The sequence below is a fragment of the Neovison vison genome, chromosome 13 (genome assembly GCF_020171115.1).
Source record: "Neovison vison isolate M4711 chromosome 13, ASM_NN_V1, whole genome shotgun sequence".
Taxonomy (NCBI): domain Eukaryota; kingdom Metazoa; phylum Chordata; class Mammalia; order Carnivora; family Mustelidae; genus Neogale; species Neogale vison.
Genome location: NC_058103.1, coordinates 15,671,684 through 15,956,727, shown reverse-complemented (window position 1 = coordinate 15,956,727; position 285,044 = coordinate 15,671,684). Strand labels below are relative to the sequence as shown.

The following is a 285,044-nucleotide window of genomic DNA, read 5'->3' as shown; positions in this document are numbered from 1 at the left end:
CATAAAAACCACAGCATAAAAACTAAAGACTGAAAACTAAAGTGAACAGGAAAGGTAGAATCAAAAGTGATGACAGTCATTATCTCTGTGATGAGACTACAGGTGATTTTTTTTTTCTTTATTTTGATTGAATTGTCAAAAGGTTTCACACCAGGAGCATCTCTTTCTTTTGGAAAGAGAGGAACAGCAACAACAACAAAAAATCAGAGGGTGGTTTGAAACTTCCCATTTATTATCTATTAAAAAAAAAAACCAAATTGCTCTGCTGGGAACATTTAAAAAAACATCTCTTCTTCTTACAAAAGCAATAGGTACTTGCCAAAAACAAGTAAAACAAGTACAAGAATGCACAAACAAGCAAAAAGAAGAAAAACACATCCCCTCTTCCCCCACAGACAACTAATACTGGCAACTTCGTGACTCTTGATAGGTCCTGTTTGTTTGGGTTTTTTACAGATAATTTTTTCCTTTGAGTGCTACTCTAGATGCTAGCCCAACCTAGCACGAGAAATAGGAGTGTGGCATGGGGCTTACAGATTCCTATGTCATCCCCAAACAGCCCCTAATGTGCATCTGTCCAGGTCTCAGACTGTGTCTGGGATCCCAGAACAGTGACTCTCTTAGAACAGACCCCACCATCGGGGAGCACACAGCCCCTTGTGGGTCACAGGGCACAAGCGCCAACCAGCATGAGGACCATAAGAGTGATTCCCAGCGTGCTTGGGATTGCAACACCCCATCATGGTTGGGATTTTGCAACCTTCCCCCCCACCCCAACTTCGAAAAGAATTCAGAGGAATACAAATAGCATTTGCATATCCCATTTAGTGCTTTTCCACACCTGCAGCTGAAGGGAAGTAAGGTTAATTTGGCTTCAGGACTACCATCACCCTCCTTCCCACGGCCCTTGGAGAACTGCGGGCAATCAGTCCGGGTGTCCTGGGACAGGTTTGGGAATGGCAGCGTCAAGGAGCTGTGCGGGCAGGTTCTGCCGCGAGGGAGGGCCGCACCGGTCCTGGAAGTCCGGGTCACCGGGCAGGATGTCTCTGGGCCATTCCCACACACGCACGCTCGACGACGACAGGTTTCCGAGGCCCACCCTGCCCACGCCCTGTCTTACTACCGTCCTCCTGGGAAGGAGAGCAGAAGGGCCTATAGCTGGCACCTAGCCCCACCGGGTCCACACCCTCAGCACAAGCCTCGGGCAGAAAATGTTCCTAGAGCTGATGTGCAAGTCAAACCGTTCTGGGTTTCTTCAGCGCCTGTGATATCCAGTCATGGCCCAAACCCAGGGCCTCCCCCGCCTGCCGCAAACCTCAGGCTCTGGGGCTGAGCTGGCCTCCTTCCCGTTCTATATGTTCTCTTTCTCAAAACGTCATAGATTTTAGAGACCCTCTTCTCCTCCACGTATGGCTCCTCTGGTCCGCAATAACCACCACTTCTGTTTATAAAGCTCCTCTATGCCACGTACTGTCCAAGCGTGCAGCACACACATCAGTCTTTTGAGGTGGACACAATCATCCTCATTTCACAGAAGAGAACACCGAGGCTCCAAGAAGTAAAGCAATTTTCCCAAAGTCACACAACTGCTAACAGAGACAAGCGGCAACTCAGGCCTGCCCGACCCCAAAGTTCATGTGCTGTCCTGGAAGGCTGGTGCGAAGGGAACCAACTTAAGAGATCGTATCCCATCCCATTTTCAAGACACCTGAGCTGGAAAATTCATTTACAAACCGTCATATAGTACTTTTGTGCCTGGCACTTGGCAAATAGCAACTCAATTTATCCTCCTCCTATTGCTAGGAGATGGGTACTTATTTATACAGATGAGAAACTGACACCCAGAGAGGGAGTAAGCTTGCCTAAAGCCACACAGCATGTGGCCCGGGCTGATGGATGCTTGGGCTGCCTCTCTGAGCCCAGGAGCAGAGGCCTCTCCCTCCAAATTCTTTGTCCTTCGGCCTTTCCACATGGCCACCCTCCTCCCTCCGAGTCTCTCCCTGAGAGTCTGCTTCGAACTTCCTCATCCCTCTCTGGGTCTTGGTGGTGTTCTCTTGTGAAACTAGCTTTGTGGAACTACTCATTGTGCAAGGCGGTATTTGGTTAGGTCACTATCTAGAGTCCCCCAAAGATCTGACAGTTCTGGAAGGTCTGTCGAAGCAAAGGCTTAGAGTTTGTGTTTGCAGAGATTAGTTAATTAATGTACCAATTAATCAGCAAGAGCTTACTGAGAGCAGTTTCTGTCCCCAGCCCTGTGCTGTGCAACATGGAGTCTACAAACACGAAGACACAAAACCTGCTTCCCACCCTCAAGGAAACAACACTGAAGACATATGTAAGTGTGCACTCTGCATGCTGGGTCTGTGCACCAATGTATTTAGAAGACATATAGGCGAGGAGAGTCAGAAAAGTTGTTATGAAGGAGGTGGAACTTGAAACGGGTTGGAAAAGGGGTAGGGTTTGGATAGCATGAAGGAACGGCAGAGTCCAGGCAAGAGAAACAATACAAATCTTTTCTGCATCCAAACTGACCAGATCCTCAGAATTAAGCCAGAAAGGGATTATTTTTCCTGTGCCAAATTTTGCTCTATCAGAGGGAACAAAGAGGGCTTCCTTCCTCTCCTGCAGCACCACGGTGGGGCTTCTGAGTTGGAGAAGGGCGCTGTGCCTCCCATGTCCACCAGGGGGCAGAGCTGCCGCTTCTACCGCTCTAGCTCCGAGTACAATCAGAGGGGAAGGATCCCAGACTCCTCTAACCAGCCGCTGGGGATCTCTGAGGCCGGGTCTTCTCAATCTGAGCTGCCTTCGTACTCGGTCTAGAAGTTAGGGAAGAAATAGAATGTGAGATGTAAGAGGAAGTGGTTGGGACGGAAAGGGAAGAGAGACAGAGACATTCCCTACAGAATCTAACCGCTATGTGCCACTGAAAAGACCTTCCAGTGCGCAAAAAGGGGTTCCCACGGGTTCGGACTCCGTGCCTTCTGCTCTTGTCTTGGCTGCGAAAAGCTTCATGCAGGGCTTGGGTAACTGTGAAGAACGACCAGCTGCTGGTCCAAGACTGGTTTCAGGACAGCCAACTCGGGTTCTCTGGACGAGAAAAGCTGTTCCAACCCCCTGTAAGGAGGCGTATTTGTGGCTTTGGCAGTTCACACCTCCTGGCCATCACTGCAGGTCCTGGGGTCAGGCTGTGAGCCGTGCGGAGGAGCAGGTGTCCCACTGGCGTCCTTTAGGAGGCCCAAAGCCAGTGTTTGGCTCTACTGCACACCCCACCACCGGAGCCAAGCAGCAGGGTCCCCAAGCCACAAGAGCACTGGGGTTAGAGGTGAGGCGGAAAGGACTCTGGTTTGAAGCCAGAAATCCTCGTCTTCCTCTGTCTCCAACCAGCTGTGCACGTTTGGAAGGATGAACCTACTTCTCGGAGCCTTAGTGTCCCCATTTGTGAAACGGAAAGGCTGGAGTAGGGGGAAATGTCCGCTGTGCGTTCCAGCTCTGATGCTCTGGAAAACACGCAGTCCTCTGGCCAGAGAAGCCGGGGAATCGGCGGGAGGAGGGGCGCGCGACTGAGCCCCCTGGAGAGTCAGCCCCGCGCCCGCAGTCAGTCCCCCGCAGGGGCCTCTGCGCCACTGCCCGCCTCCCCCCTCGCCCCCGCCCTCGGGGCCTGGAGGCGTACACCCACGGCTCCCGCCGAGGCTTCTGGAATCTCGTTGGGTTCCTCCCAGGAATGCTTATTGCCCTTTACATCTGCAAATCGCTTTACCTCAGCAACCCTGCTGCGCGGTTATTAATCATCGCAATATTCTTCCTTCCGCCTGCAAGAGGAATTGCGGGGATCCGGATTTAGGAAGGTGAAATCCGAAGGTAATTTGCCTGGGATCCATTCAGTCATCCGTTAACTGAGTGAATTAAGCGCCTCAGCCCAGCGAGGCTGCAAGAGCCACCCAATTCCGGCTACTGTCAGGATCGGAATTGTAGGGGTCTTCAGCGAGCTTCACGGGCATTCCATGACGCCCGGGGATAGGGGACAGTTCTAAGGTGACGGACGACCCCCCTCACACACCTGAGACTGCTGCAAACAGCGCGATCACGCCCCGCACCCCCACCAGTTCTTTCTAGCCGGCCGGCTGGGCAAAGGGAAGTGACCTTCCCAAGGTCACTTATCCCCCGAGGGGCAGCACTGATCCCAGAGCCTCAGAGCTTTCCACCGCGCCATGGGCGAGAATTTGCAGTTCGAGCCTATAAAATATAAACTAGGGTTCGGCTGGGGACGGCTGTTTCCCTGATTTCCGGCACCGAGTGACAAAATCGTGAACCGAGCTCACCCGGCCGGGACGGGTGAGACAGCCGCCAATCTTGCCTGCAGCCCCAAAGAGTCAAGGAATGTTTGGAGCCCTCGGAGCTCATCCGATCACCCACGCCCTCTCTAGGGGTCCCTAACGCCCCCGTCCCTCGCCGCACCTCGGATCTGCGGGAAGGGACGGGGGCGGGGGGCGCGTGACACACAGCTCGCGCCAGCACCCCGCGGGGGCGTGGCCGGGAGCAGGGGGCGGGACGAGGCGGGAGGCCGGCTCACAGCCTCCTCCCCACCCGCGGCTCGCGGGCGAAGCCAAATATGGGCAGAGCGGAAGCGGCGGGCAGACGTCACGGCGCCGGGTGGGGGCCGCGCTGCGGGGCCTGTGACGGGAGGCGCTGACGGCGCCTACGTGTCACCATGGAAACCAAACAGTAAATAGAGGGCTCGCGGGCTCTTGACCCTGCGACCTGGCCTGGCGCAAAGGGCCGGAAGCTGGAAAGGGCCAAGGAGAAACCCGGGCCTGGCAGATGATGGCAGAGGAGGGGACGCCGAGGGAACAGCCCCTCGGGAAGCCAGCTCTCCCAACGCCCAGGATCCAGCAGGGCCAGGTCTGGAATGGAAAGCGGCCCTCCTGTCCTTTGTGAAGGGCTCCCATCGCTCTGCAGGGCTGTAGGGGATGTTGCTTTCGCTTGTCTTTTCTCCCCAGCGGCTAAGAATTCAGGGATTGGAGCCACAGGACCGGGTCCAAATTCCAGCTCTGCCGCCCTAGTTGGATGATCTGGAGGAGATCACCGTCCTTCTGTGCCCCCAGAGTATTTTATCGATATGATTAATAGCTGGTCTTACCTGCTAGGATCGTTGGAACGGGTTCATACAGATCCGGGTGAGCGTGAGTGAGTGTGTTGGGAAGGGTCCAGCCCATGGTGAGCCAAGCTGGGGCTGGCTATTTTTATTCCTAAGCAGCAAAACAGTAGCTCACCAAGCATTAGGCAACTACCAAAATACAATGTTGTAATGTTTTGTTTTCTTGATTCGTTCTTCAGTTTTACAATAAATAATCGTAAGGGAATTTTCCGCTCTAAAGTTAATATTAAATGCAATTAAGTATTTCCTGTACTAGCTGCGATGTGTATTTACCAAATGAAAACATCGCACGTCTCAGTTTGCATCGTTTCCTTCACAGCATTAAATTTTAAACACAAAAACTCCACACGGTCATACATAATAACAGAACTGAAGTGCCTCGAGTTCAGTTTCTCAGCCTTTACAGTCACTGTTGTCCTCGTTTATTTCAAATCTATTTAAACACAGTTTGTGTACTACCAAAGGGCTGGAGACGTGCGCTGCACCCAAAACAATTTCAAATGACTCTGAACCATTACAGACTTCCTCTTAAATGAAGGCATATAGCTAAGTCCATGTGTTGGGGACCAACCGTTAGTACAACTTGGGAGTTTACTTCCATGTAGATTACAATGCATTAAAGGAGAAGTAATTTTTAAAATGAAGCTTACGTGTGCACTGTGAAAAACAACAGCAATCCGGGCAACTGTTTAGACCTTAAAACAGAAGACTTTTCCAGGAAGGAGTATTTTGCCACATCTAAAATTGACAGTTCACCGCATTAATAAAAAAGCAGACAGGAACGTCTAGGTGGCTCAGTTGGTTAAGTCGCTGCCTTCGGCTCAGGTCATGATCCCAGCGCCTGGGATCGAGTCCCACATCGGGCTCCTTGCTTGGCAGGGAGCCTGCTTCTCTGCTGCCTCTGCCTGCCTCTCTGCCTGCTTGTGTGTACTCTCTTTCTCTGGCAGATAAATAAAATCTTTAAAAAAAAAAAAAAAAAGGCAGACCAACTTTAGTTGGATTTATTATTACTTGTGAATTCTGAGCAGGTAATGTGACCCTTTGTGAATGACGGACCCTGGTGGGGACCCCCAATAATTCCTACCTCCTGGTGTCCACGCCTTTGTGTAAATCCCTCCCCTTGAGTGCAGATGGGATCTAAGATTCGCCTCTAAGCAATAGAATATGGCAAAGGTGTTGGAATGTTACTCCCATGATATATAATATGCAATATTTACATATCTACCTATATCTCCTGCTTTATAAGGGAGATCTGTAGAAACAGATAGCCATCTTACCAGCACACGCTAGCAGGTTCTCCTGGCAGGCTTGACGAAGTGAGCAGCCATGTTGAGGAAACCGCCTCCTCGACCTGACGGTGGCCTCTGGCCAACAGCCAGCAGAAAGTCAGGCCTTAGGTATATAATCCTGAGGAAATAAAGCCTGGGACAACAAGAATGAGCTCAGACGCAGACTCTTCTCCACTCAAGCATCTGGCTGAAAACTCAGTTCGGCTGACACCTGGAGTGCAGCTTTGTGAGACCTTGAACACAGGACAGAGCTAAAGCAGTGAGTCCACAGAAACGGAGAGAAGACACGCGTGTTGTTTCAGGCTGCTAACTGGGTGATAATTGGTTGGCGGTGTCACACTACATCCACTTCTCAGGCCTTTCAGACTGAATGATGAGATGCCCCTCCAGCGCATCTCCACAGGAGTCCTCTGACATCAGAGTTTTGAAGCTAGAAAGGGAGGTCTGAGATTTTTGAAACCCACTCGGGATGTGGTAGTCTCAAAGGGGTTTGAGTCTTACCGTAGGTCATGTAAGTACATTTTTAGGTGCAGATTTTAACATTCCAACAAAGTGGATGAACACTTTGGACTTTATGGTCACAAAGAGCTGATCTCAAATCTCAGATCTGCTACATGCAAGTGTGTGACTTTGGTCAGCGTAATCTTTTCTAGATCATTTTCCTCACCTGTAAAACAAGGATCCTCATACTACCTGCCCCACAGGGTTGTTGTGAGGACAAAACAGGAGCCCCCATTGAACAAAACCATTACAGTGTACCCAGGATATGCCTGTTATGAGACATAAAATGATGAGCGAAGCAGATATAGTCCCTGATTGGGCATTGTCTAGGAAATGCCCAGCACAGCCTGGCACACAGCAAGCATGCGTGAAATGTTAGCCATTATCAATATTATACCCTAGGGCTCCAGGTTCTATCCCAGCCACATGCCTCCATAAAGACTCTATAAACTCACACATAGAACCTCTAGCATGTGATTCCAACTGCCCACATCCCCCCTGGATGTTCACAGGCACAGCCAACTCCACATGTACAACATAGACCTTACCTTCTCATTCACCCAGATCGGCTCTTCTTGCTGTCTTCAGTCATACAGCTTCCTTGTGTGTCGGCCCAGTGAACCTGAGAGTGGCTTGGATCCTCTCCCTCCCTCACTTCCCACATCCACTCAATCACTAAGCCCCAACACCCCTACTCCTTTATTACCTCTTTTTCCCTCTCCATTCCCACCACCCCTGCCTCCGCTCAGCCTACACACAACTGAAGCAAGTAAATACCAGGCTCTTCGTGATCTGGCCACAGTTACCTCTTCTTGACCTATCTCCTGCCCCTTCCACTTTGATGCTGCAATATTAATGTAAATGAAATCAAGTGTACTTATGCGATGCTCTATAATTTACATCCCCCTTCCTCTCTTCCTCCCCCCTCCACCCACATTTTATAGTCCAGCAAAAGCAAGTGTGTTGTTTTATGAGTCTGTGCCTTTACAGTGCTAGCCCTCTGTCTCCGGGAATCTTTTCTACCTGACCCTCACTCACCTAGCAAACTCCATCCATCTTCAAAGCCCAGCTTGGAGGTCACCGGTTCAGAGACTCCCCCCAGAGAGAGGTCATCACTCCCTCTTCTGTGCAACCATTGTATCTGCTGTTTTCACTGTCACAATGTATTATGATGTATGTGTTTACATGTCTTTCTCCCTTCCTAGGCCATGAACTCCGTGAGTACAGGGCTGCGTCTTGATCACATCTGAAACCAGCACCTGATACATAATAGACACCCAGAATCTTTTTATTGAATTAAATGAAGCCCATGCTTGCTCCAGACCCCGTGACCCCCATCTCCCTTAATTATAGAGATAATAAATAATAGCTAACATATCTACACTGTAACAAGCACCCAATACATAACTTTTTTTTAATGTTTGCAACAACCCCAAGAGGTAGATACAATTATTCTCCTTTTACTGATGGGAAGACTAAGGTGCAGAGAGGTGAAGTAACTTGCCCAAGGTCAGGGAGCTGGGATTCAAAGCTGAGTCTCTTCTCTGAACCACTCTACTATATTGAATCTGATTTCTCAAATCTAGATGAATTTATCATAGTTTTGATAATTATAGCTGTGATGAGAGTCTCATAATTGATCAAAAAGCCTGAAAACCAATCCACTGTTTCTGTAATCTGACCACACATTGTTCCCCAAAGTAAACATGGCAGCAACTGGGGCCTGGGCCATCCGTGGGGATGTTGAAGGGGCTGCCCTTTAACAAGTCCTCCTTCCCCAGGGCCAGCTCCTCATGGAACTATCCACCAGACCCCTCTGGGTTCTTACCCTCCTCAACTGATCGAACCAAACCTAAACGCCTTGTCAGGGTGACAAATGTAGAAAGGGCTTATTAATTAAGAAGAGCTGATGGCCATCAGGCCAGGCAGCCTCCCTGGGACAATGATCAAGAGCCTCAGGCAAAGGAAAAGCAACAAGGAGTTTAGTCCTTGAGTGATTGCGTGAAGCCACTGAAATGAATTGCTTTGAACTAAAGCAGTTCATGCTTCTGTCACTTTCTCTGACAAGCAAAGAAAGTGGAAATCTATCCCAGCTCCCTTTGGGGACTTTGAACTCATTCATCAGAACTCAATACACTTTATTCCCAACTGCTTTCCCTCAGGTCTGGACATATTCTTGGTAAACGATGATTATGATAATGACATTGATATCGACAATGACAGTAATAACAGCTAACCCTTATTCTTCTGTGCTAATGCATAGTAAATTGCAGGCTTTATGATCTAGCTTACCAATTGCTAGGCACCAATGAACTCAAGTGGATACATGTGATGGTCTAAAATTTCATATGAACAAGAGTACAAGAGTGAAAAACATAGGTTTGTTTGTTTCTTTGAAGATGATTACACCTATAGTCACCTGTACATCCATTCTTTATTTGATGTTGAAACAAATTTCTCAATTTGTAATTAGTCTGGAAGTGTCCCTGACCTGCTATATGCTTGTATTTTGGGTGCCTCTTAAAATTTCTTCCCATGCTAGTTACTTTCTCACCTTAATATTGTAGAACCCTGGAAAGGAATTTTTTTAAACGAAGGACGTGCTCTTCTACCCAGAGAGTAGTCTGTGAAATACACAACTTTTCTTTATTTTAAAATTCTATTTATCTCCCTTTAGATATATATATATATTTAATTTTCAACTGCCTTCACTTATTTATCCATCCTCATCCATTTAACGAGCATCTAAGTGCCTAATAGATACTGGGGATATAGAAGTGATCAAGACAGAATAGGGTCCCGTGCATTCAGAACTTACAATGCAGTGGTGAAGGGCAGAAATTTGTTAAAAGGGGAAAGAAAAAAAACCACATAAATTATATGTTGCAGACAGTGACATGAGCTATGGGAAACAAAGCAGGATAGTGAAACACAGTCATGGGGAGGAAATGGGCACAATACTTCAGATAGAATGGTATGGGAAGGCCTCCTGGAGGAGATGTCCTTGGAACTGAATCTGAATGGCAGGAAGGAGCCAGCCTTGGAAAAGAGGTTTAGGCAGAAGGACAGCAAGTGCAAAGGTCCTGCAGCAAGAACAAGCACATTTTGCATCAAGAATGGAAGGAAGGCTGGTGATCAGGGTGCCTGTAGGGGAAAAGGACTAGAAGGTGATGGGGAGGAGTCAGCTCCTTAATGTTAATAGCAAAACAGCACCCCTTAGAGCCATCTGATGTTCAGCATTCAAATGGTGCTCTCATCTCATTTATTTTCTGATTATCAGATTATTCTGTGCTTAAACGAAATCTCATACACAGTTTAAAGATCGATTTTTTTTGTTGTTTTAGGTTTTTTTGGTTTGAAAAACATTGAAACTTAGGTGCTCTCCTTAGAACAATCACCTGAGAACTTTTTTTTTTTTAAGATTTTATTTATTTATTTGAGAGAGAGACAGTGAGAGCGAGCATGAGCGAGGAGGTCAGAGAGAGAAGCAGACTCCCCGTGGAGCTGAGAGCCCAATGCGGGACTCGATCCGGGGACTCCGGGATCATGACCTGAGCCGAAGGCAGTTGTCCAACCAACTGAGCCACCCAGGCGTCCCCACCTGAGAACTTTTACTTCGACTCAGTCTCGCCTTTGTCCTTTAATTAAAGATAGCAATTGATTTACTTTCATTCACACATGGAAAGTTGTTGTTGATACAAAATTACTGTTATTAGAACAAATTGCTGAATGCTACCCTTTAATTTTAATAATTGCACAGGATGCAGGGGTGTGTAAAGACGATATAGAATCTATAATCCACTATTATATAAATAAGTATTTTTTTAAATACTTTATATAGATAAGTATTTTTTAAATAGATAAGTATTTTTTTCTTCTTCCTTTTTTCTACCTAAAATCATTTTGGAGCTGGAAACACTATGACAGGGTATTTACTTTGAAATTGAATGGGCAGAGGTAATCCAGAGGAGGCAGGAGCCAAGAACAGAGTGGGGCGTGTGTTTGAAGCCAGACATAGAAGAGATGAAATCCCCATTGCTTAATATCATAAAAGAGTCTGGATATAGGAGATTTTTTTTTTTTTAGCCCAGTGTGGGACTCAAACTCACAGCCCTGTCATCAAGAGTCACATGCTCTACCAACTTAACTGGCCGGGTGCCCTTAAAATAGGAAAATTTGGAGAATATGTGTGGAATTTATTTCTGCTCACGGAAATAGCACAGGATGTATTTCTTTCATCCACCAGGCAAATATTTATTAACCCTGTACTATGCAACAGACATGGCGACAGGTCTGGGGATCCACTGATGAGCTAAAGTAGACATGTTCCCCCCTATAAGGATATGAACCCTCCCATCCTTTTTCCCAACCCTTTCTATTATATGTGTATCTTTTATATCTTTGGGGATGGTTGTTTTGTTAAGACCAGCGTGAGGTCATATCTCATGGTTAGAAACCAGTCTTTTCCCAAAGGAAGCTGACATTTCTAGAATCCATTATCCATGGGAGTTTTTGAATCCTGACTCAGGAATTGGGAAGATCCCTTTGGCTGAAAGAGAGGGAATTCCTTTCTTCTCTTGATCGGAAGAGAACAGTCCACAGGGAGCTTGGTGGGATGTCAACCCTGTGGAGCACACTCTGGCCTTTGAGAAGCCTGTTAAAAGGATTCCCCGGAAGCAGGTACCCCTCCCTCGACCTGCAGTGGGGTCTTGTGGGTGCGGCAGCCTGGTCTCCACTGAGTTAGGGTGAACTAGAGGAAGGGTCTGGGCATAGGCGAGGGCTGTCAAAGGGAAAGCAGTGTTCTTTCTCTGGCCATCATGGGGTTGACAGGGCCATGGATCAGGTCCTGGGAGCCGTTCAGTGTCTAGGGCTGAGGTCTAGCCACACTTCTGCACCTGGGAAATCTCCTTCCGTGGGTTGTTATTTCTGTGCATGTAAGGGGAGCCAGCTGGCTTCCTTACAGGGTATCTCACCTTGTTATTTCAGATCTGGGTGTTAGTTGCAGTAATTCTGTAATTAGTCTAGGCCATATTTAAAAGCTACAGAGGGACGCCTGGGTCACTCAGTCGGTTGAGCATCTGACTCTTGATTTTGGCTCAGGTCACGATCTCAGGGTTGTGAAATCGAGCACCCCAACTCCCACCCCTGCTCATGGAGGCTGCTTAAAATTCTCTCCCTCTCGGGCGCCTGGGGGGCTCAGTGGGTTAAGCCTCTGTCTTCAGCTCAGGTCATGATCTCAGGGTCCTGGGATCAAGTTCTGCATCAGGTTCTTTGCTCAGAGGAGAGACTGCCTCCCCCCATCTCTCTGCCTATTTGTGATTTCTCGGTGTGTGTGTCAAATAAATAAATAAAATCCTTAAAAAAACAAATTCTCTCCCTCTCCCTCTGCCCCTCCCCCACTCACGCTCTAACATAATAGTGATAATAAAGACTACAGAAAATTTACGTCTGAACAGCAAGCAGAGTCTAAAGTCACTTCCATTATTGCAAGACAGGCAAAAGTAATATGCAAGTGGTATGTGATCTATCAGTGCTCTTAAGAGCCTGAAGTAAGTTGGTTTCAAATGTCAATTATCATGTAAGGCATGGGGAGGTCATAGGTGAGAACATCAACCTCAATGGAACTGTCATTTTCATTTAAGACTTTCAACTTGACTGCGTGTGACACCCCATAACCACCCAGTGATTTTCATTATCACCGAAGCATTGGGAGCCTAGCACTGAAGCTCTCTTCCACCAGGCAGGTGTGGATCCAGCTTCCAAGCACGGGGCCAGCATGGGGCCTGAGAGCAGCGGGGGGAAAAGGGCTCCTCTCTTTGTGGTTCGTGCATGCAGCGTGTAAAGTCCTCATTACTAGAGGTGCCCAGACAAAGGTCATGTTCTTCTTTAAGACGATAAAGGTTCTAAGTTACAGCCTATTCAGAGTCATGTTGACTTCTCCATAATGAGCTATTATGTAACTTTTTATTTACCCAATGATCAACCACTGTTTTGTACCATTCCAGATCTCTTTCAAATTCTCAGAGCCAGTTTTCTCTTCCCCCAGTGTAAGCTAAACGGCAGGCATATGATGTTCAAGAAATATTAGAAATTTTAAGGCATTTATTACTAAGAGATAGGACAATAACCCTCCTTTCCTTATGAGAATAAAAATAGTCCAACTAAATGTATGTAGGAATTAAGGCCTCAGAAGTTTTCTTTTTTAACCAACTATTAAGAGACAGCTCGACCTTAGAGATAGGGTAAGGAATGAGGAAGTTAAGACTGGAATCTCACTAGTGGAACATTGAGAAAGTCATTCATTCTAACCATTCTTCAATTTGCTCACCTTTAAGGTGGGAGTAACTCTCACATAACTCTGTGGGAATAAGAAGTTAAAGTGGTTTGTATGAAGCTTAACTCTGTTTGCTAAAGGGATCCCGTTAAGATCAAGACATTTCCACTTAATATAAGCACAACTAGATTTAAATATTCCCCCCTTTTGACTTTCGAAACAGAGAAAGAAGCAGGCAGACATGTTCCCACAAAAACTATTGAACTATTGAAACTACTCAATTGAACAGCCAATTCCTCCCTTCCCAGAATCTGCTGGAGAATCTTAGCACCACCAAGTGAACACACATTGTTTGTAAGATATGCCAACATCAGCTCTAGAGTTTCCTTCTCTATTCTGATAAGAGATCAAACAAAGGGGCGTGTCCTCCTCCAGGAGCCTCCCTTCTGGACAAACTGGTCTCCCCATACATTTCAGAATCTCACGAAACTTCCAGAATGAAAAGCATAAGCTTGGTCGCATTCAACTTAAATGCTTTTATTGACAATGTCTTTGAACAATAAGCAAACAATGCTTAAATTTTTTCATTCAAATTCACTTTCCACATGTCAAAAGACCTCAAGGTAGAAAAAAATAAAATAAAAATATAAATATCTGAGAATCCATCTTAATAAATAAATTAAAAACACAATAAAACGTTTTCATGGAAAACTGTTAATGTCAGAACATTCAGACCACCTCAACAATGCATGATCAGTAACGTTACAATGAACATTGATGTTGAAGAAAAACTACAGTACATGGATATAGCTATTTATTTCTAACTACCAGAAAATAAAGTCATATCTTTTCTTAGTTTAATATTGGTCATTGCTAATCAGAACACACTATTGCCGGGAACACAGTAGTTATTGTTAAAATCAGCTGCACTAGATACAATTCGAAAATATCCAGCACCAAGTTAATTCCAATAATGAACCCAATAGATTAGTTAATGCTATGAGAAGACTAAAGAGAAAGAGATAAGAGACACAGACCCAGGCCTGGCTCAACATGCTACTAACTACCAGCTCTCAGATGTGTCACTGGGAACAATACACACTCCATGCGTTTTGCTACATCTCCGGAAGAGGTAAGGACTTGAGTCCGCACGTGGATGCTTTCAAGTCCTTGAGGCCCACAGCCTGGTGTGTTTCACGCACAGATAAGGTCCTCCCTAGGTCTACCGGAACCCTCGAGGGAAGACGGGTTTCTCCTCTCTGTAATGCACCAGCTCGGGCAGTGGCGCTTGCCGGCGCCCGCTGCCTCCCATCCCTGCCTGCTCACAGGGCCAGCAGTGTGGGTGAGCTGAGCGAGTCAGAGGAGGGTTCGTTGCTGCTGCTGCCCTTGCGGTGAGCAGCCGCACAGCTGGGGAAGGAGTCAGCCTCGGGGTAGGTGAAGACGAAGGAAGACGTGTAGGTAGTGCAGCTGGGAGTACAGGTGACCACGGGGGTGCACAGGGGCTCCAGCTCTGTGGCCATGGGCCCCATCCCCAGGGAGCCACCGTGCAGGGGCTCCCAGTCTGCTGCATAGAAGGAACCAGACAGGTCCATGTCTGGCACGGAGCGGGCGGTGGTCTCAGAGCCACTGGGCCTGGACGATGCTGGGAACAGGAAGTCATCAAAGGGCTCGGCCTTGAGCTCCACGCTACTGATGCTCTTGACTGGCTCAACGGAGGGCTTTGGCTCGGGATCATTGAGGAGGGGCAGGGTGAAGGCCTCATCCGACTCGGGGGTGGCAGCTTCGGGCAGGCCCCCGCTCAGATCGAGGGAAGCCACAGACATCTCTTCCGGGAAGCCCAGGTCATCGGGGATCTTGCAGGCAGGTCGGTGAGCTGCCAGGATGAACTCTAGCTTCTCCTTCTCCTTCAGCAGGTTGGCAATCTCGGTCTGCAAAGCAGACTTCTCATCTTCCAGTTGGTCTGTTTCCTGTATCCAGATGGATAAAGCAAAGTGTAAGACACGGGCTTACTCAATGACCCTGCTCCCCTATACCCAGTCTCCAACTTTGCCCCTAAGTTTGAAAAAAGGAGTGAGCCACAGGATCCACATACCGCTTGGAGTGTGTCCGTCAGTTCCCTCCTCCGGTTCCGGCACTTGGCTGCGGCCATCTTATTCCTTTCCCTTCGGATTCTCCTTTTCTCTTCTTCTTCTGGGGACAACTAGAAAAATAATTTTCGGAAACACCAACAGTCAGTAACAAGGTCTGCCATCAGCTCTGTTCATTCACCCCTGTGCATTCACCCTGCTGCTTGCCAGCTTCCCGGCACCTCTGCTAGGAAGCCATTTCTAACCTGCCGTTGCGGGCTGGGTGTGACTTGCATTTACAATAAGATCCTCAGCAAGAGAACAAAGAGGAGCCCAGTCTACACGCATGAGATAGGAATGTCTTAGGGAACAAACTCTTAGAGCATTTCTTGGGGTAGGACTATCAGAGTCTGGCCTGGGATGGAAATGGCTTGGAGCCAGGGTTCCCCACTGAGGACATATAGTGAATTCTGTGTAGTAGCTTCCCCCTGTGTCCTGTGCTCCCCATCTCCACCATGGCCAACCCATGCCCCCTACCGTGCTGAACAACTCCTCACCTGTTCCACCTTGCCCCTCCTGCCGATGCTCTGAGCTCTGCCTCCCGTCATGGTCTTCACGACTCCAGCCCTGGAGTAAGCCCCAGCAGAGGGGGTCGGGACTCCATAGGGATGGGGGGCTCTGGTCTGGGATGGGGCCACGGAGGAGACCAGGGTGGGCTGCACCAGCCACTGCAGGTCCGGGCTGGTGGAGATGGCAGTCACCGTCGGGATAAAGTTGGCACTGGAGACCGCCAGATCCGTGCAGAAGTCCTAGAACGAAACAGAAGGGGAAAGCTGACGTGAGTGAGCAGGTTCCGGACACAGGTGCGGCGAGCCGAGTTTCCAGTGCCGCATGCCGCAGGGAGAGAGAGGGAGAAGCAGCATGCCCCGGACGGCTCGGGACTTTGTATATGCCCCTCTTCCTGGATGGAAGGTCTCCACGTCCCCTCTCAAGAAATCCGCAACGCGCTGCCTTTCTCCTCCACCCCGCTGCTGCGTCCCCGTTATCCCTCCGGCATCACTCGCTTGAAAGGGGGTTTGTTATAAATATCCCTGACGTCTGCGCTGACGCAGGCGCCGCTCCGGAGTCTCCTGAATGAACTCGCTTTTTATCAATGAAACTGCCTTACACACCCGCCGGCTTCACCCTCCTCCCCCGCCCCTCCTCCCTGCTCCAGGCTACTAGGGGAGGGGGGATTGCCGCTTTCGTCGCCTCCCGGAGGAGCCGGGCTCTAGTTCGCGAGTCTTTGCTCGGGACACGTTTTGCCCCAGCGAAATGTCAGAGACCAGGCAGAGAGCGCGGTCCCAGGGCAGCCCAGGAGCAGCCCGCCGCGGCAGAAAGCGACTAGTTCTTACTACGACAAGGGTGCGTGCGCTCCGAACAAGTCCGGGGCTCCCGACACAAGGCTGCTCCGGCCGGGGCAGCCTCCCACCCCGGTCGAAGGGGTCCGCGACTCGTCTTCCCGAGCGTCCCGCCCCGCTGTCTCCTCCCCGGGGACCCCCGGACCCCGGGCCCCGCGGCGGCGCGAAGCCAGGCTCACCTGCGCATTGACGGGCGAGCCCATGCTGGAGAAGGAGTCGGCCGGTGAGTGGTAGTAGGAGAGGTTGTCCCCGGCCGGGGAGGCGCTGCTGCAGCGGGAGGAGGACGCCTCGTAGTCGGCGTTGAAGCCAGAGAACATCATGGTCGCGGTGAGTCCGGGCCGGGGCGAGGGGCTGGGGGCAGAGACAGGTAGGAGCCGCCGGGCAGAGCTGGGTAGGAGCGCGGTCACGGCTCGTTCGCTGCGCCGCCGCCGCCGGCTCTATCTCGGCTTCGCTGCTGCTCGCTGCAGATGCGGTTGGAGTACGAGGCGCCGCAGCCACTGCCCTTATAACAGCATTCTATGAATGAGCCCCCACACACGTCATGGGCGCTACCATCGCGGAGCGAGGGGGGTGGCGAGCGGACCTGGACACCTCTGCGGCCTCCTTGCCGCCCCCGCCGCCCTCGCCGCTCCCCGCCTTCCCTCTTGGCCTGACTCCTTATCCCCTGAGTGTTTAACAGTCTGGGTCTTAGGCGTCTCGGGGACCCCCTATGATGAGGGACTCCGGGAATGGCTCCCCCCACGACCGCAGGGAACGGCCGTGGAAACCTGCTGACGCAGATGTCCTAATATGGACATCCTGTGTAAGGGGGGACGGATTGACGGGAACTGCTTGCCGGCTGCAGCCAACACAGAGGGTGCAGCGAGGGGGGAGGCGGGGGCCGCGGCCGGGGGAGGGGAGGCGGGAAAGGCGAAGAAGGCGAGCGAACATTCGCACCTGGTTCAATGCGGACCCTTGTTCCCGGGGCGGGTTGGGGGATGGGATGCGAGCGCCTTTTTACCGGCATACGGAACCCCGGAAACGTGCTGGGGCTCAGGTATGGGAGAAACAGGTATACAGCCCAGGGGTTTAAGCCTCGGCCCCAGAAGGAATGCCTTCCCCCGACCCCCGTCCTTTCCCAATTCTAGCCCTGATGAAGTGCAAACTGTGGAAGCAGACCATCTAGCCCCCAGCCTGGAGCCATACTAGGACTGTTACCGCATTTGGAAGTAGAAAAGTCGGGAGATCCAAAATAAGAGAATACGATAACCTACTTTATCTACGATGTTGGGTATTTTAATTTTAATTGTTTAGTTTTGGGTGGGTTTTTTTCCGTTTTTAAGGGGAAAAAGGTGCGTTTTTTTTTTTCTCGGCCATACTTAGGCATATTAGTGTTACTGTTAAATCTCTAAGACACCAGCCAGTAAACCTTGTGCAGAACCTCCATGCAAGGATGTCTGATGGGTTCGTTTGCCTAGTTCTGAGCTGGGGCCTGCGGAGTGGGATGGGGTTGCAGGGAGGTGGGGGAGGTGCTATGTGGACAAAGTGGTCGGTTGCGGGTACTGGGTGAAGACAGCCTTTGGGGGAGCGTAAGCCCGAGCTGGGGAGTTAGATGATGTTTGGTTCCCCAGGAAGCTGGGCTTACTGGCAGCCCACAGCGGGTGATTTTCCAGCGCGGACTTGGAGGGGGGGGGGGGACGGGGGCGCTGGAAGGATCCTGGCCAGCAGCTCCCAGGCAGGAGACCTCGGCCGCTGGGACCTCAGGCGCGGCTCTGTGGCCTGGAAAATGGGGTTGGGCGGCTAGGTGCTCGGGAGTGCGTCGTGTCCCCCCAAGATGCCCCAGCCTCCTGCTCCGCTGCAAAGGACACTGGGGTCATATTGCCCCCTCCTGGGTCGCAGAGCGCCGGCCTCCTCGGGGACGCAAAGTGGCAGATGCCAGCAGAGTCCCTGTATCCCTTTCCCCACTCTTTCGGGCCAGGGGCTCAAGGTGGGCCCCTGGAAAGGGGCGAGGCCGGATTAGGGCAGGGGGCGGATCCCTCGGGGCGCGCGGGTAGCCGAACCGCCGACCTGCCTCCCGCAGCCGCCGCACCCCGGAGCCAGGCGATCCTGCTATAGATAGTAACAGGGAAGCGGCTGTTTACAGCAACACTGCGCCGCCAGGGCTGTCTCCAGGCGACGCCGATCGGCCGGGCGCGCCGTCCACCCGGCCAGGCCGCCCTCCCTCCTCGCTCCCCCGGGGCCTCGGCCTCCCCAGCCCGGCTGCGGCCACTCCCGCCGCCTGACATCATCCTCCGGGTCCGGGGGCTGCTTGCGGCTCGCGCGCGGCGGTGCGCTAACCTCCATTCTTAGAGATGAGAACCCGGCGGGAGCTGGGAGGGCAGGGAGGCGGGGATTCGTGGAACTGGGCCACTTGCTATTTTTGCATTCCCTGTCACAGGCAGAGGTGAAAACAGAATTTCATCATTGTATGTCACTAGTTTATGTTGGTGGGAATTCAGGCGCTTTTCCCCCCTTCATTTTAAAAAGGAGAGAGAGAAGGAAAAACACATTATAAACACAGACTTCGCGAAGATGCCCTGAATCCAAAAGCCATTCTTCGGCCTTCAGTTCTCCTAATTCTCTTATCTGTCAGGCTACTTCACTGCCCTTGATTATTAAAAAAAAAAAAAAAAAAAAAAAAAGTTAAGAGAGCTGAGGGCAAATCCATTTCTCTTTTTATTAGCTCAGATAAAGTAGGTCAAGCTTTGAATTCCTGGGTCTGGCCTTGCCTTCCACTCACAACTGGATCGCAGGCCACTTAAGAGAAAACCTGGAATGATTTCATTGACTTCCCCTTCAGAGTGTGAATCAGCTCAGCCCAGCACCTAAAGGGTGTATCAAGATTTTATATCCAGGATTTATTCTGTATATCACTTTGCCAATAAAAGGAAAGGGGTCTTTGGATGAACCCCGTTCCTCTCCAATAGCTTAACTCTTTCCTTTCTGGCACCATTAATACCAGAGTTTTGCAGACTTAATAAATCCATCCTCTGGAAAGGACAGAACCATGAATGCATAATTCTTTCATTTATTTGTCAGAGAACTATTGAAAGTCTCCTGTGGCCATGCATTCCTGTGAGTGCTGGGGGCTAGCACTTACTATAATGAACAGAGTGGACCGTCCCTACCCTCTGAGAGATTGCGGTCTTGGGGAGAAGACTGACAAATTTAGTAGAGAATTGCAGAGCAGCACTAAGTGCCTGGACAGAGGTGTGAACAGGGTGAGACGGAACGTAGGGGAAGATTCAGAGAGCAGTCTCAGAGGAAGTGACTACAGTACAGAGATGGGACCTGGATCCACTGTCCCCTGGGAAATGACACGATCAAGACTGAAATGCCAGAGATCTGGATCTGTGATCATTCTAATGTACTCTCACCTCTCAATCCATTTCAGGGCTGCAAAACCACATTTTTCATATGGAACTCACATGGCGTCACCTTAAAGTAGAGGGAAATCAGAACCGACAAGTGAAATTATCTTTGCCATTTGCCAAGGTCAGGGTGACTTTGAAACAGATGTGTGTTGCTTCTGTGAGCAAACATAGTGCTGCCTTCCAGCAGGGCAGGGATTCTGTGCTCTGGACAAGTCTGAGCGTATAAAATCAAAACTTACGCAGTTTGTGATTATCTGTGTGCTGAGTTCCTCCTATTTGGGGATCCAAGAGTGAAAAGGAGGGTAGAATCCTGTATCTGATTTTAACCCAAACTGAAAACAAATCTATCTCTCCTCAACAGTTGTTCCTTATCAGATGGAGACTTTTCCTATTTTGCACTTTTCTGGCGTTTGAATTAAGAGACCTGACCCACATCAAGCATTTGTTCAGTAACTCTGGAAGTCAGTGCACATTGTTTCGCCTGGTGTTATTGCAACATTAAGTGAAAGGCTGCTGTCTGTGCCACCTACGTAAATGCTGCCGCACACAACCCGTCCCCAGCATGCAGAAGTAGTTATTTATTTGGGGAAGTGTGGTCCAGCGGTGAAGGGTTGTGGTCAGAGCACGGGACCAGAAGTCAGGAAGATGTGCATAGCAAAATCAACTCCTTCAGGAACTTGGGGAAGTCGCTTCTTAGCCTCGTTTAATATCTACACACTTGGAGCCTTTGTCTTTTTCACATACCGATATTCACTTAGCATCTAGCACAGTGCCTGGTCCACAGTGGGTGTTCAGTAGGTATCTCTTGAATGGACGAATGAATGAAGGAAGGAATGAATAGCTTCACCCAAGCAAGGCAAACATTGTCCTTTATGGGTCCTTAGCAATCAATGGATGGGGTTCTTTAAATCTTTGGAAAAGCTGAACAGGCTGAGTCTTTTATTCTTGGGTATGAATAGGCAGAAATTGGGAAAGAGAAAATAACAAGATGTGAAGGCTATTTTCAGCTGGTGCAGGCTCTGTGTCTAAAGAACACCCCAGCAGTTCGTGATGAAAGATCAAACTTGCCCTTGTCATCAAGCCCCATGATAAAGACAGCCAGTGCCCATACATAAATGCCACATTGTCTGCAATGACAATGACCATGTTACCACCACCCTCTAATTTATTCACTCTAAATGTCTAGACCCAAGAAGGAGAAGCATTCCACCATTCCTGCAGGACTCACACTCACACATGACACCCAAAGGAGGGCTTTAGGGGTCAAGGTTACTCAGCCTATGGCTCAGACAGTGAGCAAGAACACTGCTCCTATTTTAAAACAGTGGAGGCACAGGATTATCACCACCATCACTACACACACATACACACACACACACACACACACACCACTGCCACCACTAATTAGTACTAGGGATTTAGCCTCTTTGGAAAAAAACTTTTCCTTCTGAACAACTCTTGGCTCTTTGACAGGAGATGATGATTCAAAGGGATCCCCGTCCTTCTGCTAATGTGAGCATTTACACAAAGCTCCGTGTGGCCCCTAGGATATACTCCATCTGGAGCTGAGGAAATTGAGGAATAGTTATGGTGCCGAAGAATGACACTTTTTTCAGTCCAAGCTGGCAGCATTTTTCACCACAGCCAGCATCATCGGACTGTCATTGTCAGGCATGCTGAGACTTCCTGCATGGGCAGACAAGCAAGTCTTCTCCAGGCTCTCAGCTCCTTGGATGTCCTGAGCTGAACGTCCACAGCTCTGATGGGACTCAGATGCTGGAATTCCAAAAGAACCCCATCTAGGTCACTAAACCTATAGGACAACACACCCTGAGCAAAACCCACAACTGCGGGACTCCCATCCAATGGGGAAAATCTCCGAGTCAGCATGGGGAGGGCCCCAGATCGCCAGAATGGGCTGCCACATGACGTGCTCCAAGGCATTAAGACATTTCAAGCATAGTTTACGCCACTTTATCCACCACCTTGCTCAACAAGAAAGATCTTTAAAAGAGACAGTAATAAATTGTGATGCAAAAAAAAAATCCTCCATCTAAACCAGGAAACTCCTGACTAGTATGTAGGAATTCAGAGTTATGCTGCCTTCTGATCTACAGATTAGAGTCTCATTCTCAGATGGGAACATTTTTGGTCTTAGTTTAGAATTTGGGGATTGTGTGCTACAAGAAAACTTCCAGATGCAACTCCAAGCTGAGGTCTGATTTTCCCCACTGCTATTTTACCTGGGGTGTCAGTGAGTTAGAGCTCACTGGTAAAATCCCCAAAATGACTCTACAGAAGACTTCCACCTTCAGACTCTGGCCCACCCAAGACAAGAGGTAATCAATTAAGATAGGGACAGATCTCATGCTGGAAGTCGACTCCCCCCCACTTATGAATTAAATCATAACCCTGAACCCTAAATCAAAAATCCCTCCAAACCTGTTTAGTGGCCAAGTTACAGAATTACACTAAGAAAATCTGTACTCTTTACTGAAGTCTACCAGGTATATGATCCAGCCTCTGTCTAGCTCTCCAACCTCATCTTGAACCACTTTCCCTCCTTTACTCGACTCTAGCCACACTGGCCTTCTTTCTGTTCCTCAAATGTGCTAAGCTGGATTTGTAGCTGGGACTTTCTACCCACTGTTCCCTCTCCCCCGCCCCCCGCCCCCCACCCGGATCTTGACATATTGACTCTTCCTTAATGTCTGCACAAGTATCAATTCTCCAGGAAGCCCATCCGGCCCCCATCCAATGTGGCATCCCTCAGTCACTTTCTGTCGTGTTACCTGGTCTTATTTTCTATCTAGGACTTATCACCATATTACCCTATTTGTTCATTTATATACCCTTTCATTGCCTTCCCTACTAGTCCATAATCTCCACAAAAGCAGGAACCTTATCTGTTTTGTTTTTTTTTTTTTTCAGTAGGAAACTATCCTCAGTGGCTAGCTTCTTGACAGTAGAAGGCACCCAATAAGTTTGTGGAAAGAATGAGCATTAAACAGAAACTCATCCTTTATTTTCCTTGTGGTTGAAAAGGCAGTATGGATTTTCTTTTTGGATAAAGGTGCCTGATGGGTGACTTCTTACCTATATCTTTTACAAGTGAGCAGAACCAAAATCCTGTCAGCGCTTTCTTTATCAGGCGTAATAATTTAGATGCTTACAAAACCCATGGGCACACCCATTCTGGGAACTGTACAGACCCATCACATTTGCTATCTAAATGCTTCTACTACTACCTGTCCTATGAGAGGGTACGGGTGCTACAGTTTGAAATCCACAATCACCCCATCCAGAACAGCAATCAGCACAAAGAGAAATTCTGTCTAGGGCAGGTTATCTCCAAATTCTTTCTTTTTCACAAAATCAAGTTAACACTACAAGCAACTTTTTATTTTTTTAAAGATTTTATTTATTTGACAGGCAGAGAGGCAGGCAGAGAGAGGGAGAGAGAGAGGGGAAGGGAAGCAGGTTCCCTGCTGAGCAGAGAATGCTATGTGCTATGCGGGGCTTGATCCCAGGACCCTGAGACCATGATCTGAGCCAAAGGCAGAGGCTTAACCCACTGAGCCACCCAGGCGCCCCATACAAGCAACTTTTTAGAAAATATTTGGGCACTTATAAAAAAGGAAAAGAAAATATTTGGGCATTAAGGTTAAAAACTCAACTTTTTGTTGTTGTTGTTGTTTATAAGCACTGCAAATCAGGCCATAATAAAATGTTTATGGCCCCAATACTAAAATAATTATGGTACCCTCCCAAGCGACTCAAAATAAAGATAATATTAAATTGCAAAAATAAAATTTTATTTAAAAAATAAAACTAACCAGTATGCTGGAATAAGGCCTGTACATGAATTCATGAGGGAGGAAAAAAATCGCTGGTTCCCCCAGGAACGGTGCCTTGCACAGGAACAAGCCCTCAATAAATGAGGTTAGAACGACAGCTACAATTTTCCCAGTGTTTTCTAGAATGCCCCTTACCCCCATCCCTGCCCCAGTCCTGGCCTCAGCATGTGCTCACTTGGCTTCTTGGGCAATCCAGCCATGACTGGGCATGTGGCTAGGGCCAGGTCAGTATTTGTTGAATATTAGACTTGCACTGGACAGGCCTGGAGTATCGCATACTGCGGGATCACCTGAGGCTTGAATGTGGAGCCTGACTACATCAGCCCTCTCGGGGTGGGAGCTGATCTTCAAGGTTACATCAGAGTGTCATGTGTTCCTGCCCAGTTCAGATCGCTCAGCTCGGTGGCTGGGAACAGCACCCGCAGGATTCTTCATTTGCATCGTTTGGCAGAATCATTCTATTCTCCCTCCAGATGAATCAGGTGGTTTGGAATAAACTCTGGGAAACTGTGCACAGGGTATGGGTGAAGAAGAATCTTTGCTTTCCCTGTGAATGGGACACCTCCCGATAGGCGGGGCTTTGGGGCCCTCAGCTTCTATAACTTTGCTTACCCAAGTCAGGTTTTGTGAACCAGGGCTTCATCCAGCTGGTGTCTGTCTGAGCTTGGAACTTGGAAAAGAGTGAAGCAAGGGGTTGTGAAATAGGCGGGGGAGATGGAGAAAACCTGGTGTTCTTCAAATAGTGCTCCGCTCCCTGGCCTGCCTGCTAGATTAGCAGGCTCACGGCACAGCAGCTCTAAGCCACAGTGACTATTTCGACACTCCTTACCCATTTCTGGCCCGTGTGGTAAAATGACCAGAGAAGTACTTTAAAAAAATGAAAATAATAGTAGAGAACTCCGAAGCATTTCAAATGAAGTGATTTTAGATGGTATGTTTAGATAAGAGCAGCCCTGTGGTGTTTCTATCACACATCTGGTTTGAGATTAATTTAGTTGTAGTCTTATCAGATAGCTCTCTTCTGCTTTCTACTTTTCCACTGGTTTCAGAATCCCCTCCAGGGAAGAAAGGGGTTTCACATGCCTCAAATTATTATTACCTTGCATAAGAGCCAGAAAAAACAGCTATCTGCGGGTACTAGGTAAGACCTCTACAAAGTTCATTTTTTCCCATAATCAGATAGCACAGGGATGATTATCCTATCCTTTATTCATCGTTCAGTACCTTTGCTGAGCAGCTACTATGTGCCTGTCCCTGGAATTCCTGGTACACGGACAAGCTTCCTCTTAAAGTGAAGCTCACAGTCCAGTAATGTAATAGACAAGGAAACAAACAAAAATAACAGATCCACGTGAGTGCTGGGCAGGTCATGAAAATGGAGGGCTGTGTTGTGAGCATTTGGATTAGGTGGAAGGAGGTGGCTTTCGTCATGAGAAGTACATGACAAGAAGGAACCAGGCATGGAAGGACAAAGAACAGAGCATTCTGGGCAGAGGAGATGCTTTCCAATGTAAAGTTAAGTACCGGGAAACATAACTGTTGATTTTCCCAAATCTCTGGACCCAGCAACCCTCTGTCCTTGCCATGTGCACCTCAAGCTCTAGTGTCTGAGTTGCCACTAAACCAACTCTCCCTCCCCCAGACAATAGCACCAATATTTGGATCAGTGCTACCAAATTGGGAAATGCCTCAGCTCTTCCCACTTTACTTTCCTCCCTAGCCGTCACTATGCTTCAGACAGGGAATGGATACGTCTATTTCAATTTTGTGCAGTAGCGACCCATATGGAGACTGCTTATAAACGGCTCCACTCTAAAACTAGTGGTTGGTAAGATCTCTCTCAACAGCTTAGAGTTTTCATTGAAAGCCCTGGAAAATAGTGACGTCAATAGCCCGAAACCAGACCCTGAGGTCTTCCAGGACCCTTTTTCAGAGGAATTTGAAAACAGACACATTCCATTTTGCCCTGTGTTAAAGAGCTATTGATAATAAACAGAATTCGGCTTAGAATGTGTGCCGTAAAACAGCAGAACCCTGAACCAGCCCCCCTTTCTCACCCAGGGCAACACTCTGCAGGATTCTGCTGATATTCACACGGGGTTTAAGCAAGAACATCTGGGAAGTTCATGGGGCACTAACATCTCAAAGCGTTAGTTCCTTGAATTCTTTGTTATTCTGACTGCACGAAGACCAATCCCCAAGCCATTATCAGAATCCACCCACCTTCAGTTCCCATAAATATTATGTCTACCCAGAACTATGTGAACTATTTCGTTGCTGGAATATGAACCGGGATGTGAGACTTGCTAATGGGAATGAAATAAGAGGAGCATTAAAATCTGAAGGAGAGAAAATTCAGTAGCAAAGGGAAACGTGGACTACAGGATTATGTATGTTTTGGGGAAAGAAGACAGCTCAGTTCTCAGGTCTGGATTATTCAGCCCTCGCAGGATTATTTACATCCAGCCCTGAATGTATGCTGACACATTTCCTGGGGGAAGGAGGGTGACTTTCATTGTAACACATTAAAAGAAGCTGAGTTCAGCTCTCAGAAGTCGTTCTTGTAGTTGGCACTCATTATTCCCGCCAATGGAAAGCTAGGGAAACGGAGGCAGCAACTGTCAGTGATTTCCTGGGAAAGAGCCAGTGAGGCAGCCGTGGCTATGCGGTCTGGAGCTGAGACTGAATTCAGTCTGTGGGCACCGCTCTGATGCCGGGGCCATCTCCCATCTTTGGCAGTCCTGGCCCCTAGCACATTTGTGAAAAGGCCCTGTAACCTGGAAAGCACCAATTACGTGTGCGTTACCAGCGTTAAACGGATGTTCTCTGCCCGCATCTCCCACACTCTCCTCAGTTAAACCTATTTTCTCCAGACTTCAAACCTGACATCGTGGGGTCCTCCTGTGAGAGACTTCCCTGAGCACTCGGGCTTTGCATTTATAGCCCTTACCACCGTTTCTAATAATAAATGCTTAATTAGGAAGCGGTTGGGCTAACATCTAAAAGAGAAGATCCACAAAGGTTGGGAATCTTTGTAGCATTCACTGATGAACCCCCAAACACCTACAGTAGGACGAAGATAAGGAACCGGTAACTCTTGATTGAGTTTGTTTGGTATCTGTCTCTCCACTCCAGGAAGGGAGAAAGCTTGCCTATTTCACTCATGATGGACTCGCTAGCCCCCAGTAGACTATCTGGCCAGGTGGTAGCTGCTCAAAAAAATTCTTCTTGAGTGAATGGAAATAATAATAGCTAAAATGTTTTGGTGATTGCTCAGGGGTTTTGCCGAGCGTTTTATAGTTATTGCTATGCTTCTTAATATTCACCCAAATTCAACGATATAAGTATATTATTATACCATTTTGGCTGAGTAGTTTCAGTATATTCTTAAAAATAATGATCTTATAATTCATTAATCCACAATGGATAATTGGGCTGTTTTCGCCCCAGTATAGTAGGTAAGTAGTACCCTGGCGACCTGAATAAGTGAATTTATTTTCCTAGGTATCTAGCAGGGAGTGATTGATGAGAGAGAAACTCCATATCCTGGGCCTTAATTATTCTTAAATTGCTTAGAATTAAATTATAGCCTCAACTTCTACTTACATTGAGTTTTGGAGGGAATATATATATATATATATATATATATGTATATATATATAAAATGATACAATGCTGGTTGCATTGGGTTTATGTACAACCACAAAATATGTACAGTGTAGATGTTTCCAGTTCTAACCAACTAAGCTAACCTGCCGAGCAGAGTGTTTCCACTTCTGCCAGAGGAAACAGCAAACAGGAAAAAACTATGGGCCAAACCTTACCCAAGATGCTGGTTCAACTGGTTCTGCCAGTGCCTCTTGCACCTGCCTGGGACACCAGTTGGAAGGCGGGCTTGTTGCCGCCTCTGGGAACCATGCCGATCTCCACCATTCAGCGCCATCTGATCTGGCTGAACCAGGCATAGGGCAGTCAACATCCCACCTCCCCAGGTAATGCTGGAAGTGTTTGGGTGGTGGGGCTCAGTCCAAGCAAGGATCAGACCAACCGGAAACAAACTGACCCACCCCAGAGTGGATGCAATTCCAAGGGAAGTACTCAAAGTATCATATTCCCACCATTGTGTTATATTCTTACCCATCCTGGTGAGATTATGTTACTCTCCTTTGCCAAAGAAACTGGTGATCCAAAGGTCCACAGTGCAAGGAGTGATTAGTTTGATGAGGAAAAATGGAACAATACTTGAATTAGATCTTATTTCTTGATTCTTCTGTCTGCTCTTCACCCCTGTCAACCCCACCCGATGGAGACCGAAAAGGAGAAAGAATGGTCAGGAAAAGAAAACACCAAGCATGGACTTTTCATAGAGCTATACAGATTCCACTTAAAAGGGGTGTCCTTTAGTGTTGGATTAAGTCCTTTTGACGCCTGTAGTATTAAAACATCCTCTTCTTTATAAAAATGATGGTGGTAAGAAATGGTCATTGCTTGGCAAAATTAAAAGCTGGCAACCTATGTCCGTGTACGAACTTTTTAAATATTTTGCCAGCCCCTAAAATCCAGCAGTGTGGGGAGCTCTGGGTTACTGTGCAGTAGTGTCCTCAGAGGCTTTGGGAGAGGTTGGGGAGGAGAGTCGCCCCCCTTCGTGTGTGAGAGACCCCGCGTCTGCCGGGTGGGATCTGACTATCCCGGTTGCCAACTAGCACAACCGTGAGGGCGGACTTTGAGTAGAATGAATAATGTTCTCTACACTCCCAGGATCCTGTTCTTCCGATCTGCCTAAAAGCCTAGTGCCCTCCTGTGCTGCTGTCTCACCTGTCAGGAAGGAATTTGTCTGATTACCTGAATTATATTCAACTTGAGTTTACCACTCATCAGAAAACTTGCATTTTAAAGCTAAGACCTGAAGAGAGTGGTAAATGCTTACTCCAAAGGCATATTCCACTGATAATGACATCTTAGGGACAGCGAGGGAGCATGCCTTGACATGGGCCACATCAGATTACACAGGTGGCCATTCGTTCAGCCTGCCTGTGAATCAAACCCAAGTACACCTTGACACTGCTCCATTTACAGGCCACCTTGTCCAGGAAAACATTTTAAAACCTGAATGCCGGGGCGCCTGGGTGGCTCAGTGGGTTAAGCCACTGCTCAGGTCATGATCTCAGGGTCCTGGGATGGAGTCCCACGTCGGGCTCTCTGCTCAGCGGGGAGCCTGCTTCCTCCTCTCTCTCTCCCTGCTTGTGATCTCTGTCTGTCAAATAAATAAATAATAATAAAAAATCTTAAAAAAAAAAAACCTGAATGCCTTCTGCTTTGTGGTTTTCAAATCCCATTCATGAGCATTCCCTAATGTGACCCTCCTAGGTGAGAGATAAGCAGGGCAAGTAGCTGTATCTTTGTTTCTACAACCAAGGAAAGCCGGACTTGAGGAGTGGGAGTTGAACAGCTGCAATCGGTCACGGCTGGGATGGATGAGGGGTACAATGTGCACTGCACTTTGGTCTGGGAAGGCCAAGTAGGTCACTCACTGTTCCTCCTGGCCTGATATGAAGCCTTTCTGCTACGAAACCGTAGTGGGTAGAGGCTCCACTCAGTGCTGAGATGGGGGAAGGGGTTTTGGGGGAAACTGTACCCATTAATAATAATCAAGCATTTCTACACCATTTGGTATTTCCACAAGACCAACTGATAATCACTCTATCACTGTAGTCGTCTGAGGTCTAAGCAAACATGTAGGGTCATTGGGTTCTCCAGATCCCATTTTACAGACAAGGACATTAGCTGGGCATATCGATAGTCTTGCGGTTTGAGGAAATCAGCAGAGCCGGACAGCACGGTCCTTCGGTTGAATTTGGTCAGCTAAATGGGGCGACTCAGACAAACCCCCCAGGCGGGAAGGGCCTGTGAGTGAGTGTGTGCATGTGAGCACATACTGCTGTTTTCAGTACCATCAAAACCATAATCCATTTGGTATTTTCTGGATTAAAGACTCCCAAGGCCACACACCATGGCCCATAACCATGTTTGGATCACGGTCAGAAGAACAAAAAGAAAGAACTAAGTCTGGGGGTGGGAGAAAGACATGGAAGCTTTAAGGTTACAGCAGATGCCCTTGGACAGTTCATGTGCTAGTGTCAGATCTAGGCACCTAGAGACTGTCGTCTTCCATCGTATTCCCCTCTTCTTCATCCACACTAAGAAATGCCCTCAGTCACCTCTCCTAGCTCTTCAGGTCATCTTCACTGTAGAGTGTAAATATTGCCTCATTATTACTCTTTCTGTACAACCCAGATAGATCGGCTCTCAGAGACCAAGACATTCTGTATTCCTGGAAACTCAAAGAGAGATGATAGAATCCGAAAGGGATGTTTGATGGTCTAAAAATGATCTTATATCAGACTTTCAAACATCCCCTGGCAGTGTCAGGACAGGAGGGAGACATGCCTGGCAATGTAATGCATTTACTGGGTAAATAGTAAGCACTTGCAGTCTCTGCGACTTAATCAGAATGAAGTTCATTACGATAAAGAGCTGTGCCCTTTGGTCCTATTTGCATTAAGCTGTTTCATTCACATCTCCAAAGGAAATTGTAGGCTATAAGCTAGCCAAGGAGTGGTGGGGAGGACAGTTAGCAAGGATATTCACCAGAGCAGATAAAGGGGAAAGGAAAGGAGTTAGTGGGCTAAGATTAAAGCAGAGAGAAGATTCCCTTCTTATCAATTCCAATCTATGAAAGTAATTTTGCTTTTCTTGTTTTTAACTTGAGGTTTGCATCAGTCTCTCTCTCTCTCTCTCTCTCTCTCTCTGGGTTTTGAAAATATATTATCGGGTCATCTAAACCTTTTATGAAGCATTTCAGACTTGTATGTGCATGAGTTGGTGAAGATTTATTATATTTGACACCATAACTAAAGATTTTAAGGCATTCTTTTAAGCACAACTCCACTGAAAACCCCTGAGGCTAGATCCCTATCTCTTGCCAGATGTTAACTTGGTTTCACTGGTGGGAGCCCAGGGTAAAGTTAAAACTGTTTCTGGAGACATTTATTTGTGCCTCAGAATGTTTAACTCCATCAGCATATTACTATTATATAGCAAGAAATCTGGGATTCCCAGATCGGAATTCTCCCCTATCCAATCCACCCTGTCCTCAATCAATCTTTCTTTCTTTCTTTCTTTTTCCTTTTTTTCTTTTCTTTCTTTTTTTTTTCTTTTTTTTTTTGAAGAAGTCGTGCCCTCTCCCCCGTTTTGAATTAAAGTAGGCAAAGAGAAAAGCGTAAGATTCAATGAGTCCATGAATAGAAGTACCAACACTGGTCCTTTGGGATTCTCTGGTATTTGCTCAAGGTACAAGCAATCTGGGAATCTCTGGGTAGGAATACGGATAAATGATGTCATTCAACAGAATTAGGGCCAGACGGAAAAATGTAGCCAAATCCTGCAGGGGGTAGCTGCTGAATCCTGGCAGTAGGTAGGAAAGGCCCCGACTGCTCTGGAGAGGGTAAACAAGTGTGACTGTGAAGGCAACACAGTCTCTGAGGCTGAGAGGGTAAGAGCATTTTTGAGATGTGCAGTGGGGTAGGGTCGGGGGTGTAACACCAAATACTGGGCTGTGACAGCTGCCAGGCCTGAGGGCCGCCACTTCCACAATGGACTTGGGTCACAAAGGACCTATGTCATCTTGAGTCTGTATAATCCGTAGCTGCAAGCTGCACCTTGAGCACGTTTTCTCCTGGATCCCATCCGTGGCGACGGATCCAGACCTCAACCTCCAGGATCTGTTTAAGAAATAAACAAATAGGAGACAAACAACCAAAACAGCAACACAGTACAGCGGGCGCAGGCGACGAAGCTCCGCCTTTGGAGACTCGGGCCAATCAGAAGCCTGTTGCTGGGGCCTGGTGTTTGGCCGCCTGACGTTCCCATGGAGACGGAGGAACGTTACACACTAAACACTGGGCGACGTTGACGTCTATGCATTATATCCATGGAGACGACCGAGTAAACGTCATCCCCTCTCCAGACTTCCCCGCCCTCCCGCCGCGCCAGGGGCGGAGGGAGCGACGCAGACGCCGCCGTCACGTGCCGCGGGCCCGGAACGAGACCGGGTGGGCGGGGCCTGTTGCTATGGCTGCAGCTGCGGCGGCTGTTGTTTGGAGCTGGAATTAGAAAGTGCTGAGACGGCAGTGGAGCCAGAACCGATTCTGGAACAGCGTCTCCCGCCCCCGGGCCAGAGAGGGTTCCCCAGCCCCTGGAAAACCAGGACACCCCCTAGGCTGTCCCAGCACGCCTCAGCCCCAGGTCCGGAGCCAAGATCTGTGTACTGCCTGTGACTCCAAGACCGAGGGCCAGACCTAGACCACTCCTTCCACACTTAGTTCGCGGTAATTGTCAGGGTGACCTCCCAGACCGCCGTCTCCTCCAGACAGCAGCAGCCCACAGAACAACCACTGACCAAACTGCCTGGCCTATGACACAGGAGCAGAACCCAGCGTAGAAAACTTCCCCACTCTTGGAGTAAACTCCAGAATCAAGGGGAATCAGAAGTTTGGATGTCTTTTAGACTTTAAAAACAGCACGTTAGACATTCATGCCTTTAGAGCTTTGTTGGAGCCTGGAGAGAGGGGTGCCTAATAACCCCATTCAGGAGTGGTCCTTCCAGAGGGAGAGAAGATTTAGAAATCTTTGAGGCGAGGACTGGATACTGAAAAGTGGGAAAATCTGAAGAACCCAGGTCAACAGGAAGCAAAGCCTTGATTTCTGTATTGTTTAGTTGTGTCTTGTGTATACAAGGTAGCCCAGTGTGAGAAGTCTAAGGGTGCCAGCCTCCTTTTTCCTTATGCAGTTCTGGAAATCGCAAGTTGCAAACAAAACCAGCTCCAGTAAGAGAAGTGAGGGAGTTAAGATGGCTGCAAAGACAAGCGCCCTGAACAGAATGTGGCATTTGAATGATAAGGCACAGCTGAAGGGTCTAAGGCTTTTAATTTTCTCCAGATATCACAACCTTCCAGCCTAGCTGAATTTACATCATGTCTTATTTTTGAGGGAAAGCAGAACTGTTATTTGCTTGAATTAAAAATAAGCCATCAGAGGGGTGACTGTCTGGCTCAGTCGGAAAACACACTACTCTTGATCTTGGGGTCTTGAGTTTGAGCCCTGCCTTGAGTATAGAGATTACTAAAATAATGATTAATAATAATAATAATAATAAAACAGTAGTATACACAGAAAAGCAACAAAAATAAAATGAAATGCTTAATAATAAAAAGTCTTTGGTGTGAGCACATGGCAACTGTTTCCAACGGCAGAAGCATAAAGAATTTCATTAAAATGAATGGCATCTGGCGTTGATCTGGCACCTCTCCATTCTTCCACCAGTGTCTCCCCAATCCCATTTTCCATCTCTGACAAATCAGCACCTTGGGGTTCCCTCCCTATTACTCCTTGCTAGCCCTCTCTGGGCTCCCATTCAGAAATCTTACCACCTCCCCACAGAGCATATCCGTTCCCTTTCAATATTCCTTTGCCCCATCCTCTGACCTACCTATTACTCACTTCCCTAACACCCTTTTCTAAACAGTTCTCCCTTAATTCCCTTCCCACTCTGTTGCCACTCCCCAGGTTTCTACCCAGTTGATCAGCACTCCCCAAACCCTTGCCCCATCCACCCATCTCCACCATAATGTTTTTCCTGTCTAGTCCTCACTAAACAGAGGAAGGCAGCCTTTTGCAAATGTAGGCCGAACACAGGAAGAAGGGCAGTTAGCGAAACAAAGTAATCATCTGCACTTAAAAAAAGGAAAAAAAATCCCCAGATAGTAAGTTGAGATTCGTGCCTCATATCCAAGCATTATGCAGATTTTCGTTATTACAGGACTACAGGCAAGGCAGCAACCTACTAATTCTGACATTTTCAGGAAAGTATGATAATTTCTGCTTTTTTTCTGGCAACTGATAATCAAGGTAAACTCCTCTGGGGGTGTCAGTTGCACTCTCCCCAGCCGCCAGTACTCTACCTAGAGCATAAGGCAGAGGCAAGAGAGAGAGAGAGACCTCATGTTCAAGGAGATGGGAAGGCCTGACTTGTGGGTAGATGAGATTGAATCAGTTGGGGCATGGGAATGAAGTGGTTTGTGTTTTGGTTTAGATGGGAAAGGAAAGCCTTGACATGATTTACCCCCAGGCATATAAATAACCTATCTTACGATCTAGAAGGAAAGTGGAAGAGCAGTCCTTGTTATCTTGCTTACTTCAAACTCAGGAGTTAAGTTAGAATAAGACAGTTCTATTTGCTGTGAGATTCTCTCTCCCTCTCTAGGTCTCTCTTCCAATCCTTCCGGTCAACCAGGCTCCCAGCAGGCTGCTGATGGAGAGCAAGGGGAAGGGAAAAACTGAGGGCAAGATTCATCTAGTTCTTCGATGCACCAGGACTGACTAGAGTGTCTGTGTGTATGTTATCTCATTTTATCCTCCCTACATCCCTGTGGATGGGTCTTTTTGTACCCATTTTGATACCTGAAGAAACTGAGGCTCAAGCAGGGGAGTGACATGTCCACAGACATAGTACAGACCCAGGTTTCCAAGCCAGGTGTTGCTATCCCGAGCTTTTCTCCTCCTGCACCCCAAGATGATGTGGTGTACACAGAAATTCTCTACCTGGATCACTTCACAAGTTCACTTTTCCGCAGGCAGACTCTGGCCTTTTTTCCTCCAAACTTATTAAAAAGAAAAGGCAGAGGGAAGATTGAAGATCTTTTTGTGAGATCTGCTAGAACTTCATGAAAAGGTGCTGACACCACAATGTGAGAACAGGGATCCGTCCCTGCCTCCTGAAATTAACCTATATTTCCACATTGGCCCAGGAGCCAAGAGACAAAGAGAGACATGCCCCAGAGCCCCAGCAGCAGAAAAGTTGGGGCGAGTTCTGGGAGACTCTGACCTGCCCCAGGCTAGGGAGGGCACTATCTGGAGAGTTCTGCCAGATTCCTCTGAAGCTGTCACTTGGGCCCGGCCCCTCCTCCTTCCCCTCTCTCCTCCCCCACGCCTGACCCTGCGGAGGAGCACGTCCAGCACGAATTCCTCCAAACCTCAGATGCCTTTAGGATTTTAATAGGTCTAAAGAGTTCCCTCCTTGACAAGCAGTGTTAGTCAAGTTGAGTGGGTGTGAAGGGCATTTCCCAGCGATCCAGGGCTTGAAGAAAGGACGGGGAGACCCTCCTCCCTCCCGGCCTTGGCAAACAGCTCCATGCAGAAATCCCTGTGGGTGGCAGGGAGTCCGAAGGAGCCAGAGGGTTTCTTGCTGGGCAGGAATGCCCACAGGCCACACCTTCTTCAGCCCTCCTAGCAACTCATCCTGTCTGGACCCGTGAAGGGGGTGGCTGTGCCAGGGAGTGGGTTCTCCTGTGTCTGACTCCAACAACCGGTTTATTGTGATGATTCTATTTGTGTTCCCTGTGTTCTGTTTGACTTGGCAGCAGGGAAGGGAAAGGGCAACAGGTTCACTCCGGTTTGTACTGGGTGGTTCCTGCAGACACACCCAGGCATTAAAGCCTGTGGCTAGCACCGGGGATGCCTTCACCTGGGGGCCCTCGGTGTGCAAAAGCAAGGTGTGGGAAGTATTTCCTTTTTGTGGACCAGCCAGGTGTGGCTGGCATTTCATCTACTCCTGTGTTACTAACGTCATTCAGAATCAGGTCAAAGGGCAGGCTTGCCAGACTCCCATCAGCCTGAGATCCTGGACCGGGGGATGGTTGATCATGTCCATTTGGGCTGAATTACCCTGAGTACCTACTACCCATAGGCACTGTAACTCCTGGATCTAAAGCAAAATTCAAAGCCTGACAATTGAGCTCTGCTTTGGGGAGCTCGTGTTCTCAAAGTTGAAATCTGGACTTTCCTAATGCATCCAGAGTAGGGATTCTTCTCATATAAAGTGATACCATTCAAAGAAAACAGACTTCAGGTCAAATAGACTTAGTCTAGAACTCTGGATTTGCCCCCTTATTTACCTGAGGCTTTATCTAGAACTAACATCTTTTGCACGTGGGAAATAACAACGGACCCTACCACATGCCAAGGGCCGTTCTAAGCATTTTTTTACGAAAACTCATTAAAGCTTCAAAACAACCTAATGAGATGAGCCGGTGAGTACTGTTATTATCATCTTTTTTTTTTTTTTAACAGATGAGAAACAGAGGCACAGAGAGGTTAAGGAAATCACCAAAGGTCACCCAGCACATAAGCAGCTCCACAGCAAGGTAGTCTGGCTCTGGAATCCGTGAGCTTAACCACTCCGCGGTAGCACCATTTCTAGAGGACCAAACACCGTGTCAGGGGCCCGGGATGCCGTGGAGAGCAGATGCAGACACAGCTCCCAGCCCCCACCCTGTCATCTCTACGCTTCACTTCTGAGGCACCCAAGTCAACTTGGAAAGGGCCTTTCTACCATGTTTAGAAACTACCCTGCCTCCGGACTCTACTCTCAAGGAAAGACAGGCATTTCCTAGATGAAGGTGATGGTCACGAACATCCAGCTAGCTCACTAAAATGACCTTGGGAGACTCACAGGCTTGCAGGGGCTCCTCACCTACCCCTGCAGCAAGAAGGAAGCCTCGCACAACCACACTCAGGGCTGTCAGGAAAGAGCATTTGGCTAGGCAAGCCGGCGTGTGCTCTCTGTGCTCCTTCACACACTGTGCGGGTGGGGGGGTGCCGGCCGAGGCAGAGCCAAGCGATGGTGCCAGGCGCAACCAAGCATGTCCAGCAGGCAAGGCCACAGAGCCCTTCCCTGAAGAAAGCGGCCCTGACCTAGACAGCCAGGTAATGAAACCATTTCCTCCACCAGAGAAGCCCGAGCCCATGGCTTCAGGGCCTGGCAAGGCCACAGGCTTTGTTCACCAAGGCCACTCCCTACCGGATGTGATAATGTACAGTGTGGACTTGAGACACTTAACAATTATTTCTTAAATGGAGGCAAGGTGTAGGTAATTACCACGGCCCACATTCGTTGAGCTCTTAGCGTGCTTAATGTGCCTGATATGGATTCATTTATTCAATCCTTAAAACAACCCTATGAAGTACATTCTATCATCTCCATTTGTCAGATGAAAAATGCAAGTACAGAGAAGGTAGCCCAGGCAGTAAGTGACTATCAGACCCAGGACTGGCTGACTTCCAAGTCTGTGCTCTTAACTATCTAAAGCAAAGTAGACGCCCTTCCTCTGAATCAGTGGAGACATGGGAACAGGGAGAAGTCTTGAGACATTCCCATACCAGAATGGAGGGTTCAAGGTCCCAGAGGCCAGTTTCCTGGGTCTATGGTTCCTTGTGTCTGTGCCCCCAGAAGTACCATCTGATTTGGGTCTCCAGGTTCTCCCTGGCCATACTAGAGCCGCATGGGCCAGAGACGACTCTAGTAATTCCCTTGGGTTAACTAGATCCCATATAAAAGTCCAAAACTGGGCTGGAACCTTACTGACCCTACAAGAACAGAACAGGATGGAGGCAGAGATTAAGTACAAAACTCTGCCTGTCATACTTCTGGGTATCTGTGCAGACAGAGCTCACGTTCTGTGCAATGACTGGGAGTGAAACTTGTCCATCTGGGTTTGGGTTCTATTCTGTGACTAGGATGGCATCATGCAAGGCCAAAGCCAAAGCCCTCAAGGCACCTTTCTATTCTTGGCCCTGTTATAGTACCACCTTTCCCTCCTTCTCCTCCCAATAACACACACACAGAGACACTGGTATTATTTAATACCACCAGCCCCGGGACCAGACTCCCTGCGTTCTAATCCTACCTCTACAACCTTTTCCGCAAAATATTTACCTTTCAAATTATTTAAGCTTTCCGTGCCTCAGTTTCCTTATCTGTAAAATGGGGATGACAATAGTACCTTCCTTATAATGTTGTTAAGAGGCCAGTGAGATAACGCATGTGTAGGGCAAATGCTGAATACATGTCAGGCGTTGATACCGTTGAGGTGGTTTGTTACTTGCATCCCTTTTTCTCTGGATATGAGAGAAATTTGTTGAAAATTGGCTCTAAGCTATCACTTACTGGGTTACTATTTATATTCCTCCTCCCATATCCTCTTGCTATCAATCCTTACGGAGTCCTCTCTGAAAAGATCCAGGAATGGGTACTCTTAAAACAGGGAAGAAATCCCATTAGACTAGGTCAGGGATCTTTGGCAAATTTCTTAAAGCCAATTTTCTTGCAAATTTTAATGGCTCCGCTTGGGAAGGCAGCCAAAGTTATTAATTTGTAACAGCTACTGGGAAATCAGGGTCAACACCTCAGTATAGATCCTTTCTGTTGGGCACAGAGGTTAGGTCGAAAGTCATGACACCTGAAATAATTAATGAACAACAGCAATGTAGGGGATTACTAATGGCAAAATAAATAACCCTTTAAGACACACACACACACACACACACACCCAGCCGTGTCCCCCTGGAGACTCTCACCTCCTTTTCTTAGATTGTCATCTCAGTCTGACTATAAACCGTGTCTTAATAGAATTCTGTTGGACTTTTTTTTTTTTTTTTCTGTTGGCCTTCTAACGCAAGGGCAAGTACAAGCCCATGTGCCCTGCTAAATTTAAGCCGATGATGATTCGGGCCGAGGATAGAAAGTGAGCGACCCGGTGGGTGAGTGAGTGAGTGCCACAAAGTAGAGTCAAGGTGAAGGGGTAACCTTATCTCCAATCTGAACAAAGGAGTACATTTCCTGTGAAGTCTGATGAGAAAATACAAAAAAAAAAAAAGTGTGGTTTGACTCCATCACACAAAGTTACAGCGGTTCTTGCCCCAGCGTAGACCTTTAAAGACCTGAGCAGTGCATTTGTGGTTTGGTTGTGTTATCCGATTCTGAGGCTGATACCGGCTGCTTTTAGCTCGAGGCTGTAGAGTTTCCAGTCCTCCTGGGGGCTCTTACGTTATGGTTTTGGGTTGGCCACACATCTCTCTCCACTATTCGGATGGAACAGCAGCAAGGAACCCCCACAAGGAGAACATAAGAGACCAAAGAGATAGGGGCTCACCCGATGCCAGACAGTGCTTGATCTCCCTCATTTCACATGTTGCCCCTTCACAGGTGAGGAAACTGAGGCATAATGCACGTTAAATGATCGACCCAGCATCATATTCGTAGAAGGGTGTCAAGCCTGGATTCACAGCCGAGACCGTACCACGTGACTGCCAAAATTGCGTCCTTCCACACCAAATTATGCAGCCTCGCTTAGGTCTTTCCCCCAGCTACCTCTTGGCTTAGGCAGTGTTTTGGCCTTTTCTCCTGCACAGCTACTGAGGATGGCATGTCCATTCAGCAAGTTTTCATCCCTCAAAGACTTTCTCCTCGGTTCTGCCATCCCACCCATTCCAGCCCGAAGCAGTCTCGGCGCCTTCTGAACTTCTTATCTGGGTCGTTTACTGTGGCCCTAAAACATGCATTATCTTGCGTTATTATTCAAGTGTTATATTACCTAGGCTCCGACTCCCCAAATAAATTACAAGCCTCCAAAAGTCAGGATCATGCCGTTCTCCACTCCAGTCCCCCACCCGCACCCAGCACTCAGCTTAAGACCTGTGGACACAGTAGATGCTAAGTGTCTGAACAAATGAAAGAAAACTCAAGATAGACATTCCAAATAGCACCTCTACCCAGAGATCATTTTCAACAAGTGAGAGTCATTTTGTGCTCATCTACTTATCTATGAATCTTTTTGTAGTGTCTGGCCCAATAAATAGGTGACCAATAAAAATCTGGGAATAAAATAAAAATCTATGGAGTGACTTGGGCATATTAACTTAAACTCCTCTGAGTCTCAGTTTTCTTATCTGTAAAGTGGGGCCAATTCTTGGAGCATTTACAAGCGATTGGAGACATGTGAGGCATGTCCACTTGGAGCCCTTAGCTCCCACGACGATCATCACCACCATTATAATTTTCTAAACCTTCCACAGGAAAAGATTCCAGCAACTCAAAAATAAAGGACTTTGCTCACTCGTCTACTGGGTGAGTGGTGGAAAATTGCCACGGGAGATGATCAAAACCCTCCAGAGCAACCCTAAGACCCACACCACAGTCTTCTGCATCTTGCTATTTACCAGGTTCCGGGGTTACGTTTTGTTTTTGCTTGTGGCCAAGTCGGAACCCCCGTGGTGTCTTCCTATGGAACTCAGAATGGTGGCTGCGGGAGGAGGGGGAGGCCTGCTTTTCCTTTCTTTATTAAGAAAAGGAAACAGGAAATCAAATGTAAAACCCTCCAAGACGGTTAGTGTCACACCGAAGTTGTGAATTTAACCACACCCCCGCCAGGAAATGAAAGTACAGTTCTCACAGTGATGTTCCCTTTCCCTCAGTGCCCCACGCGTGGTGTTTTTCAGATTTTAGTTAGATAGTGTAGATCAAAGGGCTGAACTTGGGGGCAGTGGGCTGTCACTGGTTATTTGTTGATTTGGGGCACACATGAGCACACAGATTTGAAATTGCTCAAGTGGAGACGGGACGTTCACTGTCTCTGTGACAACGTGGCTCCTATCAGATGTCACGGCCTGAGGGGTCCACAGACTGGATTCTGACCCCTGCATGTGTTTCTCTGTTCCAGCCCACACCATGAATTTTAAATTGTGCTCTGTTGCCCATGTTGAAACATGAAGAGGTTTCATTGCATGCACTTCCAATCTGGGTTTACAACTTCCCTTTGGGGGGAAATAGGGTGATAGTGGGGAACAGCTGCCCCCCTTTAGGTGGGTGCATGTTTCTGCTTCTTGGCAGCAGTCCACTGTACTTAACCTGCCCTCGTCGGAGGCATGTGAAATGCCAGGCTTCTGGACGGTGTAATCAAGGCAGTCACAAAGCTGCTACTCCCAAGGAGGCAAGTGTAGATTTCTGATACCCGGACCTCTCCAGAGTAGCAAGCCTTCGTTCTCACCTGACTCCTCCCTGCACAAGTCTCCTGCTTCCAGGTTACTAGTCCTGGCTACTCCCAACATAGATGCTTGTTCATAATCTGTCCTAGCCTGAGCGTAAGGAAAGTTTGTCATTTCTTCTACTCCAGGGTAAGTCTGGGAGGGGAGGGATACCTACAAGGAAATTCTGGAGGAGCAAATCAGTTGAGGAGATATGGCCCCATCAGATCTTCCTCTGAACAGCCCATTTTCCATCACTGATGGGGTAGAATTCTTGTTTGGACACTCAACACTCGTTCTTGCTTCTCCTGGCAACCCCACTCTTTGCTTCCCCCCTGGTACCCACCCCCCTTCCTACTCCCAATCCCTGAGCCCTGTGTGGAGTTGACTCTGCCTCTCCTTTCGTAGCTGGGTCCTAGAACTCCTAGATGAAATTTTGCCTAACATGGGCCCACCTCCAGGCTTTCCAGTTCCATGAGCTGCTCCCTAGAAACTAACCCTAAACCTTTCTGTATATTCAGTCTGTATATTTAAACCACCCTGGGTTTCTGCTCCAGATTCTTTTCACAGTTGTCTGTCTTAACTACCATCTTTGCCATCTCTTCATGTCACTTCCTTGATAAGAACTTCGAGCTCTCAGAACTGCTTTGCACATACTTCTGGATACCGGTGACTTTCAGATATGACAGCCCAGGGAGGTAGTGTTGAGTTGGCCCCAAGGTCTCCAGCAAACAGGAATTCCCTGCACATCTGAGACAGGTAGCAAGTAAACAACAGGGGATCATCAGCCTTCGGGACACTATTGTACTTTTAACCTGTTGGCCATCAGCTGAGAGATATCGGTGCGTGACATGTTCCTTGTGAGGACAAGGACTAAGCCTTAGTCCCAGTTTTGTTCCAGACCCTCATCATTCTGCCTGGCATGCCTGGAACAGAATTGGAGCTCAATAATCATATGTTGAGTAAATAAAGAGAACACTTACTGATTACTATGGGTCAGAGCCTCTAGAAATAAGACTTGCTCCGAGTCCTCTGTGGAATTGCTGCTAAGCCCTAAGGCACACGACTGACCTGAATCCATAAGCTTTGTTAATAATGATGTCATGCTGACGTTCATACAGGATTTCCACATAGTTTCTCTCATTCTTATGCACTGACGTAAACACACACCTCGCATGCCATCGACAGACAGTCTGAAGAGGGTACACAGCGGTGGAGAATAGTGGTTACCAACCTGGGAGCTGAAGCCAGGCTGCTTAGGTCTAAATCTTAGCTCTTCCAGGGGCACCTGGCTGGCTCAGTCAGGGAGCTTGTGACTCTTGGTTTCAGGGTCGTCAGTTCAAGCCCCAGGCTGGGAGTAGAGATTACTTAAGGAAAAATAAGTAAATAAATAAATCTTCAGTCTTCCATTTACTGGCAGTATGGTCTTGGGCACGTTACGTAATCTCTCTATGGCTTCATCTCCCCATATGTAAAATGGGGTTATTAAGAATCCCCATTGTGGGAGTTCCTGGATGGCTCAGCTGGCTGGGTGTTGGACTTTTGCTGCTGGTTCAAGTTGTGGTCTTGGGGTCCCGGGATGGAGCCTGTGTCAGGCTGCACACTCGGTGAAATCTGCTTTTCTCCTTCTCCCTCTCCTCTTTCTCTCTCTCAAATAAATAAATCTTCAAAAAAAAAAAAATACACATCATGAAGTCATAAGGATGTAGAACATTGAGAAGAGCAACAAGCACTTCTTTAGCACTCAGTACACTTAGCTAGTATCCTCACTCTGGGGAGCCCTATCATGTGACTTTTTTCCCTTAAGATTTTATTTTTGGAGCGCCCGTGCGGCTCAGTCGGTTAAGCACCTACCTTCAGCTTAAGTCATGATCTTGGGGTCCTAGGATGGAGCCCTGCATGGGGCTCTCTGCTCTGCAGGGAGTCTGCTTCTTCCTCTCCCTCTCCCTTTGGGCTCTCCCTCTCTCTCTCTCAAATAAATAAATAAAATCTTAAAAAAAAAAAAAGTAACCTCTACACCCAACATGGGGTTCACACTTATAACCCTGAGATCGAGAACTGCATGCTCTACTGACTGAGCTGGCCAAGCAGCCCCCTGTAACTTTTTAAAAAGAAACCAAAACAAATGACAATTGTGAGGTCCTCTACACTTTCTCCCCTCATGGTGCCCCATAAACCTGAACGCCCTAGTGATTTGAAAATCTTCTATACTGAGCACAGAATCTATTGTTTTAACTCGTTCTCCCTGGAAGGTGTTCCTATTCATCATCCCGTTCCTTGGCAGTGAAAGCACATGCCTTTCTGGGCGATGGTAATAGTGCCTAATACAGATAATCTCTCTACGACCCACCCACCGTGTAACCTGAGTCCCCTCTCCTCCTCCTCATCAGCGGCGGAATCTGCTCCCCCTTTCTCCGTAGTGGCCCAGCGTCATCTCGTTGGGAGGGAGCTCCTCTAGCCTCAGCAGCTGTTCCTCTCTGCTCCCCCAGCTCCCCTACACACAGGCTCTCTGCCGCCCCTCTCTGTCACAGCAGGCGGAGTGTCTGTCAGGATTCAGCAGCCTAAACAAGGCACTGTTTGAAATTCTGAAAATTGCCCCCAAAATGCCAGTTATGCTTACCACCTCCCCCGCAGCCATTTTATCCCTGGGTTAATAGCATTGTTATTCTATCGTTGGACAATCTTGAGAACAGGGACGAAGGACTTAGGACGACGCACACACACAAACACATCTGTCTTCGGAAGATCTGTAGGCAGCTTCCATTTTAAATTTTAATTTTAAATTCATTTAAAATTGTACATTTTAAATGAAAATTTGGAGGGCAATGATGCCTTGAGAGTATAGAAAAGCTAGACTCTAAGAAAGCCCAATAAATGAAAATGTGTTAAAACAGATGAACTGAGTGGTAATTAACCATCTTTTAAAACAGTATTTCCGGGACGCCTGGGTGGCTCAGTGGCTCAGTGGGTTAAAGCCTCTGCCTTTGGCTCAGGTCATGATCCCAGGATCCTGGGATCAAGCTGCATCAGGCTCTCTGCTCAGCAGGGAACCTGCTTCCTCCTGCCTCTCTGCCTGCCTCTCAGCCTCCTTGTGATCTCTGTCTGTCAAATAAATAAATGAAAATCTTTAAAAAATAAATAAATAAAAAATAAAACAGTATTTCCTAGGGCAGTTGGGTGGCTCAGTCAGTTAAGCACCTGCCTTCAGCTCAGGTCATGATCCCAAGATCCTGGGATGGAGCCCCACATCGGGCTCCCTGCTGCCCAGGGAGCCTGCTTCTCCCTCTCTCCCTGCTGCTCCCCCTGCTTGTGCTCCCTTTCTTCCAATGAGTAAGTAAAATCTTTAAAGGAAAGAAAAAAAATAATAAAACCGTATTTTCTTTTTTTTCTTTTTTTTTTTTTTAAAGATTTTATTTATTTATCAGAGAGAGAGAGGGAGAGAGCGAGCACAGGCAGACAGAGAGGCAGGCAGAGGCAGAGGGAGAAGCAGGCTCCCTGCTGAGCAAGGAAACGATGTGGGACTCGATCCCAGGACGCTGGGATCATGACCTGAGCCGAAGGCAGCTGCTTAACCAACTGAGCCACCCAGGCGTCCCTAAAACCGTATTTTCTATATGAAATCACTTTCAGGGACTTCATGAAAGAGCCTCTCTCACTGCATTTGAAGTCTGACGGATAGTATGGGGTCTCCTCTACTGCTGTCTCTGTTTCTTCAAAAATACCAAGACTCAGCTACCACCAGAACTGCCAAGCTAAAGTCCCTGACCGAAGCTGGCTTCACCTCATTCCGCCAGGTACGAGGCTCTCAGTGTACGGCCTTCTCTCCTGTGCGAGAGGCCGGCCTCTCTGGAGGGTGGCCTAGCAGAGGAACAGCTGGCCTGGTGGGCTGGAGCTGGGAGATCCTGAGGATTGTGCTAGAACCACAGCTACCTTGGTGGTTCTTGGGTTTTGGTGTGACTGTGCAGAGGGCAGGGAGAGAGGCCTGAAGCCCTCCCTGAGGGGCCCTGAGGTCCCAAGGCAAGTCCTCCCCGTCTCCCAGCACAGATGCCTGGCGGAGTGAGGAGGAAAAAAGACAGCATGTGCAGACAGACGGCAGGAAAGGTGCCGAGCCCTGAGAGACAGGGGGCCGCCCTCACTGCTCTACCTTGAACAGCAGCCCTACCTGGGTGACCAGGCACTGAGGCAGGACCCGCCCTCTGTCTTCGGCTTTGGAAAGACAGGAGTGCCGGCCCACTGGTGATGTTTGTGGTCAGATTTCCCAGGACCCGCCCTTTCCTCCTCACCTTCATTGACATTTTCTTTTTTTCTTTTAAAGATTTTATTTATTTATTTGTCAGGGAGAGAGGGAGAGAGAGCGAGCACAGGCAGACAGAGAGGCAGGCAGAGGCAGAGGGAGAAGCAGGCTCCCTGCTGAGCAACGAGCCCGATGTGGGACTCGATCCCAGGATGCTGGGATCATGACCCGAGCCGAAGGCAGCAGCTTAACCAACTGAGCCACCCAGGCGTCCCTCATTGACATTTTCTACCAACCCTCTCCTCTCCCTCCACCTCATGATACTGGAGGAACTTGCAGCTCTGAAATGCAGCTTCTGCTCAAATTCAGTCATTCCTTCAAAGAACATTTCTTGCAGGCTGAGCAGGGGGCCAGATGATGAGCTGTACAGTCCCCGGTGTTCTAGAAGCCCATGGTCTGGGCAGAATGGACTGCAGAGCATTTAAGCACCATGGGGGAGGAGAGCCTGATGCCCAATCCAGGTGTGGAGGGGTTAACAGAGCAAGTGATGCTTGAGTTGAGGCCTGAAAGAAGTTGGGGGTAGGGGGATGACTGGAAGAGCATTCCAGGTAGATGGAACAGTCCACGCTAACACACAGAAGATAAGAGTCTTTCGCACATTTAGGGGATTGCAAGCAGTTCGATAAGGTTTAAGGGGTCGGGGGTGGAATGGAGGAGGTGAGAGGAGGCCTACTTCTAGGACAGTCGAGAGGGCTGCTGTGTGACCCAAGCCAGAGGGATAAGCAGGCCCCAGATCACAGAGAGCTTTGTCTGCCTGTGAAAGCACATGTGTTCTCTCTGGAGAGAGAAATGAAGAGGCTCCCAAGAGGTTTGTGCAGTGGAGTGAACGCATATGGGTTTTAGAAAGGTCACTTTGACAGTGGGGGGTGGGGGGGGCGGTAGGGGAGATTGGGGAGCAGTAAGGAGACCACCGAGGAGCTGGAGTAGCGAGCCTCTGCCTCCAGCCAGGGGCGGAGAGGGAGTAGGCAAGAGTGGTAGGAGTCTGCTACATCGATCGTTAACGAACAAGACACCCAGTGATTCATTTATACCTTCCCCATTCCTGGCTTCATTTCCCCATCAGGCTCCTACCAGCCCCATCTCTGATACTGGTCCAGTTCCCTTTCCTGCTGCCTTAGCCACTCCCTCCACTGGAAAGCTCGAAGGTGTTTTTCTACGTGATAAGCTTTCTAGCTGTTAAGTCCCTTAGACCTGCTTTGACCCGTGGAAGAGAAGGGTCTTCAGTACCTTTCAAAGAGCAGCTGAGAAACAGTGCCACGGTCAAGTTACCAGTAATGGGAGCCCCACCTGCTATGGTAGCTGCCAGTGACGGGAAAACTCGAATGAAAAAAAACAGCGCCAGCCCGAGGTCTCACATTTTGTCCGGCTCCCTGAGCCAAGCTGCATCCGTGCCAAATCTTCACTCCCCTGGGTAATGCCTGATGAACTCCATCATGTCAGCCAGAATACACCCTGGAGATTATATATGGGAAACACGTCGCTCCCCAAGTACAGAACATCTCCTTTCCCTGGCTCATGTTGGGGGACAGGACAAACACCTGTATGATAAGGTCATCGAGCTCTGTTAGGCTTGTTCTGTGTGAATAATTTATACTTTGGGAAACCTGGCTCAAAATTCATAGACTAATTCATAGACTAATGAGCTACATTGTATTAGAATTTTGTCGTATATTCCTTATTCGATATTCACGTATCTAAAAATATTTATTAAGGTTCAGTACCGGGAGATACAAAGATAAATTAGGTATCATATATGACTAAGTTTTGCAAGCACTTGTCTTAATACCATGATCACAATACCAGCACCAGAAGGGGTTTGGGATCTATAAGGAAATTTTTTCCAGGTAAAATTTGTCCCCAGTGCTGTGGGAAATAACCGTTTTCTGCCATCACCCATTCCTAAATTCATGCTTTCACGTTTGTGCATCTAGCTGCTGTTCCTAATTCCAGACAAAAAAATCCCTGCCATTCAGAGGCAGAGCTGTTTGTGTATAATTTATGAAACTCTCGGGTTCCTTCAAAATGAAAAGAGTTACCGAAATAGAAGTTATTCTTATCACCGTGCCAACAGCAGACCCGTAACATCCTCACAAACGCGCTCTGTCCTCAAGCCCGAAGCACTCACGCTCCTGTTCCTCCATCAGGAAGATCTTTCCATTTCCTTCCAAAACAAACCATCTTCATGCACAATTCCGCCCCCCCCCAGTAGTATATGCAGGCCTCCTCCCCCAGTGAGTTGGCACGAGCGCGCGTGCCTGCACACACACACACACACACGCACGCACGCATACACACGCGCGCTCTGCCAGCACACACCTCCCTCCTCATTCCCCAAGAGCCCCGGGGGTGTGTGTGTGAATGTCTGAGCTGATGACATATTGTGACAGAAGGAGCAAGAGTGAGGCACAGCCACAAAGCAGTGCGGGTCACAGCAATAGGCTTTATATAACTCAGAGCCATGGAGAGACCGAAAATAGCAGCCTCCCTGCTGCTCGGTTCGTCTCCTCCATCAACCAGGGATAAAATTAGAGCAGGCACTGACGCGCACCTGCGTCTGCACTGGGACTCCAGGGAGACGGGGAGAACAGACTCGACTCTCTGCCATCGGCCACGCAGACTGCCAGATCCTTCAGGCCCCATCTGTCACCAGCCAGAGAGGGGCGCGCGCGCGTGTGTGTGTGCGTGTGTGTGTGTGTGTGTGTGTGTGTGTGTGTGTGTGTAGACGAGCTGTACGTGCGCACCATGTGGAGCCCTACTCTGAGAACATTTCAAGAGAATAGCAAGGAGTTGGCGAAAGGAGCTTGGCGGGATGGGGCTTTGAGACGGGCGTTGCAGCCTTCGGCAAGGAAGTCAGTGTCCCCACCCTCCTTTACTTCACGGGTTCCTCTGCACCTCCTCGCCCAGCACTGCTGTCTGGCCTATATGGGGTCAAGGTCGGCTGAGGTCAAAGATAATCCCCCCCTCCTTCTGAACCCCATTCGGCAAAACAAACAGCAAAACCAAAATCCTACCGTGTTTTTTTTTTTTTTCAAGATTTTATTTATTTATTTGACAGAGAGAGATCACAAGTAGATGGAGAGAGAGGCAGTCAGAGAGAGAGAGAGAGAGAGGGAAGCAGGCTCCCTGTTGAGCAGAGAGCCCGATGTGGGACTCGATCCCAGGACCTGACCTGAGCCGAAGGCAGCGGCTTAACCCACTGAGCCACCCAGGCGCCCCCAAATCCTACCATGTTTGTTTAAGTTCCACCACACACACACACACACACACACACACACACACACACACACACACAATCTGGTGGTAAAAAGGTGGTGCCAAGAAGTCAAGAGAAGGGGCAAGGCTGGGTGAATTCGGGTGACTGTTCCATAGGCCACCTCAGGGCCTTGATCTTAGGTGGAAGCCACGGTCACTGCTCAAAAAAAAAAATAAGTTAACTTTAAAAATATATATGTAGTTACAGGTTTATTGTCTTGATCCCTGAGGACCCTATATAAATTCCAAGGGGGAAAAGGCAGCTGACCCAGAATCAAAGACCAGAGAAATGACATGCATCGTACAGAAGAATAAGACAGAATGAAAATGGGTTGTGATTTTTTTTTTTAAGATTTTATTTATTTATTTGACAGAGAGAGATCCCAAGTAGGCAGAGAGGCAGGCAGAGAGAGAGAGGAGGAAGCAGGCCCCCTGAGCAGAGAGCCCGACGCGGGGCTCGATCCCAGGACCCCGAGATCATGACCTGAGCCGAAGGCAGCGGCTTAACCCACTGAGCCACCCAGGCGCCCCTGGGTTGTGATTTTTTTGAAGAAAGTCGTCATTCTGTACTATTACTTCTGAAACTCTGCTCGTATACGTTCACTTCTGGGGGGTGAGGGTGTTTCTGACCTTTGAGCTCTCTTTTAAGTAAGTACTTCAGAGAGCGGTAACATGTTCAACTGTTTCACACTGAGGTACCAGTGATTTATCTGATTCTTTTCCTTTCGAGGTAACCTGAGTATATCCTGGAGCTCCCATGCAGCCCAGGATCATCTCCCAGAACAAAACCACATACACACAGCAGAAATAATCTAAACTAATTAAAAACAAGTTTAAAAATTCATTCCCATTTTTATTTAAATATCGACCAGAGGAAAAAATGGATCTGTTTGGTAAACATAGCCACACTTTTGAACTTCCCTTTTCTTCTCCTCTCTAAACCTTATAGTTGCTTTGAATCCCCGGGAAACTTCCAGCCAGCCAGCCCTCATGGCTATTTCTCTCCCTTTCCCAACTTCTTCTCACCTAGCTCTTCATTTTTGTGTAGATTGTCTAGCATCTTGGGCTTCCGCTAGTCCTCTCCAACATGTCACTGTTCAGCTTCTCCATACACACACACAAAGGAACATCCATCCAGAAGCTGACACAGTAAGCTAGAATCTGGTCCCCCCCTTAGAAGCCTGGGCATAAGGGTTCAAGGGTAGATATTCATCCTGTTAGACCAACATGACTATGAGGTACAGATGCGTGAGGTCAAGGATCCCTGGGGAGAGACCTTCAGGGAAAGGACTTGTTTGTTGACAGTTTTTATCTCTAGCCTACCTTGTCTGGTTTCAGGAATTGAGACCAAGAACCCGTTGAAAGAACATGGTGTTTGTGACTTAATATTCTATCTACTTTTTCTCCACACCCCACCCCACCCCACCATCTATGGCCCTGCTAGACAATCCTTTTGCCACTGAACAGATTTCTTCATACCCTTGTACGTTTATTTATAGCCTTCTGCCTCCATTATGTTCTTTCCATCCTTCTCTCTTCCCTCCACAACAGCTTCTCTTCCTTGTTAGCCCTGAAGTGCTAGAGCCTGTAGCCCTTAAATTCATTCGTCGGTACTCAGCGTAAAGGTTGCCCACCCTGGCACTTTCCTCTTCCTTCTCCCTCACCTACTCTTGGTAGGCAGAATTCTAAGATAGCCCCCAAGATTCCTGCCCTCTGGTGTATATGCCTCATATACCCTTGAGTATGGGATGGGTAGGATCTGTGGATATGATGTGATATTACCCCCTTGATTTTGGCAAAAGGGATTTTGCCAATGTTAAGTAAGGTCCCTAATCAGTTGATGTTGAGTTAATCAAATGGAGATTATCCTGGGTGGGTCCTGCCAAATCAGGCAAGCCCTTCAGAAGAGGGATTGGGACCAGAGAGAAATCAGAGAGATTCTCCAGCCCACCTTGAAGAAGTGAGCTGCCATGTTGTGGGAGGGGCTGTGGAAGGGGTCATGTGACAAGGACCCAAGGGTGGCTTGTGATTGCTGAGGATGATCCCCACTGACAGCTAGAAGGAAGAGAGGAACCTTAACCATACAAGCACAAGAACTAAATTCTGCCAACAACCGTATGAGCTTGGAAGAGGACCTAAGCTCCAGAAAGGTGTGCAGCCTAAGAGACACTTTGATGACAGCCTGATAAGACCTAGCTAAGAGGACATAGCTGTGTGCCTGGACCCCTGACACACAGAAACTATGAGGGAATAAATATTTGTTGTTTAAGCCACTAAGTTTGTGGTAATTTGCTAGGCCACAAATCGGAGAAAACGTGTACCAGAGCCCCCCCACCCCCGAGAATGAATGAATAATCACCTGGAGTCCATTCTCACCACTGTTACAACCCCAGCTCCTGGGGAGCCTGGGTGGCTCAGTCGGTTAAGTATTTGCCTTCGGCTAAGGTCATGACTCCAGAGTCCTGGGATTGAATAAATGGGTTTTTTTTAGTAATCATTATAAATGCATCCCTTAATGAGAACGCCATGCCTGTAATTCCAGACCACTACTGCCTTTAATTAGTACCACTTAGGAGTTTGCTAAGTTAGGTAGTACCCATTTTCCACATTTAAAATATAGTATTAGAGGGTTGCCTGGGTGGCTCAGTCAGTAAGCATCTGCCTTCAGCCTAGGTCATGAGCCCAGGGTCCTGGGATCAAGTCCCACATCAGGCTCCTTGCTCAGCAGGGAGACTGCTTCTCCCTCTCCCACTGTTCCCCCTGCTTGTGCTCTCACTCTATCAAATAAATAAATAAATAAAATCTTAACACACACACACACACACACACACACACTATAGCATGATCTTCCCTCTACTTCCATCATCCCCATTATCACTGTAAGTCTAATCTCGGTCCTCTTTGAACCTGGCACCCACCCAGGATCTGGAACCCCGTAATAGGTAGTAGTGGTGGAAGCAATACATGTTTGTTGAATTCCCATCCTGCAAAATCAATCACTTTTACCTACAATCCCTGGGTATTTTAAGCAGAAGTAATCTTTTTGACCTCCTGTGTGAGCAGGCCTGGCTCAGTTCTCCATGACATTTTGTAAGTATATAAAGATTCAATTATTAATGTAATGTATCTCATAATAGTCCCTAAAACAATCTATTGTTTCAGAGCTCCCCTCTAGCTTTAGGCTATCGTGTTTCCCTTGGATGTGCTGGGAATATCAGATCCTTCTTAACAGCGTCTTTAAAATTGATGATGCTATCCTTGGTGGGATATGATGATGCTAATCCTTGGTGGCTGTGGCAGCTGGCAAGATTACACTTAAATACTCAGGTCTTAACTTTTAGCCAAATCTCATCTCCCCGGGGACCTCTAGGACATCCCCACAAGCACACCAAAGCATCTCTGCTGAACCGTTAGCCAGTAGCCTCTGTATCTCATGTGGATGGTGCAGCTTTGGCTGTTGCAAAGACATTGATACTGGCCTGTCCGTCGGTCCCGGCTTTGGTTTAGAAAATACAGTCACAGGGGCGCCTGGGTGGCTCAGAGGTTAAAGCCTCTGCCTTCGGCTCAGGTTATGATCCCAGGGTCCTGGAATTGAGCCCCACATCGGGCTCTCTGCTTGGCGGGGAGCCTGCTTCCCCCCCACCCCCAACCCCACCCCCGTCTCTGCCTGCCTCTCTGCCTACTTGTGATCTCTGTCTGTCAAATAAATTTAAAAAAAAAAATCTTTAATAAAAAAAAGAAAGTACAGTCACAGAAGCCACATACGACCATAGAAACAGGGGACAGGTCAATGAGGTTGATTTGCCTCATTTCTACCCCACCTCATATCCACATGGAAACACAGACAGAGACATGCATCACATATGCCCCTTCTTTATGGGCTCTCCAGATAATATAAAATACCTGTAATAGAGGACAGAGCTCTACAGTCCTCTCTGTGTAAAAAGATTTATGAGGTAGAAAGCTCCCGACTAGGACTCTGGGTACGCCCAAGGCACACATTTCCTTTGCCACTGTTTTGCAGCCCTGGCCAGAATTTCCTTTGGCCTTAGGAGGAAGAAGGCGGGATTTCTCATGGATGGGGGAATCCAAGCCAAGGACCGTGGGGGCAGGGACAGAGGGGAAATGAGTGTGGCAGGGCAGGTAAACTCTGTGCCTTTGTTTTAAACATTCCTGACGCTTACTGGGTATAGACACCTTTCTCTGAGTGATTCCCTTGCATGCAATATGGGCATAATAATCACTTACCTCATGGTATTGTTTGAAGGGTGACATGAAACAGTGTGTGTAAGGCACACAGCCTAAAGCCGGGCATATGGAAAGCCACCCAGTGCCCTTTAGCTAGTATCATCTTTTGGCTTGTAATCTCAAAGGGGGTCTCCCAGGGTCTCAGCCATTGGATGGTAACAGCCGGCCCCCATAGTTGTCGGTGGCTCGCTGGGTCTTAGGGTCTCTGGAAGGTGAGCAGGTCTGACAGACACCTCACTATAGCCTGTTCCCCAGTCACCTCACCCCCACACCGGGAGTGGCGAGGAAGGCATTGGGCAAGAACCCTAGAGAGTGAGACAATAGGTGTGAATGATGAAACAGGAAGTCTGGTTTGGAAGCAAGTCCCAGCAGAAAACCGCTTACGGAGAATACCTATCTCAGGCCGCTGATTGGGCGCTGAGCCATCACCTGGCTCAAGCTTCAGCGGGAAGGTTTGTATCAGTGCCCAAAAGTCCAACATCGCGGCCCTTAGGCGACCAGGGAAATAGATTTGGTTGGAGACCAAGGGCTCATTAGAGACAGCCTAGACTTTGGTCTTCTGGGTTCAAATCCCATTATTATGTGACCTTGGGCCCATTATTCAACCTCTCCGAGGTGCAGCTTCCTTATCTTTGAAAGGGGCAGGGCCTCGGGAATGGTCATAGAGATAACATGCAAAGAACCTAGCACACGGCCTGGCCCACTCCATAAACGTGTGCTCCCTCCCACGTCCCCTCCTACGTCCCCTCCCAGGTGTCTGGGACGCCCCTCCACCCCTCCCTTGTCTCCTGGCTGAAGACTGTTCACCACTACTTGCTCCCCAGGATGACGCAGGTTGTGGATGATTTGATATTGCTACACATCTGGCCTTATCACTGGTTATTGACTGTATTACCTGGCTACTCTGCTCCGCCTGGCTCCTTCCTGCCAGGTGGCTTCTCCTGATGCACTTGGACAATACAATGATGAAGGGCTGGGCCGGGTCGCAGGGTGGCACCAGGACTGATGTGAAAAGGTTTCTGCTTAACATTCCAAACTTACAGCAAGGAATTACTTTAAAGATTTTTATTTGTTTATTTGAGAGAGAGAGAGAGAGAGAGAAGGAGCTTGGGGAGGGGGGCAGGGAGAAGCAGAGCGAGGGAGACAAACAGACTCCCCACCAAGCAGGAAGCCCAAAGCAACGCGGGGCTTGATCCCAGGACCCTGAAATCATGACCGGAGCTGAAGGCAGATGCTTAACCGACAGAGCCACCCAGGCGCCCTGGGAAAGAATTACTTTACAAATGTACATGTACGCACGTGCCTGTAATACACACCCCCAGGACAAGTCCAAGGTACCCCGGCTCCATCCTCCTATGAAAGCCCTGCTTGGTCCGCCCTCCACCATTCCTGTGGTTCCAGGCTTCTCTTCAGGATTCTCTGCGGTTTCTCTTCCTCCGCACATCTAAATGTCACAGTTCCGGGGCTTCCACCCTCAGCTCTCTCCTCATCCTCCTCCACAGGCACCCTGGGTGATCTCACTCAGGGCTATCACCGCAATTCCCGCTTGATTTCCTAATCCGTCTGTTCCATTCACACTCCCTTTCTGACCACAGATCTGTATGTACAGCTGCCCCGGAAACATTTCCACCTTTGGTTCCACAGCCTCTCAGCCTCGATCCCTCATCACCTAGCTAATTCTTCTATATTTTGTGCCCCAGTCAATGGCACTCCATGCAAACCCAGAAGCCTAAGCAAACCTCCTGGTAGGGTCCGCAGCTTCTGCCAGTTCTGTTTCCCTACATCCCACAGCCTGCACCCAGGCTGGTATCTTTGGGGCTCCCGCCTTTCCCCCCCGCCCCAGTACTGCAACCACTGCCTCAACAGGCTCTTTGCCTCCCAGCTTCATTCTCTTTCATTGTTCCAGCCTGTACTGGGCTGGCGCAGTCAGTAGGGCATGTGACTCTTAATTATGGGGTCGTGAGTTCGAGCCTCATGTTAGGTGTACAGATTACTTAAAAATAGATAAATAAAAATAAAAATACAACTGTTCCTAGAGAAATCATTCTCAAATGCAGATCTCCTCTTAAAATCCCTCAAGCCCTCTAGGTCAGTCAGCGTCCAGCCAGGGAACTGAAGTCACACCAGCAATGCTAACAGAGCTCCCGTGAAGATTTCAGATGACTCTTCCAGATCAATCGTTTATGAAATCTAAGGTTATCAGCTAGGGCTCCCTGGGTGGCTCAGTGGGTTAAGTGTCTGCCTTCCACTCAGGTCATGATCCCAGAGTCCTGGGATGGAGCCACGCATCGGGCTCTCTGCTCAGCAGGGAGACTGCTTCTCCCTCTGCCTGCTACTCCCCTGCTTGTGCCCTCTCTCTGACAAATAAATAAATCTTAAAAAAAAAAAAAAGTTATCGGCTAGGACACTGAAAAGATGTAAAGAGCTAAAGCACCACGGAGGGGGCCACCATGAGTAAAGCGCCCTGCCCACCCCCGGGACTGAGAGAACAGAGGGAAGAGGTTGGGATAATTTATTCCATTACCTTAATGGTGAGAAACAAACTAGTTTGATACCAAAACCCTCCTTGCGGCTACCACTCATCTCCCCAGCCTTCCCTCTGGACCCAGCACTGCCTTCCCCATCCTCAGACCAAGCCCGCGGTCCTTCTCTCTCAAACTTCCAAGGTTTTCTACCTGTCCCAGCATTACCTGAAATGAAATGCTACCCTCCACTCTTTTCTGCTATGTCATCCCTCAAGAAAGGCTCAAGGAGGGGTTCCTGGGTGGCTCAGTAGGTTAAGCCTCTTGTCTTTGGCGCAGGTCATGAGCCCAGGGTCCTGGGATCGAGCCCCGCATCAGGCTTTCTACTGGTGGGGAGCCTACTTCCCCCTCTCTCTGCCTGCCTCTCTGCCTACTTGTGATCTCTCTCTCTCTCTCTCTCTCTCTCTCTCTGTTAAATAAATAAATAAATAAAGGCTCAAGGAGGCTTCATATCCCTTTGAGCGCTTTTCCTGACCACCACCCCTGTTTGGGGCAGGTCCAGCAGCTGCCTTCCTTTAGGGTTTCCCCAACATCCTGGTCATGTTGCTGTCCCATCACGCTGGATTCTCATTGTCATTTTAGCCATCTAGGAGCGCTGTAGGGCAGGACGGAGGCAGTCCCTTTGTCCTCTTTGCATTGTCTGCTTTCTGTGCCATTGAAGCCGGGCATATAGTATGTGCTCAGTACATGGCTGAGTGTTAAAATCAGACCTCTCTTGCCTCTCGCGTCGATAATAACCTCCTGCCTGCTTTCCCCATTAAATTCATCCTTGCTAAGGGCAGCTCTGATCACAGCTGTCCAATGATCAAAAAGTCTGCAGTGGCTCCCCATTGTCTGAGGAATAAAGTCCAAACTCAGCCTCCTGTCTGGAGCTCGGCTGTGATCTCCCTATCTAGGCTTATTGCCCACTACACCTCTGCACATACCGTGTGCCCCTCCCATGTCAGGCCACCCACTATTTCCTTAATACCTTGAACTCTTTCCCTCTGGATCGGAGTTCACTCTGTTACCTTTACCAGGAACGCCACTGGGGGCTACCCTTGCCACCCTGTTGCAACGTTCCCCTACTTCAAAGCCTAGTTCATGGGTCGTCCACTTCAAGAACCCTTCCTACCTCCTCCTTCAGGGGTTGGGGATAAACAGTCCACTGCTTAACAGGACCTTCATGTCCTTGTGGGGTCTGGCCCCTGCTCCTTGGTCTAGCCTTATCTTTTTCTTATCTCCCTGGTCTATCCTTATTCTCTATCTTCTTTTCCTCCTCCTTGCTCGTCTGCCCCAGAATGCTAGTCTCTGCTTCCGGGGATGTGGCATGCTCTTTCGCACCACTGAGCCGTTGTACAAGCTGTTCCCTCTGCCAGGCTGGCTGTCCCTGTCTGCCCTTGACCTCCCTCTCTTTCCTGAACCCCAGAGCAAGTGAGTGCTCTCTGCAACACACTCTCCCAGCACCCTGTGTTTGTCCTTTTCTTCAGCTACTGTCCCTGTGTCTACGGGCTAGACTGTAGGCTGCATGGAAGTGGGGTCTGTGTCCCAATTATCTTTATACCCCAGCACTTAGCACAATGCCTGGTACACACTAGATGCTCAGTCGGTGTAATTAATGCTGATGAATTCACATCCCTCTCATTTATGGCATTCTCCGCCTCCTGCCGCGAACCAGTCGTTTGTGTGTGTACCTCTCCCCATCTTGAGCATAAGCTTTTTAATTAATTAATGTATTTGAGAGAGAGAGAGCACGTGCACGTTCAAGTGAGAGAGCATTAGTGGGGTGAGGGACAGAGGGAAAAGCAGACTCCCCATTGAGCAGGGAGCCCAATGTGGGACTTGATTCCGGAGCCTTGGGATTAAGACACTTAACCAACTGAGCCATCCAGGAGGCCCGCTTTTTTATTTTTTAAAAAAGAAACTTTTCACTTTGGCAATTTTCAAAGATACACAAAAGTCAAGAGAATAATAGAATAGCCCCTTTTTTCCATCGTACTGCCTTAATAGTCATCAACATTCGCTCATCCATGTTGAGATGTTCTCCCTTCTGTATTCTCTAGATTATTTTATTTTTATTTTTTGTAAAGATTCTATTTATTTATTTTACAGAGATCACAAGTAGGCAGAGAGGCAGGCAGAGAGGCCGTGGGGGGGTTTGGGGAAGCAGGCTCCCCTCTGTGCAGAGAGCCTGATGCAGGGCTCAATCCCAGGACCCGAGATCATGACCTGAGCTGAAGGCAGAGAGGCCCAACCTCCTGAGCCCCCCGGGTGCCCCACTCTCTAGATTATTTTAAAGCTTGTCTCAGGGGCGCCTGGGTGGCTCAGTGGGTTAAGCCGCTGCCTTCAGCTCGGGTCATGATCTCAGGGTCCTGGGATTGAGTCCCGCATCGGGCTCTCTGCTCAGCAGGGAGCCTGCTTCCCTCTCTCTCTCTCTCTGCCTGCCTCTCCATCTACTTGTGATTTCTCTCTGTCAAATAAATAAATAAAATCTTAAAAATAAAGCTTGTCTCAGACACCCTAAGTCAAACACTTCTGGAGGGTTGGTGTGTCTTGTTCATCTTGACTTTTCACATAGCCCCCAGCACAGCATCTGGACCCTCACAGATGATAAACCCGCAGTGAATGAATTAATTCCAAAAAATGTCATTCATTCATTCATTTTGCCAATTTATTCAACAAAGTCTTCTTGAGCAGCCACTGTATGCCGGGCACTGTTGGCATTGGAAGTAGATTCTAGTGGGAAGACACAGGGATTGAATGAATGAATGCATGAACGAACAAAGGAATGATGACATTTTCAAAGCACCTCATAGTGGCAAGTGCTCTGCAGATCATTAAGACAGCACAATGTGGTAGTGAGTGACAGAGTGGCTCCTTAGGACAGGTGCTTAGGGAGAACGACTCTGGGGAGGCGTCCTTTTACAGAGTCCTGAACATCAAGAAGGAACTAATGTGGGGAGTGGAGGGGAGAAAGCACACCAGAAGCAAAGAGCAGCAGCTTCAGTGTCCCTGAGGTGGAGGGGCCGGTTGGTGGGGGAACAGAGAGAAGTATGGCGGAGTGAGAGACCGGGGAGTGGCCGGAACTGAGGTCTGAGGAGCTAGCCGCCCACATCCTGAAGGGCTTCATAAGCCGAGGCAACAAGTTTGGGTTTTGTGGAAGGTTTGTTGGAAATCCATTAGAAGCTTTTAAGCAGGGGAATGCTGTAATTTAAGATCACTTTGCTTATGGTGTGGAAAATAAACAATAAGGTCAGCAGGACCATGGCAGTAGTTTAGGAGGGAAGGGTAGTGTTTGAGACCAGAGTGGGAGCGGCGGGATGCAGAGGAAGGTGGAAGGCTCAGGAGAGGTCTTGGAGCCAGCATGCGAATGTCTTGTTGAGGGACCAAATGTGGAGGTGAGGCAACAGGAGACAAGGACGATTCCTGGGAGGAGAAAGTTCAATGTTACAGAGTGAGGGAGGCCTCAGTGACCGGAGGAGGTGATCAGGAAGTGCCAACAAGTGAACAGGAGTGTGGCCACACAGATGGAGTCAGCTATGCTCACGGAGTTTGATGTGAGAGGCTTCTGCATCTACCTGTTTCTTCTTTCATCAAATGGGCATGGTGATACTATCCTGAGGGTTTCTTTTGAAAGTTAAATGGCAAGGTGTATAAAGGGCCAGCAGTAGGCACAGAGTCAACGCTCAACAAGAGTTCTTATCCGCGGCCCCACCCCGAAAACACCCTTCAACCAGTTAGCCATGGTGCGTCTGAGGAGCCGTCCCAGGGAGTGGGCAAACTTCCCTCCCTCCTCTGGGAGTGTCAAAATTCCCAGGAAGAACCCATTCACCCACTCGCTTGTTGGGTAATTCTTGTACTTTCCGCGTGTCCAATAGGAAGCAACTGGGACAACGGGGAAATTGTAGCCCCAGAGATAAGGTTTTCTAGGATGAGTGAGACCCAGAACTCATCATCGTAACTGAACTTCCCCAGAGGGTTAAGAACGAGAGGGAGTGGTACGAGAAGGAGACCTTGCTTCTCTGTCCCCTGTGCAACCCAGGAATGCAGGACCCCCTGGGGCCTGCTGCTCTCAGCCACAGGGTTCCTCCCCTGCCTCCGTGACCCATTGGGCACAAAGAGCCCCGGAAACATGCCTCCATGTGTCCTGAGGTGAGAAGCCAGGACCCGGGTCCAGGCCACCCTAGAGTTGCTCCTCCCACCCTCGCCTGCCTCAGTGTTTAAAGTTGTGTGGGTGCGTGGTGTACATACACACACCCACGCATATATACGTGGATATGTCATGCTTTATAAGTTCACATATGTATAGAAAGACTAAAATGATACCCACTAAAATGTTAACGGTGAATTTTCTCTGGGAAGCTCACCTACGAGTGATCTTCATTTTTTTATCTTTGTGCTTTTTTTGTATTTTCCACAATGCACCATTTTCCAATGAAGGCAAAATATTATAGTCAAAGAACCTCTAAAATACCTTTCTTTCCAAGTGCTCAGAATCTTCCCGGATTCTCATCTGTTCCTGAAACGGTCTCCATGGGCAACGTTTGTGTGAGAGTGAGTAGGACGCGTTCATTCACTCACGCCTTCGTTTCATTCATTCTCTGGTCCGACAGCTACCTGAATGCATTATGGGTAATATTGCTGAGCTCCGCGGTAACACAAGACCTAGAAGGTGCGGTTCCTGTCCTCAGGACCTTTTTGAATTCAGATTTTAAAAACTTAAAGCTTGACTACTGCAAGGAAATGAATGAGTAATGCAGAAAATTATGGGTCCTGAGGAAGAGGAGAGGACTTCCTGCTGGAGGTGTCAGAGGCAGTTACAGACAAGAAACAGCATAGGAGCTGGGCCTTAGGGGGTAGGTAGAGCTTGAGTAAGCGGAGCACCTTACTCAAGTGGGTATTCCAGGCAAGAGGAATGGCATGAGCAAAGGCACAGAAGGCACAGAGGCAGGGAAGTATTAGAGGTGTTTAGGAAATAGCAAATAGCCTGGGTGGCTCAGTCTTTTGAACATCCTGCTCTTGGTTTCAGCTCAGGTCATGATCTCGGGGGTGGTGGGATCAAGCCCGGTATTGGGCTCTGCTCAGCCATAGAGTTGGCTTGAGATTCTCTCTCCCATTCCCTTTTCCTCTCTCCCATCCATGCTCTTTCTTTCTCTAAAATAAATAAATAAATAAATAAATTTTAAAGATCATAAATAACAAAAAAGAATCCTATGTTTCTTGGTTACCACAGAATGAGTACAGATTTAATATATAAACTATATGTGTGTATATATATATATATATATATATATATATGAGAGTTTTGCTCAGAGGAACCCCGTGGAGCATTAGTATGCCCTCATTTCATTTCATAGGTAGGGAAACTCAAAGTCTGAGGGCACAATGGCTTCTCTCCAAGGCCTCCAAGTAGCCGTGGAAGATCCCAAAAGAAAAAGTTCTGAGATTCTGACCGTATGGAAAGAAAAGAACCTGCTAGACATAGAGGGTTTCCCACCAAGAGAGAAAACCAAATCACTGAGAATATGGGACAGCGTTCCATTACTCATAAACCAGTGACCAAACAAATCAGCCCTTTATGTGTCCCTAGGCTGTGCCCGGTTGCTTGGGCACAGAGAACGGTGTATGAAAAGATATACCAGCTGTCAGCATTCGTTTGGGTGGAGGAGGGTGCAGGAAAGAGAGAAAGAAGGTGGAAAAACAGAAGAAAGAAAATGAATGAGAAGTTTTAGAAAACACAGTTGGGAAAAGCAGAATTTCTGCACAGATATGTTTGTTGTAGGCATCCTTTATAATGGCAAAAATGTGAACAACTAAAATATTTAGGTAAAGAGTTTAGTTAAAATAATTATGGCATATTTGTACCAGAGAAAAATTTCTTAGCCCTGAAAAGTGATAGAGCGTACAGTTGATAGAGCATGTGGCTCTTGAGCTCAGGGTTGGGAGTTCAAGCCCAATGCTGGGCAGAGAGACTGCTTAAAGAAAGGTGATAGGGCATATATAATTGTTAACATGAAATAACGCTTAGAAGACATTTTAAGTGAAAAAAATTATGTAATAGTATGTATATGAGCCCAGCTCTTCACATAGAAGGTATTTCAATAAATGACGGTCAATGGCTCTGGGATTCTACTATATATATATATATATATATTTTTTTTTTTTTTTTAAGATTTTATTTATTGGACAGAGAGAGAGATCACAAGGAGGCAGAGAGGCAGGCAGAGAGGGGAGGAAGAAGGCACCTCGCCCAGCAGAGAGTGATGCAGGGCTCAATCCCAGGAACCTGGGATCATGACCTGAGCTGAAGGCAGAGGCTTAACCCACTGAGCCACCCAGGTGCCCTGGATTCTATTTTATTTTTAACAAGCAAATTGTTTTTTAGGTTTGGGAAAGTTAGCAAGAACTCTAAACTGCTTTTATTTATTTATTTTTAAAGATATTTTATTTATTTATTTATTTGAGAGAGAGCAAGCTCAAGCTGGGGAGCAGAAGGGAGTGGGGGAGGTAAAAACAGACTCTGCTAAGCAGAGAGCCCGATGTGGAGCTCCATTCCAGGACCCTGGGATCATGACCTGAGCTGAAGGCAGATGCTTAACCAACTGAGCCACCTGGTGCCCCTCTGAACTGCTTTTAAACTACATTTCCTTATTTATGGATTTGATCACGGGCACTGTCCTTCTTGTTCCAAAGTCATGTAGCGGCCCCCATGGAGCCCTCTGGCAAGGGCCACAGCCTGTTTCCTGAAAATGCCCCACGTGCAGATGGCTTATCCAGCTGCCCATCCTGGGACCTATTTACAACAGATCCTTAACCCCCCAAAAATAAACAGCCAGGGTGTTTCCTCTTCCTAAAGGGGAAGCAGAAGCCCCTATGAGCAGAGGGAAGGGTGAGCCCTGTCTAGACCATCATCCAGGGGGAATTCTGTCCACCCAGTTCCCCCTGGAAATCCCCGAGGCCCAGAGCCGCTCGGCTGACTCAGGCCACCCATTCGACCAGTGCCTTCGGTCCCAGCTGGCCTGCCTTCTTGAGCGCCCAGCTCGATCTCACCATCTCCCCCCTCCCCCCAAGGAAAGGCAAATTATCCCAGAGGCACTGTGGTGCGGGGTGATCTTTCAAAGGAGAGTTTGCTCTCAGATAAGGTAATGGGTCCAATTAGAGCCTCCTTGACTGATGGGCCTGTCAGATGCAGCCCTGGAGATAATTCTCTCCTCTCAAGCTGGGGAATGCAACAGTCTGGGGCTTGGCCAGGGAGATTCAAATAGCAAAGAGACATTTCAGGAGACAGGTGACCAGGCTGCATTACAGCAAAAGAATTAACTGTGGCAATTTGTCCCCCAGGAGACGTTGGGCAACATGTGACATTTCGGGTTGTTACAAGGGGAGGGTGTGTATGGGGGGCTGCCGGCATCCGTGGGCAGCGGCTGAAGATGCTGCTATGTACCCCAGAATGGCCAGGACAGCACGTCCCCCCACTGAAGACCCATCCAGCCCCATATGTCAATAGTGCTTAAGGTTGAGAAACTCGGACCTAAGGTATGTTTTGTGCTTTATAAATGTAAAGAAAGGGGATTCTGGGGAATCCCCGGACTTGGGGATCTCTGAAAAGGAAGACCTACATGGGGGAGGATTTCCCTAAGCAACAATGTTTGCAAGCTCTGGGCCCCCATCAAAAACGTGCTATAGCTCTATTTCAAAACTGTATTTTTAATTTTTTAATTTTCTTAAATTTTTTATTTAAACTCAATTTGATTAACATATACTGTATTATTAGTTTCAGAGGTAGAATTCAGTGATTCATCGATGGCACACAGCACCCAGTGTTCGTGACATCACGTGCCCTCTTTTTTTTTGTTTTGTTTAAAGATTTATTTATTTATTTGACAGACAGAAATCACAAGGGGGCAGAGAGACAGGCAGAGAGAGAGGAGGAAGCAGGCTCCCTGCTGAGCAGAGAGCCCGATGCTGCGGGGCTTGATCCCAGGATCTGGGATCATGACCTGAGCCAAAGGCAGAGGCTTTAACCCACTGAGCCACCCAGGCGCCCCTTACGTGCCCTCTTTAATGCCCATCACCCAGTTACCCCACCCCTCTACCTCCCTGCCCTCCGGCAACCCTCGGTTTGTTTCCTAGAGTGTCTCCTACGGTTTGCCTCCCTCTTGAGTTTCACCTTATTTTATTTTTCCTTCCCTTTCCCTATGTTCAAAAAGCATTTTTAAAGTGATTGTCTTCTTAGAGCGCAGGGAAGGATAGAGGACAGAAGGAACAAGATCTGGATTCCGGTCCCCTACCTTTGCTCTGATTCTGAGCATTTGGTAATTACAGACAGACTCTTTTGTCAGGAACTTAGCAAATAAAGCAAAGGAATAAAATCCATATCTGTCGTGTTCACTCTTATAATCGTCTGGAACCTTGGAAATGTCTCTGACTATGCCTGAAAATGTATCAACATGAAACGAGGTGAGCTAGAGATTTAAAACCACTGGAGTTAATCCAGCTAATGGGTGGCCAGGTGTCTATGTGTGGAGATCAAGACGGAGTCACTCACGTCAAGCAGGGGCCTATGTCAAGCAATGACACAAGCAGTTAAGGGGACTGTAGCTGCCGAGACCAACGTCCTCCGATGACACACTCAGCACCGATAACCAGGAGAAGCAGAGGAGGTCTGCAGAGGGTCAAGACTGGTTAAAGCCCTTTACAAAGGGAGGATTTTTGTGGCAAACTGTCAGACTCTTCAGACACTGACCCCTCTATGACCACTTCAAAAAGGCAGCTGCCACTGAAGGCTCTGACCCCTGGATGTCCAAACAGACCTGAGCTCCTTCACTGCTTGAACATAATAAGCAGTAAGTGCCGAGAATTGGCCCAGATGGGACTGAGGCCCCATCCCAACTGTGTGCCCACAGACTGACTTCGCGTTTGGTTCATTAACTTTCTACCCCTGTTCTAACTTGTTTGCTGTGTGACTTGTCTTGGGCCCTGCCTTGGGCACCCTGTGAGAAACCAAGTTAACCAAATGTCACTGAGTTTGGAATCCCGAGCCTGCTTTATAATTATGTTAACCTTGCTTTGTGATGGAATAAGGCCAGCATGATGGAAAGACACAACTCATGCGGGCACCTTCATGGCATCCTCATGACCCTATGGTTGAGGTTGCATTCGTGAAAATTGAAGCTAACTGTGTCTGCAGAAGGTCTGCCGGACCTTCACTTTGCTTCTCCCTACAAACTCTGGGTACTTCCTTGGATATTGTGAGCCTCTGCTAGGATGTCATTACATGTCCTCCTTCCTGGACTCCTTCCCCAAGATCTGACTTGATTCACCAAGCATTTACTGAGTCCTTCCAATGTGTCCAGCTGCTGTGGACACATACCCTAGTACCTGGGTGCTAATTTGGGACTAGTATCTCTAGGATTTTGAGACTGAAGTCTTGGAAAGACAGTGTCGCCTCTAATGGAAGAGAATACTTGGTGAGCGAGTGGGAGCTGGATCAGAATGGAAGATAATGACTCAGGGCATGAGATGATCAAGGACATCCCAGTGGAAAATGTTGGTGAACTTATTGGAGCTGGGGGTTGGATCTCAGGTGAGAGTATGAGCTCAGGATCTAAATGTGGAAATCTTCCATGTTAAGATGAGTCCACTGAGGTGGCAGAAAATAGAACAGAAGCCCAAGGGCCGGACCTTGAGGTACAATTCATAGTTGAGAGGTAGGAGGAGGAAGAGAATGCAGCCAAAGGAGATGAGTAAGAACAATTAGAGAAATAGGAAGAAAACCAGGAGAGCACAGCATTACTGCAGTTGAGTGGGGAGAGGTTTTGGGGTTTGGTTTTGTTTTTTAAGGGACAAGCAAAAAGTGTCCAAACTTTTTTTTTTCCAATGGAAGTATAATTGACATAAATTATTATATCAGTCTCAGGTGTAAGAAACTGTCAAAGCTTGGGGCACCTGAGTGGCTTAGTCAGTAAAGCATCTGCCTTCTGCTCAGGTCACGATCCCCAAGTCCTTGGATCCAGTTCCACCACAGACTCCCTGCTCAATGGGGTGTCTGCTTCTCCCTCTGTCCCACATCCCATTAGTGTTCTCTCAATCTCTCTCTCTCTCTCTTTCAAATAAATAAGATCTTAAAAAAGGAGAAAGAAGCGGTCAAAGCTTTATAGCATGGACCTTTAGGAAAGGAAAAGATCCGGTGAATGGAGGATGTCCTGGTTTGCCCAAGACTGTCCCAGTTTTAGTCCTGGAAGTCCCACATCTCAGGAAACATGTCAGTCCTGGCCCAGCAGGACAGTTGGGGTATGCAAAGCCCTGAGTTAGAGTCTAAGTTGGGGCACCAGGAAGAGTTCAGCTGCCAGTCATGTTAATAGGTACCCTCTAAGAGACCACATTTAAAAAATAATCAGATTCTGCATTTGCCACATCCTCGGAACATGACCCTGGCTCGGATGCAGGCCAAGGTTAATAAACTGAACTAGTTGGATCCAGTCTTTGAAAACCTTTGAATACTTTTTGAGGTTTTTGGCCTGGAAGCATTTCCTATCATAAAATTCAGTTAGCCAAACTCTTACTTGGCCCCGGTTCTCGTTCTCTAAATTGACTTCACTCAAGTGATTGCTTTTACTGGAAACTCAGCTGTCAAAATAAAGTTGATGGCCTTTCAGAAAAGAAAGTTACCCTGAAAACTGATGTACCTGAGAGAGAGAGAGATTAAAGAAAATGAGCTCACTCCATCAGAGCTATGGATTCAATTTTGAGGAAACTGCAATAGATTTGGGGAACTACAAGATACATCTCTGGCAACTTCCAGAAGCTCACTGCTTTTCTGAAGACCAGATGTGCGGTGTTTTGTGGTGATTGTCTCAAAGCTCTTCTGTTAGTTTCCTGTGGTGCTTGGAAATGCGGGGAAACTCTGAATGATTTTCATGTTTTTTGTTTTTATTTTTCTATGTGCTTCTGGTACTGCCCATTTCCTTTAAGCCGGAGGCCAAAAGCTGGCAGCCTGTGGGCCAATTCAGCCTGTGAATGTGTTTTGTTTGGCCCGCAGGGTGTTTTTTAAAAATTTTTCAATTAGTTGCCAGCATTTAAAAAAAAATCAAGAGATTTCACCAAAAAAAAAAAAAAAAATCCAAGCGATTTCACCAGAAAAAAAATCAGGATTTCCTGCTTTTCTTGAAAAAATAAGACCTGAAGACATTGGGGTTGCGTGTCCACATGGCAGTCATCCACAGGAGCTGAAAGGCGGCTGCCCCCTGGGGCGGGGCGTGGGCCCTGCCTTGGCCCCATCCCCACCTGGCCTGCTACCTTCCTTTACTTTACCTACCAGGCTCATCCCCAGACTCCACAGACAATGAGGCTTCCAAATACCTTGGTCATTAGTTCTAAACCACTTGCCTTGACCTGTTTCCTGTTCTACATCCCAACATATTCCCAAGCCTTGGATGTTCTACTGTCGTCGACTGATTTCCTGTTTGTGGATTTGACTCATCTACCCCCCCTCCGCTCGGCCTAATACCCGGCACCATTTCCCCATGTTACCTGTGCTTCCTGCCCACGCTGAACCTGCGCCTCTCAACCGGGAAGACCCACCCATGTTCCCTGCTGCTGGCAGCCATACAGCCAAGCCACTGGCACCCCCCACTTGGTTGGCTCTCACTCTGGATCTGTCTCTGCTCTTATTCCTCACGTACCACCTCTCTCAAGGCCTCCCTATTTGCTTCAACGTTGTCTCCTATTTCCACCCTTGAAATCATTCCTTGGGCTTGACTACAGAGTCCAGCTCTTCTTGTTTTATTTCTTGCCCCCCCCCCGCCCTTGAGCATTGCTCATGGCTCTCCCTACTGACAAAATCTCCAACTCAGTCTGCCTCCAGCTCTTGAAAGTGTAGTAGCATGATGCTAGCTGCTGTAACAAGCGAGTCCCAACATTTTAGGGGTAGAAAAATAATAAAAGTTTATTTCTCACTTCTATAGCAGTCAAATGAGAGTTTTTCTGACCCAGAGGACCCAGGCTCCTTCCAACTATGGCTCTGCCATCCTTGAGGGCCTCGCAATCCTCCTTATCCAGCCAGTAGGTGTCGAAAAGAGAGAGAGCGAGGAGGAATCACTCCCTCTTAACTGTCTTCCCTCATGAAGCAACACATGCCACATCCACTCACATCCCATTGCTGAGAGCTAATCATGTGTTACCAGCTAAATGGCAGAAAGGACAGGACATGTAATCTGTGGGTGCAGTGCCACCCCTCAGGGACAGAATCATGCTGTGAAAGGGAGAGCCTGAGCTGAGGGAGGGCAGCGGGTAGTCTCTGCCCAGCACACAGTCCAAGCAGGGGCCCAGATGGGTGCTTCCCTGGCTGAACTGGTACTGGTCCCATTAGGTATGGAAAAGGAGGTGCACATTTCTCTCCAGGGTTATGGAACTTTCCATAGAGACTGACAGAAACCCAAATCAGCTAAGAAAAGAGAGCAATGGGGGCTCCTATAACAGGGAAGTCAGGGATTGAAGTGGCCTAAAGAACAATCGGGTCCAGACACAGATATGGATGTTAGGTCCCTTTTTCCCCTTCCATATCTTGACTGAGGCCCCTTGTCCTGCAGAATTTTTCCTCAAGGCAGGGAAGGCAGCCAGCAGCTACCCTTGCATCAGATCCTCCCAGTTCCATGTTCTCCAAGGCAGCCTCCTCCAACTCCTCTAGCTCCATGCTTTAAAAACCACAGAGAAGGCTGATTGGTCTGGTAGGGATCACAGGATTACCAGGGAGGTGATGAACTACGAGGTTCTTTCCCACCACAGAGGCGTGAAAGAGAAGCAGCTTCCTTAGGAAAGCAGGTACTGCTGAAAAGAGAAAGCAGTAAATACACAAACCTTTGACTGCGTAGCCTCTGATTATACCTCTGTGGTCAGCCCAGAGTCTGGGCCTCAGTGGAGATCCTGGGAAGCAGCCTCCTGAGACCAGAGCACTCACTATGTACTGTTTTAGTCAAAGTCATGATTTTGGTAAGACTTGATAGGATCTTCATCTTCATAAATCCCCATGAACTGCTGATTTTTTTTTTTTTTTTTTTTTACAAAACCTAGTAAGTTCCTAGTAAGTAACCTAGCCTAGCCTAGTAAGTTCCATCAAGTTCCACCAAAGGGATATATATGTACAAAATGAAGTGTCATTGGAAAATCCATGTTTTTCAGGCAGAAATTTCCTTCAAATGCTGAAGGACCTCCTTTATTCATCCCTCTAACAAATAATTACTAAGCAACTGCAATGTGTCCAGCTTGGAGTGAGGTGGGGCTCCTGCCATGATGGCTAAGTTCAAGGTCCAAGGCCTCAGCAGAAGTAGAGTCTCTATCTAGGACTTCAGGAATCACAGTTGAGACAAAATGTGATACCATGACCAAGTATGCAAGATAACTTTGTTACACAAACAAACAAATAAAGAAAAGACTCCTTGAGTCCTAAGTATGGAATAAAGAGCTGCTCAAGAATGGAAGAAATTCCTGAGATGCTAAAGAAAGAAAGGTAGGCATTAGGAGGAAATAGCAATCAGAATATCTTGAATTCATGGTGGATGGCAAAACACTTCTGGAACGCAGGTATCACTGGTATGCTACCTGGCCAGGTTTGCTATTTAGACAAACCGCCCTCTGGCTCCTTAGTTTTGATTGGAGAGTTTTTTTCCCCAAGAACACACATTTCCAATTTTTTTTTATTATTCAATCAAAGGCAATTGTCCTACATTCTCAGAAACTTACTATTATTACATAAAGTAAAGAAAACCTATGCAGTCTAGCTCTTGATTCTTTTTTTTTTTTTAATTTATTTTTACTGGACAGACAGAGATCACAAGTAGGCAGAGAGGCAGAGAGCGAAGGAGGGGAAGCAGGCTCCCCGTTGAGCAGAGAGCCCGACGTGGGGCTCTATCCGAGGACCCTGAGATCACGACACGAACCGAAGGCAGAGGCTTTAACCCACTGAGCCACCCAGGCGCCCCATCTTGATTCTTTTAATAAACTTTTTATTTTGGAATTATTTTAGAGTACTAGAAAAATTGCAAAAATAACACAGAGAGTTTTCATATACCCTTCCCCAGTTTCTCCCAATAGCCCATTTGTCAAAACTAAGAAACCACATTGGTACACTACTAACTAAACTCTGTATTGTGATTTTGCCAGTTTTCCTACCAATACCCTTTTTCTGGTTGAGGATCCAGTCCAGGATACACATTGCATTTTGTAGCTCTTTTTTTTTGTTTGTTTGTTTCGATGTTTATAATCACTTAATGAACGTTCCAAACATACCTTCACTGTGTTACAGGTGAGTTTCATGATGATGGAGGCTGATGAACTACCCACCCAAGTGATCACATGATTCATTCATGGTTTCCCAACACCTGGATATCAACCAGAAAGATTCAGCAGGGAATAGCATGATCACTCCACCAGAGGCTCCTTGGGATTCTTACTTTCCTTCTTCCTTCTCTTCTTCCTCCACCCCTTAAGGACCTTCTGCAAGGGTATGGATGCTCAGGATGGGAGAAGGGGCTTGGAAGGGTGCCATCATACCAGTGCAAATGCATTTTGTAGCTCTTGATTTTTAAGGACCATTATTCTTCAGGCATGGGTCAATGCTGCCTCTTTTCCTACTTGCTGCCAATGCTTTCGATATTTCATGGTTCATTAGCACCTGCTCTGGAGTGTGAGCAAGGGAAGGAAACAATTTTGAAATGCAAATTAGCCAAATGTTGTTATTTATTGGTTGGTGGCCATTAGCTCAGTTGCTAATAAGGCCAAGGTTATTGTAAATGAGTCAGATGGCTTTGCAATGACAGGGGAAATTTTGACCTGTGGCCATTATTTGCTCCCTCAACCCTATCCAGCTTCTCTTAAATGCAAACTTTCTGCCAGAAGGGGTAATGATAGGACCCCCTTATACTATTACCTTGCTACTTAAAGTGTGGTTCATAGACCAGCAGCAGAAGCATCACCCGAAGCTTGTTAGAAATGCAGATTCTCAGGCCCTGCTTGGGTCTAAGAATCAGAATATTCCTTTTAACAGGATCCCCAGGTGATGAAGAAGCATGGTCAATCAATAAATGTTGATTGAGAACCTACCCTGTGTAAGGTGCTTGAGTCTCAGAAGAGAAAAGGAAGCACATCTTGCTATCATAGAGCATACAGCCGAGTAGGGATTCCAGACAAGCAAAATGATAATTACAATTACAAAGGCATTTGCAGGGCGCCTGGGTGGCTCAGTCAGTTGGGTGTTCAACTCTTGATCTCAGTTCAGGTCTTGACCTCAGGGTCATGGGTTTGAGCCCCACATTGTACTCCTCACTCCTTAGGCTCCATGCTGGTCCTGGAGCCTACCTAAAAAAAAAAAAAAAAAAAAAAGAAACCCTCCCCCCACCCCCTACCCCCACAAAAAAAGCTTGTTAGGTTAGATCAAAGTCTGCAATGATAGGGTATAGCTAGAGAACAAGAGAGGGCCTAATCTTGAACTGGGGGACCAGAGGATTTTCAGAGAATATCATATTTGAGCTGAGACCTGAAGAATAAAACATTCAGCCACTTGAAAGAGGGAGGAAGTACAGAGAGTGGAGGAAAAGCAAGTTGGAGCGGAGGACTCTGGAGCAAAGGAGAGACCATGGAGTCTCCTGAGAATTACACATAATGTAACGGCTACAACATCCAGTGTCGGCACTGGGAATATTTGAAGAGGATGATCCAGAGGTTTCCTTCTCTCTGTATTCAACAGCATCATCAACACATATTATTTTAAGATTTTATTTATTTATTTGACAGACAGAGATCACAAGTAGGCAGAGAGGCAGGCAGAGAGAGAGGAGGAAGCAGGTTCCCCGCTGAGCAGAAAGCCCTTTGCGGGCCTTGATCCCAGGACCCTGGGATCATGACCTGAGCCAAAGGCAGAGGCTTTAACCCACTGAGCCACCCAGGAGCCCCAATAAATAAAAATGTTTAAAAAAGAAAAAGGGTATGTAAGTCCCATGGAGCTGGGGGTGATGCCAAGGTCAACAACAATGGGCCGGAAATGGGAAGCACAGATATTCATTTTCTATTGCCATGTAACAAATCACCACAAACTTCATGGCTTAAAATGACACCCACATATTAGCTGGCAGTTCAGCAGGTGAGAAGTCCAGCAGGAGTGGTTGGGCTCACTGCTTAGATTCCCATAAGTCAAGGTATCAAACAGCTGAGCTTTTATATGGAGGCCCCAGGGAAGAACCAACTTCTAAACTCCTCAAGGGGTTGCTGGCAAAACCCAGTTCCCCATGACTGTAGACGTGAGCTCCCTGTGTCCTCTCTGGCTACCAGCCAGCGTCCACCTTCTGCTCCTAGACAGTGCCCACGTTCTTTCCCAAGTGGCCCCTCAAAGCCAGCAACACTGCATCTCATCTCCCTGGTGCTCTGAGTCTCCCACCTCCTTGGCTGGGGCTGGAGACAGAGAGCTCTCTTCTCCCCACATGCCGTGAGATTAGATCAGGCCCACCTGGCTCATCTCCCTGGAATCGGGTCCCCTGTGCCATGGAATATATCACAACCACAGGTGATCTCTCAACCTGTTCAGGGGTTCCGGGATTAGGACACCTGTGGGGATGGGGCGGGGGGCCATTTCAGAAATTCTGTCTGTGGCAGGAGCTGGAAATGTAAGTGGAGGTTTGGAATCCTACCTGGTAGGCCTTGGTCAGCAACCAAGTTTTCCATAGAGACTTGTGGCAAGGGCAGAGATGGAGTCCGCCCTCTGATGAGCCCCTGGGAGGTATGCCTATGCACCGTGGTGACTGCACACGGTCAGAGGAAGTCTTCTATCCACCCGTGTTTTAGCTGATCTCCTGTGGGATTCTGGGGATCATGGCTACCTCTGGGGCCAAACTCTTCTTTCCCCTGAATTAGATCAAGATTTGACTCTTCTCACCATCCTGATAAAGGGGCCCTGTTTTGTCCCACAACATCCAGATCTGGAGATCAGTCCCATTCTGCTCTTGGCACAAAAAGCCACTCACTGTGTCATGGTGGGCAGACCTTACTGAGGTCGGAGACACACACCCTAGAGTCCCCCTGATAGCACTTAGACATCTCTCTCCTTCGAGGTCCTTCATGACGCTTGGCTCTCTCCCCCTCTCCTCTCCCAACTTCCCTTCCCGTACCACTTGACTTCTTCCTTGCTCTCAGGAGCCAACCCGTCTCTCCCTTTATCACATACACAGCAGTTCTGTTCCCCCCAGCTCCAGACCTTCTTTGCACAGCTGATGGTTTGGCTAAAGCATGGAAGGATCTACCAGATTCGCTCAACTCAAGACCACCCTCCTCCCAAGTTTTTGTCTTCCCGTGGGAGCGAGGTTGAAGGTGGCTCCCTCCTTGCAGTTTCAGGTGGTATGGACTCAAGTGCCAAGTGTAACGGGGGCACAGGCTGGGAGCACCTCCCAAGCAGATCAGAGAAGTCTAGATAGGAACAAGAGGCAGTCCTCCTCTCTGCCCTTCTATCAACAGGACCCCGTCTAATGAAGACCTTCGTCTTCATTACTTGACACTTAATCTTCTTTCAAGATTAATCTTAATCTTCTTAATCTCCTTCCTCACTCTCTTCCTTTTAAAGATTTTATTTATTTATTTGAGGGCAGAAGGGCAGAGGGAGAGGGAGAGAACCTCAAGAAGACTGCACACCAAGAGTGGAACCCAACTTCTGCCTTAACTTCTGCTGCGAGAGGTTATAAAAGCGGCACTTTTCACTAAATAGACTTTCAAAAAATACTCTCATGGTTAGCATCCACGTTGCGATGGATTGAGGGGTCTGAAGCCACATGCCCCTTAGCACCTGGGCTTTTCTAGGGTAATGTTCCCAAAGTGTGCTACAAATATCCCTAATGATGCATAAACCCTCCTCTGTGGGAGGATTTTGGATAGTACACAGGTGAACAGTAACAGAATTTTAATAGACATGTATTAATTTTAATGCATACTAGAAGAAAATTGACAGATAGCATACCAGACCTGATTTCATGAATCAAGGACTTGATGAATTACATAACATTAATTGTTCTTAAACAATTATTCACAAACACTATTGTTTATGGCAAGACTAGAGTTAGGGTGGCTAGCCAAGTACTCTAGCAGAACATATTGATTTTATGGAAAATACTTAGTAAGTAACAGGTGATATACAACTTTGGCAAAAACCATGAGAATGGTGTTCAAATGACTGTTTGGGAAATTCTTTCCCAGTGACTCATTTTTGGGAGTCCCCTCCCTATAAAAAGAGGGAAAGGGAACAACTTGAGATAAAAAATCCTGTTCTCAGGGCACCTGGGTAGCTCAGTCCATTAAGTGTCTGCCTTAGGCTTGGGTCATGATCCCACCGTCCCGCAATTGAGTCCTGCATCAGACTCTGTGCTCTGCGGGGAGTCTTCTCCCTCTACCCCTCCCCCTCTGATGCTCTGTCTCTCTTGCGCGTGTCCTCTCTTAAATAAATAAAATCTTAAAAAAAAAAAATCCTCTTCTCCAATCTGTACCAGACCCCACTCCCAAAGACCACCATTCCTTTTAACTCCGGATATACTGAAAGGTCTGAACTTCTCTGCAGTGTCATAGAGACAGAACACCCGGAGCCGCAAGTAGGTTATCACCCGTCAAGGCTGGATCAGCCCATCAGTGGCACCAGAGGGTGGGGTGGGGAGGAGAAACTGCAAAATAAGCCTGGCTCCAGGAACAGCCTGTATTCAGCACGGAGCCGTCAGCTCAGAAATACCGGACTTGGGTGTGTTTGTTATGGAGATTTACTAGGCAAAAGGGAGGGTGAGAACCTGGGATTACTCTCCCCAAAGGGAAAGCTGGCAAGGTCATCTCCCAAGGGCCCCTGTCAAAAGCACAAGCCCCAGACGCACTGACAAAATAAGGGGACAGCGAGGAGCCACCCTACCTCCTTGTCCTTATTTTCATTCCTCCGACCGCAGGAGAGATACTGCAGATATATGACTCCAAATGTAATGAGTACAAATTGCAACTACTCCAAAGCTGTACCCTGATAATGCTTAACTGCAGCAGCAGGGAGATAAGACAAGAGACTGGACTGGAGGACATTTAGAAAAAAAGGGTCTCATAGGTCAGTGATTTCCAAACGCCCATCTACAGACCGGTGTCCGGCTGGCTAAGAATAATCACCTATATTGTGGATGGGCGTGTGTTTTTAAAAAACATTTTCCATCTTTATGAGATATAATTGACATAAACATTGTGTACAATTGTTGATTTGATATACTTATATATTGCAAAATGATTACCACCATAAGATGGGTGTGTGTTTTACTCCCTGTCACCACCCAGGACAAGTTCTGGTTCAGGTTAGAAATGGATTCATGGAGGGGCTCCTTGGTGGCTCAGTTGGTTAAGTGTCTGCCTTCGGCTCAGGTCATGATCCCAGAGTCCTGGGATCAAGCCCTGCATTGGGCTCTCTGCTCAGCAGGGAGTCTGCTTCTCCATCTCCCTCTGTCTGCTGCTCTGCCTACTTCTGCTCTCTCTCTCTGTCCATCAGATAAATAATTAAGATCTTAAAAAAAGATAAATGGACTTTTGGAATTGGTATTTTTAACAAGGTGTCTGATGGTCCTGCTGTTCAGCCTAGTTTGCAGACTACATTTTGAGCATTTGAGACTCACATCTTGTTGCTTCTGCTTCCTTCCTCTTCCCACTGGCCCAGCCTGGCTCATTCCTTCCATGTTGGGTGACTCTAACAGTTTACTAACCCATCTCCTACCTCTCTCTTTCTTTAAACACTTTAGAGCCAAACCAATGACTGTAAAGGACAGAAAAATCATATAGGAAAGAGAAACAGGATTTAATGTTCAAAAAGAGCATTACCTCTTGGGAAAATTCATGGAACCTCTCAAATCTGCAATTTTCCTCATTTTAAAGTAATAAATGTGCCCATGTTATTGGGCTGTTGTAAGGATCAAACAAACCTATTGATTCAAGGACCCAGTGACATGTGGTCTATGTTAATCACATCATTTCTATGCTTAGAAGCATCCAGTGGCTCTTACATAAAGCATCCCATGGTTGTCTGGCTGATTGTTCTTCCTTTAAGAACTCTTTTCCTTTCCCTATTCTGCAAAATTCTGGAGGACAATGCATCCCAGATCCTCTAAGGTGGCACAATCTAAGCCAATCAGACTCTTCTGGAAATCTGGATTTTGAGTGGGGATTCAGGGATGGGAGTTTGAAGTTGAGTCATGAGCTCATCCCCTGGAGATCCCCTCTTGCCTGGTCACTTCTTCCTTCAGTTCTGTAAACTCCCCGATGTCCTTCCAACAGATTGCCCATTTTTCCCTTTCAGTTAACCCAGAATTGGTTCCTGCCTTCTGAAACCGAAGAGCCCTAATTAACAGAGCTCATCGCCTACAGAGTGAAGCATGCGACCTTCTCATCCTATGTTAACAAATTCTCCACATTGTGTTTGTATCTCACTTGATGATCCTTCCCTCTCTAAACTTCAGCCTCTATGTGACAATCCCTGCTGGCTAGTTATTATACTACTTGCATTTTATGGGCAAGGAGGGTTTCTAACTCATCTCTGTCCCATGCTAGATGGCTTGATGTATTTTGATCAGATTTAATTGCGGACCAACTCTGACGTTTACAAATAGCAAAAGGCATTCTGTGGCTCCAAGCAGAAATGGTTGCCAGAAATTAAGATTAGAGAAAATCTGGATATAAACCAAATTCTGGGGATTTTTTTTTTTTTTTTTAGATTTTGTTTATTTGAGAGAGAGAGTGCATGCTCATGTACAGGAGGAGGGGCAAGGGAAGAGGTAGAAACAGACTCCCTGCTGAGGTGGGAGCCTGATGCAGGGCTGAACCTAGGACCCTGAGAACATGACCTGAACCGAAATCAAGAGTTAGAAAGTCCAACCTACTGAGCCAACCAGGTGCCCCTCTATGAATATTTTTATTTTATCTTTTTTTAAAGATTTTATTTATTTATTTATTTGTTTGTTTGTTTATTTATCAGAGAGAGAGAGAGAACAAGCACAGAGAGTGACAGAGGGATTATCAGGCTCCCCACTGAGTAGAGAGTCCGATGTGGGACTTGATCCCAGGAGTCTGGGATCATGACCTGAGCCAAATGCAGATGCTTCACCAACTGAACCACCCAGGTGCCCCTCTGGGGATATTTTTAAAGCATATTCTAAAGGTATATTCTAGTCCTTTAGCTAGAAATTAGATTTGGAAGTTTAAGATAGAGGATCCAAATGAACTAGCCCATTGATGGTCAACGAGGCCAAACGTCTTTGGGTTTACATAACCCAAAGTTATGGGTTTTATAACCCTCTGGGTTATGCATTTGGATGTTCAGAAAGGTTATTTGTACCCTCAGGACATTCTGATGACCCAGGAAATCTTACTCATAAGTAGTTAGTTTTGAAAACTTAAACTATAACTTTTTTTAATTAAAAGAGTGCAAATTCTTAACTGATCAATAAAATTAAGAAACAAGATTTTAAGTTGATTTTAAGTTGATCTAGTGGCAAAACTATTAATAAATTCTCTTTCCGGGACGCCTGGGTGGCTCAGTTGGTTGGACGACTGCCTTCGGCTCAGGGCGTGATCCTGGAGTCCCGGGATCGAGTCCCACATCAGGCTCCCAGCTCCATGGGGAGTCTGCTTCGCTCTCTGACCTTCTCCTCGCTCATGCTCTCTCTCACTGTCTCTCTCTCTCAAATAAATAAATAAAATCTTTTAAAAAAAAAAAATAAATAAATTCTCTTTCCTTTCCTTACCTGTTTTGCTCCCTCTGCTAAATTAGCTCTAGTCACCATTTAGTCATTGTTATCTGGGTCCATGTTCACTAGAGGTTTTTTTATTCCCTGAGAGTACAGAGAGAAAATGATTAAGGTAATTTCTCATTCCAGAATGATGCAATGACCAAGACAGCCTTGGAATCCAATGAAATTATAACCTGCTCTGGCACTTGTTAGTACTTTAACTTGGAGTAAGTAATTTTCCTTTTCCAGGTCTCAGTTTCTTTATCTGTACAATGGGGACAATAACATTGCCCCCCCCACCCCGCCCCCGATCCAAAATTTTGATCCTGTTGGTGGCTGTGGGTCCTTGGAACTTTGTTAACAGTGGGTTGATAGGAGGATCAGATGTATGAAAAGCCCTAGAACTGCGCCTGGCACCAAGTCAGTGTTCAATAAATGTTTCTTTCCCTTCTCCTTCAATGCTCTCTTCCCTAATATCTTCCATTCTTTTTCCATTCCAGACCTCTGATTGCATTATATACAGGAATTATGCACATAAAAACACATGATTTTGATGTGTAAACATATTCTTTGTACATATTCACTCATTTGTTCAACAAACAGTTATTGGGAATCCATTTGTATTGGGCACTGTGATAACCAGCTGGATAAGTTCCCTTTTCTCATAGATCTTATCCTCTAGCTGGGGAGTGTCCGCTCTGATGAGGAGCTGCGGGTTTGGGGAAGGAAAGCCACATGGACCAAGCAGGGAAGGCTTCTCTGGAAAGGAAGCCTTTGAGGCCCAGAGGAGAGCCAGCCTGGGGTAAAGTACCTTAGGCAGAGGGCACAGCAAGTGCAAAGCTTGGTGCTTTTGAGAAACAGGCAGTGTCCAGTGCCAGGAGGGATGAGAGTGAGAAGGCGGGATGGCAGGGCCCTGTTGGTCATGGTAAGGTGCTAGGATTGAAATGGGACACGCTGGAGATGCTGAAGCAGGAAAGGAATGGGATCCGATTTAGGTTTAAAAAAGCACCACTGTGGCTGCTGTGTTTCAAGGCAGATGGCAAAGGGCCAGGACGGAAGCCAGTGCACATGACTACATACACATGATACCAGGCAGGCATGTGGACTCCCAGAGTCAGAAAGGAGTGCAGAGCGGCTCTGGTTCAGAGGTGTGAGTATTCCTGGGGCAGTCACCAGCCTGGGGACCACTGGTCCTCACCCCACCTACCCAGGATATTTTATATGCGTCCAGAGCTGGGAATCACTGTGTCCAGGTGAACTCTCTGGGGCCAGAGATCACTTTCCAGTTCCGACATCCCATTACTTCTACAATGCTCTTTATCAGTGGAGCTTCCCCACATGCCCACTTATGGGACCAGTCAGCAACTCTCTTTCTCCTACTGAAGTTACCCCTCCCTCCACCCCCACTGCCACACTCACCACCATCCAAGGCAAATCTCAGCAAAGGAAACTGGCTGCAGATGCTGGAATCCTAGATAGGAATGGGGTGATCAGGGGGCTCCTGGGTGGCTCACTCAGTTAAGCGTCTGACTCTTGATTTTGAACAGGGCATGATCTCAAGGTCCTGACATCAAGCCCCTGTGAGGGGCTCTGTGCTCAGCGGGGGAGTCTACTTGGGATTCTCGCTCCCTCTGCCCATTCCCCCGCTCTCATGTGTGCTCTCTCTCTCTCAAATTAATTAATTTTAAAAAAGGAAAGGAAAGAGGTTGTCAGTCTTCTGGGTATGCCCTGCAGCCCCCCGCAGTTTTCCGTTCTGACAGATCCTTATACCCAGGGTTGCTGTGTGTACTACTCAGAGCCCCGTCCCTGACCAAGTCCCCAGGAAGGAAGGTGAACCGATGAGTGTCCTCCCTGACCCAGTCCGCATGTATTACAGGAGAATTTGAGGACTAGAAGGGACTTACACATAAGTAAATTCTAACTTAACCCTAGGTTGTTAGGGAGTGGAGGAGGGGACCAGACACTAAATATGGCCAGTCTTGTATTTCTGGAGCATTCTTAGAAGCTTGAGGTGGGAAGGGAACTTGATCACCTGCATTCTGGCAGGCTCTGTACTCTATAATTTACGGTCCTCACAATAGCTCCATGAAACTGTTGTTATTATTCTTTTAGAGATTAGGTAGCTGAGATTCAAAGAACGAAAGTAACTTGGCCAAGGTCACACAGATGGTCAGTGCTGAGGGCCGGAGGAAAATCGAGTCAGCCTTGCACCCGTGCTGAGGCTCTGCCCACCACTGCCCTGTGCTCCCATTCGGTATCCTTCTCTAGAATCTTCCTTCAATGGAGGGATAATCAGCATCACCCCTTTTCCCATACCCCATTTGAGTCTAGAAGCCAGCTTTCCAATTCCTGCTACTCCTCACCTGGCATTGTGTGCCCCCTACCAGGACCCTGCCCCTCTGTCCCCTCTGTCCTCTTCCTCCCTGCGTGTTTCCTACAAACCTGGACCAGAGCATCGAACAACCCTACAGTATTAAGAAGGAACAAAGCATGGAAGTTAAAAGGTTGTCCATTTTGCTGACACGTTTTGATGGAGGAACAGAGAGAGGGAACTGTTTTTACTCTTGTGTCTTGACATATCACTGGTTGCTTTGCCTGGGTTGCTGTGATTTTGCATGCATACTCAACAGTGAGAAATTTCCCAGCTACTCAAGGCCTACAGTCACCTCTCACTTCAGGCTGTGCCCCCCAGAGTTAGCACTTACATAGGAAATCAACTTACCTTATAAGGTTCTCTTTTTGTTGTATAGGACACGTTATAACTAGCTCCCCCACGCCCCCACACAGCCCTCATTATACCAAGAGGTTAATTCATTTTGTTTTTTAAGATTTTATTTATTTGAGAGAGAGAGAGAGAGCACACACACGCGCGTGAGCATGAGCAGAGCCGTGGGAGGCAGAAGGAGAAGCAGACTCCCTGCTGAGCAAGGAGCCAGACTCCTAGCTGCATGCCAGGACCCTGCGACCATGACCTGAGCCCACGGCTGATGCCTAACCTGACAGACTGAGCCACCCGAGTGCCCTTCAAGGGGTTAGTTTTATATATAATTTGTGTTTCTCAACACCCTCAGTTGCTGACGGTTCTTGTCTGCCAAGTGATTGGCTGACCCTGTCCTAGGACTAGACCACTCGATTTACACCTGAAAGGTAGCGCCACACCTACTCCTAGCCCTCACTGGACAGGGACTAGAGAAAAAAGCGGTTCTTCACGGTGTTTGCTTTCAAGCCACAGTTCAGTCCCTGGAGGAAACCACTCCTGTAAGCACCTTCCTCTCCCACCTGAAGGAAGCCTGGGGCTCCTGGCAGACCCCTCCCCCTTCGCCTCCCTCAGGAACTCTGGAGCTAAAGTCTTTATCTCAGGCACTCTCACGGGTTCTTAATGGGTCTTATCTTACTTCATTCTCCCAGCATACCTAGGTGGTGTTATTCCTGTTGCAGAGCTAAGGGCACTCAGGACCAGAAAGGGTAAGTAACTTGTTCCAAGGTATGGACCGGGAAGAGCAGAAATGAGTTTAGAACCCAGGTATGCCGGGTCGTGAAGCGTCTGAGCATCTGAGACTCATTTCTGTGCTTCAGCTCAACCAAGATTCAAGGTTCCTCAAGGTGGAGACCAGGTTTGGGTTCCCCACAGGCCTTAGCATAGGGCAGAGGCAGACTGAGTGTTTGCTCAGTAAATTGTCAGAGGAAGTTCACCCTGATTACCTAGCGTGTGAGAACCAGTACTGGGGAAAGAGGAAGTGTTTGTGTAGTGATAAGGCCTGTGTGCTTGATAGTGGCTGCAGGCCGTGGGCCCGGGGCAAGAAGTGGGGGGATGGGCCGCAGAGTGGGGCCCCTAACAGGGGCTGATGGGAGAGTTAGGGGCAGCCGAGAGACCTAGAATTTGGGGAAGGTCGGGAGGGACACTGTGAGGGTTGACTGGTTGGTGGTTTCCCTGACATCCAGGCCTACTGGATTCCCCCACTTGAAGGAGTGACAGAAGCAAGAAAGGAAGAGGGAGGCAGGCTCTCTGGGGATACAAGGGCCACCTGGAGGTTGTGGGAGAAACCAGTCAGAGCAGCTGTGTGAGAGGCAGCAGTTGGCATTTGGGTTTGGGAGACCCCAGGGGTCGATGTGGGATTTGAAGGGACTTCTGGGAAGATGGAGGAGAAACAGGACTTGGTTCGGTACCTCAGAGAAGAGGACATTTTCTTGAAGGACCCCCATACAAAGAAGGCAAAGCACGTTAGCATTGGCTCCGAGGGATCAGAGAAGATGGGATTTGGTGTGAGGAAGCTGTGGGAGAGGTTTAGGAAGCTGGTTCAGAGAGATCTCGGGGCTTTACAAGGGTAATGCCTTGCTGGAGGGCAGGGTGGGGTAGGAGAAGCGCAGGGAAACAGTGGGAGAGGGGACCCAAGCTGATACTTCACATCTGCACCTCACCTCTCACTGACTGTGGGACTTTGGGGAAATTTCTTAACCCTTCTGACCCTCAGTTTCCTTAGCCATAAAATGAGAGATAGTAGTAATACCAGCTACCGTCGGTATACCATAGCTACACAGGTAAAATGAGATAAAGCACGAACTGAGTTCAGCACAATGCCTGGAAAAGAGAAAGGCTCCGTAAATATTAGCAGTAACTGATGATGGTGTTACGATCAGGGTTTGTTCCCGGGAAGGGGGGATCGAGGAATACAGTGGAAAAAAGAAGCCACTGGCAACCTCTTCTGTTTCATGACAACTTAGGTTCACTGAGGGCATCGTATGTGCCAGACCCCGTTCTGTGTTGCAGACGTTTTGTTTCAGTTAATCCTCCCCATAACCTTCTGAGTAGGCACCATACTGAACCTCATTTACACGAGGAAGCAAAAGCGCAGAGGGTTTAGGTAAACAGTCTGAAGTCACACAGGTAGTAGGCAGCACAACTCTGGTATTCTGATGCCAGGCCTGCACACCAACGTCCTGCCTCTCATCGGCTTAAATAAATGTAAGACATCAGACAGACAGCCAAGAATGGGCCATAGAGTTCACAGCGTAGCATGGGGCTTTTCAGACCTCTGGGATGTCAGAATCTCCCAGGAGATGATCTAAAATGCACATTCCAGGGCCCCCTGACCAGAAAGGCTGCTTCTGGCCGCAGAGACAGTAATAGGGGCTGGAGCTGGAAGGTCAGAAATTTGTATTTTTTTAACCAGTCCCAGAGGGGCTGGTGGTCTGGAAGTAGTAGGAGAACACATGGACGGTACAGAAATAACTAGACGGTCCAATGGAAATAATATCTGAGTGGCATGGAGTGACAAGGTCTCCCAGATAAGGTGGGATTTGACCAAGGCTTTTTAAAAAATTGAGATATAATTGACATATAGCATTATATTAATTTCAGATGTACAACATAATGATTCAATATTTGTATACATTGCAAAATGATGACCTGGGATTTAAGGATGGATAGTCTCCATTTGGAGGATGTATTGGCTTAAACTGTGTCCCCCAAAAGATATGTTGAACTCCTGATCCCAGGAACCTGTGAACGTGAACTTATCTGAAAAAAGGGTCTTTGCAGATGTAATTAGGTTAAGGATCTTGACAGGAGACTGTCCTGGATGATCTGGGTGGATCCTAAATCCAAAGACAAGTGTCCTTGTAAGAGACAGAAAGAGGAGAGATGCAGAGAGAAGTCTATGTGAAGACAGAGGCAGAGATGGGAGTTACGCGGCCACAAGCAAAGGAATGCTTGGAGCCACCAGAAACCAGAAAAGGAGAGGAAGAATTCTCTAGAGTCTTCAGATGGAGTACCTCCCTGCTGACACCTTGATTTCGGACCTCTGGCCTCCAGACTGTGACACAATACATTTGTGTTGTTTTCACAATCCAGTTTATGGTGATTTGTTATGGCATCTCTTGGAAACTAATACACACTTGTATCCTACCCACAGCATTCACCCCAGGGAGGTCTTTGTGATTAGACACTGAGCTGTGGAGGCCACAGCCTGTGGACAGCTCAGCTGTGTTTGCTGGAACCCCAGCCAGGGCACAAGGCCCTAAAGGAAATTGATGGAGCACACCCATTAGGGACTTGGTGGCATCACCTTTGCCGGCTTGTGACTTCTCCATTTCTCCTTGGATGAAGGCTCGTGAAAGTCAAAGAAAGGCTTGGTCTTCTGGCTTCTCATTTTACAAAGGGGGAAGTCACACTTAGAAAGCATAGTTTCCAGCCCAAGGTCCCCAGTAAGTGGTGGCAGGGCAGGGCCAGGACCCCTGTCTAGAACATACATCTCCTATGGGACATAGAACATCCCTCCTATGGGATGTTCAGTCCATGGCTGTCCATGTGCGCCTGCCACGAAGCCCTGGTTATTATAATGCTGTAATGTTGTTACTTGAATTTCACTCCAAAAGACTCAATTATCTGCAACGAATTTGCTCGGTGGTCAGTCTTCTTGCCCTTGACCAACATGTGGGGGGTGGTGCCTGACCTCTGGCTTAGATATTCTGATGGTTCCCTTCCCCATAGCTGGGTCTTCTGCTTTAGGGATGCGAGTTGAGCTATCTTTGGAAGCTGCTATCTGAAATGCAGAAGTTGGCCATCTGTAGGACTGAGAGCACTGGCTGTGGTCTGTGAAACACCAAATCTTGGAGAAGTATCTCTTTAGAAAAGTTATTAATACTTCCTTGTCCACGTGCCACAATGACTTTCTGCAAGGGAGAAGAAAAAGACTCCCTCATGTGCCTGCAGAGAGCTTCCTCCTCATCTGAAGCCCTTGCTTCTCATTCCTTTCTCTCTGTAGCAGTTGAGCTGGTAGAACGTGGCCACCCAAGGAATGAGCCTTGTCCCCAAGCTGGTGTTCCAGGTACTCTACTTACCAGAGGGCTGATTTTGTGCTGTGTTCTAGGTGAAAGGAAAGCAGGGCCTCAGCAGGAGAAATCAAGCCAAGAAATATTTACTGAGAGCACACTACTTAAAAGGCATTGAAAGGTTAGGTGTTAAAAATAGGAATGGGGTTAATAAGGGTTAAGGTGGAGCATTAGGGTCGAAAACTAATGCTCCACCTTAACCCAAGGAAGTTTTTAAAAAACCTGATGCCCAGGGGACACCCCATACCATTGACATCTGAGGGTGGGAGTCTGGCATCAACACTTTTCAAATACCCCAGATGATTCCAGTGGGAAGGACCATCAGGGAACCACTGAAATATGCTATTCCTAGGAATTATACCCAGATAACTCTTGTTTTCAGTGGTGTGGATGGGTTCTAGGTGGGTCCTAGGAATTGGCAGTTCTTAAAGAGCTGCTCAGGTGACTTCGGGGTGCGAAGGCGATTCAAGTGAAGTAGTAATGAGAAGTCACATAGGCATTATCAAGGTTCCTGCAGCCGGTGCTCTTGTCCCATCCATATGGCCTGTGTCTCTCACAATATGGAGGTTTGGTTGAAGAAGAATAGTTTTGGTAGATTTCAGAGACAACTAGTGGTGGTGGACATCAGATGTTGCCTGCTTAGTAGCCTATCAAAGAAAATACATTAACCCGAAATGTCCTCAGAATCAAGAGAGAAGACTGGAAACAGTGTAGTCCTATGCTCCAGGTTACCCAGCTTTAAGGTCTTAGAGTACTTTTGAAGTAATCCCAAGGCCTCTGAGGATCTGCATATGGACAAACTTCAGGCATGGCTGTGTCTAGACGCAGAGTGTAGCTAATGTTTTGGGGTAGATGCATTTGGTTCTCTGTTAATCCTCCTTTGGAGAGTCTCAACTCTGGGGCTACTTGACAAAGCACTGAGTAATTTTTCCATTTCTTCTTTCTTCCCCAATACTTTTTTTCTTCTTTGTAGCATATGTGGCCATAGACGTAAGGTAAGTAAGGGCCCCTGCAGTTCCCATCTTAACTCCCTGACCCTACTTCCTTCTCTACTAGAGTCCCACCTTCACAGCTCTTCTTTTTTGTCCCTTGGTTCTTCCACTACAACTAATCCAGTGGATTTCTCTTCATCTCATACCTGCCTTGAGATTTCCAGGACGTCACCTCTCTGCACGGTGCTCTAGGGCTGGTGTTCTCCATAAGCAAACGGTGCTTATGGGGCAGAGGAGATGCCACCCATCTTCAACTCCCAAAGTTGGTCTTTTCAACTTCTGTTTACTCTCAAGGCATATGGGTAGTGTTGATGGTTCATGTGATGGCTCTTCAGCTTTTTGAAACTTGTTCTTTTGGGATACATTTTATATCCTTTACTTGCATCATCCCTAAAATTCTTCCTAATAATTTTTTTTTGTTGTTAAATCCAGACTTTTGGGTGCTTTCAGCTCATATATATTACTAAAATGTTGATCCTGGTAATCAGGATTTACAGGCTGTAACATACAGAGCAGGGTCCCCATAGTTTATCTTGACATGTTGTATGGATAACAGTGATGAAAGACATTAATTTTCATGGAGAACTGGTGAGCAGTTCTTGTTTCCCACCTAGGAAGATAAAACTTTAGCACCATGGGAATCTGGAGAGGAAGATAATTTTTTTTTCCCCCAAGTAAGTGAATCGAGGGGAGATGCTAATGGATGCTACCGGTTTCACACCAACTATTGACAACATCACAGATATTCTGGAAGACTTAAATTCACTTAAGCATAAAAGTTATATTATGAATATAATTGAGGATAGAAAAAAGGAATCTTCTCAGTAGTGTGGGGACACAATAAAAAGTGCCGTGTTTTATCAAAAGTAATCACAACGATGTCTGAAAATTGGGGTGCAGTTAGGAGCTTTCATTTCTATTCTCGACTCAAACACTGACTCACTGTATGGCTTGAAGCCAGTCACTTAACAGTTTTAAACCTCAGCTTCTCCATATGAAAAATGGCAATTAAAATACTAGATAGAGGAACTAGCATTTATTGAGCAACTGCTCTATGTTGATGTGCTAAATGCTTTATTTTATGTTGTATTCTGATTCATTCCCCAATATTTATGGAGCACCTAGTAGTTACAGGGTATTGTACCTGGCCTAGGGATATATCAGGCACAAAACAAAGACCTGGCCTTCTCAGAGCTAAAATGCTAGTAGGGCTGGGTGAGAATAAATAAGAAAAGAAATATCAAGGGTGCCTGGGTAGCTCAGTCATTGAGCGGCTGCCTTCAGCTCAGGTCATGGTCTCAGGGTCCTGGGATTGAGTCCCACATTAGGTTCCCTGCTCAGTGGGGGGCCTGTTTCTCCCTCACACTTTGCCTCCCTCTCACTCTGCTCTGCGTGTCGAATAAATAAAATATTTTTTTAAAAAAGAAAAAGAAATATCAAGGTACTTTTAAATATCAATGAGTGGTATATAGATAATAAAACTAGATCGTGGGACAGAAAATAACGCAGGGAAACTGTTACTCATGCAGGGTGGGCTCTCTAGGAAGAGACATTGGAGTTGGAACTTGAATGATGAAGAGCAGCCTGCAGAGTCCAGAGTCCATGGGACAGTATTTGGGAGAGAGCGTTGCAGTAGGACAGTTTAAGTGCAAAGGCCCTGGTGCCCTGTGACTATAGATAGCAGAGGGAATGCTTGGGTGGTGAGAGGGAGTGATCACTGGTTCAAACAAGATTAGAAAGGTAGGAAGGAGCCAGACCACAGTGGCCTTTTGGGCTATGATAAGGTATATAGGCTGTATTCTGATTGATCTGATGTACATTTAAAAAAATCATTAAAAGGGCGCCTGGGTGGCTCAGTGGGTTAAGCCGCTGCCTTCGGCTCAGGTCATGATCTCAGGGTCCTGGGATTGAGTCCCGCATCGGGCTCTCTGCTCAGCAGGGAGCTTGCTTCCTCCTCTCTCTCTGTCTGCCTGTCTCTCTGCCTACTTGTGATCTCTCTCTGTCAAATAAATAAATAAAATCTTTAAAAAAAAATCATTAAAAGTGTATTAAGGAGCATAGTGCAAGCAAGAACGGAGGCAGAGACAACAGCAGGGAGGCTGTTTTCTCACTTAGGTGAGAGAAGCAAACTTTCAGTAAAGGATCACATAGTAAACATTCTAGATTTTGTGAGCCACATAGTTTTCTTGGGCGATACAAGAACAGGAGTTTGCATGCTGGATTTGGCCTGTCCAGCTGGGCAGTAGCTTGCCAAATCTTGGCTTAGAGAGAAGTAGAAACTGATTGGCATATATTTAGGACACGGGACGGGTAGGACATGCTGATGAATTGCCTCTGTGTACGGAGACCGTAAGAGAAAGAGGAAACAAGGACGGCCTCAGTGAAGAAGTAGAAGGTGGTGCCATTTACTGAGATGGGGAAGAAACAGATTTGGCGGGGGAGGGGGAAATTAAGAGTTAAGTATGAGTTGCCTATTAGTCATCCAGTTTGGAGATGTCAAGTAGGGAGCCTGATACAGACTCTGGAGTTTAGAGGAGAGGTCAGGGCTGGAGATCCACATTTGGGAGTTATCGGCTTATGGATTCCTTTAAACTCATGAGGCTGGATGAGCTCACTCCCAAGTGCAGCACAAAGGTTCCAGGAACAGGTCCAGGGGGGCTGCAGAAATTAGAGGACCCATAGTACTCCTTGAAATCACTCTCTGGGTCAAAGAGTGTGACACATGACAGATATTGCCAAATTGCTCTCCAAAAGGGTCTTTTGTATCTGCACAGAACCCATCTTGTTTTAGCTGTTTAAATACACACTGTGAGCAGGGCTGTACACACGAGTGGGCAGGGACACAGAGTTAGGAATTCTTGACTGCTTCTGCATTGGTGTCGGGTGGGGGGGTTGCTCAAGCCACACTAGAGGATGAGGCCAGTTAAAGGAGGTGGTTAAAGGAAAAGGCAGAAGGCAGAAGTGCTTCCAAGGGCTTCTGACCACAGAATGGCCCAGCAAGTTTATTACAAAGGCAGATTTTTAAAAAGGAGCTGCTCCCTCTGATACCAATGAAAGGTTGAGAAACCTGTAAGGAAGGGATGGTCTAGGTAAAGAGTGTGTCCTGGTGACATCTGTTCACCTCCAGGATCTTGGGAATCTTGAGAACCTGGGTCTGGCTAAGTACATTTCAGGCTGATGGGATGGCAGAGACTGTGAGGCTAAGAAGCAGCATTTTTTCTGGTTGTGAGACACTTTCCATTTGCTCTCTTTCCCCCCACAAAAGGTATAAAATAGTGCCTTCTTCAATGCAGAAGATAACAAAGTTTAAAGTTTGGGCTCCCCGGAAGTATCTACTCAGCCTTCTAGGTGCACAGTATAAAGGGGAGAATGGTTTTGGGTTTTTTTCCTGTGTTCTTAGACAAAAACAGTAACACATTTTTCAATTAAAAAAAAATACCCATTTTGTTGGCAAAACTGAAATCATACCTACACTTTAGATATGTTATGGATTAAATAAATTTGTGTGAAAACAGCTAAGGAATAATGGAAGGAGTTTGCTGTTAGGCCTTTTGCTAGGAGCTAAGGAATTAATCTTGCATTTACTGAGCCAATATTTATTGTAGACTAGGCCCTATTTTAGATTCAGAAGATAAAGCAGTGAACAAAATAGACAAAAAGTTCTGTCTCTCTCAAAACAGATAACCTAGCTAAGGGCACAGATTAATAAACACGACAAATAAATAAAATGTATACTGTATAAAACAGTGATGAGTGTTATGGACAAAAATACAAAGGAGGGAAGGGGAACAGGAAGTAGGTGGAGGCAGGATACGTGAGAATAAGGACAAGAAAGTACATGTGGGCTGCTACTCAGAATCAATTTCTCTAAGTCTCAGTTTCTTCATCTGTATAATAATAATAGTGCTTACTGAAAAGAAGGTTCGGGCCCTCAGACTGACTTTGCCACTTTTAAACAATGGGATTTTGGTCTCTGAGGATCTCAGTTTAGTTTCCTTTCTGTAAAATGAATAGACTTGTCTAGCCTATGGTGTTTGAAAATGTCAAGTGAGATAATTAGGTGAAGATATTTAAAAACATATAAGCTATTATATAAATGTAAGATAGAAATTAAAACACACACACACACACATACACACGCACCCCCAGGATTTTATGGGATGCAAATCTTTGGCTGATGGTCAGCAGAGCCTAAGGACTGAGAATAAACAATGGAGTAGGTAACTCCTTGGTACTGATCCCCTGGCCAGGCAGGGAAAAGGCCAATGCAAATTATCAGAATGTACTGCGTAGACTAGCAATCTTATCTTAGATGAGAAATAAAATAATCAAACTAAATGTTCTTAACTGGACACCTCATAAAATAATTATTATATGGCATTTGTCAAATTTTAAAATGCTTTATAGCTCCTTTATGTTTGTTCTTGTTTTGCTTGTGGGACTTCAGTTCCAGAAGAACCGGAAGGACTGAAAGGAGTTATTAAATACTGAAAGCAGACAGTCCATCTTTTGGGTATTTCTGCAGATGCTCAATGAACACTAATCAGATGATTCTAAACATAGGCTGTTGTGTAGTCCTTTTCCATCTTCCTATTTTCTTCAGCCCCGAATATTTGATAGCAATAATGATTTGTTAAATCAATACATGTTAGTATTTATGCATAATATAGTGTCCAGCACATAGTAGGTACTCAATATTATTAAAGAAACACATGAGTGACTGTCATGTAAATTTACTTACTACAGACTGGCCTATTTGATCCCTTAGGTGTTTATGCATTTAAAACACACAAACACTTGACAGGGCTTCTCTGGTAAACCGCACCAGCTCCATCTCTTATGCTGAACTAAAACACTGTTTTATTCCATTTAAATACAAAATATTGGGGCGCCTGGCTAGCTCAGTGGGTGGAGCATGCAACCTTTGATCTGAGAGTTGTGGATTCGAGCCCCACCTTGGACCTAGAGATTATTTAAAAGTAAAATCTTAAAAAAAAAAAAATCCAACTTTAGTTTGAATGTTACCTAACCTAGTAGGCACCTAAGGTTTACTAAATCAGATGCACGTTCAGAAAGCCGTTACTCCAATCCAAATACTCTGCATCCAGCTCACATCCAACACGTAACCCGTACACCTAATCTGAGATACTGGCCGCTGGCCTAATAGCCAAATTGGAGTCTTTCCGCTCAGCCTCTTAAACTTTTCTTAAGTGCTCCACGTCCCAGCAGTCACGGAGGCTTGCAAGGTGCTTGGACTGCACATCCGCCTCCGCCCGGAGCGTCTAGGCGGCCGGTGGGTGGGCCCTACGAAGGCCTTGTGGCTGTTTCCTATTGGGGCATGGTTGCTATGGTAGCGCCGACTTTAAAACTCGCGGCTACTACTTCCGGAAGCTAAAGGAGAATTACTTCCAGGGCTGCCCATACTTGGTACAGCAGACTGAGCAGTCGCTAAGCTCAACAAAAATGAAACTTGTGCAGTCTACAGCTGGAAAATCTTACTTAACTACATTAACTTGTGGATACTACATGGTGTCGTATCCTTTCTTCCCTTTCAAAAGACTTATCCTGCGGTCCTCGTCTATTTGCCAGTCTCCAAAATGGCGCCCACGGCATTAGGTCAGAGGTGAATCACGTGGGCCCTCCCGGTTCCGGCGCGGTAGAGGCCCGAGGGGGTGAGCAGTCTCCGGCACCATGTCGGGTTTGTCCGGCCCACCAGCTCAGCGTGGCCCTTGCCCGTTAGCACTGCTGCTTTTACTCCTGCTTGGCCCCAGCTCGGTGTTCGCCATTTCCTTCCATCTGCCCGTTAACTCCCGCAAGTGCCTCCGCGAGGAGATCCACAAGGACCTGCTGGTGACGGGCGCGTACGAGATCACCGACCAGTCTGGGGGCGCTGGCGGCCTGCGTACCCACCTCAAGGTGCGGCAATGGGCGGCGCGGGGAGGGAAGACCGTAGGCGTCGACGAGGGGAGGCTGGGGATGGGGACGGGAGCCGGCGGGCGGAGGCCTCGAGCGCGGCCTGGCCTCGCCGAAGCACGAAGGGTGCACTGTCGACACCGCCCCCTCACCCCGCTGGTTGGCGTTCGCGGGGCGGGGCCGGGCGCCAATGCCTGGGAACCCTTGGAAGGACCGCGAGTCCTTGGCGGATGTGGTGACAGCTGCGCTGCGGGTGCCTCGACTTTGGGTCGTGGTCGGGGTCCTGTACTAGTTTCGGTCTTAAGTATCTTGAACTGTGACTTGTTTCTCCAAAGAAGTCTCTGGGCGTTGAGTATTTGTGGGTATCTTCAGACAGACCAATACCTGCAGGAAAATCGTGGAGACACTGAAGCTTACTGTGAATTAAAAAACCTGATTTTATTGAGTGGTGGCTGTGTGTCAGGTCCTGTGCCTCTTTATACGCGATACCATTTGGTTCGTACTCTGCCCTATGAAGTGGGTACCCTTGGCCTCATATTACACGTGAGCAAACAGGCTCAGAGAGATGATGTCAGAGCTGGAATTCTTAGTTTGGGAGTTAAGTAAAGGGAAAGAAAAGTACTGCAATCTTACACTCTCCTTTTTATTTGTGATTCCTGTGTTTGGTTAGAGTCGATCGCAAAATGGTCTCAGTCTAATACTTATTTCTTGGTACCCCAGAGTCTGGATTTGGCCAATTTTTATGTAAATTTCAGCAATACTCTTGGATGGTGATATCTACTATTATAATGCCAGTTTGGTCCTGTTTTGCTATTAGGATCACCAGCCCGATCTTTGAAACATTAATATGATTTTAGTCAAGATTTAATTGTGCTTTATTTACTCGCAATAAGCGTTTTGTTTTGTTTAACAAAAGGGGTCTTTAAATAGGAAGAAACATTTTCGTTTTTAATAGAGCTTCGGATGTAATAAGACTGTTATTTTTGTTTAAGGTGTTGGAACCCAGTAGTGGTAATAAATGCAATTTATTTATACTTTATTTGGGAGATATAAACTGTTTTTAGGGGCGTTACTCAGTGACCCTTTGTTTTATTCTCTTCAGGTACCAAACTTCTGTCTGGCCAAGAAAGCTGTGATTGTATAATTTTAGAGGCTTAAATACAACGTTTTGCTGCCAGCTCCTGGAAGGATACAGTGCATAGAATAAGAGAATTTGAGCAATGAGGCAGACATTACTCTCATCTGCAGTGTTGCCCCTCTGACTTGCATTTCTTTTTTTTTTTTTTTTTTTCAAGATTGATTGATTGATTGATTGATTTGACAGAGAACACAAGTAGGCAGAGAGGCAGTCAGAGAGAAAGGGGGAAGCAGGCTCCCTGCTGACCAGAGAGCCTGATGCGTGGCTAGATCCCAGGACCCTGGGATCATGACCTGAGTCGAAGGCAGAGGCTTTAACCCACTGAGCCACCCGGGTGCTCCTGGTTTGTATTTCTAATTCGAAACCCTTCAGTGGCTCACTGTTGCTCATCTGATAAAGTTTAAATTTCCCAGCATGCTCTGTAGTACTCCCTGTGATCTGTATCTGAAGCTTTACTTTGTCGCTCTCCATCTTCTATTGTAACTATTTTGCTTTATCTATCTTACTTAACTATTAATATCCTGGGGGAAGGAATTATTTTCATGTTCATATTTTCCAGAATATCAGGCATATGGCCTTGCTACTAGTGAGCACTTATACAGGATAATGTTGCTTTGTGGCCTCATGGGAATTACATCTGTCTCCAAGGTTGTTGGGGAGACCTCAGTAGCAGGAATCTGTACATCTACACACTAGCATTTTGCTATCACTCATTTGCCGTCCCCATGTCTGCTCTGTTCTCTTGCTTCTAGCCAGCTTAATTGAACTACTCCTGGGGTCCTAAAACCAAATGCCCAGTAGTCCATCTAAATTAATGAATTTGGCCAGGCATGTTTAAAACCAGCAACGATAAATGGGGGATAACTGGGAGCAGTAGTAATAGTTCATTTGGAGTAACCAGTACTAATCTCTTGATGTAGGCCTTACTGGCATGTTTAATTTTTCATACGAAATCAGAAATCCAGATTTTTATGTGAAAGCTCCTGATTTTTTTTTAAAAGATTTTATTTATTTATTTGACAGAGAGATCACAAGCAGGCAGAGAGGCAGGTAGAGAGAGAGGGGTAAGCAGGCTCCCTGCTGAGCAGAGAGCCCGATGCGGGGCTCCATGCCAGGACCCTGAGATCATGACCTGAGCCAAAGGCAGGCTTAACCCACTGAGCCACCCAGATGCCCTGAAAGCTCCTGATTTTTAAATATCACTAATTCAGATTAGCTTTGGCATTGGTTTGTTTGCAAATTTTTTTTTCTTTTCTTTTCTTTTTCTTTTTCTTTTTTTTTTTTTTTTTTTTAGGTAGGGTCCATTGCCAGTGTGGGGCTTCAGCTCAAAACCTTGAGATCAAGGGTCGTCGCATGCTCTACTGACTGAGCCAGCCTGGCGTCCCTGGTTTGTTTGCAGCTTTGTAGAAAAGAGTATGGTCAGCCTGCTATTGTAAGTGCAGTACCCAGATTTAGTAATTATCAGGATGTTGCCACACTTTTTTCATTGCAACTGCCTCTCCCTTCACATTTTATGCTGAATTGTTCTAAACTAAGTCCCAGATAGCATGGTATTTCAATCTTGCATACTTCAGCATGAATCTCTTTAAAAATATGAACATAATCACAGTGTTAATGTGGCTATAACCACACCTCACAAAACTAACAGTAATGCTGATAGTACACTCAATGCATATTCAGGTTTCTCCACTTGTCTCAGAAATACATTTTTAAATTAATTTGTTGTATCTCTCAGGTCTCTTCAATTTAGAGCAGTTCACTCGCCCTCCTTCCTTTTTTTTATTCTTGAAGTTGTATTGTTAGAGTCAGTTGTCTTTTTTTTTTTTTAAGATTTTATTTATTTATTTGACACAGAGAGATCACAAGTAGATGGAGAGGTAGGCAGAGAAGAGAGAGAGAGAGAGAGGGAAGCAGGCTCCCTGCCGAGCAGAGAGCCCGATGCGGGACTCGATCCCAGGACCCTGAGACCATGACCTGAGCCGAAGGCAGCGACTTAACCCACTGAGCCACCCAGGCGCCCCGAGTCAGTTGTCTTTAAAGAATGTCCTGCGTTGCGGGTATATATGTCTATTTACTTCCTTGAGGTATCATTTCAACACTTCCCCATATTTCTTGTAAACGGAATCAGCCATAAGATGTAATTAGATTCAGGTTTATCTTTTGGGTGAGAGTATGTGGTATCGTGGCAGAGGACCGTACTTTTCATGCCTCTTAGTGCTAAGATTGATCAGTGGGTTCACGTGTGTAGTAGTAGCCTATTGCTGCTGTAACAAATTATGACAAACTCAGTAACATAAAACAATAAGTATTTATATTATAGTTCTGGAAGTCAGAAGTCCAAAATCAAGGTGTCAACAAGGCAGTGTTGTTTCTGAAGACTCTAGGGGAGAAATCTGTTTCCTTGCCTTTTCCAGTGTCTAGAGACCACATGTATTCTTTAGTTGGTGACCCCTTCCTGCATCCTGAAAGCCTGTAATTAGTATCTCTAAATCTTTTTCTCTTTCTCTCCCCTCCCTCTCTCCTCTGCCTCTCTCTTTCCGGTATAAGCACCCTGTGATAATCTCCTTAACTCAGCCTCTAATCACTCTTGCAAAACCTCTTTTGCTATGTAATACAACATTCACAGTTTCTAAGGATTAGGATGTGGACATCTTTGGGGAGGTGGATATTATTCTACTATCTACCAAGGTGGTAACAGCTCAGAGCCTCCCTTGTAAAGCTTCTCAATCTTTTACTTATCGGTCCATTGATAACTGCTGTGAGAATTTATTGTTTCATTAAGGTTGTGTAACGATGATTTTTCTAATTTTGTTATTCCTTCCATATTTATTCGCTGGAATTATTTTTTTTCCTTTCTAAGGATTTTATTTATTTATTTGAGAGAGAGCACACACTTGACGGGTGGAGACAGGAAGAAGCAGACTCCCCACTGAGCAGGGAGCCTGACTTGAGGCTCAATCCCAGGACCTGGAGATCATGACCTGAGCTGAATGAAGGCAAATACTTACCCAACTGAGCCACCCAAACACCTGTTAGCTGGAATTATTCTTAAAGAATTCATCAACTTTTTTAAAGGGATTTATTTATTGAGAGTGAGAGCAAGCACGTGTACAGGACAAGCAGAGAGAGGGAGAGAGAACCCCAAGCAGACACCTGGCTGAGCATGGAGCCTGACACAGGTCTTGATCCCAGGACCCAAGATCATGACCTGAGCCAAAATGAAGAGTCAGATGCTCAATCTACTGAGCTACCCAGACTCCCCAAGAATTCATCAATCCTTTTTTTAAGATTTTATTTATTTATTTGAGGGAGAGAGACACACACACAGTGAGAGAAGGAACACAAGCAGGGGGAGTGGGAGAGGCATTCAGTGATGAGACATAGTCTCTGATCAACTACATTCACAAAAATCCTTATGAGAGAGCCTGCATCATTCAGAGCAACAACGAAACATCAAGCGCAGCTGCCCGGGTTTTGCACTTCAGAAAGCCTCGCCCCCCCCCCCTTTTTTAAAGATTTTTATTTATTCATTCAACACAGAGAGAGAGATATCACAAGTAGGCAGAGAGGCAGGCAGAGAGAGAGGAGGAAGCAGGCTTCCTCCTGCTGAGCAGGGAGCCCGATGCAGGTTTTGATCCCAGGAACTCAGGACCGTGACCCAAACCAAAAGCAGATGCCTAGGGACTGAGCCACTCAGGCATCACAGGAATTCATCAGTTTTTAAGACCATTTGGTTACCCTAAAATTTATAGGATAAACACAGAATTCATTCCTTATTGACAGTTTTTGTTGCCCTTTGTCATTTCCAGTGTAGTTGGAAGAAGGTGTTTTTTGTTTGTTTGTTTTAAGATTTACTTAATTTATGTTGGAGAGCAAACAGGGACAAGGGCAGAGGGAGAGCAGCAGACTCTCCAGTGAGCACAGAGCGCAGCACATGGCGTGATCTCCAGATCCTGAGATCATGACCTGAGCTGAAGTCAAGAGTTGGACAGTCAACTGTCTGAGCCCCAGGTCTTTATTTTATTTTGTTTTGTTTTAAGTATTACACTGAAACCGTTTTTTGTTATCATTTCTGTTTTTAGAGTTACTCTTTTTATCAGTTGCATTGTTTCTTTATACTCAGCTGTCCCCTTGACTCTCGTATCCTTTTGACAACAGCCCCGTTAGATTTCGATAGCTTCCCTGTTTTGTGGAACAGGGTATCGTAGACCCATCTTTTGTTTGTTCAGCCTCTGACCTGGATGCAGTTACTGCTTCAAGGAGTTCAGGTCCATTTTGTGGGGAATAGTATTTTAAAGAACACAAGCCGGGTGTCATTTAACAAAATTTAATATTGTGTGCAGGCCACAGAACACTTTTGTGGGCTTGATCCATTTCCTCATCATAGTTTGCAACCTTTTTTCATAGCATCGCTTCACCTTCTCTTAACTTTTGACCACTCATGTTCCAAACTCTGCTCAAGGATTCTCTTTGTGCATCATTTCTGCTTCTGAAGTACACCTCTTGAGTGAGAGAATCTGATTGATTTAACTCTTTTTTTATATGCCAGGCCACATTCTAGGTTTCTTACAGCCTATTGATGTCTTCTCTTGGGTCGTTTGTGACTGTTGGTTCAGGCAGCATTTCAGTTAAGGTTAAGGGTGGGCGGGGCGGGGGGAGCGTGCCTGGGTGGCTCAGTGTGTTGGGCCTCTGCCTTCAGCTCAGGTCGTGATCTCAGGGTCCTGGGATCGAGCCCCGCATCGGGCTCTCTGCACAGTGGGGAGCCTGCTTCCTCCTCTCTCTCTGCCTGCCTCTCTGCCTACTTGTGATATCTCTCTCTCTGTGTTGAATGAATAAATAAAAATCTTTAAAAAAAGGGGGGGGGGCGAGGCTTTCTGAAGTGCAAAACCCGGGCAGCTGCGCTTGATGTTTCGTTGTTGCTCTGAATGATGCAGGCTCTCTCATAAGGATTTTTGTGAATGTAGTTGATCAGAGACTATGTCTCATCACTGAATGCCTATTACAGTGCTTGGCACATAGTACATAGTAGAACTTCACATAAAGGGTTAATGAACAAATGAATTGGCAGTGTCCTGCCCTTATCTCTTAATTTTTTTCTCCTCTTTCTTCCTCTTCACTGCTTTTCTCCCACTCCTAACTCTCACCATACTGAACCCCGTGCAGTTCCTTGAATACAGTGTTCTCTTAATATGGACTGGCGTTTGCCTGTTCACCCTCCAATGTATTTCCATTATAACCTGTTTGACATGGCACTTTGGATGTAGTATGGCACTTACTTTGTGAAGTCTTTAATATCTCATTCATCTTTGTGTCTTAAATTTAATGTACTATGTATTCATTGTTGTACAACTGATTTAAATATATTAGTCATATTAAATAGAAGTAGAGTGGAAAGAACCTGGATCTGGAGTCAGACAGATTTGAGTTCAAATCTCAGCAGCTTCACCACTTAAAGAGTATACGGTCTTGGGGCGCCTGGGTGGCTCAGTGGGTCAAAGCCTACGCCTTCAGCTCAGGTCATGATCTCAGGGTCCTGGGATGGAGCCATGCATTGGATTCTCTGCTTGGTGGGGAGCCTGCTTCCCCCCCTCCGCCTGCCTCTCTGCCTACTTGTGATATGTCTCTCTGTCAAATAAATAAATAAAATCTTAAAAAAGAAAAAAAAAAAGAAAAGGGTGTATGGTCTTGAGGGAATTAACTCTTCTCCTTGGGTCTCTGATCTGTAAGATGAGGATGATAGATCTCATAGAATTGTTGGAAGGATGATTGAGGTGGTTTTTTATTATGCAGGGGATGGGTCATATACATTGGTACTCTTGTTTCTTCTCTACTGAATGAAAATTGAATTGCTAATCTGACTCCCCTGTTTTATGTCATTGCAGTAACTTGATAAAGTATATTATAATGAGAAGACCTCTGTGGATTTTGTTTGTGATTTTCCTATTCATACAATAAATATTTTAATGTTTAGTGTATGTCAGACCTAAGTGGGGAAATGGGGATGGACAGCAGACAAGGTCCTTGAGTTCTACTGACGAACGACAGCAAGTTCAAAAAATACACACAATTGCAGGTAGCAGTAAGGAGAGTGAAGAAAAATCAAATAGTAGCAGGTAGGGAGTGACTGAAGGGTAAAGAGTATTTGAGTGGTCAGGGAAGGCCTTTCTTTTTTTTTTTTTAATTTTTTTTTTTAAGATTTTATTTATTTATTTGACAGAGAGAAATCACAAGTACGCAGAGAGGCAGGCAGAGAGAGAGAGAGAGGGAAGCAGGCTCCCTGCTGAGCAGAGAGCCCGATGCGGGACTCGATCCCAGGACCCTGAGATCATGACCTGAGCCGAAGGCAGCGGCTTAACCCACTGAGCCACCCAGGCGCCCCAGGGAAGGCCTTTCTGAACAGGGCTATCTGAACAGAGAAATGGATTGAAATGATGGGTGGGACTCTACTGCTAAGATTTCTGGCCTATAAAATGTGTTTTGTGTTGACATTTGCACTGAATTTATCCCATATCATCCTTCCCTGTTCCTTTCACAAAATGAGGCTAACTCAGGTTAAGTAGTATCAGATTTAAAGACTGCCTCACGAAATTGAAGCAGGAAGTACTGACTCATCATTGACTCATCATTTATAGTGAATGTATAAATTTTCTTCATTGTTTCAGGTCCATAAAAAGTCTGTTGTAGGGACTCAGAATCTCAACTCTGTTGATTTTTTAATTGAAAACCATATTTTTATTAAGGCTAAATGATACTGTAATAGTTTAATAAGCTCCAGTACCATTTATTAGTTAGAATGCTTGTTAATAGAGGAAATTGGAGAGTGAATGAGTTTTAGGGGATGAATTGGGTTGTTGCCTAAGGGTGATTTTACTTTAGAAATAGATTACAGAGAGAGAAAAGCAGTTGTCTGCAGTTGTCCTAATCATCATCCAGAAGGAAAGAAAAGCTTAATGGTAATAACTGAAATGATTTATGCTTTTTTGGCCTCTTCCAAATAGTCTGATTAGTCGGACTTTTTTTCACTGTCGTTTTCCAAGACTGCTACTGCTAATTGACAATTCATTTTGGGAAATGAGGTCATTTTTCCCTGGATGCCAATACCTAGTTGGGCCACTCTCTCTCAACTAGCTGCTGGAAAGCCAAACACGTCACTTGAAGAGCTCAGCCTTGAGTCATAGGCATGTCTCAGTTTAAGCCTAAAAATTATCAAGGTGCATCTTGGCAGCTGGGAAACCACTGGCTTTTAACTTTTTTTTGCCCACTGAAAGCTGTGGAAGCATTGTGTGTGTGCACATGTGTGTATACACATACGCATATATATGCTATAGTTTTGAGATTCTTTTATTTACAACAGTTACTTCATTTTATTACTGACATCTGTAGTAAGGGCTAATCATTTTCTGTCGGGAAGAATCTTTCAAATTGACATTTGATGTGACTATTGTCCTAGGTTAGAAACGGTTCAATAAATAGGTGGTTTAATACAGAAGGGTAATTGATACATTAGCATTTAATAGTATTAAAAGCTACTTTCTTTTTGTATCATATACAAGATTTCTGACTTTGTGTTTCCTTCTCTGTAAAAGTTAAACAGTATGCTACTTCATTTAAATCTCTCTTATTAGGTGAATGGTTGTCTGCAGCCTTCTGTTTTGAACTGATGCAGAGAAAAGGGCTGCTTAGAAGTTGAAATTGCTATGCCATGTCTTTATGATGGCTTCTGAAGACTGAGCCTAGTTTCTAGGAAAATGGAACAGATTTATGAAGCTAATCTAGCAGAGTACAATTACTTCTCTGCTGTCCTTGTGTGAATTGCTGACTGGCGGTTGATCTGAGCCATTGCCCCCATATGCATGCTCAGCCCGGCAGTCTGGACAGTAGAGCCCTCTGTGAAGTCAGCTAGCTGGCCACAGACCAGAATCTGGACTCCCAAACAAGCCTCTTACTTGAGGGAGGTTGATGTCATCTGCTTTATCCTGTGCCCCCAACCTCATTGTTCAACGTAACGTGTGGGAAATCAAGGGACTAGTTGTTAAGAAAGAACAAGGCTTTGTTTGTGCCTAAAAGGGTCACGCTGGAGGTTTTTACCGTAAATAACTTTGGAACAGTATGAAAAAAAACATTTGATCTGGCTTCACCCCCGCAGTAGTATTGTTAGGGCAGCAACTGGTCTTTCGTTCTCATTCCCCTCCCTTCCTCCCTCTCTTTCTTCCTTTCTTCCTCTCAACTCCTCCTCCTCCCCTCACCCAGTCAAGCATGGCGTTTTGCCTGTGTTGAGTTAATGTAGCAAATGTTGATGGAAGCAGGAGGAGAGCATCTAGATATCCATTATCATACCCAGTGCTGGAAATTTTCCATTTCTAATTTTTAACACTACTTCTTCATCCTTTTTTAAAGGATCCTTTTTAGGATGTTTGGGTGGCTCAGTTGGTTAAGTATCTGCTTTCTGCTCAGGTCATGGTCCCAGGGTTTTGGGGTCAAGTCCAGCATTGGGCTCTTTGCTCAGCTGGAAGCCTGCTTCTCCCTCTGCCTGCCGCTCCCCCTGCTTGGGCTTGCTCTCTCTCTCTCTGACAAATAAATACATTTAAAAATCTTCAAAAAAAAAAAAGAGAGATTTTATTTATTCATTTATTTTAGAGGAGGGGGGCAGATGGAGAGGGAGAATCTCAGGGAGACTCCGCACTGAGTGTGGATCCTGACGTAGCTCAGTCTCAGGACCCTGAGATCAAAACCAAGAGTCAGGTGCTGAACCTACTGAGCCACCCAGGTACCCCAAGTTTCATCACTTTGACAAGCCTCCTCAAGCTGTACTTCTGTGCTGTGCTATGTTGTGTTAGAAATTGGAAAGAATTTAGTGTTGCTAAATGCTGCTTGTAGCCTTTCTAAGTTTGACTTTGTTCTGTGAAGAATATACATGTGATCCTTTGCTTTCAGGGATGCAACTGGTAGACTTGGTTGGTACTTGCTGTTGTTTGAAAGATCAGGGTAAATTAATTTTATGCCCATTATATATAGCTTCTAGGTCATCAGTTACTTGTGTTCTTCAAGTTAGAAAATAGTGGTGACATGTGGTAGCTTACCTTTCTTGTGATGATGTGAGATGATGAAATGTCTGTGTGATGAGAAGGAGTGAGGTGAATGATGTAGACATTGTGAAGTAGCATTAGGCCACTGCTGATCTTCTGAACGCACATCTGATGGAGGATCATCTGCTTCCATACCACGGTGGACTGCAGGTGACTGGAACCACAGAAAGCAAAACCAAGGATATGGGGAGGCTGCTGTACCATTTTTCTAGTCTAAAACTACAGCATCTTCAGTGATTTGGTCTTCTTTCTCATTTTTTATGTCTTAGGATAATGGCTCAAGATTCACCCATGAACTTTTACCAGTGGAAGGATATAGGCCTACCACCCCTAATCATGCACATGTAACACTCTCCCCTCCCCCCTCCCCTCCAGTGTTGGGTCCTTCATGTAGTTTATTATTTATCAGGTTAAAAAACATATGCAGGAAATGCTGGGGTCCTCCTGTGTTTCTTACTACCCCTTGTTAGCAGCTAGAAGGTGTCATGGAACACCTGCTTGGTTGGACATTTGTATCCCTTCAGTTTCTAAATCTTGCTCCTGCTTCCTTGAGAATTTACCTTTCTGTCTTTTTCTGTTTCTGTGCGGTAACCATTTGGCTCTAACCATCCCTGGTTTTAGTCATTATAGTGTATTTTATGTAGTTTAGTTGGAAGTATGTTAGTGACCTAAATGTTTATGGAGTTCTGAGTTGTTACTAACAAGCAGTTATCAAAATAGTGCCGATGACCGTGATGATAATAGTGACACTTACTGAGTGCTTGCCATGTGCCAGACACCATTCCAGGTGCTTTTACCTGTATTAAATTCAGTCCTCACAGTAACCTCAAAAAGTGTATGCGATTGTCCTGATAAGGAATATGCCCCAAACTTTACAACTAGTAAGTGACACAGTTGTGATTTGAACACAAACCTGAGATCTGACTCTAGAACATTCAATCTCTTATGCTGTGCTGTCTCTCAAAGGGAGAAGAGGATAGGTGTTTCTGTTTCAGTTCATTTTTATCAGGGTACAGGCTGCTACAAGGGACCTGAGTTAGTCATTCCAGAGCTTCAGAGGTTGATAGTTACCTGGAAAATAGTATGTACACTTTGTATGCTCAGATGTTCTACCACAGACTGATTGTAAACCTGAGGAAGACAGAGTGCAAGGAAGAGCCTATTTGAAGGAAGTTACATCTTCAGATTTTCACCAGTTAGACCAAAACTGAGCTGATTGACCTCTGCTGCTGTGGTAGCCCCCCTGGAAATGAAGTGTTTTTGTTTGTTGTTTATTTGCTAGCATTTTCTTGGACTGGTGGGGTATGGAGCTGATTGAGTGAGTGAAAGCAGTGTGTGACCTGTGCCAGTACAAAGACAGACTTGCCACTTTCCCCATGCATTATATGTTATTTTACAGGAATAAGTATAGATTTTGTCTGAAGTAACTTTGTATATATTTCAAAAAAGTTTGTGAAAATATTTGATGCGGGGTGCCTGGGTGGCTCAGTCTTTTAAGCATCCAACTCAGTTTTTGCTCAGGTCATGGTCTCGGCGTCATAGGATTATCGGGCTCCGCTCACTGTGGAGTCTGCTTGAGATTCTCTCTCTCCCTCTCCCTTTGTCCCTCCTGCTGCTTGCATGTGCTATAAATAAATAAATAATCTTTTTTAAAAAACCCACTATAATTTTAAAAAAAGATGCTTGATGCTTTCTTGGCTCTGAGTAGGCTGTAAATTTCTTCTCTTTCTTTCTTTTTTTTTTTTTTGTAATTTTATTTTATTTTATTTTTCTAGTGTTCCAGGATTCATTGTTTATGCACCACACCCAGTGCTCCATGCAATACGTGCCCCCCTTAATACCCACCACTAGGCTCACCCAACCCCTGGCCTCCCCCAAAACCCTCAGTTTGTTTCTCAGAGTCCACAGTCTCTCATGGTTCATCTCCCCCTCCATTTTCCCCCATCTCACTTCTCTCCAACTCCTGATGTCCTCCGTGTTATTCCTTATGCTCCACAAGTAGGTGAAACCATATGATAATTGACTCTCTCTGCTTGACTTATTTCACTCAGCATAATCTCCTCCAGTCCCATCCATGTTGATAGAAAGTTGGGTATTCATCCTTCCTGATCGCTGTGTAATATTCCATTGTATGTATATACCATATCTTCTTTATCCATTCATCTGTTGAAGGGCATCTTGGCTCTTTCCACAGTTTGGCGACTGTGGCTGTTGTAGCTGTGAACATTGGGGTACAGATGGCCCTTCTTTTCACTACATCTGTATCTTTGGGGTAAATACCCAGTAGTGCAATTGTAGGGTCATGGAATTGCAGGCTCCTAGGGTAGCTCTATTTTTAATTTCTTAAGGAATCTCCACACTGTTTTCTTTTTTTTTTTAAAGATTTTTATTTATTTATTTGATAGACAGAGAGAGATCACAAGTAGGCAGAGAGGCAGGCAGAGAGAGAGGGGGAAGCAGGCTCCCCGCTGAGCAGAGAGCCCGATGCGGGGCTCGATCCCAGGACCCTGAGATCATGACCCGAGCCGAAGGCATAGGCCCAAACCACTGAGCCACCCAGGCGCCCCTCCACACTGTTTTCTAAAGTGGCTGCACTTTTGGGGTAGATTTCTTGAGACTCTGGAGAGATGTGTGTATATATGCATTTGATTTCGTCTTTCTGAATAGTATTTTTTTAAACAAATTTTTAATTTCAGGAGTTTTAGATTTGCAGAAAAACTGAAGATGGTGTAGCTGCCATATTCCCCACAACCAGTTTTCCCTGCTGTTAACATTTTACTTTAGCTGGGTATATTTGTCACAGTGAATAAGCTAGTATTGGTACATTATTATTGACTAAAGTCCGTATTTATTTAGATTTCCTTAGTTTTACTTAATGTCCTTTTTTCTGTTCCAGGATCCCATCCAGGATATAATGTATTTAGTCTTGTCTCTTTGGACTCCTCTAGATTATGGCAGTTTCTCAGATTTTCTTGCTTTTGACAACCCTTTGAGTTTAGAGGAATATTGATCAAGTAATTTTGTAGGATGTCTGTCTATTGGGATTTGTCTGATGTTTTCTTTTTTTTTCTTTTTTTAAAGATTTTATTTATTTATTTATTTGACAGAAAGAGAGAGAGAGATCACAAGGAGGCAGAGAGGCAGGCAGAGAGAGAGGGGGAAGCTGCTGAGCAGAGAGCCCGATGTGGGGCTTGATCCCAGAACCCTTAGATCACGACCTGAGCCGAAGGCAGAGTCTTAACCCACTGAGCCACCCAGGCACCCCTGTCTGATGTTTTCTTCATGATAAAATTGGGATTATGGGTTTTGGGGAAGAAGCCCACAGAGATAAAGTGCCATTTTCATTACATTGTATTAAGGGAGCATACTATCAACATGATTTATCATTTTTACTGCTGACCTTGATCATCTGGCTGAGGTAGTGTTGGTTAGGTTTTTCCATTGGAAAGTTACTTTTGTCCCTCTGGAAGGAAGTCTCCGTGTGCAGCCCACAGTTCAAGAGTGAGGAGGTTTGCTCAATCCCAGTCTTCTTGAGAGTGCTGTTTTCTACATAAATTATTTGAATTTTCTGCGTGGAGATTTGTTCTCCTGTGTTAAGCCTTTATATCAGTATGGACTTGTGGATGTTTATTTTCTACTTATACCTTGGATTACAGTCAAATACTACTTCATTTTGTTGCTCAGATTCTTTCAGCTTTGGCTATTGGGAGCTCCTTCATTTGGTCTCTGTGTCCCTTTGACATACCCTCATTCTGTTTTTTTGTTTTGGTTTAAACTTTTTATTCATTTATTTGCCACAGAGAGAGAGATCACAAGTAGGCAGGGAGGTAGGCAGAGAGAGAGGGGGAAGCAGGCTCCCTGCTGAGCAGAGAGCCCGATGAGGGGCTCCATCTTAGGACCATGAGATCATGACCTGAGCCGAAGGCAGAGGCCTAACCCACTGAGCCACCCAGGCACCCCTTTGTTTTGTTTTTGAATGCATTCTTAATCTCTGGCACTACAAAATGCAGCAGGTTCATCTTGTGTAACTTTCTGCCCCAGTTCTAGGATCAACCATTTCTCCAAGAATCCCTGGTTCCTTTTATTGGGGAATGGTATTAGAAATTGAGATCTGGGTAGATAATAGTATTTTTAAGACCTTTCTTCCTAATCCCCCCCCTTTTAAAAGATTTTGTTTATTTATTTGACAGAGATTACATGTAGGCAGAGAGGCAAGCAGAGAGAGAGGAGGAAGCAGGCTCCCTACTGAGCAGAGATCCTGATGCGGGGCTCGATCCCAGGACCCTGAGATCATGACCTGAGCCGAAGGCAGAGGCTTAACCCATGAGCCACCCAGGTGCCCCCCCACTTTTTTAAAAACACACTTGCAGATTCAGCAAGTGGCCAAAAGTAGTCCCAGCCTTCTTGGAACTTTAGTAAGTCTGGATTCTGTGAGCAGTAAGGAGAGAGGTGGGATGGGGAGAGAGATGCTGCTAAAGGGCAGAGAATTGGGGCACTGGAGCTCTTGTCTAGATCCTTCAGGTCCCACCTCTGCATTAGGTCAGGCACGTCATTGTAGAGGAGCACAAAAAACACTCATTCTACTGTCTTTGTATTGTTAGCAAGGCCACGGATATTTGGAGAGTCTGATACTGGGTACAATTCTTTTACAAGGACCTTCCCGATACATTGTTCTTCGTGTCTAGCCTAGTTCCAGGAAAATTATCTCGGAAGATAAATTTGTGAGCTTTCATCAGAAAACAAATGATGTGTTAGCAGCTTGGTTCTCATTGTAGTCTTTTAATGTTGGCTTAGAGCCAAATATATTGTGTACAATCATTTGCTTATTTCAGGTTCTTGATAGTGTACCTATTTCTTTCTTCCTCCAGGTGAACTCTGTATTCTTTTAATCCTAATTTCTTTATTTACCTAGTGTTTGGGCCTAAGCTGCTGCTGCTGCTGCTGCTTTTTCTTGTTTGTTTGTTTTTTAAAGATTTTTATTTATTTGACAGACCACAAGTAGGCAGAGAGGCAGGCAGAGAGAGAGGAGGAGGAGGCAGGCTCCCTGCTGAGCAGAGAGCCTGATGTGAGGCTTGATCCCAGGACCCTGGGATCATGACCTGAGCCGAAGGCAGAGGCTTTAACCACTGAGCCACCCAGGCGCCCCTGTTTGTTTGTTTTTTTTAAGATTTTATTTATTTGAGGGGTGCCTGGATGGCTTAGGCACAGGTCATGATCAAGGGTCCTGTGGTCAGGCCCCATAGCGGAGCTCCCTGATCAGCAGGGAGCCTGTTTCTTCCTCTCCCACTCCCCCATTTCTGTTTCCTCTCTCCCTGTCTCTGTCAAATAAATAAAAAGAAAATAAGAGATTTTATTTATTTATTTGAGAGAGCATGAACAGGGGAGAGGGAGATGGAAACTCCCTGCTGAGCAGGGAGACGGATGTAGGACTTAGGATCATCTCCTGAGCAAAGACAGATGCTTAACTGACTGAGCCATCCAGGAGCCCTTGGCCTAAGCTTCTTAAAGATCCTTTTCAAGTAGGCAGCATATTATCTTGACTGTTTCATAGAAGAAATAGGAACAGGCTTTAGGAGCAGGACCTGCTCAAGAACCTGTTTTCTGGCTGGGGCCTAGAATGGTCTAAGAGAATCCAATTCTAAATGAGTTTATTTTCCCAGTGACCTGTATTTTCACTTACTTGACAGTTTCAGTGTGAGTATTCACATATTCTTGACATCAGCTACTCTGCTTATACAATTAACACTTTTTCCCTACTTACTAAGTTGTGAACTTTGGTTTGCTTTTCAGAAGGTGTTATCTAGAACAAATCTGTATTACTTCCCATTCCTTGATGTCATGTGAGCAAATTTTAATCGTTTCATATTACCTTTTTTTAAATTAAGAACTTTATAATAAATATTAGAAGTGTTTATGTTTAAAGAAAAGTAAGTACTTTTTTAAGTGCTGTTACAGGATGTAAAAGTGGCAGTTATTTATCATAATACCAAAGTACTGTAGTAAAATTTAAGAAAAAAAAATAGAATCTCTTAATTCTTGAGAAATCAGATGATCTTTTAAGGTGATCTATAATTAGAACACTTTAATTAGAGGAAATTTAAAACCATCATTTCAACCTTTTAGACTTTGCCAGCTAGTCATGAGCTTGGCTCAGTTTTCTATTTCTTAATTTCAGCTACCTGCTGATTTATGTAATTACGTTGAGGTTAGTGTATATGTTTTTTTTTTTATTTTTTATTCTTTTTTTATAAAGATTTTATTTATTTATTTGACGAGAGAGAGAGAGAGCATAAGTAGGCAGAGCAGCAGGTGGGGGGGGGAAGCAGGCTCGCCACGATGAGCCCAATGCGGGGCTTGATCCCAGGACCCCGAGATCATGACCTGAGCCAAAGGCAGAGGCTCAACCCACTGAGCCACCCAGGTGCCCCTGTTGTTTTTTTTTTAGATCAGTGGCATGGGTCACACAGATATACACACACAGATCAGTGATTTATCTCCTAAAAAGCTGCAAAGTTATGAACTACATGGGAAACCTATTGATTCTCAGAAAAATTCTAGGATCTCAGAATGCCCAACAGTTCTTAAAAGCGTAAACTGAAAGTTAATCTGTCATGTTGCCTGCCTGGATTTCCAGATTATCTGGATAAATAACCGTCATATAGTTGTGTCTACTGAAGGTCTTAGGGAGTATGGAAATGTGAAGGCCCTTAGGGGATTGTGATCATTATCACACACTTTCAGGGAGTTAATTTCATGGTAATAAAAGGTGTAGGCAGTGATGGGTCCTTTGCCTTCAACCTCTCCTAAAGCATTTGAGGCTTTGCCCTAGGATGAATCTTTAATACATTTTCTTTCAGATGTCATAGAAAGATGTCCTCTTTCAGATGTCAGATCACCAAAGCAGGTGATTCTACCATAATTGTAGTTACTCAGTATGATGTAGCAAGGGACAGTTTAAGCAATTTTTACCCCTTCTGGGTACCAGAGTCTTTCAGAAAAATAAGGCTCACTTCTTAGTTTATTTTGTGGAGTGCTCAGTGGAGGATTTTGCTAATGCCTTAATAAGAGTTTTCTGTTTTTAAAGATTTTTTATTTTTGAGTGATCTCTACAACCAGTGTGGGGTTCAAACCCACAACCCTTAGATCAAGAGTCGCATGCTCTGCTGACTGAGTCAACCAGATGCTCCTTAATAAGACTTTCCTGACTTAAATCTAAGCTTTTGTGTCATCTAGAGAGGCTCCTGCCCTTGAATTAGTAATTAAATTTTTTTTTCTGTATATCTGTCTTATCTATTTGAGAGAGTGCAGGCACGTGCAGAAGAAGGAGGGGCACAAGGAGACAAGTAGAGGGAGAGAATCCCAAGTAGGCACCCCACTAAGTGTGGAGTCCATCACGGGGCTTGATGACCCTGAGGCCTAGAGACCGTGAGACCATGACCTGAGCTGAAACCAAGAATCTTATGCTCAACCGATTGAGGCATCTAGGTACCCCAGGTGGATTTTTCCTAGGCTAGGTCCATGCCTGACTCGTAGAGATGATGACATCTTTAATGACCCTTCAGTGCTGTATTCTTGATGCCGTGCCCTGCTATCCTCCACTGGTTTCATCTACATTCAACATTTCTAATAACCTGTAAGCCTTTCCTTCTGCCTTATGGATTAAAATAGGGGCGCCTAGCTGGCTCTGATGATAGAGCATATGCAACTCTTGATCTTGAGGTTGTCAGTTCGAGTCCCATGTTTGGTGTAGAGATTACTTAATCTTTTTAGGGGCAGGGGGGAAAAAAAAATATATATATATATATATATTTTTTTTTTTAAGAAATAAACTAGTATGGTCAGCAAATCTGGAAGCCTTTTTTTTTTTTTTAAATCCAAATATGCCTTGGAGAAGTTCTACATTTTCTACAACTTTATTCATAGGAGCTAAACCTAAGTTAGAGGGTTTTTTTTGTTTGTTTGTTTGTTTGTTTTTTTAGATTTTATTTATTTATTTGACAGACAGAGATCACAGGTAGGCAGAGAGGCAGGCAGAGAGAGGAAGGGAAGCAGGCTCCTTGCTGAACAGAGAGCCTGATACGGGGCTCGATCCCAGGATCCTGGGATCATGACCCGAGCTGAAGGCCCAGGCTTTAACCCACTGAGCCAGCCAGGCGCCCCCTAAGTTAGAGGTTTTAGATCAGCTTGAACTGTGAAAATCTGTTATTCCTGCAGTCTGTCTTTTTGAACGTCCTCTTTACTCTTAAGAATTGTCGTTATGCTTTTGGGAGCTGGGGGATGGGGATGTGTGAGTATCTGGTGGGTGAACAGATCCTGAAGAAAGGAAGAGTGACACCACACTGGTATCTACGTATTACTTTGAAATTTGATCGGTTCCCAGACCTTTTCCCCTATGTGTGTGTGTTCAAGGTTCTAAAGAAGTCCTTCCTTAAGCCTTTTCTTTTAATTGATTCAGGAAAAGTATTACATGAACAAGAGGCCTTTAGGAATCTTCAGGGCTAAATATTGCCTCCCCCTCGCAGATGACGTAGTTATTGCCGGCCTCAGGGCCAAACCCTCATGAGTGCCCGCTGACCCCTCCATGGTGGACACTGGCAGGCTGAACAGTGCAGCGTCCCCACCTGAGAGGACTCTTCGGCACTCTGACTTGCACCGACCCAAAGAGTCCATCCCATTCTGTTAGTCTTCCTTGGCGTCTGTGCAGTCCATTCTTTCAGATGTTCCTTTTGTGGGAAGGCAATATGGAATGTGGGAAGAACATGGATTTTTTTTTTTTTTTAAGATTTTATTTATTTATTTGACAGACAGTGATCACAAGTAGGCAGAAAGTCTGGCAGAGCGGGGCGGGAAAACCAGGCTCGCTGCTGAGCAGAGAGCCCGATGCGGGTCTTGAACCCAGGACCCTGGGATCATGACCTGAGCCGAAGACAGAGGCTTTAACCCACTGAGCCACCCAGGTGCCCCAAGAACATGGATTTTAGACTGCTTCAAATCCACATAGACAATTTATTAACTCTGCTGATGGGCAAGTTACTAAGTTTTCTCACCAATAAAATGGGATTAATAAGACAGGCCTCTCTGGGATTGTTGTGCAGATTAAATAAATATTATGTAATAAGTTAATAGCATAATTCCTTAAGCCCCTTATCCTTCCAACCACTCAGTTGCAGAACCTCAAGCCTAAATCACTTAATACTTTTTACTTTGTTCCTGCATCCTGGCTGTTAAGCGTTGCCACTAGAAATCAGTGGTCCATAATCTCAGCTGAGACCTCAGGGCTGCCTAGCAATGCTTCTACGTAATTTTTTTTTAAAAGATTTTATTTATTTATTTGAGAGAGAGAGAGAGAGAACAAGTAGAGGAGGAGTAGAGGGAGAGGGAGAAGCAGGCTCCCCACTGAGCAGGGAGCCTGACTCAGGACTCTACCTCAGGACCCTGGGATCATGACCTCACCCAAAGGCAGATGTGTAACTGACTGAGCCACCCAGTAGCCCCCTTTTACATGATTTTAGTCAGCTTTCTCCTTGTCTTATACTGAAGTCAGAAGTTGGTGGCCCAGAAGAACTTGGTTCTATAGACCTCTTTTGTTTGGCCTTGACATAGATTTTCATATGTTAGGATTGGCTGTGAGGATTTAAAACTTGAGAGATTTCAAATAAAAGTGAAAATGTCTGCCTTCTTTTGAAAAATTGGATGCTCTGAAAACCCAGCGTGACATGGCAGTCATTGGTTTTTCTCTTGACAGGCACATCATCTCACTTTGCCAAATTGTCCGTGACCTTGTGGACCTACATGGGCCTATTAGATTCAGTTACATTGCTCACTTGATCCTTGTGGACACTGACTTTTTGGTTTTATCCTGTGGGCTCTCCCTCCTTAAAATCCCCTCAAATTTGTCCCCTTCTCCTCGTACCCAAAGCTTTCACTATTTCTAACCTGGAGTCCTAGAATAGAGTCATAATCCATCTTTTCATTGGTAGTATTATCCCTCTCGAGGGACTTGTCTTCACAGTATTATCAGATTCATCTTTCTAAATTGCAAACTGAATCACATCACTCTCTTGTTTCAGATTCTTCATTCACTGTCTTTCCATTTTGTACCAAATGGAGTTTAAACTCCCTAGCATGGTTTTGCATTTCTACATGATCTGGCCTGTACCGCTCTAGCCTCTTAACCTCTCTTTGTTTCAGTTTCCTGCTATGGAACTTAAGAGAAATAATAGTTCTTACCTCTAGCATTATAATAAAGATGAAATTTAAAATGCATATAAAGCACTTGGCATAGTACTCAAGCTTTAGTAGGTACTCAGTAAATATTTGTTATTAGTATTATGATACTCCTGTATTTTTGTTTTGTGTTTTTCTGGACCCCAGGTCCTCATATTTGTCTTTTCTTCTACCCTGAATGTTTTTATGTCCCTGTTTTTTCCCTTAATTGCAGCTCATCCTTCAAGACTTAGCTCACGGGTCACCTTTGCAGTATACTCCCTGAACCTCCGTATCCCACGGCACCTGTGCTTACCTCTATAGTGCACTTTTTTTTTTTTTTTTAAGATTTTATTTATTTATTTGACAGAGCGAGATCACAAGCAGTCAGAGAGGCAGGCAGAGAGAGAGGAGGAAGCAGGCTCCCTGCTGAGCAGAGAGCCCGATGCGGGCCTCGATCCCAGGACCCTGAGATCATGACCTGAGCTGAAGGCAGCGGCTTAACCCACTGAGCCACCCAGGTGCCCCTCTGTAGTGCACTTTTGATGTTACAGTGAAGTCTCATTTAGACCTTTAAGTTCTTTGAAGACAGAAGCTATCTTACTATCCCTGTATTCCAGCCATTGACAAATTAATGATCCGCCTCATTCATGGCAGAAGATACTTGGGTAATATTACTACAGTTACTTTTAGGGAATTTAGAAAATGTTTCATAAAACCTTTTTTAATTAACCCCTCATTTCAAATTAGTCTAGCAGTGAAAACTATTCTTTTTTTTTTTTAAAGATTTTATTTATTCATTTAAGGGAGAGAGAACACGACCAGGGAGGAGGGGCAGAGGGAGAGGGAGAAACAGGCTCCCTGCAGAGCAGGGAACCCAATGTGGTGAACCTAGGCACCTGAAAACTGTTCTTTAGTTACTATGTTTTTCCCCAAAATGAAATACCTTTATTTCTGACCGTAAATGATACACACCTTTGTAGAAAATCGAAAGAAAAAAGTATAAAGAAGTCATACTACTCAGGAAAAAAACTAGTGTCATTAAAGTGCTTTAAATGCATAAGCTTTTGTGTTCTGCTCAGTTTTGACATTTAAAATCTCACCTATAGAGACACCTGGATGGCTCAGTCAGTTAAGCCGCTGCCTTTGGCTCAGGTCATGATCCCAGGGTCCCTGGATCGAGTCCTACATCGGGCTCCTTGCTCGGCCAAGAGCATGCTTCTTTCTCTGCCTCTGCCTGCCACTCTGCCTGCTTGTGCTCTCAGTCTCTCTCTAAAAAATAAATAAGTAAATAAATTTCAAAAAAATGAAAGTAAGTAAGTAAATAAATAAATAAAATCTCAACTATAAGTGAATCTTACTTTACAGGCAGCATTAGAACATCTAGTTTAAGGAAGCTACTGCTTTTGTGCTCCGTATTGCAAGTAGCTTCCTGTCTTAAATAATGAAGTGTGCCTTCTGCCAGGACAGCCATGAGCCCTAGTAAAGAAGTTGCAATCCAGTGTATCATACTACTGTGTCATTCCCTTGTTTTATATATGACCGTTCACTTACCAGTGTATGCCACATCATCTGCACTTAAACAGGCCATTCTCTGCCAATGGAGCAGTTTCAGTTTGGAGAACTAAAGCTAACAATCTAGAAGAAAGAAATTATCACTGGTAGAAGCCAAGGATGTCTTTTTAAGGACAGATTTCTTGTTTATCCCCCATGTCTTTCTGCCACCCCATTTGACCACTGACATAATTGATGTGAAATTTAGAGTCGATCTTCCAGACTTTCTTTTCCACACATGCCTTCCCTTCTCTTTTTGCATCAGATATCTCATTTCCATTCTCTGCCTCTACCTCTACTTCATCAAAATTTGTTTTATAGAAGAGATGTGTTTGTTTTAAACATATAATGTATTATTTGTTTTAGGGGTACTAGGGGTACAGGTCTGTGATTCGTTGGTCTTACACAATTCACAGCACTCACCATAGCCCATACCTTCCCCACTGTTGATCACACCGCTACCTCTTCCCTGTGAGCCCCCTCCTCCTCTCCAGCAACCTTCAGTTTGTTTCCTGAAACCAAGAGTCTCTTAAGTTTTATCTCCTTGTCTGGTTTTGTCTTGTTTCATTTTTCCCTCCCTTCCCCTGTGATCCTAGAAGACATGTGTTCTTCTGTGTCTTTCTCCTTTTTGTAGTACGTTCTTCTGGTAATTGTCCTCTTCATTTTTGTGACCTGTCTCTTTCTAGGTATTGATACTGGTATACATTTTCTATAGCAAACTTTTGCTAATAAGCCCAATTTATATCAGTTTTATTGCCTTTTTAGTATGGTAAGACATTCAGTAGCAGTGACGTTTTAGCCGTAAGTGTGGTTATATGTATGTTTGAAGGAAAGAAATTTGCTGTATTTGGATTTTATCTTCTAATCCAGTTCCTGTCTTTAAGAATGGACTGAACATAGTCATCATAATGAGAAATAACAACTGTCTTCCTAAACTTTGTTTCTTCCCATTCTCCAGTTTCTATTAAGTTCTCTTTCCAGTGTTATTTGCTTCCTATTCTTACTTACCTTTTATTTTAGATCACAGATTCTGCTGGTCATATTCTATACTCCAAGGAAGATGCAACCAAGGGGAAATTTGCCTTTACCACTGAAGATTATGACATGTTTGAAGTGTGTTTTGAGAGCAAGGGTAAGTAATCAGAGTGTTTCCCCTGGATTAAGTGTCTCCTCTCAAGTTAGAGCATGAACTTTCTCTCTTGGGCCATTTGGAAAAGGAAACTACATTTGTTTATGTCTTTCACACATAAGAGTGAAAGTTGGCTAATCACCTGAGTTCTTCATGTACAGGAGTAGGCATTTCTTCAATGCTGTGACCTATCTGGCTTGAATGATAGAGGCGAATTTCATATAGATGCTGGAATATAATGCATTTATATATATACTAGTGACACATTTTCTCAAGGACTAGAAATAAGGCCTGTCTGACAAACAGTATATGGCAAAGTTAGAAATACTTTTCAGTCTTCAGAGCATTTTCCTAGTTCTGTCTTGGTGTGGATTCTTCTGTGCATCTCAAGGTCAAGACCCCATAGTACTGTTCAGTCTGAATACTTGATGGCTTCTGTGCTTAGTAATGGGTGAAAAGGCAGAGTCCTTTTTACTCCCTATTCATTAGCTTAAAGGACACTAGACTCTAAAAGCTTAATGCGTTTATACTTGTTACATTAGTTGGGACCCTTTTGGGCTGCAGGACGTGAAAACTCAAAGTGTCTTAAAGAAAAAGAAGAGAGAGATCGTTGGACTCTCTGAACTGGGGAGTTTGCAGTGTGGTGCTGACCTCAGGCACAGCTGCATCTTGGTGTTTTAACAGTGTCATTGGAACTCTACCTCTCAGTGTTTCCTTTCCTTGCCTCCATTTAATTTTAGTCTCGGGCTTCTTCTGTGTAGTAGCAAAAGGACTTCTGCCAGTTTTACATTTGTAGAATATTCAGAACATAGGATCCTGGAAGAAGAGCGAGCACCTTTGCTAACAGTGTCAGTAGATTGATTCCCTTCCGGGGACGGCAGACAAACCAGCTGCTTTTGACAGTTCATCAAGAATTGACTCCCTTGATCTAAAGTTGGTCAGTTTAGCCTAAAAGCTAACAGAGTTTGCCAGAAGTAAATGGGCGAATAGATGAAAATTTTTTTAAAATTAAAGGATTTTAATGGTGATTTCATCACTGATATCCTTCTGTCTGCTCCCACTGGTGCCAGTTCCAGGATGTCTCAACTATATTCTAGACATTTCCATATGGTTGTGCCACTCTTTCCTCAAAAACCAAGTGTCTCAGACTGTGTTCACAAGCCTCCCTTTCAAACGAATTCCCCCTCTTACTAGTGTTAACTACCTCACATTTTGAAGTTATTCTTGCCTTTTTCAGCCTGTCATTGAGTTATACTGATACTTCTTTCAGAATATCTTCTGTGTCTGTATCTGTCACCACACAAATGTGAATTCTTTTAAATCATGGATTGTGTTGGGGCGCCTGGGTGGCTCCGTGGGTTAAGTGGCTGCTCTTGATTTTGGCTCAGGTCATGAGTGATCTCAGGCCTGGGATCGAGCCCTGCGTTGGGCTCCGTGCTGGACATGGAGCCTGCGTAAGATTTTCTATCTCCCTCTCCCCCTGTTGTACCCCCCAAATACATATGTGTGTATATATATGTGTAAATGTATACACACAATAGTATAGTCAGCACTCAATTTCTAGTTTCATTTATATTGATATGGAAACAAGATACCTTGTAGTCTTTGGGGTAGCTTTTAAGAAATTGTCCATTTGGGGCGCCTGGGTGGCTCAGTGGGTTAAAGCCTCTGTCTTTGGCTCAGGTCATGATCCCAGGGTCCTGGGATGGAGCCCAGTATAGGGCTCTCTGCTCAGCGGGGAACCTGCTTCCTCCTCTCTCTCTCTCTCTCTCTCTCTCTCTGCCTACTTATGATCTCTGTCAAATAAATAAATAAAATCTTTAAAAAAGAAAGAAAGAAAGAAAGAAATTGTCCATTTGACAGAGAAATGCAGAGAAGTTTGGTGTTTGTTTTGTTTTGTTTTTAACAAAAAGGACCCTTTAGGGCCGTGATGTCAGCTAAGGGCCTAAGCTAGCCGGTCTGTTCAAGAGACCCTATGGTCTAGACTGAGAATAGCCAGAGGTCTGTGGTTTCATGGTTTCACTTGTGTTTGAATAATGCTAATACTGTGCTGTGGCAACAGAGAGATGCTGGGAAGAGTCTGTTAAGAAGAAAATATTTTCATCTTTTGGGCCGGGTGGGGTTGTAAGCTGATTCAGTTTCATAATTTTTTAAATGAGGAAGGAGAAGCAAAAATCTGCACTGCATCTGTTATTGGCCAGTGCTGTGATCACGATTACGCATTGGATTTGAGAGAAGAGATCTCCCTCTCTGGGTGCCACTTTTTGTTTTGTTTTGCAGACTGACTGGTTTAATGCTCAGAAGGCATCTGTGACTTAGTTTTTTAGTCCTACCTAAGTAGTGTTATTTCTGTTGCTTTCTCTTTCTCTCTCTTTTTTTTAATTTATATTTTTAAAAGATTTATTTTTATTTATTTTTGAATATTTTGTTTATTTATTTGACAGAGAGACAGCAAGAGAGGGAATATTAACAGATGGAGCGGAAGAGGGAGAAGCAGGCCCCCTGCTGAGCAGGGAGCCTGATGCAGGGCTCAATTCCCAGATCTTGAGATCATGACTGAGCTGAAGGCAGACACCCAAACTGAGCCACCCAAGCACCCCAAGATTTTTATTTGCTTATTTGTCTCAGAGAGAGACGGAGCATAAGCAGGGGGAATGGCAGACAGATGGAGAAGCAGGCTCCCTGCTGACCAAAGAGCCTGTACGGGAGTCAGTCCCAGGATCCTGGGATCATGACCTAAGCTGAAGGCAGATGCTTAACCATCTGAGCCACACAGGCGCCCCTGATGTGCATTTTTTTTAAAGATTTTAATTTTATTTTTAAGTAATCTCTTAACACCCAACGTGGGGCTCAAACTCAACCCAAGACCAAGAGCCACATGTGCTACCAACTGAGTCAACCGGGCGCCCCTCTGTTGCTTTCAGGTTGATCCTTCTAATCTGTCTAAAAGAACTTCTTAACTGTCTTTTAAACATCCATACTCATTTCAGTGTTTGAGCCCTTGCCTGTGCTTTTTTGTCCTTTGCCTAGAGTACATTGTCCTTGACTTCAGGTGCTCTCTCTATTTAGTAAAGTCTGTCCACAGCTACTCCATAGCTGGGATTATCTGAACCGTTTTTTTCCTCTTCAGATTTTTACTGCTTTGCATTTGGATCGTAGCTCTTACGCATGCTTGTCTTAGATCCCCATCGAATTATTTGAAGGCAGAGATTGTAATTCAGTCACCTAGTGTGTTCTCACTGAGTAGTTATTGAATTGACTTCAGTCAGTTTCAGAAGCTTCAAGACGCAGAGTGTAGTACTATTCTCTCTGGCTTGTAGCTTGGGAGAACTCCCTTGCTTAAGTGGCACTGTTGCCCTAAACTCCTAATTCCATGTAGGCAGGGTTTTAAAAAAGAATTTATTTATGTATTTTATTGTCAGAGAGAGAGAGAGAGAGAGAATTGTCAGAGAGAGAGAGAGAGCGTGTGGGAGCACACAAGCAGGGGGAGTGGCAGGCAGAGGTAGAAGCAGGCTCTGAGCCTGACAGGATGTCCCGGGACTCTGGGATCATGATCTGAGCCAAAGGCAGACGCTTCATCAAATGAGCCACTCAAGTGCCCCCCATGGAGGCAGTTTTCTTTTTTCTTTTTTTTTTTTTTTAATTTTATTTATTTATTTGAGAGAGAGAGACAGTGAGAGAGAGCATGAGCGAGGAGAAGGTCAGAGAGCGAAGCAGACTCCCCATGGAGCTGGGAGCCCGATGTGGGACTCGATCCAGGGACTCCAGGATCACGCCCTGAGCCGAAGGCAGTCGTCCAACCAACTGAGCCACCCAGGCGTCCCTGGAGGCAGTTTTCTATTTCACAGATAATTACGTGAATTCGTGGGGACTGGGGCTGAGCAGTTTTCTGGGACTCTTGACTTTTTTTAATCTCTCCTACCTGTTGATTAATCTGATTAAATTCTTTTTTGATCAAGCTGAATCAGTTTACCTTTTCTAATATGAGCCTAGCTCTGTTGGCATTCCTGTCCCAAATAGACATTTCTCTTTCTAAGTAGCGTCCCTGAAAATTGTACTCTTCTTTACAAGTGTTCTTCTTGGGCTGTTCTCTTTTAAGTGTTTTGTGGGTCCTATAACATTTTACCGACCTACTGAAATGTCCTTACATTGAACCAAAAGGCTTGAATTAAAGTGGAGTATTAGCTAAATTCTGTGATGTTTTCAGTACTCCTGTTTCTGTTAAGTAAATCCAAGCTTAGCATATACGCCATAATCCTTTTTTTCAAAATTTGACAGGGCACTCTTTTCAGATGTGGAAACATACCTTTCAGTCTTAGTTGGTGCCCACTACCTATTGGTCTATATGCCACTCAGTTTTATACTGTTTTGACTTGACTTTTATTTCCTAATCCAGTAAGCCTCTACGTTGTCTCTTCTGCTCTTCTGTCCCTGTGCAGTACCAGCTGCAGTGTCTTGTGTCCTGCCGGCTCAGAGATGTTTGCCAGCAGCATGTTCTCGTTGCTTTCCGGCACCCTACACAGATAGAGGCTTTGTCTGGAATGCTTGTGATTTTAGCCAGAGCCAGGAATTTTCTGCAGCTGAGTAGGGGGAGGAGTTGTGGCTGTTTCCCTCTATTGAGAGGGTAGGGGTTAGAGAGAGGGAGGGTGGGTGGGTGATTTCCCGGAATTTTAAATATTCTACACAATGAATCTTTTGATTTCTTTCTCAGGAACAGGGCGGATACCTGATCAACTCGTGATTCTAGACATGAAGCACGGAGTGGAGGCGAAAAATTATGAAGAGGTATGTCCTGCTCTAACAGCCAGTAGTAATGTGCTGTGCTATGAGGCTTCTGTGACCCAGTCAGGCCAATTGGCTGTGCTTTGCCCAGAAGGCTTTTGTTTTCTCAGTAGTCATGTGACAACCAGCTACAATCTTATTGATACAAAAAGTTGTGTTAACAGCCTTGAACAATAATTCTGGCTGTGGCTTCAGCCAAATGACTGAACCAACTACCCCATAGACAGTGTTGGTGTGTAGGGACACCTGCGTGGCTCAGTCTGCCTTCAACTCAGGTCATGATCTCAGGGCCCTGGGATTGAGCCCCATGTTGGGCTCCCTGTTCAGTGGAGAGTCGCCTTCTCCCTCTCCTTCTCCTCCTCCCCCTGCTTGTAGGTATACTTTCTCTCTCTTTCTTTCTCTCAAATAAATAAAACCTTTTAAAAATCCCCAAAGCCACAAGAACTATTTAAGACTGGAGGATTGGTCTTTACAGAAAGTTGAGTGTTTTTACCCAGATCAGATAAATTACAACAGGACCTGAAGGTATGAAGAAGAGGTGGGGGACAGGAAATGTAAATGTTTTTTTAAAGAACGTAAACTAAATAGAAGAAAGTTGATTTAAGTGATTTGAGAGAATTTTCTGGGACTGGTGGACCCACAGAAAGTTGCTCCATCTTTGGTCAGGACTTGGGAGGGAAATGTCCTAAAATGGAAGAAGATTGGAAGTGACCGGCTAATTCTTCAACAGGAAGTAGCAGGACAACAATTGCAGCTCAAGTCTTTCCTCTTTTTCATAGTTCACATGTCCAGGAGAAGAACACAAGGCTGAGTTACTTGTAGGTGATCAACAGGAGGGAGGGAGGCGCTAGAGGTAGTGAATGGAAGATAGTTCCTCGTAGAGACTTTGAATTGCTTTGTTTCTGTGTCTGAGCTGGTTTAGTTAAAAAACAGAAAGAAAGCAAGAGAGCCTCTTTATTTGATGAAATGAAGAGTAAATTGAAATAATCCTTTTTAAACTTTGACGGTTGAGGGCAATCTTTATTATATTTAAATAAGATGTTGTAAAAATGCTATTATAAGGTAAAGAGAAAACCTTGTTGCAGTTATGCTGAGGTAGAAGATGATTTTCAGTTTTCGATGACTGCTGCTGTCTTCTTAACCTGACACCGCTCTCTAAGCCAGCGTGCGTTGTTACACCAGAAATTTTACCTGTTGTAACTTTTTCCTCCTGATACGATGGCTGCCATTATATTAAGTAATAGGGCACTTGATAAGACATTAAATACCATTTTCCCCTCTAAAACAGAGGGCATTTTTGTGAGTTTACATGGAAAATGATGTGGACATCTCTGTCACAAAGCATGTTAGAACTCCTGTTCCTCCTGGAATGTCTACCATCCTTGGACTTTGTTGACATTGGGGAAGGGCTTTTATCTTTCCTGACCTTCTGCTTAACCCAAGAGGGGAATCCCTAGCAGAAAGGAAACATAGCACTTCCTTTGCCTGCTTCCTGCTTTGGAAGTCTGGCACGTCTTAAGCGTCCTTACGCACATAGTTACAACACAGCTCTAAATTCTGTTTCTTAACCAAGAAACTAACTCCTGCTACTACTCTTTTTGGCGATCTTACCACCAGCCAGTCCCCGCCCCACCAAAAGCAAACTGAGGCAGAGAAGTGGTTTCAACACAGGCCAAAAGCAGCCCTTTCCTCAGTCAGTGGCTAGGCTCCCTTGAATCTTGCTTAGAAATAGCTGTTACTTGTCTCTCAGCAAATGCCTGTGACAAGAACATGAATAATAGAAACACTTGTTCTTTGGTTAATTACCAGAGAGCACTGAGTGTATGTAGAGGTTCTGAGGCATTTAATTTCAGGCCCTTGAAGTAATAGCTTTTATCTCCAGAGGATTTGGGCCTATTGGTATAACCATTTTCTTTGGGGAGGTGGCACATTTCTTTAAGTTTCTCCCTCGCAGTTGTGGGCTTCATGATTCTAAAGTCCCTTGTGATTTTGTAAAATTGAATAGTAGTCAGTGTTTCAGTAGCTGGGCCAGAGGGCTCCAGTGCCTGCTAAATTGTTACAGAGGATTTACTTAATCAGTGCATGTGAAGTTAGTATGTAAACAGTACAAATGTAAGATGATATTCAGAAGCTGGAATGGTTGTCCTGTTATAAAGAAGCATAGAGTCTTGTAGTTTGAATTCTTTAAAGAGTTTAGAATGCTTATGTCCTCAGAAATAAAGCACTTTTGATTTCCTGTGTTGAATTTTAAGGACCTTTCACCACTGTCTTTGCCCATGGTTGGGGGTGGGAGGGGGCACATCTCTTTAGAGTCGGTATGTGAATTGAGCCAGTATTTTTTTTTTTTTTTTTTTGAGTTCGTGGTCTGTGGAACTAGAGCAGCTGCTTAGGAGAACTAATTGTCTGATCCTGCAGTTGCGGAAATGAAGGTAGTAACTATCCCATGAAGAAGGAGCTATCTGACCCATCCTCTAACTCTGGGGCAGTTTATGTCCCTTCTTGATGTGGATGTCCGCATTTTCAGCACAACTCAAATCCTGTTGTGCCTGTGAGTTCTGTTAGTGTGTCATTTGCTGTCAACGTGTATACCAAAAACCGTTGCCCTTGTTGGAGCAACAGCTGAAGACTTTCCAGAAGTTCTACTTTTTTTGAGTGCCCTTAGGGAGGAAGAACTCTGGTTCTGTGTACTAGCTCCAAAATACTTCTCTCAACATGAGCTAAATGGAATAACGTATGGGCAAGGAACCGGACCCTTAGTTTGGTTAGTTCAGTAGATTTTGCTCCCTTTGCCTACCCTTTCTGAAAACTCTGATAAAGTAAATGAGATCATGCTAAATTCCATATAACCCTAAGATTGGCGATATAGTCTGGCCGTATGTTGGCACATTCTTGACCTTTTGAGCTTCTGTGAAGAGGCTTGTGATTCACATATCTCCCCACACAAGTAGACTTGTCTTTGGCTGAGGTCTGCCTTCTTTATCTTCATTATGGAGACTAGATGATCTCCGCTGTTACTCTTCTAAAATTTGGGGGGCTCTGGTGGGGAGTGTGGAGGTGACAGCAATTTGACTGAAATTGGCTTACCCCAAGAAGCTTCTCTTGAGTTTCAGTGCTCTACCAAGGAAAACAATCCAATAATTCTCTATACAGAGTACGGTTTCATGTGTGTTTTAAGAAGTTTTTCAGAGAACGTTTCCTTGGTGTAATTACATAGAACTCTGAATTCTAGGTTCAAGTCATCACTAGGGCAGTGGAAGATTTGGATATGGCTTAAGAAGGGTAATTTGGGGGGCGCCTGGGTGGCTCAGTGGATTAAGCCGCTGCCTTCGGCTCGGGTCATGATCTCGGTGTCCTGGGATCGAGCCCCACATCGGGCTCTTTGCTTGGCGGGAGCCTGCTTCTCTCTCTCTCTCTCTGCCTGACTCTCCGCCTGCTTGTGATCTCTCTCTCTGTCAAATAAATAAATAAAATCTTTAAAAAAAAAGAAGGGTAATTTGGGGGCGCCTGGGTCTCAGTGGGTTGGGGCCTCTGCCTTCGGCTTAGGTCATGGTCCCAGGGTCCTGGGAACGAGCCCGTGTCAGGCTGTCTGCTCGGCAGGGAGCCTGCTTCCCTCTCTCTCTGCCTGCCTCTGCCTACTTCTGATCTCTGTCTGTCAAATAAATAAATAAAATAAAATAAAAAGAAGGGTAATTTCACGTATTTTTGGAAATATGCAGGGAAAAGCTTTCTGAATTGCAGCTTTTCCAAGCAGTCCTGACCACCACAGATGAGAGATAGCATGGTAGGGAAGACTTTCTCCTGAGCACTAGTCAGAGTAGATGCAGAGTGCTCTGAAGAAGCCTTGCTTTGGGACACCAACAACACTTATTAATCTCCTATGAGAAACTTGGCTCCTCTGAAGAAGGCATCAAATGGGGATGCTGCACAAAGTATACATTGTGTGAGTTCAGGGGCCAGACTAGCTGGGGAAAAAACAATGTGACTATGACAATGTATGATTATTAATTATGTGGCACGGTCTGAGTGTTGTAGGACTTTAGGAAAGAGGGAGTTGGTGTTGACGGAAGTGGTTAAAGGAAGCTTCATGGTTAAGGCTTGAAAGGAAGGATTTGGGTACACTGAGCAGATAGATAGGCTTTTGGAAGTCAAAGGTATGATTTTGCTTGCATTTTACAGCAGCAGAACTTTGCAATTCTGATGCTGAATAAATGCTCTGGTGACCTTGTCTAGGCATTCAAGAAACCGTGGATCTGCTAGGCCTGGTGTTCACCCAGTGGACTTGATAACTGCGGAAACTTCAGTTTCATTTGTCAAATGAACTCCTTTGTAGCTCTAGTACTCTTCATTGACTGGCCATTGTACAGTTTACAGGGGGAATGCTACCCTCTAGTGGACAACCTCTGGTATATAACGTCAAGTAGGCTTTGCTTTCATCAAGCTGTTGGCAAAATACAGATCACCCTTCCAGCCTAAGGAGAGAGAAGTAAGTAGACTGGGATAATGGCGTGCCGGCATGAAACAAGCATAATTTCACATTCTTACAGACAGTTTGAACATTAAATCACACATTTTAGGAAGAGCAGAACAATAGACAGTGAGGATTTTTTTTTTTTAAGATTTTATTTATTTGACAGAGAACACAAGTAGGCACAGAGGCAGGCAGAGAGAGAGAGAGAAGCAGGCTCTGCACTGAGCAGAGAGCCTGATGTGGGGCTCGATCCCAGGGTCCTGGGATCATGACCTGGGCCGAAGGCAGAGGCTTTAACCCGCTGAGCCACCCAGGCACCCCGACAGTGAGGATTTTTGATACAGATGTTCTTGTTATCTTTTTGTACTGACTGTGATAAAAGTCTTGATGATACTCATTGAATACTTAGTCCTGGGCAAGCGAAGAGGGTCTTCCTGAGAATAGTGATGACAGTTTGCGTAACATTTTTATTCTCTTAGTCTGTAACAATTAAAATAATAGCAGCATGAAACCAGGGAAGTTTGACTAATAAACTGGACAACTTACCCAGATCCTTGTGGCCTAATGCAGCTTGATCACTTTACCTTTGATCCAGAAAAAACTTACTGGAGTCTGCTAGTCTCCTTCATCAACTTTTATTACCTTTAGAATAAAATATAAATTCAGACTTGGATTCCAGTCTCCACTCCCATCAAGCTCTGAGAACTTGGGCAAGTTATTTAACACTTTGAATCTTAATTTACTCATCTGAAAATTTTAGGGATAATAATATTCACCTTATATAGGGTTATGAGGATTAAGCAAGATTATAAGGGATAAAATATATACACATTGTGGATATATACTGATAGATCTAATTCTTTATACTACTTTCTTCATCCTCTGCTCAGTTGAGTTCCCCCTGAATTTTTGAGCATTATATTTGCAATTACCATTCACCCTCCCCCAGGAATGGGTGTGTGTTGAGTACTCGCACACGCACACACAGATCAGACAATGTACAATCTAAACAAGGTCTGCCCGCAGTGTCCTCCCTCCGTGTTTTGGTTTGCAAGTTCCCCTCAGCCTTGAATGTCTTTCTCTCTCATCTCTTTGAAAATCCTGCGGCATTTGTGAGACCCACCTCCCCCACTTCCTGTTAAGCTTTCCTTTATCCTTGCAGCTATGATTAATCTTGGGCTGTTTTCTTTCCTTTTCACTTTTAATGTGTGCCTGTGTTGTAGAAGTTAATATATAATGCCTTATATTATGGTTATAGCTTTTTATATGAGCCTCCCTACCAGACTATGAGCTTTTTAGGAGCAGAGATCATCATTTATCTTTGTTCCTTGCACATAGTAAGCACTCAAGAAAGCACTGTGGTTAGGGTCTTAAAATGTTTTTTTTTTAAAGACCACTTTGTACATTTTTTTTTTTTAATCTCTAGGGGTAGACTAAATGTAAATATAAATCCATTATTACTGTTACTTTCCATTGAGTATCCACGATGTGTTAGATGGTTGGAATAGAAAGTTGGTTTTCAACATTGTTTTAGTCTCTTGGCAGTTCTTTAACTTTCCTAGATTTAAAATTAATATCAAGTAAATAAAGCTGTTTGTTAGGCAGAGATGTGTTTTAGGGAAAGAGACCTTCATCCCACTCATAGAAGGCTGAAAATAATTTACCAAATTAAGGAAAGGGTTGAGTAAGGGTTATTTCTTTCTTTCTTTTTTTTTTTTTTTTTTTTTTTTGGTAAGGGTTATTTCATTGAGGAAATAACATCAACAGCATTTCCAACATCAGGAAAATGGGAATTGGGCTGTTTGGTTATGAGTAGAACTAGAGTTTGGAGTAGGGCCTCTACTGGAAAAAAGTTGGGGAATTGAATGACTAAGTAAACAATGGCCTGTAGGCAGTATGGAATCCTTGGTAGCAGTTAAGAAGAACAGGTGAATCTATAAGCACGGAAAGATCTTATTAAATGAAAAAAAGTAAGCTGTGGACAATGTGTGCAGTAAGACCCTCATTAATAAATATGTTTTTAATTGTGTGTTTCTGTGTACATTTATATGCACACCAAAGCATAAATAGCGTGTATCTTTCTAGCAAGGTCTAGAAAGATACACACCAAATGCATGACCATGGTTACCTTTGAGAAGGAATGTGTGAGTAATGGAAATTGAGGAGCCATGTGAAGAAGGTAGGCTTTTTGTTTTTATTCCCTTTGCTTCTGAACAGTTGACATGTGTAGCAAGAGAGCATGTTTATGTGTTGCTTGTACAACAAAGAAATAAATGAAACATCAGAAAAGGAAAGGATTGGGAGCAGGATTTTTGGTCTGTAATCTACAAAGGCCATCCTGAATACCAAGTTTACTCGGTTTTTCAGGTTTTAGGGCATTTCAGGTTTTAGGCATTTGGCCTATTGTCATTTAACAAAAAAGGTGAGGAGGATTAGAAGTAGTCTTCTATATATATATATATATATATATATATATTTTTTTTTTTTTTTTTTTTTTTTTTTTTTTTTAAGAATATTTTCAGGGGCGCCTGGGTGGCTTAGTTGGTTAAGCTTCTGCTATCAGCTCAGGTCAGGATTGCAGGGTTCTGTTGGGCTCCTTGCTTAGCGGGGAGCCTGTTTAATCCCTCTCCCTCTGTGGCTCCCCCTGCTTGTGCTTGCTTCCCCTCCCCTTCAAATAAATAAAATCTTTAAAATAAAGAATATTTTCAGCTGGCAGAGGCATGGCCATAGTTTCATTTCCAGTTCTTTTTGCAAGTTTCTATTTAGAGAACCCTAAATCATTTGTTGCTAAAGGAATTTCATGCCATTGTTTTTATACTATCTCATTCAGGAAGCTTTGGAGGTAACAGTATAAACCAGGAGGGAAAATGTTAAACAGGCGAAAGCTGAGCTTATAATATATATCTTGTATTGATATCTTTTCCCTGGGGAATTTTTTTGCTCTGTGGCTCTATACAAGATGAACAGGTACGTATTCTAAAGTAATGACAAAATTTGGCATTTGGGCATTAAGCTAGGAGAGTTAGCTAAATGCATTAACTAACCATTAGTTAAATGTTATAGTCCGTTAGCTTCATTCTGTTTCTAGCTGTCAGTCATGTCATTTATTCTAAGTCAACACTTTACGAATGTAAGAAAATGTACATCTAGTCTAAGAAAACTTAGGTGGATCATTGTAGAGTCATCACACTTTATGTACCTTATTTAAATATAAGCTTAAGGAATGCCTGTGTGGCTCAGTTGGTTAAATGACTGCCTTTGGCTCAGGTCATGATCCCAGGGTCCTGGGATCGAGTCCCACATCAGAGTCATCTTCTCTCTCTCCCTCTGCCTGCCACTCGGCCTGCGTGTGCTCTCTCTTTCTCAAATAAATAAATAAAGTCTTTAAAAATATATAAATAAATAAATACTTAATTTTTATATCCACATTCTAACAGCAATTTCTAGTTTTATTTTAAGTGACTTTTTAAATGTTTTTTCTAAGATTTTACTTACTCATTTGAAAGAGAAAGAGAGGCAAAGAGAGCACAAGCAGGGGGAGAGGCAGAGGGAGAAGGAGAAGCAGACTCCCCACTGAACTGGGAGCCAGATGTGGGGCTTGATTCCAGGACCTGGAGATCTCAGACTGAGCCGAAGACAGATGCTTAATCATCTGAGCCACCCAGGTTTCCCCAAATAACTTTAATTTTCAGTAACTTCACATGTTCAGTGCAGAATGTAGATGAGCAAAGAGAGCATAAGAACACCGTTAAACTCTTCCTATTCATCCCATGTTAACTGCTGTTAACATTAACTGAAAAAGAACAAAGAAGGTGAATTGGACAAAAGAGAAGAAAAGGTAGGGAGTTCTATAGAGAACATAAAATAAATAGAGAGTAAAGTAGATACAGAAAAAAATTTTTAAAGATTTTATTTATTTATTTGAGGTAGAGTGAGAGAGAGCATGAGCAGGGGAGCAGAGGGAAAGGGAGAAGCAGAATCCCCACTGAGCAGAGAGCACGACGCGGGGCTCCATCCTAGGACCTCGGGATCATGATCTGAGCTGAAGGCAGACGCTTAACTGAGCCATCAGGCACCCACAGAAAAAGAATTTTTGATGAATTCTCTATGTAGAAAAGATCTAAGAGCAACTGGTATATGAGTTTTAAGATCTAGAAAACTCTGGTGGTATATCCTCATTTTAAAAGTAAATCAGAGTCTTAGATTGATAGGAAAAAAAAACAAAAATAGAATAATGAAATCTTTGCTTTTGTCATATCTGCCTTTAGTTACTAGGTGGTACTCTTGGAGGTTTCACAGTGGTCTAGGCTGAGAAAGGAAAACAGTTCATTCCTTTCTCACATCCTGCCTTCTTTAGCATACAGGGAAGTCCTCGGAGATTTCTTTTGATAACTGGCTATGTAATTCTTTAAAAAAAAAAAAATGTAGTGTTTTTTTGTTTTTGCCTTTTTTGTTTTTTGGTTTTTTAGCAAAGCTAGGATTCATCTGGGCTCTGGAGCTCCAATATAAACCCTAAAGCTATTGTGGAATTTAAAGGAGCAAACCAGAATTCTCTAATTTTATAGTTTGAGTTGTTATCGTTTGAGTTGTTATCGTGATGTTATAGTTACATATACTCTCATTCCTGTGCATTGTGTATTGGGAATTTGGAGGTTTTCTTTTAAAATCACGTCTGACTCGGGGCGCCTGGGTGGCTCAGTGGGTTAAGCCGCTGCCTTCGGCTCAGGTCATGATCTCAGGTTCCTGGGATCGAGTCCCGCATCGCTGCTCAGCAGGGAGCCTGCTTCCTCCTCTCTCTCTCTCTCTCTGCCTGCCTCTATGCCTACTTGTGATCTCTCTCTGTCAAATAAATAAATAAAAAATCTTTAAAAAAAAAAATCACGTCGGACTAATAATGACTCCAACTGCTAATAAATGTTGTTTCTTTCTTGGACATGAGTAAAAGGTCAGTGTAAAACCTGCTTCTCCTCTCCCCCTCCCCCAGCTCGTGTTCCTCTCTTGCTGTGTCTCCTTAAATAAATAATAAAATCTTTTAAACAATAAAATAAGAAATAAGGAAATAAGGAAAATATTTTACTTTATAACCTACCATACTATAGTACTTCCAAGGAGGTTTTAATCAAAGTTAAAGTATCAAAAAAGTCTGAGATGGAAACATAGGAACAGTTTGTGCGGAAAGACAGAAGCCCAGGTTTTAAAATATGTTAGAGTGGTAACAGAAAAAATTTCAAGTTTGGTAAAACTTTTTTTTAAGATTTTATTTTTAAGTAATCTCTACATCTAACGTGGGGCCAAACCCACAACCCTGAGATAAAGTCACATGCTCTACCAACCGAGCCAGCCAAGTGCCCCGGGTTTGGTGAAACTTTTCAAAAGACTCATCTGTTGCCTTGTGTTCTAGACTAAAGCAGTTTTGTCAAGGAGTGGGTTCATAATTCCTTTCTTTTCCAGATTGCCAAGGTTGAGAAGCTCAAGCCTTTAGAGGTGGAGCTCCGACGCTTAGAAGACCTTTCAGAATCCATCGTTAACGATTTTGCCTACATGAAGAAGCGAGAGGAGGAGATGCGAGATACCAATGGTGAGGGGAGGGCAGCTCTTGTTTCTTCATAAAGGAGACCGAGCTCTTTTCTCAGTTTTGCCAGATAGGGATGAGGGAATGGGATGATGCCTTACTTCAGTGTTGCTGCTTCTCCAGGTACATGAGCTTTGTTAGATTTTCAAGGGAATAGAAATTTCTGTGGTATGCAGTTGACCATATTCTCAGCTTATTGAGTATCACACTGATAGTAGTAATCTTTGTAATTTCTAACATTTATATGTAGAACAGTGAATTTTTTTTTCTTCTAGAACAGTGAACTTTTGAGAAAAAACAATCCAAAATCTACTGTCAGGTCTAGGGACTGAGTGAAGTTAATTATTTACTTCCCCCCTCACCGCTCTGTAGCCTGCTGAGCCTCACTTCATTGCCTTATAACACTTGTTTTTTTAGAGTCAACAAACACTCGGGTCCTGTACTTCAGCATCTTTTCAATGTTCTGCCTCATTGGACTAGCCACCTGGCAGGTCTTCTACCTGCGTCGCTTCTTCAAGGCCAAGAAGTTGATTGAGTAATAAGACCCAGTCTCCTCCCACCGTGTATCTCGGCCGGCTGAACATCACTGGGACACGCCTGACCTAGGGCATCCTACTAACAGCACCATCAAGGCACATTGGAGCTTTCTTGCCAGAACTGATCTCTTTTGGTGTGGGAGGACGGGGGTTACTGCCTACACCCAACAAGTCAGTGAGAGACTTCTTTTTAACTTGGTAGCATTGGGACTAGTTTTGCAACAATAGGACTATTATTAGAGTCCTCTATAACAAAAAATAGGGGTTACCTAGGTAATGCCAAAGTCAGCATTTGTACTGGGTTTCCTCCTGTGATCTGTTTGAACCATGTTTTCTTTCCTTTTCCTACTTGCTCACCAGTTTGGGCTTCCACTTTAGTTCTTTACCAAGGTTTGTATGACCATGTTGAACTTGTTTCATTCTGATTGTCCTCTTTGGATTTCTTTGTGAAAACACACTTCGCTTTCTCTTGACCCTTAGCTGAAATGTTTAGGTAGCTTCTGGTGATTTCCTTTCATAAATTCGTGTCTCGTGAATGGGTGACAGATGGACACCTCATAGAAATGAGCTTTGTACTGTACATAACTCTTAAAGAGGACTTCATTTTAGAGAATTAAAATATTTGTGCTCAACTGCTCGAACCTCTTTTGTGTATTTATGTGTGTTTAGCTCTGTGCAGTTTTATCAGGTGTGGATTTGTGTGATCACCACTGCAAGACAGAGAACAGTCCCAACTCTCGTATCCCTGTACTACTACTTTTTCTAACCATAGCCAGCTCCCTTCTTTTCCACAAATCCCCAACTTCTGGCAACCACTAATCTGTTCTCCATCTCTAATTTTGTCATTTCAAGAATGTTTTATAAATGGAATCATACAGTATGTAACCTTTTGAGATTGGCTTTTAAAACTCAGCATAATTCCCTTGAAATCCATCCACATTGCTGCATGTTATCAATGACTTGCTTCTTTTTATTGCTAAGGACTGGTTCATGGTACGCAGGTACCGCAGTTTGTTCAACCATTCCCCCATTGAAGGACATTGGGTCATTGTCAGTTTTTGGCCATTTCTACTAAAGCTGCTGTGAACATTCATGTACAGGTTTTCATGTGAACATAAATTCTCATTTCTCTGGGATAAATAAATGCCCAAGAGGGCAGTTGCTGGGTTGTATGATAAGCACGTGTTTATTTTTGTAAGAAACCATCCTACTCTCTTCTTGGAGTGACTGCCATTTGCCTTCCCACCAGCAACATGTGACCAGTCCAATTTCTCCAAATCCTCTCCAGTATTTGCTATTGTTGTTATTTTTTATTGTAGTCATTCTCATAGGTGTGTCTAGTAATGCCTCATTATGGTTTTAATTTGCATTTTCCTAATGGCAGATGATGTTGAGCATCTTTTCATGTGCTTATTTATCATCCATATGTCCTCCTCAATGAAAGATCCTTTCCTATCCTTTTTACGCACTTTCTAATTAGCTTGTTTTTTCTACTAAGTTACAGAGTTCCTTATATATCCTGGATACAAGTTCTTTGTCAGATATGTGGTTGCTTGCATTTTTAACATAATTGCTAGCAAGGAAAATACAAGTAAAATTTACCAACTACTCTTACGTGGCCGATCACTGACTTAATTCCTGTCCTTATGTGTTCCATCTAGCAAATTAAGACATTTGGGGTCTAAGAAAAACACATCTGGGAGGATTATGAATAGAACAAATACTTGAAACTGAATGTTGCAAGCACAAAGCCAAGAGTTACTATGGGAATGTAAGGTGCCTAAAGGCCATTAAGTAAGCAAAGGTATGGTTACAAATGAGCATGTTTGTGGACAGTTACAAAAAATAATGTCACTTGAAAATTCTCCATTTCACCCAGGAAAATGGATAGGAGACTGTCCTTTCTGTACTCCCTTAACCCCTGCTGTTACAGGGCTTTGTCTAACTGCAGAAGCAAGAATTACAGGACTTAGGGCATATAGCTTGCGGTTAAGCAGTGCATTAGAATTAAAAACACTGTTGTGATGACCAGGGTAAAATACAAAAGTAAAAGAGGGAGTGAGTTATATTGTTAAAATCTTGGGCTGTTAATGTTCCAGCTACTATGAACCCGAAAGCCCTTTATCCCCGACTCTTGACTTCTGTGAATGCCTCTGGTGTGGCATTAACTTGTGCAACATTGCCATCTGCTGGTGGGAATTGATAGGTATGGCTCCTGAGAACCTGGAGGCCAAATCCTGAACATAAGGACAATGGATGTTGAGAAAGTCCATCTGTGGTATTACATACACTAGATGACAGAGGATACATTCAAGTAGGGAAGAGAATAACCATATTTGTGGGTCAGATCCATTCTTAGAGGTCTAAAGGTCAAATTTTGTTCAGTACCTTTAGCCTAATAGGAAACTCTCATATTTCTGAATGGTGCCTTTCCCCTTTTTCAGAAGCAATGAAAGTTTTTCTGTTTTGACAAAATGGCAAAGAAAAAGGTTAGGAGAGGAGAATATTTTATTTTAGTGATGTTTCTGTTTCTGAGTGTGACTTTGTGAAACTGGGATTTTTTTTTTCCATTCTTTCCTTTTTACTCACATGTCAAAAATACCAGCTCAGACACTTGTGCTTTCAGTTTAAAGTTCATTGATAATTACACCTTCATTTTATCAAAAAAGTAAAAATTATTTGCCTTTGATAGAAGGCTAGTGCAAGAGTAAATCAGCTTTAAAAATGAAAAGTTTATCTGCTTTCCTCCATTTCAAGCCTTTTCAACACAGTCTGTATAATACAGATAGGGGAATGATACAGTTTAAGCGCTGTTATACCATTGTCATAAATTCCTGTCATTAGCCATTTTTCTGTTTGCTTAATGGAAAGAGGCATGTGGGATTTCTACAGATTCACTTGTAAATGTTGGATCGGGGATTTTTGTGTAAATTTTCTCAAATAAATGCTAGCAGAAACCATTTTAGGTGTATTGAGTATCTTTGTCTGAATTGGCAATAATTCTTCCATTTTCTTCAGTTTTAAAGTATGGCAAGTTATCCGTGATAAATTAGAGAAAAGGTTCTATGTGAATTACTGCAGATCGATAAAGTTTATTTGAGCTAAGACAATTTTATTATCTCATATATAAATATGTAAGCTATATATAATGTGTATATAAACTTAATCATAGTAATTAATATCTTCAGAAAGGCTAAAATAGGATTCTGTAAGCCAAGCATTGTCTGTAGCTTCTCTTTGGGAAACTGCTATTGGAATTATTTCCCGAGTGTCCTCTCCCTTACATTCATTCTTAAAATTCCCCTCCCAGTTTAGAACCTCTCAAGACTTGCTTTTTTGCCCTAATATTACATGTATATAAAACCCAGTCCAGTGGGTTAAGGCGATTTTCTCCTTCCTTTTATTTACAGTTGAACATTTTTCATAAAGCTCCTTTCCAAGAGTCAACCTGAAGGCTGGCATCTTATTTACCCTCAACCTCTAGTCCTCCAAAAAACAGATAATTTGTCAGTGAATCTATGGTCTATGAAGTAGGGATTCCCAAATTTGAATATAATTTTTAATATTAAAAACGTCTTATTTCTCACTGATGATTTACTTTCACAGAACATAAACGGTGAACGAATTCAGCCAAACTTTTAAATGAACTTAATCATCTCAGCAGTATCATATGCTTGTTAAATGGTAGTATGTGTTTGGCATATTAATTATTCAGTCTGCTGTAGTGGTATCCCACATAACATACACCCCATGTATAGTTTTAAATTTTCTAGTATCACAGTAAAGTGAAAAGAAACAAGCAAAATAAGCTTTAATAATACAGTCTCACATATCCAAAAGAGCATTTCAACATGTAGTCAATATAAGAATGATTAATGAATATTTTACTTTTTTTTTTTTAAGATTTTATTTATTTGACATAGAGCACAAGCAGCGGGAATGGCAGAGGGAGAGGGAGAAGCAAACTCCCCACTGAGCAGAGAGCCCAATATGGGGCTGGATCCCAGGACTCTAAGACCATAACCCAAGCTGAAGTAAGGCACCCAACCGACTGAGCCACCCAGACACCCCACGAGTATTTTTCTTTCTTTCTCTCATATAAAATCTTTGAAGTCCATTGTGCATTTACAGCTACAGCACATCTCCATTCAGACTAGCCACGATTCAGATGTTTAATAGCTGCATGTAGCTAGAGGCTAATATTGGAAAGTGAAGGTACAGACTTCGCTTGGTACTTTGGTAGATTTTTAATCTTTACAGTGACTCTGTGGCCCCGGGGATCTGCCATTCACAACTGGGAACTTCTGCTATATAACATCCTGTTTACTTGTTAAAATACAACATATATCCATTTTTGACCAAAGGCAGTCTGAAATCAGTTATACCTTTAGAATGTTCAGTACTTCTGCATTTATGAATATTCAAAGGCCAGATGTTTAGTTTCATTTGTTTCCAGTATAATGAAGAACTGAGCACGAGTGTTTCTGTTCCATACTCTCTAAGAGAACAGGACATTTGTCTCTTAAGCTTGTACCTATGCATTATAACTAAAACAATTTGTAATACCAGGCTAACCAAGCTACAGAAAATTATCATTCCTCATGGCAAAGATGCCAGAATAAAATGAGAAAGCTGTGGCTGAAACCTCTTAACTCTCAATTTTAAGTAATTACCTTTTCCATTCTTTTAACTGAAAGAAAAAAACACATTTATTGAACATATATTCTGTTTAATGTGCTGAGTTAAACTCTGGAGAAGACTCAGATAAATAAGAAGCAATACTTATCCTCAAAGTGCCTTGTACTGAATAGAAAGAGGTAGCTGAAATGGCCTCTATCCAGAATGATCTCCCTACTTTGTTTAGCCATCACTGACTTAACATTTTGCATATTTCTCCAGAAAACCTTCATCAACCCAGCAAGTTTGGCTTGGAAAGATGCCCCTCCTAAATTCCTTTCTAGGAGCTTGTACTTAACTATAGCACTGAAAAGTTATAATTGCCTAGTTATTTGTTATATGGACTGTAAGCTCCATGAGAGTAGGAACCACGTTATTTTTGTTTTCTGTTGTAACTCAGCACCTGGCACAAGTTGGTATTCAGTGTTTGTTGAATGAATTAATTGAGAAATTTTAAAATATCTATATAATCCGGCATACTGGAATGAAACCAACATAATGAAATATGACAGGGATTATCAGTTGGGCTTGCATTTAGGTTTAAAAAATGTTCTACACAGAGGTGATAATGACCCAATATTTATCCATCAAATAATTTTTTTTAAGATTTTATTTATTTGTTTGACAGAGATGGCAAGTAGGCAGAGAGGCAGGTGGAGAGAGAGGAGGAAGCAGGCTGCCCACCAAGCAGAGAGCCTGATGCAGGGCTCGATTCCAAGACCCTGAGATCATGACCTGAGCCGAAGGCAGCGGCTTAACCCACTGAGCCACCCAGGTGCCCCACCATCAAATAATTTTTAAGCTTTTAATAGCAAGCACTTTTCTAGGCACTGATACATAGTTGTAAATGAGTACAAAATCCAGGCTCTTGTGAAGTTTACATTCTAATGAATGGAGATAGTCAATAAAGAACATAACAAGACATCAGTATTTTCAAGCTTTGCAGATAAGGATGTGATCTAGTGGAAGAGCTGTGGTACCTTGGATGGCTTTGGATGTGGAAAAGAAGCTTCGTGAAGTACAAGTATGGTATAAGCAGACTATTGTTACAAAGGCTAGTATACTAATAGAAATATTCCACCCAGATCAAGGGAGACAGAAGTCCCTTGTGCTCTCCTATTCAGAGCTAGTGTGGAATGTTATGCAGAGTGTAGGGTATCACACCTTACAAGGGTCACTGATGAGCTGTAGAGAGGTCATAGGTAGGAGTGTGAGCTCATCCTTCACAACTCCCCTATGCCGTTCTACCAGGTATCTTCTTCCTCTGCTTGCTATCACTGTCCACCTCATGAAAATCACAAAGTGAATCTCCTGGACTCACACTTACTTCATCAACCACATCTCAACTGATCACAAAGTTCTAAATGTTCCTCAGATGGGGTGCTTGGGTGGCTCAGTCTGTTAAGTGTCTGCCTTGGGCTCAGGTCATGATCCTGGGGTCCTGGAATCAAGGCCTGCATCAGGCTCCCTGCTTGGTGGGGAGCTAGCTTGTCCCCTTTCCCCTCCCCTACTCATGCTTTCTGTCCCTATCTCTCAGGTAAAATAATAAAATGTTTTTAAGAAGTTTAAAAAAAATGTTCTTCAGATGGATTTCTTAAATCTGGACTTCCTTTCTACTCTCACTGATAATACTTCAGTGCCTCTTTTCTTAGACTATAAATTTCCTCTTAACTGGTCTCCTTGCCTCTAGTCTTTGTCCTCCACATTGTTCTTTGTAAAATATAACTTTGGTCTTATATAAAGTGACTGTATTGTTTATTGTCTGAGCTGGGCACTTGAGCAAAATAAAGCTCTGTTATTCCTGGGGGAAAGGTGTGAACTGGGACGTCCCCCAGCAAATTGGGACACACAGTTACTAATCATATACTCCCCTGCTTAAAAATCTTGAATAATTTTTTATTGTCAGGAAAGCCAAACTCAACAGTTGAGGCCCTGTCTTCTTTTGCTTTTATACACATTTACCCTGGCCTCCAGCCACAGAACTTTCTCTTGGTCCCAAAACATCATGCTCTCTGAATGGTGTGGATCCAGATTACTGGGTTTGACTCCCAGCTCTTCTTACTAGCTGTGTAACATTGAGCAGGTGACTTAACCTGGGTCATCTCCGTTCCTTCTATAGAATGAAAATAATAGGATTAAGTGGGATGATTCCAGGAAAGAAAACCTTTAGCATAGTGTCAGGAACATAACACTTAATAAAAGTTAGCTGTTACCTCTGTGATGTTAGTCCTGTTACTTCAGCTTTACAGAGTAAAAAAAAAAAAAAGCTTAGAGATGTAAAGTTGATCAAGGTCAGTCACTGATGGAACATGTTTTTTCACTGTATTACAATTCTCTTAGTGACTTGCGGGTAAGGAACACCTTCTTGTAGCTTTCCCACCCACAGAAACACTGTCTGACACCTAGTGCTTTAAAGAATGTTGCATGAAATGAGATGATCAAAGATGTGGAAATACACACGGAAGAAGAATGTTAAATCTGGAAAAAGAGTGTAAGGAGAGTTGACTTGAATTACTTTTGGAGTTGCATAGAAGAGGGACCTAGGGTGGCTCTGGGAGCAATAACTGGGCCCACGGACTGAGATGACAGGAGGCAAGCATTTCCGATTACTGGAGTATCTTCAGTATCTCACTAAAAGAGCACTGTTCCACGTGGAATCACTGCACTTGAGATAGGCCTGGCGCCATAAAGCCACTGGGCGACCTCCGGACCTCCAAGCTGTTTGGAACGTAGCCAGGGATCGGGGGCGGGGTCTACACACCCGAAGGCGACTCCCCTACCGCAGCCTGAGGCCTCCGGTTCCCTGTCACGCACAGCGGCAGGTGGGAGGGAGGGAAGCCGGGACCGCGAGACTAAGCAAGTGGGTGAGCGAAGGCGGTGAGGGCGTTGGGGGCGGGCGGGTGAGCCCGCCGGGCCGGAAGCACCCGGAACTGTTTCCGGGTCAGGGGGAAGGAGCCACCATGGAGCCTCGCGGGTCTGCTGGGCTGACGGAGCCGCGGGCCGGCGTCTGAAGCGAGAGAGGCGTAGTGCGGCCAGCGCCGCTGGGGACACGCAGGCCGGTCCCGCAGCCGCCACCATGTCGGTGCTGGGCGAGTACGAGCGACACTGCGATTCCATCAACTCGGACTTTGGGAGCGAGTCCGGGGGTGGCGGGGACTCGAGCCCGGGGCCCAGCTCCGGCCCGGGGCCACGAGCCGGCGGCGGCGCGGCGGAGCAGGAGGAGCTGCACTACATCCCCATCCGCATCCTGGGCCGCGGCGCCTTCGGGGAGGCCACGCTGTACCGCCGCACCGAGGTAGCGGCCCCTGGCTCCGGCCGCCCCAGCCCCTCCTTCGCCGCCCCGCTTCCCAGCCCCGACCGGGTCCCGGCTTTGCCTGCGGCTCGCTCCTCGGCCTCACTTAAATTTGCCTGGCCGCAGGGTGTATGTCTCGGGGTCTTTTCCATTCTTCCAGCTCACTTGCACTGGGAATTGTAGGTGACTGGTTTTACTGACTGGTCGTTTCTGTCGAACCCGGGGAACATTGGACCTTCTCTGAGCTTTAGTTTCCCCATCTGTACATTGGGGTTAATGATAACTATCCTAAAAAGTAACATTGATTTTTTAAGTTTAATTTTGAGGATCAAACGAAGGTACTTTGAAAACTGTAAATTAAAGTGGCATACGAATGTGAAGTGTTGTCAAAACTTCCTCTCACGTGTATAGCTCTCCAAGGTCGGGGTGGAGAGGAGGGGCGTATCTTCAAAATTCCCACGGCAGTGGCAACTCCGTGTCTTTGCCGTTATCTTTTAAGTTCAGGTATGAACACTTAATTGGAGATTTTTCTGGAAGATCAGTGGGTTCGTCGTTGCTTGCTTCATCAGTGTTTATGCACGGGAGATACCTTTTTGATACATTCTGAGCCACTGTTTCTTAACTTGGGTTGGCGGGAGGCAAGGACTCCTTTGAAAATCTGATGGAACATGATCCCACCCTCCCCCCATCCCCTATTGCATATATACAGATCCTTTGGAGAGATTCGTGGATCACTGACCCCCAAGTGCAGAGCATAACACTGATCTGAAATCCTGTAGTGGTGACTACTTCCAAAAACTAACCATCATTTGGATGTGATCCCTAAAGTCGTGAACTTGACTTTGGATGATGATGATTCATCCATAAGTGATCCATCTGCAGTTCTGGGGTGTGTTCCAAGCTAGCATACTTTTAAGGCTGAAAGATGGAGGAGAGGGGTGGTTGCAAGAAAAAAATCTTCCAAGTGTTTTTTATCTTAATGCAACATTAATGTATGATTTTAGGGTTACCGTTAGTATCTGTTTTTCTTATTTGTACTCATGAAAAAGAGATGAGCATTGCTATTTCTGTTTTATAATTAAAGAAACTAAGACAGTATATTTAAATCACTTGACACTTCAATTAGAAGTAAATCTTGGGCTAGAACAGAGTTTCATATTTCCTCGCCCATGCCTTTCTAGCATGTTGATCTTGATTATTGAGGTTGGTTTTATGTTAAATTTGATTACACCTCCCAAAATTGGCATAGCATTATTTCTATCACCAAACGTTTATTAGGTTCGTGAATTTACAAAGGGTTGATTAGAAGCAGCCCTTTCCCGCCAGAAGGTTATATATCGGTGGGAAGACAAGTTAGCCCTGTAAGTAAGAAAAGAGCATTTAAGTTGTTTGTGTATATAAGTGAGAAAGGATGCACAAATATCATATCAGTGTATGAGTTCTGAAAATGAAGGAATGGATTGCACTGGATAAATGCACAGTAGAAGGTTTAATCAGGATATCCCCCTAAAAGGCCTGGCAGAATCATTTTAAAGGAGAGGGAGAGTGATTTAGGTGGGGATGATCCTGGGCTGGAGAGCAGTATCAGTAAAGAATTTGAGTGTTATAAAAGGGAGTGAATATTGGGAGCTGCAGATAAATTGTCATGGATAAAGGAAGATCCATGACGTGTGAAAGTTGTAGGAGACATAGTTCCAAAATAGGGCAGGTAAGGGAAGTGAATTCTAAGCCCTCAGTCATGACTTATTCTATCTAGAAAGCATAAATAGAAATCACTCTAGAGAAATCTAAATTTATATAAGTAGAGGTAAGTTTAATGTTTCCATTTTACAAGAAACTATGGTCAACTCTAAGTAACTACTCTCTCCAGTTCTCCAGTATTCTCGCCCTACTACAGTGTTTATCATGACTAGTAGCAGTTTGTCATGATGTCCTTCAACAGAAATCTTTGAGATGTACCCCTAGCTCATATTTTTACCTGGAATTGACATCATGCAAATTAAGTAAGTGTAGCAACAATGCCACAGTATCTTAGTGCTTTACTTTCCCCAGTCCTGTAGTAAATGACAATGCTCAATTGTATTAAGAACCATTAAATTCTGTTCCTGTTTTCTTTAAAGGAAAAAATGAAAGGAGTCAGTCTCTGCCCATCTGGGAAGTTTTTTTTTTCTAGGCTTACGGATCAAGGTGTGGATTCATTCTCTGCCAGGCTAGAAGAAAGCACGATACCTCTATTACTGTGTTGTAGGATGACTCATTGGTTGTGTGGAAGGAAGTTGATTTGACCCGACTGTCAGAGAAGGAACGTCGTGATGCCTTGAATGAGATTGTTATTCTGGCGTTGCTGCAGCATGACAATATTATTGCCTACTACAATCACTTCATGGACAATACCACTCTGCTGATTGAGCTGGAATATTGTAATGGTAAGGTAAAATTCAGTGGGACCTCCTCTGGCAGGACATTGTTGTGCTTGTACTTACCTTGAAAGGGAGAAGAAAATAAGAGGCATATACGTTGATTAAAAACTTTAAACAGATTCTAGTTTAAGAGAAATAGTTCAGATAATTTAAGATAAGAGTTTTTGGAGAACTTTTTTTTTTTTTTAAAGATTTTATTTATTTATTTGACAGAGAGAGATCACAAGCAGGCAGAGAGAGAGAGGAGGAAGCAGGCTCCCTGCTGAGCAGAGAGCCCAATGCGGGCCTCGATCCCAGGACCCTGAGATCATGACCTGAGCCAAAGGCAGCGGCTTAACCCACTGAGCCACCCAGGCGCCCGAGAATTTTTAAGTGATTTACGAAATAAGGGGAGGGATTTTCCCCTGCATACTCAAATTCTCTCTTATGCTTCTAGTTCCATCTTCAAATTATTTTTGTCGAGTTGAATTTTACATTCACTTTTCAAGGTTTTTTTCACATGAATTGACTTTAGTTAGGCATTAATGTTAGACATCTAATTAGGCACTAGAGACATAGTGCCTGGCTTGGCACTGCTTGATGTAATATTTAATGAAATCTTGTAAGTGATATTTATATTGACTCAGCCAAAGCTGTCCAGTGAAAAGTGGTTCAAAGATCAAAGCTGAATGAAAATGACACATAGCAATTCATGGCCTTAATTTATTTGGTCTCTGATTTCTTTGGACCATTTTGCTTGTAAGATAGCAGTATTACCTCAGTCGTAGGAATATAGACTCTAAATCCATATCACAAGTTCTACTACTTCTTAACTCTGTAACTTTGCACAAGAAACTTCTCTGTCCCTCAGCTTTCTCATCTTAATATGAGTTTATTAATAAGGTTACCTGTTTCCTAGGGTGATTGTATTAAATGAATATGTAAACCCCACAGCTTAGTACTTGGTGTATAGCAAATCTTTAATACACACTGTACTAGCTGTTATCCTTGTTACATAGGAGAACCCTCAAAGCCCTTTCTTAAGCTACATGCTAAGGAATTCCCAGCATATCCTTCACCTAAATCTCTAAGAGAAAGCTCTTAGACTTCTAACTTTTTGTCTTGTCTCTTGTGTACTATGATTGTTGCCGGTTCTGATCAACCCTAAATGTACAAGATTACATTAGAGATTTCTGAAGTAGCAGAATCCTCAAGCAGTTAACTTCCTTTGTGGTTAGAAGGGACTAGAACAAATGGTAGATTTGTTGAAACACTGAGTTACTAAATTGCAGGGGAAATGAAGCTGTGAAACTGAGCCAGGACTAAGGTGTGAGTTACAGTTTTAGGAGGAAGTAAAATGAATGGTAATCATTTGTAGTCTGTTACTTGATTCAGGCAAGGGAGAAGCACATTCAGACTTAGTCTGCAGAAAGGAGTAAAGGGAGTAATGAATGGAAATAGTCTAGGGTGTCCCCTAAATTATGGGAAACCTTTTCAGTGTGAAGTAGTAAAAAAGGAAGTTGTTGATGAGATGCCCCTGTACATACAAAACATTGCATCACAGATATAGCCCAAATGTTCTAATAGTCACATCAGAGAGTTGTTACAGAAACATTGCAGATTTCTTTAAAAAGAGTTCTAGAGAAGAAAATCTTCTGATTTTGAAGACATTCAAGGTATTTTGTTACTTGGGATAATATAAGATTGGTCTTTATTCTTCTCTTTTCTAAAAATGTACTTCCTATTTTTGCATCAAACCTCATTTGTTAGGGAGGGGAATCTTTGAAGAAGACTTTGGATATAGTCCTTGAAGGATAGGGAGGGTTTTATAAAAAGTCAAGAGAGATTCATTTTTTGTGTGTCAGCTGTTAAAACCCTAGTAGCTACAGGAGCCAAGCTTTGATCTTTATGAAGCATTTCACACCTTTCTCTTGTTTAATTGTAGGAGGGAACCTGTATGACAAAATCCTTCGTCAGAAGGACAAGTTGTTTGAGGAAGAGGTAATTCATGCTTCTGTGGAAGGAAGCTAGAATTGTATTGTTGTGATTCTTGCATTCTAGGCCTGTATTTACTCTTCCAACAATGAAGAGTGTTTTTTTCCTTTTGTTCAGACTCCTTCCAGGCTCTGGTTGCTATTCATGAGAAAGGAAACCTCTAACAAGGAAGCTGTCTATAGCTGCTTCCTAAACGCTTTACCTCCACATCATGATTCTCTATGGGCTTTCTTTCCCGGTTCTATTACTGCAGACTGGTATGCCCAGTTTTCTATACCTTTGTATTCTTCTTGGATTTCTTTCCAGAACTCTGCTTCACCATACTATATTTTATAATGGCATTGAAACTGTTTTATGATGACTTGCTTTTTATTTTTACCCCTTCCACTTTTCTTTGCCTACTCAACCTCCAAGCAAGAGATGTCAGGTCATGTTGAATCATAACCTCTGATTGTAGCTTCCTTTGTTTGTTTTAGTGTGTGTGTCTTTATTTAAGTGGAATTTTTTTGTTTCCCATCCAAATATAATTTATTATTTTTTTTTTCTATAGATGGTGGTGTGGTACCTATTTCAGATTGTTTCAGCAGTGAGCTGTATCCATAAAGCTGGAATCCTTCATAGGTAATGAGTGAAAGAATATGGGACGGAGGGGCACCCGGTGACTCAGTTGGTTAACCGTCCAACTCTTGTTTCAGCTCAGGTCTTGATCTCATGGTCATGAGTTCAAGCCCCACGTTGGGCTCCATGCTGGGTCTTTGTGGGGCCTGTGTAAACAAAAAATACAGGATGGATTCCTCCCCACCAATCCAACCCCCACCTTGGGTACCTCCCATCAACACTATTATATTTTTGGTTAAGCAGGCAAGGCTTTTCCATTAATATAATTTAGGAAGGAAAGAGTGAGTAATGACGGGTGTTACCTTCACTTCCTGAAGTTAAATTATGTTTGTGATCTAGGAAGACTCTCAGTAGCTAAGTACTTACTGCTCAGTCACTTCTTTTTTTTTTTAAAGATTTTATTTATTTATTTGACAGAGAGAAATCACAAGTAGACAGAGAGGCAGGCAGAGAGAGAGAGAGAGAGGGAAGCAGGCTCCCTGCTGAGCAGAGAGCCCGATGCGGGACTCGATCCCAGGACTCTGAGATCATGACCTGAGCCGAAGGCAGCGGCTTAACCCACTGAGCCACCCAGGCGCCCTGCTTAGTCACTTCTTTAAGAGATGTTTTAGAGTTCAATTCATTAATTCACCAATAAAGTCTAAAAGCCACTAAGAGAAGTGGTATTAGATTGGTTGGAATTCACAGTTAATATTTTCTATGACCAATAATAATTGGCAAGTATTTTTAATTTTATAAATGAGTCTTAATTTAGATAAAAAGCTAGTTTGTACAATTAATTTTACAATTTTACCAACTCTTTGCAGGGCGGGGGGGAACCTGCTTTCTATTCATTTCTAGCTCTAGGAAAGAACTATTAGAACATTTCCACATTATACCCTTCTTACGTGAGTCATTGATTATTGCTAGAGATTAATGTTGATTGACCAGTATTTTTTTGTTGGTGGCTTATTCTTTCAGTTAACATGTGCTTCTCAATAGCTATTGAATAGCTACTAGTTGCATATCATTTTCTTTTCAAAAGTTTCAAAGTGTATTCTGGTTTTTTTTCACATCTTAAGGAACCCAGAGTGTAAACCAGGCACAGTTTATTTGTGTTACATATGACCAACTCATTTTTAGAAAAATAACCAGTGATTTTATTTAGGTGAGCTAAACAGCCTAGTCATGTTGCTGCTTAACAGATTTGAAACTTTAATACCAAACAATTCAAGACATAAATGGTAATTGAGGAAGAAGTGCACCTTATAGGAATTATAGGATTACCTGGCGGCACTGTTTTCCATCTGGCCCTCTCAGTTTTTCCCAACATCTTCAGTGGTGTGGGAGACATGCTTGTGCTATGAAGCCCTGGAGAACGAAGTTAATTCTTTGACTCCATTCCTCCAAATCCTCTTTTCAATGTTAAAGTACATGGGAAAGTGGTGACCACTGTTTGGGATCCCATAACAGTGTGAACAGGGTAACCACTCAGTTTATTCTGTACTAATTCTGGGCGGAGTCGGGGATGAAACAAAATAATTGTCTGTAGGAGTTTAATATACAATATCTTTTTTTTTCCCAGAGATATAAAGACATTAAACATTTTTCTGACTAAGGCAAACCTAATAAAACTTGGAGATTATGGCCTAGCCAAGAAACTTAATTCGGAGTATTCCATGGCTGAGACGGTAAGTATATGTTGCCTTGTCTTAATTTTTTTTTTCTTTTCCTTTCTAGTACTCTGAGATATATAAATGTACACCACTCCAAATCTCACACACTTTTCTCAGTATTCTTGCAAGTTCTCCATATTTATAAAGCAAGTCTTCGGGAGTCTTTTTCCTGTGCTTACTAACAGGCATTCGCATGCTCAGGTATTCTTTCAAGAGTCAGGTGCCTGGGTGGCTCAGTTGGTTGAGCGACTGCCTTCAGCTCAGGTCATGATCCCAGAGTCCTGGGATCAAGTCCCACATCGGGCTCCCTGACCATGGGAAGTCTGCTCCCACTGACCTTCTCCCCTCTCATGCTCTCTCTCACTGTCTCTCTCTCAAATAAATAAATAAAATCTTTAAAAAAAAAAAAAAAAAAGTCATGGCCCACATAACAGCTCTGACCTCATAGCCCTTCCATTGCTTTCTAAAAACAAGAAAATGGGGCACCTGGGTGGCTCAGTTGGTCTGGCGTCTGCCTTTGGATCGGGTCCTGGTCTGGGATCGAGTCCCCCATTGGGCTCCCCACTTGGTGGGGAGTCTGCTTCCCCCTCTCCCTCTGCCCCTTCTCCCTCCTCGTTCTCTCTCTCTCTTTCTCTCACTCTTGGTCTCTCTCAAAAAAATAAAATCTTTAATTTAAAAAAATAAAAACCGGGAAATGCTCTACCATTTTTTTCTGGTTTAGGATCTTTCATAGATTTCAGTTTAGCTCTTATTTAGCATTTATTTGAGCTTATGATGTTGGACATATCTTTTTGTGTTTCCTCTGAATTTTTCTGGTTCAGGAGCCCCGTGTTACAAATAAAGGTTGATACGCAGAGAACAATCTGATGTTAATACCATACACCATCTTAACTGCAGGGCTCCCTTCTCACTTGATCCTAAGAAAGACCATTGGTAAAGAGTAGACATAAGTTCCTCTTTAAGGACAGTGATTTCATCCTTCTAGGAATTATAAAACCCAGTTATTACTCTTCTGGTTTCATAGTACTCTGTCCTTGAAAGAATTTGATAAGAAAAAAGATTTCTCCCATAGTGGCATCATCTCATAAAAAACTTTTTTAGAATATGCTGATGAATATTTTATAGTTGTTACCACTATTTGTGGGAAATTTACTTCAGTTGTTGAAATATTAATAGAGTTACCTCAGAAATGAAGTTATTCTTTGATTGTTTTCTTTGTCGTTCAGCTTGTGGGAACTCCGTATTACATGTCTCCAGAGCTCTGCCAAGGAGTAAAATACAATTTCAAGTCTGATATCTGGGCAGTAGGCTGTGTCATTTTTGAACTGCTTACATTAAAGAGAACATTTGATGCTACAGTAAGTTGTATTATCCCCATCTGGTCCTTGCAAATGGTATAACTTGGTTGAGAAAATCAAATTCCTTTATCCCTGAGTTTCTGATTTCTTCATCAGAAATCAGCTATAGCGGGGCACCTGGGTGGCTCAGTGGGTTAAGCCGATGCCTTTGGCTCAGGTCATGATCTCAGGGTCCTGGGATCGAGTCCCGCATCGGGCTCTCTGCTCGGCAGGGAGCCTGCTTCCTCCTCTCTCTCTCTGCCTGCCTCTCTGCCTACTTGTAATCTTTCTCTGTCAAATAAATAAATAAAATCTTTTAAAAAAATAAAAAAGAAATAAAAAAAAAGAAATCAGCTATAGGCAAACAAACAGAAGTATTCAGGCAGTGTCTTGGTATAGTGTATTATTAAAATGCTGTATACCAGATTTATCTTTGACTTCAGTTCCCCCACTGAAATAATGTTACTCAGGTGCTGTGAGCATTGTACTTGAATTTGTTGACTATAATTTTGGGAAATTTCCTCTAGGATCCACTGCGTGATGGCTATAGTTTGGATAAGCCATTTCATTTCTTATGCTTCAGCTACATCATTTTTTTTTTTAAGCTAAGGCAAATTATGTAATGTTCATTAAGTGTTTTGACCTTTTTTATAAAAAAATTACACACTGACTCTTACATTAGAGGTTGTTACTGTTCAATGGACAACCAAGTCCTTTTAGTCTTTTTTCTTTTCTTTCTAAGTAAAGCCCAGTGTAAAGCAGTGCTTCTCCAACTTTCATACACATAGGAAATCACCTGGGCACCTTGTAAAAATGCAGACTCTTTTTTTCAGTAGGTCTGGAGAGCCTCCTAATATTCTACATTTCTAACAGGCTCCCACATGATACTGATGGTGCTAGTCCATGGACCAATCTGAGTAGCAAAAGTGGATTCACATCCAATGTTCTCTACAAACCATGTGTGAGAACTTTAGAATAGTTTTCAGAATTTCTTTGATCCTCTATTTCATTATCTGTAACAAGGAAAAAATATGTATCTTTCTCAGAGAGATGCTGTGATAATGTATATGAAAAATGTAAATGTAAGAGAATGCAAATTCATTGGCCTTTCATGAGACTTGTTTATTTTTCTAAATCCTTAAGTTTATTCTGGAGGATCATCTGATTCTTCTAAATACTTTAGTGGAAGGAAAATGAGTTTTAGAGTCAACACAGACCTTGGGTGTAGTTATGACTCCCATTTTTTACTGTCTGCGTAGTCTTGGGCAAGTTACTTTACATCTCTGAATTGGTAATCATAATAACCTCCTTACAGTGGGTTTGTAAGAGTGCCTACGTAGCACACTGTGGTCTCTCAATAAAGTTGTTAATGGTGCTATTATTATAATATCATTGTCATCGTATTATTCACTGCCTTATCTGTTGCAGCAGATTATCCCCTGTATAACCATTATGAGAATATATAAATTAGGAGGCAGATTACTTGGCAAAGAATGTACTTAAAGCCAGGAAGCATAGCTAATCTTGTTTTCCTTTTTCTTGGGATTCATTTGAAGGGTTGGATTCTAATATACTCCAGGTATTATACTATTGGCCACATAATCATATTTCTGTGTTGGCCATTTGGCTTTATTCCTTCTGATTGCAACAGTGTATCCCTAGCCATTTCTTGGTGATGCATACTAATAGTTATGAAAGAAATCAAACCCAATGCAGAACCATTGCCATTTCTTAAAAAAAAAAAGGAAAAAGAAAAAGTCACAGACATTTCCTAGGCCCTACTAGTAGATTATAATCTTTAGATAACCAAGAAGAATCATTTTGTCATAGAATCCACTCAACTTGTGTGTGAAGATTGTACAAGGAATCCGGGCCATGGAAGTTGATTCTAGCCAGTACTCTTTGGAACTGATTCAGATGGTGCATGCGTGCCTTGACCAGGTAAGTGTTACTTACATGTTGATTTGTGTTTAGGGTTTTCCCTTCACACCATAGTGTTTGGAGTATGGTATGTATAGGTGAACCAGCACAAAGACACATTCACTTCTCCAGGGTAGGATATATTTATGGCTATACCCAGAGGAATAGGCATTGGTAATTCATGATAATTATTTGTTTTAGGCAACAAATCCTGAAGCTTTATTCTGCTTTATTCTTACCTTATTGATTTGTGAGATGATTTTGCCATCTAAGTAGTGCTCTGTTTTTTTAATGATCAGGATTAATTTTCATAGATCAGTTTTACAAAATTGTAGTCAGAGATAATTTAGAGTTCCTACGGAGCAGAGTATGTGTAGTTGTATAGATAGTAGTGTAGCTCCAGGTTGGTATTATTCAAAATATGGTTCGTAAACATAGAGTGTTAGAACTGCTAGGGAATGGAGGAGTTTTACAAATAAAAAATGAAGATTTCAGGGGCGCCTGGCTGGCTCAGTGGGTTAAAGCCTCTGCCTTCGGCTCAGGTCATGATCCCAGGGTCCTGGGATCGAGCCCCGCATCGGGCTCTCTGCTCATTAGGGAGCCTGCTTCCCTCTCTCTCTGCCTGCCTCTCTGCCTACTTGTGATCTGTCTGTCAAATAAATAAATAAAATCTTTAAAAAAAAAAAAAAAATGAAGATTTCGGAGTCCCACCCCAGACCAACTAGATCAGAATTTCTGTTGGTAAAGCCCAGAAATCTTTATAACAAGCACTCTGGGAGATTCTTATGTGCTATATATATTGCAGTTTGAGAGGCAGTGCCGTAACTGAACAAGTAAAGAGGGTGTATTCTCGTTCATGTGCAGGTGTTGATGATAATAAGATAATATGCATAAAACATGGAATGTGACATGAGAAATTGTTTTTGAAACGAGGATAATATACAGTGATCTTTGAGTAATTAGCATGCAGCCTTCTAAGATGAAGTAAAATGCCTCTTTAGACCCCATTTTGCCGTTTTCCTTTAAATTAAAACTGACCCAGTTTGTACTTTTTAGGATCCTGAGCAGAGACCCACAGCAGATGAACTTCTGGATCGCCCTCTTCTCAGGAAACGCAGGAGGTAAAGTACAGAGACGTCCACTCTGTTGTCTTTCTGTGGATGGTTGACTGTTAAAGGCCTGATCAGAGGACCACAAGAGAGGGCAGCATTTCCTGAATTGGCCGCTCTGGTGCCTTTTTCTACCAACATCTTTGCTTTTGCTGCTTGAGAGGAGCTCCCGACTTTCACCTCCTTAGCCTGTGCTGTTTTGTTCTGAATTTACACTGATGAGACCCTAGCGCCCTATGCTGTCCTCATCTGTGAGTTTTAATCTAGAGTTAGGGCATTGGAGTGTAATACTTAAGGGGGGAGGGCTCTGCACTCCGACATCGTTAGGTTTGTATCTGAGTTGTGTTATTTTCTTTGCCAACTTATTTAACATCTCTGTTCTTTAGTTTTCTCCTCTATAAAGTCAGATAGGGTAAGGATTAAAGGAGGGAATGCATATAAAGTGCTCAGCGATTGTCAGATAGTAGTATGGATTTAAAGTGGGCCTTTGTTTTTCAGTGCATTCATTTAGATGGTATATTGCAGTGGGAGGAATCTTCTTCAGAATAAGCTTGCGTGATTGATGACATGTTACTTCCTGAGATTTTTTTCTGCCTTAGAGGTCTCTAGAGATAGGAAGGAGGTCCTCTATCCATCACGTCCTGTAGGAGGCTTCAAATCCAAACTTAAAGGAAGTTGTATTCTTTGTTACTCCCTTTTTTTTTTTTTTTTAAAGTAATCTCTACACTCACTGTGGGGCTCGAACTCATTACCCTGAGATCAAGAGTCATACTCTCCTCTGACTGAGCCAGCCAGGCACCCCTTTATTATTCTCATCCTACTATTTTTGTCTTACTGTCCTTTTTCCTCCCCTGCCAGTCCCTTGTTTCTGTATCTTCCCAATATTCAAACCTTTGCTTTGTTCTTTTTTCAAGTCTTGCCCTTAGATACATTAAGTATATACTTAATTCCATAATCTTTGTCATTTGGTCAATACCTTTATTTTGTTGTGTTATTTAATTAATCTTTTCTGGTTCTTCTCCAGTTAAGGTGTTTTGAGTGTTTTAGTGCCTGAAAGTAATACTCCAGAAATAGCACTGTTACCTTCCACTTGTGTCCAGTGCATGTTCAGTAGTCCATCCTTTGGTGCTGGTTAAGCATATGTAGCTTTGTTATCTGACTTTTTCCCAACAGTATAATCACTGTTTTAATTTCTTTTCAAATATTTCCATTGATAATTTTTTTAAAAAGATTTTACTTATTGACAGAGAGCGCAAGCAGGCAGAGCAGTAGGCAGAGGGAGAGGGAGAAGCAGACTCCCTGCTGAGCGGGGAGCCTGATGTGGGGCTCAATCTCAGGAGCCTGGGATCATGACCTGAGCCAAAGGCAGCCGCTTAACCAACTGAGCCATGCAGGTGTCCTGCATCGATAATTTTTAATTGCAGTTTTTATTGAGATAATTATAGATTTATACACAGTACTTCATTAGAACTTTGTACTTTGATGGAAAAACGTAAGACAGAGAGGTGTCCAGATAAAGCATAGCAAACGGTGGAAAATATTCAGGAAATACTGACTACTTGACTAGATTAGTGGTTCTAGACCTGGGGTTCTCAATAGCAACACCTCAAGAACTTTCAGAAACTACTGGTACCTAAGCATCAGCCCCAGGAATTCAGCTATAAGTGTTTTAGACAGAACAAGAATCCAGGGCTAGAATATAGGGAGTAAATAGAAGGAAGGAAGGCTGGAAAGGTAGTAAGGTTCTTGAATGCTAGGCTAAGGGATCTGTGCTTAATTCAAGCTATCATACAGTAGCGGATATTTATGAGAGGGTAGTTCGTGTGATAAGGGGCATGCCTAAGGAAGACTCATTTAGCAAACTAATCTCAGTGTTAACTCAGTATGGGACTAATAGAATGGATTGGCAGTGTGGGGAGTCAGACTTATTGGGAGGTCCTACTGCAGTCTAGGTGGGAAGCAAAGTTGCCCAGAGCTAATGCGGCAAGCCTGGAGAGGAGAGGGGAATATAAAGGGTGCTGTATTGGTAGAATCTGTAGGACTCAAATATTGAAGAAAGGGAGACAGGTGAGTCAAAAGTTTTAAGCCTAGTCCACTGGGAGAATGGGGAGTGCCAGTGGCAGAAATAGGAGAGTCAGAAAGAAAGTCTGTATGGGAGAAAGAGAATGAGCTGAGGTTTAGAGAAGCTGGGTATGGAAAGTCAGTAGGCAGCCTGGATGGAGAGGTCAACAGGTATTTAAAATGTGCAGTAGAAGTACTCTAGTTTCTCTGTTCCAGCTTGATTGCTTCTGGGAGAAAGAAAACAAATGGCCCCAAATTGCTTGCCCTGTCATATCTAATGATATGTCCAAAGCCAGGCCCGTGTAACTTGTTTGAATCGTATCGAGGTACTTTTCCAAAAGTATTGTCGTGTTACAGGAGGCATATGGTTTATAGATGATTAAATCTATGAAATGTATTAAAGAGACACTGGAACAATGTAGGAACCTATTCTTTCACTCATGTATCTTTGCTTTTCTTTTGTTAGAGAGATGGAGGAAAAAGTCACACTGCTTAATGCACCTACAAAAAGACCAAGGTAATGCCTAGGACACTTGTAAAAAGTGGTATCTCTTAAAATACCATCAGGGGGTCTTTCTTTCTTTGCTCCATGCATTGTTTGATCCCAGTAAGTAGCCGCTGGCATCCTTTGAGAAGCCAACGTCTGCCTAAGTGTCAGATAGTCATTTCTGAGAAAACAGAAGGCTATAATTTCATCCTCATACTGAAGTGGACATCATTACCATGATGAATGTTGAAAACTGAAAAGTGTAGGTGTTAACGGACCAGACTGGAATCCGATCTGGCTGTGCTGTGATGAAGCCCTGAGGCAGGAATTGCAAGGCCTGCGATGATAGAGGGTTGAAATAAGTTGTCGAGAAAGAACATACTCTCTCACGCCATAATTGGCAGTTCTTCTCTGGGAACAGACTGGAAGCATTTTTCTTTGATACAGTTTTTTATGTTAAATGTGCCTTTGTTCTGGGGGTTGTTGACAGGTCAAGCACTGTGACTGAAGCACCCATTGCTGTGGTAACGTCACGAACCAGTGAAGTCTATGTTTGGGGTGGTGGAAAATCCACTCCCCAGAAACTGGATGTCATCAAGAGTGGCTGTAGTGCCCGGCAGGTGTGTGCAGGGAATACCCACTTTGCTGTGGTCACAGTGGAGAAGGAACTATACACCTGGGTGGTAAGTGAATGCTAAGTACGTCAGAAGACTGATGTAAGCCTGCTTTTTCACTGGGCTGAGGCTGTCTAGGTATTTTGTTTGTTGAACATGTGCTGCAGGAATGGCAGCATTGGGGTGCTGGAATGTAAGCTCTTATGAGAGCAGGGATCTTTGTCTGTTTAGTTCATGGAGGTATCTTTCCCCAGTGCCTGATACATATTAGATCATTTGTAAATATTTTTTGATGAATGAATGAATGGGAGAAAGGAAAAAAAGAATGAAAAGAGCCCTAGTCGTGGACTCGGGAGACTGGACTCTCATTTACAGCTGGGTGATTTCAGAAAGTCACTTAATCACTCTGTTCTGTTACCGTGAGTTTCGGAGCAACCAGTATCTATGAAATAGTTATAAACAAAGGAAGCAGTGGACCATATCAGGAAAATTCCAAGACTGTATCAGTGATTGAAGATACCTTCAGTAGAATTTTCCTTTGTTCCCCTCTAGATTTCATCCTCTCTCTCACCTTCTGGAACAAATTACCTGTATTTGTTACCTGTTTTCTTATCTCGCACTCACCCCTCATTCACCTACAATGCAGCTTCCATTCCTGCCACTTGATTAAAACTGCTCTTAATAAAATGACCTATAAATTGTGAACATAAACAGATACTTTGAGGATGCCTGGGTGGCTCAGTCGGTTAAGTGTCAGCCTTCAGCACGAGTCATGATCGCCGGGTCATGGGATCAAACCCCATGTTGGGCTCCCTGTGGAGAATCTGCTTCTCTCTCTTCCCCTGCCTGCCACCCCTCTCTTGTGCCCTCTCTCTTTCTCTTTCTCTCTCTCTCAAATAAATAAAATCCTTTAAAAAACACAGATACTTTGTTGTCCTTACTTTCTTGACCTCCTGGCAGCATTTGACATAGTTGATCTCTTCCTCCTTTGACCTTTGTCTTCCCTTGACTTTCATGACAGCATCCTCTCTTGGCTTTTCTCCTGTCTTTTTGTGCCTTCCCACTTGTTTCAGGGTGCTTTTCCTTTACCCAGCTTTGTCTTAGGCCCTCCGTTCTTCTCACTGTTCCTCTTCTTCCTGAGGGAGCTCATTTTTTTCCAGTAGTCACAGAGAACTTCTCCACAAGGACAGGGTTTGTCTCGAGTGTGTACAGTAGATGTTCAATTAGCGATAGGTTGAAAGAATGACTGTTTGACCTCTGTTATAGAATATTAACTGTTATTTCCTTAAAACCCTGTCCCTTAAAGAACTAGCTCCTGAGGGGCTGCCACAGATGAATTCAAGTTATTGTCCCTTAAAAAACATTTACATAAGGGCTTACAGTTGTGTTCTTAAATGAAAAGAATTACTTTTCTCTATAAAACTGTTGAAACATCATTTTGAACTATTCTCAGTACTGTGTAGCAACCTCTTTGATGCAGCCAGATTTTTATAATTGTTCCATATTTCAGGGAAACTATGACCAAAGTTTGTAAAACTTCTAGTAAGGATTTCCAAGAGGCTATATTCCAGTAGAAAACAATCAAATTAAACTATATAAAGAATTTTTTTCACTAACACCCATAATTAAATATAAAAGTTCACCTTAGACTTGAAGGAGAAGGACAGAATTGGGAATGTAGTCTTTTAAGTCTTGATGGATATCAATCTGGATACTTTTTAAATCTTTACCTGTTGGTAGGGGTTTTCTACTAACCATCATTTAAAGGTTGACTTTTCTTTGATTATTTTTTTTTTTAATTTCTAAATTTCCAGCTGATTTTTTCCTTTGGTTTTGTGATAAGAAGTTATATTGAAGATTAGCTTTTGGCATGAAAAGTTAAAACTTCACAAGACCTCTTTATTTCACAGAATATGCAAGGGGGTACTAAACTCCATGGTCAGCTGGGCCATGGAGACAAAGCCTCCTACCGACAGCCAAAGCATGTGGAAAAGTTGCAAGGCAAAGCTATCCGTCAGGTGTCTTGTGGTGATGATTTCACTGTCTGTGTGACAGGTAAGCCATCAATAGTAAGCATCCCGGCGCATTTAATGTGGGGTATTGTACTTAATGCTGTGCAGGTTTAACTGGGATTTTATAGCAAAAGACACTATTTAGAGAACCAAAGACAGTGAACAGATACACACATTAATAACAACATCCCCAGTTTGCTGTAGTATTAGGGTTGTTGATAAGCAAGGAAAGGCACGTGGAAAACAGAAGAGGTGGGTTCAGGAAAAATACGTTGTATGTTCCAGTTGGGGGTAAAACTAATGTTAGGTATGGATAGTTAGTTAGGTATGGATAATATCAAATTATCCTAGTTAGGTATGGATAATATCAAATCAGGAATCAAGAGTTTAAGTTTAGTTAGCTTTTTTTTTAATTTATTTACATTTTTTTTTCCCTCAAATTTTTATTTAATTTCGAGTTAGTTACTGTACAGTACAGTGTTGGTCTTAGGAGTAGAGTTAAGTGGCACATCACTTCCATATAATACCCAGTGCTAAAGTTTAGTTTTCATCTTGCCATTGCTCACTTTTACTTTTCTCTAGAAAATAGAGATGACCCCAATAGAATTTCAGCATGGTACTACCACTTTTTAAAAAATTGTTGTAATAGTACCCATGACCCCCTAAATAAAAGCAGCTCTAGACTTAAACAGTCTGTCCTTCGGATTTCTCTGACGTAGTCATTTCATATGAGATCCCTCGCTGGGACCGTCACATTCTAGCCCTGCCCAGCTTTCTGATTGGACAGAGTCATTCTTTTGATGGTTATGGCCTTCCTTCCTTTTGCAGATGAAGGTCAGCTCTACGCCTTTGGATCTGATTATTATGGCTGCATGGGGGTAGACAAGGTTGCTGGGCCCGAAGTGCTAGAACCCATGCAGCTGAACTTCTTCCTGAACAATCCAGTGGAGCAGGTCTCCTGTGGAGATAATCATGTGGTGGTTTTGACACGAAACAAAGAAGTCTATTCTTGGGGCTGTGGCGAATATGGTAGGTGTAGCCTTGTTTCTGTCCACTTATTCCCAGGGGCCAACTTGATTTCAGGCTTCTATGTATCTAAACACATCATGTAGCCTGTACTTGAGAAGTGTTGCTTCAGTAAAAGAATGTTACATAATATTTTCATTGGGACGAAGGACTTCATTTTAATGGTTTTCTTTCTTATGTGTGTCTCAGGACGACTGGGTTTGGATTCAGAAGAGGATTATTATACACCACAAAAGGTAAACTCAGAAGCAGCTTCTTCCTAAAGCTTATCTAGGTCACACAGATTCCACTGATAACGTAGACTGCTCTTTCCCTGACTCCTCATGTCAAGGTATTTATTTCTGGAATATTTTCTATCTGGGAGACTGACAATCTAGCACTATGTGGCCTTGTCATCTGACTAAATCATAAACAGTTGAGAAAGAGGATACAGTCATTGTGGACACTCTGGAGTCACATTTTATTCAGGAATGAGAGCTGAAATCAGCATGTATCATGAAAAAGTCACATCAAGCTAAATACACCCCAGAAAATTCCTTGGGAAGTTACTGGAAAGCAGTATATTATCTCTTTACCCAATACAGCCATTTTCGCCTCCAGTTTCCACAGTTGAACACCAGATGAAATCCATGTTTGTAGTTAGGGGTCATGTTGTATGAAACATAATACCGAATTACTCTCGGCCCTGCAGGAGCTGGCCCTGCCAGAGTTGGCACAGGCGCTGAAAGCTGCAAGAGGAGCATGGTCAGCTGGCTGGCCTGCCCACTGGAAGGTTGCCTGTAATTGACTGTACTATTCACTGTTAACTATGTTTATTTACATTTTAAAAATTAACTTATAGTATTTGTGGGACGATGAATGCTCCTCTTCTGAAAAGGCTGTAGTAGAAACACTGAGGTTTGAGTTTCACAGACAAACCTCCTGTCCCTTTACCATTCCCAGCCCTGTTTAGTTAGCTTAGAGGGATGTGGGCAGTTGGAAGGAAGTCCTGGCTCTATCTCAGTACTCTGTCACCACACTTATAATGTGACCAGACTAAGACCCTTGAGGGCTACTGAGTTTCTTTTGTAGCTGTCGTGGGGCCTACCTTCTCAGAGGACAGAATCAGCAATGGGTTGAAGCTTCTCCTTTCCCAGTGTTTTTTGAGATGTCTTTCTAAGTAAGACCTACTACTAAAACAAACATTGACAGGGCTGTCTGTTTAGCCAGCCTGGAATTGCCTTCTTTTATTATCAAACCTGAGCTCCTTGTTGAAAACTATAGTCTTTAAGCCACTGGGAAAAATCTGAAGAGGATATAGCAGTCTTTCCTGTGGGCAGTTCTGCTACATGGAAGACATTACTTTTGAAAGAATTTAAGGGTTTTTTTCCCTAATGCAAGTTACATTTGGGGATTTTTTTTTTTTATATTTCTGATTTTTTTTTTCATGCAGGTGGATGTTCCCAAGGCCTTGATTATTGTTGCAGTTCAGTGTGGCTGTGATGGGACATTTCTGCTGACCCAGTCAGGCAAAGTGCTGGCCTGTGGACTCAATGAGTTCAACAAGCTGGGTCTGAATCAGTGCATGTCTGGAATCATCAACCATGAAGTGAGTACCCTCTTTGGTGCCCTAACCACGCTGTCAGAACTTCTCTTAGGTTGGAATTTCTTTGGGAATGCTGTTGGTTAGTGACTGTGGAATTTTACCTAGAATAAAGTATTTCACAGACATTATTACGTTCAGCAAAAGAAGCCAGCCACGCAAGAGTACACACTATGTGATAACAGTTATATGGAGTTTATGATGGCAGAAGTCAAAGTAGTGGTTACCTCTGGGAAAAGGGATATGGTTATTAACAGAACGGATCCTAGGGTCATGGAAGTGGTTTCTAATTTGATCTGGGTGGTTTTACATTTATAGGCATACAGAAAAAATTTTCAAGCTGTACAAGATTTTATAGTGTATTATGCCTCAATAAATAAATTGGTTACATAGAACCATCAAGTGATGGGTCAGGTTCTACCCTATCACTGAATTAGGTACAAGAAAATTAACATGAAACATTTTCATGTACCACCTCCCTGGAGAGTTTAAGTTTTATTGCTCCCAAATCACTGATCCTGTGTGGGCTTAGTACATGTAATTACCATTCACTTCCTTGAAGGATGTCATGAAATTCACTGCTGATACTAAGTCTTCATTTTCTCTTTGTGTTAATATGATGAGTTTTTGTCATGTTCTAAAGAACCAAATTAAGAGACAAAGGTTTCCAAGGGCACCTGGCTGGCTCAGTTGGTGCAGCATGTAACTCTCAATCTCAGGGTCATGAGTTCAAGCCCCACATTCGGCATTTTTCCTACTTAAAATAAAAAGAGAGAGACAAAAATTTCCTGACTCGGTGAATAAGAATTTTCAAGCAGGGTGCCTGGGGGGCTCAGTTGTTAAGTGTCTGACTGTTGGTTTTGGCTTAGGTCATGATCTCAGGGTCCTGAGATTGAGCCCCGAGTTGGGCTTTGTGCTCTGCATGGAGTCTGCTTATCCCTCTCCCCCTGCTCCTTCTCCCACTCTGTCTATCTTCTGTTTCTCTCTTTCTCTCATAAATAAAATCTTTTAAAAAAAAAAAAAAAGAATTTTTAAGCAATCTCTGAAGTAATGGTTCTCAACTGGGACAGTACAAATTTGGGGCAAGTCTGGGAAGTGTGTCTACATAGTTTGAAAAAGCATATTTAGAAATATCATTGCTTGATTTGGGTTTTTATTGTAACATTGGATTTGTTGCGAAATTTTAAACTTACACGAGGGGAATATTTTAATGCTGATCTAAAGGGAACATGGGGGCTCCTGGGTGGCTCAGTTGGTTAAGCGACTGTCTTCGGCTTGGGTCGTAATCCCAGGGTCCTGGGATCGAGTCCCACATCGGGCTCTCTGCTCACTGGGGAGCCTGCTTCTCCCTCTCCCTCTGCCTGCCGCTCTGCCTACTTGTGCTCTCTCTCCCTGTCAAATAAATTAATTAATTAAATAAAGGGAACATGGTTTTTAACATATTGAGAACACTGCCTTGTAGATGAAATTAAATCACAGTAAACTTGTTGCATTATGGGCTGGACAGAGTCCTCAAGATTTTAATTCTTTGCCCTGCCTTTAGATACGCAGAGTCTCTAACCAAGAAAAATGTCACTGGCTCTATCCTTGTGTAGATACTTTCTGTGATACAGAGTTCATGTCTTTTATACTCTTAGATTAGGTATCTAAAACTTCTGTTGTCAGAAAATCCTGCCTCATACACTAATTAAATTCTCTGATTACATATTGAGCTTATTTTGTCTTGTGTTCTATTGGATGTAAAGCTACCTGACACTTTCTTCTTAATAACAACTTTGCTTAAAAGCCCTTTTGGGGGACGCCTGGGTGGCTCAGTTGGTTAAGCAGCTGCCTTCGGCTCAGGTCATGATCTCAGCGTCCTGGGATCGAGTCCCACATCGGGCTCCTTGCTCGGCAGGGAGCCTGCTTCTCCCTCCGCCTCTGCCTGCCTCTCTGTCTGCCTGTGCTCGCTCTCTCTCCCTCTCTCTCTGACAAATAAATAAATAAAATCTTAAAAAAAAAAAAAAAGCCCTTTTGGTCACCATGACAACATTCTCAGTCTACTACCCCTTCATTTTTACCTTTGAGTCTTTGCTTTGTGTTTTACCTTGTTTCAGGCATACCATGAAGTTCCCTACACAACCTCCTTTACCTTGGCCAAACAGCTGTCCTTTTATAAGATCCGTACAATTGCCCCTGGCAAGACTCACACAGCTGCTATTGATGGTGAGTTGATTTGTAACTTTATACGCAAGCTTCGGTAGCTAATGCTCTTTATTTTCTCAAGTGTTAGCTCTTCATTTTTTTTTTTAAAGATTTCATTTTTTAAAAAGTAATCTCCATATCCGATGTGGGGCTCGAACCCACATCTCTAAGATCAAGAGTTGCGTGTTCCACTGACTGAACTAGCCAAGTGTCCTGAGTATTAGCTTTTCTTACTTAATATTAACACTCTCCTGCTTCCGCCTTCCCCCATATCCAGTATTATTCATTAACAAATTAGGCATGCAAATAAATGGGTTTTTTTGGTAATCATTGTAAATGCAGCCACTACATCCCTTAATGAGAATGCCACGCCTATAATTCCAGACAACTACTGCCTTTAATTAGTACCACTTAGGAGTTTGCTAAGTTAGGTAGTACCCATTTTCCACATTTAAAATACAGTATTAGAGGGTTGCCTAGGTGGCTCAGTCAGTAAGCATCTGCCTTCAGCTCAGGTCATGATCCCAGGGTCTTGGGATCAAGTCCCATATCAGGCTCCTTGCTCAGCGGGGAGCCTGCTTCTCCTTCTGCCTGCTGCTCCACCTGCTTGTTCTCTTTCTCTCTGACAAACAAATAAAATCTTTTAAAAAATAAAATAAAATAAAATATTAGTAAATATGATACTGAGTCAGTTCCTGGGTCAAATTGGTCATAGATTTTGATACCCTAGCTGCCATAGGTGCAAGATTGTGAGGCTAGCTTTCTGTTTGTATACGCTTAAAACCAGAAGCTAGACCACGGAACTGTACACTGGCTACATTTTCCCTCTGTTCAGTGCCCCGTTTGTGCCTGGTTATTTGTTTTTATTCTCTTTCAGAGCGAGGCCGGCTGCTGACCTTTGGCTGCAACAAGTGTGGACAGCTGGGTGTTGGGAATTACAAGAAGCGTCTGGGAATCAACCTGTTGGGAGGACCCCTGGGTGGGAAGCAAGTGATCAGGGTCTCCTGTGGTGACGAGTTTACTATTGCTGCCACTGATGGTGAGTCTGTACATACCATCTCAAGCTTTCTGGACGATGGCTATATTTTAATGTTTGATTGGGAAAGAGGTGGACTGGTTATATAGCTGGATCATACATTTAATTTACATTAAATCGGTATCCAATTGTTATGTATATGGAGCTGCATTAACTTGTCATGTGTTCAACATAGTGATTACTTCAACAAAAAAATATTTCTAGATAATGGCAAAGTTAATATTCTAAGTCCCTACTTTTTTTTTTACTTTAACTTCTTTGGTTAAACATTTTAAGAATTACTGAATATTTCTATATATGCCTGGCCTTGCACCATGTGGTTTCAAAAGTGTTGGCTGGGTAGTTGGAGAGAAGGACATAATCTATCCTTGCTCCTTGTCTGGGAGCAGCCGTACTACAGTGGTGTCCTCAGGGACTGCTGAGGCTTGAACGGCTGAATACTGTGTCTTTTGGCTTCCAGAATTGGAACTGGTATAACTGAATTTTCTTCTTTCCTCTCATTGCTCTTTCTTCTCCAGAGCATCTTCTTGCTCCTTTCACTGCTCTTCTTCTTTACCACCACTTGAGCTCATCTGCATTCCTTTTCCTCTCTCTTCTGCTTTCTTTTTTTTCTTTTTCTCTTTCCGATATCACCTTCTGAACTTTTTTTTTTAAGGTCTTAATTATTTATTTGAAGAGAGAGAGCAAGAGAGCACAAGCAGGGGGAGTGGCAGAGGGAGAAGGAGAAGCAGACTGAGCAGGGCGCCTGATGCAGGGCTCGATCCCAGGACCCTGGGATCATGACCTGAGCTGAAGGCAGAGGCTTAACCCACTGAGCCACGTGCCCCACCCCACCCAGCTTCTGAACATTTTTCATTATTGTAGCCATTTCTTTCTTGTGACTGGTGAACAACAAATCACATTTCATCTTCTTGTCTTTTGACTCATTTCAGCTCTTTTAAGGTATCTTTGTTTCCTTTTGGTCTGTGCCTGTTATATACACATAAGGGATCCAGGGACAGTGTCAGACAAGTTATCTATTACCAAATTTAATTAAGTCAGCCAGCTTTTGGGGTGGCATGTAAACCTTTCCCACTTGTCCCAAAATAAGGTCTGACTAAAATGGAAATAAATTTAATGGAGGTAAATGGAAATGTTACCTAGAAAGACAGAGTAAGAATGTCACTGAGGATTAAAGTAAGTGCTGCAAGTCCAGTAGCACTTCCTGACACGGCCTCGAGGAGATAATGTTTCTTCAGTACATTGGTGTCCTTCAAAAGGTCAACTTCAGGGGCGCCTGGGTGGCTCAGTGGGTTAAGCCGCTGCCTTCGGCTCAGGTCATGATCTCAGGGTCCTGGGATCGAGTCCCACATCGGGCTCTCTGCTCGGCGGGGAGCCTGCTTCCCTCTCTTACTCTCTCTCTGCTTGCCTCTCTGCCTACTTGTGATCTCTGTCTGTCAAATAAATAAATAAAATCTTTTAAAAAAAAAAAAAAAGGTCAACTTCAGAATGAGAATTGTAGAATTGGATTCCATGGTTGGGCATATTACCTCCTAATAAATGTTTCTCTGCTTCTCTGAATTTACTCTATCATATTATTCACATAGTCAACAAAACCCGAGTGCTTACTATGCTCCAGGTCCTCTTTTAGGCTCTGGGAATATAAAAGGGGGTCTCAGAAAGTGCCTAATCCTTAAGGAGCTCACAGTCTAGTAGAGTAAGGGAGACGTTCATATAAACAGACTAGTATAGGCAGATAGATCAGGCACCATTAATATCAGTATCCAACCCCTCTAGACCCTGGAATACCCAGGATTCAATCCTTCTTTCTCTCCACTGTTTCCCTTAGGTGAGTATTACCTTAAGTTCCCCCTGTTCACTGATAGCTTCATATCATAGTTTAGTTACTCATTAGCCCCTGGACTTAGACGTAGGGTGGCGTTAGAGCTTAGCTTTCCTAGGTCAGTCCTCATTCATGCCTATTGTCTAGGCTTAATCAGTAATAGTACTGCTTTTCATTAAAAAGTGTTCTGATTTGGGGGCACCTGGGTGGCTCAGTGGGCTAAAGCCTCTGCCTTTGGCTCAGGTCATGATCCCAGGGTCCTGGGATCAAGCCCCGTGTTGGGCTCTCTGCTCAGTGGGGAGCCTGCTTCCCTTCCTCTCTCTCTGCCTGCCGTCTGCCTACTTGTGATCTCTCTCTGTCAAATAAATAAATAAAATCTTAAAAAAAAAAAAGTGTTCTGATTTGGTAAGAAGTTACAGGCATCTCAGACAAGCTTATTATAGTCAAAATCAGACTTTTGATTTTTTCTGCCCAAATCTGTTCCTCCTATAGCTTTCCTATGTCACTAAATGGCAGCTTCATTCTATACCCTACATCTACATTAGCAAACCCTCCTGATTATCTTCATAATATATCTGACCCACTTCCCACCATCTTCACTACTAGAACTGGTCTCCTGCTACCACCCTTGGTCCCCTACGATTCTCCTCATGGTAGCCTGATGGGTCATTTTAAGTACCTAAATACTACTCCTCAGAATTTTTTTCTGAGGACCCCATCTACCTCCTGACCCCTTCTCTGTCCACTGTCTTCTTTATTTTGCTCCCGCTGCAGGGGTCTTCATAGTCCTTATTTTCATGATACTCATGTTACCCACGTAGGACCTTTGCACTTGCTGTTCTTTCTGCCTGGAAAACTCTTTCCCTAGCTATCCACGTGCTCTTTCTCTCTCACTTCAATCAGGTCCCTGTTCAAGTGTCAACAAGTACTTCTCTGACTACCCTATCTAAAATAATGAAACCCCACTATTATTCTTTATTTCCACTCTTCTTTACCATTTAATTTCCTTCATAACTTTTATGACTACCAGAAGTATTAGATAGTTGATTGATCAGTTTCCTCTGACTAAAATGTCAGTTCCACAAGGGTAGTGACTTCGTTTTGTTTACTGCTCTATTCCTGTACTTCCAGTAGTGCATGTCATGAAGTAGATGCCCAGATATTTATTAATATCTGAATGAATGACCAAAGAAGTTGTTGAATGAGTGGATGGGTGGACAGATGGATGGATGGCAGTACATGGGAGAAGTGGTCATTTTTACCAGGTTGGCATCAGAAATTGTTCAGGTTTATTTAGGGAAATAAACAGCTTTCCCTTGTTTGTACATAGTGGAAAATCTTGCTAACTCCGGGACATAAACATGGGGAATCCAAAGAGTAGGGAAGTTAGTTTTCTGTTAAACTGTCTGCTGTTTGATTTTTTTTCCCCCCCTAGATAATCACATTTTTGCCTGGGGCAATGGTGGTAATGGTCGCCTGGCAATGACCCCCACGGAAAGACCACATGGCTCTGATATCTGCACCTCATGGCCTCGGCCTATTTTTGGATCTCTGCATCACGTCCCAGACCTTTCTTGCCGTGGCTGGCACACCATTCTCATCGTTGGTAAGGGTTTCATACGTGAGGGTTGGGGTGGATTTGGCAGAGGGTAGACTCACACCTAAGATTCTGGTGGTCACATCCTTAGAAACAGAAGTGTCCTGAAGAAAAGAGGCTGTTCCTTTAAGTCTTACAACAGTGGCAGCATACCTGGTGGTGGGACAGAACACTGTCGTTTCCTGAGCTTTGTTGTTTGCCACCTTCTGACCATTTTTTAACATGATAACTTTGGGCTCTGCCTCCTTTGCTATAGAATTGTTATCTCTAGTTGTCCACCAATTAATTGGTTGTCTGTGTTCATAGTGTTGGGAGAAACATGCAGGATACCTTTAAAAAGAAATCATAACTCTTTCCTGCATAAAGATGACTCTGTTACGGACTAAATGATTAAAGCCTGCGTGAGGGTCTCCCAAGTCCATTCTTTCAGATCAGTGGTTCACAGCCTTGGCTGCACATTAGAATGACCCAAGACATCCATTGCCCTGACCAATTAAATCAGAATCTCGGGGGTGGGACCTAGGTGTTGTTCCTATTTAAAGCTTCTCAAGTAATTCCAGAGAACAGTTCAAGTGGAGAATTGCTGTTCTACATAGTGAATACTATGGCACTAGTGGCACTTTCACATCTAGAAAAATAAGTAATTATAAAGTTACCTGGTGTGAGGGATAGATCTTTTCTTGCAGATGAACCCCCTATTCTGGTCTTCTCACTATTCATGCCTCTAGCTCTTTACAGTGCTTACCTACTGAATATTTTTCCTCAGAGAAAGTATTGAATTCTAAGACCATCCGGTCCAACAGCAGCGGCTTATCGATCAGAACTGGTAAGTAGCAATGTCTTGGCACCAGCGCCTTTTCTGCACTGTGGGTCTTTGGGTTGGATTCCATGTAGTCTCCAAAAAAGGGAAATAGGAAATATCTTTGGGAAATGAGAAATAACGGTGATCAGGAGAGAGGATCATATTTTGGTGGATTTCACAATAAGTTACGACTTTTATTACATTGTGGTCAGAAGGAGCGTACATCTTTGCCAACCAGGCATATGGAAGTAATGAAGTGGCTTTCCCAGTACTGTAATGTGGCTTATGTATTGTTCCTTTCCTTACCATGCTAGGGGCTGTGGGTTCCATCTGCTCCTTACTTCTACCATATTCATGGGGTTATTCCAATCTATAGAAATAGTCCTTCAAAACAGGCTCTCAGAATTAAAAGTTGTCTAAACTTCCAGTGTGGCAGCCCAAAACTCTCTGATAGTTTTCCTTTGGCTGCTTTCTGCATGGTTCTCTGTTATTTGGGACTATGCCAGAAAACTAAATTTGTGTTCCTTTTTGGTTTTCTGTTTGCTCTAAAATACCTTTTACTCTTTGGTATCTCAGAACCTGGGACTCTGATAGTTTGTAGAATCAAAGCAGATAAAGACCCAGAATAAAAGCAGATTAATTCTCGAAAAAGAAGGTTGCGTGTCTGATCTGGACTTGTACTGTACTTACACACACATACATCATACCTTTTATTAGTTTCTTTTAGTAATCTCTTGCTCAGCATTTATCTGTGCATGTTAGTATCTGTCACAAATGTTACATCTTTTTGCTAAATGCAGCTATTCTTTTACAGCTTTGTTTTGGTGGAACAGTATTTAATGGAAAAAAAAAAAAGATTAAAAGCACATATCCATTGGCTAGAAAATGTAAACTCCATAAGGGCAGGGATTTTTGTCTTTTTTATTCATCAGTTTTATCCACATTGCCTTGGAGAGTGCCCGGCAAATGGTGAAGGTTCAGTATATATCTGTTGGTTGAGTATGTTCCAATCGTCCAGTGGAGTCTTATAGAAGAGTAGAAGTGAACTCTATGAATAGTTCCAGAATGTGAAATGTCAAAAGCAACTTGCAGCAGACTATGTGCCTTTTTATATAAAGTTCAAAAACAACCCAAATTAATTGCTTAAGGATACATAAATATGTGATGGCGTTTTTTTTTTGTTTTGTTTTTTTAAGAAGAAATGAGAAGTACAGAATTAAATCAGTAGTTAGGTCTAGGTAGGAGACCAGAGAAGGAAGGCGTTCACAAGGCAGATGCGATACAGGTAATATTTTAGTTCTGCACTGTCCGATAAGTCTTCCTGCAGCAGTAGAAATATTCTGTGTGCTGTCCAACACTTGAAAAGTAGCTACTGAAGGAACTGAACTTTTTATTTTTTTTTTTAATTTAATTTTTTTTTTTAATTTGGCAGAAAGATCACAAGTAGGCAGAGAGGCAGGCGGTGGGGGGGAAGCAGGCTCCCCGCTGAGCAGAGAGCCTGATGTGGGGCTCAATTCCAGGACCCTGAGATCATGACCTGAGCCGAAGGCAGTGACTTAACCCACTGAGCCACCCAGGTGCCCCTGAACTTTTTATTTTATTTAAATTTAAATTGCTGTATATGGCTTGTGACTACCATATTGGAAAGTAAATTCTAGTTCTTCTAGTGCTAGATTCATGTTTTTATTTTGTTAGGTAGCACAACTTACACATATGTTAAAAGTAGTCTTATGTATTTTTCAAATGTAACCAGATTTTTAAAAGCCACTTAAAACAAAGCAAGCCTTGGGGCACCTGGGTGGCTCAGTGAGTTAAAGCCTCTGCCTTCAGCTCGGGTCATGGTCCCAAGATTCTGGGATCGAGCCCCACATCGGACTCTCTGCGGAGAGAGAGCATCCTCCTCTCTCTCTCTGCCTGCCTCTCTGCCTACTTGTGATCTTTGTCTGTCAAATAAATAAATAAAATCTTAAAAAAAAAAAAACAAAGCAAGCCTCAGCTTTTGTTGGCATCTGTGGTTCTGCTGCTTCAACAGGATCAGTGTGGCAATTAGTCTGTGAGCCACTAGAGCTGGAGATCAGGAGTAGTCCTTTATGTTTAACTTGAGCATATACCGGGCAATTATTTTTTTAGCTTTGGTAACTTTACTTTTTAAATATATATATCTTTGGCCCATATTTATATATATATGTGTGTGTGTGTGTATATACATATATATATATATATATATATGTATATATATATATCTGGCCCATATTTTGTTTCATTTTCTGACAACACATCAGCTAGTCTTTATTTCATGACGGTAACTTGGAATATGCAGCATGATAGGAAAGAACCAGCCATATTTTAAAAATTCTTACAAGTAGTTATCAAAGAACTTAATGAATTGAATGGTTAAAGACTTCTCCAGAAAGTTTATCTGGAAGCTTTAAGAGATGTTTGGCTGAAATGTGAAAGAGCTTTGTATTTCTGTGAAACCTCGATGAGCCGCGGTAGAAATGCTGGAGTCTGGATTATCTATTAAAGCCTGGGTGGTAGACTGAGTGAGCTATGGTTGGGGCAACTGTTCAGTAATGCTTTCAGATTTGATAATCTGCTGTGAACCATAGACATAAGTAACTTTGGGATGTAGAAGTGAATTATCATTTTGAAGATACTGATAATACCTTGTGTAAAAGCTAAAAATTTAGTCCCAGATATCTGACTTAAACTGCTGCTGTTACATCATGTGACTCCAGGAAGCTCTCCGGGGGTCACCAGGGCTGTAAGATTGTAAATCTTTCTTGCTGCATAGCAAGGTTCTCTCTCTCTGTGCTGTGTATCTGTTAGTAGTTCAGAGCTCTAGCCCAGGAGGCGGCGGCGGTGGGGGAGAAGAGGAGGACAGTCAGCAGGAATCTGAAACTCCTGATCCAAGTGGAGGCTTCCGAGGAACAATGGAAGCAGACCGAGGAATGGAAGGTTTAGTCAGTCCCACGGAGGCCATGGGGATCAGTAGTGGGGCCAGCAGCTCCTGCCCTGGCTGGCTTCGAAAGGTAATTCCTTTGGCAGAGGTTATCTTCAATAAAACATCAGGCCCTTTGCAACAACTTGAAAGGAGCTGTCAGCATCTCTCTGTGTCCCGTGCCCTATTCAGGTGTTCTACAGCAGGCACCGAGTGGAGTCGTCTGATTCCCACCTAGAACAAAGTTACCAAATCTCTAATCCTTTTTTTCTTCCTGACAAGGAGACACACAAAATGTTCTCATATCTGTAGTACTTGACATGAATGTAAGTAAATTTTAAAAACCTTCCTCGAAGGCAGTTTTTGTAATGCATGTATGCAAAGATTAAGCTTAGAGATTTTGTACTGTGATTTGTAGAAGTGAGATTTGGGGTAGTCAGGATGTTTTAGAGAGATGGGTTATGAGAGTTAAAGTGCAGACAAAATGTTGGAGTATATTTATTTGGATGGAAAGTTGGTTACAATATATGGCTGGGCAGAAAAAGATGGAATACCTTTTCAGTGGGACCCCATTCTCTTGGAAAATATATAATGCATAGAAGGATGTCTGCTATGAAGACTGAAAACAGTATTGCTCATTTTAATAGCGTTTATCTATGAGTGATGGAATTGCTGGTCGTTTTTCCTGTCTGTACTTTTCTCATTTTCTACAGTGAGCATTTGTACTTTATGAAATTTTAAATTTTTACCAAAAAAAAAAAAAGATTCTAGAGATTTAAAGCTGCCCTTACAGGACAGCTAAAATCGATAGACAGTTAGGGGTAGGAATGGAGGAAGCAGCACAACTTTTCTGTCTAAGGTTTCAACCTCAGCCTTGAGCAGCCTGGCCAGTGGCCTGTCATCACCTTCCAGCTCCCCAGCTCACTGAATAGGCCGTGTAGAGTAAGTGTGTCGGGGAGATGTACCACAAACTCCAAACTGCGTTCTTCAATTTGAGTTTGAATTCGAAGCACTGTTACTCATCTGAGGAAGGCATGGCCTGCTCTTGACAGGTGCAGTGAGCTGTGTTCGAACCCACAACTGTCATGCTCCCACTAGAGGGTGCTGATGCCACAACAGAGGGAAAGCTGTAGCAAAATGGGAAGGGAGGGGGGAGAAAATAAACGGCTCCAACAGAACTGATGAGATTCTCTCTTTTATATATAGGAGCTGGAAAATGCAGAATTCATCCCCATGCCTGACAGCCCATCTCCCCTAAGTGCAGCTTTTTCAGAATCTGAGAAAGATACCCTGCCCTATGAAGAGCTACAAGGACTCAAAGTGGCCTCTGAAGCTCCTTCTGAACACAAGCCCCCAGCAGGAGCCTGGGTAACTGAGCTTTTTGCCTCTGAGTCACAACTAAGTAGGCAGAGAGCTCTCCCCACTTCTCCTGGCCTCACCATCTCCTCTAGCTTCCTGGGTCTCCCACTGCCCTGTCTCCACTCATTAGACAGTCTGTTCAGTAGTGCTTAAAGCCCTAGGCTTAACTGAGGTCGCCTTGGAAAAAAGTATTGACCCTTTCGCATTCCTGATGGGCTAACAGCTTTCCACACAGAGGACTGTCTTTCTTTCTCTCTGCTTCAAGTACCAATATTAAGGTTGCATAATTCAAATCTAGTTTTGTTTTTTTTGTTTTTTTTTTTTGTTTTTTTTACAATGCTAGTATGGATGAGAGGCTCTGAATATGAGTAAGAAATAATGCTTGTAGTGCAGCGAGGGAGCTACACATGTGTGCCTAACCTTGGTAGAAATCAAATTGTGGTAAATGCCTCAGTCACAGGCAAACCCCAGGGGTCATCAGGCTTTTTCTATAAAGGGCCACATAGTAATTATTAAAGGCTTTATGGACCATCCAGTCTCTGCTGCAGCTTCTCAGCTCTGACGCTGCAGCACAAAAGCAACCATAGATAATACATAATGAATGAGCACAATTATGTTCCAGTAAAACTTCATTTACAGAAACAAATCGGTAGGCTGGATTTGGCCCACGGGCTATCATTTGCTGACACTTCTTATAAACAAAGTACAGTAGAAGGGGAGAAATCCAGACTAGAAAAGATGTAACAAAGCCTTTGAAACTTCCGAGTGAGTGTTTAATTCGTCTGTCAGTTAGCGTTCTTGAATTATTTTGGCAGTCCTGTTTACTGAATACCTCTCCGCTGTCTCCTAAAGTGTGGTCCACTACATGTTATGGATATTGACCCTTTGGATCACAGTATTCTCACCGTGATCAGAAAGACTCATTCCAAACCGAAGCAGGCCTTCCCCACTTCAGCATTTTCAGTGGGAGATCAGTGCACTTTAAATTTTGTGAAATTCTCCAAAACAGACAAATGTTCTTTTACCTTAGCATAACAGAGCCTGAGGCACCGAGCGTTCTTCTGCCCTGTTCTGTTAGAGCCAGGTGCTGTTGTAATCCCAGTGCTTTCTGCTCCTGTTGCATTTACTTTGTGTGTCTGTATGGTTTATCTTGTTCCTTTAAAAGTAACATCTGATAGCATTGAGGGGAAGATGAGGTTGGGGAGCTGTGGCATTCAGGCAGAACTGCCTATGACGTCTTCCTCCTCTCCTTAGCCACCTCAGCTGAATCCTGCAGCGACATGCCTTGGGAAGGCAGCACCGTTACCTCCTACCTGTGTCTGCAGCACTCTGGAGGGGGAGGTTGAGAGATTGCAGGGGCTGGTGTTAAAGTGTCTGGCTGAGCAACAGAAGCTACAGCAAGAAAACCTCCAGATTTTCACCCAACTACAGAAGCTGAACAAGAAATTAGAAGGAGGGCAGCAGGTGAGAGCATTAAAAGAATAATTCAATTTCTAATTCTGTTTGAAGAATCACAGAAACAAAACACCAGTAGACACTAAAATAGACCTACTCCTTTGCAAGTCCTGTCTTTTGATGAGGTAACTTTTGTAATTAATCCCAGCAGCCCTGGGCCTTGTTTGGGTGCCTGGGTTAAATCATTGTCATCACTGACTTCCATTGTTTTTTGTTACCCTATTTTTTCTTTCAGTTTTTATTATGAAAAACAAATCATTGCAGTTCAGTGAACACTCATATCCACCATCTAGGTTCAACAGTTGTTAACATGTTGTTGGTTTTAAATGTGCGTATATGTGTGTTTAAAATATGTGGGGGTATATATCTATATTTAAATTATATGGGGGTATATGTGTATGTGTGTGTGTTAATATTTAGCTAGACCATTTTCAAATAAAGTATAAAAGTCATGACATAGGCCCCCTAAATACTTTCTAACACACACCCAAAAATACGTTCATTCTCCCAGATAAGCACCATGGTATTATCACACATAACACAGTTTATGCTATTACCTCAGCTTTCATCCAGCACCCAACTGATAGTAGAGTTTTCCCAGTTTGCCCATAAAATTGTCCTTTGTAACTGTTTTGCTTTTGTTTTTGTTTTTAAAGATTCCATTTGTTTGATAGACAGAGATCACCAGTAGGCAGAGAGGCAGGCAGAGAGAGGAGAAAGCAGACTCCCTGCTGAGCAGAGAGCCCCATGCAGGGCTCGATCCCAGGACCCTGAGACCATGACCTGAGCCGAAAACAGAGGCTTTAACCCACTGAGCCACCCAGGTGCTCCTGTAACTGTTTTTATGAGATCAGAATCCATTCAAGGCCTTCTGCTACATTGTTATGTCTCTCGTTACTTTTTACCTAGAATACTTCCCTGTACTATTGTCACTTTTTTTTTTTCCTTTAAATTTTCCTGGCACTGACGAGTTGAAGCAGCAGGTTCGGTTGCTTAACAAAATGAGCCACATTCTGGATTTGTCCTCTGTTTCCTTGTTATCTAACTTGTTCTTTTGTCACCCTGTCACTTCTAGAAACTGGAAGTTAGACTTAAGGCTTGATTAGATTTAAGTTAAATATATTTCGTTAAAATATTTCCCAGGTGTTGCTGTTTACATTGTTGTTTTAGAGAGAGAGAGCGCGAGCGAAGAGGAGAGGGGCAGAGGGAGACAGGGAGACTCTCAAGCAGACCCTTGCTGAGCGCAGAGCCCGTGGATGCTGTGCTCCATCCTGTGACCCAAGGCAAAGAATCTCATGCTTAACCGAATGAGCCACCCAGGAGCCCCATGTGTATTGTTTTTAAAAAGCCAGGTATTGCTCTATTTAGAGTGAACCAGGAAGGGAAATAAGGTGCAACCCTTGGCTTTGCCATTTTCAGTTTTATGTGTCTGGAAGAATTACGTGGTTTCCGTGAGTCCTCGTTTCTTGCCTAAAAGAGGAAAATAATACCATCTGCCTGGTATGGCTGTTTTGAGAATTAAATGAAATCATGTCTGTGAAAGTACTTTGTAAAGTAATATACTCACTTGAGGTAAGCATGGGGTGATTGGCAGCTAGAGCACACAGGAGGATTGTTTGGCTTAGGGCTGTCTCGGTTTTAAAGTTGAGAGTTCTAGGGCATCTGGGTGGCTCATTTGATTAAGCGTCTGCCTTTGGCTCAGGTCATGAGTCTCACATCGGGTTCCCTGCTCAGTGGGGAACCTGCTCCTTCCTCTATCCTTCCCCCCTGCTCGTGATCTCTGTCTCTCTCTCAAATAAATAAATATTTCAAAAATATAATAATAAAATAAATAGAATAAAATAAAATTGAGAGTTCTACATTCCAGAACATCCTACAGTCCTGGGCAAACAGTTGATCATCCTACCTGCAGCAGGTGTAAAAGTGTGGACTTTATTTAAAGTAGAGTTACTAAAGTATTATCTGAGGTAGTATCAGGAGCTTGTCACACAACCGTGGGTACAGATCCTTAGAGGTCAGTGTTGAAAACCTAGTCCTGAACCGCTGTGACTGGTGGCAGTATCGTTAATGTGGGACTGTGTTTTGTTTGGACAGGTGGGGATGCATTCCAAAGGAACTCAGACCGCAAAGGAAGAGATGGAAATGGATCCAAAGCCTGACTTAGATTCAGATTCCTGGTGCCTTCTGGGAACAGACTCCTGTCGACCCAGCCTCTAGTCTCCTGAGCCTGTATGGCCTCCAGGAAACTGGGATCCAAAGAACTTCACAGCACACTCACTGAATGCAGAGCGCGCTTTCCTGGCTTTGTTCACTTGCAGACAAGGAGTGCAAGGCGGAGGCTCTGAAGCACTTTCCGCGTACACTTGTGGAGAGTGGCATTGCCGATTAGATAGGATCTAGGAGTGGTTTTGTTTTGGAGAATGGAGGGGCCCCATGGCCCTGGCTTTGTCCTCAGTGGCTGCCATAGCAACAGCAGCTCTGTACCTCATCTGGTGATCCCACCTTCGAAGAGGAGACACAATGCTCACCTTAATTTTGCTGGTAGCAGCTTATATCCCATTTATCATTTCACCAGTACTTGGAAGCTGCCTTGGGAGTTCAGCACCAGGCATTGCACCTCTGGGTGGAGGAGGGAAAAGTGTGAAACTCGAGTGGGCTGGAACCAGGTGGGGCCCACACAGGCTCATCTGGAGGGTGGTGAAGCGGTCAAGCCCTCTCCGGAGCCCTGAGTCTGGGAAAATACGTTTGCTGGAGTCAATCTCGGGCTTGTTTTCAGAAAGTTCAGTTACTTAGCGCAGCTAAATGCTTTAAGAGGAAAAGTGGGCTTAGATTGCTTTTCCTTTGAGGGTCGATTAAAATGTCTTCAGTGACGGAGAGAGAGAGAACGTTAGGGTCCTTCCTCGTCACACAGCTGGGGTTGCCGTCTGTGGCCAATGCAGGTAGGATTCCCTGACTCTGGAAGGTACCTCTAAAAGGAGAGGTGTCTCTTAGAAAATTGAGTCAGTGGGGCAACAGGAATGGCCTTAAGAGAAAACCATGAGGGAGAGAGGTCCTCCGTTAGCTGCCTCTACTTGGTATCTTTAGGAAGGTCTAGAGTGCCTCTGCCTTCGTGGCTCTTCAGGTCTTACCCACTCCCTTTCTATATGTCTAGTCAGTATTAGTCTCTTTTTGGTGTTTTATGAAGCCATATCAGTGAATCTGTATCATCTTTCCTACTTGAGTGGCCCAAAGCCAGCACCAAAACCTGGTAGTCCCTGAAGCCTAACAGAACAGGCGGAAGCTGCCAAGTGAAAGGAATTTGGCTGAGAGCTCCGTTCCAATCCCGTAGTCTTTCTGTCCTTATAGTCAAGGAGCAAGCTAGCTTTCCCAAAGAGAGAGTATCCTCAAAGCTCTTGATGGTTTTCACTGAAGGATGTGAGCTTTGTGTTTTCACCTAGGCTTACAAAATGTTCCTTTAGTATTTCGGGTCATAGGACTTGCCTTGATGAGCCTCCCATCCTCCCTCCTTAGAAACCGCTAAATTAATTTTTGTTTCATTTTCCCCAAACCAAAAAATGAATGTTTGATATCTCTTCAGTATTTTGGAAGGACCTGTGCAATGGAAATTTTGCCATTTCCCTAAAACTGATGGGATAAAGGCTGATGCTTGGGGAAAACCCCATGGCTGGGGATGGGCAACTCTGTTCAATGGGATCTTCCTTGGTTTGATGTTCCCATTGTTTTCTCAATTCTGGGAAGCCTAGTACAGTGGTACTAACATAATCACTAAAGCCTTTTCTTAAAATAAGGGAAGGGGCCAACCCCAGATTAAAGTTACAAGTTCTGGGGACTTTGGGGTTTGCTGTAAACCCCAACAGTGGGTTTTGGTTCATCATGTAAATGCACCTTTGATTTTTTTTAAGGACTGACTGGCTTTTCACGTTCCTGTATCCCTCACACTCACCATCTCAGCAGGCCTGAGAGGCAGGCTCAGTTTGGGTGTTAATCCTGAGGATTGCTTCTGCTGTGAAACTGAGGAACAGGGGCACGTTGCTGAGACGGGGATGGAAGGGAGCATGGAAGGGAGGGAAGAGCCCTGCTCTTGTTCCCAGGGAGCCGTTCTCTAGCAGGGGAACACTGCTCATTTTCTCCAACATGTTCCCTCAGAAAGTCTCGTTTGCTGTTGATCTGGCTGAGAATCTAAGTTCTGTGCCTTAGAGACAATTTGCACTTTCCCCAATTGTGCCTGGGACAGCCACATGACTTCTCCCACCAAACAGCTATGCAAACAGAAACCAGTTCAAAGGTGGCAGCCATGCATTAGATAAAAACTGAAAGGTTAGGCAGCAGAGATGCCTTTGAATGGTTTTCTGTAGCTAATTCTCTTGAAGTTTGTCCTGCTTTGCTTCTTTCTGCAGTGCGAGGTATTTTCAGTTTCCCAGTAGTATTGCTTTTGAGTTATCGTATAACCTGAGTTACCCCTCTGCTCTGACATTGTTGCTGAAGAACTAGCTCATTGTTAGCCAGATGTTTGAAAGGTTGAGGGTGGAGTGGTTTGGCATTTCTGTTTTAAATAAACATTTAAACTGTCAATCCGTGCTATGCCTGCGCATGGACCTTAGTCACTGGGGATGAAACACCCAGATACTAGGCCTTCATGAATCTTTGATTCAGTGAGTCTTTCTCTAAATAAATAAAAGACCTTGTAACAGAAACAACACAAGGCACATTTGCACACATAATCTTTGCTTCCTTTCCAGTTTCTTTTTCTTGCTAACAGAATCATCTCTGCTGCTACAACTTTTTTCCCCCAAACTTGTCAAATACAGTGCTTAAAATGCAGAGGGAGGGGGAAAAATGAACCACTGGAAGAGGAAGGAGCACTTCTTGTACTAACCTCCTCAGTCACAGTGGGCTTTTTCAAGTGATTATGTGTGTCTATGTTTACAAAACCATTTTCCCTCTAAGAGGGTGAACACTGTTTGGTCTCCCTGGCATAGCACAGCCAAGTTACCCCTTCTCTTGGCTGATAATTTCACTGAAGTTTAAAGTTAAAAGCAGCCTTAAACTCAATTTCATTTGACTTGCCATATATTTGGAAACATTCATAACAGAAAGAACAGCTCTGGAGCAAGGATGTATTATAAATAAATTCTTTCAAATGAGTATCCCTGGGCCTCCAAAGACGTATTACTCATTAAAGTCCTGCAGACTGGGCTGTAGTCAGGACCACAAAACACGTTCCTTCCTGCCACAAAGCCAAAAAATCATTTATTACTTCAATGATTAACTATGGAAATAAACATGCTGATCACCAAACCTCACAGAATCAGGAACATGAGAGAGAAAAACACTATATCACATCTCTGCTTCCTCCTTTGTAGTTGTGAAGAATGATAAATTAATGACCAAAAGCAAATGTTGGCCGAAAGGTACCATGCGGCCTTCAATACACTGCTGTTAAGAAGTACTATTTCAGCACGTCTGCATATACTTTCATATGACATGAGCTTCACCATGAGATATTTTCCCCATTGCTTAACCTTTTAAACTTTAAAAATTTATAACATTTGCTTGTACTGAAGCTTCTTGGATAAAGATGCATCACCCGTGGACAAGTCCAAGCAGCCTTACCCACTGTCATCCTCCGCTGTCCAGGAAAGGACTTAGAGAGAAAAAGGATTCTGACCTCTTCCCAAAGAGCAGATCCAGCTAAATTTAAAAGACTTAATAGATCGCCCTAACCTTATCAAGGCCTATGCGTGTTGAGACTGGAGGGAACAAACACTGAGGCACTATTTCGTCACTTCTCCAGCAATATAAGAACGAGTAACTGCTTCCTGTGTCTGGTAGAAGGCACTCCCCACACATACATTTGTTCTCCCCAGAGGGCCCTGATCTGTGAACTTGATCCCATCATCTAGGGATCCCAAACCTGAGTGCCCATGGGGCCAGGCAGGAAAGGTGACTAGGTGCAGCAGGCTGGGGTGGGGGGCAGGAGCGCTTGGTGATAGAGGTGGTCAGCCCATCTGAAGGAGCTTTGCAGGACTGCTGGCTCAATATTTCCAGAACTTCCAGCTTTTCAAAAGATTCTCCATATCCCAGGTTTTAAATGTCAGATGTATGTCAAACCCGTAGGACAAAGCAGTCCAGAGGCTACCAATTTGCAGCCTTGGCCGCAGCTCCTTCTTGCCATCTGCATTTACCATCAAGGGTGAAACTTACAGTCTGTACTTCACTAGACTTGCCTGGGGAATGTATATATTGGGTTAAATATCCAGTGCGTGTGTGTGAGGTTTCTTCAAATGGCCAGCCTAAGGCCCCACTCTGTCATCCCTCTTTTTCTTTGCAAAAATTTAGAAGCATAAAGTAAGTCATTATGTTGTATTTTCTAAGTATGTACATTTTTTTCAGGCTGGGGTCCTAATTGGCTTGATCTGTTAGCCCAGCCGTTTAGCAGAAGCTGCAGAGGAAAAGCTGTAGCGAGTGGTCATTTGTTCTTAGCAAATAAGGTTTTACTGTCTGCTTAGTCACCTGGCCCCTGTCAGGTTAGGTGTTTTTTCTGCAGTATTTTAAACCAACAATTTGAGTGTTGCTCTCGGTACAATAAACCTACTGTTATTTCAGATCTGTTCTATCTTCATCCTGTCTGAACTGATTACCCCCAACAGGCATTACCTTATCACTTCTCCCATCTGACCAATCTAGGACTTACCATTTTATCATTTAATTTTAAATCCCCAAAACCCACTGAAAGAAGGTCTCATTGTGAAGACTACGTGCAGTACGCACAATGCTGCACAGAAAAACTTTAAAAAGATCCAGTATCTTTTTCATCAAAGTTTACTTTCTAAAAGAGAAGTTCGCTGTGGTAAAATGGGCAGGGACGGGTGACTTGGCAATGTCCCAGCTTGCTTTGATGGTAGACTTTGCCGCTGCATTTAAAAGGCCATATACCCAACCTGATCTCAAAGCAGAATGCCAGTAAGAGCTGAAACTGAAGTTCCTTCCTTCTTTTTTCTTGGACATATGCAGTCCATTAGCAAAGAGCAACTCCTGGGGCATACGGGATGCTCTTTCCCGGCCCCACCATGCAAGGCACAGAAAGATGAGGTTCCCTTTATGGCACGGTACACCACAAGGAGGATTTAGGATATACTGGCACCCTAACTTTACAAACTGGTATTGGCTTTCGGCCAGGACCACGCCTCACGGAGGTCAAGGGTAATTTTCCATTTGCCTTACAGCAAAATCATACTATCTTTTGTAAGCGCTGCCACCGGTGGGGGGATCATGATCCTCTGACACCAGCTCAATCTCATGTAGCAGCTTGAGATTCCTTCAGAACTCTTCTGCAGGGGCAAGAAGAGTTAACAGGAACCACAGGCACACGCACAGAGGCAGGGGCAGGAAGGCACAGCAGACGCAGGCACTCAGCACAAACCACACGCCCGCCTGGCGAGAAGAGAGCTTTACTGTGGGCCGCTCACTACATTGAGAGTCTTCGCCCATCCATTCCCAGGCCAATAACAAGGCGCACCAGCCTGAGGTGGTAATTTTGTGGGAAGCTGAGGCTTCCTTTAGCTTCCTGCTGCTTAGCGATGGGTCTCTCCTCACTGATTTAAGCTCTGCAGGCAGATGTGGGAGATGTGGAAGTTTTAGTTCTGTTTTGCATCACATTGTTCTACTCCCATTAACTGCTGACGAGAGCAGAGCCTTCTGCGGCTCCCACTGCTGTCTGCTCAACTGTAATGCTTCCTTGGAGGTGGAGGCCGGTTCTTAATGGTCTTACACTTGGGAATGTGCCGCTCCGCCACCTTGGGAGCAAAGTGGCGGCTGCAGTGAGGACACTGAATATAATCCGGATTTTCTGTAGGCAGGATGGGAGGCAAGTCTGCGGGGTTTCCACCTTTGGCAATTACCTGCTGGACCTCTCGGGCCTGACGGAGCGTACGGATGAAGGACTCGTGCTTCTGTCTCCAGTTGCTCTTCCGAGGAGGTTCAGCCTGTAAGGGGGAGGAAGACGGGTCAGTCAACTTGCCGTTTACCACATCTTCCGAGTCTTCATCGGAATGACAGTAAGGAAATGGACAGGGTGTTTATCTGTCAGATCAGAGAGAACAGGAAAGGAGCAACAGAGCTGACTTGCCAGAGTGGAAGCACTTGAGCTAAGGGCCGGGTGTTTATCGCACCGGCAGCGGAGAGGGAGAGGTGCAGGGCCAGGAATAAACTGGGTGCCTGGGCCCCTCTCCCATCTTGCACAACCCAAGTGTCGGTCACTTTGAGCACTCTCACCGGAGAACAGGGGTTTGTCCTCTGGAGAAACCGAACCAGACAGGTTTCAGACTCGGGAAGTCCAGGCATAGTAGAGAACAGGGTAATACTGAGGCTGAAAATTGGGATTAAGTGCAGGTATATGTGATGAATTATGGCGCTGTCGGCCTCCTTCCCCCATACAGCTCCCAGGACATCAAACACGCTGGCACCCTCAAAGGAGACAGGAGTTCTCTGCGTGCACCAAGCAGTCTAGAGAAAAGCTGTTAGATGCCGACCCTGAGTGACTCCAGTGAAAAGGCTCACTGTTTGATAACCCTAATATGAAGGCCTCCAGTCAACAAGCCCCACTTCAGGGCGCCTGAGTGGCTCAGTCGGTTAAGTGTCTGCCTTGGGCTCAGATCATGATCCCAGGTCCTCAGATCAGTCCCACATCGGGCTCTCCGCTCAGAGGGGAATGGGCTTCTCGCTCTGAGATAAATAAAATAAGATTTTATTTATTTTTGTGAGAGAGGGAGGTGCCCTCCCTCCCTCTCTCTCTCACAAAAATAAATAAATAAAATCTTAAAAAAAAAAAAGTACTACCTTAAAACAATAACAACAACAAAAACAAGCCCCACTTAAGCTTAAATAGGAACGGACTGCCTGGGATCACCAGATATTTGAGTCAAGTTCTAACGAGAGAAACCAAAACAGGTACATTCTCTCACTCACTCTCAGGAAACAAGAAGGAGGGAGGTAAAAGAAAACTTAAAGCCAGAGAACCAGAAAGAACTATTATAAATAAAAACTGTGATAGCTAAGAGGCGCCTGGGTGGCTCAGTCGGTTGAGCATCCGACTCTTAATTTCAGCTCAGGTCATGATCTCGGGGTCATGGGACTGAGCCCCATGTTGGGCTCCGCACTCAGTGCGGAGTAAGCTCATTTCTCTCCCTCTGCTCCTCCCCCTGATCACTTGCTCTCGCTCTTTCTCTCTCAAATAAATACATAAAAATCTTTATTTTTAAAAAAGACCATTTAGGGCACCAGGGTGGCTCAGTGGGTTAAGCCTCTGTCTTCAGCTCAGGTCATGGTCTCAGGGTCCTCAGCAGGGGGCCTGCTTCCCCCTCTCTCTCCGCCTGCCTCTCTGCCTACATGTGATCTCTCTGTCAAATAAATAAATAAAATCTTTTTTCTTAAAGACCACTTTAAAAAATGGTGATAGCTAAAAATAAAAATAGAAATGTTGTAAAATATCAAGAAAATTGCTCAGAATGGGGAAAAAAGATCCAGATGGAAAGTAGGAAAGATTAGGAAATTAGTAAACCAACCTAGAAAGTCCAACACCTGACCAAAAGGAGTTCCAAAAAGAATAATCACACAGAAGATATTATTAAATAAGTAATACAATAAGCATTCCTAGAATTAAGGTCACTGCTCTTGAAATTGAAATTATCTACCAAGTAGCCAACACAATCATTGTAGAATCTCAGAATAGAGAATCCTGTAGGCTTTCAGAAAAAGAGAAACACCAGAAGAGGTTTCATACAGTGGAGCAGGAAGCAAAAGGGCATAGATTTCTCAACAGTAACATTGGATGCTAAAAGGGAAAATGCCTTAAAAGTTAAAAGAGAAAATCATTTTCTACCTAGAATTCTGTACCTGGTCAAATCATCCATCAAATATAAGCCTATTGTACAGATATTTTAATTCATTCTGATATATATATATATATATGGATATTTTAATTCATTCTGAGATATATATATATATATATATATATATATATATATATATATACCGCCCATGCACGTTTCTTGAAAGCTTCAGCAAAGCAAGGAATAAAGCAAGAAAAAGGACATAAGCAGCTGGAAACAGGACTCAACACAGAGGAGGAGCAAAAAGAAGTCCCAAAACAACAGGTTTGCACCAGGCCTAGAGAATAACCAGTCCAGACTGGTGCAGGAGGAAAAAGAGTGGTGGGAGGGAAGTTTCCAGAATAAGGAAAAAAGAGGGTATAGCTCAGAGGTAGAGCATTTGACTGCAGAATAAGGAAAAAAAAAAATCAAACTGACGGATTAGGTGTTTGAGCATTTACAAAAACACTAACAGGTGTCTGACATCAGTTGGATCATTTAGGAAAAAAAAAAAAAATAGAGACAGGTATGTAGGAAACCCAAGCAAATGAAAACATGAGTCAGCTATTAATTCCAGGTTCATGTGGGCAGAGGCAGAATTTATACACTCGTCAGTGAACAAAATTTACATGGTTATTATAATGTAAAAGCTGACTACTGGTTTAACCCAAAATTGTGATTCCACCATGATGGAAGGAGAAGGGAAGAAGAAAAGTAAAAGGAGAGGAGATGTGAAAGCTTAACCCGCAGCATTCACAGGAAGAAGTCAACAGATAGTGTGCAAAACTGATTAATCAAGAAAATAGGCACATTACTGAGAAATACGGAAATGCATACCAGAAGAGTCATCTATCAGGAACTGAAGGCTGCCACTGGGGGCCATTAGGATGGAGAAGGGTAGGGCAGGATCCTGCTTGTTGCCTTACAGATCACTTAGTACCTGATTTTTAAAACATATTCAAATATTTAAATTAATATAAAATTAATTTTAAAAAGACGAAAAAAGGAGACAAGTGGATGTTTGGTGATCTGATATTATTAATGATGAATGACAGGAAGAGATATTATCAAAGGAAAAGGATCCTTCAGGAGGGAGCCTCACTGAAACAGACAAGAAGACAAGAAAATCTCTGTGTTAGAAATAGTATCCAGGAGCTTTTAAAAGAATTGGGGAAAGTTCCTCAAGTATATATGATAGTTCATCATATTAAATTAACTATTAATTCATCATATTCATGATACTGAAATTTTAATTCAATTAACACTTATTTTTCACAAAGCACAAAGATGTGGTTCCTGTGCTCCAATGCTTAAGGTCCAGTGGAGAGAACAGAGCTACGAGTCTGCTGGAAGTTCTGTGAAAATTAAAGGATACAAGGAAAGTCATTTGTTCTTGTGAAGACAGTAGAGGAATAACAGGGAGACATTCAGCTTCCAAAGGCACAAAGCTCTAGAATAAGACTAAGAACATTCCAAGGAATGTTAGTGCATCTCAATCCAGATCCTTTCTGCTTCAGTATCCTCGATGCATCATATCCCCGCCCCACCACAAAACTAGTTTCCACAAAGCTGGGGTGTCTGATCTCAGAAATCCAATTACTTTGCTTCACTGCTACGTATTTAGGAATTTAAGAAACACAAGATTCTTTTCAGGCAACTGACAGAAACCACCCCTATAGTGAGACAGAGAAGAACCCAGTAGATTATTGGGTTGACCAGAAAGAAAACAGGAAAGAACAGGAACTGGTGATCCTATCATTCTCTGCAAGAGCAAAATGTTGAATTCTTATTGGAAACTGGACGTCAGGTAGATTATCTCTGAACACAGAGGGACTTTTTGTGGCAATCTTACAAACTATACGGAAAGAAATAACTGCAACTGACTTCTCCTAACAGCTGCTGCAAATTTTTGAGTATTTTAAAGGCCCAGCAAGTATGCCTGCCCATAAACTGTAAAGTGCTTAGCAGGTAAGAGGTGCTAGTGCAGCACAGGGAGGGTTGGAAAGAACCGAAAACAGACTATGCTGTCATATTTTGTTAGAAAATTATAGCTGGTTGGGGCTTTGAGATCACGTGGTCTAGGCTTTCCCAAACTTTGGTCATCTGCATACCACTTTCACTTTATCCCCCCTTACCATAAATTACTTAATGTTTCTCTTTACGTCATTGATTCCTAGAAACCACAGGTTTCATATGTTGTTATATTTTTCTAATACACACTAAAACTACTAAAATAAAAAATGGTTGCCAGCATGCCCCACCTTGAGAAACACTCATTTACAGACCAAGGGGCATAACATCGACAGAGTGGTAGATTTATTCATGAGACACAGATCTAACTGTCCAAATACGCCTGTGAAATACCCCTAAACTTACCAGGCAAGTGTCTCACAGTCTTTTTACAATCTAGTTTTCTAGTTTTTCTGCAGCGGGATTGTTAACCAAAAATACACTCCTTCACCTTTAAGGTGTTTAGACTCTGGATGGGGAGAAAAAGGATTGCAAACTTAATTATGTTTCATGTATTTACTAAGAAGTATATCAGAACTGAGCTAATCTTGAGAAAGTAGAGACCATTATAGGAGTTGTAACAAATCCTAAATGTGGGAGGTGGCAGAGTACATTACAAGGAGCAAGGAACTCTCTCCCGAGCATGAAGTGCTGCATCATTTTTCTCTTTATATTTTTCAAATCTTTTAAATTTTCTAAACATTTATTAACTTTCATAATCAATAGGACATATATTTTTTAAGTCTAGATTTTGCAGTCATTCTGACCCAGATTTATATGCTGACTCCGCCATTTTTTTTTAAAGATTTATTTACTTATTTTAGAGAGAGTGTGTGTGCACAACCAGGGGGAGGGCCAGAGGGAAAGAGAGAACTCTCAAACTCCCCACTGAGCACAGAGCCTGATGTGGGGCTGGGGCCAGATGGGGGAGCCCAAAGTGGGGCTTGGGGGGCTTGATTCCAGGACCCTAAGATCATGACCTGAGCCAAAATGAAGAGTTGATGCTTAACTAACACTTCACCGACTGAGCCACCCAGGCACCCCATATGTGCTAACTCTGCCATTTATTATTATTTTTTTAAAATTTTATATATTTATTTGACAGAGAGAGACACGGCGAGAGAGGGAACACAAGCAAGGGGAGTGGGAGAGGAAGAAGCAGACTTCCTGCTGAGCAGGGAGCCCCATCCAAGGACCCCAGGATCATGACCTGAGCCAAAGGCAGACGCTTAATGACTAAGCCACCCAGGCGCCCCGACTCTGCCATTTAAAGCTGTTTGTGATGTCAAGCAAGTTAAACTCTCTGAGTCTTGACTTTTGAAATTGATAAAATAAGAGACAACAAAACCTTCACAGGATTCTGGTGAGGATCTTAACGAAAAGCTCCTGTCACAGTGACTGGCACACAGTAGTAATCAATAAATGTTAATTCTCACTTTCTCCCTATATGACACATGAATTTTTTCTAAAGAAAACCGATATGACATCCCTTTACAATGATTCCCACTCAAAGTCAAATCCATAAGGCCCTTGCCTTGTTACCTTGACTGAGGCCGATCCCTTCCAGTTCAAGTACTGCTCTAGTTCTGTGCCCTTGGCCCGGGCCCTGGAGGAGTCAAACACTTTCCTCTTGGAACCCTGCATCCTGCTGCAGACGTTGGAGTGTCTCTCCAGCCTGAGCAAGAGAAACTTGCGTCCGCAGTGGCTACATTCGCCAAGTTCGGGCTCTTCAGCGGAACAGCTGGGAAGCGAGGAGTCTGGGGACCTAGACAAACTCGGATTGCTGGTAGACCCCTGCCAAGCACTGTCAGGCCCTTCTGAAGACTGAGAACACCCTTTTGATGGCTCTGAGACTATGTCTCGGATTTTGTTATTGCTTGCCACCAGTCTTTCCCTTTTGAGTTTCTGTATTCCATAATCAGAGAGCTGAAATGGACTATAATTTTCTTGAGACCGTCCCCAAATTTCATGCTCTCCCTTGGCTCTACTGAAGACCTCCTCAGACCCGAATTCTGGGGAGAAGGCAGGTCTGTATGTGGTGTTGCTATTACCTTTAACTCTCCTCCTGGGGAGTGTCATTCTCTGTAGCTCTCTTTTTTCATTTTCCTTAACCTGTTCCTTTTCTTTCTGGATCCTTCTGAGTTCCTCCTCTGTCTTCTTCAGCTTTTCCCTTAGGAGGGTCTCTTTTCTTCGGATTTCCTCCTGTAAGCTCTCCCCTGCAGCTTCTAGTTTTTGGATCTGCACCCATTCAATTCTGTTGGGGTTTGCTATGGCCCTCTCTTCCTGTGTGGCAGCAACAGCACGAATCACAGATGCATGCACCCAGTTCCTTGAACCAAAGCTGCTGCATGGAAACTCTCTTGGCTCAGGAGGTCTTGGAGAAACATTCTGGTCCCCATCAATGCCAGCCTCCCCAGTACTATGAGACTTCCTATGGAACACGGGTTTCAGTGGGTATGCCCGGTCTACCCCAACTCGCTTCTTTGTGAAGGAGATGAATTCCTGATTATGTGTTTTGGGATACCGGGACTGAGGACTTGATGAGTAAAATAAACCCTTTGCTTGGCCCTGGAGATTGCTTCTTAAATCTTGCTGGCTGATTCCAACACAGTGGGGATAGCAGCAGTTCCGGACTTTCGTGCAGGTGTTCCATTTGGAGTGAGTGTAGATATTATCCAGTGTCAACTCTTTGTTGCTCAAAAGTTTCTGCTGGAAATTGTTCCTCGGGTGCCCAGTGGAGGACCGCTGAGAAGAGTCACCTTTTTCACAGGGCTCTTGCTTAGTGGAGAGGAGCCCTTGAGCTTCTGTCTTATGATATGGAAGCATAACGCCCACAGGCAGAGATGGTGCCAACTGGAGGCCAGCCATTCAGGGACTGGACTGAAGCCTAGGAGAGATTTAAGCCAGATATATGTGAGGAATTTGTCTGAGGTTCCTCCCCGCTGCTAAAGTAAAAGCGTTTCTCCATGTGTCCTACCTACCTATCCTCTTGAACTTTTTAGGAACAGAGGTGCTGGGTCTGCCAGAGCTTTCCTTCAATAAGCAGTTGGTGAACGCTCATTATTTCCTGTGGGTGCTTATTAGGTCCTGAGGATAGAGAAAATAATGTGACACGGGTGTTCCTGCCACCTAGCTTTATTCCAGTACCAGCCTCTGCCATTCACAGTGATGCTCCTGCCATACAAAGGACACTCCCTAGTTGGCGGGGGGGGGGGGGGGGTATTTACTGGGAAGAGTTACTGGATCGAAAATTTTAGGCCTGTGACACAGGACAAGCAACTTTCCGTTGCTGTCTCGTTTCTTCACCGGTAAACTGAAGTTCCGCTCGGAGTTACATGACTGGCATTTAGGGACCTTAGGACTCTGAGTCCAGCCCTATTGTTTCACAGGTGAGCAAACTGCGGCCCAGAGGTCAGGGCCTGGCACAGAGTGCTCTCTATCGGCCCTCCTGCTGGAAGCGTGCCTGACTCCAAAGAACCCAGAGGCTGCCCAAGGCCTGCAGCAGGTGCCTGATGTCAAACCCTCAGCCGAGAAGTCCCGGCGACGCGGACTACGAAGGGTCTGTAAGCTGAGACGCGGAGGCCAGGTGGCCGCCGCAGCTTTTAGATCCGGGACGTTGAAGTCACGCACCGTCCTAAAGGGTCAGCCGGGGGCGCCCCCACTGGGGACTCCGCTTTGAGAACAAGCCCTCGCTCTTCTATCCATGGGGCCCTGGGGAGGTCGAGGTGCTGACCCCATGTCTGCCCTCCCCTTCCGCGTACCTGAGGCTCTGGAGGACCGTTCCTGCTCAGGAAAAGCCCCAGCACTTAGCTTCCCAGACCAGACCAACCCCATGCCAACCGCTCGCCGCGCAGGCGCTCTCTGAGGGCCTCTGTTTTTCTCGTTGCCTGGAGACGGAGCGCGTGCGCGCCCAGCCCCTTCTCCAGCTGCGAACGCCGCCCGTGAAGCGCGCGCAGGCGCAGGCCGCACGCGGACCCGAGGCGCCCGCGAGGGGGGTGTGGTCACTTTGAGTGTCACTTGACCCGGTGTCCAGCCAACTCCGCAGCTCGGTCCCGCCCTGCCCTTGGGGAACGGGAGAGGGGGCGGGAGAGGCTTTCTGGGGCTTCATCAAAGAACTTGTATTTTTCTGAGAACGATGCTCCCAGACCCTGGGGTGTGCCCTTCTCTGGCAAAAGTCGGAGCCCCTAGATGTGTCTCGGAGTCATCCTGCCGCCGGATTCTGGTGTCCGCCCGCTTAGCGGGAGTGGGCCTGCTGATAGCCTTTCTTAGCTCGCTCGGCTGCGTGGTACGGGCCCCAGGTATGGCTGTCCCTCCGTGCTTTTTCCTAGCCAATAGTTTGGAGCTTGCGGTCAGATTTTAGCAACTTGGCTGGGTTTTGCTACTCAGTATCTTTCCGAAGTAGTTTTTGTAGCCAATCTAATTATTTTGATATAATGTTTTTCTCTCACGTGATAACTCTGGCCGTCTCTTCGTGGGGCCCAAGAGTGACTCAGCCAAGTGTAATGATAATAAAGTTAACTACTAGATTGAAAATAATCAGTATAAACTGGTTTCAACACGAAATAATATTCTATAAATTGTAAACATTAGAAGAGAGCTTATTTGTCTTCATGCTTTAATTCATTTGTGTAAGCTTTTTGGAACAGGCGGTTTACTTTTTTTCCTGTAACTATCCAGAAGATTCATGCACATGGGAAATAAAGTGGACAGCAGTAGTCAGTGTTAATGCTTCAACATGTCATTATTACAGTTTTACATGTTACAGAGAAATTCCTTGGTGGGCCCTCCAGGGCAGTCCTTTTATTCCTTGTTTTCTTTCCCAGCTGACTCTACTGCCTTCTCTATATACCCACCACTCTCAAGGTCCTAATTATCTCAGCATCTGGCGGGCCTGTCATCAGCTCCTGCAGCTCCCCTCCAGTCTGGCTGAATTTCCCAGAATGCCTCGCTCCATCTTGAATTCCTTCCCTCTTGTGTCTGAGGAAAAGGAGCCTCTTTCTTTCCAGGAGTTCTGTTGAATTAGTCTCTTTCCATATCCCCCAGGAATTCACTCCATCACTTTATCCCTCCATCTTGTTCACTTCAAGCTGCATCTATCCGCACACTCCTTCTCTTTGGTTTTAAAATATGTTTACCTTTCCCCTGCAAAACGGATTTTATTTCCTGTGACCTGCTGCCTCTCATCTTAGGGTCCCATTTATTTCTCCTCTTCTCCGCAAGCTTTCCTAATAGACAGCTGTGCATTTGTGGCCCCCGTTCTCTCATCTGCTCCTCCCGTCCATTGTGGTCTGGCTCCCACCTCTTCCATTTTATTTAACTGCCAGGCTGTTGATGGCTTCCCAATGGCCAGAAACAAAAGCTGCTATTTCTTTAGCCTACTCATTTGCCATCATTGATTTTCCACTCCTGTCGAACTCTCTTCTCCATTGCTCTCTCGTGCCTTCTTGGTTTCTTCTTTCATGTTTTTGCTCCATCGTCTTCCAGGTCTTGGGCATTTATGTCTTTTTCTCACCTGCCCACCAAATTTAGGTGTTCTCCAAAGCCCTCTTATTTCTCATATACACACAGTCCCAGACATTCTCTTCCTTAACAGTTTCAACCAAAAGCTGAAATTTCAGGTCTCTCCTATGTTTAAATGATACTCAGCTTGGGCTCTCTCCCTAGTTACAGACTCAAATTTCTGGCTGCCTATTTAGCACCTCCACCAGAATGTTCCTCAGGAACCTCAGACTCAGTATGACAGAAGACAAATTCATGATCATCTCCCCCCAAAAGTTTTTATTTATTTATATGAGAGAGAGCGAGCACAAGTGGGTGGATGGGCAGATGGAGAAACAGATTCTGCACTGGGCAGGGAGCCTGATGTGGGGCTTAGGGCTCGATCCCAGGACCCTGGGATCATGACCCAAGCCAAAGGCAGATGCCTAACCAACTGAACCACCCAAGTGCCCCTTGTCTGGTGTTCCCTTTCATGCTGAAAGCATCAGTCATCTTGCACTCGTCCCTCTCTTTGTCACCCCTTCTGTCTAATTAGTGAGCAGGCGCTCTTTAATGTACTTTGCAATGTCTCATATATGACTGGTCCTTTGCATTGCTACTGCCCTTGGTGAGCTCTTCCTCGCTTTTCTCACTCTCCTAACTGCTATTCTTGCCTTCGACATCTACTCCCTGAGCTCATTTTTTATGCTGCTGCCAGAGTAATTATCTTAAATACCTCTGAACCCATCATTCTCCTACCCAGGGGCTCCTTCTTTACTTTTACCTTTCAAGTTGAAACACATAATTTAATGTGGTATTTCAATCTGCCATATTAGGTCCAGCCTGCCTTTCTAGCCCTGCCTCCCTCCCTAGAGTCTAACCCAGTGGATACCAACCCTGGCTGAGCTTTAGAACTCCCTGGAAAGCAACTTCTGGGGGTGAGATCTGGGCATTGGTATTTTTAAAAGTTTGCAGCCAGGGTTGAGAACCCTTGATCTAGCCACACCTGACTACTTGCACTTCCTCTTTCTTTCTTTCTTTCTTTCTTTCTTTCTTTCTTTCTTTCTCTCCTTCCCTTTCTCTCTCTCTCACTCTCTTCTTTTCTTTTTTCTCCTCTTCTTTCCTTTTCTTTTCTTTCTTCTTTCTCTTTCTTATCTCAGTGGTGTTACCAGTGGTGGTACAGCGTAGCATTTATGGGAGTGCGTTCTGTACTCAGTCTGCCTGGAAATAGATGCCAGCCCCATCACTTACTGGTTGTGTTGTGTAACCTGAATGATGTCCTGCCTCCTCCAAGAACACTTTCCCAATCTTCTCAGTCAGAGTGAAACTTTTTGCTCCTTTGTGCTCTCAAGTATTTTCTGTTCTTGTTGAAGGACGGGGTTGAGTCATGATGAGCTCTTAATGGATGTTCATGGAATTGACTAACATGTTGTGTATTTTTTTTTAAGATTTTATGTATTTATTTGACAGAGATCACAAGTAGGCAGAGAGGCAGGCAGAGAGAGAGAGAGGAAGAAGCAGGCTCCCCGCTGAGCAGAGAGCCCAATTCGGGGCTCCATCCCAGGACCCTGAGATCATGACCTGAGCCGAAGGCAGAGGCTTTAACCACTGAGCCACCCAGGCGCCCCATGTTGTGCATTTTATTGTCATTATGTGCATGCACATTTGTCTCATACTAAATGAAACAGCCTTTGAGGACAAAGATTGTATCATTCATCTTTGTATAGCCTACAGTGTCCCATATGTAGTAAACAATAGTTTTTTTTTTTTTTTTAATTCTATGGAGAAACTCGTTTTTTCAAAAAGAATTTTCAGGGCACCTGGGTGGTACAGGTGGGTGGGTGTCTGACTCTTAGTTTCAGCTCAGGTCGCAATCTCAGGGTCATGAGATTGAGCCTGCTTGAGATTCTCTCTCCCTCTGCCCCTCCTGATAGTGTTCTCTCTCTAAAATAAATAAAACATTAAAAATTAAAGATAAGGGACTCTTGATTTCAGCTCAGGTCAGGATCTCGGGGTTGTGAGATCAGGCCCCGCATTGGGCTCTGTGAAGGGCATGGAGCCTGCTTAAGATTCTCTCTCTCCCTCTCCCTCTGCCCACCTCCCTCTCTTAAGAAACAAAAAATAACAAATAAATAAAAATGAACTTTAGAGAGGGCGCCTGAGTGGCTCAATCAGTTAAGCATCTGCCTTTGGCTCAGGTCATGATCCCAGGGTCCTGGGATTGAGTCCCACATCGGGCTCCCTGTTCAGCGGGGAATCTGCTTTCCCTTTCACTCTCTCCCTCCCCCCTGCTCCTGCCCTCTCTCTGTCTTGCTCTCTCTCAGATTAAAAAAAAAGAAATCTTTTTAAAAAATGAATTTTAGGGGCGCCTGGGTGGCTCAGTGGGTTAAAGCCTCTGCCTTCGGCGCAGGTCATGATCCCAGAGTCCTGGGATTGGGCCCTGCATTGGGCTCTCTGATCAGTGGGGAGCCTGCTTCCCTTCCTCTCTCTCTCTCTGCCTGCCTCTCTGCCTACTTGGGGTCTTTGTCTGTCAAATAAATAAATAAAATCTTTTAAAAAAGGAATTTTAGATAAAAAAATAACATAAGCCAGGCACTCTATTTAGCTATCATTTTCAAATATTGCCAAGCATAACAACATTCAATCCAGCTTCCCACCCCACCCCCAGCCCACACCAGTGCTAAGGTTATATGATTCTTCAGGATCTGGATCCTCACTTTTCAGTGGGGGAACAAGTGAAATGATTAATCTTTTTGGCTTCCATTGTAAATCCATCTCACCTCATGCAGTCTGCCCACCTAGAGTGTTCACATATGGAATCTTTTTAAAAAGATTTTATTTAGGGCGCCTGGGTGGCTCAGTGGGTTAAGCCGCTGCCTTCGGCTCAGGTCATGATCTCAGGGTCCTGGGATCGAGTCCCGCATCGGGCTCTCTGCTCAGCAGGGAGCCTGCTTCCCTCTCTCTCTCTCTCTCTGCCTGCCTCTCCATCTACTTGTGATTTCTGTCAAATAAATAAATAAAATTTAAAAAAAATATTCTCTAAAAGATTTTATTTATTTATGACAGAGAGAGATCGGGAGAGCAGAAACACAAGTACAAGGAAGTGGGAAAGGGAGAAGCAGGCTCCCCGCTGAGCAGGAAGCCCAATGAGGGGCTCGATCCCAGGATGCTGGGATCATGACATTATGACCTGAGCCGAAGGCAGACGCTTGACTGACTTGGCCATCCAGGTGCCCCTCACATATGGAGTCTTATGTTATGAAGAGATGTGATGTATACAGGCAATTCAAAGAAGAACAATAAATAACACAGTTTTCCTTCATACATTCTTTTTTTTTTTTTTTTTTTTAAATTTTTTTTTAAGATTTTATTTATTTATTTGAGAGCGACACAGTGAGAGAGAACATGATCGAGGAGAAGGTTAGAGAGAAGCAGACTCCCCATGGAGCTGGGAGCCCGATGCGGGACTCGATCCCGGGACTCCAGGATCATGCCCTGAGCCGAAGGCAGTCGTCCAACCAACCGAGCCACCCAGGCGTCCCACATACATTCTTAATCATAAAGGTAGCTGGATACTGATGCCTGCAAGGTCACTGTACTTTGAACAATCATCAGCCACAACTCCCTTGACAATTTAATTTTCCCAAAAGAAACTCATGCATTTTCATCATTTGTCTTTGACTGATTCAGCTATGATTCTGGAGCCAAGGATTACTTTGCATGTGCATGTAATCAATTGATTTAGATAAGCATTATTTAGAGTTTTCTCTAAGTAGGGCAGCTTCCAGAAACACAGAAGGAGGAATAACCTCCTCTGGGGCTTCCTATTCACTTAATTCCTTGCTACCAATTCCAGACTGGGGCATGGCCCCAAATTTGAAGAGAACAGAAAGAAAAAGTCAGGGCAGAAAAGTATAGGCATACCTCAGACACTTTGTGGACTCTGTCCCAGTCACTGCAATAAAGTGAATATTGCAATAAAGTGAGTCAAATAGAAACAACTTTTATTGGCACTGGTTTGCCCATGCACTATATCGTAGTCTATTACATATGCATTTGCAGTATGTCTGAAAAAAGTACATACCTTTTTTAATGAATGTACCTACCTTAATTTAAAAGATACTTACTAAAAGAAAAAATGCTAACCATTATCCGAGCTTTCAGTGAGTTGTAATCTGATCATAGATCGCCATATCAAATATAATAATGATGAAAAAGTTTGAAATATTGTGAGGATTACCAAAGTGCAATTCAGAGACGCACCGTGCGCAAATGCTGTTGGAAAAAATGGTGCTGTTAGGCTTAATTCAGGTTTATAAAACTTAAATTTGTAAAAAAACAACAACAAACAAAACAACAACAAAACAAAAAACGTACTATCTGTGAAGTGCAGTAAACCGCAGTAAGACAAGGTATGCCTGTCTGTGTCCTATTCAATTTATTTGTGTATTTAATGTTTATTGCCTGTCTCCCACCTCCTGAATTTAAGTCCCTCCAGGCCAGTGACCCTTTTCGTCCACTGATGTAGGTCAACCACCTAGAACTGCGCCTGGCATACTGAAGGCTTTCAGTAAATATTTACTGAGTGACTGAATTTATTTCAAGTCCTTCTTCATCTACGCCTTTCTCCCCAAGAAAAAAAATGAGGAAAAAATGTACTTAGTGACAGAGATGGGGCGAGGCCTGCCTGGGTCTGTAGAATCAGAGCTGAGACTGGACAGAGAGATGCCCAGCTTGAGGCTTGCGGCTTCTCTCGGACAACCGCGTTAGGAAATCTCGCCTTCTGGGCGGGCTCTGGGCCGAGCGCTCCATTTCTGATTGGTCCTCAGAGTTGATGGGCATGAGAGACAGCGAAGGGGGAGCCGCTGTATAGGCTTCCGGGCGCCGAGGTTACCGGGCGGTGGGAACCGTTGGCGAGTCGGTCGCGGGAGTAGTCCCCGGCGCCCGAGAGGAGGACGAGGAGGGTGAGCGTGGGATAGGGCCCCGTAGCGCGTCCGTAGTTTGATACCCCTAAAATGTTAGTAGAAGGGGATTGTGGTGGCCTATGGAAGCTGGGTCCCTGGGAAGAGAAAGAGATGGAGGGGAAGCCCGATGGATGGGCGTAGGGAGGCAATTGGATGGTCATTACCCTATAGGAGGCCTCCGGGCACCTGCGACCCCAGGCTCCTTGGCCCAGGTGTCTTCTTCCTGTTACTTCGCAGACCCGCGCTTGCACGTACCCGCTAGTGTGCTCTGGCGATGGAGAACCATCGTGTCAGGGAGAGGTTGCAGGGTTTACGGATGGAGAAGTGTGGGTCTGGTCCTTTCTTCCTCGGGATTTGGGGTCCTGGAATCGGATAACGAGACCTTTATTTTCTGCTTTTCTGGTCTCTGACAGGTGTGGGCATGAACATGGCAGAGGGGGACACCCTGATATCAGTGGATTATGAAATTTTTGGGAAGGTCCAAGGGGTGTTTTTCCGCAAGTACACTCAGGTATGTGGCCTAGAGGCTTTGGGGACATACCAAGGTTACGTGTAGGGGAACAATAGACCATGTTCCTGATGAATGAGTGTGCACTGGGAGAAGCTGGCTCTTTGACTAGCTGCATGGTGGTTTGTAGAGCAATGGGAATGAAAACGCTTTGGAGTGGACGAAAGACAAAATAAATGGCAGAATCAGGAGCTGTTATTATCATTCTTTTCGGACAGTGGTACCAGAGTACCTAGACACATATTAATGAGCTTTTCTGTTCCCAAGGGGAGTTGAAGGCTTCCCCAGTTCTCCCTGTTGTGGCCTCATCACCCAGATCACAATTCTTGTAGGAAAACGAACATTGATCAGATGGCATTTTTAAAATTAACATATAATGTATTATTTGCTTCAGGAGTACAAGTGTGTGAATCATCGGTCTTACACAATTCACAGCACTCACCATAGCACATACCCTCCCTAGTGTCCATAACCTAGCCATCCTGTCCCTCCCCTGTGACCCCGCAGCAACCCTCAGTTTGTTTCCTGTGATTAAGAATCTCTGATGGTTTGTCTCCTCTGATTTCATGTTGTTTTGTTTTTCCCTCGCTTCCCCATACTTCTCTATTTTGTTTCTTAAATTCCACATGTGAGTCATATGATAATTGTCTTTCTCTGATTGACTTATTCCTCTTAGCATAATACCCTCTAGTTCTATCCATGTCATTGCAAATGGCAGGATTTTGTTTTTTTCCCAATAGCTGTATAGTATTCCATTGTGTATATATACCACATCATCTTTATCCATTCACCTGTTGAGAGACATCTAGGTTCTTTCCATAGTTTGGCTATTGTGGACATTGCTTCTATAAACTTTTGGGTGCACGTGCCCCTTTGGATCACTACATTTGTATTTTTAGGGTAAATACCCAGTAGTGCGATTGCTGGGTCGTACAGTAGCTCCATTTTCAACTTTTTGAGGAACCTCCATGCTATTTTCCAGAGTGGCTGCACCAGCTTGCGATGATCAGAAGGCATTTAAAGATTTTATTTATTTATTTATTTGAGAGAGAGCTTGAGTGGGAGAGCGGGGGGCAGAGGGAGAAGGAGAAGCAGACTCCCTGCTGAGCAGAGAGCCTCACATAGGGCTCGAACCCAGGACCCTGGGACCATGACCTAAGCTAAAGGCAGATGCTTAACTGACTGAGCTACCCAGGTGCCCCAATCAGATAGCATTTAGATGAATTCATGATATTTATGAAATTCATGTAATTGCTTCCTCTGTAGCTGCTGCATTTTCTTCAGACCTCTTTCATTTCTTTAGCCTTGCCCATTCCCCCACTTGATTCCTTTCTGTTCATTATGGCTCTGAAAGAAGAGTTACCTTTTCAAGCGAAAGCTTTTCTAATGAAAATACTTGATCTATTCTAGGCTAAGTAATGGTAACACTGAACATGGAGTCTAGTGTTCCTATTAGAGTAACATGGTGTAATTGTGAGGATGAACAAACCGTTGACAGCCTGTTCCTCTGCCTTAATGTCACTAATCTTCCCACAACATGCACATGGAGTTGTAATCTCAGTTTCCCTTCTGTCTCTGTTAAGGGGATATCAGGCTGTTGCCTTCCCAATGTATGGCCAAAGATAATGAGTTAAGACTGCGGAACTTTCCAAGTATCGCATTCCTGGTACTGTGGTACATAAAATTCAATCCTGAAATCTTCGAAATATGGATGTAACATGTCATTACCTCTTTTTTCCAATCACTTGCAAATCATTTCCTCCTGTTCCATACATGAAGTGCTTATTGAAAGAAAATTGCTGAAAAGTTGTAGCAAGAGCTATGTTGGAGTTAGCTTTGGTACCAATTATGCAGGGTAAATTCCTGTAACTTAGTGAATGGGGGTGACAGCTTCAAAGAAAAATTAAAGTTGTTGAGGGAAAAGGACCAGCCAGTAGTATAGCTCATCTTTGTCTATTGTCCCCCTACCCCACAGTTCAGAGAGACAATAAAGTAATGCAGACAACAAATACTGATCTGGGAAACTACAGGAAAATGCCATCTCTGGGTGCCTGGGTGGCTCAGTTGGTTGAGCATCTGCCTTCAGCTCAGGTCATGATTCTAGGGTTCTGGGAATGAGCCCCCCCACCTCCAGCCCATCAGGCTCTCTGATCAGTCTGATCAGTGGGGAGCCTGCTTCTCCCTCTCCCTCTGTCTGCTGCTCCCCCTGCTTGTGCTCTCTCTGTCTCTCTTTGTGTCAACTAAATTAGGAAAATCTTAAAAAAAAAAGAAAGAAAATGCCATCTCTTTTTCCTCTTAATTAGACTTCTAACGTATTCCTTACTACTTACAGTCATTTAACCATATGTTCATTTTAATAGTCGTTTTCTTTCATGACAGTCTGTATGTTGATATCATCTCGCCTCTGAATTCAGTCCCATTAATCACTCATTCCTGGAATAAATGATGATAGAACTCAAAGGAACTGGGTGGCTCAGTTGGTTAAGCAGCTGCCTTCGGCTCAGGTCATGATCCCAGCGTCCTGGGATCGAGTCCCACATCGGGCTCCTTGCTCAGCGGGGAGCCTGCTTCTCCCTCTGCCTCTGCCTGCCATTCTGTCTGCCTGTGCTCTCTCTCCCTCTCTGACAAATAAATAAAAAATCTTTAAAAAAAAAAAGTTGCAATATAATTGACATCCCATAAAATTCACCCTTTTAAACAAAAGTGTATAATTTTAATGGTGTTTAGTCTATTCACAAAATTGTGCACTAATTCCAGAGCAAAAAGAAATCCCATCCCTCCCAGCCCCTGGCAGTCACTAACTTCATTTCTGTCTCTATGGATTTGCCTATTCTGGACATTTAATGTAAATGGAATCATGCAATGTGTGGTCTTTTGTGTTTGGCTTCTTTCACTTAATGTAATGTTTTCCAGGTTGGTCCATATCATAGCATGTGTCAGTAGCATGTCCCCCTTAACTGCAGGTAATACATTCTAAGACCCACAGTGGTACCCCAAACTGGTTAGTACCAAACCGCATATATACTATGTTTTTTCCTATATAGACCTATGGATGATAAATTTTAATTTATAAATTAGGTATAGTAAGAGATTAACAGCAATAACTAATAAAATAGAAAAATTATAATATAATAAAAGCTATGTAACTGTGGTCTTTCTCCCAAAATATCTTATTGTACTATACTCACCCTTCTTGTGATAATGTGAGATGATAAAATGTCTGTATATGAATTGAGGTGAATGATGTGGCCACTGTGAGGTAGCATTAGGCTACTTTTGTCCTTCTAATGACACTTCAGAAGGATGATCATCTTCTGAACTGCAGTTGACTGAGGGTAACCAAAACCAGGGAAAGTTAAACCATGGATGGAGAGAGACTACTATACTTCATTCCTTTTTATGGCTGCATAATACTTCACTGTATAGATATACCACAGTTTATATATCCATTCACCAACTCATGGACATCTAGGGTGTTTCCGCTTTTAGGCTATTATGTGAACACTTATGTATTTGTTTTTATGTAAACATTCTTTTCAATTCCCCTGGGTGTATATACCTAAGAGTAGATTGTTGGGTCACCTGGTAAAAGTTTATATATAACTTTTTGAGGAACAGCCAAACTATTTTCATTTATTTTGTATGTTTTCTATTTTTCTTTTTAAGATTTTATTTATTTATTTGACAGAGAGAGACACAGAGTGAGAGAGGGACACAAGCAGGAGGAGCGGGAAAGGGAAAAATAGCTTCTCGCCAAGCAGGGAGCCTGATGTGGGCCTCGATCCCAGGAGCCAGGGATCACGACCTGAGCTGAAGGCAGCCACTTACCGACTGAGCCACCCAGGCACCCTATATTTTCTATTTTCCTTTCATTTATATCTCCACTAATAATGTATGGGAATTTCAATTTCTCCAGATCTTTGTCAACAACTGTTATTGTTTATCTTTATTAGAGCCACTATTATTCTAGTGAGTATGAAGTGTTATATCACTCTGGTTTTTGATGTTTTATTTCATTTTAAGGTATTAATGAATTTTAGAAGATTGAAGTCATACAAAGCATATTCTCCGTCCACAACGGAACTAAACTACAAATCATTAACAGAAAGACACTAGGAAATCTCCTGTATCTGGAAACTGTGCAAAACACTTTCTTAAATTGTGGTAAAATATATATAATGCAAAATGTATCATTTTAGCCATTTTTAAGTGTACAGTTCAGTGACGTTAAGTACATTCATATCATTGTGCAACCATCACTACCATCCATCCACAGAACTCCTTCTTCGTGCAACACCAAAACTCTGTATCCCTTAAGCAATAACTCCTAATTCCCCCTTCCCCTCCCTAGCTCCTGGTAATAACAATTCTACTTTCTGTTTCTATGACTTTGACTACTCTAGGTACCTCATATAAGTGAAATCCTACAGTATTTGTCCTTTTGTGACTGGTTTATTTCACTAGCATGTATCTGATTTTCCTTGTTTTTCAAGGCTGAATGGTGTATGTAATATACCTGGTGTATGTGATTTTGTTTGCCTTTTAATAGTTAATGATGCTAAATATCTTTTCATGTGCTTATTGGCACATGAAAGAAAATAAAATATATCTTTTTTGAAGAAATGTCTGTTTAAATCATTTGCTATGAGTTATATCTTCTTATTATTGAATGGTAAAAATTTTTATATATTCAGGATACTAGTCCCGTATTACTTAAATGACTTGCATATATTTCTTATGCAGGTTTTCTTTTTCTTTTCTTTTTTTTTTTTTTTTAAAGATTTTATTTATTTATTTGTCAGAGAGAGAGGGAGAGAGAGCAAGCACAGGCAGAGGCAGAGGGAGAAGCAGGCTCCCTGCCGAGCAAGGAGCCTGATGTGGGACTCGATCCCAGGACGCTGGGATCATGACCTGAGCCGAAGGCAGCTGCTTACCCAACTGAGCCACCCAGGCGTCCCTTCTTTTTCTTTTCTTTTTTTTTTTTTTTTTTAAAAGGCAAGTGAGTCTTTATTTATTTATTTGACAGAGAGAGATCACAAGCAGGCAGAGAGGCAGGTAGAGAGAGAGGAGGAAGCAGGCTCCCTGCTGAGCAGAGAACCAGATGCGGGCCTCGATCCCAGGACCCTGAGATCATGACCTGAGCCGAAGGCAGCGGCTTAACCCACTGAGCCACCCAGGCGCCCCTTCTTTTTATTTTCTTGATGAAAACTTTGAAGCACAAAAGGTTTTAATATTGATGAAGTCTAATTTATTATTTCTTTTGTTGCTTGTGCTTTAGTGTTGTATCTAAGAAACCTTTTCCTAATCCAAGGTTTGGATAAACCATGAAGGTTTATGCCCATGTTTTCTTTTGAAAGTTTCTTCTAAGGATTTTATCACTTAAGCTCTTAGCTTTAGATGTTTTAATCCAGTTAGAGTCAATTTTTTATATTGTATGAGGTAGGTGAATTTTATTCTTTTGTATGTGGAGATCCAGCTGTCCCAGGATCACTTATTAAAAAGACTATTACTTTCTCCAATTGAATTGTCATGGCACCCTTGTCGGAAATCAATTGGCTATAAATGTAAGGTTTATTTCTGGACTCTAGTTCTAGTCCATTGACCTATCCTTATGCCAGTACCACACTGTGACTGTCATAGCTTTGAAGTAAATTTTGAAATTGGGTTGTATGAGTCCTTCAACTTTGTTCTTCCTTTTCAACATTATTTTTAGCTATTCTGGGTCCCTTATGTTTTCATGTGAATTTTACCATCAGTTTTGTCAATTTCTGCAACCCAGGCAGCTGGGATTTTGATAGAAATTGCTTAAAATCTGTAGACCAATTTAGGAAGTATTGTTATCTTAACAGTGTTATCTTCCAATTCCTGAACATGAGATGTCTTTCCATTTATTCACATCTTTATTTTCTTTTGACAATATTTTATAGTTGTATATAGTAAGTCCGATACTTCTTTTGTTAAACTTAGTCCTAAGAAATTTATTATGTTCAATACTATTTATAAATGGAATTGTTCCCTTAATTTCATTTTTGGTTGTTCATTGCCAGTTTATAGAAATATAACTGATTTTTGTATATTTATCTTGTATCCTGCAATCTTATAGACTTATTAGTTCTAATTTGTGTGTGTGTTTGTGTTTACCTCTTAAGATTTTTCTGTAAATGAGTATGTCATCTGTGAGTAAGGTAGTTTTACTTCTTCCTTTCTACTTTGAATGCCATCTATTTCTTTTTCCCTGCCCTGGCTAGAACCTCCAGTATAATATTGGGTAGATGTGGCAAGAGTCACTTGTCTTCTTTTTTTTTTTTTTAGGTTTTATTTATTTATTTGAGAGAGAGAAAGAGAGGGAGCACGCACCAGTAGGCAGAGCAGCAGGCAGAGGGAGAGAGAGAAGCAGGCTCCCCATTCAGCAGAGAGCTTGATGTGGGGCTCGATCATGATCGAGCAGGACTCTGGGATCATGACCTGAGCCAAAAGCAGATGCTCAACTGACTGAGCCACCCAGGCACTCCAAGAGCCACTTGTCTTGTTCCTGATCATAGGGAGAAAATAGTCAGTCTTTCACCATTAGGTATGGTGTTAGCTGTGGGTTTTTCACAGACGCCTTTTTATTAAGTTGAGTATATTCCCTTCTATTCCTAGTTTGAGTGTTGGATTTGTCAGATTTTTTTTTTCATCTATGAGTTGATCATCTGTTTTCATCTGGTTTCTTTTATTAATATGCTTTGTTATATTTTATTTATTAATATTGTGTTTTAATTACTATGATTTTTAAACTATGGTGTAATTGATTTCTCTGTGTTGAACCAACCTTGCATTCCTAGGATAAATCCCAGTTTTTCATGATGTGCCATCCTTTTTATATGGTGCTAGATTTGATTTGCTCATATTGAGTTTTGTGTCAATATTCACAAGTGATAGTAGTTTATAGTTTTGTTGTGATGTCTTTGCACGGTTTTGATATGAGGGCAATACTGGCTTAATAGAGTGATTTAGGGAGTTTTCTTCTGTTTTTTGGGAAGAGTTTGTGAAGGATTGGTGAAAGAGTCTTCTTTAAACATTTAGTATATTGGGATACGTGGGTGGCTTAGTAGGTTAAGCGTCTACCTTCAGCGCAGGTCATGATCCCAGAATCCTGGGATCAAATCCCATATTGAGCTCCTTGCTCAGTAAGGGAGGCTGTTTCTCCCTCTGCCTGTCACTCCCCCTGCTTGTGCTCCCTCACACTCTTCTCTGAAAGATAAGTAAATAAAATCTTTATAACAAACAAACAAACATTTGGTATAGTCACCTATGAAGCCATCAAGCCCTGGGTGTTTCTTTGTGGGAAGTTTTAAATTACTGAGTCTCTTTACTTGTCATATTCAGATTGTCTATTTATTTATTTTTTTAAGATTTTATTTATTTATTTGACAGAGAGATCACAAGTAGGCAGAAATGCAGGCAGAGAGAGGAGGAAACAGGCTCCCTGGTGAGCAGAGAACCCGATGCGGGGCTCAATCCCAGGACCCTAAGATCATGACCTGAACTGAAGGCAGAGGCTTTAACCCACTGAGCCACCCAGGCGCCACTGCCTATTTCTTCTTGAGTCAGTTCTAGTAGTTTGAGTCTTTTTAGGAATCTCCCCTTTTCATCTAAGTTCTCTTAATATGTTGGCACACAATTGTTTACGGTATTCCCTTATAATCCTTTTTATTTTTGTAAAGTTGGTGGTACTGCCCTCCCCTTAATTACTGATTTTAGTAATTTGAGCCTTCTCTCTTTTTTATTAGTCTAGCTAAAGGTTTTTTTAAAGAACTGACTTTGGGTTTCATTGATTTTTCTCTTTTTTATTATTTTACTAATTCCTACTCTAATCTTTATCATTTTTATCTTTCTGCTTGTTTTGAGTTTGGCTTGATCTTCTTTTTCTAGATTCTTAAGTTGGAAGTCTAGGTTATTGATCTGAAGTGACTTTCTTTTTTATTGAAACTGGAGTTGGTGATTATATTCCTTAAAATAATGTTTCCAGAATATGGTTATGAGGAAGAATTAACTTTTTGGAATTTTCTTAGGACCAAACACTATTTGCTTATTTAGATAGATATTCAAAATAGAACATAAGTCAGCAACATTATGGTATTTAAAAGTAAGAACAGAATCAAATGCACAAATAAAACCTACCGGAAATTACCATTCTCACTAGTCAAATTTGGGAGGTTTTTTTTTTTCCCTCTTAGAAATCAGATAAATCACATAGCAGTTTAAGAATTTATTTGACTTTATATCAACTCCTACTCAAAACTCAATACAATCATTATTATAGCTAGTTACCATATAAGGTAACTTTGAAGAGCTGGGGATAGCCAACTCTCATAGGTTAACTGGAAGCAGAAGAGAACAATTGTTATACAAAGTCAGTTGGATATAGGCTTCCTTAATATCCATTTGCTGCATCCTTTTTTGGTGCTCCTATCTTTGGCACTTAATACATGCTATAGGTATTTTCTATTTTTCTTCCTTAATTTCCTCTGTATCCCTTAAATTGTTATTTGGCTGCAGTCTCTTTTGTTCATTATACAAACATGTCTTTGCTTTGAACATAACTGATTTGATAGATACTTTAGTTTCTCATCAAACATGGTTTTGCTGTGCATAACATTTTCTTTGGCCAACTGCAGCAATTTCCCATATTTACTAGGTCACTCCTCTGGCATTTGGGCATGCAGTCATGGTAACTCCCATTTTCTTTTGTAATCCAATTCCTTCCATTTAGATAGGTTACTGAAATGATAACTTTTCTAATATTTCTGCTTGCAAATTTAAAAAAAATTACCTCTAGTGCTCGCTTCGGCAGGACATATACCAAAAAATTACCTCTAAACATGGCTACGTTTCCCAGTTTTTCAGTCATTCCACAGTTTTATGATGTAAAGGAAAGAACATTGGAAAGGCTAGGAGAAAAGCAACTACAATGATTAGACTTCATAAAGCTGTGATTATTTAGACAGAAGAGAAGAAAGTCAAGGAAAAACCCAACAGTAATGTAGTCTCATGAAACTTTGATGTTCAGAGGCAGATCACTACATGCTTTTTCCTTCTCTAGGAGGACAGAAAGTGGGCTTTGGATGCAACATAAAAACCTTGGGTGAGACAGTTTTTCTCAGATGAGAACAAAAGAATGAGTTGCCCAGGAAATAGTGATCTTTAAAGATACAGTGGACACTCATTCATCTGGATTTGTTTAGGTGTGGTCCTGGCTGAAGACAAAGAGAAGGATCAGATAACTTCATGCTTTTTCTATTTAATATACCCACTAGATTCTTGATTAGGAGAAGGGAAGATGAACAAGATACCTCCCAGGATCCTAACAACAATCAGCCTCAGGGAATCATTTTAAAAGCATCTGATTTGCTTTAGTACTTAAGTCTTTAGTACTTAACCAAACTGACCATGTAGTGAAAATTTCTAGTGCCTAAGTTTTATAGGGTAGAAGGAGGAGATGAAGTCAAATGGCCAACGCTTCATGTTAAGGTCAATGAGATTCTCCTTGCTGTAGTTCTGTTTTGACTGTTCTGGACAACATCAAATTAGTTTCAGTGGCTTGATTCTAGGCCAAGATTCTGGCAACTGATTGTAGTCTTACTGTTTTGTTCAATCTCACTGGATTTTTCTCTCTTTTGTATTTTTCTTTCCCTTAGGCTGAGGGAAAAAAGCTGGGATTAGTTGGCTGGGTCCAGAACACTGATGAGGGCACCGTGCAAGGACAGTTGCAAGGTCCTATCTCCAAAGTGCGTCATATGCAGGAATGGCTTGAGACAAAAGGAAGTCCCAAATCACACATCGACAGAGCAAACTTCAGGAATGAGAAAGTCATAGTAAAGTTGGATTACTCAGATTTCCAGATTGTGAAATAATGGCTTGAATTTAAATTTTCTAAGATAAACTCAACTGGTTTTGTTTTTATTGTTAATATTGATCTAGTCTGTGTTCAGTATTAGATTTGGTCAGTAAGTTATGTTAGTATCAGATATTTGAATTTTACTTTATATTATATGTATGATAGATGACCAACTCTACACAATTCTAAATAAATAAAAATGCATTAGAACCTTTTGCATAGGGTACTGTCTTTGCTAAACTGCGTGTGGGGCAAAATAAGAGGTATTTATTCAGTAAACATCTGTGGGAAGAGAATTTTGATGTAATTTAAAGAGCTGAAAGAAAAGGCAGTCACTATGAATCACTATTTTTTAAAAGATTTTATTTATTTATTTGACAAAGCACAAAGCAAGGGGAGCAGCAGAGAGGGAGGGAGAAGCAGGCTCCCTGTTAAGCAAGGAGCCCAATGTGGGGCTTTATCCCAGGACCCTGGGATCATGACCTGAGTAGAAGGCAGACGCTTAACTGACTGAGCCACCCAGGTGCCCCTGCGTCACTTTTTTACATGGTTCCCGTGAAGTTTTCTTCAGGAAATTGCACACCTAATAATAACAAATCCCACAATTTCAGTTTGTTAGTGTTCAAATGACGTTTCCAGACTAATTACTTTTCTGGAGTTTCTGCTGTCATTCCTTTCCTCTGGGCAAGGATTTCATATAAAGCAATATTATGAGCTAAATTACATCACATACCCCCAGCCCACCCCCAGTTCCTATGTTGAACTCTTAAGGCTCAGTACCTCAGAATGGGACAATCTGGAGATAGAGCCTTTAAAGAGGTAATTAAGGTTACATGAGGTCATTAGAGTAGGCCCCAATCTAATATGCCCCAGTGTCCTTAAAAAAAAAGAAAGAAATTGGACACAGACATGTACATGCACAGAGGAAAGACCATGTAAAGACAGAGGAAGAAGACCACCATCTACAAGCCATGAAGAGAGGTCTCAGAAGAAATCAACTTGTCAACCCCTTGACCTCAGACTTCTAGCCTCCAGAACTGTGACAGTAAATTTCTGTTGTTTCAGCCACCAGCCGCTCCATCTGGTATTTTGTTAGGGCACCCCTACTAGCAATAATCAGGATTTTGCTTCCTCAGCCCTCACGTTTCCCAGTTTGGCTTGGTCAGCCATTAAACATGTTTATAGCATATGCTTACCGGATTTAACAAGTTGGTCATAAATAAAAATTTGGGGGAATAATAGGTTTTAATGAAAATGAGACCGGAAGCAAAAACTGAGGATTGGGTTAATAATTTTCCAAACACTTATTCTCACACTTTTACGGTTCTCATTCAGTTTGAAAAGGAGCTGCGGTGGCATTAGGAACATATCAAAAAAGTAAATGAAAGGACTCTTGGTGTCTTTATCTGCAAATTAAGAGGGATGGGCTATTTTCTCCGTCTTTCCCATCTCTGAAATGCTATAACTCTGTAAGATGGAAAGCTGTGGATTTACTCATCCATTGAGTGCCTAACAGGGCAGGCACTGTAAAGTAAACAAAACAGATAAAATCCCTACCTTCAAATAGTTGACATTCTAGTGAGAGAAGACCTACTAACACAAATAACATATATTGAATTAAATGGTAGGTAGTACACATGAAGGTGGAAGGGGAAAGGAAAACGAGAAAAGCAGAAGTGAAAATTGTTGGGAACAGCCTTTCACACCATGGTAGAGGGGGAGAAGGATTGAGAATTCCGGGTATCATTGAGAAGAGATGCCCAGGTTATTTCCCAGAGAACAGCTGGTGCGCGTGCGCATTTGCGTGTCACGGACGAAAGCGCGTTCCCAGCAGGTTACCTCGGAAGCGCATGCTCGTGGCGCGTGCATGAGCCTCTCGAGCCGACGTGCCCGCGCCCCGCGTCCGAGGCGATTGGTAACCGGGAGTTGGGTGAAGCGCTGTTCGAGGTGACTTAAGGCAAAGCACGCGTCGGAAGGACGGTTACAGGAGCCTTTCTAACGGCGGAAAGGCCCTGACGACCGCCGCGAGCGTGTTTGGGACCCGGCTGCGCAGGCTGCGGGAGGCCTCGTGCGTCAGGGCGGCCGAGCTTGGCCTGCCGGTTGGGGGAGGGGTCGGGGTGGAGCCTGAGCCTGGGGGACCTGCGGCGGCGGTTCTTTTCCCCACCCGCACCCCCACCCCCGGAGCTTTCGCAGCCGGGGAGCCGGACCGAATCGTCCCCTTTGATTGTGGCCCGGAAAAGAGTGGGATGTCGTCAGAAATCGTTACGCTGGGTAGCAGTCGGAATACCAGTTAAATGTTGACCTCTCTCCTTCGCGGCCGGCCGCGAAGTTCCTTACCTTGAAAAACGCCGGATCTGCTCTCGGTGTTCCCGGGCTTGAAAAACCAGCCCCGTCACTGGTGAGAGGTCCGGTTCACGCTGCTCTCTCGCCTGTGAGGAAGGGAGGAGATTTAGTGGCGCTATAATCTTAATAATTTATACCTGGCAGGGAAGCGTAAAATCCAGTCCAGACAGCCCCAGACCCTCGCTGCTGTGGTGAAGGTAGTGTGGAGCCCTCTGTAAATGTCACAAGACGGTTAATACAGGGACCCCCTGAGAACTGATTATCAAAGTAATGTGTGAACAAGATTTGAAAATCAAATAATACAGAAAAGTGGATAATAAGGCAATTCCTGCCGTACCCTTTTCCATTTCCAGTCTCTTGCCTCTGAGGCAACGTTTAACCAATAATAAGCAATAATAATCCCTCAATGCCCATCTCATCTTGATACAACAGTTTGATTTTTTACATTTCCTCTGTCTTAGCCCTTCATGAGGCGTTTTTACTAAAAGTCATGGTTATTGTGTAATGTATAAACATTATGAAACTAGCTTGGACGCTTTTTTCATGAATTTCTAGCTGAATTTAATTTAGACATCTGTTTTTGGTGAAGTGATTAGAATTTTGAGCACTGTCTTACGGGTCAACTTCAATTGTGATTATAATTTCACTTTAGGGCATGTGGGATTTAGAAAGGAGCCGTGAAAATTATGAAATTGTCAATGCTCCTTTGGATATTAAATCCGTTGCACCAAACATGAGCTGTGTGATCTGCCTAGAGATCAAAGCTATAATTTGTTTTGTTTTGTTTCTTGCACTGTGGTTTAGTAAGAGTTTTAATTTACCTCATGGTATTCCTCTGTAATGCTTGAGGGAAAGGGATAATGCTGTGTAACTCTGAGGCTTTGATAGTGTGTGCGTGTTTTTTTTTTTTCTTCCCCCCACAGGCAATTATTTCCAGTGAGATAAGGAAACCAGTGCCTGGCATTCTTACCAACTTTCTACCTGCCATGATCAAGTGCTTGTCAGTTGAAGTACAAGCCAGATTGCGTTCTGGTTTGGCTATCTGCTCCTTAGGCCAGTGTGTTGAGGAGCTTGCCCTCAACAGTATTGATGCTGAAGCAAAATGTGTGGCTGTCAGGGTGAACATGGAAACCTTCCAAGTTCAAGTGATAGACAATGGACTCGGGATGGGGAGTGATGATATAGACAAGGTGGGAAATCGTTATTTCACTAGTAAATGCAACTCTCTACAGGACTTGGAGAATCCCAGGTTTTATGGTTTCCGAGGGGAGGCCTTGGCAAGTATCGCTGACATGGCCAGCGCTGTGGAAATTTCATCCAAGAAAAACAGGACAGGGAAAACTTTTGTGAAACTGTTTCAGAATGGAAAAGCCCTGAAAGCTTGTGAAGCTGACTTGACTAGACCAAGTGCTGGGACAACCGTAACAGTATATAACCTGTTTTATCAGTTACCTGTAAGAAGGAAATGCATGGATCCTAGACTGGAGTTCGAGAAAGTTAGGCAGAGAATAGAAGCTCTCTCACTCATGCACCCCTCCATTTCTTTCTCTTTGAGAAATGATGTTTCTGGTTCTATGGTTCTTCAGCTCCCCAAAACCAAAGACGTATGTTCCCGATTTTGTCAAATTTATGGACTGGGTAAGTCCCAAAAATTAAGAGAAATAAAATTTAAATATAAGGACTTTGAGCTTAGTGGCTATATCAGCTCTGAAGGACATTATAATAAGAATATGCAATTTTTGTTTGTGAACAAAAGACTGATTTTAAGGACAAAGCTGCATAAATTCATTGACTTTTTACTGAGGAAAGAAAGTATTATTTGCAAGCCAAAGAATGGCTCTGCTACTAGACAAATGAATTCAAGTCCTCGGCATCGGTCTAACCCAGAACTTCACGGGATATATGTAATCAATGTGCAGTGCCAGTTCTGTGAGTATGATGTGTGCATGGAGCCAGCAAAAACGCTGATGGAATTTCAGAACTGGGATACTGTTTTGGTTTGCATTCAGGAAGGAGTGAAAATGTTTTTAAAGAAAGAAAAGTTATTTGTGGAATTATCAGGTGAGGACATTAAAGAATTTAGTGAAGATAATGATTTTAGTTTATTCAGTGCTACTCTTCAGAAGCATGTGCCCTCTGATGAGAAGGGTGACCAGGCCAGTTTCCGAGAAGCATGTAATAGTATTTTGGATTCCTATGAAATGTTTAATTGTCAATCAAAAGCTGTGAAAAGAAAAGCTGCTATAGAAAACAGAAGAAACACACAGAATTCTAGAGATTCAGAAGATCTCAGAAAAGAGACAGATGATTCCTTTTTGTACGTTAATGAATCAGACGGCCCAGGCCATAGTAAAGCAATAGAGTCATCTTTACAAATCAAAGATAGCTCTTGCTCAGAATCAAGGATCTTGGAACAACAGACAGCTGAAGTATCAGAATCAGGAGAAAATGAAAAACATAAAGAACTTTGCTTAGAACTTAACTGTTCAGAAGATCCCTGTGGAACCAGTTCAGAAATGTTTGCAAGCCCTTTTCAGACATCATACTGCTTTGAGAAGAGTGGGGATGATTTAGAAATACAGAATGCAAGTACTGTTGTTAATGGCATGGCTACCAGTATCCTGGAAGATAATGGAACCCAGAATCAACTAGAGAGATTTAAAGATGCTACCAAAATGGGATGCCAACCTCTGCCTTTTGCGCCAACATTATCAAGAGTACATGGTGCTCAGAGGGAGGAAGAGAAAAGGAAAAAACAACCTAGTAATTGTGGAAAAATAAACATTTTTAGTTATGGACAAGTTAAGTTATGTTCCACTGGCTTTATAACTCATGTGGTACAAAATGAGCAAACTAAATCAACTGAAAGAGAACATTTGCTTAAAAACTATATTCAACCTGGTCCTGTGAGTGCCAAAGAAACATTTGTAAATAGAGCGTGCCATTCAGTTGAGACTCCAAACATCGAAGACAGAACTAGCACTTTAAGTAAAGAATTTGCTCAACTGTCCAACAAAAAATTATGCAGAACAAATACAAATTTGGGGCTAGAGAACAAACCTATAGCAACTTATAAAAATGTTTCTATTTCTCAGGAAAGTAGTAAAAAATCACACATAGGTTGCTTATTACCTGACACATCCTTTTCTTCCCCTTGGTGTATACCTCTTTCAAATGGTAGTAAGAAAATAGACGAATTGATTGATTCCTCCAAACCCATAGCCCGTAAGAAGCTAAGATTAAGTTCACAACTGGGATCTTTAGAGAAGTTTAAGAGGCAATATGGGAAGGTTAAAAATCCTCTGAATGTAGAAGTAGAAGAAAATAATAATTTTGAAATCTCTACCAGTCTTAGTCCTCAAATGGAACCTGACATTCCGTGGACAGACCAAAATCACTTGGACAACTCAGACATTTGTAAAGTCACTAGTGTGAAACATAAAGACCCAAATAATAGTTGTCAAACAGTAAGTCACATCCTTTACTCAAAGAAGTTTCCATTCTCCAATGAAGAAGATTGTTTGGAACAACAGATGCCTTGCTTAAATGAGTTATCTCATTTCAACAGAAAACCTTTGTGTGTCAAGCAGTCTCCTAAATCTCTGGCCTCTAAATTATCCAGAATGAAAGGTTCAGAAAGAGAGACTCAAGCAATGGAAATGATGAGTCACTTCTATGAACTTCCACTATCAGATTCTAGGAGGAGAGACCATGACTTGTGCAGTGGGTTAACCTTAGCTTCTTGTAAGTTATTTCAAAGTGAATATGAAAAAACAGAGAGTGGCGTCATTCCAATGTTGGACTCTGTCACTCCAGATAATTCCTTCAATAAGGATAGTGAAACATACTCTAACAACAAAACAGAGAACTCTGTGATACCAGAAACTCCTTTGGTGTTACCCTGTAATCATTCTAATGTTGTCAGTAAAGATTCAGATGTTCTTGTGGCTTCAGAACCACAGATAGGAAGTCCTGACTCTCCAAGTAGAATGTCAGTGGGTCACGTGGAAGATTCCACCTCTGACCAAAATGGACCGTGTTTTCAGAGTGAAGAGTTTATAGCAAGAACTTGTTCTGTAGATGAAGAGTCAAGCACATGTTCTTTGGATTGGCAGCAGCATTTTGATGTGGCCCTGGGAAGAATGGTTTACATCAACAAAATAACTGGACTCAGCACATTCACTGCTCCCACTGAGGATGTTCGGGCTGCTTGTACTAAAGACCTAACAACTGTAGCTGTGGAGGTCATACATGAGAATGGTAAGCATGTAGTATTCATTGGCATGAAGTGCTTTTGAAGGTGGAAATAATGTCTAAGGTGTGAGATAATCATTGCCCAAAGAGATTATCTCAGCTGTTGGAACATTTTGAAGTTTAATTACAAAATGTCTTTTATGGTATATGAAGATTCTCTAGATCCAGTACTGTTTATATCTAAAAATACAAGAAAGACTGGTAGTAGAATGGAAGTGTATGTATATGTGTCTGTGGGTGTGTGGACATATAGAAGGATGAGACTATTTTTAATGAAAATTATGCTATTAGTAGTTGAGAAGATCCACAGTGCTCCCCTACCCCACTTTCTTCTCTCTCCCAAACATATAGCTCTTAGAAATTTGTCTTTAAAGATACCTGCAATGCCAGTGTGATAGTTTTCTGGAAGTTGCTTTCTGCAGCTCCCAGGTAAAGGGCCAGAATGATCCTATAATCATCCTAGGTTTCCCAGATAATCTGTGGCTCAGTACAGTACTATATATTTTGAACTTTTTTGTGTGTTTTTAGAAAAAGACCTGACCATAAATTTTTTGGAATGTAGGTAAAGTATGTACTTTCCTAACTGTACTTTTCAAATATAGTTTATTATATTATATTATATGTTATATTATATTATATTATATTATATTATATTATATTATATTATATTATATTATATGTTAACCCATTTGAACTGCTTATACTATAAGTAGCTGTTACTCAGAAACAATGTAGCTTTTAAATCCTACCAGAAGGCTCCATCAGAGCCCACACTGTGACTCTTGAATTCTCAGGTCCCAGTCAACATTAAAGTTTCATGGTTTTGGCAGTGTGTGGAAAGCCAGATGTTGGGAGATGGTAAAGTGGTTTCCATCTGGCTATAATCTTGGTTTTGCATCAGGAGGATAAACATTAAATGTTCATCCATATTAAAAGTCTTGAATTTACAGAAGAATGTATGTATGAATGTAATTGCAAATTAACTTGTAATTTTCCCTAGGATGAATATCTCTAGCAGGAGGCTCTGATTTATCTAAGGTTAAATAAGACCTTTATTTTTCAATGGTTTCCAGTTTTTTCCTTGTGAAAAAAATAATTACCATAGTAATTTACAAAGTATTAAGTAGGGAGAAAACCCTTGTCTTTGAGTACTGCTCCTGAGACTCTGAGGTTGCTCCTAAAGACACACGTGTTTTTCGCTCTTTGTAACTTAATGTCCTGATTTATACCTCATGCTTATCAGAGGTAAGCCCAAGGTACTGGCACCTCATCGTCCTGAAATACAACTGCTTCTAAAATGGTGACAAAAAAGAACTTGATTACATTACACGGAGGTGGTTGTTGCTAAAACCAAGGAGGGAATCTCAGTTGCCAGTTGCCGTACTCAGCATAAACCTCTGCTCCCGTTAAATCAATCTAGATGTTTCAAACACTTCAACCTGACTTTCTAGATTAGCAAGTCTTGCAGTGAACTCTGAAGGCTCATGTTAACTCAATTTCCGAAGGAAAAATAAAGTATGTTGGGTATAGAAACAAGTTCCATGGAAAGATGGCTCCTAAGCGCCCTCTACTCACATGGAATGTTACCTCTCTGGAAAGGACTCATACATAGTAGGACATTGGAACACTGCTGAACCTTACATAAAAACGTTACCTAAGATGAGTTGTTAAGAGGTGAATTAATTGTACAGAAGAGAAGACCTATAAAGGTAGTTTTTTTTTTTTTTTTTTAAAGATTTTATTTATTTATTTGACAGAGAGAGATGACAAGCAGGCAGAGAGGCAGGCACAGAGAGAGGAGGAGGCAGGCTCCCCGCTGAGCAGAGAGCCCGATGCGGGGCTCGATCCCAGGACCCTGGGATCATGACCTGAGCCGAAGGCAGAGGCCCAACCCACTGAGCCACCCAGGCGCCCCAGTAAAGGTAGTTTTAAGGAGTAGTGTCAAATCTTCAAGACCTGGCAGTTTTCTTTAAAAAGCCTTTAACTCTGTCCTTTCTATGATGGTGACACAACCTTATTTCACCTTACCCTTTAATTTTATCATTCTGAATGAGCCTTTTCAATTTTTGCCCAACAGATTTATCTTTTTGAAATAAAGTTTCGTCATGTTTTGCCCCTATTCAAAAACTGTCAAATTCAGGCATTATTTCTAAAACTCAAAATCATCCTTCAGAGAGGAGGGCAGAATTTGGGCCAGATCTTACTGGACTTTGGAGTTTATATTGAGAACTTTTCGTTCTTTTGTCTACTCATGTATTCATTTATTGACCGGTCATACTGTGCTAGGTTGCATATTCACTGACTTGGCTTGCAGGAGTTCACAATCTGTTAGATGGCTGTTGCAGACAGCTATCTAAACATAATATGGTGACATAAATGTTGTAATAGAAACATATTTTGGGTATAAGAGACATATAGATTGGGGACTGGTGAAGTTTGTACCAAGTAGTGAAGGGTAACAGTCGAGTACCACTATATATTTAATATTGACTATCTCAACCATGACACTGTTGACATTTTGAACTAGATAATTCTAGTCCAAATGAACAAACATAATGTCTAGTTGTAGGTTTGTCCTACACACTGAAGGATATTCGGCAGTGTTCCTGGCCTCTGTCTGCTAGATGTCGGTAGCACCCCTCACACAAGTTGTGGCAACCAAATGTTGCCAAATGTCCCGCATATGAAATTGTGCCCATTGAGAATCGGTGATCTATTTTCAGTGCTCATTCTGTGGTATAGATGGATAATGGGACTAGACATTAATGTAGATTCCTAAGTTAGTAGCATAACTTCATTTAAGAACTCTGATTCTCAGTCTAGTAGTCAACCTTATATCTTGATTTGGTTTGTGCAGAAAGATTTTTTATGTAACTTGATTATTTAATAATATATATTTTGAGTTCAAATGTGTAGGTTTCCTTTTTACATTTAGGATCTCAGTACAGGTGTCATCCTTTTAGAAGCAACCTCGTTCTTCCTTTCCTTCCAAGAGCTCGGGAAGAGAGGACTGTGATGAGACAGAAGACCAGAGGTAGGGGCAATAACAGAGGTTGCTGGGACACCTAGTGTGTCCTGTACCACCTAATTCAAAAATATTTTTTTAAAAAGCAGGGTTGTATTATTAAGCTTGATCAGTGCCAGCTGTGCCTTACTGGAACCAGGAATTCCCCACGGTCCTATTTCACAGCAGAACTAAGTAATTCAGTGCATGCATTTAGATCAGAAATTACTTTTCCAGACTTGAAGTCAATCCTGGGTGATTATGAACCATCTATGGTGTCTTGTGATTGAGAAATTATCTCTTACTTTTAAAGATTGGAGTTTTGCTCCATATTGTTGTAGTTTTATGTAAGCAAAATTCTTATTTTCAAAAAAAGCTACAGACTTTATATTTGTTCCTTGTTTCTAAAAATAGGTAAGGTGTGTTTTTATCTAAAGATGGTGAGACTACTAATTTGAACCAGTTTCTTCTCAACTTGTATTCTGAAATATCTCCTGAACATAGTTTGGAGAAAAAGCTATAATGCCAGAAGACGCAGTCATCATCTCTAGTTTAAAAAGTAACAGATCAAAACAATTTAGAGATCCAGCAAACACTGAACATTTGTAGAATATTGGAACAATATGTCTGCTCTTTGGTCTTGAGGCTGCACCACACCAAATATGAGACGCCATTCACTTTCTTTTTCTGAGGCTCTTGATGCCAACTATACCTGTTCCCTTTTGCCTTAGATACTGTGGTGGATGATCCTGTAGGTAGAGAATCACTTCAATCTTTGTTCTCAGAATGGGAAAATCCAGTATTTGCCCGTTATCCAGAGGTGGGTCTACTCTTTGCTTGTTATTTTTTTTTTTAAAGATTTTAATTATTTTATTTGACAGAGAGAGAGATCACAAGTAGGCAGAGAGGCAGGCAGAGACAGAGGGGGAAGCAGGCTGCCCGCTGAGCAGAGAGCCCGAAGTGGGGCTCGATCCCAGGACACTGAGATCATGACCTGAGCCGAAGGCAGCGGCTTAATCCACTGAGCCACCCAGGCGCCCCTTTGCTTGTTATTTTAAAATTTGGATTTCATTTAAGTTGTCCATGGGCATGAATGACTACACTAATTTTAAATTACAAATGGATAGTGGGCATGTTTCCAAATAATTTATTTGGGAATACTATTTAATTATTTAATGCTATTTAATTATTTAATGTAGAGGGGAGGAATCAGAATTCATAGCATTTTGGGAGCTCACACATTTTGGATTAAACATGTGTAGAGTGTGATCAGTTTGTGAATAGTAAATGTGTTTGCCACTTTTAGAAAACCTGACTTGCACCTTTGGCAAAGTATTTGGTGAGGGGGTGATAATTTAAAAAACACAAAATACATTAAATCATTATATAAAGTAGCTAGACTTCTACTGGCAGGATACTTCATCATGGGATGTGAGTTTATGTTCTCTCCTCAGTAGGTTATCACAGAACGTTACTCATGTGTTGTAATGAAATGAAATAAATGTATAAAATAAATAAACATTTGATTACTGATTTTTCAGTTAAGTTGTATTTAAGGACTTGATCATGGTGCATAAACAGATTTGTTATTCTGAAACATCATTGGTTTTTGTTAGTAATTTTGTTTATAACCCAGAATTATTATTTAAGGCTAATAATTTACAGAGCCTTTTGAATTTCTGAAGTCAACACACTTCTAATAGGTTCTATGAAAATGAATGTTTTAAAGCACTTTGAGACCTTTAGTAAAACAGCTCTGCAGATATAAAGAATTAAAATTTAAATGATGTTTATGATGGGTCCTTCTAGGTTGCTGTTGATGTAAGCAGTGGCCAGGCCAAAAGCTTGGTGGTTAAAATTCACAATGTCTTGTATCCTTATCGTTTCACCAAAGAAATGATTCATTCAATGCAGGTAAGAAGTTGACTTTGGAATCTCGTAAAAATATATGTAGGACCCAACCTGGACAAACTCTTGTGAAATTGAATATATTTGATGATCTAGACAACCCTGGTCAAGGCACATGTATGTTTTAAAATCTTCTGGAACTTATGTAAGAAGAAAAAAAATTTCTTTTTATCAGAAGAAAAAGCAAAAGGACTAATTTTAATTACAAAGAAAAAATGTCTTCAGTAGTGTGAACAAGCTTGGAGGGATGAATTATAGATTGAGGTTCACAGTTTCAAGGATTATATATATTGACTTTATATTTTGACAATAATTAATAAATCAAGTAAATACTGTAGAGGCATTGTCCTTAAATGTATTAACAGTGCCCCTTTGTAAATGACCTTCTATTGTGTGAGGCCACAAAGGACATGGCTTAGGAGACTCCAGATTCAGGATCTCTGTTAACAAAAGGAACCCCTTGTTTCATCTGCTTTGCTAGTTTTCCCTCTCCCTACACCACTCAGACTGTCTTTGTCTACTTATTTTCAGTATGGAAACAAATTAGGAGGTTAGACAGATACAGGCGAACTCCTAACCTGTCATTGACCTGGTACCAGAGCAAAGCAGGCTCTTTTTTTTTTTTTTTTTAAGATTTTATTTATTTATTTGACAGAGAGAGACACATAGAGAGAAGGAACACAAGCAGAGGGAGCGTGAGAGGGAGAAACAGGCTTCCCGCTGAGGAGGGAGCCGGATGTAGGCCTCAGTTCCAGGGCCCTGGGATCAAGACCTGAGCCAAAGGCAGTCATGAAGGCAGCCACTTAATGACTGAGCCACCCAGGTGGCCGCAAAGCAAGCTCTTGATCCAGAATTAGGGGAGTGAGGCAGGGAAGTATAGGGAGAACCTTTTCTGTACCTGGACAGAGAGGAGCCACCACAGATTAAAGCCCCTTGTGGCTTTTAACTTACAATTGTAAGGGACTAGCTCCTCCAAAATGATTTTCCTTGCTTTTGCATAAATTTTCAAAATTTATTTTAGCCCCATTTGTTAGCAGTCTCTGATCATATTAATAATTCTCTGGTCCTATTTCCTATTAATAAGAGTCATTCTATTGGGAACATTTCAGGTCTACTCTAAAGTTTTGTTAGCATGTCCCTTTTAGAATTCTTAGCCTGTAGTCTCCTTCCTTTATGTGTTCTGATCATTTTACTTGCCCATTTTTCAATCTTTCCTAATGACTCCTCCAGATTCATCAGGACCTTACCATAGTTTTAGGTATGAATGTTACACTGCAAATGACTCTTTTTTTTTTTTTTTTAAAGATTTTATTTATTTATTTGACAGACAGAGATCACAAGTAGGCAGAGAAGCAGGCAGAGGGAGAGGAGGAAGCAGGCTCCCTGCTGAGCAGAGAGCCCGATGTGAGGCTTGATCCCAGAGCCCTGGGATCATGACCTGAGCTGAAGGCAGAGGCTTTAACCCACTGAGCCACCCAGGCGCCCCACAGTGCAAATGACTCTTAATTAAGTACACTTTTTTCTCTTTATATGTAGATAAAACTTTGTTAATTTGTATTTAGTGTTGTGTTTCTTATTTTAATGTGTGGCAGGTTCTTCAGCAAGTGGATAACAAGTTTATTGCCTGTTTAATGAGCACCAAGACTGAAGAGAATGGCAAAGCAGGTAAGGTTGGAGTTCAGGGGGCGACTGGGTGGCTCAGTCAGTTGACCGCTGTCTTCGGCTCTGGTTGTGATCCTGGGGTCCTGGGATTGAGTCCCATATCAGGCTCCCTCCTTAGCAGGGGAGTCTGCTTCTCTCTCTCCCTCTGCCCCTCCTCTAATGCTCTTTCTCTGGCTCACTCTCTCCTCTCTCTCTCAAATAAATAAATAAAATCTTTAAAAGAAAAAAAAGATTGGAATTTAGCCTTCATTAATAAGCAGCTGGTCTGGTAGACTCCTTTTAAAGTATTTTTAATTCTGTTGCTGTGATTTGGGCAGATTAAAACCAACTGGGAAAACCAATTTAAATTAATATTATGAAAGAACAGTTTTAAAGTACATTAGTTTTATATGCATCTGCAGAGACATACATATATAAGATACATTTTAAGCTATTAATAATAGTTACCTTGTGGGTGACGATGAGAGTGGGCAAAGGGGAAATTTCATCTTTTACTCTCTAAAGTATTTTATAGTATTTGACTTTTTTATAATGTTTTCATGTATTCCCTTTATAATAATAGAAAGTTTATATAATGAACTCTGCTACGTTTAGTAAGAGTTACATATAATACCTTGGTGACCTGCTTTAATACAACAATAGTAGTTTGTAAACAATAACATTAACTCATTCAACAAATATTGATTGCCTGTTGCATGACAGGGACTATACTAGGCCCTAGAGCTACAATGGTGGGGAAGAATATGCATGTAAGAGAAACAGATAAGTAGATAAACATTAAAATTTTAATTCTAGCTAAAGTTATGGAAGAGAGAAACAAGATTTTATTTGTTTTTTTAAAGATTTTATTTGAGAGAGAGAGAGAGAGAGAAAGCATGAAACGGGGAAAGGTCAGAGAGAGAAGCAGACTCCCCATTGCACAGGGAGCCCGAAGTGGGACTCGAACCCAGGTCCCAGGGATCATGACCTGAGCTGAAGGCAGACGCCCAACCGACTGAGTCACCTAGGTGCCCCAAGAGATAAGATGCTGTAAAAAAAAAAAACGGTACTGAGAGATTTGATTTAGTTAGGAAAGCCTCGGAAGGTTTTCTTGGTAAAATGAGATCTGAAGTATGTGTGAGCTAACTAGGTAACCAAGGGAGGGAAGAGTATTCTGGGCTGAGGAATGACAAATGATATATATTTGATTTCCTCTCCTCTAGTGAGAGGAAGCAGGACAAATGCAGCTGGAATGAGAGCATGGAGATGAGGCCAGAGAAGTAGGTCACAGCCAGTTCTTAAGTGTCAGTTACCGTCTTTGTATTTGTCTCAACCCCGATTGGAAACAATGGAAAGCTTTTTGTTTTCTTTTGTTATTGTTTGTTTTTGCAGTGATACATGTCATATTGCATTTGTGCCTTGGAAATACTGCTCTGGTTGCAGTATGGAGAATGGGTTGGGGCTGGGGTAGAGTCCCAGTAATTGCAGAGAGACTGTAGGATACTGCAATATCTATTCTTTTTTTTTTTTTTTAAGATTTTATTTATTTATTTGAGAGAGAGACAGGGAGAGAGAGCATGAGTGAGGAGAAGGGCAGAGAGAGAAGCTGACTCCCTGTGGAGCTGGGAGCCCAATGCGGGACTCGATCCCGGGACTCCGAGATCATGACCTGAGCTGAAGGCAGTTGTCTAACCAACTGAGCCACCCAGGCATCCCGGATACTGCAATATCTAAAGATGATAGTTGGTGAAGACCAGGGTGGACTGGAGAAAAGCAAGTGCATTAGAGAGATAAGTAGAAGATAAGGTCAGCAGCGTTCAGTGATGCATTGGGTATGGCAAAGGAATCAAAGATGACTCCTCATTTTCTGACTTCTTCACTGAGTGAATGATGCAGGACCAGGTGACAGAGATCCCAAGGAGAGTCTCAGAAATCTGTCCCATGTAGGACTGAAGGAGGCTAAGGGTGAAAGAAGGCTTGTTTTTCATTTTTCTTTTTAAATGAGAAGACTCGAGCACATTTATGAGGAATGCTTGATACTGTATGGCCGAGAGCTCTGAGCACCTGTGAAGGGCTTGGGTCCAGACAGGCAGACGTGCAGGGGGATGCTTCGAAAGTTTGGAAGCAGTTCATTCTCTTTGCATTCCAGAGTATTCCCTTTTACCTTGCTTATATTGTAGATTTATTTAGTAAATGTCATAATAGATCAAAGGCAAATTAAAAGTGCTGTCAAGATTGTCATAAATACGAGTGAAAGTCAATTCTAGTAGTTTCATCATTTTGGGAAAATGAACAGATTTTTTCCTAAGGTTTTGATTACCTGGAATTCTTTGTTGTTTAATGATTTTATTTATTTATTTATTTGAGAGAGAGAAAGAGACCCAGCATGTAGAGGGATCTCCAGCAGACTCCACACATGCTAAGCTCAGAGCCAATGCAGGGCTTGATCCCACAACCCTGAGCTCATGGCATGAGCCAAAATCATGGGTCAGACGTTGAACTGAGTGAGCTACCCAGGTGCCCCTCTTTGTTGTTGAATACCAAAATCTCTATAATGGCATCTGAGATGAGTATAGCCACAAAATCTGAGATGTTCAGAGAAGCAAAAGGGACCTATTTAAATTTCTCTTATCATTGGGTTTATAGTTGACTTTTGAACAGTGCAGAGGAGCCCTAAACCCCCACACAATCAAAACCCATGTATAACTTCTGACACCCCCCAAAACTTAACTACTATTAGCCTACTTTTGACCAAAGCCTTATTGATAACTTAAACAATGCATATTTTATATGTTATGTAGTTGATATGTTGTATTCTTACAATAAAATAAGCTATAGAAATTGTTACTAACAAAATCATGAAGAAGAGAAAATACACTTACAGTACTGTATTTATTGAAAAAAATCAGCGTGTAGATGCCCCAAGCAGTTCCAACCCTTGTTGTTCCATGGTCAATTTTAGTTAGATACCACCAAAGAGAACTCTTACATAAATACATTTTTTAAAATCAAAATGTAAGTGTTTTTACTGTCACTCATGAATTTTATTCTTGTAATTGACTTATTTTAATATTTGCATGTTTTTTAAATTGATGAATATATTGTTTTAAATTATAGTGAAATTAATCCCATATACTCATAAATTGGTATTTTGTATAGCATACTTCCACCTGTGATAAAATATAGTTGCTATGATACCCCAAAGAATAAGGGTTCATTCATTTATTCTGTAAATATCTATTGAGTGTCCTTGATGTGCCTTGTACTATTATACATGCTGGGAGTATAACAGATAGAATTCCTTCCCCTTATGAAACTGCTATTCTGTTGTGTTAGACAAAAATACAGCTTCTGACATGATTAAATTACTTCATATCTTCTGCTTCATTCAAGGAATGGAGAAAATGTTGTGAACAGTATATAGACTATAAATCATTCTGCTACCATCAGGTACAGAATTGATTTCCTAGGGCCCCTGACTCTTGGTAATTCATACCAACTCATTTTAAGTTTGAGGTTACTCCCTCACAATTTTTTTTATTTATTCCATTGTTTTGCCCAATACAGGATGTTCCCTCTTCATCACAACCAGCTGCAACTCCTCCTATCCTCAAAGGAATTTAAAATTCATGTTCCTGTGGTTGAACATGCCGTCAGAAAAATTACTTCCTTTTTCCCCTTAAGTCTTAAGCTCTCATGCCATGAATTTGATGGTGTCATAGTAACATTCAATTCTTTAGTAGAAATGGGAAAAACAGGAATTATCTATTTTGATCAAATTCAAGAGGAGAACTTTTATTTCAATATGACCAATAGCAATAAACCTCAACCCTTTGGCCCAAAGTGATAAAATTACAAGACAAAAAGATGTATTAATGTAATTGAGAGTCAGTCCTGTCAGTGAGAAAGGGATTTCCCTGTAGGTTTGGCTTTTTGGGTAGGAACATTCTGCCTTCTCTTTTGCACTTGAGAGTCAGAAGCCTTGCTACTCAAATCATGGTCTGTAAATAGCATCACTTGGAAATTTTTTAGAACTGCAGAATCTCAGGGCGCCTGGGTGGCTCAGCCACTTAAGCGTCTCCCTTTGGCTCAGGTTGTGATCTTGGGCTCCTGGGATGGAGTCCGCATCTGATTTCCTCCTCAGCGGGGAGTTGGCTCCTCCTTCTCTCCCCCCCCCCCAAGTCATGCTCTGTCTGTCTCCAATAAATAAATAAAATCTTTCAAAGAAAAAAGAATTGTATGATCTTGCGTCCCATCTCTAATCTGCTGAATGAGATTCTGTAGGATCCGCAGGTTGAATGCTCATCAGAGTTTGAGAAGCCTGAGTCGAAGCAAGGCAAACTAGGACTGAGGGCCAGATCCAACCACCACCCGCTTTTGTGCACCCAGGGAGCTAAGAATGGTTTTTACATTTTTGAGTGGTTGAAAAAAGCAAAAGAATAATATTTCTTGACACATTAAAATGATATGAAATTAATATTTCAGAATGAAGTTTTATTGGAACACAGCTACAGTGTTACTGTATTGTCTATGGCTGCTTTGGTTCAAAAGAAATAGTTGAGTAGTTGTGACAGAAACCATATGTCCTAAAAAGCCACAGAAAAAATTTGCTGACCTCTGATCTAAAGTGTACTAGATCTGGCGGCCACCTTTTTTAATATGTAAATGGTTTGTGAGAAAAGTTGAAATTGGCCAGAAGAAGGATGTTTTAAAAAAAAATTCTAATTACACTTATATTTAAAAGACATAATTATTATATAATGTAAATCAACAAATTGAATTTATATGTTTGGCTATAATGTTTCTTAAAGTGAACAACATCTGTCATTTATTAAAAGTGTACTCTCTGGGAAAAAAAAAGTGTACTAGAATTATGTTCTTCATGGGCTCCAGAGTAGCTTGTAAATCAAAGTCAGCTGATTATGATAATGTGTGTAAAGTCCTTCATTGTATCAATTTGAATTAATAAAGCAAGATCAGTATTTAAACATTAGGAATATAGGGTTTTAACCTTGTTTTATAAATGAAATACCATGAACTAAAGACTTTCTCATCGGGAATAAATTAGTTATAGTTTTCCCCATAATTTCAATTTTTTAAGAAATGAAGGATGTAATTGTTACTACTACATATGTATGTTTCCCTGATGCTTATGTTGTTAAATAGTTTGAATTAATTTTTTTTTCCCTGCACACAACATGATTATTTTAATGTAGATCTGAGAATTTGAAACTCTAGTAATCCTTGCTAATCTTCTAGGTGGAAACCTGCTGGTCCTAGTGGATCAACATGCTGCCCACGAGCGTGTCCGTTTAGAGCAGCTGATTACGGGTAAGGATCTGTTTGGAAATAGAAGAGATTTGACACTCCCGTGCAGAGCTTGTATACTGAAAGAGTTTTTCTAATTGTGGCTGTTTTTTTTTTTTTTTTAAAGATTTTATTTATTTATTTGACAGAAATCACAAGTAGGCGGAGAGGCAGGCAGAGAGAGAGAGAGAGAGCAGGAAGCAGGCTCCCCGCTGAGTGGAGAGCCCGATGCGGGGCTCGATCCCAGAACTCTGGGATCATGACCTGAGTGGAAGGCAGAGGCTTTAACCCCCTGAGCCACCCAGGTGCCCCTAATTGTGGCTGTTTTGAGGAAAGATGAATTTTATGTTTAAAAATTTAAGCTGAAGTCTTCTGGTTTGGCTTTTTTTTTATAACTGAAAGAACATAGGGATTCACTCTGGTGATTTGAAGTTGGTGGTCTTAAATGGTCAAAGATATATTTGCCATACGTTTATCATTGACCCTAATGGTTGGGTCCCTAAGAATTAGGCTATTTTATCGTGACCAGCATAAAAATACACTGTGTGCCCATATGATCTTGGTATATGTATCTTAACACTTCATCTGGCAGAGACTATCACCAGCTCATAAGACCCAGTATATTGTTTTTATTATAAAATTTGTTTTGAATAGGTGGTATAATCATGTAAGTTCAAGTCTGAAAGGTATAGAAGGTAATATAATAATGTCTCCTTTCTACCCTTGTTCCTCATCCCACTAGTTTCTCTCCCCAGAGACAAGCAATATTACTAACTTGTTATATGTTTTTTCCAAAGTCAGTATGTGCTTTTTAATCTTTGCTACCCTATTTTCTCATCATGAGGTCGTATGTTCTCCAAATGGTAAAATCCCAGGTAAATCTTTACTCCTGTGGTCAAGTAATGAAAACTAATGTCAAAGAGTTAGGGGAGGACCTAAGGAGATAGTTCATGGACTAGAATGGCAGTGATATTACTTCCACGTTCACTTTTCCTTATGAGATGAAGACTTAATTGTTATAAAGATATGGTAAAATTAGTGTTAGGAAAACTTGCCATAGGCTCTGGACTATTTGAGAACAGTACTGATGACTGCCTTCAGAGACTGGAAAACCCTTCTGAAGGAATGGGGAAATCTTGAGCCTTACCAATGTTATTTTCTCAGTAATCAACAGTATTACCACCATCCCCTGTTATTAAAACCACATTTACTGACTATCTACAGAAACATTGCCTTGTTCATTTCAATGTAAGACTTAAGTCTTATATTTCTTATTTTGGAAAATACTGACGAAATGAATACATGGACTAGATATTTACTAGTTTGACTTTAATAATGGAAATTCAAAACCTAAAACTGAACATGGAACACATTGCTAAGTACAATAATAATTAACATGGCTGTACCTCACCATGCCTTATTTTTATCTAATTCTGGAAGACTTCACTTCCTCCTCTTCACTGATTCATCTTTTTTCCAATAGATTCCTATGAGAAGCAAAAGCCACAGGACTCTGGTCGGAAAAAATTACTGTCTTCCATTGTAAGTCCTCCACTAGAGATAAAAGTGACAGAGGAACAAAGGAGACTCTTACGGTTAGTACCATGATGAGAATGTGATACTTAACAGTATAACCTCTCACAGTAATTCTGTGAGGTATAACTGTTGTTCCTTTTTTCAGGTGAGACACCTGAGACCAAAGTGAGTTTACATGACTTCTTCAAGGTTATAACAACTCTTGAGTGGTGGATCAGTCTTTCAGATGCAGGTCTTCTGACTCCAAATGCTCTTCTTTCCACTATATCACAGCTGTTGAGTATAGGATAGAGTTTCCTTGATAATTTTTTCCAGCAGTTGGCTTAGAATGCTCTTACCATTTCTTGGAAAAGTCCGTGTTTATGCTGTGTTGTTTCTGAAAGCAAAGTTACTGCAGTAATTGCTTCCATTCTGCTTTGCCTTGGTGCATTCTAGATTCTTAGTTTTCATTACCATAATCATACTGGGAAGAAACTGAGCCATGAGGAAGGGGTAAATCATATGGTGAGTCACAAGATAGGACGCTGTCCCACTTTTGAGCAGCAGAGATTATTGGAAATTAAAAAAGAATTGTCTCTGAATATATGTTTGGTTTGGGAATATGCAATTGCCAATAAATCTTCTTCCCTGGGGCATAATTTATAATAGAAACAGATCCATTTATTTACATGCTGTTAATCAGGACTTCTCAGTTCCTAGGGCTGTTAATTACCTCCCTGCTTTAATGCTGATTCAAAACATTCTCAGCCCTTTTTATTTGTGCCGAACTCCTTGAACTGCCAGCAATGAGGAGAAGTTAGCAATTCGCCAGTGAAGAATAAAAACTTAGGAACAAGACTTAGAAACAAACTTGATTCTCTCAATGGAAAAGAGATAAAAAGATGAAAGTTACTATAATTCAAAAAGGAAAGTTGATAAAATCCTAAACAAATGACCATAAGTATGAGAAAAACAGTACAACTCTTAAAACTTTTGGCTGCTTTTGAGAAACTATCCAGTGTTTGGAACTCTTAGTAAAATGTGAATGAAGTAATACTTTTGTAATTGAGGTTATCTCTTTAGGTGTTACCACAAAAATCTGGAAGATCTGGGCCTTGAAATTACATTTCCAGACACCAGTGATTCTCTGGTCCTTGTAGGAAAAGTACCACTCTGTTTTGTAGAAAGAGAAGCCAATGAACTTCGAAGAGGAAGAGCTCCTGTGACCAAGAGTATCGTGGAGGTAAGACAGAGCTTCACATGTTGAGGAGATTGCTGAGTGAAGGTAACCTCCTGTTTTCTTTAGAAATTCTCTATATTCATCGTTTATTTAATAAGCATCTGTGAGATCCCTGCTATGTGCCAGGTGCTAGAGATTCAGAGATGAATTACCTCAAGTTGAAGAAAGAAGAACATTTAAGTAATTACAAATACAATGAAATTTGGCCAGTAGAGCTATGTTCAAAAGTGCTGTGGAAATGCAGAATGATTACTGTGCCCAGGGGGATGTAAGTCAAGGAAACTATCACAGAAAAGCTATTTTTTTTTCCCTAGGAAAAATCTTGTAGAACCTTAGAGGAGAAGGGCAGTCTAGACAGAACAACTGATATGCGAAACACGGAGCAGATCCTGTGTTTAGAGAACTACCGGTATATATGGCTTAAATGAAGATATATATGTAGTGATGGACTAGATGAGGCTAGAAAGGCCATCAAGACCAAGTCATAAAGGGATTTTGCATAGTCTGTTAAGTTTGCATTTCATCCTCCACATATGTGGGTTTTTTTTTTTTTTTAAAGATTTTCATTTATTTATTTGACAGACAAGTAGGCAGAGAGGCAGGCAGAGACAGAGAGAAGAGGAAGCAAGCTCCCTGCTGAGCAGAGAGCCCGATGTGGGGCTCGATCCCAGGATCCTGGGATCATGACCTGAGCTAAAGGCAGAGGCCTTAACCCTCTGATCCACCCAGGTGCCGCCACATATGTGTTTTGATAAAGGTCTGGAAAACTGCTGGGATGTGGCATTGGAGGTGTTGAAGAGAGAACCATACTTCTTACTTTATTTATGTGTTTCACTTAAAAATATATATATATATAGTCTCCACGCCCAGTGTAGAGCCCACTGCGGGTCTTGAACTCTTGACCCTGAGATCCAAGACTTGAGCTGAGATCAAGAGTCAGATAGATGCTTAACCACCTGAGCCACGGAGGCACCCCACACTACTTTTTACAACAGACAATTTATTTTGCCTTTGTTGTCTTTTCTTTACTCCTTTCTGGTTTTCTATTAGAGTTTTCTCTATTTCTTCTTTTTTTCCTCTCCTAGTTTAGAAGTTACATATTCTATTATATCCCTTTAGATTAGCCTTGAATTTCAGCCTTAACAAACTATCAGGCAATTTGTTTCTCTGTTCTCCCTAAACTGTACAAAAACCTTACAACCCTTTATCTTCCGTCATTCCCCTCCCATCTTCCATGCTGTTCCTCAGTATTTTAATTCTATCTTGTTTTTAATCTCCTTAGCAGTCATTAATTTTATAGCCAATGTTTATTTTATTTTTTAAATTTAAATTTAATTAACATTTAGTGTATTATTATTTTCAGAGGTAGAGTTCAGTGATTCATCAGTCTTATATAATACCCAGTGCTCATTCCATCATGTCCCCTCCTTAATACCCATCACCTAGTTACCCCATCCCCCAAACCCCTGTTCCCTCCAACAACCCTCAGTTTATTTCTTGTGTTTAAGAGTCTCTTATGGTTTGTCTTCCTCTTGGATTTCATCTTGTTTTATTTTTCCCTTCCTTCCCCTATGCTTCTCTGTTTTGTTTCTTAGATTACACATACGAGGGAAATCATATAATAATTGTCTTTCTCTGTTGACTTATTTTACTTAGCATAATACTATCCTTTAGGTCCATCCACATCATTGGCAGTGGCAAGATTTCATTCTTTTTGATGGTCGAGTAATATTCCATTGTATGTATATACCACATCTTCTTTATCCATTCATCTGTTAATAGACATCTGGGCACTTTACATATTTTGGCTGTTGTGGACTTAGTAGCTATAAACACTGGGGTGCAAGTGCCTCTTCAGATCACTACATTTGTATCTTGTGGTAAATATCTAGTAGTGCAAAAGCTGGGTCATAAGGTAGCTCTATTTTTAACTTTTTGAGGAACCTCCAGAGTGTTTTCCAGAGTGGCTGCACCAGCTTGCATTCCCACCAGCAGTGTAAGAGGGTTTCCCTTTCTCTGTGTACCCGCCAACATCTTTTGTTTCCTGAGTTAATTCTAGCCATTCTGACTGGTGTGAGGTGATATCTTATCATGGTTTTGATTTGTATTTCCTTGATGCCAAATGATTTTGAGCATTTTTTCATGTGTCTTTTGACCATTTGTATGTCTTCTTTGGGGAAATGTCTGTTCCAGTACCCTGATTGAATATTTGTTCTTTGGGTGTTGAGTTTGTTAAGTTCCTTATAGATTTTGGATACTAGCCCTTTATTTGATAAGACATTTGCGAATATCTTCTCCCATTCTGTCAATTGTCTTTTGCTTTTGTCTGTTTCCTTTGTTGTGCAAAAGCTTTTTATCTTGATGAAGTCCCAATAGTTCATTTTTGCCTTTGTTTCCCTTGCCTTTGGAGACGTGTCTGGCAAGAAGTTGCTGTGACTGAGGCCAAAAGGTTGCTGCCTGTGTTCTCCTCAAGGATTTTGATGGATTCCTGTCTCACATTGAGGTCTTTCATTCATTTTGAGTCTATTTTTGTGTGTGGTGTAAGGAAATGGTCCAGTTTCATTTTTCTGCATGTGGTTAGCCAGTATTTACTTAGATTAACCAAAACATTTACCACAGTCTTTGTTCACTGTTACTCCTTGAATCCGACTGTTCATTCCATGTTCAGCTTTCTTTTTACCAAAATCTTTTAAAAGTTCTTTTATTAAGAGTCTATAAATGATAAACTATCTTTGAAAATGTCTTTATTTTGCCTTCACACTTGCATGGTTGTCTAGCTAAAAACAAAATTCCATATTGTTATCCCTCAGTGTTTTGAGAACTTTCCATTACTTTGACATTCTGTATGCCAATGGAGTCCATTGTCTACCTAGTTATCAGTACTTTGTAGATAATGTGATTTTATCTCTGGTGGCTTTTAAGATTTTCTCTTTGTCTTTGGTGTTCTGCCATTTCACTATGATATGCCTTATTTCCATTTCCTTCTTGAGATTCATCAAGCTTCTTCCCTGTGGGAAATGTGCAGTTATTATCACTTCAAGCACTGCTTCTTCCGCCATTCTCTCTTGTCTCCTAGAAATCCTGTCAGATGCCTACTGGACCTTACCTTTTTAACGTATCAGTCATATTTCCTATTGTCTTACCTCTTTATGATACATTCTGGGCAATTCCCTCATTTATCATCTAGTGAACTAAATTCTCTCTTCATTTACTGTTTAATCAGATGTTTAACTGATCCACTGAGTTTATTTCAGTGACTGTATTATTTTACTTTCAGAATTATGATTAGGTTCCTTCTCAGATCTATCTGTTCTTTTTTCAGTGTCCTGTTTAATTCATTGTGGTTTCTACTCCTTATTTATCTCTAAGTCTTTCTGTTTGGAGCACAGGCAAATCCACATGAACCCAGTCTACCATTTTTAAAGAAATCTAAATTACCTTAGTCATATCTAAAAATAAAAAAAGAATTAGAAGATTGATTTGGCAGATAAATTGTGTGATAGATTGTACAGGAAAATTTTGAGGCAGGGAGAGCAGTTGAAAGACCATTGCACTCATTCAAATAGGAGAGGATGAGGGCCTAAGTCATAGCATTGGGAATGGAGAGGAGGGATATATTTGAAACGTAAGTTGGAAGGTAGAATCAAGAGGACCTGAGCAATAGAAAGTATAAAAGGGATAAAGGAGAAAAGAAAAGATAGGATTCTGAAGGTTCTAGCTTGGATGACTGGAAGGATGGTGGTGCCATTGCCAGAAGAAGGAAGTAGAGGAGGAGGGGTCCACCTGCCTGGGGAGCTGGATTATGAGCCTGGGTTTAGAAGCATTGAATGTGCCTTCAAGTGGAGGTGTCTAATGGATAGGCAGACATACAGATCTAGTGCTTGGGAAAGAAGCCTGGGCTCTATGTACCTATCTGGGAGTTAACAGTGTATATATTTTGATAGTATCAGAAGCTGGAGAAGGGTCTAGCAGAAGTGTAAAAAGAGGAGAGCAAAGGGTGGAGTTGATGGAACACCAGCATTCGGGGGGCATATGTCTTGGCAAAGGTCTGGAAAGGTACTGCTGAAAAGAAGAAACCAGAAAGGATGATTGAAAATATTTGGTCAGATTGAGAGGAAGAAAATCAGGAAAAAGTAATATCGCTAAAGCCAGTGGAAGTTTTAAGCAAGAAGGAAGTGGTCAACAATAGCCATAAAGCTTGAAAAGTTGGGTTTGCAATCATGAGAACGGTAGTGCCATGGTGGAGTCTGTTCCTGGGAGTGGGGGTGCCGACGTCAGATTGCTATGGGTCCAGCAGGGAGTGGGGAGAGGAGGTGGAACTAAGTAGACTGCTCTTTCAAGATCTTTGGCCGCATTCTGGAGAAGAGAGAGAGGGTGACAGCTAAAGGTTAGGAGTGGTCCGAAGTGTAGGTCAGGACACAGGGTTGAGGAAAGATTTTTGATTGTTTTCAGATGGGAGAGACTTACGCATGTCTGTAGGCTAAGGGTGAGAAGACATTTGAAAGGAAGAGGCAGTTAATAGCACCAGCTTTTGGATTACCATGAGTGTAGCCCTTCCAAAATTGCCCTTTGATCAGACAACCTTTGCTTTGCTTTCAGTGCTCCGTTTCCCAACTCCCAACACAGCCTTGTTCTCCAAGGCTCCTCCTCCTGTCTTAAATCCAAAAGATAGGATCTGTTAGAATCTTTTGTTGTAATTCAATCCCTAAGTATTTAACCAGAAAATTATAATAAAAACTTTTCCCAAAGTGACTTCAAAGACTACTGGTAAGGAGTTTACTTCAAATTGAAATAAAACTTATGGCTTCAGAAAATCTTGACTATGTTAAATCACACTGATCAGGAAAGATTTTGTTGATTCTGGAAGAAGCTGGAACAGTTTTGGTGTCTTAAAAAGGAGATAGCTACTTGAATCTTAACAGTTGAAAGCTCATGAGTATTTTCTTTCTTTCTTTCTTTTTTTTTTTTTTTTTAAGGTTTTGTTTATTTATTTGACAGAGAGAGAGGAATCACAAGTAGGCAGAGAGGAAGGGAGAGAGAGAGGGAGAAGCAGGCTCCCCACTGAGCAGAGAGCCCAATGCCGGGCTCGATCCCAGGACCTTGAGATCATGACCTGAGCCAAAGGCAGAGGCTTTAACCCACTGAGCCACCCAGGCGCCCCCTCATGAGTATTTTCTATCAAGTTCTGTCCTCTAGCCTGATGAATGAGCTTTTTAAAATATTATTTAAATTATCTAGCATTAATTGAACTACTGAAATGTGAAATGAACAGAGAATATGATCTGTCTCCCCCTTATCAGGCTTAAAAAATGGTATTTCACAAGTCCCAGATGAACAAGCACAAGAGAAAATGGTGAAGAGTTTAGGTTTGATCACTGTCCACATTGAGCTCTGTTAGTGGGTCAGGTATTATGAGACATCTTTCTGTGTAGGTTTGTTTGGAGAAGTACATGGCTTTTGAAAACTACATGGTATCTACCCCCTAGCTCTTGCTAACTGTGCTTATTTACGAGCATGGTGGACTATAGTGTGTATGAGGAGAGGGGGAGAATTTTCCAAGTCTGATTTAAGATCTATCATGTTGTACTCTTAGGAAGGTGATTTATACATCACCAGTTCTAAGAGTGAAAAAATCTTTTGTTTTCTCAAAGAAATTATTAAATACACCTTATCTCAGAAGAGTTTTTTTTATCTCTAGAGGTTAAATAGATTGGTAGCATGAAAAATAGTGTCTGCTTTAAATTTCTTTGAAGTCCTTTTGTAAATATTAACATCTGCAGGGGTAACTATTGAAAAGGCTACCCAAGGGACAGAGGTATGCTAGTGAGGAGAAACTTCTGAACAAATTGCCTCAGAAAATAAGCTTTTTGACCTGAAGGGAATTGTCAAAAAAAAAAAAAAAGAAAAGAAAAAAGAAAAAAAGCCTGTGGGAACTGAAGTGACTACTTATGTTCACGATATATCTCAGTGCATGTCAGACTCAGTGCCCAGTTGTGTTGATGAGCACGGTGTATTTATTCCGTTTGTGTGTAATATTACAGTTGTTTTGGCTACGATCATGAATACAAACAGCCTTTTAGTGAGAAGTCTCCCTGATACTTAAGACTCAGTTGAATCATCAAGGCTGCTCTCAGCAGTTACATAACCTCCTGAGTTATGAGCTATCTCTGGAGGAGGTTTCAGTAGCTAAATATATTCTCTAGTCAGTAGGAGTTCTATTAAATTGTCTTGGTATTTTCAGACTCGAAATGCCTCACAACAAAAAAATTATTTGCACCTAAGTGCTATACTGCTGGAACTCTCTCTTCTTTAGGGGGTGTATTTTTAAACTATAAAAGGATATAAAAAGACAATTAAATCAGAGTAATGCCTGTTTTCCTTTCTGCTTTGTAGGAATTTATTCGAGAACAAGTGGAGGTAAGCCTTTCTCTTATTTTGGGGTTTCATACAGAGACCCTACACACAAAGGCTCTGTTTTCCCATTTCCTTTTCCCATTAATGAAGAATGTGTTTATGCATTAGCTACTCCAGACCACAGGAGCCATCCAGGGGACTTTGCCACTAACCGTCCAGAAGGTGTTGGCATCCCAAGCCTGCCACGGTAAGACTCAGCACACCAGCTAGTGAGTGCTTCTGTATGCTAAGCACTGGCAGGGTATGACCGTTAGGAAAGAAGTAGAAGGCACAGTTACTACTCACTTCTTGGAGGGTACAGTTTGGATCAAGAAAGTGTATACACTAAAAGTGAACACTAAAAAATTGCTTTTACAAACCAAAATACCAACACATACATTTGACCATAATTCTGACTGACATATATGAGTAGAGGAGTAACTCATGGAGGAGATGGATTTTGAGTCAAGCTTTGAATGAGCTGAGGGATGTGGATTCCTAGGATAGAAGGGAAAGTTTACCACAAGAGGTAGAAATGGCCCGTGCACAGACCAAAAGGCAGAAACAGATTAGTTATATGAGGAGCAGCAGAGAATACCAAGGACACCAAGAAATTAGGCTGGTAAGAAAGAGCAGAGGCCTACAAAAAATTTATGACCATTATATAATTGTATAATTATTGTATTGTATAATTATTTGTTTAATGTTTGTCTCTCACCTGTTAGACCCATTAGATCATAAGCCTGTGAGGGCAGAAACCGTCTCATTCACTGCCTGGCAGAGGTCCTGCTACAAAGTATATACTTACAAGTGTTTGTATACTTGTAGAGAATTAATGTATGCATAAAGGCAGGTTCTGGCCACATGAGAGTTTAGACCAGGAAGATGATTACGGAAATAGAAAAAAGCAAATAAAATGGACATTGTAGGGAATAATCAGAGATCTTGGTGATAGATTGTCTAAAAGATGACCTCAGTTTCACAGACTGTAAAAATATTGTCCTTGCCTCTTGAGGAAAACTTAGAAAGTAAAACCCTAACAAGTTAAGGAATGCCTCCTAGAGGGATTAGAAAGACAACGATTCCATAGGGAAACGCTGAGACTTCAGGCTGGTCCTGAAGCCTTAGTTTCATCCACGGTCAGTAAGTGCCAATTTCAGGCAGTCTTAAAGTCACATGAAAAAGTCTAAGAAACCTTTACTTTCCCAGATATTTGGCTCTGGCCCAGGGTCAGGATTGGTTTCCCACTATACACACCATAACCTTCTTGTTTCTGTCTTTCGTTTAGGGGCCATTAAGTTTAATGATGGGCTGAGCCCAGAGGAGAGCTGCCGCCTTATTGAAGGCCTGTCCCGGTGCCAGCTGCCATTCCAGTGTGCTCATGGGAGGCCTTCTATGCTGCCGCTGGCTGACATAGAGCACTTGGAACAGGAAAGACAGGTACAGTGATGACCGATAGGAGAGGAGGGAGCAAAGTTTATCTTCTCTTTCCCGTCTAGCTCCTATTAGCCAAATGTAATCTACCTTAATCCTTTCCAAAATACCAGAATTTTATAAAGTATGCATTGAAAGTTTATTTATATACAGTCTCACCATTTCATCTTCTACTTCAAATTCGACACGGAGCCTAGGCTACACTGTCAGATGACACACATGATACCTTTGTATTGTATAAGCTTCACACATGTTCAGACTAACATAGCCTGAACATCTGTTGTCTCCTGGCTCTCGGTTTGAAAAAATGTAGAAGTTTGCTGTGGGGTTCCAGAAAGTTGATAGAAACACAGCAAATCCCCTGCTAGTAAATACAGTCTATAAACAGCCACTTGGTTGATGGTATGTACTGTAAAAGGGGCCCTTGCTGGAAATGGTAGCCATCTCTGAGGATCTCTAGAGTTATGATTTGGGGATCATTAGGCAGGAAACCAAGCTTAGGAGATTTTCACATTATGATTTGGCCTTGATTACTCAACAACCCGGGAACAATGATGTGGGTAATGCAATAAAGCCCCAGAGTGGTTTAAATTAAAGAACATTTTCTGTTCTCACTATAATCTTAAGTGAAACAGAACATGAGAGCATAATAAGAATGTCCACGTTGCTGCTTTCCAAAATCTCTTCTTTTGCTTGCCTCTCTTGTAAGGGCTAGAGAGTCTTCCTTACATGGAGTTTTCCGGTACTTTTGTTTTCTGATACATCCAGTAGACTTTACTCCATTAAACTTACTGTTTCACATGACAATGAAAAAAGGTTTTGTCCTCATTCCTGAAGAGATGAGAATCTAGTTAGAGTTTGTAGTCCCACTTATCCTAAGGAAATCTCTCCTCTTTTCTGAATCCAGAAATTAGAACTCTAAACAGATTGGAATAACCATGATTAGGAAATTTTAATATGCTCTTTGGCTTTTTGTGATACATATGGGAGTTATTCTGTTTCTTCCCACAGATTAAACCCAATCTCGCTAAACTTCGCAAAATGGCCCAGGCCTGGTACCGCTTTGGAAAAGCAGAAAGATGTGATGATGCAAGGCAAAGCCTGGAGGCATCCATGCCTCCTTGTGAGCCACCGTGAGAACAGAACTACTTATCTATAAGGAACCAAAGGGACGCTAACTCTATGCCCCTGAGCAGAGAGCATGAGCTGCAGGTACCAGCAGAGGCCTGAGTTGGCCGGTGCCCCCAGGCAACATGACGGCCCAGTCTTGAGCAGATGAGCCCTCCAGCTAAAGCTAAAGGCTGTGTCCCTGTAGACCTGGACACAGGAGGTTGCCCTATAATATCTACTTTTTATAACTTATTTAAAGATAAAATTTAATGATTAATTGGTTCATTTGTGGGGGTTTTTTGGGGAGGGTGGTGGAAGTGGTTTGGTTCTTTTGCAATTTTTTCCAGCCTCACAGTTGGCATTGATGTGATTTGCCTGATGTTGAATCTGGCAATTCAATCTGCCTTCCCACACAGTCCATAGCCATGCTCCATTGGTCCCCCCCATTCCTCCCAATCTTCTTCACTTCCTGCTGCTGCTGGCTTTACATTCTAATTCTAAATCTCAGACTTAAAGAGCTTCTCTACACTCAATAAAAACACCCCCTGCAGTCTTCCATCAGGCCTATAGTTAGATTATTTTAGGGATTAAAAACTCTTGGTAGAGAGAAACAAGGACAAAGATAGAGTAGAGAAAATTTGATGTCCCGTCCTGGTTTTTTGTCTTATTGCCTCTTTAAAATCTCATTCAGAGTCTGATACTGTCCATATCCCAATTGGTAAAATGGTGAGGGTACTATGAACTTGTTTTTTAAAATATCATTTTTTGTGGGTATTTTTAAAATACCTCTCTTTATGTGAAAGCAATTTCCATATCAAAATGCAGCATTCATTCTTTCAACCTAACCAGGTATGTTCTTTGCATTTTTTCAGGAGACAGTGGTTCTTTTGGTCCCTTTCAAGTCCTATCTCAGTTTTATTACAGTATGCCTATCTAATGACCTCATAATTTCACTTGGGACCAGAACTGATCTTTGCACAAATGCTTGTTATGCCACCCTTAAGCTGTATTTCCTCTACCTTTTTAAAAGGTTTGATTTCTGGTTAATAAGATTCAGTAGACTAAAGCTTTGTAGAAGGACAAAAAGAAAAGCACAAAACCAGCTGGCAGTGTTTATTGCGACTGGGATACTGTACAATGAAAAAGACGTTGCAGTGAGAATTTCCACTTTTGTATTTTGCAGCTTGCTTAAATTGGCCTTTGTATCAGTGGAATGATTTTTCTCTTTTTAAATACAGGAAACAAATTTGTGCTCATGGAAGAAAAGTTTGTTCGCCAGTAGCCCTGCAGTGAATCTTACAGGAGCAATGAAGTATTGCATTCATTAGTGTGTGTCTCAGAGAAGGTTCAGGAAAATCCTTCACTGGTTTTCAAGGGGATCCTTGTAGAATTACGTAATCGGAACCCTGAAGAATAGGCACCACTGTCTAAAAATGGTCTTTATTCTTCTAAATACATATAAACGGTTTCAGAGACTGGGAGACATGACCTTAGAAAGGAGGGTGTTTTCAGGGGGTTTGCAAGGCTCTCAGGGACTCTGCCTCCAGGCCCAGTGGGGTGCTGTGGCCTCGGGACCTCAGCCTCCACTCTCCAGAGCTATACAGAGGCCAGCTGTCCTGGGAGTTTAAAAACTTTTTTAGGTTAGACCAATGTGTGGTATTAAAATAACTATTATGATACCCCTTATATTAGGATGATGGTGTACAGTTTCAAAATGTTTTGCTATAATCCCAAACCACATGTTTTTGTTTTTGTTTTTTTTCAGAATAGCAGAGGATTAGAAAAAGTTATCCATAAATTATGTAACTAGTCTTCCTGGCTAGCCTACTCAAGTAATGGAAGAGATAATTACCCTATTTTAATAATTTATAAACTCAGTTGCATACATCAGCATAAAACCAACCTATTAGCCAAAAATATCTAACATTACTTTTGTTGCCTTTTAGGATTTTGTTCTTTCTTTTTCTTTTAATTTTTATTTATTTATTTGACAGAGAGATATACTGAGAGAGGGAACACTAGCAGGGGGAGTGGGAGAGGGAGAAGCAGGCTTCCTGCCAAGCAGGGAGCCCGATGCAGGTCTCAGTCCCAGAACCCTGGGATCGTGACCGGAGCTGAAGGCAGATGCTTAATGACTGAGCCACCCAGGTGTCCCTGTTCTGTTTTTAACTTACCTGCATAGAGCATAGATATATTTAATTTTCTAACACGTGATAGTAATCATTATCACCTTCATGGTGCTTTAAGATTTATAAAATAATTTTTGCAGATGTTATTTAAGTTTCTTGGCAACCCATGAGATGAGATGGTGTTATGCTTCTCACTTGATGAAAGCTGAAATACGTTAAGTGATTTATTTAAGATCACACAGGTAGTAAGTAGTAAAGCTGAGAATGGTAAACAAGTTTTCTGGCTCCACTAACAAGAATAAATGTTACCATTTATTAAGGCCTACTACATACCCAACTTTGTGTACATTATTTCTAGTCTTTACAACAGTTCTGTTAGCAAGCTAGTGTCTCTCTTACAGTGAGACTGCTAAGCCTCAGAGAAGTTTCCTCTTTTAAGAGAGTCAGAATTCAGACCCAGATCTATGTGGCTTCACGTGGCACACTCTTTCCCATTGTTAACCCATGCTGCCCATTTATTTCTAATTTGTGAGGGACTTAACCAGTTTGTCAATTTCAACTTTATTAGTCTGACTGGTGGAGACTTCATTAACTTCAGAGTAAAACTTGACAGATGCCATGTGCAATGAAGTCACCCTCAAGGGTTCCTTTTTTGGGAACATTCATCACAGTTATATTGAGCAATAAGGGTACATGCCTGCAGAAAGCTTAACTTTAGTCAGAGAGAGGACAAGGAAACTGATGATTGAACACGGTAACTTCCTCCAGGCTTAGGGGTCACGGAGTTCCAGCTCTGTCACTTTTACTGGGATAAGAGGAGATAATGGTTCTGTCAGAAATTAAGGCTATAGATGGTAGAAAGAGCTAGTATAGGAAAAGCTTATGGCAAAACTTAGAGTGTCGGCTAGAAGGGAGGGGAGGGACTGGAGAGAAGGCTAGGGAAAGATCCAGAACTTAGCTGGGGATCCAGAAGTCCATGAGCAGTTGAGAATGGGGATGTTCTAGCAATCACATATCAGAGCAAGGAAAGAAAAGGTCAGGCACAAATGAACAGATGGGATCTGAACCTAACAGTGAAAAAAACAAAAAAAAACCAAGGCAGCCGAAACAGGGGCAGAGCAGGAGGGGGGCCCAAGACTGAGTTCTAGAGATGTGTAGGGGGCTGAGGAAACCATGTGTGGTGAGAACAGATGCAGCCCATCAGTTCCTAGAGAGCACTGACAACCGTGCTGGGCTGAAGCCTCAAGAGGGAGCCCGCAGTGGCATATCCGTTGGCATACCCGTCGGCATATCCGAATGAAGCGGGAAGAGCAGTTTCTGGCACAAAGAGCCGGACTCTTCCAGTCCTCTACCTCAAGTGCCACCCCATTCCAGGGAAACCTTTACACAAGCAGGTTAGCGAACTGACCTCTCACTATGTTTGCCGTTAGCTATCGTGCCCTTTCTCCCTTTCTCATATCAACAGGAAGACAGCAGCAAGGTGGACTCAGAAGAGAAGAAGGAAGTTTGGGGAACCGAAAATCTAGATAATCTTTGCCAATTAAACCCTTTCTTCTCTTCTCCACTTATCATTTAGTAACTAAATGTATGAGTCCCTTCTAAATGTATCAGAATTTGTGGGGATATAAAGAAAAAAGAGGCTCTTCCCTGGCTTGGGATTTTTCAGTCCGTTGGATCATTTTCACCCCCTTCCCGTTTGTCATAGAGCATTTTGTGCTCAGAAACATCTGATAAAATGCAGGCAACCTGATCCCGGTCCAGGGGATTTGAGCGTCTGTGGAGCCTGCAAACTAGCGTGACTCCAGCAGCAGTGTGAAGAAGCTAGATTTGGTCCAACTTTACTCTTACAACTTGCCCGACTAAACAACTTAATCTTATTTACTGCAAAAGCAGGGAGTATGCAGTGGTGGTCGCCTATCCACCTCCCCACCCCCAAGAGAAAAAAAAAAAAAGATGGTTCGGAGTCGGAGTTCGCTACTGCTGTTAGTGTAGCCTCTATTCATGGTACTTTGTCCTGCCTCTTTTATAGTAAACCGCAGAATTTTACATATAAATTATGAATTTTAGGAATCTTGTCAAGTTTTCAAGTAGCTTCCTCCTTCTCAAGATAGGTCTTCATTCTAAATGTAACAGGCCTGAAAAAACACTCTTGAAAGGCTCCTTCTCTTCAGCTCAGTATTTAACATAAACATCAGGCAATCACAGTGGTGTGGTTAGGCTCAAAGGCGGCGCTCCGTTGTGTGAGTGTCGTGCAGAAGACTGAAAGCTTAGACTATAAGCTCTTTATTAATAATTGCTTAGCCATTGCACAATAACCTGGAACAGCTGTTTGGTGAGTGAAAGAATAATTCAAAGCAAAGTAGGCCAGATATAAAACACTTCCAAACCACATTTCAGAATAGCTCCTTTGTGTCCAAAAGAGGTGCGTGCCTGCAGAAGGAGTTTTGTGAGCACAGGTGGATAGTATGGGGCCTTTATAGTAATTACGTCACTATCTGGTACTATCTTTGTGTCAAAACGGTTCTGATGTGCTGAGTTCTACATATGTGGTGTTAGAGTCACGTAGCTCGATGATGGAACCGCGGGACTGGCAGCCTTCATTACCCCGAAGACTGATACGACGGATTGCTTTGAGAAATGGTTTCAAAGCACATCTGTGAAACGTATGATCCTATGGGTACTAGCATGTATTTCTTTGAGGTATCATTTTACACTGAAGTTTTCCTTGGTGGAGTATTTTTCAAAGACTTCTCTTCTGAGACTAAATTAGGAATTTCTGTTCCTTATTTGAGTTCCAAGAATTGTGCCTTTCCTGCCCTCCACCCAAACTGGAAGATATAAACCGTGGGAAAAGTGTCTTTACAAACTGTATTGAGTAACTCTCTAACTTGGTTTATTTAGCGTATTCAGGACTTGTACATCCATGGAGTCCTCTTTCTATTAATTCTCTTCAAGCTAAAGCTACAAGTTTTTGACCTTAGTTTCCGGGTTCTGCCTGCAAAAGCAGGGGCGGGAGGCAGGCACAAAGTCCTATAGGTAGGAAGTTAACACAGAACCCCTGTCTCTCCCTGTTCAGATCAGGCTCTCGGGTTCCAATATTTACTCTTCCTCAAACAGGAAAAGGGACAGAAGGAAATAGAAAAATGAGGCCTATAAATAGCTTTGTGGGATTTGCTTAATTGAGGTCCTAAAGAGCTTAAAGAATACACATTGGTGTATTCTTCTGTCCCAGGAACTTTAAGAGTTGACCAAAACGAGACAGTCTCTACCCTTGTAACCTTCATCCATCTCACTTATGCCTGGGAAGAATGTGGGTGCTAATTTTAGATCCAGAGACTAAGATGCACAAAGGACAAGTATCATAAAGCATTTTTCGAGCCAGAAACAGATTTAAGTTCCTTGACTCACTGTTTCTTTTACTCCAGACCACACAGTTGCACCCAAGTGAATTGCTGTTAGGATTGGTGCCTTCAGAGGAGACAATTGCTCATAATTGGTAGCTACAAGCCACTTCACTGAGAAAGCGTGGGGTCTTAGATGCTTTAAGAAATAATTGACAGACTGAGGCCTGAGTGAGTCAGGCTCTTCTGAGTCATAGAGCCTTTAGGTCTGTCTTTCAGACTGACCCTCTTCAATCTCGCTTTTACCCTCTTTCAGGGAAGACAAAGGCCTTCAGGCAAAGATATACCTCAAGTTAAGGTCAATCAGTAGAGACCTTTCCCTCATAGCCTACCTCTGGTCATTATTTACCAAAGTGTGGTTATCAAATCACCTGTTAAAATCCCTTGGGGTGTTCCCTCCCTCCACCCCACAGAGGATGCCGCAGGAGACGGGAAGCTGGCCTGTGACCAGCATCCTGGGGGTTCCTCAGCACACTTGTCTGCCTTAGACCTCTGCTCTGGACCAGTGGTTCCCAAACATGGCAGATCCTCTGGATTACCTGGGGAGACTTTTTTCCCTTTTTTTTTAAAACAAGATTTTACTTATTTGAGAGGGAGAGCAAGCTGTGGGGAGGGGCAGAGAGAGATAGAGAAGCAGACTCCCTGCTGAGCAGGAAGCCTGATGCTGGGCTCAATCCCAGGACCCAGAGACCGAAACCTGAACCTAAACCAAGAGTTGGATGCTCAACTGACTGAGATACCCACGAGCCCCTCCTTTCAGACTTTTATCCTACTGCATGTACACAGTTTTGTTTTAATGAAGTCATATTATGCATACGGTTCTGCAGCTTGACTTATTCCTAGCTTATTTTTAATTAACAGTATTAAATGGACCTCCTTACAAATCTGTCCTATTTTTTTTTTTTAAATAAAGTATTTATTTACTTGACAGAGAGCAATCACAAGTAGGCAGAGGCAGGCGCGGGGTGGGGGGGAAGCAGGCTCCCTGTTGAGCAGAGAGCCCGATGGGGGGCTCAATCCCAGGACCTCAGATCCTGACCTGAGCCCAAGGCAGAGGCTTTAACCCACTGAGCCACCCAGGCACCCCTGTCCCATTCTTTTTAACACAAGGTTCACAAAGCAAATGCCTATAGGGGTTAGGCAGGTAATGTAAATGAGTTAAATGGGAGGGACTACAGAAAAGGGTTTTCCATTTTAATGGAGTCAGAAGCAGCCCAGCTACAGCCAGCTGCTACCACTTTGGAAACTGGGCCCAGAATTGCCAAAGCTTGTTTTCAAGGGAAGCAAGAAATCTGAATTTGTTTAATGTGCAACCTCCACATTTTTCTTCTTTTTGTTTTTTTTTTGTTTTTGCATTTTTAAATATTGGTAACTAATTCAAATTAAATACAGAATGAACAAGACAAATCGTCTTTAAGCCACCCTTTTGAAACCTCTACTACAATATATACATAATGTTCCACAGTATGTCTCGCTTGCTTTAAGCAGATTCCCAGGTGCCATTCCAAAGATCAGATAAAATCGGTCTGGGTTAGAACCCAAGATGGTATATTTTTTTAAGCTCCCAGATGATTCTGATGATCAAAAAGGTTTTGGAACCACTGTCTTACATTACTAACAAGTTGTTTGGGACCACTCCCAGTGAATTAGGAAGGAAACTGTAAATACTTTTGCATTCTGTTTTAGCCAGTTCCCTCTAACTACAGCCCTCTGAAAGCACAAAAAGGGCTCTGCCGCTCCTGCTTCAGGCTGTTCAATCAGAGCAGAACAATAAATAAACTAACTCAGGAATCTTCAAGAAGCTTTTATTGGCACAGCCCAGGAAAAGGTGTGGTAGCCATTTCTGAGCAAAAACCTGTATCCCAGCAAGGTCTTCAGTGTTACGTTTAACACCCCACTCAACCAGAAAGTTTAAGTTCCTGAAACTTAAATTCTAGACTCCCCAGGTCACTAGGAGGTTAAGAGGTTCCCCCACCAAAAAAAATTTTAAGTAAACTCTATGCCCAACGTGGGGCTCAAACTCACAATCCCAAGATCAAGAGTCACATGCTCTACCAAATGAGCCGGCCAGGAGCCCCAAGAGAGTCCCAAATTTATAGGTCAAGCCCTGCTGCTCCTGTTAAGATCAGAAAGGCAAGAGATAGTCTTGAATGTGCATCCTGTTCTGGGATGACTAAAAGGGCAAGAAACAGTATTAAGTTTTTTCAGATTGACTCCAGGTCACTCCCCAATACAAGGACGATGTTTTCAGCAGTCACACTGAAGTCCCTCTCCATTCTGTATTTGGCTGAGCAGCTTCTGCTTAGGATGGGTGGTGGTCATAGGACATGATCATCAGGATGGTAGAGTTCACTCATCAGGCGGTAGATGTAGGAAGGTGCATTCCCACCAATGTTGGAGATAAAGAGGGTAATGAGCTCTGGGGGAACGTAGTCAAACACAGGGCAGTGAACGCTGACCTTCTCCAGAATGTCCCCTGAAAGAATCACATATGCTAAAGATAAAATCAAGGATCCTGCTCTCATGAATAAGCACACAGATTCTAGGCTCAACAGCGCACGCATATGTGCTATCCCAAAAAAAGGAAACTCTGCAAAGTACACACCAGAAGAGAGGGCTTCACACCATGACACTCCTACTTCAAACTCTCCAATGCCTTTCCATAGCCCTTAGAATAAAATTCCATCTTGGGAGAGTAGCCTTCAAGATCTGGCCCCACCCCCATTGCAACTACACTAATCAGAATTCATTCCACTCTCCCTCGTGCTCATTGCTCTCCAGCTATATGAACATCTTGTTCCAACTGGCTAAGCCTGGACCCAGCTCAGGACTTTTGCACCAACACCTGGGAGACTCTTCTTGATCTTTACATGGTGGGCTCCATTCATTCCAGACCCAGCTGAAAGGGCCTCTCATTTAGACCCCTCCCCCACTAAGGTAGTCTCCTACCACTTCCCATCACATCAGCCTATTTGTTTTCTTCCCAAAATAGCCCATGACCCGACATATTCTTGTCTGTCTGCTGCAACTGAATGTGAGCTCTGTGGGAGCAGGGCCGATCTGTGTTTTCTTTGTTATATCCTTAGTACCTAAATTAGTGCTGGATACATAGTGGGTACTCAAAAGAAACAAGTAATCCTTGAAAAACTGTAAATAAATGGATGAAGTTGTTCAACTTCTAAGAATTAGTACCCCAGGTATGGTTTAAGGGAGCTTAAGGCCATCTCATGTTGAGGAGGTGGCAGGCTCATGGAGCACAGCTGCTGCCTTCAGAAGTCAAAGGGACCCCAACACATAAAGGCACCCAGGTTATAGGTAAGTTTTAGAGTAGAAGCCTTTTAGACCATGCTTCCTTTGGGAGCCATGCAACCAAAATGAGTCCCTACAGCAAATGAGAATGAGTACATTTTCCCACAGGGTTGCTGCACGTGTGTCAAAAGCAATGTGCAAAGCCACACCGCATCGATGCTGGATGATCCAACCACCACGGCCCCAACAGTCAAATACAGGAGTGTCAGAACAAAATGAACATGGACTAGATGAGGTCTCCGCTGCACTCAAAGATGCTAAAGAGAAGTCCCCACAAGAATTATGATAAAAAGTGCAACCTGGCAGCATTTAATCCCCTGACTACCAAAAAAAAGCAAAAGACCAAAACATATACATGTGCACACGTGTGTGCGTACACACACACACATACACACACACACACACAAACACACCCTTCTGTACCTTCTGTGAAAGGCAGGACTTCTTCAGGAGCCACAAACTTATGAAAGGAATCTTCTTCATTAGGGAACTAGACAAGTAAAAAGTAAAAAAAAAAAAGGAGCGAGATCGATCCAGCAAATTCCACTTTTAAGTATATACTCAAGGGAAATAAAAAAAGGCATGTCCACACAGAGACTTGTACACCAATGCTTACAGCAGCATTATTCACAAAAGCCAAAAGGTTGAACAACCCAACTGCCCACCAACAGGTGAACAGATAAATAAATTGCGTTATGTCCCCCAACAGAGTATTATTCAGCCACAGAAAGTGCTGTGCTATTGCTAGGAACCTTGAAAACATCATGCTAAGGGAAAGAAGTCAGAAACAAAAGGCACATGTTCTATGACTTCTTTTATATGAAATATCCCAAACAGGCAAAGCCAGAGACAGAAAGCAGAATAGGAATCACTGGGTACGGGGTGTTTTTCTGAGATGATGACGTTTTAAACCAGACAGTGGTAGTTGCACAGTGCTGTGAATGTAGTAAATATCCCTGAGCTGTACATTTAAAAATGGTTAATTGTATGTGAATTTCACCTCAATTTAAAAAAGAGACCTGCAAATATATTAGTATTTCAGAGCAAACAGCTTCTATCACTAATGAAATGGCTCTTTACTTGGTAATACTGCTTATATTCAGGCTACAGAGGACAGTCCCTCCAACGATGACAAAACCGATTCCGTGTTCCGAGTTTCAACTTGTTTGGCATTTTCAGAAATGATCAGCGTGATCGGTGATGGTGGCAATGTCAACAAAGGGCCTTCCCTAACAATGTCCCATCCTGACCTTACAATTTTGATTTCTCAAGGTTGATAAGTTATAACTCTCAACATTTTTTCCTCGTTCAAGACTTCTGTGGCTTTTTCCAGCCTCTAAGGGGTCTAATCCATTGAGTAAAGGCAGCTAAAGAGAAGCCCCAGAATGAGTAGGTTGAAGGCCCAGAGTTCAAGCCTACCCTTTGGCCTCCTTCTCTCTGTTGGCCACGGACAGACAGACATACCTGTGGAGAAAGCTTGAACATGGGAGCACACACGATGAGTGGGGTGGAATGGTGTTTTGCTGCCAGTGCTAGAGTGTGAGTTCCTGTCACAGCTCTCAGGGCACCGTTGGCCAGGATTGTCTTTGTGCCAATGATCACCTTTGGAACAGAAAGCAAAATGTGAGTCATCTTAGGGATAGAGCCTTAACTGGACCATTGGGCACCAGAGGCTAAATGCCCAGGCCTCAGTCTTTTGACATCGTGAGGGTCACACACTAGTCAAGGAAAAGGGATTCTAGGGTAAGGACCACATGTTCTAGCTCAAGAGTGGCTTCTCAGGGCACCTGGGTGGCTCAGTGCAGTAAGCCTCTGCCTTTGGCTCAGGTTATAACCCCAGGGTCCTGGGATCGAGCCCCGCATCTGGCTCTCAGCTCAGCAGGGAGCCTGCTCCATACCCCCCACCCCGCCTGCCTCTCTGCCTGCTTGTGATCTGTCAAATAAATAAATAAAATCTTTAAACAAACAAAAAAGAGTGGCTTCCCAAAGAAAGAATGAATATTGTATGTGATAGGTAGCTGCACTATCTCTTGCTCTTAGCCCTGCCTTTTCTGGAATCTATATGCCACAACTCCTGAGAAGCTAAGAGCCTTACTAGTCATAATCCACTACTGTCAAGCTCTCTGAGCAGAAGGCAGGAACCCTCTACCCAATGCCTAGCAGCTGCCACACTTAGCTTAGACCTATTTCATTCTCTTCAATGCTTTCACCAAAACGAAACTTTTTGGGGCAGCTGGCTGGCTCAGTCAGTAGAGCATACAACTCTTGATCTCAGGGATGTGAGTCCGAGCCCCATGTTGGGTGTTGAGATTGCTTTAAAAAATAAAATTTTTACTTATTTATTTATTTTTAAAAAAGATTTTATGTATTTATTTATTTGACAGAGAGAGAGAGGGAGGGAGGGAGGGAGAGACAGATCAAGAGAGAGGGAACACAAGCCAGGGAAGTATGAGAAAGAGAAGCAGGCTTCCTGCGGAGCAGGCAGGGAGCCCGATGTGGGGCTCAATCCCAGGACCCTGGAATCATGACCTGAGCCCAAGGCAGACCCTGAATGAGTCACCCAGGTGCCCCAAAAATAAAGCCTTTAAAACAAAAACAAAAAGAAGCTATTCTAAGTGAGGGACAATGATACAGGTAAAGGGAAAAGAAATCCAGTTAATATATTTAAAAGGCCCAAGTATGTACTTTCAAAAGGCACTAGAAGCTTTCTTCTCTTCTCATGGATATTATAGGAAGGAGGAAAAAAAAAATCAGTATTTTAGAAGTATAATCTTCATGAATTCAACATAACTCCAAATACACCCACCTTGTTGACTCTTGACATAACAGCAAAAATGGCAGCATCAGTCATGACGGTTGTCTCGATACCTGCTTTGGACAAATTGACTGCCATTTCATGACCCTGCAACAGGAGAGAGAGGCCTGATGTTCGAGAGAAGGTGAGAGAGAGAGTGGAAGGCACCTCCAGTGGAACTGGATCTGGAGAATTCCAGATACTGGGCACAGCCAACACACAACTGCCAACAGTTCATTTCTTTTTCTCCTCATGGTAGGTATTCTCTGGAATGCTGCAGAGAAGCCCAGGAGAAGCCAATAAATGTTGAATTTTCCACAGGAGCACTAGGGCAGCCACAAAACTGGAAATACCGCTTGCTTGGGTAATTAGGGAGCACTGACAGGATAGCTCCTGGCTCATTATTTTACGACCTCCTGCATCCTTACATATTTCCTTTCTAGAGACCTATTATTTATGTAGAGACTGAGTGAGGTCAGCCCAAGCATCAGTCATCCCCAAGACAATTTACTCTTTTGATTCCTAAGAGAAACCAATGCATTTCTTTTCTTTGACCCAGCATTTCCCCTAACCTTCCTAAGCCAATGTTTAAGAATGTTGACAAGGATGAGCAACTTGAAAATTCCCTTCATGCTTTCCTTTGTCTTCTCAATGTCTTACTTATCAATTCAAAGATGGCATGGAAGCCCATCTATCACTTCTTTAGTTCCTCCTCCTTTTTCATTTTTCTTAGCAGCTGCAGCAGTCCCCCTACCTGACAGAAAGGAGCACATTCTGCCACAATGACATGGAATTTCCTCTTCCGGGCAGCCTCTTTGAGGAAGGCTTCTACTGTTCGGGAGAAGCCAATGGTCATGATCACCTCATTGGAGTGGATGTGCTCCAGAGCCTGGGCGGCAATATTCTCTGTAGTCCCTTCTGCAAGAACAGTCGGTTTGGCAAGGGAAATGTGAAACTGCCATGCCACAACACAAGACAAACGTGATAAAACATGGAAAGAGACAGGTGCCCTTCTCACAGACGGCCCATGTAGCAGACATGGGTATCACAGAGTGAAGGGACTTAATGTGAAGGTCACCTTTTCTCAAAAGTCCCGCTCCTCTGCCATCTTCTACTTCCCAAGTTCTCAGTCAACCCTTCCCCAATGACACCAGCTCCTTAAAATCCATTTTGAACACAATAAATTCAGGTAAAAAGTGGTCCAATTTGGGAAACTGTAAAAAGAACTAAAAGAATTCCTCTAAAAGGTAGCTGCAACATGCCCACCTGAAAAGGAAGCCACAGAAGAAAAACAGGGGAGGAATTTGGAAGTAGCAGGGCCAGACACACAGACCCAGCTTCTTCCTCCCTTGGGGAACTCTGACTGCAATGAATCTACGCAGGTCTCCTGGGTCATAATGACAATGGGAATGGCAGTGGTGCATCTGTGCGTATAAAAATTCAGGAGGTAATTCGGGAAAGAAGAGTCTATCATCTGTGGTTTTAGGGAGTTCATCTTTAAAATGCAAATAAAGCTCTGTCCTAACAGTCCCAGCAGTAGTGGACCTTCAGTCTACAAAGGGCTGGTCTGTAAGGAAAGGCAGAGAGGGCTATCTTAGCCCTGCCACTTTTTCCAACCCTTTCTCTTAATCAGGATGGAAGACAAAGCTCGGAGAACCACAGACTGGTTATTTCCTCTCTCTGCCGATGAACAACTTCCCGGGTCTTCTCTTCCCTCATCTGCCTGTAACCTGTCCTGTCCATCAGGGATCAGGACTCTTACCGAGTTCCACAAGAAGTTCATTAATTGCCTCAATGATGTTGGACTGGAGTCGGGCATAAGGGGAGCTGAAATCCTCGCTCAGGCCTTCGGATGTCAAGAGTTTGTGCAAGGACTCCTGCTGATCGCTCTCATCGCTGCGTCCATGGAGTCTAGGGAGGCAACAAGAGCCAAACAGGGAGGTGGGAGGAGATGCAGTCATTTAAGTAACAGGAGCTGCTCAGCTCCACCAAAGGCTTCAAGCAGGGAGAGGGGCTTGTGCAGAAAGGCCCACATCCTGACCTGCCATACTCCTCCCGGATGATCCTGAGCACCCTCCGCACCATGTTGCCCACGGTGGTCTCTGAGGGCTGCGCAGCCGTCATCCTCCGGCCTTCTCGGCGGATCAGTTCCATCAGCTCCCCTGCAGACCGAGGGAGACAGAGAGAGGGCACCAGCGCGATGAGGCCCGGGCGATTCTCCGCTTGAGGACCGGGGTCAGATACGCGGTGGAGGAACGCGACAGAACTAGACCTGCCTTACCTGCGTTGCTCCAGCGGTGGTCCGTGATGATCCGGCGCAGCAGCCCCAGGGTCTCCCGAGCCATGTCCTCGGAGCTGCGCCGCCCGCCGTCCCGCTTCAGGGCCTCCACGAAGCTCTCGATGCTCTCGTACAACTCGGAGCCCCTAACCGCGGCTCCCGGCATCTTGAAAAGAGCCGCCTCGCCGGCGGAATCCACACCTGTACGACCCCAACCCTTGCACTTCCGGGGCAAATGAAGTCGCTTTCCGCTCCGCAAGGAAAACGCCAGTCGGAGGGGCCGCAGGCCACGCCCCTCGGCGTCACGTCCCGCCCCCTCCATCTGCCGAGCCAATCAGAAGCTAGGAGTTCGAGTTACTGAGTTACCGCAGAGTGACCGCGAGTCACCGAGGCTGGAGGACCGGAAGTGGCCTTTCGTGGCTCTTCAGACGCTGAACAGAGGTGAGCGGTGAGGGACGATGAGAGTGGCTAGTCTCGTTGCTATGGAAACAGCCAGTCTCGGGCCCCTCCCTACCCCCCAAGACCCGAGGCTGCGCTGCACAAGTTGCCAACCTGGGTCTGGTCCCCAAGCGAACACCCGCACTCCTGACAGACGCTCAGAGTGCGGGTCCAGGACCCGCTGCACCTTGGGCAGACGCGCCATCATAATGCTCTTATACTGCATGGACCTGGTTCGTTTGCACCTGTGTGTTCCTAATAGCTTCGACGAGGGCGGGGAGCGTACCTTTTTTGCCTTTGCAGTCCCAACGCCTCGCACACCTAATGTAAGACAGGAATCAGGGATGAGGAGACCGAATACTCCGCAGTAAGGAGATTTACAGGGGGAGCTCACATGGGAGCAAAGACGATGTCCTTCCATTTGGACAGACTGCAGAGGCTGGGAGCATAACATAATACCAAGAGCTACTGCTGACTTAAAGTTCACTAGGTCTTGAGCACTGTGTGTGAATTATCTCATCTATTGCAGTTTATGAGGTAGGTCTTATCCTCATTTTACAGGTTAGAAAACAGGCACAAAATTTAAGCAGTTGGTAAGGGGATGCGTTCGTATTTAAATCTCCACCTGTCTGAATCCAAAGTCTGTTTATAAGGAGAATCCCTGTTTCTTTAAGTTCTTAGACTCTTTGGACACATACATTTTTTTTTAAGATTTTAGTTATTTATTTGACAGACAGAGATCACAAGTGGGCAGAGAGGCAGGCAGAGAGAGAGAGGGGAAAGCAGTCTCCTCGCTGAGCAGAGAGCCCAATGTGGGGCTGGATCCCAGAACTCTGAGATCATGACCTGAGCTGAAGGCAGAGGCTTAACCCACTGAGCCACCCAGGCACCCCAGGACACACACATTTTTAAAACATTTGTTACAATTGACAAATTGACCTCCAAAAAGATACATCAATACCAAAATCAGAGATTTTGAGCTAGTGTAAGAAAACTACAGACTAGTATCCCTCACAAACACAGATGCAAAATCTGTAATAAATTAACAAATCAAATCAAGCAAAATATTAAAAAGATTAAGACATCATTACCAAATAGAGTTCAAACCTGGAATGCAAAGCTCTTTTAATATTTGAAAATTAATCAATTTAACAAGCGGTAGTAATAATATAAAAAGTGAAACCACATGATCATATCAATTGATGCAAGAAGCATTTGACAAAATTCAACAGCCATTGAATTAAAAAAAAAAAAAAGCAAAACTCTCAGAAAACTAGGAACAGAAAGGAACTTCTTTAACTTAGTAAACAGCATCTACAAGAGCCTGCACTTAACATAATACTTTATAGTGAAAGACTGCCTTCTAAGAACAGGAATAAGACAAGGATGTCTACTCTCACCACTCCCATTTAACATTATACTCAAAGTCCTAGCCAATGCAGTAAGATAAGAAAAAAAATTTTTAAAACATACAGACTAGAAAAAAAAGAAAACTCCCTATTCACAGAAGACATTGTCCACACAGAAAATTCTGAAGAATGAACAACAATGACAAAAAAACCTCCTAGAACTAATAAGTGAATATAGCAAGGATATAAGGCCAACATGCAAAAATCAATCTTATTTCTGTATACTAGCAATGAATAATTGGAAACCAAAATTGAAAACACCATACTTGCCAAAACTTGTAATAACATATTTGTCAATTTTGTTTGTATTAAGTTTAAATTGTCCTAAAAATCCTACCCATTGTCCTACCCATTTACATGCTTGCTAGCACTTACCGTGTTCTGGCCAATTTTGGATATTCTTTACTTTACTTTTCCAGGCATCAAGCCATTACAAAATAAGGTATGTACTATTTTATACATACAAAAGAATGCATGTTTGTGTGTGTGTGTGTGTGTGTATATATATATATATATATATATATATATATATATGTTATGAAACATAACAACAAAATGAACATACATGAACCATCCCAACTTAAAAACCAAGATTCTCAAATACATAGACATGAAAAGTAGAATGGTGGTTTTCAGGGGCTGGATGGAGGCATAAGTTATTTAATGGGTACAGAATTTTGGTTTTACAAGATAAAAACAGTTCTAGAGATGGATGGGGAATGATGGACGTATGTTAATGCCACTGAACTCCACACTTACGGGTTAAAATAGTAAATTTTATGTTCTTTGTATTTTATCACAATGTAAAAATACATATGATATATGCAAAAAACCTTGAAATACTTCCAAAACCATTTCATTGATGTGTGTGTTTGTCCAACCCATTTCCTTGTCTTCTTAATACCCAAGGATAACCACTGAATTTTGATTGATTTTGCTTTGTTTTATAAAAAAAATGTATTATATATTTATAATCCCTAAAAATAGTGTTTTGTTCTGCTTGGTTTTAAGGGTTTTTTTGCAAATGGCATTATAATGTAATTTCCTATAACTTGCTTTTTTCACTTGATATGACAGTCCTAAAATCCATCCGTGTTGCTACATCTACTTGTGGTCCTCTCACTAGCACTGCTGCATAATTTTCCATCATGTGACCATACCACAATTTATGTATTCATTTTCCTTCAACAGATATTTGGGTTGTTTCCAGTCTTTTGGGGGGTTAGGAGAATATAAACTGTAAATATTCTTATGTATATTTTGGCATACCTACAGGTGGAACAGCTAGGACATTTTCTATATGAATATTCAGCTTTACAAATAGTGCTTGTCTTCCAAAGTGGTGAAATTAATTAATGCTCTCTCCAGTAGGACTTAGAGTTCCAACTGATCTACCTCATTACCAATACTTGGTATTATCGGTTATTTTATTTGGGGAGAATCAGATAGATATAAAAGGTTGTATCATTATGATCTTAATTTGTTTTCCTGATTACTGATGAGGCTGTTAATTTTTTCATATGTTTATTGGCCATGTGTTTTTTTTCTTGTTTGTGAAATACCTGTGTGTGTGTCTTGCCTACTTTTTAAAAAATTATTTTTAAAATAGACTTATAGGAATTCCTTATATATTCTGAACACTAAACTTTTTCAGTTATTTGTTCTATAAATATCTTCTCTCAGTTCATGGCTTGTCATTTTACTCATTTTGAGATGTCTTTGACATCTTTGACATCTCAACCTTGTCATGTATAGTTAATGCTTTTCGTGTTTTATTTTAAAAACACTTCCCTAATAGAAATGCTTAAAGATTCACTCCTTTTTCTTCTAAATAATTTAAAAACTCAAATTTACAAGTAATTTTGTGTTATTTTCTGTGTAGAGTGAAAGGTGGGAATCCAGTTTTCTTTTCTTTTTCCATTGATTTTTTTTTAAGGGTTTTATTTATTTATTTGAGAGAGTGAGCCAGAGAGAGAGAGCACCAACTGGGAGAGGGAGGAGCAGACTCCCTGCTGAGCGGGAAGCCTGATGTGGGACTAAATTCCAGGATCCTGGGATCATGACCTGAGTTGAAGGCAGACACTTAACTGACTGAGCCACCCAGGCACCCTTCATTGATTTTTAATGCTACCACTGTAATACACCAAGTGTCTATAATGTGTGAGTCTGTTTGGGGACTACTTTGTTCCATTGCTAAATTTGCCTATCCCTTACCCAATATCACATTTTCTGTTTTACTATTGTCTTATTTTATAAAAAGCCTTGCTACCTGGTAAGAAAAATTCCCTTGCCATATTTGTTTCTTTAAGAAGGTCTTAACTAGATTTGGGCCTTTGCTCTTTTATATATATTTTAGAAATAATTTGTCTATTCCTCAAAAAAACCCAAAAAACAAAAACCTGAAGATTTTGCTTAGAATTACTCTAAATCTCTAAATTAACTTGAAGAGAATTAACATCTTAAGGATACTGAGTCTTCCTATCCATGGACTTGATATATATCTCCATTTGTTTAGGTCTTTTTTAAGTTTGTTTGATAAAATTTCATAGTTTTCTCTATGTAGGTTTGGCACATCTTGTGTAAGATTTATTCCTAGGCACTTTGTATATTTATTACAATTGTAGATGATTATCATTCTTTTTCATCCTTGCCAAATTGATAGAGAAAATACAGAAACTCCTTTTAATTTGCATTTCTTTGCTCATTAATCAAGGTGAACATTTCTTTTTCATGTTTATTTGCCTTTGCATTTCTTCTGTTATGAATTGCTGGTGTATGTGGTTTGCCCATTTTTTTCTAACATGATACATGACAGACATTCTGGTTGTCCACCTTATACCCATTTCTTTCTTCTTCCCTGTTAAAAGAACTGATTTTGTTTGGTGTCTACCCACAGGCAAAGTGGTTTTAGCTTATGAGTAAATCCTGATTTGTCAAAGCCAATCATGGCAATTCCATTCTTCTTTAAAAAAAATTTTTTTTAACAGGTTGGTGTTGCGTGACCCATTTTCTAGCCAGCAGGATATGGAGGGAGATCTATTTGGAAAAGTTTCTTTGTTCTTAAGTAACAGAGAAAAGTACTTTGTCTTTTCTATCTCTGATTGTCTGAGATATGATTCCTAGAATTACTGCAGCTATCTTGTGACCATGATGTCTCAAGACTGAGGATAAAGTTAACATGCCGAAGATGGCAGAACAGAAAAATAGAATCTAGGCTCTTGGTGATATCAACATTTAATGGATATTTTATGTATATAAACTCTTTTCATTCTTAGAGCAATCTTATGAAATAGATACTACTATTGTCATTGTTTTCAAAATAGGAACCTGAGGCATAAATAGGATAAGTGATTTGCTTAATGATACACAGTCAGCAAGTGGAAGAGTTGGGATATTAATCTAACAATGTAGCTTCAGTGTCTGCACTGTTGGTCTGTGTACTGTGGTGCCTTTTATTGAAGTTGTGTAAAATCAACAAATACAGAAGTTGCCCTACTTTTGGACTTCTTATTATATGAAGTGGTACATTTCTCTATTGATAAAATTTTGAATTTTGAATTTTCTGTCACTTTCTGGAGCCCAAAGCATCTTGATATTGGGTATTTAATCTTCTGGTTGATACATAAGATCTTTATATATATTAAAGAAACCAATCATTTGCAATTTGTGTTGCAGTATTAGTAGTTTTAGAAACTTTGCCCAATTCTCATATATTGTTGTGGGATTTTAAATTGAAACACCTTTCAGTAGGACAATTTTTTTTTAAAGATTTTATTTATTTATTTGACAGAGCACAAGTAGGCAGAGAGGCAGGCAGAGAGAGGGGGGAAGCAGACTCCTTGCTGAGCAGAGAGCCCGATTCCGGGCTTGATCCCAGGACCCTGGGAACATGACCTGAGCCGAAGGCAGAGGCTTTAACCCACTGAGCCACCCAGGTGCCCCTCAGTAGGACAATTTTTTTTAAATGTAGCAAAAGACTTTAAAATGGGGGCACCTGGGTGGCTCAGTTGGTTAAGCCACTGCCTTTGGCTCAGGTTGTAATCCCGGAGTTCTGGGATCGAGTCCCACATTGGGCTCCTTGCTTGGCGGGGAATCTGCTTCTCTCTCTCCCTCTGCCTGCCACTCTGCCTGCTTGTGCTCTCTCTCATTCTGTCAAATAAATAAATAAAATCTTTTTTAAAAAGGACTTATAAAATGTTCATTCATACTCTTTAAACCAGTATGTGTAAGTCTAGAAATTTATCCTAAGGAAATAATCAGAAATAGGCACAGAGATTTATTCACAATCACATTTTTCACTTTATTATTTAGAACATAAAAATCAGAAATGTTCCTAAGTATTCAAAATTAGGAAATTGGTTTGGAAATCATGTACTGCCATCCATGTTTTAGAAGAATATTTAAGAACATAGGAAATAATGATAAGAATTTTTGACAACAGGGCGCCTGGGTGGCTCAGAGGGTTAAGCCGCTGCCTTTGGCTCAGGTCATGATCTCGGGGTCCTGGGATCGAGTCCCGCATCGGGCTCTCTGCTCAGCAGGGAGCCTGCTTCCTCCTCCTTCTCTCTCTACCTGCCTCTCTGCCTACTTGTGATCTCTCTCTGTCAAATAAATGAATAAAATCTTTAAAAAAAAAAAAAAGAATTTTTGACAACATATTGTTAAGTTTAAAAAGTAGGTTGCATGCAGTCACTCTGGAAATTAGTTTGGCAGTTCCTTTCAAAACTGAAAATGGATTTATAATACAATCCAGCAATTGCACTCCTGGCCATTCATCCCAGAGAAATGAGTATTTGTGTCCAAACATCCGCGTTATTCGTAATAGCCCAAAACTGGAAACTTCCCAAATATCCTTCCATTGGTTGACGTTTAAACAAACTGTGGCACATCCCATAGCCTGGGATATGGCTCAGCAATAAAAAGGAACTAACTGCAACAACTTCAGTGAACCTCAAGGAACTTACCCTGCATGAGAAAAGCCAATCTCAAACGTATATTTTCTGCATAATTCCATTTATGTATCATTCATGGAGTAACATATAGAGAGAAATAAAGAATGGATTAGTAGGGGTGCCTGGGTGGCTCAGTGGGTTAAGCCTCTGCCTTTGGCTCAGGTCATGATCCCAGGGTCCTGGGCTGTCTGCTCAGCGGGGAACCTGCTTCCCCCTCTCTTTCTCTTCCTGCCTCTCTGCCTACTTGTGATCTCTGTCTGTCGAATAAATAAATAAAATCTTAAAAAAAAAAAAAAACAGAATGGATTAGTATTGCCAGGGGTTAGGATTGGGTGGGGGGCACAAGATGGCAGTAGCTATGAAAGAATAACACAAAGGTTAGTACAGTTGAGTCTGTGGATGTTGTAGGGATGATTACGCAAGGCTTCACGTGATAAAATTTCGTAGAGCTACACACACGAGTGCATGTGTAAGTCGTGAGATCTAAACCTACGGACCATTATCAATGTCAGTGTTTTGGTTTTGATACAGTACCATGGTTGTAAACGTTGTAGAGGACGGAAGAGTACGTGGGACTTTGGTATACATTCCTTTCAACCTCCTGTGACTCTGCAATTATTTTGAAATAAATAGACGAAAACTTCATAAACCAGGTTTTATAAAATAAAAGCATCTATTTAAGAGAAAATTATAGGGACGCTTGGCTGGCTCAGTTGGTAGAGCGTGCGACTCATGATCTCGGGGTTGTAAGCTTGAGCCCTATGTTGGGTGTAGGGATTGGTTAAAAATAAAATCTTTAAAAGAAAAAAAAAAGCGTGCCTGGGTGGCTCAGTGGGTTAAGCCTCTGCCTTCAGCTCAGGTCATGATCTCAGGGTTGGGCTCTCTGCTTGGCAGGGAGCCTGCTTCCCCCTCTCTCTCTCTGCCTGCCTCGCTGCCTACTTGTGATCTCTGTCTGTCAAATAAATAAATAAAATCTTTAAAAAAAAAAAAGAAAAAACAAATTAATGGAATGCGTTACATTACGTTAATTGTTAAACAATTCTGCTAAAATAGATAATAAAAGAGACTGTTTAAAGTGCAATTTTTCAAAAAAGCAAGATGCAAAAATAGTATATTTGCTATGATTTCAATTTCATTTAAAAATATACGTTATTTTTATGCTTTGTACGTAAATACATATTCACACACATACCACCGCCCCACACCCATATAGTGTGTGTGTGGGGGGGGGGATATCTTTGTGTATAAATGACATACCAAGATGTTAGCAGTGACTCTCTCTGGATAGTATGATTACCAGTTTATCAGAGACCCATAATTGCCTCATAAGCCATTCTTCTATAGTAGTAGAGTTTTGGCTTGTCAAATAGGCACCCAAAATAAAGACTGCATTTCTTAGTCTCCCAAGCAGTTAGGTGTGGCCACATGACTGTGTTCTTACCATTGGGATAGTGCACAAGTGTTGTGTTGCCATTTCTGAGAAACTTCCCGGGAAGATAACTGGCATGTTCCTTTGGCCTCTTCATCCCTTTCTCTTTCTGGCTGCCTTTCTGCTCTGGATTCAGGCCGCGCTGCAGGGATGGCAGAGTAGTGGGCTAGAAGGAGCCTGGGCACCCTAAGGCCTCTGGAGGCAAAACTATCGTACCAGCCTGGACTTTTCAACTTCATGTAGCTGCAAGCAAAATAAACTTCTGTCTTCTTTGAGCCACTGTTATCTTGAGATTTCCATTATTTGCAGTCACACCCAATCCTAACAAACACAAGAGCGATTTTTATGTTCATTTGCGTTCTATATTTCCCAAAATTTCAGCAATAGACACATCACACTTAGACCCAGAAAAAAGTTATTTGTAAGAAAAATAAATCTTTCCATCAGGCCTGTTCTCTTAACCAGGAGTACAATTATGTTGACCAGCTCGTTCAGATTTTCCCAGTGTCCCAATTTCAGACATTCTGGCTAATTGCCTGCAAATTTGTCACAGTTTCTGAACTTAATTTGGAGATAGGGTGATTACGATGATAATTTTCAACTGTCAGGAGGGAGGCTGACCAAAATATTTGTGTCTTTCTCCTTCTGTTCCAAAGAATCTCCTTTATGCCATCAGATCACTTCCTTTTCCTGAAAGGCTTTGACTCAACACTGCGGCATGTGAATGCACTACTGTTTTTATCCTTCTCTGATTGTTTTGGTGGATAAGTCATGTCTCTACGCAACCTGAGAACAAGTGCTATTGTCATGGACACCTGTTGTTTTTGTCTGCTCTGCACCCCCTTTCCTCTGGGAACTGTCCCTCCTCATGTCATTCAGGTGGAACTGTCAATCTCAGGGCCTCCTAGCCACAGGCATGGCACACCCCCCCGGGTCTGGACAGTCACCCCAATTCCATACTGTTTGTATTAAGTCATTCAGTCCTTCCCTGTGATTTGCTATACGGACCCAGAAGAAAGCAGGTTTCTTGCCTTTAGATCATCTGGTGTAAGGAGGTTGGCTTGGGACTATTGGTGGCTGGCTTTCCTGTTTCATGGAAGAAGCATATCTGTAGAAGAAAGTCAGGCAACTGCTCCAGAAGAAGTAGAAGTGAACAGAGACAAGTCCTGGAGTGAGAGAGAAAGGGCAAATGAGCTGAAGACTTGAACTTATGTAGGCTTGTAGAACTAGCCAGGCTTGAAGGTAGAGCCATCCTTGGACTTACCAACAAATCGCCATTTGGCTTAACTTTTTCAGTTGCTAGGGGCTTAACTAAGTTTCTCTTTTGTCCTCCAGGGAGCCCAACCCTCTTCTCAGCCATTATTTGATGGATTCTGCCAGACTAGAAGCTGATCTTGGTCTAAATGTAGATTTATATTTTAGTGATATCTGGCTCTGTTCTTGAGATTCCCTGCCACGTGACCTGGTCAGTTGCTAGGAATTTGGAGGAAAATTCTGACAGACACAAGTAATGGTACCAAGGCATGTGATTAGGAAAAAGAAAAACAAAGCCCTATTGTTATTAGGACTGCCTGTTAACAGTTGGTCTTCATAGATCCACGTGTACAGTATATAACAAATATTTGTTGAGCATCTTTTCATACCAAGCACCATATTGCATATTGGAAAAGAACCCTGTACCAAGGGAAACTCAATAATAAAACAGCATCATCCTTTAAACGTAGAGGATTTTGCCTTTTACTTAAAGACTTTCATATTCCTTATCTCTTTTGTTCTCTAAAGAGCTCTAAGAAGTGAGCTGGTTCTGATCAAGAGATCAGTTATACCACAATTGATAGGTTCGTCATAAGTGAGAATAATACCGAGTACAAAGGTAGACAAAACAATCTGTGATTCTGAAAAAAAAGAAAAGAAAAATGTGGAGACTAAGGCCCACGAGCCAGTTATCCTCTCATACTGTGTTACGCTGTTTAAAAGTCTGGGCTTGGAAGTCAGATGAACCTCATTTCAGATCATAGGTCTGCCCTTCCCAAGCTGGGTGATCTTGTCTGTCAGTGGGAAGGATAGTAACAGGGACATTTGATAAATGGTAGTGACCTCAGAGATTTAGAAATACTGTACTACTACTGATCTTTAAGATTTTATTTGTTTATTTACTTATTAGAGGGCGTGTGCACAAGTAGGGGGAACAGGAGACAGAAGGAGAAAGCAGGCTCCCCGCTGAGCCGGGAGCCCGATGCAGAGGTTGATCCCAGGACCCTGGCATCATGACCTGAGCTAAAGGCAGACGCTTAACCGACTGAGCCACCCAGATGTCCCTGTTACTAGTGATCTTTAAAGTAGTAGGTCTCGATACCCATTACCTAATCTGGGGAATTTTTTAAAAGTCTCCATAAAAGTTTATTCTAATGTACTTAATAAAGGTCTGGCTGTATTTTTTAAAAATTTTATTTAAATTCAACATAGTTAGCATATAGTGTATTATTAGTTTCAGGGGTAGAATTTAGTGATTCATGAGTTGCATGTAACACCCAGTGCTCGTTACATCAAGTGCCCTCCTTAACACCCATCACCCAATTCCCCTTCCCCCCGCCCACCTCCCCTCCAGCAACCCTCAATTTGTTTCCTAGAGTTAGGAGTCCCTTATGGTTTGTCTTATTTTTCCTTTCCTTCCCCTATGTTTATCTGTTTTGTTTCTTAAATTCCACATGTGAGTGAAATCATAAGGTATTTGTCTCTCCTTGACCGTCTTATTTCACTTAGCATAATACCCTCTAGTTCCATCCATGTTGTTGCAAATGGCAAGATTTTATTCTTTTTTTTTATTTCATTCTTTTTTTTTTTTAAAGATTTTTTTTTTTTTAAAGATTTTATTTATTTACTTGACAGAGAGAAATCACAAGTAGATGGAGAGGCAGGCAGAGAGAGAGAGAGGGAAGCAGGCTCCCTGCTGAGCAGAGAGCCCGATGCGGGACTCGATCCCAGGACCCTGAGATCATGACCTGAGCCGAAGGCAGTGGCTTAACCCACTGAGCCACCCAGGCGCCCTTTATTTCATTCTTTTTGATGGCTAATATTCGTGTGTGTGTGTGTGTGTGTGTGTGTGTGTGTGTTCGTTCCACGTCGTCTTTATGCTAAATTCATCTGTCGATGGACATCTGGTCTCTCTCTCTCCATAGTTTGGTTATTGTGGACATTGTTGCTATAAACTTTGGGGTGCAGGTGCCCCTTTGAATCAGCATTTTTGTATCCTTTGGATAAATACCTAGTAGTGCAATTGCTGGGTCACAGAGTCATTCTATTTTTAGCTTTTTGAGGAACCTCCGTACTGTTTTTCCAGAGTGGCTGCACCACTCTGGGGAGTTTGCATTCCCACCAACGGTGTAAGAGGGTTCCCCTTGCTCTGCATCTTCACCAACATCTGTTGCTTCCTGAGTTGTTCGTTTTAGCCATTCTCACCAGTGTGAGATGGTATCTCATTGTGGTTTTGATTTGTATTTCGGTCTGGTTGTATTTTAAAGACCAGATAATCCAGATAAAAATTACACCAGCTCTTATTTCTAGAACTCCTCTCTTCCAAGAATGAATGAGTTATTGCAACTACCTGAGAGCATTTGAGAACAGCAACAGACCTTGCACATGGCTGCATCCCAGTCAGGAAGCCTGGGCCCTCCACCGGAATAGCTTCCTGCCCCCCTTGGTACACAGTGATGATACTCACTGACTAACCTGTGGACAGAGGCTGCTGGTGGCTTCTAGAGGCCAGAGGCTTACCCTCTCCCATCTGGCTCCCCTCCTTCCCTGAAATGACTTCTAGCCCTGGTTTGATGTCTGTGACCCGCAACATCTTTAAAAACAGTCATTATGTAGCCTCGGAGGGTAGTTTGATTAACTGGTTCCTAACCAAAGTGGAAACAGAAGAGGTGGGGACACTTCACAAGTGTGCCGAATGCCATGGGTCGGAAGAACTAAGTTGACCGTTGAGATCAGAAAGTTCTTTCCCGTCTCAGCTAATTTCATGCCTTGGGGCTTGTGTGTTAAGAATTACAGTGTCTTCCCCTTATTAAGCTCTCACATGCGCCACAGACTGCATAGACTACCTCTGAACCTTCCGAGACTCAACAGTGGAAGAAGCCAAGGCTTAGAGGGGTGCAGGGACGTGCCCAGTCATACCGCTAGTGGGGCAGAGCCTAGGTTCTAGCCCAGGTTTGTCTGTCTCCAGAGACCTCCCAGTGCCTCCTAATGCCACGCCATCCACACCCTTCCCGTTAGAGTGGCAGGAGTGGCCTTTGGGGGTCAAACAGGGGCCAGACTTCCAACAGTCTCCGAGGCCTTCGGGCTCTTGGGGCTGTAAGCTCTGTGACCCTGCTCTGCCACATGAGTAAGGAGCCAGTGGATGGGACTGGAGTGGGTGCTGAGAAAGCTGAGGAGCAGTCCTCTGAGAGCTGTACCCCAGCCTCCTGCAAGGCCCAGCGCACACCTACAGGTGCTGGGGGCTGGACAAGGAAGAACCCTGCTGGGTTCTGAATCTGCCTGCTGGCCCTTGTGCCCTGAAGGGAAGACCGCATGGAAAACTCCCAGGGTTTACAGGCCCTAGCCTGGAGTGGATGGCTCCGTAGAGCCCAGTGGCCAGTTGCACCCCGTGGGAAAGCCTTGGCCCGGGCCTGCCTGGGAGCCACGGTGGTGCCGCCTCCTGCCCACGGCTTGGCTCAGCTTGGTTCAGCGGGTTCCCAAGTGGCTTGACTTCCTCCCCTATACTTCCCCCCCACCCTGCAGTCTCCAGGGAGCCCGGGAGGCCACTGTCAAAGTTGGCTTTCGGTACCCCAGTCCCCAGGCCTTCCCAAGCTTCTTCCCCACACACCTGGGAGCCAGGTTTCCCCAGGGAGCAGGAAGGGACCCTCCAACCTCCTGAGAGTCCCCCTGCCCCTAGGTCTGTTTAGGACTGACAGGCCCCATTCCCACTCCTTCCGCTGCACACTGAGGCTCCACTCTGGGCTGCAATAACAGGGCTTGGGGTATGGGCTGTTGTTTTTGCAGCTGGGCTGGGGCGGAGCGGCAGTGGGAAGGCGGCATGGGTACTGACTGTCTGAGAAAGCCCCGAGCCCGCATTCCCACTAGAGCCGGGACAGCCCCTTCAGGCTAGGGACTGCTGTGTCTGCAGGGAGGCCCCTAGGCATGGCGGGAGCATGGGGATGGGCGGGGGTGGGGGGATGGGAGGGCGGCAGAGAGAGAGGCCAGCCAGGAGGAGAATGAGAGCTTGGGGAGACCCCAAGGCTTCTCTGAGCCAGCCCTCCCCAGCAGGCTGGGCTTCTCCCCTCGTTTCCAGCTGCAGCTGGACTGAACCTCTCCCCCACCCCACCCCCGCACATCTGGGAGATGCTGAAGCAAGCTTCCTTAAAACAAACAACAAACAAAACAAAATATCTCATTTACTGGGGCAAACGTTGGAAACTAAAAAGAATAAAGGTCATGCATAATCCCTTCACTTGAAAATACCCATTATAAGAACATTTGATGTATTTCCCTATGACCTCTTCTTTTATTGTGATAAAAGGTACATAACATAAAATTTACCATGTTAATCATTTTTAAGTGTACTGTTCACTAGCGTCAAGACATTCACATTCTTGGGCAACCATCGCCATCTCCAGAACGTTTTATCTTCCCAAACCGAAACGTTGTGCCCGTTAAAAAATAACTGTCCATTCTTCCAGGCACCAGCCAGCAAGCACCCTTCTACCTCCTGTCTCTATGACTTTGACTTTTCTAGGCACCTCAGGTAAGTGGAACCATACAATCGTTGTACTTTTCTGATATATTTCACTTAGCATAATGTCTTCAGGATTTGCCCGTGTGGTGGCACGTGTCAGAATCAGAATCCATTCCTTTTCAACGGAGACTAATACGCCATTTTTTGTGTGTATAGATACATGTGTATGTGTGTGTGAATATATAGATCACATTTTGTTTATGTACACATAACATTTTTTCACATAATTAAGATTATACTTTGTCAGCAGTTAGATATCCTTTTTTTATTCAGATGTTACTACGTCATTAAAAATTTTCCCTGAACATAATCTGTAGTGCTTACTCTTTAATTCCTTATGTGCGTGGTTATAGCGTAATAGACAACCTGTCTTCTGCCATTGGTTGCTGAAGTTTGTTTTATTGTTTGCTTGTTCTTATAAACAAAACCGAGAACATCTCTGCAGACATTTTTATGGGCCCTCCTTGCAGCCCTGCCTGCCTTCTGGCATTTCAGATTAGTTCTCAAGGGCGAGTACCGGAAATGGAATTGCTCATCAAGGTAATAAGCATTCCTCAGTCTTCTTGATAGCTATCACCCCACACTTGCCAGGAAAGTTATGCGTATTGCTTTTCCCACAAACAATGCGGGAAATCCAGAGCCTTTTCCTTCCTTCACCACACATCTGGCAGTTTTCTGAGCACCCATGTCCCTGGCACTGAGGAGCCAGATGCCTGTGTGCTGCCTTCTCTTTTCCTGGAAAAAGGTGAAGACTTCCACAGATAGGGCTTTAGGGTACCCAGCCAGCTTCCGGTGCCTTCTGAGACTGCCCTGGCAGGTTGGCCTGTCCAGTTGAGGTGGCAAGTTCTTGATGTCCATGGAGCAGAGTGGCCCAGAAGAGAGCCATTCTGGGCCTTCAGCCTCCTCAGGGAGATGGCAGTGCAGAACCAGCCTGGGAGCAAGGCAGCAGCTGGCAGGGGAAGGGGTGCAGAGTCTCTCTTCTAGGTGTGGCCTAGGCTTGGCCCAGGGCAACTCTGGGACTCTAGTGACTGCTTGGCCAACTCCATACAGATAGACAGTTTATAAATGGGAGCCGTTTATGGAGGGCTTACTGTATGTTAGGCCCGAAGGCTCTAGTGAGGCTAGGTTCCTCTCACAAAGCCTATGCTGTAGGTTCCTCTGCTGTCACCATTTTACTGACAAGGCAGCTGAGGTTCCCCAGCCATTTGGTGCCTTGGTCAAGGCACACATCTGTGTGTAGTAGAGCTGGGATTTGTACTCAGGCCTCTCTAACTCAAGGCTATTTGGTTTTCTGCTTCTCCTCCTAGGGGCTCTGCTGGCACCCCAAGGCTGGGGAGGAGAGAGGAAAGCGCTGTAGATCAGTGATGGATGGTCTGTGGGGCGGGGTTTGGCTCTGCTCTCTCTGCTGGGCCTTGCCAAATTCTAGGCCAGAGACCCCTGGCCACTGGGAATGAGGAGTGCTTCATGCCCCAAGGGGACCTGGCTGGGGCAGGAAGGGGGCGACCAGGGAGGGGGTGGCCAGGGACTGCACTACACACAAAGAGCCTGATTGTGTTACAGAATTTGCTCTTTGGGAAAATAAGGATCACGAAGTCGTCTTGTTTTGGACAATCTGGTGTCCTAGAGACCCAAGCCAAAGAAAACATGGACTGAGGAACAGGAGCCAGCAATGCTGAAGCCTGCAGGTGAAGCCCACGCTTCTGGGGTTGAGCACGGGACCTCCCATGGGTTCCCAAGCTGGACCCAGGGTGCTGATGTCCAGAGCAACCTCCTTGCTCAAGGCTCTCAGGGGTCCAGGCAAAGGACAGGCCTTGGGCTCGGGAAATTTTTCCATAGACAGATGGGAAGAGGAGATCAGGGGAGATCAGCACCCCCTATGGAACCTCAGCCGTGGAGGCCTGCACGCAGAGTGGGTTCGCCATGTCCAGGAAGCACTGGGAGGCTCAGAGATCTACAAATCCTATGGGCTCCATGCCCAAGCTGGAGGAACATGCATCGAGATGAGCCAGGTTGGGGACCGGCCAGGCCTCTGGTGTCAGAGCACCCTACAAGGCAAGGGAAGGCAGCTCAGTGGGAACCCAGGCTGGGAGGGGTGATCTTTTTTTTCCGGAACAGGATTCCCTGTGGAGCACAGAAGTCTGTGGGCCGCAGAGTCTGGGACGTGCCTGTTGGACTGGGCTGGGGTCAAGAGGGCGGCCCACTGGCCTGGCCTCATCGGCCAAAGCCAACACAGGAAATGCCAAGCAGACCTCAACGTCCAGGCACCTAATTTGCTCTGGCGGGCAAGGAGCACCGCCTCCCCTGCTCAGCCCGTGAGCAGCACTGGCAGCAGGGAGGGAACAGTGGCCTCCGTGCTCAGGGGATGCTCAATCCCCGGGCAGTCCTTGCAGACCCTCAGCGGCCACATGGCTGGAGGAGCCGGGCAAACACTCAGGAGACCAGCAGGCAGCGCGAGGAGCCAGGCGTTACCCTGGACGGCAGCCACCGGGTTGTTGCTGGGATCCAGTTTCCCGCTCACGCTCCTCCGAGAGGAGAGCTGCAAGGGGTCAGCCCGTCCGCCAAGCCCCAGGAAGGAGCCTGGTGGGCAGACAGTTGTTAACGCCGCTGCCGCCGGCCACGGGGTGATTAGGCTGCTGTGACCGGCCTCGCAGCCGCAGCCGGGCGGGGTCGGGCCTGCCAGCCCGGCCACCAGGGCGGTGGAGGATCTGGGGAGGGAACAGCGTGTGCCGCAGCCGCTCGTGCTGATCCAATTAGTTGGTGAATTGACACTCCTCCTTAATGATTTCCTTTCTGCAGCCAGCCAGGGCCAGAAGTGGGGGTGGGGGGGTCGGGGGCAGAAAGGAGACTTTGGCCTTCCCCGGCCTTCTTCTAAGCCAGGCAGCAGCTGGAGGGGAGGCAGAGGGGCTTCGTCCTGGATGCTACCTGAGCTCCTCTGAGAACCAGTCTGCAGCCCCTCCGACTGGCCGGCCCCCCCTGTGTGAAGGGAAGGGCTCCTCTCTTGCTAGTTAGGGACCCTCTTTCCCATTTGCCTGGTGGTGCCTGGTACACTGGAGCCTTGCAGGAGCCGTCTGTTCTCCTAGGCTCAGCTAGGGGCTGGCATGGAGTGGGTTTGCTGAGGATATTGGCAACATGAGCGGATCAGCCGGTGGACGCATTTCCCCCAATTGGCCTGACTGCCTCGTGGGAGAATCTCTGTGATCCCCTCCAAGGGTGGTCCTTGTGGGAACATCTTTCCAGACAGTCTTGGGAGTGGAGAGTTCTCCCAAGGCCCTCTGGTCCATTCCCCTGCCTCTAAGGACAGCATTTTCCCTAAACCATCTCTGACGGGCAGCTGTGCCACACTTTGGCCAAGGTCCCCCTTTCGGCACGAGTGTGTGTGCACTCACGTGAGGGTGTGTGCGTGTGCCTGGGTGTGAGCATCTGGGTCTGCCCAGAAGGAACGCTGGATGTTTTCTTCCTTGCCCATCCTCTGTGTTCTCTCAGCTTCCCAGATTCCCTCCTTTGGAGGTCCCAGGCAGGGAGAAGGAAGGCTAGGGGTCTGGTGGGGAGGCTTTCTGGGTCGCGACCTTTTCAGAGCTGGTCTTGTTTATATTTCAGGCTGAGGCACAGGCTGGGCTGGCCTCCCACCTGCCTGTCCCCTCAGTCACCTTCCGAGGGGGTGCCCTCAGCCCTCTGAGAGTAGGAAGTGGTCCTGGCTGCTCAGGGTCTGGGCTGGGGTAAGGGGTGCCTCCCTCCCCACACTGGTAGACACACTAGAGGCCAGGTAGCTGGTGGCCACAGGGAAATATAGGATGGTAGTCCTGGAGAGGGAACAGGCCCGCCTCGTGAGCATAAGCGGGGTGGGGGGGGAGGCGGTGGCCAGCACCCACCAACGGTGTTAGGCAGGAAATGCCCCTGGAGGCCAGGGTAGGAATGTATGTGTCCCAGGTACATTAGGGGCGGAAATGCAATCCTTCCTTCCCTCTTGACAGGTTGGGTTTGAAAATCCTTCCATCACCAGCTAACCAGCCCTGCCCAGCCCCAGCCTCTAGGGCTCCAGAGTCACAGAGGATACTGAGGGACCCTGGGGGACACTGAAGGAAGAGTGCCACTGCACCCAAGCAGATCTAGCGCCCACTCCTAGCCCACTGCTTCCTTCTCAATTCCAGTCCCTCTCTCCCATCCCAACCCTCCCTCAGGGGGTTTCCAGCCTTTCTACTCTTATCATATCCACCCTCTGCAGGGAAGAAGCTGAGATTGCTGGCAGAGTGAGAACAAGGCCAGGCTGTGCTGTCTGGGACAGCCACTAAACCTTTCTGAACCTCAGTTTTCCTCATCTTCAAAATGGGAGTGAGGAATATCCACACTCGACTTACTGCCTTGGCAGGATATTAATGATGCATTGTTGAGTCAAAACAGCAGGATATAATACAGAACGTGCTGAAGATGGGCTTGAAGGAGATCAAATAAGCTGTAGACAGAAGGTACCCCAGATTTTGGGAGTAGGGAGGAAAGGACCGAGTAGCGGTGTGGCGGAGAATTTTCACTTGTACTTAATACGCTTCGATATTGCTTGAATCTTATTTCAGCAAGTGTGTGCTTCTTTTGCAATGAAAAAAAGAAAAAAGCATGCAAGGGCTCTATCTTAAAGGGTTGAATCCAGTTTTAAATGTTAATGTAGATTTGGGGCGCCTGGTGGCTCAGTGGGTTAAAGCCTCTGCCTTCAGTTCAGGTTATGGTCCCAGAGTCCTGGGATCGAGCCCCACATCGGGCTGGGCTCTCTGCTCGACAGGAAGCCTGCTTCCTCCTCTCTCTCTCTGCCTGCTTCTCTGCCTACTTGTGATCTCTGTCAAATAAATAAATAAAAATCTTTTTAAAAAATGTTAATGTAGATTTGTGGAGTGGGGGAATGAATGAATAAAGACCTAGTACATACCTAGCTCAGGACATGCTTCTCTTTTCCTCTCTGAGCCTCGACTCAGGTCCTCCCTCCCCGCTTATCCATTCTCTTACCCTGAAGGAGTTAATAGAACCGCACTTCCAAGGCAGTGTAAAGGGAGTCCAAAGCCCCGGTGAGGCCGTAGTGGGGTGTGTGGAGTGGCACGGAGACGGCATCGCCCTGCCTCTCCTCCGTCCCCAGCCCTGCAGGCCACTAGAGCCAGCCCACTCTGCTCAGCTCAAGACCTGCTTCCAATTACCCATGAAATCGGAGCTGGAAGAGACCTATTAAAGCCCCATTTAGTTTGATCCCTCTAGGGGCCAGGGATCTTTTCCGGCGACATCCCCCTCCTTGTCTGACTGGGACTGTAAGCCCTTTGGATGTTATCTCCTCCTGGGTCAGTATGTTGACAACTCCAGCTGCGACCCAGGCCACCCCGGAGCCAGAGCTGATCTAGGCCTGTTGTGGTTCAGGGGGCCCCAAACTCAGCTCCCTTCTTACCTAAGGGCTCCCTGAGACAGCCCAACAGGGCCAGAGCCCGGTCAGCCTGCACCCCTCCTTCCAGGCTGTCACTGTCCCCACTGCAGGTGGCCCTGTGGTTCCTAAGCCTACCTGGTCATCCCATAGGAAGCTCTTACTAGTAGGGGCCATCTTGCACATATTCCTGGTTGTGCCTGGTACAAGGTCCCATGTTTCATAACAGCGGTTACATAAGAAATAATAAATAATGGTGATTAATGACCTCCTCCCCTCGTCCCTGGGCTCGCCTGGGTCAGACCTCCCAGGGAAGGCATAGGCGCTCCAGGAGGAGGAGGGGAGCCCAGGGTGTGGGGGGGCATTCGCCCTCCCCATCCTCCCTGAGCACCTCTGCATATCCTTTCCCATGGCCACTCCTTGGGGAGCCAGAGGAAGCCACCAGGAAAGGCAAGGTAGGGAATCCAAAGTCCTTCAAATAGGAGGGCCTCCAGCACCAAGGGCTCCGCTGCTGACCCCATGCCAGGGTACATTCTCACATCCGGTTGGCCTTAGCTCCCTGAGGACCACCCAGGTGAGGGATCTTGCCCACCAGGCCTGCTGTCTTCCTGCCTCCACCCCAGCGCCCCTCCCAGTTTGAGCCTCTGAGCGCCTCTCCTCTGGGTGGGAGGCCCAGGGCTGTGCTCCAGGGACCAGGCAGGATTGGGCTGGGCCTTTGGGGGTGGTCTGCTGGGAGAATTCTGGAGCAGCGGGGAGGGAGTGAGGAAGCCACTTTGAGGCCAAGGCTGGGGCAGCCACTTGGAGGTGAGAGGAGAGAAGCAGGAAATGAGGGATAAGAAGGTTCCGGAGGAGGGAAGGATCTCGGGAGCCGCGCACGGAAGTGCGTCTGACTAGTTCTCTCCCCACACACCCCTCTAGGCCCCTTCAGAGCTGCAGAGGACAGAGCCAGGACAGTGGGAGGGGGCGCTTCTAAGGGTCACCCCGGCCAGTCTCCTATCTCTGACCCCCTCCACCATTCCTGTGGGTGACCACGGATCCTGTTGTTGGGATCTTTGAAGGCACAGATTTTGTTGCCTTTGTCAAGGAGAACGCTCCTTCCCTAGGTCTAGCCTAAGCTCCGTTGCTGCACTTTAAACCGATAAACCCTTCTTCCACGTAGAGCGAGTTCACATAATGGACTCTCCCTCAGCATTAACTGGGTGCTTTGTTTTTTCAAAGTTTGGTCCCCAGAGGAAGGAGGACCAGAGACCCGGCATTCTCTGGGTACTGTGGCCCTGTCACTGTCCCCACTGTCATGGCCCAGCATAGGCAGCACCTCAGAGGCCTAGCGTAAAGTCTTGTCGCCTGAGGACTGGGGTAGAGCCATTCTCTCTTGCTGGACCCCTCCTGAGCCCTCCTAGTCTTGGTTACCCGCTCAGTGGGGGACAAGGGTCAGGTCCCCAGAGGGCCAGATCCCTGACACTCACAGCTGCTCAGCAGGAGAGCCCAGCAGCCTCACAGGAGTGCTCCTTTTATCTCTGCAAAAGCTAGAGTGCAGTGTACAGCCCGTCCTCATGCCCCTGGAGGTTGGGAGGTTTGTGGGAAGCGGAGAGACTGGCCTTGGCCTTCCCGGGACCCCTGGGCTGGGCAGAAGAAGGTGTCCCGGGTCATATACATCCACATGCACATACGGATTTGCTGGCACATGCTAGCACACACCTTCAGCACACACAAGTACCCTGTAGGTTTCCATGTGCACACATGCTTTGGCACATGGGCTCATGTGCACACCCATGTTCGCACAGGCATGACACACCTGCTCTCACGTATGGAGAGGCTCATTCATTCCTATGCATTTCCAAACACACCCTGCACCCTCCCTGTGCACATGTTTGCTCATATCTTCCCACGAACACACTCATTTGCACTTACACGGAACATTAATGGGTGGTTGTTGGCTGCAGCTTGGTTCAAATTATGAAATATATGATGCAAGTTGATCAAAACCGATTGGCTCTCGAGATCAGGGAGGGGGCGGAAGAGGAACCCTAGGCCCCCCAAGGGCAGTTTCTCTTATGCCCTTCCGAGAGCCACCAGCCTCCCAGGGCCACCAAATGCAAAAATAGGTAGGATTTCAGTATGTGAGTGTGATGGTGTGTGTTCTAGGAAGAGGGGATAGCCTGAGCAGAGGAGTCGAGGGGGGAAGGTTCAGACCAAGTTTGAGGAAGGCTAAGGGACCACTTGACTAGAGTGGAGGGTTCTCTGGCACAGGTTAGGGGATTGATGAGGCCCAAAAGGGCAAAAGGCTTTTTCACAGCGGGGAGCCATGGAAAATCTTTGAGCAGGAGACTGTCAAGACCAGAAGCTTTTTTTTCCTCTTTGGGAAGCTTTCTTCACTCAGTGCTCTGTGCTAATGAAGCACAGAGCAGGAAATGAGTGATTCTGCCTGAACAGATGGGGAGGAGCCGGAGCTTTCCATCCAACATGGGCCCAGAGGATGGATAGGAATTGTCTAGAGGAGGACAGAAAAAAGGACCAAAGCTGAACCTGGCAGCTAGGACTGCTGGGGAAGGGCTGTGTTATTATTCACGTATGCCCTGCAGATCCAAACAAAGGTCATCTTGAGGAGCTGAACACAGTGTCTATACCAGAGTCGGGAGTGCAGGCAGCTGTGGCCAGGTCTACCAGGATGTGCAGAAAGAGGCAAGTGAGCAGTGTCAGATGTTACCCTAGGGCAGGCTGACCTGACCCCAGGAAGGAGGGAAACTATTCTGAAAAAGTCTGAGCTGTGGGGTGAGGACAGAGAAGGGAGTTTTAGAGCCAGCTGGCTGGCCTTCCAGAGGGACCTGCTCAGGTTCCAGAGACCCCCGGATAAAGAAGGGGTAGAGGCATGGGGACCACCTGGTCCTAATCCTTTGACATATCCCCTTGCTGGGAAACCTCACTAAGGACAGTCCATCCAGCCTCCACCCACCCTTGACCCCACCATCCTGCTGAGCTCTGTCGCTGAGGGGCCCAGCGCTCCAGACTCCAGCCCCATCACGGCCCCATCTCCAGCCTCTGTCTCTTCAGAGCGGGAAACACCACATCCCAGCTGTCTGTCCCAAATCCACCTGGAGGCCGGCCAGCTTGGCCGAAGCCCAACTTAGTTAGGCCAGACCCTGCAGACACTGCCGGGAAGAGGCCAGGATTAGAAGGAGGCGGCTGGGCCAAATCAGACCCCTTTCTGGGCCCAACCCCACAGGGCTCCCCCCGGCACACCCATGGGCTTGCCCATTGCCACGTACTAATGAGCCTCTGGTCCCCTGGGCTACAGACTCTAGGCCTTTCTGTGCAGTTCTAGAGATACAGGTTGCCATGACAGCTGGTGGTTGGATTCCACCCTGATTGCCAAAGGCCCAGAGAGGCCTGGCTTTGAGCCCCACTCAGGGTAGAAGTGAATTTGTTGAGAACCCAGAATCCCATCTTGCAGACTTGAAAGCTTGTCAACAGGCTTATGAAGAGACCCTCACTCTGAGAACAACTCCCTTCCTCCTGCCCTCCCATCCTTGGCAACCCAAGGCTCCCAACAGCAGCAGTAGCTGCCCTCAGTGAGGCCTGGGGCTGCTACCACCACTTCCAAAGCCAAAGAGCACAGGGGGCCCAGGGCCACGGCGCTCTGCCTTGTTCACCCCCTCTTCCTCCAGATACCAGCTCCACCGGCCCCCAGCCCCCGAACTGGCTCCTCTCTCCCTTCCCGCATGCTTTATTCTCTACCCATTCATCTCCCAGCCGGGAGACACTCTTCGGTAGCCCATGGCAACTGGGTGCCACAATTTGTTTGCCACATTCCATGCGAATTCCCTCTTTGTCCCGTTTGCCTACCAGAGAGAAGAGCCAGAGAAACCCAGAGTCAGGGCAGGACAGAGAACAGCCAGAGGACACAGCTACTGAGGGTCTCCAAGGACACCTGGGGGGCGTGGATGGAGACACAGAAGGGATGGTGAGACAGAGGCTGAGGGCCTGGGACTCCTGCTGACTAGTGCCACACCAGGGACAGTGGGTACTCCTGTGGGGACCGGTTGTCGGCTGTTAAGGGTGAGTTAAGTTAAGAGTTAAGGGTTTGGTTTTGCAGTCAGACATGTGGGCCTGCCTCTTAGAGGCTGTGTTCTCTACAGTAAGTGCCTTCACCTCTCTGAGTCCGGGTTTCATCAGAGAAAACGGGCCAGCTGTTATACCTGCTATTCTTGTGAGACTTAAAGAAGTTAAAACATTGGCAACATGTGCAGCAGAGTTCCTAGCACCTAATAAGCAAATGCTAGGTTAGGCTCTTACTACTCTTATTTTCTGAGCTTTGATTTCCTTTTCTGGCAGAGGAAGACAATTCGTACACCCCAGTGTCTGTGGGGAGGGAGTGGTGCATTCAGAAGATGTCAACGGCGTCCCCCTCCTAGCTTGCCTGCCCCAGGCCAGCACCCTCCCCGGGTCCCAGTCCCATGCCTCGCTCTGCCACTGAGGCTCCCAGGCGGGCTCTGTGCCCAGGCAGGCGGCAGGCGGCAGGTGGCAGGGCCAGTGGAGCACAGGTGCAGCCTTGCAGGGGATGTGGGGGGTGGTCCCCCCTGTTTCCTCCCCGCGCACTGCTTCCCCCAGCTGCTGGCGGGCCAGGCTGCGCCTGGGAGGAAGGCTGGGTGGAGGGGGGCGCAAACACAGCCACGTGCAGCCTTGCAGCCGGGCTGAGTGAGCTCGGCTTCCTGCGGCCACCGTCAGCAGCTTTAGCGACTGTGGCCAGTGGGCGGCTCACAATGCTTGCTGGGGCAGGAGCTCAGCTACCGGGCAGGGTCACTTCCCGGAATTGTTCTCACGACCGGCTCTCCCAGCACATCTGGCCGGCCAGCCGGCCTGCTGGGAGAACCATGGAGTGCCCGGCTGGAACCTGACTCCACCATCCTGGGCGGCAGCCAGCACCCAGGCCCCAGTAGGCCAGGAGGCGGGGACATGGCTGGGACTTGCTCTGGAGTCTGGACACAGCACGCGGCTGGGGCCCACAAAGAAGCCAGACTGGGCCTGAACTGGGCCCAAGCCGACTGTGTTCTCAGGCAGGCAACAGCATGAGCATCTACTCCGTGCAGGACCCTACACCGGGACTGGGCTCAGGGCACCCTCTCTGCGGTCCTCAGTGGCAACATCTCTCCCTATCTCAGCGGGAGAATCCTGCTAGATGCGCTTGCAGAGGCCCTGTGACCTCTCCACGAGCTTTCTTAGCCAGACAGCTGCAAGTATCCCTTGTGAGTACGATCATTAAAAAATGACACCAGAGGCACCTGGCTGGCTCAGTTGGTTAAGCGGCCGACTCTTGGTTTTGGCTCAGATCATGATCTCAGGGTCCTGGGATCCAGCCTGGAGTCAGGCTCCACGCCCCATTGTGTCTGCTCGAGATTTTCCCTCTGCCCACCCACCCCGGGTCATGTGTTTTCTCTCTCTAAAATAAATAAATAAATCTTTAAAAAAAAAAAAAGACACCAAACAGCACTCTCAAACTTCAAGATGCACAAGAATTACCTGGGGATCTTGTTAGAATAAAGATTTTGATTCAACAGGTCCAATATCAAACCTAAAATCCTGCATTTCTATCAGGCTCCCAGGCAATGCCAATGCCGCTGGTCCCATAGAATTTTCAGTACTGATGTGAAAAAGCATTACCAAAATATGACAAAAATGGAGATAAGCACGCTACAAGACAGTAAGATGCCATTTTATCAGAAAAAGTATGCTCATATAGAAAAAACACAACAAAATATTAATAGGGATTTTCTTGGACTGACGAGATTGGGTGACTTTTACTTTATTCTTTATGCTAATTCATATTTTCTACAATGGATTTATATTGTCTAATTAAAACAAAGTATGTTTTAATATACAAAGTATATTTTAGTATGTTTTAGTATATATAAATATACTGGTAGGCCACACCCCAAATATGAGAGGTGGGTCTCACTAGAAGGGGAAACACTGCTGAGATCAGTTACGAAGAATGTTTCTCTTGGTGCAAGACCCCATCCTGAACTGGAGAGGCCTGGCCAGGCAACCTAGGAGTGGGGTTCTTTGGACCTGGACCATGAAGAGGGGGCAAAGTTAGAGGTGGGCTGGCAGATGAACCACCCATGGGGAGGCAGGCACAGGCTGGGAACCGAGGCCACCAGGACTTTGACACCGGAACACAGACATCTCAGGCGCTCATAGTGACCCATCCCTATTCCCTCAGTGTGCGTATTCCCTTTGAACTTCCTTCATCGGAGTGGAATGGACAGGGTGGGAGCAGTGGGTGTCAGGAAGAAAGATTCCCCTAGGGGAAGGTGAACACAGTTTCAAGAGTCGAGATCAGACTCCCAAGATGGCTTCTCCAGAAGCTCTTCTTCCAGGACCAGCCTCCAAGGGTCTGGGTTTCCGTCAGCGGGGAACAGGTTTTTTGCACAAATTGAATGCTGCATTCACCTACCTGAGGATAGGGGTGCTGTAGAAAGGATCATTAAGGACCTGCTCAGTATTTTGTGGAGTAACCTGCTGGATGAGCTTGGGTAGGCCCTGTGACCTCTACCGAGCTTGCTCAGCCAAAATAGAGAGGAAAGTTACATGGGGGTCTTGTGGGCCTCCGAAGGCTGTGAGCCTGGTATACTTAAAAAAAGTTTGCTTTGTAAGTTGTAAAAGGATATACCCAAGCTGAGAGCCCAGCTATCCTGTTGTTCTTTTGGAAGAGAAGATGACATGACCCTTCCATAGGGCCCCTGTGAGGTCCATTCTGCAGACATCAGACCTGCCTTGACCACAGGCACTAGAATGTTTGTTTCCCTGTGCCACTGGTTCTTAAAGTATGGACATACGAGATGATTTGGGGCATGTTTGAGATAATTTTGGCTAGTCTTTAATAACATGGAAATTATGGAGGAAGAAAATTGTCCCTCTTCCAATCCTTTTTCCCTCCTTCTGAGGAGTCTAGGAGAAAGCCCCAGGTAGGGGCCCAATGTGTCTCTAATACCTCATAAACACTTGCTGTGTTTCCTTTTTACAAAAAGAGAGCAGGGCTCAGCCTCGGGCTCCCCTGTCCCAGCAACATCCACCTAGAATTTAGTTGATTTTTACAGTTACCTTTCCAAGGTAGTGGATTAAATTTCCTTTAAGACTAGTTTTTTAAAGTTCAGATGAATCAGTATACACCGCTAGATACATCGTAGTGTAGGCGACATTGGGATATGGCAAGCATCATGGATGTGGTATAATGTCATGGGAGATTTGTGGTTCCTAGGGAGAGGGGGAGGGGGTCCATCCGAAGGACACTGCTACTTACACCAGCTCTGGGTCTTCGGGGTGATGATGCTTAAGCTTTTCTTCCTAGTACTGCTGGTTTTGAGTGTCTCTGTGGCCAAGAGTGTGTCTTGGGCCCCAGTACCCAGCACAGGGCCTGGGACAGTGTAGATGTCATTCAAAAAGTGTTTGAAGGGCCTGAGGTGAGAGGTCAGGGCCAGGAAACTGAGTTTGGTCTAGGTCTCTTGCCAGCTGTGTGGCCCTAGATGACTCCTGTCCATCTCCTCACTGGACTGCCGGACAGGGGTGTTTTCAGCACACTAAGTATACGCAAGAGGTTTGGAATCATCAACTCTCCATAAAGGATTATTAATATTAGTGGTCGAATCACAAATCCGTGTCACTGAAAAGTGAAGACAAGGTGGGAGAGGAGCGGGCGGTGGGGGGGCGGGGGGCATCTCAGGGGAGCTGGGAAGATCAGGACACCCCGGACCGTACCCCTCCTTCACAACCTAATCTAGGTTTGGCACAAGCTGGAAACTGCCCTCTGTGACTTTAGGCAGAGGCAGCTCCCCCACCCTACCCCCCCAAGCCCCCAGGACTCCCCAGCAACATCCAGCACAGAAAGCTGGGCTTCGGGGTCACGTGACTAGTGTTCCTGGTCCAGCTCAGCCACTCATTGGCTGGATGACCTGAGACAAGTTACTTCATCTGTTTGTGGCTTCATTCTCCTCGGCTAAAACGGGGCCGATGCCAGCTCTCAGGGCTGTTGTGAGGACCGGATGAGGTCAGACTTGTGCACGTGAGACCTGCCACATCGTAAGTAAGTGCTCAGTAAGTGTGGGTTCCTGGGAAACCCCGCAGGTTCCTGGCAGAAACATAGGGAAGTGATTCAAGGTATTTGAGGTCATCTGGAGCCTTTGATTAGTGCTTGGGGAGAAATCAACTCCCCAGAGCTTTCCTGACCTAAGGCTAGAGCTAGAAAGTCGGAGAGTGCAGCGGCAGATGTCCCTTGCAGCCCAGCTGCCCCCCTGCTCCCACTCCTTCCATTTTACCCAAGGCAGGAGCCAGTGCTGCCCCTGAGGGCCTCCGGGGCTATAGACTCAAGGCCCCTGTTCTTCTCCAAGATGAGGGGAGCTGGAGGCAGAGGAGGATCTTTGGAGAAGCAGCCAAGTGTTCTTTGACTCAGAGAAGAGCCTGGGGCCTGAAGGGCCAGCCGGAGGTCCACAGTCTGTCTGCTGAAGCCTCCGCTAGACATTCTGTCTCCTCTACCCCTGGGAATCCAACCATAAGAGGAACTAATCTGGCTCCCCTCTGCACCCCTTGCCCCCAACCCAGTTTCCTTCCTGTGCTCTCTAGGGAAAGATGAGCACTGAGTGGGGAGGAATGAGGCTGCGGGGGCAGGTCCAGCTCAGCTGGGCCCCAACATCTGTATCTTTAACAGTGGCCTCCCCGTTCCTGCTTTGAACTGTGGGGTAATGGAGGAGCCCCGATTCTCCCCAGGAAGCAGTGATATGATTCATTCCCCAGGATAAGCCGTGGAAGAATGCCTCCTTTTTTTAAAATAAAACCCATGTAGGACTGTGGAACTCATTTTTTCACCTTTATAAGGCAAAATGGGAACAGCACATATGTTAACAGAAAACTCCGAAATAACTGTGATTTAAGTGCGATAGAAGTTTATTTACTTTTCACATAAAATCATTCTGAATATAAGCAAGCCAGGGCTTGTATGGTGACCCTGAATATTTTTAGGGATCCAGTGTCCTTCCAACTCCTCTTCCTGGTCTAAGATGACTGTACCAGCTCCTGCCATCATATTTGAATTCTGGGCAAAAACTTGGCAGATAGAAATGCTTCTCTCTTTAAAAAGACTTCCCATAGGTCAAGCCCAATGCTTCCACTTATCTCCAGTGCCCTAAGAAGCCCTGGGGAGCAAAATTTGGCCAAAACTTAGTCATCAGGCCATAGGCAGCTCTGAAGAAGGCTGGAAAATGAACTTCTACCTGGAGAGCATTGGCCCATCCCATTGCCTCCCACAGCCATTACCTGATTCAGACCACTCAAGTCCATGACAAGGACAGATCTGGTCTTCTGGCCCCCAGGCCACACCCCCCACCTGCCATGAGCTGCTTCTACAAAATACATATCTGGCCATTTCACTCTGCTGCTCAAGAACCTGCAGTGGCTCCCCAGAGCCCTTGGAATAAACTCTGAACTCTCAGCACTGCCTTCAACGCACCTCACAGTCTGACCTCAGCCTCCCCTTGACCATCTTGCTCAGCTCCAGACACAGTCCCGGCCCCCCCCCCCGCAGACAGTTGAACCCCACCAGATTCTTCAGTGTCCCTCAAATAATCCCTACTTCACCAAGCTGCTCCCCTTGACTATAATGATCCTTTGGCCTTTGATTCCCGATAAGCCTCCATTCATCCTGTAAGACACTGCATAAGCATCACCTTCTCTATGCAAAGTCTTTTTTTTTTTTTTTTAGATTTTATTTATTTGACAGTGAGGGATAAAGCATGACAGGGAACACAAGCAGGGGGAGAGGGAGAAGCAGGCTCCCCGCTGAGCAGGGAGCCCAATGAGGGGCTCGATCCCAGGACCCTGAGGGTCATGAGCCAAAGACAGACACTCCGATAGCCTATCCTCTCGAGGGCTTTCAGGCATGTCCTGCTGGACCAGCTCCTCGAGGGCCACCATCTTGGTGTCCCCAGAACTGAGCCCAGGGGTTGGCACGGAGTAGGGTTGAGTGCACAGAGAATCCACAGAAGATGCCCCTCCCCCATCACTAGCTTGAGTCCTGGTGATTCACCCCTCCCCCGACCCGGCAAAGTACAGAATGACAACTTGACCAGTGGCTAACACACCCAGAGATGACATTAAAATGGAACAGATCTAAACCCTCCTAGGGATCCTCGTCCACATCCACGCTGTTCCAGTTATGAGATGTTTAGTCTGGACTGTCTCCCCTAGCCTTCTGACCCACAACAGAGACAGTGTCATTCCTGAAAGAAACAGAAGTGCCCTGTCCAGGGCTCTCTGCATCGGGGTGAGCACCAAGCAAAGACTCCAGGCCCTTTGCCCCCTGCCAGCTCCGGGATGTTGAGCGAAGGGCTGCTTCCCTAAACTCTGCAGTCTTTGGACACTGTCATGAGATCAAGGGGTGGGGACGGGTGTTTTGGTTGCTGTTTTCCTCAACCTCCCCACAAGTGCTCAGAGAAGTCCTTCAGTGACTACCTGGAAAGCAATTTTTTTTTTCCTTTGGGGGAGTCCCTGCAGAAGATTTTTGTCACAGTGCCACCTTAAAGACATGGCTGGGGCAATACGACCTTCTTCCCCAAGAAGCCATGGGCTCTGGTGCTAGGGTCCATCTCCCTTCCCCTTTCACAGAATCTTCCAGTTTTGGGGGTGAGTGCCTTCCCTGGGGGAAAGGATGACCAGGATTCCCAGGCCAGGGAGGTCCAACATTTGCTTGATTCTCCGCCCCCATCCACACATGCCAGCGTCACGGTCCCCACTCTTCGCGCTCCCATAGCACTTCGCACCTTGATTCTGGCTTTTCTGTTTCGAACTCATAATCATCTGTGATGATCCATGAACAAGGAGCATCTCTGTCTCCTTATGTAAGTGACACAGGGCAGGGGCCCAGTGCTTACGGAAACGCTCTTCTGTCCCACTCTCTCACTGGATTCCCACTCCACAGAGAAGGACGTCTCTGAGGTTAGCTCTACCCCTTGGAGGGCAGAAAAATCTAGAAGCCTTGCCTCCTCCAGGATGGCTCTCCTGTTATCCGTGGTGATCATGATGAAGTCGGCTTGCAGCTTGCAAGTTGGTGAGGGTAATCTGGCCCATCTCTTTCTTCTTCCAGCGAGAAATGGTCACAGTGACTGAAGTTATTACTGTGTACAGGGCACTGGGCTATGTGATGACCGCCACTTTCTCATTTAAATCACACAATCAGCCCCTGAGTTGGGGGTTGGAAAGCTGAAAAGACTTGCCTAAGGTCACGTAGCTAGGAAGAAGCAGACTCTTAATCCCTGCGTGCAACACTGCCTCCTTGTATGGCGCCAGCAGATCCTGGGCCATCCCTCTCCCTCCTGCTGCTCCAGGCCGAGGGAAGTCACCTCGCTTGGCCTATGCTTCCTCATCTGAAACGTGGGAAAAACAATACTTCCCTCAAAGGTATTGCGAGATTCCCATCTACTCTGTGTGTCACACACGGAGCCTGTTGCGCAGGCGGTGTTCCCACTCGCCATCATCCCTCAGACGTCCCCAGCGGGGTGGGGGAGGAGAAGGGTGACCTGCGGTCCCCAAGGTCCCCAACCACCCAGCTGTCGCAGAGGGCGGGACAGCCCGGAGCTGTAGGCTCCCTGAGCTCCGTTCCACATCACAGCCGATTAGTTACAAATAACTTCCTCTCCTCGTGTATCACTTACACAACAGAGAGAAAGGGACTATTGTTCCTGAGGAGGAAGGTCTCCCAGGCCCCCTCTCACCAGGGCAGCTGAGAGAAGCAATGGGGAAAAAAGGAGGGGAAGGAGGAGAAGCAGGGCACAGTCGTGGGAGATAACGGTGCAGGGGGGTCCCCGCAGTTGGGAAGGGACCAGCTGAGGTCCATCCTGGAGGGCAGCATGCAGGCAGGGGACCAAGGCTTAACAAGGCTCCTGAGCTGGGAGGGCAGGAAAGGGAGGCCGCTCTGGCACCGGCTCGTGCACCTGATTCCTCGACATCTGCTTGCCAAGTGGCCCCAGCTGGGGAGGGACTGCCCACCCCTCCTTGGGTAGCTGGAGCACAGCAGGTGCCCCGCCTCTGGATTTCTCGAGAGCTTTGGGCACCAGTGGGATCTGAACAAATGCCCTCCCTCAAAGCAGCTGTGGCTGGCTGGCTAGCCCTCCGGCCCCTCTGGTTTCAGTAAAGCCCAGTCTGGGACTGGGCCGGAGGCTCAGCATCAGAGAAGCTGCTGAACACGAGGTGCTGGCTGGGGCCCCAGAGCCTCCCTTTGCCCTTGGTGGTCCTTGACTCTGCTGTCACCACTAAGTGAGGTCCCTCCATTAAAGTGGAGGGTCGAGCACACACAGAGGACCCCTTTGTCATCCTCTTAGCACAGCTGAGATCAGCTGGCATTTTCACAAAGGGCTTTACTAAATACCAAGGGAGAACAAAAGGGAAATAATTACAGAAAACACGAAAAACCCAGCCCTGGCTGCCAAGTTCCCAAAGTACAGGTTTCCGATCCTTTGGTGATGATGCGTCGCCCTGAAGGCCTGGGACAAGGCGGCGGGCACCTTGCCTGGCTTCCCTGGTTCTCAGCCCTCGTGGCGGGCGCCATCTTGTTTCCTGCTTGGGAACCCGTTGGTCACCCGTGGACTCTGCTTTTGTCTCCTTTCCAGCCTGACCTCACCCCAGACCCCCCCTCACTGGGTTCTGATCTCTGGCCAGAAGCATGAGTCTTGTCCCCTGGGGGCTGGTGGGGTTGTGGTGACCAACTCAGGGTGTGATTACATAGTAATGGGAGTTTGTCCTCCTACACTGACCTCTACCAGAGAGGCCCACCCAAGTTGTCCTGAGCATGGGGTCTAGGAGGACCACCTTTGAAGACTGAAAGACAATTGGGTAAGGAAGGGGCAAACTTGGGACATTTTCTCTGTGGGAAGAGCAGAGAGTGTTCGGAAGATTGGTCTCGCTCAACAAACACTTCGCCCTTATGGTGTGCCAGACACTGGACAAGGTGCCGGTGATCTGAGGGTGAACTGAATCTCCAGTCTGAGGGAAGGCGGACAAGTAGCTGGGCAGTGATGAGCCGACGGCCAGGTGCTATGATGAAGCAACTCAAGGTGCTGGGGAAACTGGGATAAGGGGTGTCTCACCCAGTGCTGGTCGCCAGCAAGGCCATCACAGCCTGCTTGGAGAAGTGCATGGAGAGAAGGAAAGGGCCTCAGTGGTAAGGCTGGGGTGGGCCCACAGGAGCTCCCGGCCCGAGGAGAGGAGGAGAAGGCAGAGAAGGCCAACCAAGTAGCTTCCTGCTGGTGGCGTTGGCTAGCTGGTGGCTCCAGCTCGTCCAGCCCATAAAGTGGAAAGGCCCTCCGTCCCAGCTGCCCACTGCTGCTGTCCCTGCCAGCCAGGAAAGGAGAGATTCTAGTCCTCGGATACTCTACTTTTCACCCATCTCTGGCCATCCCCAGGTCTGGGGCTCAGGGACAGGGTCCGAGGGATCGTGCTTACCCAGTGTTACCTGAGACACTGCTTCAGAGGCAGATGCTGAATTGTCATCCCAGAAATAGGAAAAGGTCACAGCTGGGAAATAGTTCAGAGGGTCAAGACCATGAGGAGGCTAGACCAAAATGGAAAAATGAGTCAGGAAGCTGAAAGGCAAGAAACTGGGATGAGTTGAGGCAGGTGTTTTAGGCTAAAACCATGACTAATGCAGGGTGTGGGAAGCCAGGTGTTTTGGGGCAGCCTTGGGAGGAAGGGGCTGGCCTGCCTGTCCAGCATCTGGGACTAGACCCCACAGGTGCTCAGGGTGACTATTGTCATGGCCCAAACAGTGTTTCCATGGCCTACACCCTTGTGTTGACCTATATTTGCCCAACTCCCTGGGACAGGGTCAGCTCCAGGCCTGGTATGAGGGCTTCTCCCTCCCACGCATCAACCTCTCAGAGTCTGTCAGGCACCCGCTCAGGTCCAGCAAGGGGAAGACTCAGAAAAGGTTCCAGACATGGACCTACCTTCAAGGTATTTGCAATCTGGTTGGCAGAGAGAGCTCATGCTTACTGGAAAGAGCTTGGAGAAGACCTAGGCTGACCTTCACCTTGTCGCTTCTTTAGTAGCTAAGTGACTATGGGCAAATTACTTAAACTCCCTGCCCCTCCAACTTCTCATCTTCAAAATGGGCACAATTAAAACCATCTCCCAAGGTTGTGGTGGAATTCAGCCACGTTGAAGTGACTCAGGCTCCAGGCACATGGCTTGGCCCATAGTAAGTGCTCACTAAATGTCATTTTTCTCCCTGCAACACCCACTGATGACTGTGACGGTAAACAGTTCGATGTGGAATATCCAGCATTGACTTTGCTAGTGGATCTACTCAGAAGCCCCTGATGACAGCTGCGACCTGATCGCCTGGATGGTGATGGTGATGGTGAAACTCTGTGGGGTAGGAGGCAGAGGAAGGTGCGCACACACACAAATCCCTCCAACGGTTTGCTCCTTGCAATTAGCAGAAGCATACAATTCTTTATTTTTCTATCTGTCTCATGTCCAGGATGGCAAGGACCCTGCTCTGTAACTGGGGTGCTTTTGTATGTCTAAAAAGAATCAAAACTTGAATTAAAAAAAAAAAGTTGAATCAGAAGTCAGGCTATCAATGAGAGGAGTGCTATTAGTCCCACTCTGGATGGCTCTGACAAGTAGAGGAAGTTACTTTAGGTTATACAGCCAGTAAGGACTGGACTTGCAGCTCGGGAGAGCAGAGGACTGGATGTGAGCAAGGGTAGACTTCTATCAGCCCCATGGAAGTGCTGGGTCTCATCGCTTGCGGCCCCTCGCCTACCCTAGCTAATTCATCTCACGACCTAAGAAGCCAGGTTTAGAAGCATATGGTCCCAGGTCAGTGACGGAACAAGCCCATCTGTGGGAACCGCAGACATCGGCCGGGTATGGAGCTCACTCAGGAGTGTAGGAAGAGAGGAGACGCCTCAGCCGTCTGTTGCAGCTCCCCGCGGATGGACGGAAACTTTGAGGGAAACTCTGCAGCGCAATCCCGGCCCCCCGGGGCGGTGCCTGAGACACAGTAGGGCTGAAACAGTTTGTGACGAATGAAAGCATGAGTGAATACAAACACACACACCAAAACAGCACATGCACGCCTCGACACACACAGTCACGGGCAAACATGCCCAGTGCGGAAGTGCTCAAAACCTTCAGTTACAGACAGGCAGATACAACACAGATATTTCAATACACACACTCACGCACAACACACACCTGTGCCCACATACACAGATCCAAATCCAAAAAAAAAAAAGACACGCCTAAACGCATGTCCTACACATACACAGATGTTATGGGCAAACATACACGATCCAGATGTGCACAAACACACATCTACTCACCCCCATCCACATCCACAGCGATGCCTAGACCACCCTCCATCATGACCCCGGGCCCCGGGAGGAGTCTGTCTGCTCCATGAGCCCTAGCATGTGGGAGCCTGTTGGAAGGTTCTTTGCAGCCCCCGCTTAGCTGGCGGAAGACTGGCCCCTGGCTCTCGGACCTCCGGGCTTGGCCAGGCAGGGAGGCAGTGTCTCTGGCAGGCCCGCGTGGGTGGGCAGGCAGGTCACTGGGGTGAGAGCTGGGGCTGGCCTGGCCTCTTTGGTCCCGGCTGGAATGTGAGAGGTAGCGGCTGCCTCTGAGCTCCTTGTCTCCCCTCCGCCCCCGTCTCCCACAGCACCCACAGGCCCCAGGCCCAGGCCAATCCCTGACTCCTGCAGGGTTCTTGCAGCCAGGGGACTGTACGTGCAGGGCAGTTGGGCTGACGTGTGCTCAAGGACCGTGGGAGGGCACACGGAACGCCCAGAGATGCACAGTCTTACGGGGAAACCAGTCCAAATGCTCACCCACACGGAAAAACACACACACAAAGACACAGACGGGCATACAAATTCACAATCCCACTCAAATGCACATTCAGGCACACTTGCAGACACACCTAGAGATAGAGCAGACAGACACATACACACATAATCACACAAACCTACAGAGATATGTGGCCAGATCCACACACAAGCCTCGTTTGAACATACAGCAGACACACACACACGTCTACAGCACAGAGACTCCTGGCACATGTGGACCTCCAGAGTCACACACGAATGCCCATACACATGGGACATACACAGACTCCTAGAGGCAGACCCCTGCCCAGTTAGAGCATTTCCTCCTTCTCCTGGGACAGGGAGGAAATGCTGCACTAGGCCACTCTCCAAACCACACGTGGCAGCCTGAGAAAACTGCTTCCCACAGGAGGGAATAGTGCTAGATCCTCAGCCAGGTGCCCACTATGGGGGTGCCCTGCTGTCTGAGTGCTTGACCAGAAGCATGGTACCTGGGGTGGAGAGACAGCTCTGGCGTCCCACACTTGTGTGTTGTCTCTCTCAGTTCCTGAAAAACACAAAGGCACACGCACACACTTCTCAAGAGTGCATATGTATGTTCAGCATATACGGGCAGGGGCACTCTGGGAACCTCGGTTTCTTCATCTATAAAATGGGTTTACTAATCTTTTCACCCCTGATTCCTGTGGGGATGGCACAGGTGGCACCCTAAAGGGCCAGACCAAACGGCTGCCTTCCTAGGGATCCGGAGCTGCGGTTTCTTCCAGACCGGTAAATTCTGGAGCCTCGTGGCGAACATTGGGCTCCACCACCTGGCTGCCCGCACCCACGCCGGCCTAGAGGAGAGGGAGCGCCCTCGCCCTAGGTCACGGGCGCCCCGTGGGGCACCAGGCTCCGAGCGGCCCCGGGGGCAGCTGCGGGCTGGAGTGGTGGCGGCGGCGGGGCGAAAGCTGCCGCGGCTGGGGGGAGGGGGGCGTCCCTTCTCGCCGCAGGCCGAGAGCGCTCGGGTCCGCGCGGCAGCCGCCGCCGCCGCCACCCCCGCCGCCACCCCAGCCCCGCGAGGCGCTCGGCCGCTCCCAGGCCTCGTCGACGGTGGGCGGGGCGGGTCTCCGGCCCCGCCCCACTCACGGCCCTTGAAACCCGGTCGCCAACGGGCCGCAGTCCCAGAAGGGAGCCGCAGTGTGCGAGGAGACTGCGTCTCCACTGGCCAGCCAAGAGAGGCCCTGGGGTCGCGCTGGGCGCCCGACGGGCCCTCCCCAGGGACCCGCCTGCCCCACACCGCCCCGCCCCGCCGGGCGCTCCGCATCAGGTGCCCCGGCCCCAGCCCTACCTGCGGGCTCCAGGCTCCTGGGGCTTCCAGAGGATGCTCGGGCCACCTGCGGGGACCTCGGGGCAGCAGTGAGGTCCTCTCCTCCTGTGCCGGGGGCTCCCCCAGGGGGCCGAGCATGGTGGTTTTCCCTTGGAACCTCCTGGCTTGGGACGTCTGAGAAGATGCCTGCCATGAGGCTGTTCACTTGCTTCCTGCAGCTCCTGGCTGGGCTGGCACTGCCCGCTGTGCCCCCCCAGGTAAGACCTATCCCAACCCCAGCCTGTCCCCCCAATCTTCCCAGCCCCCAGCAGCCCTCAGTGCAGGGGTTCTGAAATCACAGACCCACTCGGGGGAGTGGCACCTCCAGGGATGCCCACACTCTTCCCAGGAGCCAGGCTGGACCACGTCTTCTGGGAGGAGACCTCAGTCAGGCTGGGCTGTCCCAGACTCCAGCTCCAGGGTCTGTCTTGGTGGGGGCAGGGAAGCCACAGGGAAGGAGGGAGGTTTCCTCTCTGGCCCCTGGAGCCCTGGTGGCTTTGCTAAAAGCATCTTTCCACTAATCCCAGGCGGGTCCCTGGCCTTGTGGTCAGGGTCGAGGCCCCATGACCAGGCAGGCGCCCCCAGGACCTCTGACCTGGCCTGGTGGAGGGGAAGCCAGCTGAAGAGGCCATTGGTGGGGAGGCTGGGCCCTGCCCCCACTAGGGCTCTGGGTGAACCCAGGGCTCCTGGGTGGGCTGGGGGTGAGACAAGAGGACCTGCTGTGCCCTCTTTCCTGGGTGGGCAGTCGGAGTTCCTGCGTGCAGGGCCTGGGGAAGTGATCAGGGCCCTTTTCCCAGGAGCCGGGTGAGTCTGGCTGGGAGCCAGTTTGGGCAGTGAAATCCTGACAAAGCCAATGAGATCCCTTCCCACTGCACTGTCCTGCTGCCCAAGGAGTCTCCAGCTCCAACCGAGGAGCGGGTGGGCTGGGCAGCCCTGTGGGGCGGAAGAGCCTCACTGCCTTCCACTGCCTGTCTGCGCGGCGGGGCTGGCCAGAGGTGTAACCTTACCGGCAGCACCAGCTCATGGCGCCACCGGCTCCAGCCCCTCAGCTCCCACCGGCTGATCACCTTCCCCCGCCCCCCCCAACCCCGGGCTCTGGCGCCCAGCCAAGGCTGCTGCATAGGGCCCAGCAGGGCTGGCCTGGGGCTGGGGAGAAGGGAGACCCCGAAGGACTGCAAGATCTTTGAGACCCAGAAGGCAAAGGGTCTCCCAAATCCTCTAGCCTCCCACCCTTTCCAGTCGAGGAAACGGAGGCCAGAGAGAGGGGTGGGATCCATCCAGGGTCCAGTGAAGTTTTAGTTGCATTCGGAAAGGGGCAGCTCTGAGGCAGGGCAGAGTGTGTGCAGTGGGTGACAAGGAGCTCAGAGGGGCCCCTACGCTCTTGCCAACGCGGCCACGGAGTGTAGAGGCCCGAGGTGGACCCCCTCATCTTTGACCCTTTCTGTCCACAGCAGTGGGCCTTGTCTGCTGGGAATGGCTCATCGGAGGTGGAAGGTAAGCACACTGACTGGGCTGGGCGTGCACTTGCTCACCGAGACTGCTCCGCCCCGTCCTCTGCAGGGGATAAGAAGGGATCAGCATCAAGGATGGGCACAGGCTGATAGGAAGTTCGGGAGAGTCTGCAAGCCGGCTGACATCCTGGCTGACAAAGTTGGCAGGACCTGAGAGATCCTTCTTTGGGGACCTAGAGGCCTAGCGAGGTGTACTCCTGCGCTGGGATCACCCCGCACACAGAGAGTGAGGCTGGGGCCCGTATACCCGGGGTTCGTCCGGTTGGCTCGGAGCCCCTTCCCAATATGATGTAAGGAGGCAGGCAGGGTCTCAGAGGGCAGCACAGGCAGGGAGAGCCAGGGGCCACACTAGGGGTCCAGGAGCTGGTTGGGTTGCATCAAGAGGGAATCTTCAAAGGGTGTGTCGTTTGCCAAAGAGACATACGTGCAGAAGACAGGAGTCGCGTGCCAGGCCCCCTGCCTTGCCCCTCCCTCCCTGCCCCTCTGGGACATGCAGCAAAGCCACACACCATTACCAAGGCTTTCTATCGTGCTGTGGGAGAGGGAGCGTGTAGGGGCATGCGCACACACACTCCTGATAGCCTCCGAAGGTGGGCACACCCTCCCTCTGCTGCACAGCCCACCTGAGGCGTCTGGTCCTCTCATGGGCCTGGCTGTGCTTCTGGGCCCCTCAGGCACTGAGAAGGTAGGGGAGGTAGCAGCCCTGAACTTCATGGACACTCTCTCCCTCTCCCTGCTGTGCCCCCTGGGACTGGCACAGTGTCGTGCTCTTGGGATTTGGAGAGGGGCCCAGCAGCCCTCTCCACCCCGTGGCCCCTTTGATGCTTTTTAGCGTATTTCAGGCAACAGTTACGGAAGAAGTCTGAGCCACCGATTCCTCATCTGTAAAATGGGAACATTAGATTACATGATATCCAAGGTTCTTTTTCTAAGACTGTGGGCTTCTCTGACTCCGTGGAGGAGACACAGGAGTACATATCTCCCAAGGACAGGGGCGAGGAGGCTCAGACGTGTCAGTTCGTTAGGGCAGCTCCCCTGTCATCCCCAGCAG

The 285,044-nt window shown here is 44.5% G+C and overlaps 8 protein-coding genes and 2 long non-coding RNA genes across 23 annotated transcripts in view; 6 read left to right on the top strand and 4 right to left on the bottom strand.

Annotated features, from left to right (window-relative positions):
• Positions 1-2,334: 2,334 nt before the first annotated feature.
• LOC122893870 lies at positions 2,335-4,311 on the bottom strand. The gene is made up of 2 exons (XR_006381705.1): positions 3,758-4,311; positions 2,335-2,816 (listed from the first exon to the last, which is right to left on the bottom strand). It is a non-coding gene; the product is annotated as an uncharacterized LOC122893870 (long non-coding RNA).
• Positions 4,312-13,735: 9,424 nt separating this feature from the next.
• FOS (Fos proto-oncogene, AP-1 transcription factor subunit) lies at positions 13,736-17,175 on the bottom strand. Its single transcript, XM_044230487.1, has 4 exons — positions 16,865-17,175; positions 15,843-16,094; positions 15,312-15,419; positions 13,736-15,186 (listed from the first exon to the last, which is right to left on the bottom strand). Exons 1-4 carry the CDS (start codon positions 17,003-17,005, stop codon positions 14,542-14,544), a joined length of 1,146 nt encoding a protein of 381 aa, XP_044086422.1. The 5' UTR covers positions 17,006-17,175; the 3' UTR covers positions 13,736-14,541.
• A 73,224-nt stretch (positions 17,176-90,399) lies between these two features.
• On the top strand, positions 90,400-132,080 carry TMED10 (transmembrane p24 trafficking protein 10). The gene is made up of 5 exons (XM_044232482.1): positions 90,400-90,652; positions 113,654-113,765; positions 118,474-118,547; positions 128,464-128,590; positions 129,002-132,080. The coding sequence occupies exons 1-5, from the start codon at positions 90,428-90,430 to the stop codon at positions 129,121-129,123; spliced, it is 660 nt and encodes a 219-aa protein (XP_044088417.1). The 5' UTR covers positions 90,400-90,427; the 3' UTR covers positions 129,124-132,080.
• A 4,668-nt stretch (positions 132,081-136,748) lies between these two features.
• On the top strand, positions 136,749-173,821 carry NEK9 (NIMA related kinase 9). 2 transcript variants are annotated; one of them, XM_044231412.1, is made up of 22 exons: positions 136,749-137,092; positions 139,338-139,515; positions 141,434-141,489; positions 142,034-142,104; positions 143,666-143,771; positions 144,983-145,114; positions 146,924-147,034; positions 148,070-148,134; positions 150,650-150,700; positions 151,161-151,353; positions 153,195-153,339; positions 154,125-154,325; positions 154,512-154,558; positions 155,755-155,910; positions 158,001-158,109; positions 158,966-159,127; positions 162,382-162,552; positions 163,310-163,369; positions 166,178-166,377; positions 167,493-167,654; positions 168,900-169,109; positions 171,195-173,821. In XM_044231412.1, exons 1-22 carry the CDS (start codon positions 136,874-136,876, stop codon positions 171,315-171,317), a joined length of 2,928 nt encoding a protein of 975 aa, XP_044087347.1. In that variant the 5' UTR covers positions 136,749-136,873; the 3' UTR covers positions 171,318-173,821. The 2 variants fall into 2 exon arrangements, with proteins under 2 accessions (XP_044087347.1, XP_044087346.1); XM_044231411.1 differs by having other exon boundaries at positions 166,175-166,377.
• A 2,714-nt stretch (positions 173,822-176,535) lies between these two features.
• ZC2HC1C (zinc finger C2HC-type containing 1C) lies at positions 176,536-184,864 on the bottom strand. Of its 3 annotated transcripts, none has more exons than XM_044231413.1 (4): positions 184,741-184,864; positions 183,961-184,066; positions 182,522-183,866; positions 176,536-177,085 (listed from the first exon to the last, which is right to left on the bottom strand). In XM_044231413.1, exons 3-4 carry the CDS (start codon positions 183,845-183,847, stop codon positions 176,822-176,824), a joined length of 1,590 nt encoding a protein of 529 aa, XP_044087348.1. In that variant the 5' UTR covers positions 183,848-183,866; positions 183,961-184,066; positions 184,741-184,864; the 3' UTR covers positions 176,536-176,821. The 3 variants fall into 3 exon arrangements, with proteins under 3 accessions (XP_044087348.1, XP_044087349.1, XP_044087351.1); XM_044231416.1 differs by having other exon boundaries at positions 177,030-177,085; positions 183,031-183,866; XM_044231414.1 differs by lacking the exon at positions 183,961-184,066.
• Positions 184,865-185,014: 150 nt separating this feature from the next.
• Positions 185,015-202,024, top strand: ACYP1 (acylphosphatase 1). Of its 3 annotated transcripts, none has more exons than XM_044231647.1 (3): positions 185,015-185,277; positions 191,835-191,932; positions 195,953-196,327. In XM_044231647.1, the coding sequence occupies exons 1-3, from the start codon at positions 185,115-185,117 to the stop codon at positions 196,043-196,045; spliced, it is 354 nt and encodes a 117-aa protein (XP_044087582.1). In that variant the 5' UTR covers positions 185,015-185,114; the 3' UTR covers positions 196,046-196,327. The 3 variants fall into 3 exon arrangements, with proteins under 3 accessions (XP_044087582.1, XP_044087581.1, XP_044087584.1); XM_044231646.1 differs by lacking the exon at positions 195,953-196,327 and adding an exon at positions 201,610-202,024 and having other exon boundaries at positions 185,032-185,277; XM_044231649.1 differs by lacking the exons at positions 185,015-185,277; positions 195,953-196,327 and adding exons at positions 191,342-191,421; positions 201,610-202,024.
• A 1,526-nt stretch (positions 202,025-203,550) lies between these two features.
• On the top strand, positions 203,551-240,939 carry MLH3 (mutL homolog 3). 8 transcript variants are annotated; one of them, XM_044231642.1, is made up of 13 exons: positions 203,551-203,756; positions 205,076-208,412; positions 211,342-211,440; positions 212,142-212,230; positions 213,220-213,324; positions 214,911-214,983; positions 220,219-220,290; positions 221,750-221,861; positions 222,865-223,024; positions 229,415-229,438; positions 229,544-229,622; positions 230,703-230,854; positions 231,860-233,219. In XM_044231642.1, the coding sequence occupies exons 2-13, from the start codon at positions 205,139-205,141 to the stop codon at positions 231,983-231,985; spliced, it is 4,365 nt and encodes a 1,454-aa protein (XP_044087577.1). In that variant the 5' UTR covers positions 203,551-203,756; positions 205,076-205,138; the 3' UTR covers positions 231,986-233,219. The 8 variants fall into 8 exon arrangements, 7 of the variants coding, with proteins under 7 accessions (XP_044087577.1, XP_044087572.1, XP_044087574.1 ...); XR_006381747.1 differs by lacking the exon at positions 203,551-203,756 and adding an exon at positions 240,906-240,939 and having other exon boundaries at positions 204,458-208,412; positions 231,860-232,060; XM_044231637.1 differs by lacking the exon at positions 203,551-203,756 and having other exon boundaries at positions 204,458-208,412.
• EIF2B2 (eukaryotic translation initiation factor 2B subunit beta) lies at positions 239,280-246,119 on the bottom strand. The gene is made up of 8 exons (XM_044231645.1): positions 245,873-246,119; positions 245,633-245,753; positions 245,354-245,502; positions 244,346-244,509; positions 243,604-243,699; positions 242,262-242,399; positions 241,221-241,287; positions 239,280-239,964 (listed from the first exon to the last, which is right to left on the bottom strand). The coding sequence occupies exons 1-8, from the start codon at positions 246,033-246,035 to the stop codon at positions 239,807-239,809; spliced, it is 1,056 nt and encodes a 351-aa protein (XP_044087580.1). The 5' UTR covers positions 246,036-246,119; the 3' UTR covers positions 239,280-239,806.
• Positions 246,120-246,222: 103 nt separating this feature from the next.
• Positions 246,223-260,012, top strand: LOC122893136. The gene is made up of 3 exons (XR_006381583.1): positions 246,223-246,310; positions 248,136-248,158; positions 259,812-260,012. It is a non-coding gene; the product is annotated as an uncharacterized LOC122893136 (long non-coding RNA).
• A 22,476-nt stretch (positions 260,013-282,488) lies between these two features.
• Positions 282,489-285,044, top strand: part of PGF (placental growth factor) — a 12,271-nt gene continuing 9,715 nt past the window's right edge. For both annotated transcript variants that reach the window (XM_044229806.1, XM_044229805.1), the window contains exons 1-2: positions 282,489-282,700; positions 283,934-283,976. In XM_044229806.1, coding sequence (XP_044085741.1) covers positions 282,626-282,700; positions 283,934-283,976 — 118 coding nt within the window. In that variant the 5' untranslated portion in view covers positions 282,489-282,625. The remainder of the gene's footprint in view (positions 282,701-283,933; positions 283,977-285,044) is intronic.

Bases quoted from the DNA above. Each gene is read 5' to 3' on its own strand.
- FOS (XM_044230487.1), bottom strand. From the start codon at position 17,005: ATGATGTTCTCTGGCTTCAACGCCGACTACGAGGCGTCCTCCTCCCGC. The intron at 16,095-16,864 runs GTGAGCCTGGCT...GTTTCGTTCTAG, and splicing joins GCTCGCCCGTCAATGCGCAG to GACTTCTGCACGGATCTGGC. The intron at 15,420-15,842 runs GTGAGGAGTTGT...TTATTTTTCTAG, and splicing joins GGAGGGGCAAGGTGGAACAG to TTGTCCCCAGAAGAAGAAGA.
- TMED10 (XM_044232482.1), top strand. From the start codon at position 90,428: ATGTCGGGTTTGTCCGGCCCACCAGCTCAGCGTGGCCCTTGCCCGTTA. The intron at 90,653-113,653 runs GTGCGGCAATGG...CTTTTATTTTAG, and splicing joins GCCTGCGTACCCACCTCAAG to ATCACAGATTCTGCTGGTCA. The intron at 113,766-118,473 runs GTAAGTAATCAG...TTTCTTTCTCAG, and splicing joins AGTGTGTTTTGAGAGCAAGG to GAACAGGGCGGATACCTGAT.
- NEK9 (XM_044231411.1), top strand. From the start codon at position 136,874: ATGTCGGTGCTGGGCGAGTACGAGCGACACTGCGATTCCATCAACTCG. The intron at 147,035-148,069 runs GTAAGTGTTACT...TGTACTTTTTAG, and splicing joins TGCATGCGTGCCTTGACCAG to GATCCTGAGCAGAGACCCAC. The intron at 166,378-167,492 runs GTAATTCCTTTG...TTTTATATATAG, and splicing joins GCCCTGGCTGGCTTCGAAAG to GAGCTGGAAAATGCAGAATT.
- ZC2HC1C (XM_044231413.1), bottom strand. From the start codon at position 183,847: ATGGCTGGCCTCCAGTTGGCACCATCTCTGCCTGTGGGCGTTATGCTT. The intron at 177,086-182,521 runs GTAACAAGGCAA...TCCCCCTTACAG, and splicing joins AGGGATCGGCCTCAGTCAAG to GCTGAACCTCCTCGGAAGAG.
- ACYP1 (XM_044231646.1), top strand. From the start codon at position 185,115: ATGCTCCCAGACCCTGGGGTGTGCCCTTCTCTGGCAAAAGTCGGAGCC. The intron at 185,278-191,834 runs GTATGGCTGTCC...GGTCTCTGACAG, and splicing joins CTGCGTGGTACGGGCCCCAG to GTGTGGGCATGAACATGGCA. The intron at 191,933-201,609 runs GTATGTGGCCTA...TCTTTCCCTTAG, and splicing joins TTTTCCGCAAGTACACTCAG to GCTGAGGGAAAAAAGCTGGG.
- MLH3 (XM_044231637.1), top strand. From the start codon at position 205,013: ATGCTGTGTAACTCTGAGGCTTTGATAGTGTGTGCGTGTTTTTTTTTT. The intron at 220,291-221,749 runs GTAAGGATCTGT...TTTTTCCAATAG, and splicing joins TTTAGAGCAGCTGATTACGG to ATTCCTATGAGAAGCAAAAG. The intron at 229,623-230,702 runs GTAAGACTCAGC...TCTTTCGTTTAG, and splicing joins GGCATCCCAAGCCTGCCACG to GGGCCATTAAGTTTAATGAT.
- EIF2B2 (XM_044231645.1), bottom strand. From the start codon at position 246,035: ATGCCGGGAGCCGCGGTTAGGGGCTCCGAGTTGTACGAGAGCATCGAG. The intron at 244,510-245,353 runs GTAAGAGTCCTG...CTGTTCTTGCAG, and splicing joins TGAACTTCTTGTGGAACTCG to AAGGGACTACAGAGAATATT. The intron at 239,965-241,220 runs GTACAGAAGGGT...TGATTCTTTCAG, and splicing joins AGTCCTGCCTTTCACAGAAG to GGGACATTCTGGAGAAGGTC.